The sequence below is a fragment of the Antechinus flavipes genome, chromosome 2 (genome assembly GCF_016432865.1).
Source record: "Antechinus flavipes isolate AdamAnt ecotype Samford, QLD, Australia chromosome 2, AdamAnt_v2, whole genome shotgun sequence".
NCBI classification, from domain to species: domain Eukaryota; kingdom Metazoa; phylum Chordata; class Mammalia; order Dasyuromorphia; family Dasyuridae; genus Antechinus; species Antechinus flavipes.
In genome coordinates this window covers 373,794,142-374,082,499 of record NC_067399.1, presented here as the reverse complement: position 1 = coordinate 374,082,499, position 288,358 = coordinate 373,794,142, and the positions used below count along the sequence as shown (strand labels likewise).

Genomic DNA, 288,358 nt, shown 5'->3' with positions numbered 1-288,358 from the left:
GAAAAATAAATAAATAAAAATAGAAATTAAAAAAATAAAGGAACTGGCATTATTTATTTAGCCTGGGGGGAAAAAGAGATTTGGAGAGGAGAAAAGGAGATATAATCTTGCTTCCAAATATGTGGAGGGTGTCACATAAAGGAAGTATTAAATTTGCTTTGCTTAGATCCCAGGCCATGTCAGAAGTTGGTTAAAAGTATCAGAGAAGCAAATTTTGGCTCAGTATAAAGAAAAACTTCCTAGTAATCAGAGCTGTGCACAAAGGAAATGAACTGCTATAGTAAGTAGCAAGATCCACCTCAAGGGAGTTGATCAGGCTGAAAATCACTTGTAGGAATGTTTTTGCACCAAGTAGCCCTTTGCTCATGGGCCAACAACAGTCATAGAAAGGAAATATCCCTCCTCCCTCCAATGTCCATTCTCCTGGCCAAAGCTTTTAGTTACTCCACCCTACAGCTCTGAGTAATTATGATTGAGAGCCACCACACAGAGAGTAAAAATGAATCTAGACAAATTTAGAGAAAGCAGTATGGTGAAACAAAGAGCAAACTATATTTGAAGTCAAAAAATCCTATTTTCAATTATTGACACAGAAAATTATTGTGTTTCTCTGGGCAACATACGTAACCTCTCTTTGGCCTATTTTCTTCTCTATAAAAGGAAGACCAAAGCATTTCACTACTTATTTCTCCGTGTGTGTGTTTGTGTGTGTGTGTGTGTGTGTGTGTGTGTGTGTGTGTGTGTAGTTGTTGTGTTTGCCCTTTGTTTTCTAAGAGAATCAATGACATCATAGGGTAATGTCTTATTCCATGCAGGAATTGGGTTTAAGTGAAGCAGAGTTGCACAAAGTTGTCAGACTCTCTCTCTTTCTGGGACATTGCAGTCCAGTATCAAGACAAAAATCAAGATAACTAGTAATGGCCCAGGATACAATAGTTAACCTTGGAGTCTTCAATGTATGACCAAACTCTAACTCCAAAGCCCCTGGTACAGCCTTCATGACCATGCAAACAAATTGTTCTCATCTACCTGTTCTCCTGGGGAAGTCTTTACATACTTGGTGTGGGCATTCCCCGAATATGGACAGGTCTGAGGCCCTCATCTGGGTTTAGCTGTCTAGCAAGATAGTTTCACCAGGATGTGAAGACTAGGCATGCCATAGCTTCTTGGAGCCATGAGTGAGAATAGGTGCACAGCAAAGGTAGAAAGGAGTCCTGGAAAGGACTCAACAGTCCTTACATCAGAGGTATTAGTCCTATCTAAACACCCCCAGAAGATAGATAAATAGATTGATAGATGTGTGTTAAAAGAAGACCATGGATGTTAGCTATTATTTTAGTGGATTATAAAAGAGTAAAGGCAAAAAGAGAGAGAGAGAGAGAGAGAGAGAGAGAGAGAGAGAGAGGAAAAAAAAATCTGGAGATGATGAAAAAGAGCAGATGAAGGTGTGAGGACAGATATTGGGGAAATATCCTTGTCCTGTCAGGAGAAGAACTTAATATTTGTTGTCAGAAAAAAATTATGAAATAATAGTTTTATTTCATACTTAAAAATGAAAAATTTATGAAATAATAAATATAGAGACAAATATTGTATTATCCTATTTATATTTATTATATATTTATATATTCTTTATTATAAATGTTTACTATTTATATATTGTAAATATATATTTAATTTATAATTATATTTATATACAAATATAAATATAAATAATATATATTTATGTTACATATTTAATAATATATATTTAATTTATAATTATATTTATACCTTAATATTATGGTAAATATACCATTTATCCATGCCTATTCATATAATGCAAATTTAGTCTATAAGTTTGCCATGGCAGATGGTGTCTGGGACAATATATGTATATATATTTTTTTTTTCCTGAGGCAATTGGCATTAAGTGACTTGCCCAGGGTCACACAAACAGGAAGTGTTAAGTGGCTGAGTCCACATTTGAACTCAGGTCTTCCTGACTTTAGAGCTAGTGTTCTATCCACTATACCAACTAGCTGCCCCTGGAACAATATTCTAGGACATTTTCCCCCTACCTTTGATATTGAACATAAAAGAATATGCATGTAGACTATTCAATAGTTCAAAATAGTTTTTCTCTTGCTATATTATCAATAGTGCTTATCCAGAGAACTAAGAAATAGAGAGAACTAGAGAAAGATGTCAATGTGTGTCTCTTCCAGTCCTGAGGAAAAAAAAAAAAAAAAGAGGGGAGACACTGGAATCCAGTTACATTCAGTTCTGTCTTCTGGAAATTACTTGGGACAGAGATCAAAGCCAGTAAAATGTAAATTTACCAGAGTGGGAAGAGGCTAAAACAACTTTGTGATCTAGTCCCCAAGGAAAACCCCTTCAAAAGGGAAGAAGTTAGAAAATGAGCAATAAGGAAGAAAGACTGAAACTAACCAAAGATCTCAGAAAGAAGAAAGTCATTTAAAGACGTTGAGCAGAACAGTTAAACCAACAATAAACATAACTAATATGTCCAAAAATCCATGATTAAGTATTGAAAGACAAAGAAAAATGAACCTGATAAAACAGAGTATTCTGGATTCCCAAGGAAAAAATGGAACTACAGCAGGATATCCTCAAATGATTTAAAAAAGAAATAAGAATTATAAAAGAGAAATTATAGCCTTCATAGAAGACATAATTGACAGAATAGAAAAGCATGACTACACTATTGCAAATTCATCAAAGAGAGAGAGAGAGAGAGAGAGAGAGAGAGAGAGAGAGAGAGAGAGAGAGAGAGAGAGAGAGAGAGAGAGAGAAAACACTTATTGAAATACCACCAAAAGTAAAGGAGTATTTAGAAATAAAGCACTATCTGGGAGAGGAAAAATGAAAGAAAAAAAGATGTGTTCTCCATATAAGCAAAAAAAAAATTTTATCTTGAAGACAGAATGCATAAAGACAATTATAGGAGAATAAAGCCTCCTGGAAGAATACAAATCAAAAAACCCAAATGCCATCATTCAAGAAATAATACAAGAAAACCAGCCCAGAACTTCGGAATACAGGAAACAAAATACCTATTGAAAGAATCCATAGATCACTTCCAGGAAAAAACAAATGAATAAAACAAAAGAAAACACATGCTGTTAGAATGGATTAAATACTGCTGCCTAAACATAGCTAGATCCCTCCCGTCCCGCTGCTCTGCTTATTCATACCCAGATGAAAGGAGCTGAGTGTAATAAACTGAAGCTGAGATTAATGAAAGAAAAGTAAAAGTTTAATATCTTTTATGCCTTATGCCTACAGATGATAGAGATCTAACCCTAAATTTCTCCACTTCTCTAAATTCCTCCTAATTCCTGATTTTTTAATGTAAAACTATAAGTAGTAATCATTGCTATGTAATTTTTGTCTGTTATTAATTTACAAATAGCAAAGCTGCCACAGAATGAGCTAGTAAATGTCTGGTATTTGGTAAAGAAAGGAAAACAGAGATCCAGGGCCTTTATTTTAAATAGCTACAGTGGTATGCATGTTATTTGAGACAAGCAAAAATTTTGATATGGTTTTATTTTGCATAGTAATGTTATGTATACATATAACTTCTACTGACACTAGGCTGATTCAGAACATTGGCTTTTATCAAATGAAAATAGACTGAGTTAACCACCTTTAGATGTTTTCTATCAGGTCACTACTTAGCACAGAGTAAGGCATAGAATAGACACAATATTGAGTGAGTGAGTAATTTTATAGGCATACATAAAGTATTTCCTTGCTCTCCTATTTTTAATCTATGATTTTTAAGAATGGTATTAGTCCAGGAAAAAGGCAAATGGTATAGTTCTTAGCTTTTGGTTTAGGAAAAAGTCAAACATTTCAGAAATTATTTAAGTCCTCAATGAAACAGAATTAATCATATTGAAACACAAAGAAAAGTTCAGTTGGAAAGAAACAAAAACAATTCCAAAAATTGACAAACTATTGTTGGAAAGCCTTAATCCTCAAAAGACAAGAAAAGATTTTCAGAGGAACTTGGCAGCTAAAGGCATTATTATTTTCTATGGTGTAGTATAGGCTTCATGAAGTTAAAAGACCTGCAAAACAAAATAAAAACAAAAAGTACTTTTCTCCTGGCAAGATAATACAAAGATTTACTGGAGATTTAAGGAGAATAACAAATTTTTACTAATGAAACATCTTTTTTCATTCAAAGCTATATCAAAATCATTATGGAAGAAGTTCAAATGAACCAATAAGGTTTGGATGTCTTCCTAATATTGTAATAAGGTTACCAAATAGTAGTTTGGAATTTTTTTAAATTTCTAAATGGGCACAAAAATATTGACCCACTGAAGCAAAGACCTCAGATAAATATTTTTATTTACTGAGAAGCAAAATTATCATAGTAACCATCCCCTACCCTTTTCCTGGAGCAAGTTAAAGGATAAGTTGTTGTTGTTTTTTTAAATAGAATTACATAAATTCCAAAGTGTTAAGTACAGAGTCTTCACAAGGCCTGAGTACTCCTTTCTTTATTGTATCTTTCCAGCTTATTAACACATATAACAATGTAAAAATAGTTATATTAACAATTAAACTATACTTTAAAAATAAAAGACAAAATATCCAAAAAAAAAATCTGTGTGGCATTATGGAGTACCTGGGCATATCTAGAACATACTCTATCTACACTTAATCCACTGTGTTTGATGGTAAATATATATATACATATAAGTTGACTTATTTATAGAAATTCATTTTATTTGTAAAAGTTATTATTTCTTATAGATATTTTATAAGATTGCTTTACCTTGTTGGGTCTCTTGTCAAACTTATTTTAAACTGGTTTTTCTCCTCCATTGCTTCTTTTCTTATGAAACAATATCACTAATAACTTTCCACCATCCATCTTTACATTTCACAAATGAGTTTATATTCTATACTATTGTTACCTTCAGCTGTCATATCTTTCTGTTAGGAAAGCAAATAAAGTTTTTGTTAGTTTAAGTATTTTTAGACTATGAAGAAAACTGATTGATATAGCTAAAGTTGTGTGAAATTACTCTAATTTATGCTAAAAAAATGTTCTTTACATATTTCCCACTTTTCATCAATAACTTATGTAAAGAGATAGTGTTAGTTGCTTTAGTTATTTAACACATCTTTTTCTGATTTTTCTTTTTCTAGTTTTGTATTAATTTTGATTTTTGTTTTAACAAGTTAGGGATCTGACAATATATCAACAGCTGATTCAGCAATGACTCCCACATTAAAAATGAGTCATTACTTGTCTGCTTAAAATATAATCAAGTTCATTTTGAGGATATTATGCAGCACTCTCCTTTGCTGAATGACTTCAGAACTCTCTTTTTTTAACTTAGATTTTATTTTATATTTTAAAATATTTTGATGGTTTTTGCTTTCATCTTACCTATATTTCCTATTACATCCTGTCCCACTAAGAGCCATTTATTACAAGAAAAGTTTTTAAAGGAGGAAAAAAAAATTCAAGAAAGCTAACATATCAAAAAATCCTGATGTTATACATAGTTTTACACTCATGATTCTCACCTTTGCAATGAAGGTAGGAGTGGGGAAGAGATTCACATGTTTCTTCTTTGGGTCAACTTTGGTCATTATAATTTCACAAAACTCAGTTTTGATTGTTTTCTTGTTCTTTCTATTTACATTTCTATAGTCATAATCTATGTTGTTTTCTTAATTCTGCTTTCTTCACTTTGGAGCAGTTAATGTCTTTTCTTGTTTTTCATATCCATCATATAATTTCTTATAATATTTTGGATCAGTTCATATAAGTCTTCCTAGGTTTTTCTGAAACCTACTCTTTCATTATTTCTTTTTTTTGTAAAAAGTATTTCTTTTTTTCCCAATTACATGTAAAGATAGTTTTCAACATTCATTTTTAAACAATTTTGAATCCCAAATTTTTCTCCCTCCCTCACTATACTCCCCTCCCCAAGCCAACAATCTGATATCAATTATACATATGCAACTATGTTAAATATATTTCTATATTAATTATGTTGTTAAAGAAGAAACAGAACAAAAGGAAAAACAAAACAAAATATATCATTGTTGACTATCTTACTATTACTGTGTACCATGTTTTCTTGGTTCTATTCACTTCACTCAGCATCAGTTTGTGTAAGTCTTTCTAGGGTTTTCCCTTTTATTCTTTCATACAGCATAACAACATTCCATCACACTCATATAATATATAACTCCTTCAGTCATTCCCCTATTGATGGGCATACTTTCAATTTCCTAGTCTTTGCTACCACAAAAAAAGAGCTGCTAAAATATCTCTATGAATCCTTTTACTCTTTGATCTTTTTGAAGTAAAGACAAGTAAAGATCTAGGGGTAATATTGCTGAGTCAAAGAATACATATAGCTTAATAGTTTGGGGGACATAATTCTAAATTGCTTTTCAGAATGGTTGAACTAGTTCTCTAACAAGAATAGATTAAATACCTGTTTTCCCACAGCTTCTTCAGCATTTGTCATTTACTTTTTTTTTTTATCAGTTTAGCCAATATGATAAATGTAAGGTGATACTTCAGAGTTCTTTAAATCTGCATTTCTCTAATGATTAGTGATTAGACTTAAAGTGATTTTCATTTGGCTATTGATACCTTCATTTTCTTCCTTTGAAGACTGTCTATTCATGGCCTTTAATTTATCATGAATTGCTTCTTTTTGAGGGAACCATAGAAGGCATCATGAAGAATCTTGCAACAAAATTAATCCTTGAAGGAAGAGAAGATTTTATTGAGTAGATTCCAGGTAATGACTAAATGCAAGATAGAAAAGGGATGGGTGAGATCCAAGAATAATAAATAGTTCAATTTTATTGGACTATTTATATAGTACAAGAAGTAAGGCTGGAAAGGTATGTAAGAGACATTGTAAAGAGTCTTGAATGCCAAGTTAAATGAGCTTGCATTTGATTTTATAGACAATGTTATGATTAGATGTTGGAATCTTTATAAACTGTTAAGTCATTAGAGTTGATAGAGACAATAATTATCTAATTTAGCATGATTCAGTATCACTGATCTGATCTTACAAGGAGATGTTTTGGGCCAGAATCTGAAACAAGGTACTAAGTAGAACTAATTGATACAATGCTTGTGTTCACACCAGTACTCATTGGAGTTCACAAGTATGGGAGATTCATTAAGTTAACTTTGTAACTTTGTGAATTCACACCTCCTTAGGTGTGCCTCCAGAAGGAGTCATCAATCTTTGGGAGATGATATATAAGAAGCAGACTCAGTCGAGAGTTCAGCTGAATTAGATTGGGCAAGAGCACGATGGGACAGACACAGAGCACTCTGGGAGATTGAGAACCAGAAGCCCTCTCAGAGGCAAGAGAGATTCATTCCATTTTCCACTTAGCTGTCTGGAGGCAGAGGCAGAAGCAAAGGACAAATCTGCAAGAGCGCTTAGAACCAAGGAGAGAGAGGGGCCTCTAAGAAAAACTAACGGGGCTATATTGAAGGACACAATAAAAGATTTGAACTTTCAGAACCTGGCTGCATTTGGGTGATTATTACTTTCAACTGAAACTAAGGCTGCCTCCAGAAAACCTCCCTGAGAAACCTGCTTTCTCCCAGAGAGAACCATTATTATATTAAAGAAGAAAAACACCACAATTAGAGATATGTATTAGGTAGATTATTTGGAAGCACAGGAAGAATTACAGCAGGGAAAAACTAAAGGCAGGTGAATAGTAAGGGAAGTGATTACAATAGGCTAGGTCATTTAGTGGGGGTAGAAAATAGGACTGAGAATTTAGATGACAGGGAGATGGGAAATATTGGACTAGATCTTGAAGGCTTTTTTTAAACTCTAAAATTGATTCTCTGCACATTCTAAAAAAATGTTCAAGTTTAGGAAAGCAAGAAAACACCAATAACAATAAAGAACAGCCCTAAAGCAAGCAGGTCACTTTTCATTGTTTTATTATTAAAACACAGTACCTCAGGTTTATTCTTTAACCAATATGATAGAGTAGTCATAAGGGAGGTTACCCATTAGTTTAATTTGAGAAGTACTAAAAAGAAATTACTGTTCTAACTAACTAACACTAACATTAAAGTCACAAAACCTAGGAGTCTTAGAGCTGGAAGGGACTCACAGATCATTTAGTCTAATTCTCTCTTTGAAAAAAAAAATTTATCACAAACTTAACAAAAATTTAAAGATTAACTATATAAAGAATAGAAAAGCAAAATGTATATGAACTGTGAGCTCCTCCACCTAGTTACTCAAGATCTCATCTCATATATAGTTTTTTCATTTAATTTTCCAAAGTTGTCAAGCTTTTTTTTTCTCATTTTTTCTCCTTCCAAAGAAAAGCAAAATATATTAGTCAAGTAAACTATATTGTCCATATCCAAAAATGTGTCTTATTTTTCATAATTAGTTTACTATCTTTCATCAGGAGGTGGGTAGCATTCTTCATCAGTGCTGGAACTATGGCTGATCATTGCATTGAGATCTAATTTTTTTTTAAATAACTTTTTATTGACAGAACCCATGCCAGGGTAACTTTTTACAGAATTATCCCTTGGACTCTCTTCTGTTCCGATTCCCCCCCCTCCCTCTACCCCCTCCCTCAGATGACAAGCAGTCCTTTACATATTAAATAGGTTACAGTATATCCTAGATACAATATATGTGTGCAGAACCGAACAGTTTTCTTGTTGCAGAGGGAGAATTGGATTCAGAAGGCATAAATAACCCAGAAAGAAAAACAAAAATGCAAGCAGTTTATATTCATTTCCCAGCGTTCTTTCTTTGGGTGTAGCTGCTTCTGTCCATCCTTGATCAAGCTCTCTTTATCGAAGAGATCCACTTCCATCAGAATACATCCTCAAACAGTATCGTTGTTGAGGTATATAATGATCTTAAGATCGAATTCTTAAGTCTTTCAAAATTATTCATTTTTACAATGTTATTTATAGTATAAATTATCCTTCTGTATCTTCTCACTTTACTCTGTCATTTCATGCAATTCTTCCCAGGTTTCTCTAACATTGTCTCTTTCATCATTTGTTATTGCACAACAGTAATCTATTACATTCCTATATCATAATTTTTTCAGTCATTCTCTAATGCTAGGTATCCATTTCCCAGTTCTTCAATACAACAAAAAGTACAACTGCAAATTTTTTGTGCATATGAATCCTTTCCTTGGATATCTTCAGGTGATATGCCTAGTATTTATATTACTAAGTCAAAAAGTAAATGCAGTTTAGTGACTTTCTGGAAATAGTTTCAAAATGCTTTTGAGAACAGCCCATCTAACATTTACCCTTGTCCTCTTTTGTTAAGTTTGCTGATTTAATTAATTTGAGGTAGAACCTCAGAATTGTTTTTTGTTGTGTACTTAGTTAATTTTTATTGACTTGGAGCATTTTCCATGTTTTTGATAGATTGCATTTCTTCAACAACTATTTGTTCTGAGAATAATCTGGATTTATTCCTAAAGAGTTACAAAACTATAAATACTCTTTGACCCAGCAATAACACTATTAAGTCAATTGAGGAATGGCTAAACAAGTTGTAATGGAATACTACTATACTGTAAGAAAAGATGAATTGTTTGATTTTAGAAAACATGGAAAGACTTGCATGAAGTAATTAACAGTGAAACCAAGAACCAAGAGAATGCTGTATACAGTAATAGCAATAAAGTATTGTTTGAAGAACTGTGAACTACTAAGTTACTCAAAGTTGATATTCAAATCAACTATAAGGAAGATGCTAGCCACCTCCAGGAGAAGAACTATAAATAGAAGTATGCAAGGTGTGGTTTTATAGATGATAGATAGCTATAGATAGGTCTATGTTAAGTGATGTCTTTCTTTAGTGTGTATGAGGAAGAAAGAAAGGAAATAGTTTAAAATTTTAAATGTAACAAAAATAAATTAAATCAATTTTTAAAATTTGTTTAATTTTTTTAATTTAAAAGAATTTTTTCAAATAAAGAAACTTTGATGCAGTTATCAACCATAATTCTGGAAAACTCATGATGAAACATACTAACCTAGCTTGTGACAGAGAAGTAATGGACTCAAGTTCCTGGCTGAGACACAGTTATATGGTCAATGTGGGAACGTGCATGTTTGACCCTGTATTTGTTACAAATCTGCTTTTTTTTCCCCTTTTTCAATCAGGTGAGCAAGGAAGGTGAATAGGAGAAAAGGTGCATTTTTAATCAATTTTTTGGCCATTAAAAAAGAAAATTAAGTTTAAAAAAGAAAAAGAAAACTGTTCTACCTAATTTGTTTGTTTTCTCTGCAAAGAAAATGTTACATTGGAAATAACAGAACAAAAATGTCTAGCAGGGAATTGGTATCCAAAATATTTAAGATTTGCCCTTGATGAATGGCAGATGGCTCACATGAAATAAAATTTACTTGAATTGTTTCCCAGGAAATTATAATGGTGACAATTGGAACAGCTCTTTTTGTCAAACGAGGTACAATCATAAGATGATAGATTTAGAGCTAAACAGGACTGAAATCACTTGAGACAAGTATGAACAGGATAGGTGAAAGAATTAGGGATTTAGAATAAAGGGATTTAGATACTTAGATGTTGAAAAGTGTCCTCATAATTGAAATGTCAGGGAAGGTGGGCAATGTATATAGCACTGGAGAAGGGCAAGTGCCATTCTATCATAAAATGGAAGAAACCAGAGTCCATAAATTTTAGGACTCATAAACTTTAGTTAATTTGACTTCAATTATTGGGGAAATTCCAGAACAAGATCATTAAAATGATTATTATTGAACACTTAGGGAAGGAAGCAAAGAACTATCAAACTATTAAAATTTATTTTTCTGAAAAATTTATCTAATTATTAGATCAGGAGAATATTGTACTTTAAGTTTACTTAGATCTTAGCAAAATATTAGCTAATGTATCTTAAATGGAAAGGTGTGGACTTAACAGTAATGTCATTAGATGAATTTGAAGAATGGCATAATGTTTAAAGATTTCACCTAATTTTAGGGCATTCCTCAATAGTAAAAAAAAAAAAAAAAAAAAAAAAAAAAAAAAAAGCCCTCCAATTAGCAGTTTCTGTGTTCTAGAAATCATCTAAAGATTGTAACAAAAAACAGAAAAAATAGTCATTAATGGCTCAATGTCGATTTAGCTGGAGGTCTCCAGTGGAGTAGCCTAGAAATTCATGTTGGGTTCTGTATCATTGAACAGTCTTGTCAATGATTTAGAAAGAAGACATAATTGTGGCACGCCTATAAGATTTGCAGATTACATGAAGTTGGAAGAGAGCATCAACATTATTAGATAACAGACTCAACAGCCAAAAGGATTGACAGTTTGACACACTGGGATGAATCCAGTAGAATGAGCTTCAATAGGGATAAATGTAGTATTTATGGAATTCAGATAATAAACTTCATAAATACACAATAAGGGAAGTCTGGTTATGCAGATGTTTGGCTGAAATAAAATTGAGTTTTTAATGAATTGAAAACTCAAATATGAGTCAGTCTTGTGAGGTAGTTCTTTAAAAAACTAATGTGAGAAAGAAAGGAAGGCATTGAACACATATTATTGCCAGACACTATGCTAAGACTTTACAAATGTTACCTCATGTAATCCTCCAAAACCTTAGGAGGCAGTTATGAAAGTGGGTGGGCTGAAATCAAGGAATTTGCTGAGACACACAACTAGAAAAAAAATCTGAGGCTTCATTTAAACTCGTCTTCCTGACTCCAGACTCAGTTTTCTATCCATTAAGTCACCTAGTTAATAGTCCTGTATTCTCATCTGCTTATATCAAATTTGGAGAACTGTGTTCAATTGTGAGTGTCACAATAAAAGGATATTGGTAAGCTGGAGTGTGGCCAAGGAAAGGCAACCAGGATCTCAATGTGATATAAGTGAAGAAATTAGGGACATTTTTCCTGAGAAAGAGAAGTCTTAAGTGGGACATATGTCTAAGATGTGTCTAAGTATTCGAAGGACTATTGTGGGAAAATCATCTACAATTAGATTTACTCCGTTAAATCTCAGAAGAAAGAACCAGGAGAAACAGATCAAAGTTATGAAGAGCCAAATTAAGTTTGATGTCAAAAAACCTTCCTAACAATTACAGTTATCCCTTCCACAGTCAGGGTTTAAGAGTGGGGCACCCCCAAATATGGAAGATCTCTGTAAAAAAAATTTTACCCTCACCTTGTACCAGAGAAACTGAATCATTATATTAGAAGATAAAATATATTAATATTATATAATACTTTACATATATTTATGCATTTCAGAGCTTCTGAACTTTTTCTGTCATCTGCTAGCTTTTGCCTGTTGTCTGTGGTTTCCAAAAACTCCCTCAAAATTCCCATTTAATTGCATAGATCTTACTGACCCATGATATATCAAAACCACAAAGGGGAAAGTCACACTGTGAAAGAGATAACTATGGAGTTTCCCCAAAGTGTAATGGGCTACTTTGAGAAGTAATGGGTTCCCCTTCTTAGAGGTCTTCAAGTTTAGACTAGACAGCTTGTTGAATATGTTGTAGTGCGGATTTCTCTGGTTATAAGTTGAACTGAGTTGCCATGTTAGTTCATGTAACCTAAAAAAAAAAGCAAAAAAAAATTATTAATTTGTGTTACCTAGAAAAGCACCTATATAGGTTTGAGAGCTATAGATATCAAACACTTGCCCATATAATCTCTCTCTCTTTCTCTTTCTCTCTCTCTCTCTCTCTCTCTTCTCTCTCTCTCTCTCTCGTTCTTTCTTTCCTTCTCTCCCTCTCCCTCCTCTCTTTCTTTCTCTCTCTCTCTCTCTCTTTCTCTCTCTCTCTCTCTCTGTCTCTGTCTCTCTGTCTCTGTCTCTCTGTCCCTCTTTGTCTCTGTCTGTCTGTCTCTCTTACTCTCACTCTCTCCCTCCCTCCATTCACACACATATACATGATATACATATATATGTACATATTCACACACGTATACATGTATTCATGTCCCAGGGATTCAAACAAAAAAAAAAATATTCTTCCTATCCAACTATGTAATTCACTCCTTGAATTAAACAAACATTTATTAAACATGCAAAGATCCTCTGAAGAATAAACATCCAGGGCAAACTAGGCTCAGGCCCTACCTAACATAATCTGTAATTTGTAAAATGGGCAGGAGAATGAACATGAGGCATAACTGCAAAACTGCCCCTTACCCTACTCAAAACAGTCTGGAAGACCCATAGGCTATGTGACCAAGGTCCTACATTCCTACACATTGCCAGGCAATAACACTCTTTAAAGACTGAGTATTATTATTCATCTGCCACCCACTACAAGTTCTATGACTAATGAACTCCCATCATCTATTTCTTTCCCTATCTCTGTATTACTCACTTACTGGTCACTTAGAAACAAATCATCCCTAAACCCCACCTTACATTCTTTCATGCCCATCTTCTTCAACCCTTGTTCTACTCAATTTCTGTTCACTCCTTACACTGTGCTCTTTGGAATTCCTGTTCTATAGTGAACAAATTTCCCTTTCCAGACCTCTTTCTCTCACAATTCTTCCACCTATTTGCCCCCATTGAGATCTAGACTCCTTCAAATGGCTCTGCATCCCTGCCATCTGAGCTGAATCTTCCCTCACATCCCAGATACACTGGTCCTATAGTAAAATTGCATTACATCTTGCTTCTTGAAATTGATACTTTAGTTCTTAACCTCCCCTCTTTTGAAGTTCATATTATCAAAATTTTCCACTCCATTCAAATTATGGTAGCTTTTATCTATGTTCTTACCCCCATTGAGTTTGAGAGTCACAATAGCCCATGATCTTTCATGTTACCATGTTTCACGTTACATAACTCTTGATTATGTGATGTGACTCAGGCCTTACCACAATCTATAGCTATGGTTGAACACCAGGAAAGAGACTGATTGACCAAGAGAGTTTTGACCTCAGGACAATGTGTACAATGTATGTGAGAGATGTGGGTTTGGATGGACATTAGACATGGGAATGATTAGAGAGATGAAATAATCTTTTTTTTCCTGGTAGTGGTGTATTTTTTATTAAAGCTTTTAATTTTCAAAACATATGCATGGATAATTTTTCAATGTTTACCCTTGTAAATGTTCCAAATTTCCCCCCTTCCCTCAACTCCATCCTCTAGATGGCAAGTAATCCAATATATGTTAAACATGTTAAATACATACATGTGTTAAATACAATATTTAATAATTATCTTGCTGCACAAGAAAAATCAGATCAAAAAGGGAAAAAAATGAGAAAAAAACAAAATGCAAGCTAACAACAACAAAAAGAGTGAAAATACTATGTTGTGATCCACACTTAGTTCCCACTTTCCTCTTTCTGGGTGTAGATGGCTTTTTTCATCACAAGATCATTGGTACTGGCCTCAATCAAGAGATTAAATAAATCTAAGAAAAAGAAGGTATATGCTTTTATAATATGAATCGCTACAACTTAGTTCATATGGAGGAAGCCCCCTCACCCCATATGTCCCTTGTTTCTCAGTATCTGAACACCCATGAATTGCTAAGAACAAATTTCTTTGGTGAAGTCATTCTCTTCTTGGTTGAGCTGAGATTTTATCTCCCTTCCTAAGTGAAGAACCTTTTTTTTTTTTTGCATTTTATTGCCAAATTTCCTAGTTTCTGTTCAATACATATGTTTGTCTTTTTGACTTTGTCTTTATGACTGGTAAAAAACTTTAGTGGAAGCAGTAAGCTAGAAGAGACTAAGTTAACTTCTGTTTTCCCCTTTAGAGTAACCAGGTTAGAGTATTCTAACCCCCACCAAAAAAGAATCATACCGCATGTTTGAAATATATTTAATAGACAGATGTCTAATCTGATATTGGCATTTCTAAAGAAAACTATGATTAAAAACATCTTTAGATAGAGCAGGAGAAGAACCATATAAAGTTATTCATTTCTTCACTCATATCTCCAAGGAAGATACTGAGCTAGAATTATATGGATCATATCATATTTTGCCAGAAAAACACCTCATAATCCCATCTGAGGAACATAAGTATTTTCTTTAAATAAAGTCTTTCTGATCTTTATTACAAGGTCTCTTAGATAATATCTAAAATACAGAAACTATTCATTAGATTGTATTTTATTGCCATCCAAAGGATTTTTCCCTAGTACTTTTTTTTACTACTGAGCAATACCCTAAAATTAGGTGAAATCTTTAAACATCATGTCATACTTCTGTTTGAAAACCTTAGTGAAGGAAGGAGGAAGGAAGTAGTATTTATTTGGCCTTTTAGAGAGGCCATTGATCTAATTAATTGGTTACTGCTAACCTAAAAAATTGATCATGCTAAGATCTTTACTCAGTTTGCCTTAATTTTCAAACATAATAATTGGGGTCCCATGAAGAGATAGGGAAGAGACAATGATCCCTTAAAAAGTAGCCCAGGGAAATATATTTTTTAAATTCCCCTGGGGCAGCTAGGTGTCGCAGTGGATAGGGCACCAGCCCTGAAGTCAGGAGGACCTGAGTTCAAATCTGACCTCAGACACTTATCACTTCCTAGCTGTGTGACCCTGGGCAAGTCATTTAACTCCAATTGCCTCAGGAAAAAAAAAAATCCAATTTTCCCACCTTGACCCTGCTCATCACCTCCATACCTCAAGCTCTCTCATTACCATCTACATCCAAACCACAGGTGCATCTGCTGTGTCTGTTATGCCATGGCTTTCAATGGCCTCAGTAATCCATCTACATCCTCACTCAATGATTGCTTCCATGCCTGCCATCATGCATGCTCTTTGAATCACTGTGATGCCTATGGCACCCTCTGTTATACCTATTATGGCACTGCATCCATGTCTCATGATTGTGCCAACAGCATTTATACCAGTCCACCCCTATGCCTCCAATTCCAATACTAACCCTAATGCCTCTTATCCAGCTTCCACCACCCATGGAAGATGAGCCTGATTCTAAGAAACTAAAGACAGAAAATAGCTTTATGCCAAATTTCTCAGGAAGAACAAGGCTTGAGTCACCAATGAAGAAATAAAATGAAGGCCAATGACAAAATGAAGTTGATTTGGTATCAGAATTGAGAAAACCAACTGGATTATATTTCAAGAACACTGACTCCATCTTGTGTTGCCACATGTAGTATCCTTTATCTTACTTTTTTCTGCAAATTATTAAAAGAAAAATAGATGGTATACGTTATTTATTATTTCATAAAACTCAATTACTTCTCCCAATTCTTGGAAGGGAAAGCCTTTGAAACCCACTTGATCCTCTTGACTTAAACAAAATCACTCTTCCCCCCTCTCAACTTGAAAAATCCATGGTTATTTCTCCAATTAAAAGTCGGGTTACATAATCTTGTATCCTTGTTTATATCCTGTTTTCTTTTAATGCATTAAAAAAAAGTCTCTCTCTGTATTAAAGATTCAGTGCCAAGCTGAGATGGCCTGGTCCCAATTTGTCATGCAATTGGCATGTATTGCTCAATAAATCCATATGCTGGGGGAAGGTGGGGAAGATATTTTGATAAGGTGGTAGGATAACAATCACCTTTGCTCTCTTCAAAAAATGTGAATAATTCTCAGCTAACTGGATTAAGCTACAGATAATGGGAATAGTCCAAACAGCAACTTTGGTTGAATCAGAATTTGGGTTCAGTAAGTTACAAAGATGGACAAAACCATTGTGGACAAACAAATTGCACTAATAGAACTGAGTATCTAAGGAGGAAGGTAATTACAAATTGGACCACTAGGTCTGATGAATTCATATATGGACTTCAGACATTTACTAGCTACTACATGGGCCCTTGTTGACCTCACAGTTACTACTCTAATAAGGCTACCAAATTATGTTAATCCCTTCCCCCCAGGTTATTTTTTTCTCCTATAAAAGAACCTGTTGATTCTATACCTATCTCTGAGCAGAGACCATTTTTATTCTTCCTTCTATAAGAGGATCACTGATATCACTCTTGACTTGTACCTGAGTTGTATTTGAGGCAGAACTGAGCAGTCATCAGGCTTCATCTTGCCTCCAGAGTCATCAGATAAAAAGCTTTAAATGTCAGAGGAATTTGTATTTTTTCTTAGAAGGGTTATGAAGACACTGAGTTTCCTTGAACAAGGGAGTAAAATTGTTATATTTGTGCTTCAGGAATATCATTTTGGCAGTTCAATGTAAAATGCATTGGAAAGAGAGATTTAACCCATTAAGAATCTATTAGAGTAGTACAGGTGAGAGGTGATAAAGGCTAATGGAAGGAAGAGGATAGAATTTGGCAACCAATTGGATACATGGAATGAGGAAAAGTGAAGAATCAAGGATTACTCCAAGGTCACAAATCTGGATAATTGCAATTATGCTATTTTGACCATAATAAAGATATTCAAACAGAAATGAGTTTGGGGAAAATACCAAATTATACTTTGGACATGTTGATTTTTGAGGTGCCTCTGAATATCCAGTTCAAAATGTCTAATAGGCAATTAGCCTTGTATGATTAGAACTCTATTAATAGAGGAAGAGGAGAAGTAGTAGTAATAGATCTTGCCCAGAAAGAAAAGTACAAATTTTGTGACTGACAGAAAATTAATATAACTGCTAATATAAGGATAATTTTAATAGCTTTTTATTTTTCAAAATATATGCAAAAATAGTTTTCAAATTCACCCTTGCAAAATCTTGTATTCCATATTTTTCCCTCCCTCCCCCTTTTCCTCCCTAGACAGCAAGTAATCAGATATAAATGTGTGATTTTTCTAAACATATTTCCATATTTTTCATGCTGTGCAAGAAAAACAACAAAAGGAGGGAAAATGAGAAAGAAAAAAAAGCAAACCAACAACAACAAAGGTGAAAATTACGTCTATTGGATTGCCTTGAATCACCTTATTGGAAAAGAATGTGCACTGCTACTCTCTTAAGTAATTCTTGTAATATCAGAATTTTCGTAATGTCCTTAGATTCCTACACTTAACTATTACTCTTAAATTGAGCTGAATCACACTCTAGGTGCCCCTTATGGGATTTGCCACTAAATGATGGGGAGAGGGATGGGGAAAGGGATTATTACCCCAAAAATATATTGTCTCAGGCTAGTGTCATGGATTGTCTCAAAAGAATTTGTAGATTGTGATAGACTTGGCTCTTTTCAACAATGTAATGATTCAAGGCAATTCTAATAGATTTGTAATAGAAAGTGTCATCTGTATCCAGAGAGACTGAATGTGGATTGAAACACAGTATTTTCACTTTTTTTATTGTTTGATTTTCTTTCTCTTGTTTTTTCTCCCCTTTTTTTCCCTTTCCAAACATGGAAATTTGTTTAGAAGAATTGTGTGTATTTAACCTAAAGAAAAAGACTTTGTAGGCTTAGACCTTTTCCAAATCCAGAGACAAAAAAGTCTTTGCACGCTAACAGGGGGCTAAACCATATAGGAGGTTTTAGCAATTAACAAGGGGCTGAAGACACCATTAAGGAAAAAAATTCCTTTATGTGGCAAGTTCCTAAGAATTCCATAAGGCTGCTAAATCCCTAAAAGAGGAATTTAGGAGGATATTACATTACTGGGGAATAACCCTAAAAAGTATTTAGCACCCAAAAAAGAATTAGCCATTGTGAAGTTTAGCAAGCAGATTAACCTTAAAAAGGAATTAGCAAATCATTAAGGTACAGATTCTTTTATAGGAGAAATATAACCTCAGGAGTTGACATCATAACTTGGCTTTCTGATTGGATCCAGTAACTATGGAATGATGATGGTTTTGTTAATATAATGAATTCAATTAAGAATTAAACCAGGGGTGGGACTATAATAAAAATCTACCTAAAGATAACAAAAGGCCTAAGCAAAATCAAAAAGTCCTGTCTTTATCAAAGCCCATCTGGCTATCAAGGACCAATGACCTCATCACTCCCACCAAAGGGTTTTACCTTTTGGGGGAGCCCCGCTCTAACTAGAACTCAGCTCTAGTATTCTTGTCCCTTCCCTTTGGGATACATGACATGGAAGACAAAACAGTGAGAATGAAGTAGTTTTCCTTGCCTAAGTTGCCAAGGGTCACTGGGGTCTCATGATCAGCTTTTACTGTCTTCTCCCCCCTCCTTCTAAAGAGTATAAGAAGCTTTTGCATGGGTCTTGGAAAATCCACTGAACATTCCCTGGAGCTGCAGGTTTGCTACCCTGTTATCTCAAATATGTTTTACTCCTCGATTCATGATTTTGATTTTTTTCATGACTTAATATTATGGAGGCTTATTCTCATTCTCGTTTTGAACTGGTAAAATAATGATAATGATAATAACAATAATAGTTAGCTTTTATAGTGCTGTGAAATCTTCCTTGATTTCAACCCTGAAATCTTTTGAACATTTGTCCTTGATTTTTCCTTGCCACCATCATAATGACCTTGACTTATACCGTGTTTCCCCAATAATAAGACACTGTCTTATTAATTTTTTTTTTGGACAGAAAAACCCCAGAGGGCTTATTTTCAGGGGAGGGCTTATTTTAATGAACATTGACAGCAATTTTTAATAAACAGGTAAATGTGAACAAAAAAAAGTACCTTTATTCAATAATGATCACATCATCTTCTTCAACAACATCGTCATAAGTGTCCATACCCTGAATTTCGTCCTGGATGTCTTGCACCTCTATTTCCTTCAGAAGAAGTAGACCCAATCTGTCATGTCCAGCAATATAGCTCTCTGTAAATGAACGTCTTGTCCAGGTAACCTGCTCGTAGTGCCTTGGCGATACAGCTGTCAGTATCCCATGACTTCTTCACCCAAGTCACGACTTCTTGCAGACAGGGCTTCACAAAGTTTCCACACTGATTTCTTTCCATTCTGTTTTCAATGTAGTCATTGACTTCCATGCGCAAATGGTCCTTGAATGGCTTGTTTATTGCAATATCAAGGGTCTGGAGATAGGCAGTCATTCCTGCAGGAATCATTACTTGATCTATTCTTCTCTCTGCAAGGAAGTTCTTCATTTCTTTAGCCCGATGAGTGCTGGCTGAATCCCAGATTATCAGACCTCTTTGGTTACCTTGCATAACAAGTTGCAGCATTAAATCAACCCACTTTCTTATAACGGCTTGTGTACACCAGGCTTTTTCGGTTTCAAGAACGTAAATGCCTGATACACGTTCAATATTATCTGTCTTGCCCTTACTGATGATTAGAGATGTGGCTTTCTTTCCATCCAAACGAATTGCCAAAACACAAGTGACCCATGCAGACAGAATAATAAAATTATGACCATCAGTCCTTCTTTTCACTCCATCATGCCCTTCAATAATGTTTTAACCCCATCATGCTCCCTGAGTGCTGCTTCTATCCTCCATCATGCCCCCTGAGTTCTTCTTTTATCCTCCATCATGCTCCTTTTATCCTCCATCATGCCCCCTCACTCCTGCTTACATACCGGGTTTTTATGTTGTCCTGCCTCAGCTCTCCTCCGCAGACTGCTCGCAATGGCGCCAGCAAGCAAATCACTGGGGAACAGGATGACGCGCTCACTGCTGCAGCTCTGATTGGATGCAGGTCGGAGCACGGTGTGCGTTTCATGGCGTGGGGAGGGAGGGACGGTGCATACAGAGGGTACCGTAATGTAGCGTGTAGTGCAGGGGATCACCTTCACTACAGTAGCAATCTCAATAGGGCTTATTTTCGGGGGAGGACTTCTTTTAGAGAATCTTACACAAGTAAGGAAAGGGCTTATTTTGGGATAGGTCTTATTATCGGGGAAACACGGTACTTACCTGTGTGCATATAATTTGCTCTTTAGCAGAAGGCAAACTTCTTTGGGGCAAGTATTGTGTAATTTTAAATATTTGTCTTTCCATTACCTATCTCAGAGTTTTGCCCATAGTAGAAGTTTAATAATGTTTGTTGAATTCCTACATCTGTACCACAATTTGGTGTTTTATACCTTTTTGTTTACCATCTGCATGGTATGAGAGGCAACAAGGTAATATGTTAGAGGTTGCTAAACATGGAATAAAGACCTGAGTTTTAATTTTTGTCTCACTTAAGAATTATATCACCAGAACAATTATTTAACATCTGTCACCCTCAATTACTTACCTGAAAAATGAGGATGATCAGAATTCTTGTGAAGCTCAACTGAAATATTTATAAAGCAGTTTATGAACCTTAAAGAGTTACAGAATTGCTAGTTATTGTTATTATTGCTTTTTCTATCCCTTCAAATAAACCTCCATAATCTTTGTACCTTCTTTTCTGGGTAAGATGTTACTAAATTTACTGAGTAGACTAAGCAAAGCTTCTCTGCAGAAGGCTGAGCTGTGTGGGTGGTAGGATTGCTATCCAAACATAGATGTCAACTCTTCCCTGCTCTCTCATTCCAGCCAATGCTCCTTTTTGGAAGCCTGGGTAACCCAGAGATGCCTTTTCACCACTCAATACCTATGTGTGTGGAGGAGAACAATTCTTTTCCTAATATATCACCCCAGCCTTGCATTTTGCAAGGAGAGTTAAGGTGCATGAGAGTGTTTGCCTAAATGAATTTATATAAATAAACAGTGCTGAAAATTTGGGTTCTGTTTTTTTTTTAATCTGAGTCCTTAGATACTAGTTTTTCCAACCAGTTCCAAGAATTGTAGAGTGTGGTAGAAAGAACCAGGAGCAGTCAAGAGTCCTGAGTGCTTGATTCTTGATTCTTTCATTTAAGGAACATAAAATTCTGAAGAGAGTGAAATTTTCCCATTTTTATAACAAGGCAGCTGAACATTAAGCTCTAACTTTTTAATATTCTTGGAGTCTAAACATCCATTTCTGAAATAAAATTAGATGTTTTATGATTCATCATAAATCATAAATCATAAATAAATAAAAAATAAAAAGAGTCACTTTCAAATCAATGTTTTATAAATCTATAATTCAAAGGCCCTCTTCTTCTCTGAAATCCTAAAACCTTCTATGGTTTCCAAGATCCCATCCAGTATTGACATTCTATAGTTGTCATAAGATTGCTTTGGTCAATCAAACAAACAAACATTTATTAAGTACCTATTAAGTGCCAAGTCCTGTGCTAAGTGCTGGTGCCTAGTACTTCTTCAATTCCTTTTTTCTGACTCCCTCATAAAACCAAAACTTTACTCTCAGATGTTTTTCATACTTACAGATGCCAATGACTATTTAAAATCTGTTAAAATAATTTGGCTCAAAATCTTAAGGCTGGTGGATGAAGCTTAGTAAGAGTTTTATCTTTTCGCTGATATACGAGATGATGAAGAATGCAGTTTATTGCAGAGAATGTTAGAGCTGGATGTGAAATTCTAGAAAAATGGATTTTCCAAGGTCTTTGAACTAATTAGTGGTTTTCTGGCTCCTAACTCTTTACCTTAGGTCTTATGCTTTTCCAATACATTAGAATAATGTCAATATGACATAGTAGAGAGAAAATTATAGTCAGACTCAGTAGGCTTAGGTGTGAATGCCGTTTTTAACACTTATAGTCATGTGATTATGGACAATACTTCATAATCTGAGTTTCCTCATCTCTAAAATGGGGATAGTAATACTTGTACTGTCTATATGTCTACTTTGTAAACTTTAAACTACAGAGATCCTATTTATCTGTGTGTCATTCATAGAATCAACAACTTAATAAAGGAAGCACCAAAAATGAGGAAAAAATATACTGAAGTAAATGACTCCTTAAAAAATAAAATGTCCTAATGAAATAAGTTTCGAAAAAGTTAGCTGAAGAAAGTAACTCCTTAAAATTGGAATTGGACAAGTAGAAGCTAATGACTACACAAGACATCAAGAATCAATCAAACAAAATTAAAGGAATGAAAAACAATGAATTGGAAAAAAAAAAAAAGATTGAAAAGACATAATTTTAAGAATTGCTGAACTTCCTGAGAAAACCACTAATTAGTTCAAAGACCTTGGAAAATCCATTTTTCTAGAATTTCACATCCAGCTCTAACATTCTCTGCAATAATTTCAGGAAGATCAAAAAAAGGATCTGGACATCCAATTTCAAGACGTAATCAAAGAAAACTGCCCTGACCTCTAAGAACCAGGGATAAAAAATAAACATTGAAAGATCATCTCCTGAAAGGATCCCAAAATGAAAATTTCCAGAAACATTACAGCCAAATTTCAGAATTCCCAAATTGAGGAGAAAATATTGCAGGCAGCTAGAAAAAAATTCAAATATCATGGAAACACAGTAAGGATTATACAGGAGTTAGCAGCTTCTACACTGAAACATCAGATCACATGCAATATGATATGTTGGAAAGGAGTTAGGATTATATCCAAGAATCCTTCAAGGGTGGAGAGAAGGTGGGGAATGGTCATTCAATTAAATAAAGGAGTTTCCATTTGACAAAATACAATACCCATTCCTAATTTAAAAAAAAAAAAAAAAAACCTAGAGAGTATAGAAATAAATGGAGTGTTCCTTACAATAAAAAGGAGCATCTACCTAAAATCATTAGCAAGCATTATATGTAATGGAGATAAATTAGAAGAATTCCCAATAAGATCAGTAGTGAAATAGGAAAGAAATCAGGAGTGCCCATTATAACCACTATTATTCAATATTGTACTGGAAATGTTAGCTTTAGCAATAAAAGAAGAAAAAAATATTTGAAGGAATTAGAATAAGTAATGAAGAAACAAAACAATTACTCTTTGAAGATGCTATGATGGTATACTTAGAGAATCCTATAAAACCAACTAAAAAACTACTAGAAACAATTAACAACTTCAGCAAAGTATTAGGATATAAAATAAACCTACATAAATCATGGGCATTTCTATGTTAGCAACCAAATCTAACAGCAAGAAATAGAAAGAGAAATCACATTTTTTTTAAAAATTTTATTTTATTAATAGGTTTTTATTTACAAAACATATGCATGGGTAATTTTATAACATTGACACTTGCAAAACCTTCTGTTTTAACTTTTCCCCTTTCCCCCCACCCCCCATCTAGATGGCACATAGTCCAATACATGTTAAATATGTTAAAATATATATTAAATCCAATATATGTATACATATTTATACAATTATCTTGCTGCACAAGAAAAATCAAATCAAGAAAGAAGGGAAAAAATGAGAAAATAAAAACAAAATGCAAGCAAACAATAGCAGAGTGAAAATGCTATGTTGTAAATCACTCTCAGCTCCCACAGTCCTTTCTCTGGGTATGGATGGCTTTCTTCATTGCTGAACAATTGGAACTGATTTAAATCATCTCATTGTTGAAGAGAGACATGTCCATCAGAACTGATAATCGTAGAGTCTTGTTGCTATGTATAATGATCTCATGCTTCAGCTCATTTCACTTAGCAAAAGTTCATTTAAGTTTCTCCAAGCTCTGAAATCATCCTGCTGGTCGTTTCTTACAGAACAATAATATTCCATAACATTCATATACCATAACTCATTCAACCATTCTCCAACTGATGGGCATCCATTCAGTTTCCAGTTTCTTGCCACTACAAAAAGGGCTGCCACAAACATTTTTGCATGTATGGGTCCCTTTCCCTCCTTTAGGATCTCTTTGGGCTATAAGCCCAGTAGTAACACTGATGGGTCAAAGATTGTGCACAGTTTGATAACTTTTTGAGCATAGTTCCAAACCTCGCCAGAATAGTTGGATTCATTCACAGTTCCACCAACAATGTATCAGTGTCCCAGTTTTCCCACATCCTCTCCAACATCTATCCTTGTCTTTTCCTGTCATCTTAACCAATTTGACAGGTGTGTAATGGTATCTCAGAGTTGTCTTAATTTGCATTTCTCTGATCAATAGTGATTTGGAGCATCTTTTCACATGACTAGAAATAGTTTCAATTTTTTTCATCTGAAAATTGTTCATCTCCTTTGACCATTTATCAATTGGAGAATGATTTCTTATAAATATTATATAAATTTATAAATTTAAGTTAATTTTCTATATAGTTTAGAAATTAGTCCTTTATCAGAACCTTTGAATATAAAATTGTTTCCCCAGTTTATTCCTTCCCTTCAAATCTTGTCTGCATTAGTTTTGTTTCTACAAAAACAGCTTAATATAATCAAATCAGATAATCAGTATATAGGATAATCAAAACTATCTATTTTGTGATCAATAATGATCTCTAGCTCTTTTTTGGTCACAAACTCCTTCCTTCTGCCCAGGTCTGAGGGAACTATCCTATGTTATTCTAATTTATATCATTCTTTATGTCTAAATCATGAACCCATTATGACTTTATTTTGGTATACAGTATTAGGTGTGGTCAATGCCTAGTTTCTGCAATACTAGTTTCCAATTTTCCCAGCAATTTTTGTCAAATAGTGAATTCTTATCCCAAAAGCTGGGGTCTTTGGGTTTGTCAAACACTAGATTGCTATAGTTATTGACAATTTTGTCCTGTGAACCTAACTTATTCCACTGATCAACTACTCTTTTTCTTAGCCAGTACCAAATGGTTTTGGTGACTGCTACTTTATAATATGGTTTTAGATCTGATACAGCTAGGCCACCTTCATTTGATTTTTTTTTTCATTAATTCCCTTGAAATTTTTGACCTTTTGTTCTTCCAGATGAATTTTATTATTTTTTCTTGGTCAATAAAATAGTTTCTTGGGAGTTTGATTAGTATAGCACTAAAAAGATAAGTTTAGGTAGTATTGTCATCTTTATTATATTCACTCAACTTATCCAAGAGCACTTGATATTTTTCCAATTGTTTAAATCTGACTTTGTGTTTTGTAGTTATGCTCATACAGTTCCTAACTTTCCCTTGATAGATAGATTCCCAAATATTTTATACTACTGAGTTATTTTAAATGGAATTTCTCTTTGTATCTCTTGCTGTTGGATTTTGTTAGTGACATATAGAATGATTTATGTGGATTTATTTTGTCCTGCAACTTTGCTAAAGTTGTGTATTATTTCTAATAGCTTTTTAGTTGATTCTCTGGAGTTCTCTAACTATAATCTGCAGAGGGGGATAATTTGGTTTCCTTATTACCCACTCTAATGCCTTTAAACTCTTTTTCTTTAGCATTTCTAATACAATACTGAATAGTAATGGTGATAGTGGGCAATCTTGTTTCACCCCTGATCTTATTGGGAATGGTTCCAGTTTATCCCCATTACATATGCTGCTTGCTGATGGTTTTAAATAGATGTTACTATTTTATTCCTGTACCCTCTAGTGTTTTAAATAGGAATGGGTGTTGGATTTTATCTAATGCTTTTTCTGCATCTATTGAGATAATCATATGGTTTTTGTTATTTTGGTTATTGACATAGTCAATTATGCTAATAATTTTCCTAATACTGAAGCAGCCCTGCATTCTTGGTATAAATTCTACTTGGTTGTGAAGTATTATCCAGGGGATGATTTTTTGTAATCTCTTTGCTAATATTTTATTTAAGATTTTTGCATCAATATTCATTCGGGAGATCGATCTATAATTTTCTTTGTTTTTCTCCTACCTAGTATAGGTATCAGTACCATGTTTGTGTCATAATAGGAATTTGGTAGGAGTCCTTCATTCCGTATTTTTTCAAATAATTTGAATAATATTGGAGTTAACTGTTCTTTAAATGTTTACTAGAATTCACATGTAAATCCATCTGGTCCTGGGGATTTTTCTTAGGGAGTTGATTAATAACTTGCTCTATTTTTTTATGGGATTATTTAAGTAATTTATTTCCTCCTCTGTTAATCTAGGCAATCTGTATTTCTGTAGGCATTCCTCCATTTCATTTAGGTTATCAAATTTATTGGCATAAAGTTGGGCAAAGTAACTCCTAATTATTGCTCTAACTTCTTCTTCATTGATGAAAAGTTCTCCCTTTTCATTTTTAAGACTAAAAATTTGATTTTCCTCTTTCTTTTTTCTAATCAAATTTGCTAAAGGTTTATCTATTTTGTTAGTTTTTTCATAAAACCAATTTTTAGTTTTATTTATGAATTCAATAGTTTTTTTTTTTTTTTACTTCCAATTTTAATCTCTTCTTTTATTTTTAGAATTTCCAGTTTGGTATTTGATTGGGGGCTTTTAATTTGCTTTTGCTAGCTTTTATAGATGCAAGCCCAATTCATTGATCTTCTCTTTCTCTATTTTATTCAAATAAGCATCTAGAGATATAAAATTCCCCCTTATTATGCTTTGGCAACATCCCACAAATTTTGGTATGTTGTCTCATTGTCATTCTTTTACATGAAATTATTGTGTCTGTGATTTGCTGTTTCACCCATTTGTTCTTTATGATAAGATTATTTAGTTTCCAATTACTTTTTGGTCTATTTTCCCCTGGCTTTTAATTGAATGTACAATGCAATAAAAATTGTGATCTGAAAAAATGCCTTTTTTCTGCCTTTCTGTATGATTTTGAGGTCTTTACGTTCTAATGTATGGTGAATTTTTGTATAGGTTCCATGAACTGCTGAGAAGAAAGTGTACTCCTTTCTGTCTCCCATTCACTTTTCTCCAAGGATTTATCATACTTAACATTTCTAGTATTCTATTTACTTCTTTTACTTCTTTCTTATTTTGTGGTTTAATCTAGTTCTGAGAGCAAGGTTGAGATCTCCCATTATTTCAGTTTTGCTAAATATTTCTTCTTGAAACTCTCAACTTCTCTTTTAGGAATTTAGATGCTATAACACTTGGTGCATATATGTTTAATATTGATATTGCTTCATTGTCTATGCTACCCTTTAGCAAGATATAGTTTCCTTCCTTATCTCTTTTAATTAGATCAGTTTTTGCTTTTGCTTGATCTGAGCTCAGGATGGCTACTCCTGCTTTTTTTACTTCACCTGAAGCATAATAGATTCTGCTCCAGCCTTTTACCTTAACACTGTATGTATCACTCTGCTTTAAATGTGTTTCTTGTACACAACATGTTGTAGGATCCTGGCTTTTAATCCAGTCTGCTATTTCCTTCCACTTAATGGGAGAATTCACCCTATTCACATTTACAGTTTAAACTACTAATTCTGGAACTGTCATCTTATTATCACCAGATTGTACTTTTCTCTTTCCTTTTCCCATTTCCCTCCTCCCCAGTATTTTACTTATGAGCATTACATGCTTCAAGCAGTCTTCCCCCTTTAGAGACCTTCCCCCTTATACCTTGCTCCTACTATTTGTTTTCCCTTCTATTTAGCCTACACCTTCCTTTTTCTGCCTTTCCCCTCCCACTTTACAATAAGGTGAGAGAAGTTTCTCTGTAAACCAAATATGTCTAATACTTTCTCTTTAAGCCAAATCTGATGAAAGTAAGATCCACACAATGTTTATCCCACTTCCTTCTTTCTCTCAAATATAATAGGTTTCCTTTGCCTCTTTGTAAGATGCAATTTCCCTCAATTTACCTCCATTTTTTCCTTTTTCAGGTACAATCCCTTTCTATCTCTAGTTTCTTTTTTATATTATAACAGTAAAATCAAACTGTACATGCACTCTCTATGTATATCCATAACAGAAATACAGTTCTCAAGAGTTCTTTACCTTTTTATGCTTCTCTTGAGTTCTATATTTGGAGGTCAAACTTTTTGTTTAGCTCTGATCTTTTCATCAGAAATAAATGGAATTCATTGTAGAGAGTGGAACTCTGAAAAGGTATACTTGAATCAAGGTCAGCAAGGTACTTATAGTTAAGCATATACTTACTACTTAGTATGGTGATGTAATGGTTGTGCATGCTCAAGTGTGCTGTAGTGATGTAATTGTACTGAGGTATTTAAGGGAGTGCTCTGTCAATCACAGATACAGAGAAAACTTCAGACTACAGACTTCAGATGTCAGGGGATAGAGCCAAGATGGTGGAGCAGGCACACACAACTCTCTAAACTCCTCTCATTACTTTCATAACCAAGTATTTAATCCAGCCTCAAAAATAGCTCTTCACTGCTTAAATTCATGAAGATTAGAAGCACTACAACTTACCAGCCAAAGTCAGTCCGGAAGATTGCCAGGAAAGGTTTGTCCTGAGGGGCCAGGAACAGACTAGCACAGGCAGCGAGAGGCTAGCATCCTGAGCAGGCCAGGGGTGGGGGTGATCTCTGTGGCTAGAGAAGTTATAAGGACCACTCTGCTATAGGCTAACTGCTCTGCCTCGATTACAAAGCAGTAAACTGGCAGAGAAATTAAAGTCTAAAACAGAGGGTACTCTAAAAAACGCCAGAACCTAAAGAGATCTGGCTGTAATCCCTCAAACCCGGAAGTGACTCAGGCAGACTTTACCGCAGCCCTGTGGCCACATCCTGCAGTTCGGGGCTTTTGCGGGGGCAGTTACTAATCTGCACGGCAGGGGGGCACAGCCTGGGCAGCCTCTAATTGGCAGAGTGGGGGCTCAGCCTGGGGCAATAGAACCTCTGCAGCTGACTGTGCTTCCCTGGCAGACACTTCTGGTCCCTGCAAATCCATTCACTGCTCAGCTGCTAACACCTACAGCCCCAGGGCAGGCTTTGGCTTGGGAAGTGAAACTCTCACTGCTCAGCATCTAGCCCCAGGGCAGTCGTTATCTCTCACAGTGGGGGTTCTTTGAAGGGCACTTTCCCAGCTCAGCCCTGCAGGCCTAAGTTACTTTCAAGTGGGGAATTCTTTCCCAGAGCACTCCAGTACCTCACTGTTTTTGTAGCCCACTGGCAGGACGCTACCCATCCATATACCTTTCACTGCTCTGCAGAGGAAGCTGGTAACCTCTTGGCTCTGAAGGCAGACCTTACAGGGTTTAACAAAATGAGTAAAAAAATCAAAAGAACAATTGATAGTTTCTATACAGAAAGAGAACAGCTTTTCAACCCTGAAGAGACTAATAGCAGACAGTCTCCAAATAATTGTTAGTCTCGAATACAAAAGGCTCTCCTAGAAGAGACTATTAAAAACCTTAAAAAGAGAGCTAGAAGAGAAATGGAAAAAGGAAAGAGAAGCTATGCAAGAGAGTACAGAAAAGGCACATAACTCACTCAAAGAAAAATTTGATAAAGTGGAAAAAGAAAACAACTTCCTGAAATGTGAATTGGAAAAGGTAAAAAACTCACAAAAAATGCAGGGAAACAGAATTTGCGAATTGGAAAAAGAAAATAATTCACTAAAAAAAAAAAAAATAGTTAAATGGAAAAAAAATTCCACAGAGCAAAACAACTCAATTGGACATATACAAAAAAGAAGTAAAAAAAGCTAATGAAGAAAATAACTCACTAAAAATCAGAACTGAACAAATAGAAATGACTGATTCATTGAGACATCAAGAATCAGTCAAGCAAAACCAAAAAAATGAAAGATTGGAAAAAAATGTCAAATATTTACTTGGAAAAACAACAGACCTGGAAAACAGATCTGGGAGAGATAACCTGAGGATCATCGACTACCAGAAAATTATGATGAAAAAAAGAACCTAGATACTATTTTACAGGAAATCATCAAAGAGAACTGCCCAGAAGTAATAGAACCAGAAGGGAAAATAGGCATCGAAAGAATTCATCGAACACTTTCTGAAAAAGACCCTAAAATAAAGACTCCGAGAAATATTGTGGCCAAACTTCAGAATTTTCAGACTAAAGAAAAAATTTTACAAGCAGCCCGGAAAAAACAGTTCAAATACTGAGATGCCACAATAAGGGTCACACAAGGTCTGGCTGCCTCAACATTAAAGGAGCAAAGGGCTTGGAATCCGATATTACGAAAGGCAAAAGAACTTGGAATGCAGCCAAGAATAAACTACCCAGCTAAGCTGAGTATTTTTTTCCATAGAAGAAGATGGACATTTAATGAAATAGAGGAATTCCATCTGTTTCTAAGGAAAAAAAAAGATTTAAACAAAAAATTTGATCTCCAACAACAGGAATCAAGAGAAGTAGAAAAAGGTAAAAGGAACTCTTGAGAACTGTATTTCTGTTGTAGATATAAATAAAAACCATATGTATAATTTAATTTTACTGATATAACATAAAAAAGGGAAGTAGAAATGGAAAGGAGATAGTGTCAGAAAAAGGGAAGAGGGGAGATAAAAAGAGGGAAACTACATGCGACAATGAGGCAAAGGAAACCTATCATATATGAGGGAACTTAGAGAGGGGGAGGAACATTGTGTGAATCCTATTCTCATCAGAGTTGGCTCAAAGAGGAAACAATTGACATATTTGTTTTACAGAGATTCTTCTCTCACTTCATTAAAAAGTGGGAGAGGAAAAGGGAAAAGGAAAAAGAGTAATAAGGGAAGGGTACAAGAAAGGGGAAAGGATTCAAAGGGAGCAGGGAGGGATACTAAAGAGGGAGAGCTGCATGACATTAGGGGGACCAATAAGTTTAATACTAGGGAAGAAGGGAAGGAGGGCAAGAAAAAGAAAAGTATAATCTGGGGGTATTAGGATGGCAGGAAATACAGAATTGGTTATTATAACCATAAATGTGAATGGGATGAACTCTCCCATTAAGATGAGGCAGATAGCAGACTGGATCAAAAGTCAGAACCCTACAATCTGTTGTTTACAGGAAACACATTTAAAACAGAGAGATACATACAGAGTAAAGGTTTAAAAGGCTGGAGCAGAATCTATTATGCTTCAGGTGAAGTCAAAAAAGCAGGGGTAGCCATTCTTATCTCAGATCAAACAAAAGCAAAGACTGATCTAATTAAAAAAGATAAGGAAATAAACTATATCTTGCTTAAGGGTACTATAGACAATGAAGCAATATTAGTATTAACCCCATATATGCACCAAGTGGTATAGCATCTAACTTCCTTAAAGAGAAGTTAAGAGAGTTGAGAGAAGAAATAGACAGCAAAACTATAATAGTGGGAGATCTCAACCTTGCACTCTCAGATTTACATAAATCAAATCACAAAACAAATAAGAAAGAAATTAAAGAGGTAAATAGAATATTAGAAAAATGATAGATCTCTGGAGAAAACTGAATGGTGACAGAAAGGAGTATACTTTCTTCTCAGCAGTTCATGGAACCTAGACAAAAATTGACCATATATTAGGACATAAAGACCTCAAAATTAAATGCAGGAAGGCAGAAATAGTAAATGCTTTCTTTTCAGATCACAATGCAATAAAAACTACATTCAACAAAAAGTTAGGTGTAAATAGACCAAAAAGTAATTGGAAACTAAATAATCTCATCTTAAAGAATGATTGGGTGAAACAGCAAATTATAGACACAATTAATAATTTCACTCAAGATAATGACAACAATGAGACATCATATCAAAATTTATGGGATGCAGCCAAAGCAGCAATAAGGGGAAATTTTATATCCTTAGAGGCTTACTTGAATAAAATAGAAAAAGAGAAGATCAATGAATTGGGCCTGCAACTTAAAAAATTAGAAAAAGACCAAATTAAAAACCCCCAATCAATTACTAAAGTTGAAATTCTAAAATTAAAAGGAGAAATTAATAATACAGAAAGTAAAAAAAAAACTATTGAACTAATAAATAAAACTAAGAGTTGGTTTTATGAAAAAACCAATAAAATTGATAAACCTTTGGTAAATATGATTAGAAAAAGGAGAGAGGGAAATCAAATTAGCAGTCTTAAAAATGAAAAAGGAGAACTTTCCACTGATGAAGAGGAAATTAAAGAAATAATAAGGGGTTACTTTGCCCAACTTTATGCCAATAAATTTGATAACCTAAGAGAAATGGATGACTATCTCCAAAAATATAGGCTTCCCAGATTATCAGAGGAGGAAGTAAATTGCTTAAATAGTCCCATTTCAGAAAAAGAAATAGAACAAGCTATTAATCAGCTTCCTAAAAAAAAATCCCCAGGACCAGATGGATTTACATGTGAATTCTACCAAACATTCAAAGAACAATTAGCCCCAATGCTTTATAAACTATTTTAAAAAATAGGAAATGAAGGAGTCCTACCAAATTCCTTTTATGACACAGACATGGTACTGATACCCAAACCAGGTAGGTTGAAAACAGAGAAAGAAAATTATAGACCAATCTCCCTAATGAATATTGATGCTAAAATCTTAAATAAGATATTAGCCAAAAGACTACAGAAAATCATCCCCAGGATAATACACCACGATCAAGTAGGATTTATGCCAGGAATGCAGGGCTGGTTCCATATTAGGAAAACTATCAGTATAAGTAGCCATATTAATAATCAAATTAACAAAAACCATATGATCATCTCAATAGATGCAGAAAAAGCATTTGATAAAATCCAACACCCATTCCTATTAAAAACTCTTGAGAGTATAGGAATAAATGGACTTTTCCTTAAAATAATCAGGAGCATCTATTTAAAACCAGCAGTAAGCATCATATGTAACGGGGACAAACAGCAACCATTCCCAATAAGATTAGGAGTGAAACAAGGCTGCCCACTATCACCATTACTATTTAATATTGTATTAGAAATGCTAGCTTTGGCAATAAGAGTTGAGAAAGAGATTAAAGGAATAAGAATAGGAAATGAAGAAACCAAATTATCATTCTTTGCTGATGATATGATGGTATACTTAGAGAACCCCAAAGACTCTACTAAAAAGTTATTAGAAACACTCCACACCTTCAGCAAAATTGCAGGATACAAAATAAACCTATATAAGTCATCAGCTTTCTTATATATCACTAACAAAACCCAACAGTTAGAGTTACAAAAAGAAATTCCATTTAAAGTAACTACTGATTGTATAAAATATTTAGGAATCTATCTGCCAAGAGAAAATCAGAAACTTTATGAGCAAAACTACAAAACACTTTCCACACAAATCAAGTCTGATCTAACCAACTGGAAAAATATTAAATGCTCTTGGATTGGGCGAGCAAATATAATAAAGATGACAATACTACCTAAATTAATCTATTTATTTAGCGCTATACCAATCAGACTCCCAAAAAACTACTTTGATGAACTAGAAAAAACAACAACAAAGTTCATATGGAAAAACAAAAGGTCAAGAATTTCAAGGGAATTAATGAAAAAAAATCAAATGAAGGTGGCCTGGCTGTACCAGATCTAAAATTATATTATAAAGCAGCAGTTACTAAAACCATCTGGTATTGGCTAAGAAATGGACTACTTGATCAATGGAATAGGTTAGGTTCAAAGGACAAAACAGCCAATAACTTTAATAATATAGTGTTTGACAAACCCAAAGACCCCAGTTTCTGGGATAAGAATGCATTATTTGACAAAAATTGCTGGGAAAATTGGAAATTAGTATGGCAGAAACTAGGCATTGACCCACACTTAACACCGTACACCAAGATAAGGTCAAAATGCGTTCATGACCTAGGCATAAAGAATGAGATTATAAATAGATTGGAAGAGCATAGGATAGTTTACCTCTCAGACCTGTGGAAGAGGGAGGAATTTATGACCAAAGAAGAACTAGAGATCACTATTGACCACAAAATAGAAGATTTTGATTATATCAAATTGAAAAGTTTTTGTACAAACAAAACAAATGCAGACAAGTTTAGAAGGGAAACAATAAACTGGGAAAACATTTTTACAAACAAAGGTTCTGATAAAGGCCTCATTTCCAAAATATAGAGAATTGACTCTAATTTATAAGAAATCAAACCATTCTCCAATTGATAAATGGTCAAAGGATATGAACAGACAATTCTCAGAGGAAGAAATTGAAACTATTTATAGACATATGAAAATATGCTCCAAATCATTATTAATCAAAGAAATGCAAATTAAGACAACGCTGAGATACCACTACACACCTGTCAGATTGGCTAGAGTGACAGGGAAAGATAATGTGGAATGTTGGAGGGGATGTGGGAAAACAGGGACACTGATACATTGTTGGTGGAATTGTGAACACATCCAGCCATTCTGGAGAGCAATTTGGAACTATGCTCAAAAAGTTATCAAACTGTGTATACCCTTTGATCCAGCAGTATTTCTACTGGGCTTATACCCCAAAGAGATACTAAAGAAGGGAAAGGCACCTGTATGTGCCAAAATGTTTGTGGCAGCCCTGTTTGTAGTGACTAGAAGCTGAAAAATGAATGGATGCCCATCAATTGGAGAATGGTTGAGTAAATTGTGATATATGAATGTTATGGAATATTATTGTTCTGTAAGGAATGACCAGAAGGATGAATACAGAGAGGACTGGCGAGACTTACGTGAACTGATGCTAAATGAAATGAGCAGAACCAGGAGATCATTATATACCTCAACAACGATACTGTTTGAGGATGTATTCTGATGGAAGTGGATCTCTTCGATAAAGAGAGCTAATTCAGTTTCAATTGATCAAAGATGGACAGAAGCAGCTACACCCAAAGAAAGAACACTGGAAAATGAATATAAACTGCTTGCATTTTTGTTTTTCTTCCCGGGTTATTTATATCTTCTGAATTCAATTATCCCTGTGCAACAAGAAAACTGTTCCATTCTGCACACATATATTGTATCTAGGATATACTGTAACCTATTCAACATGTAAAGGACTGTTTGCCATCTGGGGGAGGGGGTGGATGGAGGGAGGGGAAAAATCAGAACAGAAGTGAATGCAAGGGATAATGCTGTAAAAAATTACCCTGGCATGGGTTCTATCAATAAAAAGTTATTTAAATAAATCAATAAATCAATAAATGAATAAACAGATTTCAGATGCCAGACTCCATCTTTGACCAGCGTAGCAGTGGTTGTCCTGCTTCCTTCACCCCTCCACTAAGGCCAAGGATTTGGGCTGATCCCGAGGTCCTCCAGAGAGCTAGTCCAGAATTTACATTTTGGCGGCCAAACGTGGGGCCCTAGAAATGCAGGACCTTGCAAAGCAGGGCACAAAGCTGCTCCACTGACATAGACCGAGATAGGTCTATCTCAGCAGATGGACCGAATTCAGTGGAGAAGTCCCTGAGACCCAGAAATAGGGTGAGTATAAAAATAGATAAGCAGTAAACTTTGGTAAAGGCTAAACTAGTCACTTTCATTTTTTAGCTGAAATGGGGCAAATACTAAGAACAGAGCATCCTCCACCCCAAGGGAAGTATGTAGAATGCATAGTTAGGTTAATAAAGATGTAAGGTTTGTTGATAACTTGGAAGCAGATCACTGGACTCTTAAATATATTAGAGTGCATGTCTCCTTGGCTATCTAAGGAAGAAAAATTAGAGCCAGATATATGGGAACTAGTGAGAGAGCAACTAATTGAAGATTATGAGGCTATGGGTCCTGATTCAGTTTCTGAAGAAACATTCCTTATGTACAATATAACACAATTTGCTTTAAAGAATCCCACAAGTTCTTTAAAAAAAAAAAAAAAAAAAGGAAAAGTTCTAAGGAGAACAGCCAGACAAGGAAGTGTGAGAAGAAAAAGGAGGAGGAGGAGGATGGTACTGACAAAAGCAGCTGAAAGACATGGAGAATTGGACAAGAACAGACTGATGAACTTAAGGAGTATGGTGCTTCTCACTTTCACAGTTCATTTACACCTGAGCAGCACCCATAGGGCATTCCCCATCTCTTGACCATCTTTCCTCAATTTCACCTTTGAGGGAAAAGGAGGAGTGGGAGGGGCAGTGATACCATCAGCACCACCCATGCAGCAGCTTTATCCACCCCCATGACACAATTTAAAAGGGCACTAATTAACCAAAGAGGAAGGGCAGGATACATCTGATTTGAGAATAGAAACATACCCTGTGATTGAAGAGTTTGACTCTTCAGGTCAAGAAAAAAGAAAATACACTCCCTTTAATCTGGAAGTTATCAGAGATCTGAAAAAGGCTTATACTCTTTATGGGTTTACTTCATCTTATGTTAAGATGTTATTAGAGAAATTGGCTTTTCAAGTTTTAAATTCTAATGATTGGAAATATATATCAAGGATATGTTTAGAACCTGGACAAAACTTACTGTGGCTTTCTGAGTATAGTGAACTTTGTAGAATACAAGCCCAATGAAATAGGCAACCTGGAGTTTAATATACCAGTCACCTCTGACCAACTAACAGGTGTAGGTCCTTATAAAGACAGTTTAGCACAGATTACTCTTTGACAGCACCTGAGCAAATTGCTTCTGCTGCTATCAAAGTAGGGACACCCTCCCAGGAAGACAAGATAGAGGGGAAGCCTTCATTAAACTAGCACAAGGTCCAAATGAACTCTTTGTTGATTTTGTGGGACATCTGCAGAGAGCTGTCATACGAACTATTGGTGAAAATATAGCAACAGAAATTATGATAAGATAACTTGCTAAAGAAAATGCTAATGAGATTTATAGAGAAATTATACTAGGACTATACAAGGATGCTCCTTTAGATGAGATCATAAGATGCTGTGCTACAGTGGGTACAAATAGCTTTTATACCCAGGCTATGATGCAGACTTCCCAAGATCCGAACATGGGAAGACAGGATCCTTTTTGGCAATGGACTTTCAGAGAAACTCGTCAATGCTTTCAATGTGGGAAAATAGGGTATTTGAAAGCTCAATAATTGGCTTAAACATATATTGAAAAAATAAGGTGGGAGAACAAGTCCCAAAACCCTGTGTCCAAAATGCAACAGAGGATTCCACTGGGCATCAGAATGTACACTGGCTCAGGGAAACAGGAAGCAGGGCTCAACTCCAGGACCCCAGGCAAAAAAATACTTGGGGCATGATTGCAGATGATGTTACACCCTGAGAGTCTCTAGAACAGGGGTCCTCAAACTATGGCCTGCGGGCCAGATGCAGCAGCTGAGAACAATTATCCCCCTCACCCAGGCCTATGAAGTTTCTTTATTTAAAGGCCTACAAAACAAAGTTTTTGTTTTTACTATAGTCCAGCCCTCCAATAGTCTGAGGGACAGTAAACTGGCCCCCTATTTTAAAAAGTTTGAGGACTCCTGCTCTAGAAGTTCAGTACTCCAACATGATCAATCAATTATATGATCAATCAGCCAAGAAGCAATCTGATGGGAGAAACAGATTACAATTGGAGAGAATAGAGTTGTATGCATGTGGGACTACTGAGATATCCCCTGGAGAGGTGAAATCTGTCCCTGTCCAGCCTATGGATCCTTTGCCTCCAGGCACAGTCAGCTTGACCATTTCACCTCCTGAGAGTGCTTAAAAAACAGTGTCCATCCATATACTGATTTGGGAAACTGGGTAATGTGTAACTAATATCCCAGTCACTAATACAGGTAGACAATGTATGACTTATCAACCAGCAGAAGTGGTAGCATCAGGTTTAGTGATACAGACTCCTAATAGGCAATTTGATGATATTTACCCAGATTTTGACTCCCAGCAACAGAATCCAGGAATATTCTAAACTGCAGCCATTACAGCTGACCATCCTATGCTCACTATCTATGTAAATGGCATACCATTAGAAGGGTTGGTAGCACAGATGCAGATCATAATCGTCATTAGAGGTGGCAGTTGGTCCAGTCATTGGCCAAAGATTATGGCAGACACCTATATATCTGGCATAGGAGGATCAATAGTATCTGAAGTTAGTGCTAACCCCTTTGAGGTGGATATTTGAAAATGAAACAGGAGTTTTTACTCATTTTGTAGTTGAAAAAATCCTCATCAGTCTATGGGGAAGAGGCATCTTACAACAGTTAGGATTATAATTAAGTACTGGGCTTTTTAGGCAGGGCTGCTGTTGAAGGCCTGTCTGCACTCTCACCTCTTCCCATTCAATGGAAAACTGATACACCAGTGTGGATAGAACAGTGGCCCTTAACTAAGTGATAAAATTCAAGCCTTATTAGATATAGTACAGGAGCAACTTGACCAAGGACACTTACTATCTTCTCTAAATCCTTGGAATTCCTCTGTATTTGTTGTAAGAAAGAAATCTGGAAAATGGAGGATGTTGACTGATTTAAGAAAGGTAAATGAACAGATGGAAACTATGGGGACTCTTCAGCCTGGACTTCCATCTCCTACTCAATTGCCTAGAGAAAGGCCTCTGTGGATTACAGACATTAAGAATTGTTTCTATTCTATCCCTTTGGATAAGGAGGATATGAAAAGATTTGCCTTTTCAGTGCCCAGTGTTAATTTAGCTGAACCTTATAAAAGACATGAATGGACAGTTTTGCCACAGGAAATGAAAAATAGCCCTACTACATGCCAAATGTATGTTGCTGCTACTCTTACTCCAGTAAGAAAAGCATTTCCAAAAGTTTTGTTGTTACATTATATGGATGATATCTTGGGGTGTGCACCTGAAGAGCAAATGTTAGAAAAGCATGTCTACAAAAGACCATAGAAACACTAAGGAACTACAAATTGCATATGGCTACAGAAAAAATTCAAAGACATGCTCCTTTTCAATATTTAAGATATGAAGTATATCCTAAGGTGCTTACAGTACAAAAACTTTCCTTAAGAACAGAGAAGCTAAAAATCTTAAATGATTTTCAGAAATTGATAGGAGATATCCAACGGATTTGTCCAGTGTTGGGCTTGACTACCAATCAATTGTAATCATTATATGACATTTTAAGGGGAGACAGTGCTATAAACTCACCATGCCAGCTTACAAAAGAAGTGCAAGAGGTTTTGAGAGAGGTTGAACTGGTTTTATCCAATGTAGTTTAGCTACTCAAAAACCTTTGGAAATATCAGTTTTTACTACAAAAGAGGCACCCACAGAAGTCCTTCATCAAGGACACAGTGTGATAGAGTGGGTGTACCCCCCAGCACAACCAGAACAAAGACTTACTCCTTACCCAGTGCCTGTGGCTAGAATTTTATTAAAGGCCATTAAGAAAGTAGTACAATTATCTGGGATAAGACCTGACAAGATATATACCTTTTATACCAATGCACAAATTAATGTATAGTGTGAAAACCATCCAAGAGTGGCAAATTTTTTTGGCCACAGCTCCAAATTTTACACATTGATCTCCATTAAAGATAAGTTGGCTATTACATAATTGGCAATGGATTTTTGAAGAAAAAATTTCTAAGGTTCCTCTTAAAGGACCAACTGTCTTTACAGATGCATTCTAACATTTGTGCTGTATACTCTCATGATTTAATTATAAAGAGAGCAGTCAGAACTCCTTTTCAGTCCACTGCAGAATGAATTGTATGCCATCATGCTAGCTCCTACTTATTATCCAGAAGATATAAATATAATATCTTATTTGGCCTATTCAGTAGGTGTGGTACAAAGAATTGCCACAGCCCAAATAAACTGTGTAGCTTCTAATATATATCAGCTCTTTAAGGAACTTCAAGAGCAAGTAAGAAAGCATCCAGGTAAGATTTATATCTTACATGTCCACTCTCATAGTGGACTTCTAGGTCCTATTTTTATGGAAATTCAAAGGCAGATAGCCTTCTAACCATTAACCAATACTCCTTTATTTCTGGCAGCCCAAGAATCTCATTCTAAATATCATCAGGCTGCTTGAGCTTTATGTTTGCAATTTGGGATAACAAAAGAGGAAGCTAGGAGCATAGCAAAAAGCCTATCTGCATAGGCTTCCTTTCCACACTCCTATACTCCCTCCAGGGAACCGTGTGGTTTGAGATCCAATGAAATCTGGCAAATGGATGTGACCTAATATAAATCTTTTGGTCGTCTGCCTTTTATCTATGTTGTAGTAGACACCTTTTCAGGATTTACTTTGGCAATACCAGCAGCAAAGGAGATAGCCTGAGTAGTCACTGAATTCCTTATACAAGCTTTTGCAATTATTGGTGTGCCATCAGCAATAAAAACAGATAATGGACCTGCATATAGTTCTAAACATTTTGAATTTTTTTTGCACAGTATCAGATTTTACACACCAGTGGCATACCTTATAATCCCAAGGACAGACAATAATAGAGAGGAGAAACAGAGACATCAAGACACTCCTCCAAAAACAGAAAAAAGGGGGAGCCACAGGTAACCCTAAAGAACTTTTAAATTTAGACCTTTATACTATTATTTTTTTTATTTTTGATATAGATGCACTGGCTCTGGCAGACAGGTTTTATAACCCACAAGAAGGGCAGTGTCCAGTGCGAGCAGCTCCACTATCTTTAGATAATCACCAGGTAATGTGGAGATATCCAGAAAGTAGTAAATGGAAGGAACCAGATGGGGTCTTTTGGGAAAGGGTTGGCTTATATCTTTACAGATGAAGAAGGAATCAGATGGGTGCCAATGAACTGTATTCACCTTATTCATCAGAGAGAAAAGAAGACCCAAGAAATATCAAATGGTTCCATCTCTGACTACATGTACCACTGAAAAGTCATGATAGTGAACATCAAAAACTGTTGATGAGACTACTGCAGGACTTCAAAATCTGCAGGAATCATTAGATTACCTGACACATGAAGTAATGGACAATAGATTGATTTTGGACTATCTCTTGCCTTTTGAAAGTGTATTGTGATTGTTATTTATATACCTTCCTTCTAGGACTTATGGACAAGTACTATTCCTCATATTGATTCATGTAGTTTGTTTATCAGAACCTTTGACTGTAAAAATGTTTTCCCAATTTATTACTTTCCTTCTAGTCTTGTCTGCATTAAGTTTTGTTTGTACAAAAACTTTTCAATTTGATATAATCAAAATTTTCTATTTTGTGATCAGTAATGATCTCTAGTTCTTCTTTGGTCATAAATTCCTTCCTCTTTCACAGATCTGAGAGGTAAATTATCCTGTGTTCCTCCAATTTATTTATAATCTCATTCTTTATGCCTAGGTCATGAACCCATTTTGACCTTATCTTGGTGTACGGTGTTAAGTGTGGGTTGATGCCTACTTTCTGTCATACTATTTTCCAATTTTCCCAGCAATTTTTGTCAAACAGTGAGTTCTTATTCCAAAATCTGGGGCCTTTGGGTTTGTCAAACACTAGAGTATTAAAATTATTGACTGTTTTGTCCTTTGAACCTAATCTATTCCACTGATAAACTAATCTATTTCTTAGCCAAAACAAATGGTTTTGGTAACTGCTGCTTTATAATATAATTTTAGATCTGGTACAGCTAGGCCATCTTCATTTGAGTTTTTTTTTTTTTTCATTAATTCTCTTGAAATTCTTGAACTTTGTTATTTTTTCTATTAGATCCAATATTTTCTACTTATATTATAGAAGAGGATGTTGAAGCACATTAAAAGGAAGTGACTTACCCAACCCAAATTTTCACAGATAATAACAGAGCTAGAATTTGAATCCAATTCTTCTAACTCTTTTCAGTTTTCTTTACACAACATCGAGTGATAGAGAAATCAGTGCCAGTAATGGTAATAAGGGAACTTTTTTGTTGTTAATTTTTAAAATTAAAAAATTAATAGCTTTTTATTTTCCAAAATACATGCAGAGATAATTTTCAACATTCACCCTTGCAAAACCTTGTGTTCCAAATTTTCCTTCCCCTCCACCCCCCTTCCTCCTCCCCTAGAGAGCAAGTAATACAATACAGGTTAACTGTATTGCAATTTTTCTGAACATATTTCCACATATATGATGCTGTACAAGAAAAATCAGATCAAAAGGGAAAAAATGAGAAAGAAAAAAAAAAACAGCAGCAACAAAAAGCGAAAATGCTATGTTGTCATCCACATTCAGTGCCCATAGTCCTCTTTCTGGATGTGGATGATTCTTTCTACCATCACAAATCTATTGGAATTGCTTTGAATCACCTTATTGTTGAGCTAAGCCCATTACAGTTGATCATCACACATCACATAATCTTTTGCTGTGTATAATGTTTTCTTGGTTCTACTTACTTCACTTAGCATCAGTTCATGTAAATCTTTCAGGCCTTTCTGAAGTCAGCCTGCTCATCATTTTTTATAGAACAATAGTATAGAACAATAATATTCCATTACATTCATATGCCATAACTTGTTCAGCTGTTCCCTAACTGATGGGGTATCCACTCAGTTTCCAGGGGAACTTTCTCAGTGTGGAATGGAAGGTAATTAACATTTTACAAAATAGGTCCTCTGTGAGAAACAGTTAAAGAATTATTTAGTTTGGAAAAATGAAAGCTAAGAAATGACTTCATATCATTAAGTATCTGAAGATGTTGTGAGAATTTAGTTATAACTTTGGGTCATCTGAGAACCAAGCTAAGTGAGAAGACCTGAACTGATATTTTAGCTGAGTTATTTAGAATGTTTGTAATTTTGGGTACATTACATAACCACTTTAGAACTTGGTTTCTACATTTTTAAGAGTAAGAGGCTGGATTAGATCAAGATTTCTTTAAACTTTCCTACTCATGACCCTTTTTTGAGTGAGAAATTTTTACATGACCCCGGGCATATAGATATATAAAATAAGTATACAAATCAAACATTTACTGATAATAAATCATAATTTCATGATCCCTACATTGTCATGTGACCCTACTTAGGATTGTGACTCAAATGACTCCAAAGAACATTTGGATTACATGATCTCTAATGTCCCCTAAATTCTTTAATTTAGGGACCTTTCATTCTAGGGTATCTTGTTGTAAGACTTAGTAACTTTATGAAACCAACATCAATATTTTTTTCCCTTTAGGAGATATAAAGCTGAGGTTAGGCTTTTTTAGACACCACAATTTTCTTTTGTTTTTTCTGCGTATATCTTTTTTTTTTAATTTGTTATTATTTTTTTGCTGAGGCAATTGGGGTTAAATTACTTGCCCAAGATCACAAAGCTAGAAAATATTAAGCGTCTGAGGTCAGATTTGAACTCAGATACTTCTGACTTCAGGGATAGTGCTCTATCCACTGCACCACCTCTCTGCTTATTTCTTACCTGGCCTTAATCACTGATTGGGCACTGCCTCAATCAAACTGAGACCCGTTAAAGACTTATCTTGAAAAGACCAAGGGGAGCAGTGGGGGGGAAAAAAAAAAGGTCTCCCGTGGGATCTAGAGTCATCTCCAGTAATCCTGATCTGTATCTTGCCACTGGACCCAGATGTCCAGAGAAGAAACTGAGGTTAGTGACTTTGCCCAATCCTTTCTCACTTTAAATCACTTGTATATCATGGCATCACTTCCCTATTATTATGTTCCTCTTCAAGAATGAAGGTCAAAAAACAGCTTATTTGGTGAATAGACTCATAAGGGAAGGAGACAAGAACTCTTATCTTAATTGGTAGCTTAGATAGTTCATACCCAGCACCAGATTTACAGAAAATCTGAATATTAAGGGAAACACTTTTTTTGTTCAGTGAAATGCTGTTCTTAGCTCTATGGAACAGCAAAAATCCTTTGGGGGAATATAGAAAAAATGACACTAGTTTGGGATAATTGTTGAGAAGGCTAAGATATTGCAATATAATGAAGAATTGATGGATTGGTCCTGGCACTTCCTATTCAACTACATGTGACCTTAACTATTCCAAGTCTCTTGATTTATAAAATTCAGTAACAAACATGTGAGGAGACAGAGCCAAGATAGCAGATTAGGGGAAGCTACCCAGCTGAACTTTCCCAACATTCACTTCCAAAGCATTTAAAAATAACTTATCAAGTCAAATTTTGGAGTGGCAAAACCAACAAATCTAGGGATAAGATATTTTTCCACACTAAGAAAACTTAAGAAATCAGCAAGAGGAATTTGTGACACTAGGGTGGAGGCCTATCCAGAGCCCAACACACATGGTACCAACAATTGCTACAGCAGCAACTTCAGAAGCTCTTAGCCCAGAGATTAAGTAAGGGGGTCAGGCATCTGTCAGAAAAGAGATTACATAGGATTGGCATTGGATACAACTCTACTGCCCATATTCACTTGTGACTTGCAGTATCAGTGCAGAGAGGAGTACTGGTGATCCAATCCATTAACAAGGCAGCAGGAGCCATGGTCACAATTTCAAAGAAAAGAGAATTCTAGTACAGCTATAGGGAAACAGAGCCCTTCCTGAGTAAAGACCACAGTGCAGAGGAGGAAAGCAGTAACCATACTTCTCCAAAGATCACACCAATTTGGCACCAAAAACTGGCAGACCAAAACTTTACCTCTAAAAATAGCATGAAAAAGTCAAGGCATTGCCTCTCTATTCTAAGATGAGCAAAGGCAAACTTTAACAAAATTGAAAATCAAGAAATAGGCTGAAAAAATGAACAAAAGAATTTGACCATAAAAAGCTGCTACAATGTCAAGGAAGACTAAAATACATAACAGTGTAAAAAAGTCTCAAAAGAAAAATTCTAATTGAATCCAAACCCAATAAAAATTCCTAGAAGTTACAGAAAGATGAGTGGTAGAGGGAAAACTAGGGGGAAAAAATGAGTGATTCAAAAAATTATGAAAAAATTTTAATAAAAGGAACAAAAATGTTGAAATTAAAACCTTAAAAAACAGAATTGGTTAAATAGAAAAGGAGACACAAAACTTCACTGAAGAAAACAATTCCTTCAAAAGCAGAATTGGCCAAATGGAAAAAGAGGTATAAAAAATCTCACTGAAAAAAATTCCTTTAAAATGAGAATTGGGCAAGTGGAAGCTAATGACTCCATGAGATACCAAGAAACAAAGTCAAAATAGGAAAAAATAGAAAAGATGAAATACCCCATTGGAAAACTGACCTAGAAAATGGATCAAAAAAGAAAGAGCTTAGACATCATCTTTCAAGAAATTATCAAGGAGAACTGCCCTGGTATCTTACATATAGAGGATAAAATAGAAATTGAAAGAATCTACTGATCATCTCCTGAAAGATCCCAAAATGAAAACTCTCAGGAATATTATAGTCAAATTCCACAAATTCCAGATAAAAAAGAAAATATTAAAAGCAGCCAGAAACAATTCAAATGTTACTGAGCTAGGATCATACAAGATTGAGCAGCCTTTAGGTCAAAGAGTAGAAGGCTTAGCATCTATTATTTCAGAATGCAAAGGAGCCAGGTTCCAACTAAGAATCACATCCCAGAAAAAATAGAATCCTTCAGGAATAAAAAATGGATATTTAGTCAAATAGAGGAGTTTCAAGCATAACCAGTGAATGTGTTGACCACGTGTTTAAAATCAGCCGGAGTCAGGAATTCAGGTTAAGGGAAAAATCTTCAGTCTTTATTCTCAGTAGAGGTGAAGAAGGATTGCGACAGCAATATGGGCAAAAAGGAAGCCAGTAGCAGAGGGGGATTGGAGGTGAAGAGCGGTTACGACAGTAATGTGAGCAGCTGTGTCAAGACACCAGCCATCAGTCTCTCTTTCTGCTTCCTTTTCCACTCCCCTGCCTCCACCCACCAAAAACGTTATTTCCTATACACCACATCAGGACTTGCACAAAGAGAGGGCGGGGGCCATTCTTTCTCCAAGCATATATATTAATAGAGTATAGTCCAATTACTATTTAGCCTCACATGCTTGGGACCTCAGTGCATCAACTCAAGCCTCCACCCATTACATCTCCTGCTTTCTTTTGTTTTAGAACACAGGTGGTTGGTCATGCCATTCCTGACTTCTCAGGAAAGGAGGTGAAAGCACCAAAAAGGAGATGATCATGACCCCCCTGACTTCTCAGGAAGGGAGGTGAAAACACTAAAAAGGAGATAATCACGCCCTCCCTGACATCTCAGGAAGAGAGATGAAAAGCACCAAAGGAAGTGGGGATTGCTAGCGGGTCTCTGGGCTAAAGGGTCTTGTTAGAAATAGGTATGCACAAACCCATCAGCATGGGAGGTATTATATAAGCACATAAGCAATAACACAGAGGCTATTAGTGATGACTCTCCCCACAGTTAGTGCAGGCTTGATGTGGTGTAACAAACATGAATTATACACACAAGTAGTAGTATAACAAACAATATAAATCAACATGGCATGTTATAAAAAATAGTCAGAAGTCCTAGAAGGAGAGTATGTAAACAGCAGTCACACATATGCCTTCTTCAGCAGCCAAGAGATAGTCCAAAACCAATCTATTGTCCATTACTTCACATATCAGGGAATCCAGTGATCCCCCCAAGTTTTTGAAGTTCTGCAAGTCTTTTTCTGTGTTAGGGAATCCAATGATTCTAGCAGATTTTGAAGTCCTATAACAGTCTTATCATTTCTCAGAAAATCCAATGATTCCTGAGGGCTTTCAAGCCTTATGTCTCAAAGAATCCAATGATTCCTGAGGGTTTTGAAGTCTTATGTCTCAAAGAATCCAGGATTCCTGAGGGTTTTCAAATCCTATAACAATCTTTTGTCTCAGAGAATCCAATGATTCCTGAAGGTTTTCAAGTCCTACAATAATCTTATGTCTCAGAGAAGCCAATGATTCCTGAGGGTTTTGAAGTCCAACAATTTTCTATGTCCATGAGTCAAATGCCATAACTGCCACCCTCTTTCAATGGTGGGCACAATCAGCAACAGAACCACCCAATATTTCTTGGGTCTTCTCCCTTGTTTCAAGGGTCTACTCTGTCTCTCTGTGATGGACAAGGCAAATATGGCTTGTTGGCACCCATCTGATTCCTTTTCCTCCTGAAAAAATACAAGCAAGCCCTCTTACCCAAGTAGTTAACCTATCTAATTCCCTTCTATTTACCACTTTCTGGATCTCTCCATATCACCTGGCGATTATCTAAAGATAGTGGAGCTGTTTGCACTGGACACTGTCCTGTTGTATTAAAAAGCCTGTAACCTCCCCAACTGTAATCCTGATTGCTTTTCTGTTGGTTGATGACATTAGAGTCCTGAATTTCTAAAGACTCTCTGAGTATAATCTTAGTTGCTATCATGCTCCACCTATCTTTTGATTGATACCTTGGAGCTGGGCCCTGCCTCTCATTTCTCCGGGTCAATCTACATTCAGAGGCCCAGTGAAAGCCTCAGTTACATTTTGGACATGGGGTTTGGGGTTTTATTCTCTCACCCTGTCTTCTCATTCTATCTCCATCTCTATAATGAGCTCTCAAATGTCCAACTTTTCCACACTTAAAGCATCAACGAGTCTCTCTGGAAGTCCCTTGCCAAAAAGGACCCTGTCTCCCCATGTTTGGATTTTGGGAAGTCTGCATCACAGCCTGGCTAATAAAAGGCATTTGTGCCCACTACGGCACAGCGTCTTATGAGCTCCTCTAAAGGAGCATCCTTGTGCAGCCCTAGTATAATTCTTCTGCAAACCTCATTAGCATTTTCCTTAGCAAGTTGCCTTATCAAAATGTCTGTTACTGCATTTTCCCCATTTGTTCTTGTGATAGCTGTCTGCAAACATCCCACAAAATCAGCAAAGGGTTCATGTGGCCCTTGTGTTATTTTTGTGAAGGCCCCACCCTTGTCATCTTCATTGTGGAGAGAAGCCCACGCTTTGATAGCATTAGCAGCAATTTGCTCATATGCTGCTATAGAATAATTAATCTGTACTGCAACGTCTGCATAGGAACCTACACCTGTTAGTAGGTCACAGGTGATTGCAACATGAACTCCACTTTGATTATTTTGTTGTTAATTCTTCTTGACCTGAAGAATTAAACTGTTGAATTACAGGAAAAATGTTGTGTTGAAATTCCTACAGAGCTCATTATATTCAGAAAGCCACAAGTAGTTTTGTCCAGATTCTAGGCATATCCTTGCTATAGATTTCCAGTCATTAGAGGTCAAGATTTCAAAAGCCAAATTCTGTAATACATCTTAACATAAGCTGATGTAGCCCCATAAAGAGTGCAAGCATTTTTCAGGTCTTTCTGAGAATTTCTATATCAAAAGGAGCATATTTTCTACTTTCTTGACCTGAAGAATTAAACTGTTGAATTACAGGAAAAATGTTGTGTTGAAATTCCGATACATTTCTCCCTTCGGCTTTGGCCTTAATTAGTCCCTTTTGCAATTTAGTCATAGGAGAGGCTGGATGCTGCGGGGGAGGTGTTGGTGCTGTCACTGCCCTCTCCACTACCTCTCCTCCCTCCATCCCGGAGGATGGAATTGATGGAGGGGAGTCAATTACCTGCTCCTTAGGTGGGGCTGAAGCTGCCTCAGATTCACCCTGCCCTTGAGCTTCACTTAAGTCTCCATGCCCTGTGGGGATATGGTCATTAATCTGTTCTTTGTCTTCCTCCTTTATTTAAGGCTTCCCCATTTGGCTATTCCTAGAGTTTTTTCCTAAGGCCAACTGTATTATATTGTATAAATAGAATGCCTGGATGGAAATTGAATGAGGACTGTTTTCATTGTAATATAGGGAGAGCTGTTGCTCAATTAACGTTCAATTATCTGAAGAGATTTGCTCTTCCTCTAAGAACCAAGGGGAGATGCGTTTTAATGTACCAAAAAGTCTAACTGTCCCCAAGTTATAAGTAGTCCTTGATCTTCTATCAGCTTAAGCAGGCTTTCTATAGCGCCACTCCTGGGTGGGGGTGGGGGTGGGGGAGTTGGGGTGAGGGATGGAGAATCTTTAGCTAGGATCTGTCCCATTTCAGCCAAAAAAGGTTGCTAGTTTAGTCTATTATACTCAGCTAAGTTCCTGGTCACTGGAGACTTCTTCAGTGAAAGTAGGGTCCTTGGTTCCCATGCTTGGGCGCCAAATGTGATGACCGCGTATTTAAAATCAGCCGGAGTCAGGAATTCAGGTTAAGGGAAAAATCTTCAATCTTTATTGAAGTGAAGAAGTGAAGAAGGATTGCGATAGCAATATGGGCAGACAGGAAGCCAGCTAGCAGAAGGGGATTGGAGGTGAAGGGCGATCAAGATAGCAATGCAAGCAGCTGTGTCAAGCCGCCAGCCAGCAGTCTCTCTTTCTGCTTCCTTTTCCACTCCCCTGCCTCCACCCACCAAAAACGTCATTTCTTATACAACACATCAGGACTTGCACAAAGGGTGGGTGGGGGCCATTCTTTCTCCAAGCATATATATTAATAGAGTATGGTCCAATTACTATTTAGCCTCACATGCTTGGGACTTCAGTGCATCAACTCGAGCCTCAGCCCATTACAAGTGAAGAAGACTGGAGCTGAATAGGAAATCTATCATTCAAATTCAAGACTTGAGGGAAGCATAAAATAAACATCAAAGAATAAGGGGATCAATAAGGTTGAATTTCTGCATTCCTTTGTAGGAGAATGATACATGTAATTCCTAAGAAATTATTGGGGCAGTTTAAAGGATTTTACATAAAGGATTATGAGTAGATTGTTAGAATAATCTCCAAAAAAAAAAGGAGTGGAAAAGAGGAGTGCACTGGGAAAAAGAAATGGAGAGATAGGATGGAGAAAGTTTTCTTCCATGATCTTATTGGGAAGGCATCTAGCTTATTCCTACTACAAGTATGTGAATGCTCACAATGGCATTCACTACTCTTGTGAATACCCTTGTTCCACTCTGTATTCACTATTTCCAATCTCTCCTAATTTCCAGGCCCTCAGAGAAATCTCCAGTCACTGTCTTCTGCAATGCTTATGCCAATTTTACCAAACTTAACTCTGAGGTCTTCAGAGATCTCTGGCAATCATTTTTTGTTGTTGTTGTTAATAACTTTATTGATAGAACCCATGCCAAGGTAATTTTTTTTTTACAGCATTATCCCTTGCATTCACTTCTGTTCCGATTTTTCCCCTCCCTCCCTCCACCCCCTCCCCTAGATGACAAGCAGTCCTTTACATGTTGAATAGGTTACAGTATATCCTAGATACAATATATGTGTGCAGAATGGAACAGTTCTCTTGTTGCACAGGGAGAATTGAATTCAGAAGGTATAAATAACCTGGGAAGAAAAACAAAAATGCAAGCAGTTTATATTCATTTCCCAGTGTTCTTTCTTTGGGTGTAGCTGCTTCTGTCCAACTTTGATCTGAATTGACTCTCTTTATCGAAGAGATCCACTTCCATCAGAATATATCCTCAAACAGTATTGCTGTTGAGGTATATAATGATCTCCTGGTTCTGCTCGTTTCACTTAGCATCAGTTCATGTAAGTCTCGCCAGTCCTCTCTGTATTCATTCTGCTGGTCATTCTTTACAGAACAATAATATTCCATAACATTCATATACCACAATTTACTCAATCATTCTCCAATTGATGGGCATCCTTTCATTTTCCAGCTTCTAGCCACTACAGACAGGGCTGTCTGGCCATTATTTCATAGAACGATGGTACAGTAGAGTGCTTGAGAATAGCCATGTGCAAACTCAAGATCTTTTATTCACATGTTCACATCCTGCCCCTAACTGACCTCCTGCTCACTCCTAGTGAACTCCCAATGAATTCCCAGTCAAAGAGAGCTACTTCCTCATTCCCCACAACTTAAAATAGGGTCTATGAGATCATACACACAGCCAATCAGAGGAGATGCCTCCCATTAATGATGTGGATCTCAATGCCACCAGAATTCCCACCCATGAGGTGGTCCCTGTTTATTCAGAGAACCCACTTCTGTGGATCTCAGACTTCAAAGCCTCTTTTACTTCCTGATTGTGCAATGCCTGATTCTTCCTCCACCCTTACATAAGTGTTTGCTGATATTTTTAGATAACGTGTCATTTTAAGGAAAGCTGCCCTTATTTTTATGCTTTCTAGTATTTAATAAGAATAGATGCTTTTTCTGCATCTATTGATATATAATTTCTAGTTTTGTTATTATGGTCAATCATTATACTGCTAGTTTTCCCAATATTGAACTAGTCTGACATAATTCCATAAAATGACATAAATCACAGTCATATGATCATACAATTATATTTATATCTGAAAGCTTCCTGTTTATGTTCTTTAATCATTTATCAGTTGGGAAATGACTTGTATTCATTTAAATTTCATTCAGTTCTCTTATGTATTTGAGAAATGAGGCTTTTAAAAGAACACTGATGTAAACTGTTTTCCAGAGTTCTCTGGATTCCCTTCTAATCCTGATTGCATTAATGTAATCAAAATCATCCTTATATTTCATAATGTTCTCTAACTCCTATTTTTTCATAAATTCTTCCCTTCCCCAAAGATCCAACAAACTGTTCCTTGCTTTCCCAATTTGCATATGATATCACCCTTTATATCTAAATCATGTACCCATTTTGAACTTTATCATGGTATATGATGTGAAATATTTGTCTATAATCTCGTTCTTTATGCCTAGGTCATAGACCCATTTTGATCTTATCTTGGTATATGGTGTTAAGTGTGGGTCCATGCCTAATTTCTGCCATACTAATTTCCAATTATCCCAGCAGTTTTTATCAAATAATGAATTCTTTTCCCAGAAGTTAGGGGCTTTGGGTTTGTCAAACACTAGATTGCTATAATTGACTATTCTGTCTTGTGAACCTAGCCTTTTCCACTGATCCACTAATCTATTTCTTAGCCAATACCAAATGTTTTTGGTGACTGCTGCTTTATAATATAATTTTAGATCAGGTACAGCTAGGCCACCTTCATTTGATTTTTTTTTCATTAATTCCCTTGAGATTCTCGACTTTTTATTGTTCCATATGAATTTTGTTGTTATTTTTTCTAGATCAATAAAATATTTTCTTGGAAGTCTGATTGGTATAGCACTAAATAAATAGATTAGTTTAGGGAGTATTGTCATCTTTATTATGTTCGCTCGGCCTATCCAAGAGCACTTAATGTTTTTCCAATTATTTAAGTCTGACTTTATTTGTGTGGAGACTTTTTTATAATTTTGCTCATATAATTCCTGACTTTCCTTTGGTAGATAGATTCCCAAATATTTTATGGTATCAACAGTTATTCTGAATGGAATTTCTCTTTGTATCTCTTGCTGTTGGGTTTTGTTGGTGATGTATAAAAATGCTGAGGATTTATGGGGATTTATTTTGTAGCCAGCTACTTTGCTAAAATTATGAATTATTTCCAATAGCTTTTTAGTAGAATCTCTGGTGTTCTCTAGGTATACCATCATATCATCTGCAAAGAGTGATAGTTTGGTTTCCTCATTGCCTACTCTAATTCCTTTAATTTCTTTCTCGACTCTTATTGCCGAGGCTAGTGTTTCTAATACGATATTAAATAATAATGGTGATAGTGGGCAACCTTGCTTCACTCCAGATCTTACTGGGAAAGGTTCCAGTTTTTCCCCATTGCATATGATGCTTACTGATGGTTTTAAATATATGCTCCTGACTATTTTAAGGAAAAGTCCATTTATTCCTATGCTCTCAAGTGTTTTTATTAGGAATGGATGTTGGATTTTATCAAATGCTTTTTCTGCATCTATTGAGATGATCATATGGTTTTTGTTTGGTTATTGATATAGTCAATTATGCTAATAGTTTTCCTAATATTGAACCAGCCCTGCTTTCCTGGTATAAATCCTACTTGGTCATAGTGTATTATCCTGGTGATGATTTTCTGTAATCTTTTTGCTAATATTTTATTTAAGATTTTAGCATCAATATTCATTAGGGAGATTGGTCTATAATTTTCTTTCTCTGTTTTCAGCCTACCTGGTTTAGGTATCAGTACCATGTCTGTGTCATAAAAGGAGTTTGGTAGGACTCCTTCAATCCCTATTTTTTCAAATAGTTTATATAACATTGGAGTTAATTGTTCTTTAAATGTTTGGTAGAATTCACATGTAAATCCATCTGGTCCTGGGGATTTTTTCTTAGGGTTATTGATCAGAGAAATGCAAATTAAGACAACTCTGAGATACCACTACACACCTGTCAGATTGGCTAAGATGACAGGAAAAAATGATGAATGTTGGAGGGGATGCGGGAAAACTGGGACACTATTGCATTGTTGGTGGAGTTGTGAACGAATCCAACCATTCTGGAGAGCAATCTGGAATTATGCCCAAAAAATTATCAAATTGTGCATACCCTTTGATCCAGCAGTGTTTCTATTGGGCTTATATCCCAAAGAAATACTAAAGAAGGGAAAGGGACCTGTATGTGCCAAAATGTTTGTAGCAGCCCTGTTTGTAGTGGCTAGAAACTGGAAAATGAATGGATGCCCATCAATTGGAGAATGGCTGGGTAAATTATGGTATATGAATGTTATGGAATATTATTGTTCTGTAAGAAATGACCAGCAGGATGAATACAGAGAGGACTGGTGAGACTTACATGAACTGATGCTAAGTGAAATGAGCAGAACCAGGAGATCATTATACACTTCGACAACGATATTGTATGAGGACATATTTTGATGGAAGGGGATTTCTTTGACAAAGAGATCTGAGTTTCAATTGATAAATGACGGACAAAAGCAGCTACACCCAAAGAAAGAACACTGGGAAACGAATGTGAACTATCTGCATTTTTGTTTTTCTTCCCGGGTTATTTATACCTTCTGAATCCAATTCTCCCTATGCAACAAGAGAACTGTTCGGTTCTGCAAACATATATTGTATCTAGGATATACTGCAACATATCCAACATATAAAGGACTGCTTGCCATCTAGGGGAGGGGGTGGAGGGAGGGAGGGAAAAAAAAATTGGAACAGAAACGAGTGTCAATATAAAGTAATTATTAAATAAAAATTAAAAAAAAAAAGAAATATTTGTCTATACTTTGCTTGTGCCCTATTATTTTCCAGTTTTCTCAGTTTTTATCAAAGCCTGGAGTATTTAGGTTTGTCAAACATTACATTACTATGCTCATTTACTATTTGTATTTTGTATACTTTATCTGTTAATTTATAATTCTACCAAAATTAACAATCATTCTGAAAAGCAATTTGACACTATGTAAAGAAAGAACACATTATTCATATTCTTTGACCCAGAAATTTCACTACCATGCAAAGAGGTTATTGAGATAAAGTTTATTTACCAAATATTTTTATTGAAGTAACTTTTATGGTAACAAAGAACTGGAAACAAAAATAGATGTACATGGATTTGGTTAGTATTAAAGTTGTGGTATGTGGATATTATGCAATATCACTAGGATGTAAGAAATAGCGAATATTGAGAATACTGAACAACACAGAAAGATACAAATTGCTGCAGGAAAAAATTATACATGTCTACTAAAGCATAAATGGAAAGACCAACATCAAAATAAGAGAAATTGAATGTTACACAATAATCATGAAGTTTACTCCAAATAAAAGCTGGAAGGCTATAACTTTGAAATGCCCCATATAATGTCAGACTTTTGGAATATCTTGCTTAGTTGTGCTAAATTATTTTTCCCTCTTTTTATTTTTTGTCATGAGAGACAACTTTCTGGGAGGTAGAAAGGAAAAGGGATATATTATGAAATGTAGATGATGAAATATCAGAAATTTATTTTTAAAAATAAAATATAGAATGGTCATTCCTGGGAGCAGGAGAGCCATATTTTCTTAAGTTTTTTCCTCAATGGAACTTTTCTCTTTGTTGTAACACATCACTTAGGCCCTATCAAATAGCTTTGACTATGGAGTGGGAACCAGGAAATTTCTCTACGGATGGGTTTCTCAGCTAGTTTTCCCTAATTTACTTAAACTTGATCCAAGAGAGACCAGCAAGGGACCAAGTAACTTCTATTTGTCTCAAAGCAACATCAGATTAGATTAGAACAAATGGCACAAAAGTACACTTCATTCTTTATTTTATGATGAAACTGAGCATTTTCCTCAATTGTTTAAGTAGTATTCTGAGAAAGGGTCTAAGGGTTTCTTCATGTGACTACCATTATTTCATACAGAAAAGATTTGTTCTAATCTATTCCAGTGTCAGAAGAGTCATAACATTTATTTGATTATCTGTTCAGAGACCAATAAAACTAAGTACTGGACTTGATCAAGCTTCTGGTATCCACAGTAAAGTATCTGCTTTCATCATCATCAATATTTTTCATGAAGTTGTTCAAGAGTGAAGGCACACAAATTAAAATTTACCTCATACTCTTAGATACAACTAAGGCAAAAGAGAGTTTGTGTTATTTATATTTGGTTTTTATAATAAAAGAGAAACAAAACTGAGGCAAACAGATTAAGTGACATGTCCAGAATCACATAGCTAGAAAGTGACTGAGGCCAGACTTGAACTCAGGAAGATGAGCTTTTCTGACTCCATACCAGGCACTCTATCCATTGTGCCACCTTCTCTGCCCCTAATTCAATTTAACACTATGTAATTATAAAGATCAAAATTGGCCCTGGAGAAGAGTTGAGAAATATATTTCCTTTTTTGCAGACATGTGGGACTATGAGAATATTAAGTTACATATATTGTCCTGCTTGGTAGTTAGTTTTTCTGAACTTCTTTCCTTCCCCTCTTTTTATTGTTTCAAGTGATAGCTCAATGGGTTAAGGAAATAGGGAGAGGTATATTTGAAAATCAAGGTCATGTAAAAGTAAAATAAAAATTTTAATAACAAAAAAGCACTTTTCTTTTCATGTACCTTAAAGTTTATAGCCTCGTAATATACAAACAATTTTTGTGTATCTATCACATGTGAAGGGTGCTGCTATTTTAAGCAAATGTTATTTTACTCCTTGGCAATACTGCTTTTTGTATAACAGCTTCAAAAGCTTGCAAGGCTTTGGGTTTACACAATTAGACTGTTATTAGAAGTAGTGAAGTTCATTGGTAAGAATTCTTTATTTTTCACATATTTCCACCAGGAAATTTAGCAAAGCCAATCATCCTAAACATGAGTTGCTATTCAGTTTTCAAGTGAAATGCCCAAGACTAGGTAGCAAGCACATATATTTTTACTCTTTACTAATTACATATAAATATATGTTGGAGGAGTCATTACAAATAGTCTAGTATTTCTCCAAAGCTTTTAATTTCCATTTTTTACAAATTTGTTACATTTAGTTTTGTTTTTTTTTGTTTTTTTTTTTTGGGGGGGGGGAGGGTTCTGTAGCAATCTTCATTGGCACCAGCATTTAGGAAAGCACTTTTTGCCAGCTAGAAAAATTCCATAGTTATATAAGTTTAATGTGTCAAAAAATCAAAACTGAACAAAGTTAAGATGTCAGACTCAGCATAGTTCAGTGTATAACTCTCATTTGGCCTAAAGTGCTACTGAAGCATTCATTCATACAACTCAGAAACTAAAGGAGGGTAGCAAACACTTAGGAAGCTGCTATTGACTTTCTCTTTAAATGCTTCTAAGGAGGCTATTATATCCTTCCTTAAAACAAACAAAAACTTGGCCTTAGCTTGACCAAGGCTCAGTTTGAATTTTAAAGGAGCTATACATTGCTCTGAAAAAAGCTGGAACTGAAAATTTCATCACTAGCTATAAGTGGTAGGTTACATAATTTAAGTAATCTGAGAGATATACTTGATTACTACTTTGAAAATTGTTTTCTTTAAGTAACTATCATAGAATTTCTATCTAGGTTACAAATAAAATATTCCATGGAGAACTCTTTTAGTAACTACCTTAGAAAATCATGATTAGCTGTGGACAAGTTATATGGATTTCTTATCAGGGCACTGGCTGATTGTCAGAGTTGGCTAAACTTTTCAAATTCTGTTCCTTCAAAAGAGCTACACCTATATGACTTTCATAAATGCTATAGTTAAAAAGATCAAGAAAGTTTCTGAAGTTCTTCATTTTCTAAAAAGAGAAGCAGAGTTTGCACGGCAGAATGTTGAGAAGCAATATAGTGAGCTCTTTTTTTATAAACTCTAACATATCTAGAAAATGCACCAGACCAAATCCTAATGGGGATATTCAAAAAAGATCACAGTGAGTCCTCTGTCCAGATCAGCTTGTCCAGAAGTCTGACAGATAAATTTTCAGACACTGGGTAGTGTACAGAGAAAAGATTAAATTCAAAAGTCAACAGCCGCATCAGTGACATATATAGTTAACTTGGACTTCCAATGTCTAAGCCAGCCTATAGAGGAATATCAGGTCAATGAGAAGTCTACAATTCTGATACTTTGAGTCAATAGATCAGGTCAGTTGGCTAATATGGGTTGAGTCCAATGTCAGTCCACATTTGCTCAGAACCAAACCAAGGTCAGGAATTTGCAGAATTCTAGACAAAGAAGGCAGAAATCAGACTCTGCTTTAGATTATACCATTTTGGGAGCACAGAAAGCCCAAAGATGCCCAATCTGTCTCTGAGAGCATGAATCAATTGATCAATCAATCAATATCCTGAGAAAGTAAGACCAGTCCTAGATCTTCCCTCCAGAATTGCCATAGAGTCCAGACCTAAGATCAGGTCTAAAATTAGGAAGTAGGTTAGAAGGATGAGCAACCCAAAAAATAACCCCACCATGATGAGCTATAATGTAAGCAGGGACACTTAAGACACAAACACAAAGATTTCAAATATTTATAAGTATTGCCTCAGAAAAATACGGCTTTGGGCACAGACTATTTTTTTTTTAAGAGAGCTAACTTTTTTTTTAATAAATGAAATGAGAATGCTTGAGGTAAAAATTGGAAAAGAATTGAGAGCCTTGGAAGAATTGTTGGAATGGGTATTAATAGGTTGGTACAAGAAGTACAAAACCTTGCCCAAGTAACAAGAAGAAACTCCCTGAATATTAGAATGAAGGAAATAGAAGCCAATCATTCCACAAGACAACAGGAAATATTAAAACAAAGTTAGAAGCCTTAAATAGAAAAAATGTAAGATATTTCACAGCAAAAACTGGAAAACAGATCAAGAAATGAGTCATCAAATTATCTGAATGACATACTTAAAAGAGAGCAGCTGGGTGGCACCAGTGGAAAGGGTACCTGGCCTGGAGTCTAGAAGACTCTTCTTCCTTGAGTTCAAATCTGGCCTCAGTTATTTCCTAAGTCTGATTTATTAGTATATCACTTAACCCCATTTGCCTTAATTTCCTCATCTGTAAAATGAGCCAGGGCTGAAAAAAATGAAAAAATAAATGACAAACCACTCTTGTATCTTTGCTAAGAAAATCCCAAAATGAGGTTATAAATAGTTGGATATGATTGAAACAACTAAACCACCACTACACCACAAGATATTGCACTTCAAGAAATCCTAAAAAGAAAACTTCCCAGATTTCTTAGGACTGGAAAGCAAACTGTAAACAGAAAGAATCCAGCAGTAATTTACTAAAAGAAACTCCAAAATGAAAACTCTCATAACTAAAATGCAGAGTTTTCTGGTTAATGAAAAAAATGAAAAAATACTGCCAGAAGCCAGGAAAAAAGCACTCAAGAGCTACAGTCAGGATTATACATTTAAATGCCAACACTATGAAGAACCAGAAAATTTGAAATATGATATTCTAAAAGGCAAAGAATATGGACTTAAAGCCAAAATAAGTTAGCCAGCAAAATTGATGGTAATACTACAGGGGAAAAGTAAACTTTTTTTTTTAAGACAACTTACACACAATCCTTATGAAAAAGTCAGAGCTACCAAGAAACTTTATAAAGAATAAAACATAGGAGTGAAGAGAAACATAAAAAGGTAAACAGGAATGAACAATGATAATAAAAAGGTAAACATCACAAGTCTATTAGAATTGGCCTGAATCACCTCACTGCTAAAAGGAGCCAGGTCCAATGTCTTGATGATCTTAAGAAAAGAATAGAAAAAGGGAAGAGGAATATATTGCAGGAATGGGAAGGAAGAGCAAAGGTTAAGAAAAATTATCTCACATAATCAGGCTGTACAAAATAGACATCTTATTTGTATAAATGAGGGGGGACAGCTGAACTTGAACCTCACTCTCATCTAAACTAATCAAAAGAAAGAAGACTATTTACTACAGAGTTAGGTACAGTTTTTTTTTTTTTTTTTTGATTCTTCATTTAACAATGAAATAGGAAGAAAGGGGTCAGGACTGAATTAGAAGATAAGTTAAAGTATGAGTCTGAAGCAAAACAAATTCTTAAGACATACAAAATTATAACTTTTGAGTTGAGAATCTGAGGTAACGTCCATAAATTGGGGGAATATATGCACAAATTGTAGTATGTAAATGAATTGTTATTGTTTAATCAATTAGTCATGTATGACTTTTCATGATTTCATTTAGTATTTTCTTGGTGAAAAAAATACTGAAGAGATTTGTCATTTTCTTCTCTTATTTTATAGAAGAAATTGAGGCAAACAGATATGAATTAAATCATTCTAAATTCCAGAGAGAGGACTAAGTCTGTTGTGCCACCTAATGTACTGATCTCTTTTTAGAATCATAAATGACCAATCAGAATTCCAAAGAACTAATGATAAAACATTTCCCCATAGAAATGTAGTTAAGAAAGATGAAGAACTTAGAATGCAGAATCAAACAAATATATTTATATCAGAGGTTTGGGGCTTTTTGGCTTTCTAAATTGGAGGGGCGAGAGAATGAGAAAGGGGAGTAAGAGAAAGAAAGTGGAAGGGAAAAATAAAGGAAGGTGAAAATAAAATTCAACCTTAAAAAATGGCAGTGTGGGACAGCAAGCAATAGCAGTAGATAAAGTACTGGCCCTGGAGTAAGGCAAACCAGAATACAAATCTGACCTCAGATACTTGACACAATGTGTGACCCTGGGCATGTCACTTCACCCCAATTGCCTCACAAGAAAAAAAATAACAACCTAAAACTTGCTATTATAACACTTTTGAGGGCCAGTTTCTACCATGTTTGGAAAGAATTTCTGCATTTCTTACATGTTTCTTCAATTTTTTTGCAGTTCTACCAACGGCTTTTTCCACTCATTAGCACTTAAATTTTACCAAATTGCTAAGCAATTTGTCAATATGAATATATCAAGAGATACAGCAAGCAGTTTTAGTCCTGCCAAAATCTAACTATTATATAGCCTTTCTCTAGGTTGCTCTCTTCATAATAAAAAGATCTTTATGACCTGGCCTGACCTTCTCCTTGTAAAACTCTTTTTATGTGACCAAATTTTCCTTTCAACTCTGCAACTAGATCTCTCAACTTCAGTAAGAATGGTTGAAATAATCTTAATTATATAAATTATCCCAATTTAATCTCCCCATTCCAGTGTATATACTCTTCACATCACCATGCAAGTAGCAATATGTCAAACAGCAATCTATTTAGTTTAAAATTTTGAGGTAATTCATAAAGGAAGAAATAGGCAACAGAATCCTTCCCAGTTTCTGCTACTTTCCTACCAAAAAGAATACAACCTCCTCAAAGTAACTAATTACAAAGAAAATTGGTAACTTCACTCAGTAGAGAAACAAGTTTCAGTGCCAGCATGAAAATCTACAATAGCCTCTAATATGCAAGATTTTGCCTTGTGTCCAACATTATCTTGGCATCCATCTCTTTCCACAAGGAGTGATGTCTTGCCTTTTCCTCTGGAGTCTATTGAGTCTGCTTTTAAGAGCCGCTTTGGATAGCAACTTATTATCTGGCATCACATAGTACCAGCTTGCTTCAGCTTTCCCCTCTCTTCAGCAGGACCAGGAAAAAAAAAGCTGTTTTGCCAACATCATGCCTGCTTCCAATGTCTGTTTGCTTTCCTAACCAAATCTATGCTTCCTGATACATTCCTTGCACTTAAGAAGTCTTATGGTATTCTGATGTCCTTGCAGCTTCTCCCATAAGTGGTAAGCTCTTTTGTCTCATCAACTGTCTCAGGTCAATGAGATCAGATAGGAGTCAGTCATTGTTAGCATTGACAAACATACCATTATTTTGTCTTCTCTTTGGTAAAAATGTAGAATCACTGCAAATCACAGCAGATGTATAGTTATATTTTTAGGCATACATCATAAAACATCCACTAATTTGCACAGTTTATTTTCAGACAATTCTCCTAGAAACAGACTATATACATAAGCATGTAATGAGGCATTTAGGTTGCTCAGGGCATAGACTGCTGGACTTGAAGTTAAGGAAGAGCAAAGTGCAAATCATGCCTCTAATACTTAATAGATGTCTTAACAGCTGCCCATTGTACCTACCTCATACAGTCTAAGGCTCAAATAAAGCTCTGTATGTAAAATACTTTGCAAATCCTAAAGTGCTATACAAATGCTATTGTTACATGCAAATAATATACAGTACATAAAATATCCAAGTTAGAATACGTCATAGGACAAACATATAGATTATATGAAGCAGCAAACCCATTATGTGATACAGCCCAAACAAATAACCTCAAAGATACCGGACCTTATGAAATGATGTAGTTAAGAATGATGTATTTCTTCCTTTAGGCTATCTTGCCTTAGTTTACCTTATATGGCCAGGATGCTGAGCCCAAAAGATTGCTGGCTGTCAGATATCAGTCTGTTGGTCAGTGATAATGGTGTTTGTAAGACTAAGGAACAATAATAAAAAGGGTACTAAAAGTTAACAAGAAGCAAAACAAAACTGGATGCCTGCCATTTGACCTACTGACATTTCAGACCTAAAAACACACTCTGTAAGGTTCCCCAAACACACATACACACCAGTTCTGACTAGGAAACTTTGGATACTGTATTTATGCACAAAGTAAGATTATTCCTCAACTACATATCTCTAAGTCATAAAATTAGCATGTCATAATGAAGCACCTGGTTTCTTTTTTCCTTATAAATTCTTGCTCCTGGCTCTTTGTTAACTTCTCTTGGAATTTAGCCTGCATTAATTAGCATTACAATTATAAAAAACTCTGTCCTTTGATTTGGAGATGGGTCTGAGCCTGTAAATTCTTTTGATATACCTCAGAAAAAAAGGGCTGGAACCTCAGCATTGTTGGGGATCCCCCTTGAATCCCAACAATAGCATCACATATCATGGCTGAATACTGGAAACCACACCTCCATCAAATGAATGATTATCAATATATACAAAGTACATTTTCAATATATTTCACTAGTGGTCACTACATGTGGTCAATCACATGTAATTTGTTACACCTACATTTCAAATTTCAATCTGGTTACTAGCTAGAAATCCCTTCTACAATGACCCATAGTCAGTTCTATATTCTTAGTGGGCCAGAAGTCCAAACTATGCTAATACATTCAACCCATGAATCAGTCTTGATAAGTAACCTCAGTTCCCTTGGGGTCCGTAAAGTTATAACAGTTGTCTACAAAGATAAAACTGTAACCTCTGGCTTTAGCCCTCTCCCAGGGCCCTGTCTGAGCGAGAACAGGCTCTCCAGGAGCCAGAACAAGTCTAAACAAACTTCACTGACCCCAAAGAGAATACCAACAGACCACATTTGTCATTTGGATCATAATTTGGATGCTCTAGATGTAGACATATCTAACACCAACCATATCAGGAACAGGGAGGGCCCGGCTTGAAGCCTGCTTCACCATTTCTTCATTGCTTCTATCCCCTTGTTAAGGAGTCCAATCAACTCTCATCTAAGCTTCAAATTATTGTGATATATCATGTTTTCAGGGTCTCAGTCAGTCTCTGGGGCTACTTTATAGATTCCTTGGTCTTTCAACAACTTCATAATGTATATTTCTCCGTCGGTAAACTTTTGTCTGTTTCATTAAACACCAAGATTTTAGAGCAAAATGTCATTTCTTGGCTAGAAGTTCTGACTGCATACTTAGGTGCCATATTATTGTATGCCTTTTCCAATCCTTTTGGACTTAGGTCATTGCTGGGTGGTAGACCTCCTTCAACTGAACCTTCAGCTAAGATATACTGGTGTGTTACACATATACAGGAATCATCTTGCATCACAAGAGCTAATTGTGAAATTTTAGTTGCAAACATTTATTATCTTAGAAATTGAGGGTTTATTTTTCTAGACTTAAGAAAATAGAGAAAATATTTATTAATGCAGATTAAAAGTGTGTCATGTACACTTTTTTTTGAGAGCTGTTAAATATTTATCAGCACACCATTGAGTGTGAGCCTTCACATCTCCTTCATTTCCCTAAATTCAAAAGCATAGATCAACAGTGAAATATGGCTTTTACCCAAACACCAACAAGTACAGTGTAATCTTGTGACCTTATTCCAGGGGGTACAGAAAAGATTACATGCTAATTCCACTTAATTTTCTTCTCAGCCCTAAGGATACCCTACATGTTGAGTAGAATGCAATTAAGATGCTCTAACTTCAGATTTTATTGTAGTAAATATATATATATATATATATATATATATATATATATACATTTTTAAATCAGTAAATTATAAGTTATACATTTCTTCATTCTTCCCAATGCTAACATTTCCTGAAGCAATTGCTCTCAAAATCTCAACCTTATATATAGGCATCCTAGTAGGGATACACAAAAAATGTTTCTTTCATGATAGCTACCATAGAAACCTGTTGTTTCCTGATTAAGCAGTCTTGTACAAGTCTTGTGTGAAATGAACTATAACTATATGGATTAGATCCTTTCTATTTCCTCCGAGAGATAAAAAGTAGTTAAGTTAGTCAAACAAAAATATTTACATCAAACATGTACTATATGCTAGGCACCATATTAAGTGCTAGAGATACAAAAAGAATTACAAAAGACAAGTTTCTCCTCACAGGGTATTTAGTCTAATAAGGGAGACAACATACAAACAACTATGCACAAACCAAATATATACAGAATATATTGGAAAAATAACAGAGAAGATACTACTATTAGAATCAAGACAGGCTTTTTGTAAATGGTGGGATGTTAGCTGGAACTTGAAGCCAAAAGACAGAGATGAGAAACAAGAGAATTCTATGCAAGAGGGATGGCCAGTGAAAATGCCTGAAATCAGGATTTGTAGTGTTTTGTTGAAAGAATGACTGGGCGGTTGCTAGATAGCAGAATATATGGTAGGAGAAAGGGTGAAGTGTAAGAAGACTGAAAAGTTGGGGTGGGAGGCTAGAAGGTTATTAAGGGCTTTAAAGGGGGGGGGAAACATTTTTTTTAACCCTGGGGGTGATAGAAAGCCACTGAAGTTTATTGAATAGGAGTGGGATGATATGGTTATATCTGCACATTAGGACAATTACTTGACAGCTGAATTGAGGACTGACTAGAAAAGCTTGAAGCAGATCAACCAATAGGCTATTGCAATAGTACAGGTATGAGGTAATAAAGGTATGTATCAGATAGTAAGAATGTCAGAAGATAGAAGGGGCATATGCAAGAGATGTTACAAAAGTAAAATGACAGACCTTGGCAACAGATTGGATAGGAGAGGAAGGCAGGATAAAAGAGTGAAAAGTCAAAATACATACTTGTTTTATAAGCCAGGGCACTTGGTAGGGTAGATACTAGAGTGGTATCTAGAAAACTTGAAGAGATGAGAGATTCAAGGAGAAGAGGGTGATTGCTAGTGTCAAAAGCTACAGAAAGGTCAAGAAAGATTAAGATGGATAAAAGACCATTAGACTGGGCAAGTAAGAAACCAAAACTAACTTTGAAGAACAATTATAGTTGAATGATGGCAGAAGCCAGATTGTAGAGAGTTAAGAAGCTGCTATGATGAGATAGTTATTTTTCTAGTAGAATCCAATTCTCCATAGCTCCTTTTTTTTTGGGGGGGGAGGTGTTTTCTTGGCAAAGATACTGGGTTTCCTTCTCCAGCTCCTTTTACACATTAGGAAACTGAGGCAAACAAGGTGAAGTGGCTTGTAGAGGGTCACAGAGCTGGAAATATATTGTCAGATTTGAAGTCGGGAAGATGAATCTTCCTGACTCCAGGACAGCCACTATCCACTTGGACACCTAGCTATTTAGTTGTAAAAGGACTGTCTTGCTGTAGTGAGAAATTATTCTCCTAGTTGAAATTATGTTAACATAAATTTGTCAGCAGTCAGCAGAATTTAGTAATTTTTCTCTAGCTTTGTTTAGTAGCATGTAAGCAAGAATGGTGGGAGTAATTCAGTGCTGAGGCTTGGTAAGGCAAGACTGGTAATACAATAAAGGGGCAAGGGATTCCAGAGAAGATAACTGTGTAGAGTTTAATCAAGGGATCAAGACTGGGAGCTGATGACTTGGTAAAGAACTAAGGAATCAAAGGAGAGACTACAAAGAGGATAAAGGTCAGAGTTGAAAGCTATAGAGGCAGAATGTTAACATATTGTGATAAGGGAATTTCAGTTCATAAACATGAAAGTAGATATGGGTGATGGCAAGAATTCTATTATCTTAAGAGTCCTAAAGGTTTATTGATGTTTATGCTCTTTGGAGAAATGGTATGAGTCATTTAACACTTTGTTTCAAACTTACTAAGTATAATTCTCACACTTATGTTTCTATGGACATCTGAAGTGAGCAGAAACTATTCTAAACAAGTTTCAGAGTTCTCCCTATCCCCATCTTCCAAAGTAATCATGTAACATCAATGAAACATCATCTTTCTATTGGATCAGTTATTGTCTCATACAACAGTTCATTGCATAGCTCTAACTCTGGATGCTCTTCAGGGAGCTTAAGCTTGAGTGCTTAAAAATCATTTTCTTAACCAAATGACTTCTCAAAAGCCTTCATTTTGAAACAGCACTTGCCATCAGTCATCTAAACATAATGAGTATCAGGAAGATGATCCAGTGGTAGTTACACTTCCACCAATGGCACATTCTGGTGGCAGTCCCAGACTCTCATTTGTGCTTTGTTGTGCAAGCCAAAAAGTTTACAGTATTTTTATAGCCTGCCCTCCTATCATCTAGGTTTCTAATGCACAGGCCTATAGAATAAGGTATATATACTATATTCATCTTCCCTAATAATGCATAATGAACTTATAATTGTCCATTGCTGTTATCTATGTTTGGTTGCCAGGCTAGCAATATCCAACTTAGCATTTGTCAGACTATAAATAGTTGGTGATGGTTCATCCATTCTTGGAATTCAACTCCATGCACATTAGTCTTGAAGCTTATCAGTCACAACCCATTTAGAAGCCAAGAATTCCAGTTTGTAAATAGGATAATGTTACACTGTCAGTGAATACTCTATGAGATAATGTAATAGAGCTTCTAATCGTTATTGCTCCACTGGTTTAAAATGGCTTCCATGATCTATATCCAGGCATCAAACTATAGGTGCAATAGTGTAGGAATCTGCATTTCTCTAAAATACCTTAAAGTTTATGAAGAATTTAATAAATTATTTCATTTGATCTGTATCAATAACCCTGTAAGTTAGGTACTATTAAAAACTAAGGATTAAAGAATTTTTAAATAGTAGGGAAGAATAACTATTTTGGTTGCTGTTGAAAAATAGGTCAAACATCACTAGCCCTTTTAGGCTCTACCAAATTTAGCCATTGGAATTTTACTGAATATGAGGAGCATTGGGGAGGAAGGCAAAGGAAAATTTGAGAAGACTCATTCTCATAGTTCCTTAGCAGTTTTGCTGAATGGTACCCACAGAAAATTACTTGTCGGCAGCAAGTATATGATTGGAATTAAAAGGAATTTTATGACCACATCTCAAGATTAGAATTAAATTGAGAAAATTAAAGAGAAGCAATAAAGTCAGTCAGTTCAAAAGCAGTCTTAAACTATCTAAGCACTTTCTCCAGGTATTACTCAACAAACATTTATTAAAAGTCTACTATTTGGGGGGACGGAGCCAAGATGTCGAGAAAGCACACACGACTCTCTAAGCTCTTCTCATTACTCTCATAACCAACTATTTAATCTAGCCTCAAAAATAGCTCTTCACTGCTTAAATTCATGAAGATTAGAAGCACTACAACTTACCAGCCTAAATCAATTTGGAAGATTGCTAGGAAAGGTTTGTCCTGAGGGGCCAGGAACAGACTAGCACAGGCAGTGAGAGACTAGCATCCTGAGCAGACCAGGGGTGGGGGTGATCTCTGTGGCTAGAGAAGTTATAGGGACCACTCTGCTACAGGCTAACTGCTTTGCCTTGACCACAAAGCAGTAAACTGGCAGAGAGATTAAAGTCTGAAACAGCGGGTCCCCTAAAAAACGCCAGAACCTAACGAGATCTGGCTGTAACTCCTCAAACCCGGAAGTGACTCAGGCAGACTTTACCGCAGCCCTGTGGCCACATCCTGCAGTTCGGGGTTTTTGCTGGAGCAATTACAAATCTGCACAGCAGGGGGGTACAGCCTGGGCAGCCTCTAATTGGCAGAGTGGGGGGCTCGGCCTGGGGCAATAGAACTTCTCCAGCAGACTGTGCTTCCTGGGGCAGAGATGATTCCGGTCCCTGCAAATCCATTCACTGCTCAGGGGCTAAAACCCACAGCCCCAGGGCGGGATTTGGCTTGGGAAGTGAAACTCTCACTGCTCAGCATCTAGCCCCAGGGCAGTCGTTATCTCACACAGCGGGGGTTCTTTGCAGGGCACTTTCCCAGCTCGGCCCTGAAGGCCTGAGTTACTCCTGGGTGGGGAACTCTTTCCCAGAGCACTCCAGTACCTCGCTGCTTTTTGTAGCTGGCTGGCAGGACAGCTACCCGTCCATATACCTTTCACTGCTCTGCAGAGGAAGCTGGTAACCTCCTGGCTCTGAAGGCAGACCTTACAAGCTTTAACAAAATGAGTAAAAAAATCAAAAGAACAATTGATAGTTTCTATATAGAAAGAGAACAGCTTTTCAACCCTGAAGAGACTAATAGCAGACAGTTTCTAGACAATTGTTGGTCTCCAATACAAAAGGCTCTCCCTAGAAGAGACTATTAAAAACCTTAAAAGAGAACTAGAAGAAAAATGGGGAAAGAAAAGAGAAGCTATGCAAGAGAGCAACAACTTCCTAAAATGTGAATTGGAAAAGATAAAAAACTCCCAAGAAGTGCAGGGAAACAGAATTTGCGAATTGGAAAAAGAAAATAACTCACTAAAAAAAAAAAAAAAATTAGTGAAATGGAAAAAAAAATTCCATAGAGTAAAACAACTCAATTGGACATATACAAAAAAAAAGTAAAAAGAGCTAATGAAGATAACTCACTAAAAATCAGAACTGAACAAATAGAAATGACTGATTCATTGAGACATCAAGAATCAGTCAAGCAAAACCAAAAAAATGAAAGATTGGGGAAAAAATGTCAAATATTTACTTGGAAAAACAACAGATCTGGAAAATAGATCTAGGAGAGATAACCTGAGGATCATTGGACTACCCGAAAATTATGATGAAAAAAAGAGCCTAGATACTATTTTACAGGAAATCATCAAAGAGAACTGCCCAGAAGTAATAAAACCGGAAGGGAAAATAGGTGTTGAAAGAATTCATCGAACACCTTCTGAAAAAGACCCTAAAAATTCCGAGGAATATTGTGGCCAAACTTCAGACTTTTCAGACTAAAGAAAAAATTTTACAAGCAGCCAGGGAAAAACAGTTCAAATACTGAGATGCCACAATAAGGGTCACACAAGATCTGGCTGCCTCAACATTAAAGGAGCAAAGGGCTTGGAATCCAATATTCCGAAAGGCAAAAGAACTTGGAATGCAACCAAGAATAAACTACCCAGCTAAGCTGAGTATTTTTTTTCCACAGAAGAAGATGGGCATTTAATGAAATAGAGGAATTCCATCTGTTTCTAAGGAAAAAACCAGAAATTTGATCTCCAACAACAGGAATCAAGAGAAGTAGAAAAAAGGTAAAAGGAACTCTTGAGAACTGTATTTCTGTTGTGGATATACATAAAACCATATGTATAATTTAATTTTACCGATATAACATAAAAAAGGGAAGTAGAAATGGAAAGGGGATAGTGTCAGAAAAAGGGAAGAGGGGAGATAAAAAGAGGGAAACTACATGCGACAATGAGGCAAAGGAAACCTATCATATCTGAGGGAACTTAGAGAGGGGGAGGAACATTGTGTGAATCCTATTCTCATCAGAGTTGGCTTAAAGAGGAAACAATTGACATATTTGTTTTACAGAGATTCTTCTCTCACACTTCATTAAAAACTGGGAGAGGAAAAGGGAAAAGGAAAAAGAGTAATAAGGGAAGGGTACAAGAAAGGGGAAGGGATTCAAAGGGAGCAGGGAGGGATACTAAAGAGGGAGAGTTATATGACGTTAGTGGGACCAATAAGTTTAATACTAGGGAAGAAAGGAAGGAGGGCAAGAAAAAGAAAAGTATAATCTGGGGATATTAGGATGGCAGGAAATACAGAATTGGTTATTTTAACCGTAAATGTGAATGGGATGAACTCTCCCATAAAGAGGATGCAGATAGCAGACTGGATCAAAAGTCAGAACCCTACAATCTGTTGTTTACAGGAAACACATTTAGAACAGGGAGATACATACAGAGTAAAGGTTTAAAAGGCTGGAGCAGAATCTATTATGCTTCAGGTGAAGTCAAAAAAGCAGGGATAGCCTTCCTTATCTCAGATCAAGCAAAAGCAAAGATTGATCTAATTAAAAGAGATAAGGAAGGAAATTATATCTTGCTAAAGGATACTATAGAGAATGAAGCAATATCAGTATTAAACATATATGCACCAAGTGTATAGCATCTAACTTCCTTAAAGAGAAGTTGAGAGTTGAGAGAAGAAATAGACAGCAAAATTATAATAGTGGGAGATCTCAATCTTGCACTTTCAGATTTACATAAATCAAATCACAAAACAAATAAGAAGGAAATTAAAGAGGTAAATAGAATATTAGAAAAATTAGGTATGATAGATCTCTGGAGAAAACTGAATGGTGACAGAAAGGAGTATACTTTCTTCTCAGCAGTTCATGGAACCTACACAAAAATTGACCATATATTAGGACATAAAGACCTCAAAATTAAATGCAGGAAGGCAGAAATAGTAAATGCTTTCTTTTCAGATCACAATGCAATAAAAACTACATTCAACAAAAAGTTAGGTGTAAATAGACCAAAAAGTAATTGGAAACTAAATAATCTTATCTTAAAGAATGATTGGGTGAAACAGCAAATTAGCCACAATTAATAATTTCACTCAAGATAATGACAATGGTGAGACATCAAAATTTATGGGATGCAGCCAAAGCAGTAATAAGGGAAAATTTTATATCCTTAGAGGCTTACTTGAATAAAATAGAAAAAAAGATCAATGAATTGGGCCTGCAACTTAAAAAGCTAGAAAAAGACCAAATTAAAAACCCACAATCAATTACTAAACTTGAAATTCTAGAAATTAATAACATAGAAAGTAAAAAAAAACTATTGAACTAATAAATAAAACTAAGAGTTGGATTTATGAAAAAACCAATAAAATTGATAAACCTTTGGTAAATCTGATTGGAAAAAGGAGAGAGGGAAATCAAATTAGTAGTCTTAAAAATGAAAAGGGAGAACACTTTCCACTGATGAAGAGGAAATTAAAGAAATAATAAGGGGTTACTTTGCCCAACTTTATGCCAATAAATTTGATAACCTAAGCGAAATGGATGACCTACCTCCAAAAATATAGGCTTCCCAGATTATCAGAGGAGGAAGTAAATTGCTTAAATAGTCCCATTTCAGAAAAAGAAATAGAACAAGCTATTAATCAACTCGCTGGAAAAAAAAATCCCCGGGACCAAATGGATTCACATGTGAATTCTACCAAACATTCAAAGAACAATTAGCCCCAATGCTTTATAAACTATTTGAAAAAATAGGGAATGAAGGAGTCCTATCAAACTCCTTTTATGACACAGACATGGTACTGATACCTAAACCAGGTAGGTTGAAAACAGAGAAAGAAAATTATAGACCAATCTCCCTAATGAATATTGATGCTAAAATCTTAAATAAGATATTAGCCAAAAGACTACAGAAAATCATCCCCAGGATAATACACCATGATCAAGTAGGATTTATACCAGGAACGCAGGGCTGGTTCAATATTAGGAAAACTATCAGTATAATTGGCCATATTAATAATCAAATTAGCAAAAACCATATGATCATCTCAATAGATGCAGAAAAAGCATTTGATAAAATCCAACATCCATTCCTATTTTAAAAACTCTTGAGAATATAGGAATAAATGGACTTTTCCTTAAAATAATCAGGAGCATCTATTTAAAACCAGCAGTAAGCATCATATGTAACGGGGACAAACTGCAACCATCCCCAATAAGATCAGAAGTGAAACAAAGTTGCCCACTATCACCATTACTATTTAATATTGTATTAGAAATGTTAGCTTTGGCAATAAGAGTTGAGAAAGAGATTAAAGGAATAAGAATAGGCAATGAGGAAACCAAATTATCACTCTTTGCTGATGATATGATGGTATACTTAAAGAACCCCAAAGACTCTACTAAAAAGTTATTAGAAATAATCCACACCTTCAGCAAAGTTGCAGGATACAAAATAAACCCACATAAGTCATCAGCATTCTTATATATCACTAACAAAACACACGGTTAGAGTTACAAAAAGAAATTCCATTTAAAGTAACTACTGATTGTATAAAATATTTAGGAATCTATCTGTCAAGAGAAAATCAGAAACTTTATGAGCAAAACTACAAAACACTTTCCACACAAATCAAGTCTGATCTAACCAACCAGAAAAATATTAAATGCTCTTGGATTGGGTGAGCAAATATAATAAAGACGACAATACTACCTAAATTAATCTATTTATTTAGCGCTATACCAATCAGACTCCCAAAAAACTACTTTGATGAACTAGAAAAAACAACAACAAAGTTCATATGGAAAAACAAAAGGTCAAGAATTTCAAGGGAATTAATGAAAAAAAAATCAAATGAAGGTGGCCTGGCTGTGCCAGATCTAAAATTATATTATAAAGCAGCAGTTACTAAAACCATCTGGTATTGGCTAAGAAATGGACTACTTGATCAATGGAATAGGTTAGGTTTAAAGGACAAAACAGCCAATAACTTTAATAATATAATGTTTGACAAACCCAAAGACCCCAGTTTCTGGGATAAGAATGCATTATTTGACAAAAATTGCTGGGAAAATTGGAAATTAGTATGGCAGAAACTAGGCATTGACCCACACTTAACACCGTACACCAAGATAAGGTCAAAATGCGTTCATGACCTAGGCATAAAGAATGAGATTATAAATAGATTGGAAGAACATAGGATAGTTTACCTCTCAGACCTGTGGAAGAGGGAGGAATTTATGACCAAAGAAGAACTAGAGATCACTATTGACCACAAAATAGAAAATTTTGATTATATCAAATTGAAAAGTTTTTGTACAAACAAAACAAATGCAGACAAGATTAGAAGGGAAACAATAAACTGGGAAAACATTTTTACAAACAAAGGTTCTGATAAAGGCCTCATTTCCAAAATATAGAGAATTGACTCTAATTTATAAGAAATCAAACCATTCTCCAATTGATAAATGGTCAAAGGATATGAACAGACAATTCTCAGAGGAAGAAATTGAAACTATTTATAGACATATGAAAATATGCTCCAAATCATTATTAATCAGAGAAATGCAAATTAAGACAACGCTGAGATATCACTACACACCTGTCAGATTGGCTAGAGTGACAGGGAAAGATAATGTGGAATGTTGGAGGGGATGTGGGAAAACAGGGACATTGATACATTATTGGTGGAATTGTGAACACATCCAACCATTCTGGAGAGCAATTTGGAACTGATCTCAAAAAGTTATCAAACTGTACATACCCTTTGATCCAGCAGTGTTTCTACTGGGCTTTTACCCCAAAGAGATACTAAAGAAGGGAAAGGGACCTGTATATGCCAAAATGTTTGAGGCAGCCCTGTTTGTAGTGGTTAGAAGCTGGAAAATGAATGGATGCCCATCAATTGGAATTCTCCAATTGTTGAGTAAATTGTGATATATGAACGTTATGAAATATTATTGTTCTGTAAGGAATGACCAGCAGAATGAAAACAGAGAGGACTGGCAAGACTTACATGAACTGTGATTTAAAAAAAGGAAAGAGGAAAATCAAATTGTTAGTCTTAAAAATGAAAAGGGAGAACTCACCACTAACGAAGAGGAAATTAGAGCAATAATTAGGAGTTACTTTGCCCAACTTTATGCCAATAAATTCGACAACTTAAATGAAATAGAAAAATACCTCCAAAAATACAGCTTGCCCAAACTAACTAGAGGAAGAAGTAAATATCCTAAACAGTCCCATCTCAGAAGAAGAAATAGAACAAACTATCAATCAACTCCCTAAGAAAAAATCCCCAGGACCAGATGGATTTACATGTGAATTCTACCAAACATTTAAAGAACAATTAACTCCAATGTTATATAAACTATTTGAAAAAATAGGGATTGAAGGAGTCCTACCAAACTCCTTTTATGACACAGACATGGTACTGATACCTAAACCAGGTAGGCTGAAAACAGAGAAAGAAAATTATAGACCAATCTCCCTAATGAATATTGATGCTAAAATCTTAAATAAAATATTAGCAAAAAGATTACAGAAAATCGTCACCAGGATAATACACTATGACCAAGTAGGATTTATACCAGGAATGCAGGGCTGGTTCAATATTAGGAAAACTATTAGCATAATTGACTATATCAATAACCAAACAAACAAAAACCACATGATCATCTCAATAGATGCAGAAAAAGCATTTGATAAAATCCAACATCCATTCCTAATAAAAACACTTGAGAGCATAGGAATAAATGGACTTTTCCTTAAAATAGTCAGGAGCATATATTTAAAACCATCAGTAAGCATCATATGCAATGGGGAAAAACTGGAACCTTTCCCAGTAAGATCTGGAGTGAAGCAAGGTTGCCCACTATCACCATTATTATTTAATATCGTATTAGAAACACTAGCCTCGGCAATAAGAGTCGAGAAAGATATTAAAGGAATTAGAGTAGGCAATGAGGAAACCAAACTATCACTCTTTGCAGATGATATGATGGTATACCTAGAGAACCCCAGAGATTCTACCAAAAAGCTATTGGAAATAATTCATAATTTTAGCAAAGTAGCTGGCTACAAAATAAATCCCCATAAATCCTCAGCATTTTTATACATCACCAACAAAACCCAACAGCAAGAGATACAAAGAGAAATTCCATTCAGAATAACTGTTGATACCATAAAATATTTGGGAATCTATCTACCAAAGGAAAGTCAGGAATTATATGAGCAAAATTATAAAAAAGTCTCCACACAAATAAAGTCAGACTTAAATAATTGGAAAAATATTAAGTGCTCTTGGATCGGCCGAGCGAACATAATAAAGATGACAATACTCCCTAAACTAATCTATTTATTTAGTGCTATACCAATCAGACTTCCAAGAAAATATTTTATTGATCTAGAAAAAATAACAACAAAATTCATATGGAACAATAAAAAGTCGAGAATCTCAAGGGAATTAATGAAAAAAAAATCAAATGAAGGTGGCCTAGCTGTACCTGATCTAAAATTATATTATAAAGCAGCAGTCACCAAAACCATTTGGTATTGGCTAAGAAATAGATTAGTGGATCAGTGGAAAAGGCTAGGCTCACAAGACAGAATAGTCAATTATAGCAATCTAGTGTTTGACAAACCCAAAGCCCCTAACTTCTGGGAAAAGAATTCATTATTTGATAAAAACTGCTGGGATAATTGGAAATTAGTATGGCAGAAATTAGGCATGGACCCACACTTAACACCATATACCAAGATAAGATCAAAATGGGTCTATGACCTAGGCATAAAGAACGAGATTATAAATAAATTAGAGGAACATAGAATAGCTTATCTCTCAGACTTGTGGAGGAGAAAGAAATTTGTGACCAAAGATGAACTAGAGACCATTACTGATCACAAAATAGAAAATTTTGATTACATCAAATTAAAAAGCCTTTGTACAAATAAAACTAATGCAAACAAGATTAGAAGGGAAGCAACAAACTGGGAAAACATTTTCACAGTTAAAGGTTCTGATAAAGGCCTCATTTCCAAAATATATAGAGAACTGACTCAAATTTATAAGAAATCAAGCCATTCTCCAATTGATAAATGGTCAAAGGATATGAACAGACAATTTTCAGAGGATGAAATTGAAACTATTACCACTCATATGAAAGAGTGTTCCAAATCATTATTGATCAGAGAAATGCAAATTAAGACAACTCTGAGATACCACTACACACCTGTCAGATTGGCTAAGATGACAGGAAAAAATAATGATGAATGTTGGAGGGGATGCGGGAAAACTGGAACACTAATGCATTGCTGGTGGAGTTGTGAACGAATCCAACCACTCTGGAGAGCAATCTGGAATTATGCCCAAAAAATTATCAAATTGTGCATACCCTTTGATCCAGCAGTGTTTCTATTGGGCTTATATCCCAAAGAAATACTAAAGAAGGGAAAGGGACCTGTATGTGCCAAAATGTTTGTAGCAGCCCTGTTTGTAGTGGCCAGAAACTGGAAAATGAATGGATGCCCATCAATTGGAGAATGGCTGGGTAAATTGTGGTATATGAATGTTATGGAATATTATTGTTCTGTAAGAAATGACCAGCAGGATGAATACAGAGAGGACTGGCGAGACTTACATGAACTGATGCTAAGTGAAATGAGCAGAACCAGGAGATCATTATACACTTCGACAACGATATTGTATGAGGACATATTTTGACGGAAGTGGATTTCTTTGACAAAGAGACCTGAGTTTCAATTGATAAATGACGGACAAAAGCAGCTACACCCAAAGAAAGAACACTGGGAAACGAATGTGAACTATCTGCATTTTTGTTTTTCTTCCCAGGTTATTTATACCTTCTGAATCCAATTCTCCCTATGCAACAAGAGAACTGTTCGGTTCTGCAAACATATATTGGATCTAGGATATACTGCAACATATCCAACATATAAAGGACTGCTTGCCATCTAGGGGAGGGGGCGGAGGGAGGGAGGGGAAAAAAAAAATCGGAACAGAAACGAGTGTCAATATAAAGTAATTATTAAATAAAAAATTAAAAAAAAAAAAAGACTTACATGAACTGATGCTAAGTGAAATGAACAGAACCAGGAGATCATCATATACCTCTACAACGATACTGTTTGAGGATGTATTCTGATGGAAGTGGATCTCTTCGATAAAGAGAGCTAATTCAGTTTCAATTGATCAAGGATGGACAGAAGCAGCTACACCCAAAGAAAGAACACTAGGAAATGAATATAAACTGCTTGCATTTTTGTTTTTCTTCTCGGGTTATTTATACCTTCTGAATCCAATTCTCCCTGTGCAACAAGAAAACTGTTCCGTTCTGCACACATATATTGTATCTAGGATATACTGTAACCTATTCAACTTGTAAAGGACTGTTTGCCATCTGGGGGAGGGGGTAGAGGGAAGGAGGGAAAAAATCGGAACAGAAGTGAGTACAAGGGATAATGCTGTAAAAAATTACCCTGGCTTGGGTTCTATCAATAAAAAGTTATTAAAAAAAAAAAAAGTCTACTATTTGCCAGATATATTCTTGCTTAATGGAGTCTAAATCCGAAAGGAATAATTTAGAGATTCTAGATTTAGAGCTTGAAGAGAATTTAGAAGTCATTGAATCCAACACTCTCTCATTTTTTAAATAAGTAAAATAACTATTCCAGCTATAGACCTTTCAGAAATGAGATCCTGGAAGTTAAAATCTAGTCAAGACATCTATCTCAGCATCAATTCACAGATGCTAGTAGGGAGTAGACAAGCTGTCCCTGGATCATCTCATGCACTACATTTTGAAGACCTCTCTCTTTTAAGACTTACCACAATTGGTATATGAATGTTATGGAATATTATTATTTTGTAAGAAATGACCAGCAGGATGAATAGAAAGGCTTGGAGAGACTTACATTAACTGATGCTAAGTGAAAAGAGAAAAATCAGGAGATTATACACTTCAACAACAATACCACATTGATGATCAATTCTGATGGACCTGGCTCTCTTCAACAATGAGAGGATCTTAATCATTCCCAATTGATCTGTAATGAACAGAATCAGCTACACCCAGAGAAAGAACACTGGGAAATGAGTATGGACCACAACATAACATTTCCACTCTTTCTGTTATTGTTTGCTTACATTTTTGTTTTCTTCTTTTCAGGTTACTTATCTTCTTTCAAGATCTGATCTTTCTTGTGCAACAAGTTAACTGTATAAATATGTGTGTGTGTGTGTGTGTGTATATATATATATATACATATATATATATATATATATAGTATTTAACATATACTTTTTACATATCTAACATGTATGGGACTACCTGCCATCTAGGGGAGAGAGTGGAGGGAAGGAGGGGAAAAGTTGAAACAGAAGTTTTTGCAAGGATCAATGTTGAAAAATTACCCATGCATTTGTTTTGTATATAAAAAACTGTAATAAAAAAAACTTACCACAATTCAGTGATAGTCAATCATCATTCAGTTTATAGCACAAGAAGTTTAAAAACCATATAAATTTTGATTTTTAATCTAGAAACTATAAACAGAGAAACATGAAATTTTCTCAAAAATAGATTTTTGGATCATAGATGATATGTGTCTACATGGATTATCTAAAATATATATACAGTTTACAGATCACATGAATAGATAAGATTTCAGGTCTTCAACAGGTCTCAGTTTGACTCTTAAGGTCAAACCCATTCAGTGATTAAGGCCAAGTCACAACTGAGGCAAAGAATCTCCTCTTTCACCTAGTCTAAAAAAATAGCTTAAAAAGGCCAAGGTCTCCCATTTCATCCAGGGCCACCTCCAGTCATCTTGATTTATATCTTGCCACTGGAACCAGATGGTTCTGGAGAAAAAAATGAGGCAGATGACCTTGCACAACCCTCCCTCGTTTAAATCCAATTCACTTGCATCAAGGCATCACCTCCCTGTTGTCATGGCTTTCTTTGAGAATGAAGGACAAACAACTATATCTGTAGCTGTAGGTGTGAAATTGGTCAGTTGAAAGACCCATTCTTTTATTCTCTCCTTCTATCCAGATAGGATATCATACCCTTACCTACAGATACTCTTAAAAGCATTTTTCTTTTTTGCATCTCTGAACTCTCCCAATATGTTTTGGGGTTTACTAGCTAGATTTCTTAAGGATCAGGCCTTAAACCAAAAGCAATCTGATTCTAATTGCCATCAATAGGTCTTAGACCCAGCCCTATCTGGTCATTGTTTGGGTCCTGATTGACTCATATGGAATGTAAATAGCAATCATTTCTGCTTTGGCCAGAAACCTGAGTGTCTTCCCCATTCAGATTCATTCATTCATTTATTTAAATGACCAGTCAGCATAAGATAAGCTCTAAGAATAAATAAGGAGAGTTAGATCACATCAAGGGAAATCCTCCCTGTATAACTGCTAGCAGGCTGATAATAATACCTATTTGGTAGTTAAAATTTGGGGTATTTGTCTAGCTTTTTAAAGATTTCCTGTGAATTTCTGGGTGTTTTAATGTTATCTAACTTTGGGGTGGAAATACACATAGTTCTCTTCTCCCATTTTTTAGAGCATTTTGATAACATTTGCAAGACACCTAATATATTCTTATGAATTTTTGTTAGACATACTCCATATACTCCACTAACAGGAATAAGTTAATTCTATATTGTAAACCTGTAAACCTTGATTCAGAAATCCAAATCTTATTGCTAGACATCACTTTCCAATATAGCTTTGCACTTCCTAAATTAATTTTTCTCTTTATCAAATGACTTTAATGTACAACAATAAAATGCAATCTGTCCCCTTCTGATCTTAGTTTCTTCCCCAAGGTTATAAACATTGTCAATACTTTTTAGGTTCCTGCTGGAAATTTCATTTGTCCAGGTGGTAATGATCAGAAGTGGGTAGTTGTCATTTTGATAAGTCTTGGGAGGTTCTGTTAGTTTGGATATATACCCCCCAGGAAGACAACACACTACTGTTACCATCAGGTTGACAAATAACTTTCAGGAGCCTTGAAAAGGAAATACCTTTTTTCTTCTGCCCCTAATTGAATGCAAATTTTATAATTTTGGGGGGAAAGCAATTAGGGTTAAAAGTGATTTGCCCAAGGTCATACAGCTAGTGTCTATGAGGCCAGATTTAAGCTCAAGGCTAGCCAATTTTTAATTTCTGTGGGACATAGTAGTCAATGAGGAAATGAGGCTTTATGTATAGACAACTTTTCCGAGTCTGGCAGGGAAGGAAAAGATGGAGTGGGTAACTACCACAAATAGTTCAAAGGAGAATATTTCATCTATTGTGCTCTTCTTGGGAAGAAAAGCAATTTCTCCTCAGCAGATTCAGCTTCCTCTTCAAGAGCAGCCTCAAACCAATTTTGAAGTTGTAATTTTGCAGTGATTTTTCTTCTTTAACACTTTTCCTTTTCCTATCATCCTGATAAAGGCCAAATCCACCTCAGATTCCCTTTTTCATAAAGTTACTTTTGTTTCAGAGATGTTGAGTCCTTTCAACTTCTAACATCAATAAGTCATTCAGCTGTGCTGAAATACAAATATTGTACACTTAAAACAATCATTTCCCCCATTCTCCATAACGGCTGAGGTATTCCTTCTTCCTTCTCTGAACTTATGTCCCATCTGTCTTCTCCTTCCCTGCCTAACTTCTTGAAAAAGTTGTCTATTTATGAAGCATCATATCCTCATAGCCTTTAAATGTCCAATCATGTATAATTTTGTGACCCTATTTTGGGGAAATTTTCTTATAAAGCTATTTATTAGGGTGATTTGCCATTTTCTTCTTCAATTCATCTTACAGATGAGGAATTGGGGCAAACAAGATTAAGTGACTTGTAGGATCACATACCCAGTAGGCTTTTGAGGCCATATTTGAATTCATGGAGTTGCTTCTTCATGACTCCAGTCCTAGAGCACTATCCACTGAATCACTTAGCTGCCTTGTCTCATTGCCTAACCTCTTTATAGGAACAAACCTAGATTCTGTTACCACTATTTTGCAGAAATAACTTTCTCAAAACTCACCAATTACCTATTTGCCAAATCCAATTTCCTTTTCAGTCTTTATTCTTTATGATCATTTTATAAAGTACTGACCAACCTCTCCTAGATATTTCCTGCTCCCTTATTTTCTGAGACAAGTCCCACAGTTTTTCTCTTACCTTTCTTCCCTGTCTCCCCTTTTTCTCAAACTCTAAAGGTACATGTTTCTCAGGATTCCATTGTTCTCTGTTCTTTTCTTTAGTAATTACATTCATTCCACATAGATGATTCCCAAATCCGTATGTAGCAACACTTTGTTCTTCCCCCACAACTAAAGGTTTTGCAGAGGTGGGGAAAAATAAAGTATGCAGCAAAAGGTGATGAGACTCAACAGCATGGAAAGGTACCAAAAATCAAGGTCAGAAAGAGAGTAGAATGTTAACAAGTTGCTCCACTCATCCTGAAGAATAAGCTAAATACAACAAGCAGTCATTAATCAATGTTAATTGACAAGCATTTACTAAGTACCAATTATGGGGCAGACATTATACTAGTTGCTACAGAAACAAAAAACCAAAAGTGAGGCAGTGCCTGTTCTGGAGACTTAATGGTTTAAAATATAATCACAGTAAGTGCAAGATTATATATACCAAAACAACCCCCCCCCCCAAAAAAAATACTGGGAGTGAATGGGGTAAGATGATAACTGGTGGAATCAAGAAATGTCTATATGATGTGAGCTGAGTCTTAAAAGGAGCTAGGGGTTCCAAGAAGTTGTAGTGAGGAGGAAGAGAATTCCAGGAATAGGAGGAAATTTCTGAAAGTGAAGGAAAGATGGGACTTGTCTGAAAAGAATGATATGGATGCAGGGGAACTCACCAACTAAATAGGGTTTTTTGGTTGGGGTTTTGTTTTTTTTTTTTGGGGGGTAATAAAACTGTACAGGAGTTGGAAAATCAGGTAACAGAAAGTTAATATAAGTATAGAGTGATTCTATAAAAATAGATTCCAGAGAACCAAAGATGAGGTACTGATGGACTCCTGATTCAAAGTCAGACATATGCTTTGGATAGTAACTATGCAAATATTACTTTTTTCTCCCTATTTGCTATCATACTAACATTAAATACTCCATTAAAAACTGACATAATCACTCTGGTTTCAAGTCAGTGGACTAAATTTTCCAATAATCATGAATTGCCTCTAAGTTCCATTCTACTATCTAATATATAATAACTATTAATGCTTTCTTGATTTTTAAAAAAATGTTCATAATTAGTGCTGGGATTTAATTTATCCGTAAGATTATTTTGTTTGGCCAATTTTTATTTCATTATACTAAATGATGAAAACATTTTTAAATTTAGAGCCAAACACAGTTTAAATGTACCTCACAGATCACCTAAATCCAACTTTTCCTTTTTCAGTTGAGGAAACTAACCCCAGCATTTGGCAAATCCAATGAAAAAGTAGTAAAGTCAAGATTCAAACCCAAACCCAGGTTCTGATTCCAAATTCTTTGATATTTTCATTATTTCATGTTGCCTTTCATTAACAATCTGTAGAACCCATAGCACAACCCATAACTAACTTCAACTAGTTGAAGGGATGGAGGTGAAAACATGTGGAGAAGAAACACTTCCCCATCACTTTCATCAGCTCCCCAAGAGGAACACAGACCCTGGCAATATACTGTTGACAATCCTTTTCTCCTGAATTTTTGTTGACACCATCTCCTGGTTTGTCTTCAATTATTCCTTCTTAATCATCCAATTCACATGCTCTAACTATAGGTATGCAAGAGTTTGTTCAAGGGTCTCATCTCAGCAACTACATCAGCTCACTGGTTTAACTATCATCACTATACAGATGGCTCATATATATCAGGAACCAATCTCTCAAACTTCAGTCTCCTACCTGGATCAACATGTCTGAATCTGAATTCATTCCCTCTTCCCAAATTTTCCTATTTCTTTTGAAGGTATCACCATTCTTCCAGTTTCATAATTTTTAGACATAGCTCAGACACTATTCTTTATGAAGCCTTTAGGCTAAGTGCTAATTCCTCTCCTCTCAAACTACCTTTAATAATTGTATATATTTGTGATGTAAATTTTTTATATGCACTATTCCCCTCTCTCCATAAAAAGGTAAGTTCCTCAAAAGCAGTTTCATTTTTCATACTTTTATTCCCAGGGCCTAGCATAATGTCTAGCACGTGTAAGTTGCTTAATAATTCACTACTAGGTTTTTTATAACAAGAGTACTTTTTCTTTTGTTTTCAAAGCATCAGGTCTTATCCAAATTATATTACTAAGCATCCTATTTATCTTCAATCCAGGTGTTCATCTAAATGTATGTCTGATCCCTGTAGGTAAGAAATTTACTTTTAAAATGAACATTTCCTTTAAATTTCGAGTTTTCTGGCTTTTAAGTTTCCCATAACTGAGCAGCACATGCTATTTTGCAACGCTCACTGGAAATGTGGGATGACAACTCAAGACATCTAAGCACTGCCTAATATTGGGCTGCTGGCTTCTGAATCGCCACATATTTAGTGAGATGCCTCGTTTTCACACAAATTCTATCAAAGGATGATTATGTAACACGCGTTTTTGACTTCTAAACATTTAGATGACCCGTAGTTTTGAGTAGTCAACTATTTCTAGATAGTGGCCAAATTGATTATGTACCCTCAACTTTCCGTCTTCTTAAATTTTTTTAATGCTCCAATGTTTTCCTTGGGAAACTCACGCCTTCTCATATATGTAAGAAAAAATAAGATGACTCCAGGTCATAGTGCAGGAGTTTCTCCTCACACGGCGAATTAGCCACGGGGGAAAAAACCCCAACATTCTTTTAAGGACAGTTGCTGCATCTAGCAAACCCGCTGTCTGATCCATTTCGTTTCCCCGCCCCCACTCCCCGCCCATCCGGACAAAAACAGGGGCAGACCCCCTCCCTGAAATGCATGTCATCACCTCTGCAGGCGCTGTGGACTCTAACCCAAGGGCTTCCAACTTGGCAAGAAGAGGCTAGAGATACAAAGCCTCAAGAGCATCAACTCCACCTAACGAAGATAACCCAGGCGGAGGCCTCCATCAGGAAGCATATTTTGGCGGGGGGTGGGGGAGTGTTTGAGGGGGAGTAGGAAAGGGAATCGGCTAAGGTGAAACCAAAACCTGGGGCTCTTTAGCCCCGAAAGAGGGCCAGGAAGGAGGGGGGAAGGCGTAGCAGATAACATCTGACACTTCTCCCCCACACATACCCCCTAGGCTAATTTTTTACTCCCCAAATCAGCTTAGACCGAGAGGGAGCCAGCGACTAGAAAATACTCCGTTTTGGGGGAGGGGGAGGGGGAGGGCGGGATGGGGACAAGGGTGTTCCCGCTTATCCCCCGCTGGCTTCCGTTTTGGACCGCCTGCGTTTTCACACATTGCTTTCAGCTTCTCCCTTTCCCTTGCCTGGGCTCCGCTACCACCCCCAATAGCAGCTAACGTTCCCGGGCACCACAGACTCCTCTCTCTCCGCACACCCCGTTCGGGTCAACCGCAGCCGGCAGCCGGCTCGGGCCACCTGGCGTCAGCGGCCCGGCTTCGCGTCTTTCTCGCCCCGGCCCGTCACGCCTTGTTCCTCCTTCCTCGCACTGCCCAAAGGAGCAAAGCCCAGGCAGTCGCCTATCAACGTCCTCGGACTGAAGGCGAAAGAGCAAACTCGAGACCCAAGCCCGCGACCGACCCCCCAAAAGCGCGAGAGTGAGGGAAAGCCAAGCTCCGGAGGACCGGAGGAGGGACAAACGTTAGAGGGCACGTGACCGGAGGAGGAGACGAAAGCTCAGCCAATGGCAAAGCGTCGTACCCGACAGTGGGACGGCGCTGAGGCCTGAGTGGGGCGGGGTCCGGAACCCGGGCAAAGCGGAACGGGGCGGAGAAGGGGGCGGGGAATGGGGGTGGGGTTACGAAAGGGGAGGGGAAGGGGGAGGGGGGCGGTCAGGGCTGGGGGGGAGGGGCGAAGAGACGCCGCCGCCGCCGCCGCGGCTGCTGCAGCCTCTGGGAGCCTGGAAAAGGGGAAGCGAGGGCGAGGGAGGGACTCAGTCCCTGGCAAGGCGGCGGCGGGGGTGGCGGCTGAGAAGGCGGCAGGAGGGCAGAGGGAGGCAGCGTCAGGGGCGCTGCTGCTGCTGCTGCGCTTGCTGGTGCTGCTGCTGGAGGCGGCGGTGGCGGAGGAGGAGGAGGAGGAGGAAGAGGCGGCGGCGGCGGCGCAGGAGGAGGCGGCAGGGGCGGGCGGCCCGCACCAGCCATGCCGAATAAAAACAAGAAGGAGAAAGTGAGTCTGGGGCCCCAGCGGGCCCACCGAGTCAGCTGAGGGGACGGGGATTGGGGGCCGGGCCTGGAGGCGGGAGGGGAGAAGACGAAACTGCCCCTATAGGGACGGGGCCTAGTGTGGGGGCTCGGGCGCCGCCCCCCTGAGTCGAGAACTCGCCGACAACTTCTGCTCCTGACTGGGGACCCCGTCTGCGCTTCCCCAGCTTGCCGGGACCCTAGTTCTGGGCAATGACAACTGATGCTCCCGAGTTAGTCACCTGGAAGCGGGGCCGGTGCGAAAGCACCCAGGGTGCCCAGGCCGCGGACAGGACAGTGGGTGCCCTACCTCCCGGCGGCCTAACCCTAGGTCCACTCTCCGCTTCCCCTCTCCCTAGGAGTTTGGTAAATCTCAAGCAAGTGGGGGACATCATTCCCCATCCTCCCAAGACCTGGGGGCTGGTGGCGCCTACATCTCGCCCACTCTGCCCCTCTCCAGGCCCTTGGAGATCAGTGACAGCAGCCCGAGATTGTCCTGGAAGGAGCGGGAGTGGGGGGGGGGGTGGGGGGGAAGAAGGCGGGAGGAGTGAGGCTGCCCCGGGAAACGGCATCTGGCGTCCACAGTCGGTGCCTCCCCCGCCCCAGAACCTCTCCGGAGCAGCAGCAACAGCGGGAGTGGGGGTGGAGGGATGATACCGGGTGCAGAGATGCTTTGGAACATGCCTCCTAACCCAGGAGGAGAGGGTGAAGCAACAGCTGCAGCCGTCAGGGGTTAGAGGGAGGGAGGGTCTTGCGAACTCTAGCTGGAGAGAGGGTTTAGGAAATTAACCCTGGACACCAAACTTCCTTTGCTCACCGTAATTGTCTAGAGGATTCCTCGTGATCGGGAGGAATTTTGTGTCGTTTCAGAGAGAGACTGACTTTCTAGTGCTGTAAAATAGTATTATTATCCTGCATTGTGATGATGTGTATTGTGTGATGATATGTTTTTCTGCTACGTTAGCTTTTTTTGTTTTGGTTTCAGGTGGCGCTGTATAGCATTTTAGTATCACCTTAGAAACCACCATCATAGGAGTTTAGGGAAAGGAAAAAGGAAGGGTCCTTTAAAAAAAAAAAAAAAAAAAAAAAAAAAAACTCATACTACACCATAAATAATTGCATGTAACTTACGTTCCTTTTTTTTTGGTAGTCTTGGTAACAAAAACTTTAAGAGTAAATAAATGTCTTGTAGACTATTACATCTTCTAAAACAGTATATGTTAGAACTTTTTGATAATATTAAAATGAAATAATTGCATAGTTAAGAGTTTCAAAACTTTTAAGGATTTTACAAACTTAGAAATATAAAACTTGATCCGCTTGATGTTTTCTCAGGAACCAGCAAAATCGGGGAAAAGTGGAAAAAGTACAAAAGAAGGACAAGATGCTGTAGAACAGGAGGTAATTGTTTTTTGTGTTTTTGGCTTTAGTCAAACAATTTTGGTTCTAGCAGTTAGCAAAACTAAGAAGGGCAGAACCCAAAATACTTAGCACTTTTTCCTGCATGGGATTTTTGACTTCTGCCATCCTTTCTTTGTATTTATTTAGGAGATATTTGGAAAAATGGAAATTTCATGATTCAGATTTGGAAAACTGAGGTATCTGGATGTTTAAATGAAAAGTTGAACAATGTAATTGGTAGTTCATAGACACCTTATGAAGTCTTCCAACAAATCTGAGATTGTTTCTGTCAGTCAGACATGCTTCTCTGACATATGTTCTACTTATCCCTTTTAGCTGTTGGTTCTTCTTCTTTTCAGCTGCTGGACCAGTTTCTTTTTAATCTGCCAGTAGCCTATATCAGCTGTTATTTCTTTGCACTCTGTCCTCCCACCACTCACCCCTCAATCTCTAGACTCTCTTTTGTTGCTTACTCAAATCCCCCTCCCTTCTTGAGCTCCTCCAGAGTGTACCTATGCTAGGTAGGCCCTTCTTTCCTTCCATATTAATTGATCTCTTATTCTTTTTTATCTCTCAGCCTACCTATTTCCTTTAAAAATTTGTTGCTGTTTTTTCAAAATCATTTAGCCTTTTGTTATGTTCTATCAGTATTCTATTTTAGTGTTCACACTTTTTTGTCTTATTGTTCATATTACTTTGCTGATTCGTGACAGTAAATTCTAAATTGTACTGGATTTGACAACAGCCTATTTTTTAAGTGTTGTTCCTTATTTACTGATGATGTCATTGACCTACTGTCAGGACAGTTGCTTTGAGTCATTTTAGCTTATGGATTTCCACAATCATCATTTTGTTTTGCTCATTGGGTCTCTGGACTGAATGAAGATGACCAAGTGGCTGAACTCAGAAATCTAAATCATACTATTTAAGAGAGCAGCTAACAAGCACATTGAATATTAGGCTCCTTACATAAAAAAAGTCTGATGGTTCTAATATACCTTGTCTAATCATTTTGACATTTTCATTTAAATTAAACTGAATTTATAAAATTTTGTTTAGAAATTATACTTGGGTTTTTTGAAAGCCATGTAATTTTTCATATATAAAACATTTTCTTTATCACATATATATGTATATATTATATGTTATAAATATTATTTATATGTATTGGTACTTTTTAAAATTTCCATTTTCTTTTCCTTATTACTCACATGTTTTAGATCTTTCTTCTCTTGCATTTAGGAAGTTTGATGATTTTAATGTTAAACTTTTCAGGAAGGTAAATCTCCTGATCCCCAAAATCATAAAAACATATTGAAATTTTTTTAAAAACATACTTTTGAATTATTTATATCAATATTTTACCCTACCCTTTCATTATTGTACTTAATCAAGAGTTGACTATAAACATTGTAAATGCTTGTTTTAATAATAGTATATTCTATAAATCAGTTGATTTAAATTGGCACAGTAGATAGAGGGTGATCTTGAAATCAAGAAGACCTGGGGTCATTTCCTGCTTTCTGATATATGTTAACAGCTGATCCAAATGACTTCACTTCTCTGTGCTCCAAGCCAATTTTTTAAAATAAATTTTTATTGTTATATTTTGTTTATATAACACCTATATTTTTCAAAGTAGTCCTCCCTTCACTCTTCCCATATAGTAGTCCTTTGTAATAAAGAGTAAGATAGAGAAATAAAAATCAGTTTTTCAAACTTGCCTACATGTTGGACAAAGCCTGATATTAAACGAAGAGTCCCATAAACCTCTCCCTGTTCTCCAAGGAAATGTGGGGCACATAGTTCTTTAACATTTTAGGTGACCAATAAACTTCTGACCTGCCTCAGAGGAGGGGGTCTCCACACCAGGAGTAGGAATTCCTACACTGAAAGTTTCCCAGGATGTAAATGTTCCTTTTACAAGCTCTGACCTATCCAATAACTGCCAGAGTTTCCTAGTTAGTCTTCGAACTGTCCTTGATATCCAGTGTATGCTGGCAAAGAGGGATGATCTTAGAACCACGTATTTGGAGTCTGAGTACTTGGATTTGAATTGCAGCTCTGCTGCTAACTAGCTGTATGATCTTGGATAAGTCATTAAAACTCCATGGGCCTCTCAGTATCTTGCTCTGTAAAATGAGGGAGGTGTAGTAGACTAGATTATTTCTGAGGTTCTTTCTTGCTGTAAATCCTGCAACAGTCCCTCTTACTAATAAGATATATTAAGGATTTCAGTGTTTGTTTCATTTACCTAGATTGCATTGCAGGGAAAAATCAGAGTTGGAGACTGCTAAATTCAAATTTGGAATTGAACCTGAAAAGCTATTAGTAGATCAATAGGAGGTAGGCTCTGAAAAACACTAAATATATCAGTTTTATATAAATATAAATATTATGGAAATTCTGTTAGGTGGTTTGCTTTTAGCTTTGGGGTTTTTTTAGCTCCTGAGAGATAAAACTCATTTTTCAGTTTCTCTTTGTTATTTATATCACCAATATTGCTTTGAAAGTCACAACTAAAGAACTAAGTTACTTAGGATATTTCTTTGAAAGGATAAAGGATAGAATATTTTTAGTAACTTGAAGTAATATAAACTGAGCAACTTTTATTTCTGCCTGAACCCATATAGCTTTAATTCTTGCTACTTTACTTTCAGTTCTACCTACTTATTATTATAAAAAATGAATGAAAAAGCATTTATTAACCACTTACTATGAGTGAAGCACTGTGCTAAGCATTATTAAATGATTGACTTATTGTGTGGTCAGCTGAGCCATTATTGCATATTTTAAAAATTTCTTTTCTTTCCTGTTATTAACAGTTATGTTTGAATATTTCAGATGAAAATCTTAAATAAGTTAAAACTTCTCTGTCTCATTTTATTTATTTATTTTTATTTTTTATTATAGCTTTTTATTTATAAGATATATATGCATGGGTAATTTTTCAGCATTGACAGTTGCAAAATCTTTTGTTCCAACTTTTCCCCTCCTTTCCCCTACCCCTTCCCCCAGATGGCAGGTTGACCAATATATATTAAATATATTAAAGTATAAGTTAAATACAATATATGTATACATGTCCAAACAGTTATTTTGCTATACAAAAAGAATCGAACTTTGAAATATTGTACAATTAGCCTGTGAAGGAAATCAAAAATTTCCCTGCCTCATTTTAAAGCCTTCTTTATTTAATATCCACCTTTATAATTATTGTTTTTTTTTAATTGCACTGTCCTGCATGCAGTAATAGGCCTTTAATGATAAAATGTTTGTTAAAATGAATTAAATATCCCAGGAGCTTGCCCTACATTAGGACAGTGTATCCCTGTTGGAGATCCATGTGAAAAGAAATCATTCTAACCCAAAAGTCAAATAGCCAATTGCATTGAAAAAAAGCACCAGCAAGAAAACTGTTCAAGAATTTGATTTTGTATACTGATGGTTCATTTTGTTTCAGGTGTCTGACTGATTCTTATAATAACTGTTCCCTATCTCACTGAAGAGAATTCAAGAGGGAAATTGGCTTATAATGCAAGAAGACTTTAAATTGAATATAATAAAGTTTGCTTAATGGATACTGGATAAGGGAAAATCTTCTGAATTAATTGGTACTAAGAAAAACAGATTTATATAGTGGAAGGAACCTTGGAGTGATAATCAGACGACCCAACTTCTCATTCCTTAGTTGCCACCAACTTGCTCTTAGACTTTGAACAAGTCACTTGGGGTCATAGGTTTCTTCTAAAATAATGATTTCTAAAATTCTTTTCACTTTAAAATCCTCTTTGCTCATAAGTGACATCCATTTACTCTTGGATGGTTTAAGTGGAATACCACCTAAAAGAACTTAGATAACCTATGGAAGTTCTCTACAATAAGGGCTTTTAACTTTCCTTGGACTCTTTTTTGCAATCTAGTAAAACCTATGACCCCTTCTTAGAATAATGTTTCTAATGTATAAAATAGAATATATAGAATTACAAAGGAAACCGATGATGTTACAATATAATTATCAACATTTTTTTTTAAAAAACCAAGCTTATAGATCCAGTGTTAAGAATCTGTTCTATAGTTTAGATGGTTTCACTTTTGAATGTAGCATATAATTGTAATTACTTTAGTTACTTTTATTGAATCTTAAAGCTTTATGTGTATCTCCTTTTCCCTTTCTCTTCCCCACAATATCCCTATAGTTTGTTTGTAGCTATTAATAAGAAGCTATCATGTACAAATTCCCAAATCAATTCATGTTGGAATGTGGCTTGAAAATCGGCAAAGGAAAACAGTTCTTAGAAAATTGTTTACATGTTTATAGTATGTTATATTTAAATCTTTGCAAGCACAAGTAAAAGAAATTTTTTGCCAATTTGTAATCTTTGTAAATTGATTTGTTTCTCTAAATTTAGTTGTGTTGAATTAAACTCTATATCATAATATTCTTTTAGTGCCACTTACAAATTGGTTGTTGCTTTAAAAATAAATTTAGTGCATTTGCAAAGTATCTACTTTTAAACACATTAAAGTAGTTTCATTTTTTCCTTTATGATTATATTAGGTATATTTGCAGCTTTAGTTATGTTTAGAAAGTCTCTGTAGGAACTTCACAATATCTCTTGCTGAAGAGAAGACCTATAATGGTTTCTAAGTCTCGTCCTATTATCCTGTATTATCAGGTATTGTCACCTTGTACTTTTTAAACAGCTCTCTTTGGTTCCTCGTGTCCAGTCAGCCTTCAAATTCTGTCCATTCTTTCTTTTTAAGATTCTCTCCATTGTGTCATCTTTTTTTTTTTTTTTTGGTGACATCAACCCTGTCACTTCATGCCTGAATTTTTGAAATTGTCTGTCCCTATTTTAGCCCTTTTTTCTTCTAACTAGCCTGCAAAGTTATTTTCATCATGCTAATTCCCTGCTCAAAAATCTTCAATGACTTCATTACTTCTTGGGTGTCAAACTCCTTATCCCTACAGGTCATATTTTGACGTATTTTAAAATGTAATGTTGCCTATATTTTATTGTTTTTTGTTATTTTGTTAACTATTTCCTGGTTACATTTTAATCTGGTTTTAGCAGCAACTTGCTTTGTAGGCTGATTCCTCTGACCAACAAGGTAAACTTCAAATTCCTTAGCTTTACATTCAGGACTCATAGCTTATCCCCTATTTATTTTTATTTAGCTACTACTCTTCTATATCAATAGCTCCTAACCTATTCTGGCTTTAAACTTATGCAATTGGCAAATAAAATGGTTCTCACAGTTAAAAAGTTTTCACAGTTTTAGGCTTCAAATTTGTTCTTTCCCAAGTTTTGCCATCTTTACTCCTAGGATAGGAAGCAAAGGCAACTGTTTTGCTGGGGAGAGGGAGTTATTAGTTTTTTCTTTTTGAATCTGGTGACCAACTCTTGAAATGATAATTTTATTACATTTTGGTAGAGTATCAGGACTGTGTAATTTTGTAAAGAAACAGCCTCTTCAGTACCTTTCTCTCTGTTCTTTGGCAGCATCCCACTACTCCTTTCAGGTCTGGCATAAATTCTTGACCTAGATTCTAGTCCCATGTCTTCCTGCTCTGAAACCTATATCATTTACTGTCCATATCACTTATTTGGCAATTTAAAATATTATGTAGGTTTCTTATGTTCATATGACTTGTCTCTATAAGTTCTCAGAAGTTGGACAATACAAAATTAAAATTTCCCTGAGGATAGTAACTAAGTGCTCACTTTCTTTTCCTTTGGGTGCCTTGTAGGTAGACTGTGTTTTTAATTTATTTTTAATTACTTGGTAGATTTTTGAAACATTAAATCAGTTTAACTTGGATTAAAAATAAGAAGAAATAATAAGTCAGGAATCAAATAGAGTTGAAATCATGGTGATTAAGCTGAAGAGAGATGTACAAATATAGGTATATGAACAAGAGGATAAGAACATTTTTAAAAGTGTTTAGGCTGAAACAACCCCCCCAAACTCCTGAAGATTGTAAGTGATTGTTCCTTTATTACAACTTTCATTATTTATTGATTATGACACATACCACAAAAGATGAGTGCATTATTAACTTAAACATATTAATACTATCTAACCTGGTATTGAATGGTACTGGGAGAAATCACATTTTGTTAATTGTGTTCTCTTCAGATTTGTTATCTAATCTCAACTGGGCCCTCATTGCTGCAAGGCAGTCCTTTTCCTTAATTTATTTTCTATCACACTTTCCAAATCTGCTGTTCTAAACTTTATCTTCTCAAGCTTCCTATTCTATTGTTATCTGTCAAGGGCTCCCTAATCTTTCATATGCTACATCTGAAGCCCTCTTAACATTAGTACTCATTTTTTCTTCCTTTAGTAAGGACTTCAGTGAAAGAGATAGTCCTTCTCCTTGCCAAGGCCAGCTCTCCTCTGCTTATATCCTTGATCTCCCTTCCTTGCCATCTTCAATAGATTTCTCCAATAGTCATTTTTCTATTAGATATTTTGAACTGATTATTTATCTTAAATTTAAAATGTCTGAAATGGAGTTCATTGTATTTCTCCCCTTCCCTCTAAAACATCCATTCTTTTTCTGTCTTCTATATTTCTGTCACTATTCTCCTTCATTCTGTATAACCAATTATCAAATTCACGCTCCTTTCTGTGACTTCTCATATTAGTTGCCTTTTTCTCTACCAGTGCAACTATCAGCCTAATTCAGGTCATTATTCCTCCCCCCCCCCAAAAAAAAAATCCAAATTATTATTATAATCATCTAGTCCCTTTCTCGGGAGTTCCCAAATGTTCCAATCTACTTTTACATGGCTACCAAAGTAATTTTAAAGCACTTTTTTGAGGGAGAAGCCAAAGTCAATCACTTTAAGGAGACACAACTTATTTCTGAGCAAAAAATACAGGGAAAAAAGTTCTTTTACATGTATCATTTTGGGAGCCATAAGCCTCCTTTGAATTGTCAGGCCTGTTCTTTTATACTTTTGGGTGGCCAAATGAGGGTGCATACACAAAGATATTTATGTAGACTTGACTTAAAGAATGTAGACTTAAAGAAGTCTTTGAGGAGATGGATCCCTATCAAATATATACTCCCTTAACATTTAAAGCCTTCTACAACCTGATTCCAATATGTCTTAATCTTTACAGTCTGACAAATTTGCTTTCTTACTGTTAAACTGAATATAGCATTCCATTTCCTATCTCTGTGTATTTGGATAGACCTTCGCCTAAGCTGCAATGCACTTCCTTCTCATTTCTGCCTCTTAGAATCCCATTTCCTTCAAAGCTCAGCTAAGTGCCACCTCCTAAGTGAGTTCTTTCCTGATCTTCTTCTCTAACTACTAGTGCCTTCTTCTGACTTCCCTCCTTCCCCCATTCTAGTTACCTTGTCTTTGTCTGGTATGTGTATACATGTTGTTTTCCATCATAGAATGTAAACTGCTTAAATATGGGAATTTTCATTCTTGTCTTTTTATCTCCAGACCTAACACCCTGCCAAAACACATATGATAAATGGTAATTAATTCTCAACTGGGAGCAGCCATCTTCTCCCCAACATCCCATACATTTTGTTGTCTATAAAATGTAAATTTCTCACATGATTGAATATATAAATTCTTTGGTTTTGCTTTTGTTACTAATTTTTTTCCTATGACTGAATTTGATATAGTTGATTAGAAAAGTTATATGTAATATTGAGTTTCCAAAGTAGATTTTTTAAAGGAAAATTTTCACATAAATGGAAGAGAAAGGCAATGTAGTGAACATATTTTGACACAACTGTAGATCCAACCAGATAGAAACTGCATGTGCTTATGCATTTATTTCTAAAATAAAAACATTTCCAAACTCATTTTGCCACCAGAGGGCATAAGAGAACAGGTCTGACAACAATTCAGTGTGCATGTCTTGTGATATTGATGAGGTGTGTAGCTGGGCTGAGAGGAATGACCCTCATCAATATGGCTATAGAATCAGAGGAACCAAGCAGCTAAGATTTAAATACTGGGAAATCCCTTATAGATCCTCACTGACTTGCAATGGACATCCATTGCTGTGCTTTCCAGTCACACAAAGATAGTTCAAAGAGCTAAAAGAGATCAAAACTTTTTCCCCCCATCCAGTAGAGATACTACCAAATTTGACCTAGGAAACCTTTTTTTCTTAAAAAAAATTTTTTTTTAATTCTGCACTTAAACATCAAAAGAAAAATACTGTTTTCATATCTACAGAACAGAAAAATGCTAATTATATATAAATTTGTGACTTTTGTATACAAATTGCTTTTTTAAAGTTATGTAATTAAATTCCCCATATTATTTTCCAAGTTACCCTGCTTATCAGTATTTCCTTTTGAACTTCTGTTCTCTGCTACATTTCTTTTTAATGCTTCCAATGACCTTTTCTTCCCTTTTTTGGAGTGGGAGGTGTGGGGTGAGGGAGGGAACAGGGAAGCAAACAATATCACTAGCTCTGCTTCTCTTCCCCAAATTCTCCTTCTCACTGAATTAAAAAAAAACAAAAAACAAAAATCAATCCATACATTGGCTATATCCTAAATTTATTTAAATTATCTCTCTGTCAAGAGGTAGATAATATTCTTCATTCTTGGTCTTCTGGAAACATGGTTGATAATTGATTGCATTGATCACAAGTCTTAAGTCTTCCAAATTGTTTTTCTTTGCTGTATCATCATATAATTGTTCTGTTTTAGTCACTGCATTTATATATGTTTTCCCAGGTTTTTCTTAAGTTATCCCTTTTATCATTTCTTTCATTATTTTTATGTATTTTGATTTGTTCATTCATAATCCCAACTTATGGGTGTCTGCTTTGTAACTTTGCTACAACAAAAAGAGTTTCTATCATTATTTTTACATAGATTCCCTTTCCCCTTTGATTTTTTTGGGGTTAATAGTGTTATTACAGGGTTGAAGGATATATGCACAATTAAAGTTTGCTATTGCTTTCCAGAATGACTGAACCAGTTCATTTCTCTACCCAAATGTTTTGGGTATGTTAGTTTTGGAGGATAAGAACAGGAAGTTCTGGAAGAAATGTTGAATGACTCTTCTCATATATTTGAATCAGTTTCTTTACTTTAGATATCTTTTATTAGAGAAACTTGGCACACATATTTTCCCCCTCAGGAATTATTTCTCTTTGATGTTGTTAAGACAAAATGTTTTCAATTTTATGTAATCTAAAGTTTTTGAAATTATCCTTTGGGATCCTCTCTGTCCTTTGATCATGAACTCTTCCCCCATCTATGTCTATAATATGCTGTGACTTTTTAATCTAAGCCATATATCCATTTGGAATTTATTTTGCTATTGGGTATTATATATTATGCTTTGTTGGTCTAAACTGATTTTTTTGGCCAGATTAATTTCATACCTGTCTCTATCTCTCTTAATGGTTGAATCCATCCTTACTAGCCTTTGTCCCTTATCTCTTTTCTCTTTTGTAGTTAAATTCTTTGAGGAAATCATTTACAATAGATGCCTCTTTTTGTTTCCTTCCCAGTGTCTGAAGTCTTTGCAAGCCAGGCTTCTGAATTCATCATCCAATAAACATTACTCTCTTCAAAGTCACTAATGATTGCTTAATTACTGAATCTGATGTTACCTTTTCTCAGTCCTTGTCCTTGACCACCCTCCCTGTTGCAAGTTTGACCTATATTGGATTGCTTGATGTTTGAGGGAGGGAGAGAAGTTTGGAATGCAAAGTTTTGCAGGGGTATATGTTGAAAACTATCTTTTCATGTATTTTGAAAAATAAAAAGCGATTAGAGTAGGAATCACGAGTAATACAAACTCATAAGTTTGAATCAAGAAGCTGTAAAGAAGAGTTTAAAAGGAAGGAAAGAAAAGATAATTAGCTGATTGGGGGTCTGGGTGAGAGAAAGAAAAGAAAGCAGAAAAATAGAAGCTAAATGTGTCAAAAAACAAAGCAATCTGTACTCTTCTTAGAATTTTGTTAGAGTAATAATGGAGGAAATTGGATTGTCCTCCTTTCTTCCTAATGTACAATTTTTACTGGGCCCTTCATACCGCGTTTTTATGAATGAATGGTTTATGACCCGTGTTACTTAATTATGTAAACGTTATGTTCCAATTTTTGTATTTATCTTCCTTGAAAAGTCTACAGTGATTCTAATTATTACTTTTAAAATTTACCTGGTAAGAGTTTGATTCATTTCTGGCCTTACAGCACTTTTTCTTTATGTTTTCCTATTGGAATTTAATGAGGATGTATCCAGGCATGTTTAATATTTGGTTTGTGTGGAGTTGGGTATAGGACATGTGGTGGTGGCTAGAGGGTAAATGTATGGAGTGTAGTGAGTCTGAAATCAAGAAAACCTAAGTTATAAATATAGCCTCAAACACATACTAGCTGGTGACCCTATTTGCTTCAGTTTCCTTATTTGTAAAATGAGCTGGAGAAGGAAATGCAAAAAAAAAAAATTCCATTATCCTTAATCAAAAAAAGCCTTCCTAATGGGTGACACTCAGACACAATTGAAAACGGCTAAATAACAAGGCAGAGGATAACTATTTTTGTTGATTTAGGAAAATTTTAACAATTTCATGAAGTATATTACTTAGATCTTTTTTTCTTAGTTTTCTAGGATGTCAGTAATTCGGTCATCTGAAATAGCTATTTTAGGATGTCTATCTATTGGGTTTGCATGTTTTGCAATAGTATAGTTAATTCAATTACATGTTTAAGATCATATTTCTAGTTGTTTTGTTTTGGGTTCAATTAATTGGTATTCTGTTAGTTTATTTATTTAGTTCATTAGTTTAGATTTGTTTTGGGTCTTTTTTACAATTTTTTTCTTCCCACCCTAAAAACTTGTTCGTGTTTGTGTTTTGTTTTTACTTTTATTAATTTAATCCTACAATTTTTCAGGACTTTGCCAGTTCCTTAATTGATTTCTTGTGATGTCATTTATCCATTTGAGGATGTCAGTCAAGATTATTTTATATGCTTTCTCTCTCTGTTGCTTCTACTTATTTGAGTTCATTTAGTTGTTCGAGGATTTTTAAAACTATAATGGCACTCTGATTTGATCTTTTTGTGTGTGTGTTCAATATTTCGAGTTTTTTGGTGGTTCTCTTTTTGTCATGTGGATGGGGACTCAGTGAAGAAAAAGCAAAAAACCTGGCTTCCTTCAATGTTTTCTGTCCACCATCTTCAGTCTCCCATCATTATCCGCTGGGCAAACATAAAAGGTATTCTTCCTCATTCTGTACAAACTGTCCTGTTTTTCCCCTTCCTCAAAGAATCAGGTTAAAATCCCACCTCAAACATGAGCTGGGTGGCCCTGGGAAAATCACTTAACCTTTCTCTAGCTTCAATTTCCTCATTTATAAAATGAGGATAATAGTGGTAGCTACCTCCAGAGTGATTTATGTAGAAAGAGTACTTTGCCAACCAGAAAATGCTATATAAATGTTAACTATCATTATCATTATTTTTTATTCCTATACTACAGGGAACTAGAAATGGGAAGTAATTTAATAAATATTTATTAAGCACTTAGTGTATATAGAGGCTCACTATTATTATAGGGATTAGTAGGTTATGAATTCTTTGACCATGACAATCCATAATATAAAATGACCCTCAGTCATCTGAGGCTCCTTGTTCTTCTACATAATACTGTTAGAATGATTGAAGGCAGAAAATACTAAGAATCATGACTTTTCGACAGTATGTAAATATAACTATTATTTTTAAGGTACAATCCTTTTTCATCAGTCATCATGTAGATATGTTACTTGGAGAAGGAATGAGATCATATCTTGACATTTTTGCTATAAATGCAACAAAGGTGTTGAAGTTTTTGATAAAATATAAGGAAGTATAGTTAAATAAAACTATAGCTCATAGTTTCTTCTTTTGAGAAGCAAAGAAAGAATTTGACCAAGTTGGTTTTGTTGGTATCGAGAGCAAGGGGAACATCATTTGATGGAACTTTTGGTCATCTTACTTTAGAGTAGACATGATCATAAACAAGATGATCAGCTTGTTCTTAAATTACAACTAGTTCTCAAATTAATACAAATAATCTTATGACGTTGTCACATATATTTAAATTCATTTTATTCAAAAGTATGATTATGTAAACTTATGGTGATTGGTTCCAGCCCAATAGAAATATGCAATGCAAATTTGAATGAGAGAAATTCATAGGGTACATTATTCATGCTAATTGAGACCTGACTATAATTATAGCTTGTTTTCCAATATCTCTTCCAGAAGATGAAGAGGTAAAAGAAATTCTTTACAATCCTATAAATTGAATTGAGACATTATATTATTAAAATATTTTAGATAAATTTGTTGCTATACTTTGTGTTTATGTAACATACGTTTACCTAGTTCATAGTTTCTCCTTTCAGAGAAGCATCCCTTATAACAGAAAATTTTTTAAAAATTCAACAAACTGACATATATCAAAGGAGGTCTGATATTATCAACATATAAGTTAATATTTGGTAAATTCAATGTGAGGCTGGACAGTGAAGTAGAAAATCCAGAAAAAAAAATTTAAACATATGGCCCACAATACAGATACAAAAGAAACTAAAGGCTTATATTACACAGAAGACTTATGTCTATATATCTATTTTATGTTAGTATTTTTCTAGATAAGTATCAGGAGAACACTGGACATGGCACAAAAATTGGCTGTCTTAAAAGATAGGAAGCTCTTGTAGGTATGAGAGTTATACTGGAATTAGTTAACTATATGGTAAGATGATTTACTTGTGAGCACAAAGATGAAAATCATCACTAAATAAAAACTTATACAATTAAAACTTATACAATGTCAAATCTGATCTACTTAAACTATTGATACAAAAAAGGAAAATGGATAAAAACAGATGTTGACACAGTAATCATTTCCTACTGAAGTTTACGGTGCCTGGCATTTAATTAGGTATTTTTATATGCTTGTTCCCTTATTCTTTTTCTCTCTTCTTTTCCTTCATCTTCCTGCATTCTTCCATCCCTTCCCCCCAAAACACTTCACCCCTGGAAAATCATAGTCACTTTGAAAAGGCAAAAAAAAAAAAAAAAAAAGAAAAGGGAAACAGTGAGAAAAAATATACTTCATACTGTGTTCTAAAAGTATCAGCTCTCTATGTAAAGATGAATAATTCAGTCAACAAACACTTGATTTTCTTGATAAAGAGAAAGATATGACAGTTCAGGTAATGATGGCTTAGAAATTAAATTCATTTGCAAATCCTTACAGTAAGCAAAGTGGAAAATTATGAGTACCATCTAGTAGAATCCTGAGAAGCCTTGAACTAGGGAATATGATTTTATGAAAAAATACTTATTTAAACCAAGTCACCCAGGAACATTTAAAAATGAAAAATTGAGAATAATACAAACAAAAATTGATAATTCTTGGTCAGTTTTATAACAAGCTATTTTCTTTATCAGTTATAGTGTAATCATTACATTTTAGATTTAGAAATATCAGGGACTATAATATTAAAAACAAATTAAGAGGAGAAAAAGCAGTGAATTAGATCAAACATTCGCAATAGAGATCCATACAGTTTTGAAGGCACTGAGAAATAGATTCTAAAGATACTGAATCACTGGGGAGGAAATAACAAGCATCATTACTACTATAAAAATCAACAGAGGCAGCTAGGTGCTGAGTGGATAGCGTACTAGCCCTGAAGTCAGGAGGACCTGAGTTCAAATGTGATCTCAGACACTTAACACTTCCTAGCTGTGTGAACCCTGGGCAAGTCACTTAACCTCAATTGCCTCAGCCAAAAAAAAAAAAAAAAATCAACAATTGAGAAGGTTTTTAACTGGTCAAGCCTTTCTTTTTTTTTTTTTTTTTTTTTTTTGGTGAGGCAGTTGAGTTTTATGCCTCAGGGTCATATAGCTAGTAAGTGTTAAACTTTTCAGGCTGGAATTGAACTTGGGTCCTTCCGACTCCACGTTCCACTATAGCATTTAGCTGTCCCCAGTCCAGCCTTTCTTGAAAGATTTGGAACTACAATTAAAAAGCAACTAAGCTGTATATGTCCATTGACCCAAAGATACTATTATTAGAATTCTACCCAGAGATCAAGGAAAGAAGGACCCATGTGTCCAAAAATATTTCTAGCTGCTCTTTTTGTTATGGCAAAGAATTGGAAACTGAGGAGTTGCCTATCAGTTGGGGAATGGCTGAACAGGTTATGGTATATGAATAGGATAGGATGCTATTGTGCTATAAGAAATTATTAAAAGGATAGTTTGAAAAAAAATTTGGAAAGACTTCCATAAACTAATGCAAAGCAAAGTGAACAGAACTAGGAAAACAGTTTATGCAATGACAACAATATTGTTAAGATAAACAACTTTGGAACAACTTTAGAAATTTTATCAATACAATTAACCACATTTCCAAAAGATCATGATGAAACAATATAGAAAGCTGATGGATTTAGAATGCAGATTGAAGGATCTTCAAGAGATGGCTAATATGGGCTTTTTTTTTTTTTTTTTTTTTTTTTTTTTTTTTTTGCTTGACTATACATATTTATAATGGGTGGGGGAGATGGAGAAGGAAATTTGGAACTGAAAATAAAAATTGCATTTTTTTTTTGATTCAAAGAAGGTCAATAACTACTTACATGGGGAACTGAATGTGATTCACAACATAGCATTTTCATTCATTTTGTTGTTGTTTGCTTACATTTTATTTTCTTTCTCCTTTTTTTCCCTTTTTGATATGATTTTTCTTGTGCAGCAAAATTATTGTATAAATTTTTATACATATATTGGATTTAACATTTTAACATATATTGGATTACTTGCCATCTAGGGGAGGAGATAGGGAGCAGGAGGGAAAAATTTGGAACACAAGGTTTTGTAAATTTTTCTATGCATATATTTTGAAAATAAAAAGCTTTAAAAAATACATGCACTTTTTCAACTCTATAAAATCTGTGGAACAGTGATCCATTTAACATATATTTCAAGGCTATCCTTAATGAAAACTTGAGAAGGGAAAAGGCAGCATTTTATAAATACTCTTCTGCAACATACCGCATCATTTAGTTACACAGTTAACAAAAAGATGCAAAGAACACAAGATCCCATGGGTTTTGTTTTTAAAGAAGTATTTGAGTAGAGCAGATTGTTGCCTTAAAGGATATTCTTTAGCAAAGTACATATGTTGGAATCATATAAGATTTTTTTGATAGTTGCTACAGTAGAAAGAAATTTGATTATATAATTATTCATATTAAACAAGGTATAAAACAGAGAAACATGTCCGCTAAAAAGTATTTGCATGTCCAGCACAGTATCCAACTAAAAGAGGAATTCTTAATAGATGGTAAGATTCTTTAATTGCCCCAATTTGCAGACATCATTGTGTTGTTTATACGAAACCCCTTGGACATTAGAGAAAGGAAAGAGTTAAGCATCCATCGCATGTCACTTCTAGCACCTACGGACCTAAGGATACAGACAGCAAGGACAGTTCTGGCCAGGTATCCACGATGATAGTGATTAAGCTCTTGGAGCTGAAGCTGAAATTATATACTGTGCAAGACCCCAATTCCTCAACAAAAACAACCTCTTTCCAAAGTAGAAGCAATGAAACACATCCAAAAGGTACTCCACTTGTAGAGTAATAGTTCACTCCTCATCTCTGACTCCTCCACTAATACATGCCTTCTCTTATCTTTGGAGCCCTGAGGTTAGGAACTCTGATTCTAATCTGAGGATTAGGAACACTTAGCAGATGGTAGTTCTGGTATAAGGTGGTAGAGCATGAATTTACACTCATTCCATTATTTCATCCCAAAATGTTGAGGGGATAAAGTACATACAGATGATGTTCCTCTTTGGTACAAGTACTCCACTCTTCACCTTTAATCTAATCCTAATTTTTCTCATTTTATAAATAAATGGAGGTCTTACCAGGGAAAATATAGGGTGGAGAATACTAGAATGATCAAGGAGTGTGTTTTTTATTTTGTTTACACAGAACTTAATAAGTGGCAGGCAGGTCACATGTGTTTGTTGCTGAATATGTATCATTAGCTTGTACTAGCTTCTGTGGGCTCATTGTTTCAGAAATTCCCTGGAGCCAGAGTTAAGCTCAGTTAATTTTGTTAGGATTAATATTGTGTGTTTTCAGGGTCTGAAACATAGTATATCTCAACAGCCCAGACAGAAAGCAGGAAAAGGCAAAATATGCTATTTCACTTGTGCCCCTTACCCCTTGTGGGAAAGTTGAAGTCTTTCTGTGTTGGCCTATCCTGTTCCTAGGGTCACAGAACGACTGTTTGCTCTGGCTCATATAGCTTCTTGAATTCCAAAGCACTTTCCCATCCTCAATTGTCTCTACACCTTCTTCCTAGGGCTTAAAAGGACTTCAGAGATTATAGCTTTTTTTTTTTTTTTTTAACTTTTCAGGGACTTCTAGGTCTAATCATATATACCTATCTGTGAACATGTATATTTAGAAATATCATGTGGATACGTGTGGTAGCAATCCCTTGACCATATATACTAGGCTCAGCATTAGAAATAAGCTGAGTCCAAAAGTTAAAATAGGAGATTTTAGAGCTGGAAGAGTATTTAAGAGATCAACTGATACACCTTGCACATTTCACAGATGCAGAGATTGAACCAGAGAGAAGTGACTTGACTTCTAGCATCCTCCTTATTTGAAATTATTGTGCATTTTATTTCCTTTTGTATATGGCAGAGGAGATTGTGTTTGACCCTGAGCTGGAGTCAGGAAGACCCAATTTCAAATTTTGCTTCAAAGACAGAGATATGTGACCCTGGGAAAGTCTGTTTCCTCATTTGTTAAAAATAAATACAAATAACATTAATTCACAAGATTGTTGTGAGGATCTGAAGAAATAATGTGTAAAGCACATTGCACACCTTAAAGTGCTATAAGTGCTACCTGTTATTAATTATAATACTATATTTACTCTATACTAAGTGATAAGCTTGAGAGAATTTTGTTTGTTTTTATATTAATCTTGTTTAGCACTTTACCTTGCACATATAGTAGGAGATTAATATATATTTACCTTGAGTTAAAGTTGTTTTAGCATCTAGAAATATATGTGTTAAAAAAATAGTTTGTTACTAATTCAAGGCTGCATATAAGTGCTGCATGAGGAACATAGATCACGAATGTGGGAGGAATCCAAAGTAGCAGCTACTACCTGTTTGCTTAGCAAAGTGGAATGTAAACTTCAAATTGACCTTTTCTCTATAGGTGAGGGGTACACAGGCTCTAAGTAACACTGATACAATTTCTCTTTTCTATGGTTTTGAATGTTCATTCCAATAACAAAGTTTCTGCTGACATTAGCCCCACTATCACACAACTTTCTTATTAAAAGATTGTGTTGGTCACTGTTGCCCTGACTGTCTGTGTTTTCCTCCATCCCCTTAGTGAGCTTGGTATCTTCAGCACCATACCTTCATTGTTTTCTTGTTCAGTAATTATGGCAGAGCTCCTTGGAACATTTTAGATATTTCTTTATAAAAGAATTGGTAAATAGTCAAAGGATATGAACAGACAATTTTCAGATAAAGAAATTGAAACCATTTCTAGTCATATGACAGGATGCTCTAAATCGTTATCACTCAGAAATGCAAATTAAGACAATTCTGAGATACCACTACACTCCTCTCAGATTAGCTAAGATGACAGAAAAAGATGATGAATTTTGGAAGGGTTGTGGGAAAACTGGGACATTTGATAATCCCATTGTTGGTGGAATTGTGAACGAATCTAACCATTCTGGAGAGCAATTTGGAACTATGCTCAAAAAGTTATCAAACTGTACATACCCTTTGATCCAGCAGTGTTACTACTGGGCTTATATCCCAAAGAGATCTTAAAGAAGGGAAAGGGACCCACATGTGCAAAAATGTTTATGGCAGCCCTTTTTATAGTGGCAAGAAACTGGAAACTGAGTAGATGCCCATCAGTTGGAGAATGGCTGAATAAATTGTGGTATATAAATGTTATGGAATATTATTGTTCTAGAAGAAATGATAAGCAGGATGATTTCAGAAAAACCTGGAGAGACTTACATGAACTAATGCTAAGTGAAATGAGCAGAACCAGGAGATCATTGTACATGGCAACATTAATATTATAAGATGAACAAATCTGATGTACATGGCTCTCTTCAACAGTGAGATGATTCAGGCCAGTTCCAATGATCTTGTGATGAAGAGAGCCATCTACATCCAGAAAGAGGACTGTGGGAACTGAATGTGGTTCACAACATAGCATCTTCACTCTTTCTGTTATTGGAACACAAGGTTTTGAATTATCTAGGTTGCAGAATTATCTATGCATATGTTTTGAAAAACAAAAAGCTTTAATAAAAAACAAAACAAAACAAAATTTCTGAGGTAAACTCAGAAATTAGTTTCTAGTTATGCCTTTAACTATTGGTAACCACAGGATAAACAGAACAGTAAAGAGATATAATTATGTCAAATTGTAAAGTTTTTCCAGCATATCTTATAAAATTTGATGTAATTAGGTTTCCTTTAATTTTATGACACTAATAGCCCTTTAGTTTAAAAAAAAAAAAAAAGCTCAGAGCTTATTAGGTGACACCAAACTATTGCTTAAGAGATATCAATGAGCTAAGAATGATTTTTACAATTTTAAATATAAGGAAATTTGATGGATGAGATTTGGCTTTTACCATAGTTTGGTAACTCCTGCTTTAAAAAACAATAATCTTTTTTTTCAAATGTTGTATAAGAATATTCATTTGAGCATACGTTTGGTATTTCCTCTATTTGGCTCTGCCTAATCATTTTTGTAAATTTTTGTAAATTTATCTCAACAAAGTAGAGGTTGGTAGATGTGCCAAAGCTCACTCTGTTTCTGTTGGTAAGTGGGGGCTTGGATAAGTAGAAAGGAGGAGAAAGATGTTGAGGGGAATATTAATTGTATTGTGAATGTGACAGTTGTAGCACTACCTGTGGCAGCAGTCAACTCACATGCTGAAGAAGATCATTCCATATCCTGTCTTTGGCTATTTAATTTTTGTAGTTCACAACTGTCATCTTGTTTAAAAACTGTCAGTACCTCATCATTACCCCAAATACTATCTAAATTTTATTTGCATGGCATTTTAGCTCCTTTATGATGGGGCCTCCAACCCTCCTTTACAATTTTATCTTCTCCAACTCATCTTTACAAATTGAATTGAAGAACTTGTTCTATCTATATCCTTTTGGACTTAAGGATAAAGGAGATAGCTTGTGCTCACCTGATAATTTATTGAAGATAAACAACAAATACAGTTATTATAAGATACTGGAGCTGGAAGGAACCTTAGAGGTAATCGAGATAAAGAAACTGAGGCTAACAAGATTAAATTACTTTCCCAGAGTCACTTTAAAATATTATTCCAATGATTGCAGGCTTTCTTGGAGAAAGTGAGGAGGGAAGGGAAGGAGAGAGAAAAATTTGGAATTCAAAATTTTACAAAAGTCAATGTTGAAAAATAAAACAGATTTGAAGGGGAAAAAAGACAGTATTGTTCCATTCTTATGATTTGAACAGGGCTTGAACTCATGACCTTAGCATTATTAGCATCATATTCTAACTGACTGAGTTAGCTTGCCATACAGTGAACCTCTGAGTTGGTCTGTGTATGTTAATTAATTCCATTGTTAGTGATGCAAAACCTATGTTCCCTTCTTAGAATAATATACTTGGTTTTTTTAAATGCATAAGTGAAGGGAATGTTACTGGATTTAGTTAGATCTTTGTAATGGGCTGAGGCTTGAGTTGATGCACTGAGGTCCCAAGCCACATGAGGCTAAATAGTAGTTGGACTATACTCTATTAATATATAAGCTTGGAGAAAGAATGGCCAGGGGAGGACATGGCTCAGTGGATAGAGCACCAGCCTTGAAGTCAAGAGGACCTGAGTTCAAATCCAGCCTCAGATACTTAACAATTCCTGGTGTTGTGACCATGGGCAAGTCACTTAACCCCAACTGCCTCAGCAAAAAGCAGTGGGTAGAGCAAAAAGCAAAAAAAAAAGAAGAGGAGAAACAAAACAGCTAGCAGAGCAAGTGGGCCTGAGCTCTCCTCCCCTTCCTTTTTCACTCCCCTGCCTCCACCCACCAGAATCGTCATTTCCTATACAACACATCAGGACTTGCACAAAGAGTAGGCGGGGGCCATTCTTTCTCCAAGCTTATATATTAATAGAGTATAGTCCAATTACTATTTAGCCTCATGTGCTTGGGACCTCAGTGCATCAACTCAAGCCTTTCAGCCCATTACAGATCTTAATACAAATAAAGATATAAATCTTCAATTAAGACAATTTCTAGTGAAATGGAAAGGTGTTCTAAATCACTATTGATCGGAGAAATGCAAATTAAGACAGCACTGAGGTACCACTCACTATACACCTCTCAGATTGGCTAAGATGATAGGAAAAGGTAATGAATGTTGCAGGGGATGTGGGAAAACTGGGACACCAACACATTGTTGGTGGAGTTATGAAGTGATTCAACCATTTTGGAGAGCAATTTGGAACTATTCCCAAAAGGTTATCAAACTGTACATACCCTTTGATCCAGCAGTATTTCTAATAGGTCTGTATCCCAAAGAAATCATAAAGGAGGAAGAGTGACCCACATGTGCAAAAATGTTTGAAGTGTAGCACTTTTTGTAGTGGCAAGAAACTAGAAACTGAATGGATGCCCATCAGTTGGAGAATGGCTGAATGATTTATGGTATATGGATGCTGTGGAGTATTATTGTTCTATAAGAAATGATCAGCAGGATGATTTCAGAGAGGCCTGGAGAGACTTACATGAACTGATGCTAAGTGAAATGAGCAAAACCAGGAGATCACGTACACAGCACCATCAATATTATACAATGATCAGTTCAAATGGATGTGGCTCTTTTCAATAATGAGGTGATTTAGGCCAGTTCCAATGATCTTGTGATGAAAAGAGCCATCTACACCAGAAGAGTATGGGAACTGAGTATGGATCACAGGATAGTATTTTTACTGTTTTTGTTGTTGTTTGCTTGCATTTTGTTTTTTTTTTCTTATTTTTTCTTTTTTGATCTGATTTTCCTTGTATAGTATGATAATTGTGGAAATATGGATAGAAGGATTACACATTTAACATATTTGATTACTTGCCATCTAGGGGAGAAGATGAGGGAAAAGAAGGAAAAAAATTTGGAATATAAGGTTTTGCAAGGATTAATGCTAAAAATTATCCAAAAATTAAAAATTATTTTAAAATAAAAAACTTTAAGAAAAAAATCTTCTTTCCATCCAAGTTTATGAATCTCCTGAAGTCTATCTGCAAACCCCAAGTTAAGATTTTCCCGATCAGACATGTGAATTGTCATATCACACATGATGTGACATTTCTTGGGACTGAGCTGAGTTTTCCTCCTTTAGATATACACTTGGTATAGGGGATATGATATTTGGAATCAAGAAGACTTGGGTTGTCACTTTAACTCTCTAAGTGTTAGATTTTTCATCTGAAAAATAGTGGTAATAATGCTTTTGGTGCTTACCCTATGGGGTTGTTATGTGACTCAGGCTATTATGTGTAAAATATTGTACAAACTTTAAAAGTATTTTATCAATATTAGTTTTCATTAATCCAAGGGAACAAAAGGAATTAGAACCTTTTACAGATGGTGCCTAAGATAAGCAATAATCTCAAAAATGACAGAATGAAATCTGTTTAAATCCAAAACAAACCATTCAGCATCTTAGTAATTCAGTCTGTTTCAAACATTGATTACTCTTTGATGAAATCGTTGCTGATTTGTTCATTCTGCACTACAAGCCAGGAGTAACATCTGTCCTATTAACCTTCATGGCATTTTGTACCTGTCTTATGACACTTGTTCAGCCCTGTGTATCTGTCTTATTTCGTTAGTTAAAATCTTATTTGGATAAAGACTATACTTCTTTCTTCTTTGTATCACAATTCTGTTTTGCATGTGGCAGGTACTTGATAATGAATAAATGCAATGGAAGGGATTAATAACCCTTGTTCTATAAGTAACATAGAATTATAGAAAGTTGAAAAGGATTCCAATGTTCATATGATCAGATTGCCCATTCCATGTTGGAATTCTCTTAACAATATCCCAAGTGTTCAATCTTCCTCTGCTTAGGTACTTAAGGACAGGGGATACTCACTATTTGAACATGTTAGTTCATTCCACTCTTGGACATTTCTATTTATTTGTAAGCTGTTTTCATAATGAGCTGATATACCTTCCTGACTTTGTGCCAGGCTTTATGTTAAGCACTATACTATTATTATTTCATTTGATTCTCATAATAATTCTAGGAGTTAAAGGCTATTATTATTCCCATTTTGCAGATGAAGAGACTGAGGCTGACTGGTTAAATTACTTATCCAAGGTTACACAGCTAGTAAGTGTTGAAATGTCAGGTCTCTCTGACTCCATATTTGGTCTTTTATCTACTGCATCATCAGCTAAACATGTGAAAACAAGATTAATTATTTAAATGAAATAGTTTTTAGAGGTATTAAGAGAATAAATTGGGATTTTTTTCCTCCCACTTAGTTTTGTTTAGTAAGGGGATATTTTACTAGAAGGAAAAAAACCACCTAGATCACAATTTACAAGTAGGGTGTGTGTGTGTGTGTGTGTGTGTGTCTATGTCTGTGTCTGTGTCTGTGTCTGTGTGTCTGTGTCTTTGTGTCTGTGTGTGTTTTTTTATCTGGGGGTATATGTGTGTGTGTGTGTGTGTGTGTGTGTGTGTGTCTGTGTCTGTGTGTCTGTGTTTTCTTATCTGATAATCTCCAACTTAGGTTTTATTATCACTATTCTTTAAATAAGGAAACTGGCTCAAAATGTTATGATTTGCCCAAGATCCCACAGCTGTCATTTGCTGACGTATCCTTAACTATCAAAGAAAATAATTAAGCAGTGTTTTTTGTTTTCTTTTTCATTTTTTTCCTTTTTGATCTGACTTTTCTTGTGCAGTATGATAATTGTGGAAATATGTATAGAAGAATTGCATATGTTTTGCCATCTAAGGGAGGGAGTAGAAGAAAGGGAGAAAAAATTTGGAAAATTAGATTTTACAAGGGTGAATGTTGAAAATTTTGCATATACTTTGAAAATAAAAAGCTTTTAAAAATTAAGTAAAATCACTGTTTACCCTCACAATTCTCTACAAGAGGAGGGAGGAAGTGTTTTCCTCCTCATCTGTTTACTGAGAACAAGATAAAGTCTTTATAGTCTGAAGATGGATATCTTTACTGATAGATTTTGTTAACATTATTGTAGTCGTTTTCCTGACTTCACCGTGCATCAGTTCATGTAAATTTTATATGTGAATTCATTCTTTTTATTTATTGTTTCTTACAATGGTAGACCAATAAAACTTAACCACCCACCCATCTTCCAACCACTATTAGTTGACATTTTTGGATCAGTTAGCAAGTGTAGAGAAAAAAAAATTCAAAGAATTGGATAGTGTGGAGTGTTTTATTTTTTCAAACATTTAGCAAAGGCAACCAAAATAGCAACTGCTTCTGACAAGTGTGTGCTGTATAGTACATCCATAATCCCTCCCCTCTTCTGAGAAAAGGAAAGTTTGTTTCATCAGTTTTGCATCCATAATCCCTCCCCTCTTCTGAGAAAAGGAAAGTTCGTTTCATCAGTTTTCCAGTAGTGAAAATAATAATTACGATTAATCAAGGTTAAGTTGTTTTTAATATTGTCTGTTACATAATAGTCACACCATTGTGTATATTCTCTTGGTTCTACTTTACTATTACACCATGGAATTCTTCCAATGTTTCTCTGAATTATTTCACATAAATAACTTCTTATGGCAACTAAAATCCCATTTTGTACAGGAAGCCATTCCCAATCCCTTTTAATTCTAGTGCCTTTCCTCTGCTGATTATCTCTAATTTGTCCTGCATATAATTTATTTGTCCATAATTCTTGTTGTCTCTTCTATTATACAGTGAACCTCTTTAGAACAAAGATTATCTGACTGCTTTGTGTTCCTAGTGCTTTGTTTGGCATTTAGTAGTCACTTAATAAAAGTAAATATTGATTGATTGATTGGCAATAATTTATTATATTTACATACCACATTTTATTCAATTATTCCTCAGTGGGTATTGATTTTGCTTCTTTTTTTTTTTTTTTCAACTAAAAAGAATGCTGCTTTAAATTAGTTTGTTGATACACAGGATCTTTTTTGTTTTAATCATGCATCTCTTTGGGGCATATAACCTAGTAGTAAGTTACATAATTTTAGGTTATCAACAAGTTTGGTGGCTTGTCTTGCATGAAACTTCAGGCTTTTTCAGAATGATTATATCATTTCACAGTATTATTAATAGAATATTAATGTATGTATCAATTCACAGTATTAACTGAATATTAATGTACCCCTCTTGTTTCTTTTTAAAATCCCTTCTTTTGATGGGCAAGAGGAGAAACCATGGAGTTATTTAAATTACATTTTTTCTTATTTTTTTTCACATTCTTGTCATATTCAATATGTTTCCAATATTTGTTGATTTTACTTTGACATCTCTTACAATTCCTTTCTCTCTTTCTGATACTGACATTGCCATCATTTTAGTGTAGGTCCTCAATGTTTCTCTCTTTTCTATACCATTCTCCATTTAGCTGTCAAAGTGATCTTCCTAAAATAAAGATCTAACATATTATACACACCCCTGCCCACCCTGTCCAGTAGCTATCTCCTCCAGAGTCAGATTTTAAATTGTCTGTTTGACATTCAGTGCTCTTCATAACCTGCCCTGCCCTTTCCACTTCTCCAATTATCATCTGCCTTATACCATACCCATTACCCTCCAGGTACTCAAATACAATTCACTGACCCTGGCCTCTTTGGTATTCTTCAGACAAGGTATTCCATCTTCTCAAATCCTAACATTTTCTATGGCTGTCTTCCATGTTTAGTATTCTCCTCATTTTTACCATCTGGCTTTCCTGTCTTCCTCCAAGTCTCAGCAAAAATCCAATCCCCATAATGCTAATGCCTTCCCTCTGTTGATTATTTCAAATTTATCTTGTATATACCTTGACTATATGTACTTGTTTACATATTTTCTTCCCCATTAGACTGTGAGCTCCTTGATAATACACTGTCTTTTGCCTTTCTTTCTATGTGTAGTAAGCATTTAATAAGCTATACTCCAAATATTGCTAGTGTTAGGGGCATGATTGGCTTATAACAAAAAGCTGCTTTCCTGACCATCCTCTCTTCAGGTGGAATTTTTTATAGAGATTTGGATTGGACACAGAGATATGGAAGTCAGCTGAGATCATTGAAAAAGAATGTATGGAAAAGGAAAAAAGGGCCCAGAGAAAAATGGCACCACTGAAGGTGGTACTTGGATTATTGCCCCTTAATTTTTGTTTTCTTACTGATTAGTTTGTATTTATTTATCTCTTTTTATTTTTTCCCATACCCCTCATAATGTAAGAACCTTGAGGGTGTGGGAATTGTTCGATTTTGTATTTGTATCATTAGAACCTTACATAGTAACCTACACAGCATGTAATTTAGAAATGTTTATTGAATGAATAATTATAAAATACTACTACTATATTTATCATATTCTGAAGCTTATCTAACCTGTTCCTCTGGTCTACTTTTTAAATAGTATCAAGTACTTTTGAGTACTGCTGCTTTTATTATACAGTTTTAGATTTGTTAGTGCTATGCTCTCTTTATGCCTACATTTTTCATTATTTCCATTTGAGATTCTGAACCTTTTATTGCCACGAATGAATTTTATTTTGTCTAATTCTATAAAGTTTAAATCCTTTACATTGTTGGTGGAATTGTGAATACATCCAGCCATTCTGGAGAGCAATTTGAAACTATGCTCAAAAAGTGATCAAACTGCATACCCTTTGATCTAGCATTCTACTACTGGGCTTATATCCCAAAGAGATTTTAAAGAAGGGAAAGAGACCTATATGTGCAAGAATGTTTGTGGCAGCCCTCTCTGTAGTGGCCAGAAACTGGAAACTGAGTGGATGGATGCCCATCAATTGGAGAATGGCTGAATAAATTGTGGTATATGAATATTATGGAATATTATTGTTCTGTAAGCAATGACCAACAGGATGATTTCAGAAAGGCCTGGAGAGACTTACATGAACTGATGCTGAGTGAAATGAGCAGGACCAGGAGATCATTATATACTTCAACAATAATACTATATGATGATCAATTCTGATGGACATGGCCCTCTTCAACAATGAGATGAACCAAATCAGTTCCAGTAGAACAGTAATGAATTGAACCAGCTACACCCAGCGAAAGAACTCTGGGAGATGACTATGAACCACTACATAGAATTCCCAGTCCCTCTATTTTTGTCTGCCTGCATTTTTTATTTCCTTCACAGGCTAATTGTACACTATTTCAGAGTCCGATTCTTTTTGTACAGCAAAATAACTGTTTGAACATGTATACTAATACTGTATTTAATTTATACTTTAACATATTTAACATATGTATTGGTCAATCTGCCATCTGGGGAGGGGATGGGGGGAAGAAGGAGAAAAATTGGAAAAAACGGCTTGGCAATTGTCAATGCTGTAAAATTACCCATGCATATTACTTGTAAATAAAAAGTTATTTTTAAAAATGTCAATGACATTGAAAAAAAAAGTTTAAATCTTAATTTAACTTAATAACTAAATCTGTAAATTAATTTAAATAAATTAAATAAGTTTTTCTTTTATTGATGTATAAACTAACCATGAACAATAAATTTCTGCCTTTGTTTTTGTTATGATTATTTTGTAGCAGTGTTTATAGGAGTTCTAAATGTGTCTTGAAAGGAAACTCCCAGGTATTTTATATATTCTGTTAATATTTTGTTTAGAATTTCTGTAACTTCTGTTTTTTGTTTGTTTGGTTTTTTTTGGTTTTTTGGGGGGAAGAGGTTTGGTCCAAGATTTTATTGTCAAAGGAAATTCTCATCTCTATGCCTATTGTACTGACTGTCCCCTATAATTGGAAAGCACTTTATCTTCACATCATAGAATCTCTCTTCCCCTTCAAAGTGATGCTCAAGTGCCACCTTCCTCATGAATCTTTGATTCCTATCCCCTCCTCAACTTGTAGGGTTCTCCTTCCTTCTCTGCCTTATATTTATTTTGTGTTCTGTAATTTTTCTGCAAACATGAGCATACATATATACGTTGGCTACCCTGATAGAATATAAGCTTCTCAAATTTGAACTGTTTTTTTTTTTTTATCTTTGCCTTCCAGTGCTGCCTTATTTGTTGTTGTTCAAATATTCATAATGTCCAATCCTTTATGTCCCTGTGGACCACAGCATACCATTTCTATCCAGGGGGTTTTCTTGGCAAAGACAGTGGAGTGATTTCCTTCTCCATTGGATTAAAACGAACAGAGAAAAAGTGACTTGGTCAGGGTCACACAGTGAGTATCTAAGGCTGGATTTGAACTCATTTCTTCCTGACTCCAGGCCCAGCATTCTATCCACTGTGCCACTTTACTGCCTTGTTTTGTTTTGTTTTTTACTTTAAAAGGCCTGGCACAGACTCGGGTATTATTGACTATCCCCCTGCTACTTTTATCCTTGGAGGGTTTGTCTGAGGCACTGGCTAAATATAATCAATATATAATCAATTTTTATCAGAGAAAGGGCTTAAACTCAAGTCTTGACTCTAAGGCCAGCTTGCTAGTCTGTTATTTCAAAGTAATATACTAATTGCATTTGCAGATTTACTTTGATATTTTATTTATTTATTTGATATTTATTTTATGTCCTACTAATTTATTCAAGAAATTCAGCAAGGTAAGCACACTGGCTTGACATCATGATGGCTAAGCTTCATAGTTCAAATCCAGTTTCAGACTCTTACTAGCTGTGGGATGCTGGGCATGTCACTTAACCCTGTTTGACTCAGTTTCCTCATATGTAAAATGCATTGGAGAAGAAAATGGCAAACCACTCCAATATCTTTGCCAAGAAACCCCCACCAATAACTAGATTTTGGTTTTAGATGTTTACTTTTGATCATATTAAAATTAGGATCTTTCCATGTCTTTGTTTTTTAGGGTTTTAAACATAAATCAGTGCATTATTTTATCAGACATTTCTGTGCCTATGTAAACCTTTGCTGTTTGTTGTTTTCATAATTGTTTTCCTAATATTGATGTATTATTGTCTTTCTAATATCAATCCAAGTTGGTCATGAAATAATTTTTTGGATACATCACTATTCTTATTACTAAGATTTTCTTTAAATCTTTTGCATCAATTTCAAAATCAGTATTCATTGAGAATGGTTTATTCTCTACTTTATTTCTCTCTGGTTTGAATATCAGAAACTATATCTGATAAAAAGGAATGTATGAGGGGGCTTAATACAAAAAGATTTTGTAAAATAAGTACAAATTTTTTTTTTTGAAAATCATGATGGTTGATGGTGCAGACAGTAGTCATTAGAAGAGAATGTTTAACTTGGAATATAGTGAAATAATTAATGAAGGAATAAGACAGACTAAGTCAAAAATTGTTTTCTGAATCTTTATGCTACAAATTGCAAGAACAGCTTTTAAATATACAATTTTGTTTTGTTTTTATCTTAAAAACAGATTTCCATCAAGAAAAACAGCATTATTCCTTCCCAAACTACATTGTCTAAAATGAAACTACCTACTCCACAACCTATAGTGAAAAAAGAAAAACGCCTAAGTACTTCAAGGTTTAATGTTAGCAATAACAGGGAACTACAAAAACTACCAGCTTTAAAAGGTACTTTTCAATATTTTTACCTTGTCAATGTTTATCTTCTAGGGGAAGGAAAAAAGAATATTAATGATCTTTTGTCATCATTTGTGATTCTTTTCTTTTTGTATTTTATAAAATTTCCCTCTCAGTATCTATTTTAGAGTGAATGTATCTCTCTTATGTACATAATAATTTAAATTATTTTGACAAAAAATGTTGCAGAAATAGGTAATAGCTGCTAAAAGCTTAATAGCTACTAAAGATGGAAATATGATCACAAGTGAATGTAGGTCTTTCTATTACAAATAGTACTAAGGAGAAAGGTAAGGTTTTTTAGTGCTTCTGTTGTGTTTTCCCTCTCCCCCCATGAACAAGAGTGAATTATTAAGGAAAGTATAAGATTATTCATTGGAAGGGCAGCTAGGTGGCACAGTGGCCACCAGCCCTGAAGTCAGGAGGATCCGAGTTCAAACATGGCCTCAGATTTACTTAGTACTTCCTAGCTCTGTGACGTTGGGCAAGTCACTTTTTACCCCAATTGTCTTAGCAAAAAAAAAAAATAAATAAAAACCAAACAAACAAAAAAAACAAAGATTATTCTTTGGTCATTTGTAAGAACAGTGGAAATTCATAAATTTGTTTTCTCAAATTAAAATTTTCTTGCCTATGCATCATTAATTTTTTTAAAAATCTGGGCTAAGTACTTGTAGCTCATAATTTGTTAACAACCTTTTAATCTTCTCACATTTGCAAATAGTTCTGCCCAATTGTTTTAAGATTCCATAAGGATTATAGAAAAGTTTCTCGGCTGATGCTAACAGACTAGTTATTTATTAATGGTTTCAAAGTTAAGTAGAATTTCATTTTTATATAGATTGATGCAATTATGTTATTATGCAAGAGAACATGCATAATGCCTGCTTTCTTGATGAAAATGTATTATGTATAAAGAAGAAAATTCTTTCAAAATTCCTTTCCATCATCATGCCTGTCTCTCACTAGCTTGATTAAATAAGTACCTCAAAATAAAGATAATCTTTTTTGAAATCCCTTAATATAGTACTTATACACATTCTACCCAAACCTCATTGAGGTGGTTTTGCATGGTAATGGGCTAAAAAGTTTTTGAACTTAATTTTCACTCGCTTCCTAAAACATTATTTTTGGAATATTGCTAGGATTAGTGAGGTTAGGGTTTTTTTTTTAACCTTTTCAACTAGACACTCTCTACCACATTTGTTGTTGGGAATAAAGTGCTTGGTGAACTTTACATCATTGCAAAATTGTAAACTGGAGTGATAACAATGATAATTCATACTTAAAACTTAAAAAGTGTTTTCCTCACAATTCTTCAAAGGTATTTATACAAATATTTTGATGTTCACTTTACAGATCATAAGATCATATATTTAGAACTGGAAGGAACTTCAAAAATCACCTAATCTTCATTTTACATATGAAGCTCATAAAGATGTGACCTTGTTCAAAGTCCCAGCAGTTAAGTCTGCTTAAGGAGGGAGAGTGTGCAGGAAACCTGTATAGGAGGCTGTTATAATAATATAATTGAGAAATGAAGGGAACCTAAACTTAAAATGAAGTCGATTGTCTCTGGCAATAGAAGAGATCAGATTTGAAAAGAGGTAGAGACAGTAAGATTTGACAAACTGATCCAGAGACGTGGAGGGAAAGAGAAGAAGGAGTTGATAAAAATCAAGATTATCCTGGGAGCTACCTTGGGATACTAGAAATCTGGTGGTGCTTTCAGTAGAAATTAAAAAAAAAAGTGAAAAAGCAGTAGATTTGGGGACAAAGATAATGAATTCAATTTTGGACATGTTTGAATTTGAGATGTGTTTTGGAGCACCCTGTCTGAAATGTCCATCAGGCAATTAATGATAGAGGACTAAAGCTCAGGGAAGAAATGGTTGCTAGAGATGTTGATTTGGAAGTCATCTGCATAGTTCATTAAACCCATAGGAGCTGATAAGATTGCAGAGAGAAAGTGTGTAAAGAGAAGAGGACCCCAAGAAAGTCTTTAGGTCTTTAGGAAAGTTGCCTCCACAGTTTGAAGATGATGTGGTGATGAACCACCAACGGGACACAGAGGAGGAATGATTAAATAGATAGAAAGCTAATCTGGAGAAAGCAGTGTTACAAAAACTCAAAGAGTGTGGAAGAGAGTATGACCCACAATGTCAATGAATCAAACAGCTGAGAGAAGGATTAGGAATGAGAAAAGATCAAATTTGACAGTTAAGAGATTGTTGGTCATTTTGGAGGACCATTTGTCTTGTGGAAGCGAGGTTACAAAGGAATCAATTTGAGAAAATGTGAAAACAAGTCTAGACAATTTTTTTCCCTTTGGAGTTTGATTTAGAAAAGAATGAGAGATGGTTTGAGGGCAGAGTGAAGTCTAGTAAATATTTTTAAGGATGAGGGGAGAGTTGATAATGTTTGAAATAGAGTCATAAGAGACAAGATCCAAGAGAAGGAGGGATGATTGAGAGAGCAATCTGCTAGAGAAGGTGGGAGAGGATGGGATCAAGTGCAGATAAGGAACTTTCCTTGTCAAGTAAAAGAGCCAAAAAGAGACTGGGGAATTATTATGAGACACTGGGGAAGTAAGGAGGAAAAAGTAGGGGATGCTTTCAAGAGTTTTGATGTGAAGAGAAAAGGAAAAGAGCAAATGACCTTGACTTTTTTTTCAGTAAAGTAAAAGGCAAGATTCTCAGCTTAGTGAATAGAGAAAAAGGGATAGTTGTTAGAAAGCTTGAGAAAAGAAAAAATGAGATAGAGAATAAGGAAATAAGCAAATTGAATTTGGATAACATGAATAAGTATGTCTATAAGATTAAGTCAGATAGAGAAATTTCAGCAGTCTTAAGGAAATAGAATATTTAAGATAAAGGTTAGATTCTGGATGTTACCATACTTGTGAAAAGAACACCAAAAAAATCATGTTTTCTTTTGTTTTGATTTTTTTTGTTTTTAGCTCAAAATAATTGTTGATAATAGGATAAGGATAAAGTTTAAAAAGACTAATTTATATTTGTAAATTATCATTCTTAATGTCTTTTTTTCAGTATGGTATTATTAAATGTCTTAAGTCGGGCAAGTTGCATTTGTAAAAAGCACTTATGAAAATTTTACAATTACCAGTTTTACTGTATACTTGTGGAAAATTATAATATTCTGATGATCATTAAGGAGGTGATTATACCGATGTGAAATTATCTCACTTGAGTGATAAAAAATTTTATCTTATTGATTTGGTATTTTAGAATACGCATAGGCACATTATAAAATAAGAGTTTTACATATTTATTTATTCATTTCTCTTCCCACTTGTTTACCATTTAAAAAGTTATTCTGGTATTGTGATCTTATATTGAGAGCTTAGGTGTGGACATCAGAATGCCAGGAAATCTATTTTTAGTCATACAACTGAATTGCTTTGAGTAAAGCATACATATATTGCTTGTTGGACTTAAGTTTAACCTTAAAAGACTTTTTTCTTTATGAATCAATACAAGTTATAGTTATCCTCTGACAGATGATCCCATAATCTAAATGATATTTATTTTTCATGCTATTTACTTTAATACCATAAAGTTTCTTGATTTTATCTTTATGAGTAAGCATCTTTCTCTGCTTCGCTCTCCAAACAAATGCACATGTTGCAGCCACTCTAGCATTTAATAGACTTGCAGTTGGAGAAAAATTTATCCTTTCTGCCAGCCTGATGAGTAATCTCTTCAGATTTAGCTAGGTTGGTTCTCCAGTGACATACGTATAGTTTATGATGTGTACTAAGGATGTTTGTGATATATTAATCTAGAAGGAAATGCATATTATAATCAGAGGAGCCCATAAATAACACACTGTATTAATGTACAGAAAAGAAAAGGCTTTATTAAATCTTAAAGTTTTTTTTCTCTTGATACTTTCTTTGAAATCAGCTACTGACTTGCATTTTTTCCATAAATAATAGAGTTTTTTGCATCTCTGTCTACTTTTTAGTCTAAATGTTGTGTAAATTATGACTTTAATTTAAAAAATACCTCATACTTACAAAAACATACTTAGAAAATCATTGTTAAAGCCAGAAAAGGGAAACCTATAGAGATAGCTAGTGCGGTCTCTTCATTTCACAGGAAATTGAGATTCATGGGTTGCATGTCCAGGAAGGCTCTGCCACCATGCCTAGCTTTTCTTTCTTTCTCTTACAAATTTTAAAAACAGTCACTTACTACAGTTTCTCCCAATTTTTTCTCATTGATGAAGATCAGCTTTTCCTTCTAAAAGAATAAAATTACTATTAAGGTTAATTAAGAAATTATAAATTGCTATGCTACAGACAGAAAGCTCTAGTCTTCATCCTATATGAGGCTTCCATGCTAGGTTTCTGTTTCCTAAACATTTCATTTATTTCATTCTTTTTTAAGAAGTTGATAGTATATGTCTATAACATTATTATTTCTATTTCTTTTTCTATTGATCTTCATTCGTATGCTTTCTATTATGTTTCTTCTGACTACAGTTCCTGAATTTCTTACATGCATATATATCTACTTAATATTTAAGACTACTTTCCAACCACCTTTTATCCAATCACGGATCTCTCATTCTACTAAGTCTGCTGGCTTCTCTCTTAGATTTTGCCACCTTTGGATTTTGGGATGTGACCTGCTATTCTTAAATATGTTGTAAAAAGTGCTAGATTTAGGTGTAGAGAACCTGGATTCAAATCTTGGCTCTGCCACTTTCTAACTTGTGACTTGTCTAAGTCATTTAGTTTCTCATCTATAAAATGCTGGGATCAGATTAATCGCTAACAGATCCTCAAAAGATATGGTCTCATATTTTGGTGTATCTATCTTGACAGATATATCTAAATTTTCTCATTCTTCCTTCATTTTCAGTTTTAAACTCTTTTCATGAGATTCACAAGACTTCAGGCAAATACAATTTTTCAGTTTTTTTTTTAAGTGTTGATGCCTTGCCATTGTCATTTCTTTATTTTTTTTCAAGTAACCAAAATCCATTGAGAAGATAGGAGAAGAATCCCTCTTACATCTGCTCCCCTCAGTTGAAAAAGAAAGAAAAAAAAAGTGCTTTGTAATAAATCTGTGCAGTCAAGCAGAATGATATTACACATTGGATATACCCCCAAAAAGTCTCAATCTTCACTCTGGATCCATTACTTGTTAGGAGGTGGTAGGTTGCTACATTAATCAAAGTTCTTATATCTTTCAAAACCATTTTTTAACAATACTATTTGTTGTTATATAAAAACATTCCTTCTTAATGGTTTTTCTTAGATACATTCTATCCCTGATCAGGAGTCGGCATTTCTTATATTTTAAACAAAAGGTCAAGAAATACATATCTTTTTAACCTGCTTAAATCACCTTGTAAATCTGCTTTTCTCAGCCGAAGCACTTGGCAGCAATTGCCCTCAAAGATACACATTTTAGCACAATGATTTTTAGATGCTTTCTAGTCTTTTGTGCCTATGTAAACCAATAGAAGTTAGTTATCCAGTTTGATAAGCCTTGGGAGTTACTCAGTCACATCCTATATTCATATTCCCAGAAGATTAGTAGATCCCTCCGTTGTTAATAAGTCAACACAAAACTCTCAAATTTCCTTTCTGGAGTTACCAACCACTATGACTTGTTTTTCTTGTTTCCTCTTACCTTTCCTTGATGATTTTTCATTGATCATAGAATTATTACTTTAGATCTGGAAAGAACCTGAAAAGTTTCACCTAGCCTAACTCCTCCTTCATTTTATATATGAGAAAACTTAAGTCCTGGAAAAGCTAAATGATTGTCCATGGTCACACATGCAGCTCCCATCAAAGCGAGAATTTGAAATCGGGTTTTTTGATACAATGGTTATAGAGCACTGGGCTTGACATAAGAAAGACAGCTTCATGAGTTCAAATCTAGCCTTAAACATTTACTGGCTGTGTGACCCTGTTTGCCTTAGTTTCCTCATCTCTATAAAATGAGTTTGACTCAACAAGAGCAGAGGTAGAGCAGGAGTGGAAAATGGTTGCCCATTATCACCACTAATGTTCAATGTTATATTAGAAATATTAGTTTTAGCAATAAGAAAAGAAAAAGAATTTGAAGGAATTAGAGTAGGTAACAAGGAAACAAAATTATCACTCTTTGCAGATGATGAGATGGTATACTTGTAGAATCTCAGAGAATCAATTTAAAAACTACTAGAAACAATAACTTTAGCAAAGTTGCAGGATATAAAATAAACCTACATAAATCATCAACATTTCTATATGTTATCAACAAAGTCCAGCAACAAGACATAGAAAGAGAAATCCCATTTGAAATAATTATAGATAATATTAAATATTTTGGAGTTTTACCTGTCAAGACAAAGTCAGAAACTATTGGGACAAAATTACACAACACTTTTCACACAAATAAAGTTAGATCTAAACATTTGGAAGTACTCATCGGTAGGCCAAACTAACAAAATAAAAATGACAATTCTACCTAAATTCTACCTAAAATCTACTTATTCAGTGCCAATACTAATCAAACTGCTAAGAAATTACTTTATAGAGCTAAAAATAAAAAATAAATAAATGACAAATTTTATCTGAAAGAACCTTTTGTTCAAGAAATTCAAGGGAATTTAGTGAAAAGAAATGCAAAGGAAGGTGATCTGGCTCTACCAGACTTAAACCTATATTATAAAGAAGTAGTCATTAAAAACCATTTGGTATTAGATCAGTAGAATTGTTTAGGTTCACAAGATACAATAGCCAATGACTACCGTAATCTTGTGTTTGATAAACCCAAAGACTCCAGTTTCTGGGATAAGAACTCACTATTTGGCAAAAATTGCTGGGAAAACTGGAAAATAGTATGGCAGAAACTAGGCATTGATCAACATCTTAATACCCTATTACCAGGATAAGGTCAAAATGGATTCATGATTTAAATTGACATCAAGGGGAATACTATAAGCAGATTAGAAAAGCAAAGGATAGCCTTCCTCTCAGATCCGTGGAGAAGAGAGGAATTTATGGCCAAAGAATAACTAGAGAACGTAATGAAATACAAAATGGGTAATTTTGATTAATTAAATTAAAAAGGTTTTGTACAAACAACACCAATGCAGCCAAGATTGAAAGGAAGCAAAAAGCTAGGGAAATTTTTTTATATCCAGTGTTTCTGATAAAGGCCTTATTTCTAAAATTACATAGAGATAATTGATTCAAATCTATAAGAATGTAAGCCATTTCCCAAGTGAAAAATGATCAAAGGATATGAAAATTTGTCAAAGGAAGAAATTTAAGCTGTTTCTACTCATATGAAAAAATGCTCTAACCCACTATTGATTAGAGAAATGCAAATTACAACAACTCTGAGGTACTAATTCACACCTCTCAGATTGGCTAAAATGACAGGAAAGCAATGATAAATGTTGGAGGGGATGGGGAAACTGGGACACTAATCACTGTTGGTAGAGTTGTAACTGATTCAACCATTCTGGAGAGCAATTTGAAACAATGCCCAAACAATGCCCAAAGGGCAATCAAACTGTACATATTCTTTGATCCAGCAGTGTCTCTATTGAACCTGTATTCCAAAGAGATCTCAAAGGAGGGAAAGGGACCCACATGTTCAAAAATGTTTGTAATAGCCTTTTTTGTAGTCGCAAGAAACTGGAAACTGAAAATATGCCATTGAGGAATGGCTGAATAAATTATGGTATATGAATGTTAATGGAATATTATTCTATAAGAAATGATCAGCAAGATGATTTCAGAGAGGCCTGGAGAGAGTTACATGAACTGATGCTAAATGAAGTGAATAGAACCAAGAAAACATTGTAAGGGCATCTAGGTGATGCAGTGGATAAGAGCACCAGTCCTGAAGTCAGGAGGACCTGAGTTTAAATGTTGTCTCAGACACTTAACACTTCCTAGCTGTGTGACTCTGGGCAAGTCACTTAACCCCAATTGCCTCAGCAAAAGAGAGAACATTGTACATAACAACAAGAAGATTATATGATGATCAATTCTGATGGATGTGGCTCTTTTCAACAATGAGATGATTCAAGGCAATTCCAATAGACTTGTGATGGAAAGAGCCACCTACATCCAGAAGAAAAACTATGGAGACTGAATGTGTATCAAAGCATAGTATTTTCACCTTTTGTTCTTATTGTTGTTTGTTTGCTTGTTTTTTTTTTCTTTCTTGTGCTTTTTTCCACTTTTGATCTGATTTTTCTCATGCAGCATGAAAAATATGGAAATATGTTTAAAAGAATTGCATCTGTTTGATCTATATTGGATTATTTGCTGTCAAGGGGAAGAGGGGGAGAGAGGGAGAAAAATTTGGAGCACAAGTTTTTGCAAAGGTGAATGTTAAAAACTATCTTTGCTTCTGTTTGAAAAAATAAAAATTAAAAACGAGTTGAAGAAAGAAATGGCAAACTACTCCATATCTTTGCCAAGAAAATCCCAAATGGGATCATGAAAAGTGAGATATGACTAAAATAACTGAACAGTAGCAACAAAAATTTAGAGGAGAAAAATAATGTTTTTCAGTTTGGACATCTTGAATTTTTTGATAGCTATGGAATCTTATCTAGAGCTGTTCTTAAACAGGTATTTTGTTAAGTGGTAGGAAAAAACTATGTAGCATTTTTTAAGTTGAGGGATTTGGGGAGAATTTTACATCTTTTATCTCATTTTAGTCTAAATATATCCTTGTGAGGCTGGTTAAATGTTTACAGTATGCTGTGTATTGTGATAAATACTGAAGGTACAAAGAAAGGCAAAAATTAGTCCCTGTTCTCAGGAAGCATACATTTTATTTCTATTTTTAATAGTATTTTATTTTTCCAAATACATTCAGAGATAATTTTCAACATTCATCTTTGCAAAACTTTCGGTTCCAAATTTTTCTCTCTCCCACACTCCTCCCCATGATAGCAAACAATCCATCATAGGTTAAATTTGTGCAATTCTTCTAAACATATTTTCCTATTTATCATGCTGCACAAGAAAAATCTGGAAAGAGGAAAAAACAAAAGAAAAAAATCAAGCAAATAAAGTGAAAATATTATGTTGTGATTCACACTTAGTCCCTATGGTTATCTCTCTGGAATGCAGATGGCTCTTTCCATCCCAGGTCTATTGAAATTGGCCTGAATCACCTTATTGTTGAAAAGAGTCATGAAGGAACATACATTTTAGTCAAAATACCATGGTTATGATTATCCTCATTTTACAGAAGAAGAAAAAGAAGCAAGGAAAGGACAATTAATCATCAAGCCTTTATTATCTACTATGTGCCAAACACTGTGCTTGGCATTGGATGCACAACTACAAAAATGAAGCAATCCCTGCTCTGAAGGAGCTTGCAGTAGGGGCAGACAAGATGTACATAAAGTATGTATGCAAATAAATGTAAGATTGTTTAGGGTAGAGAGTTGGAGAATTTGAAAAGACTTCATGTAGAAGAAAATAGTGCTTAAGCTGAGATTTGGAAGAAGTAAGGGATTGTGTGGCTTAAGAGATGAGGTAGAAGGTATTCTAGGCATAGAGACAGCCAGTGCAAAAGTAGAGACAAGATATGGAGCACCATGTTTTAAGGGACAATAAGACCACCAGCTAGGCTAAACCAGAAAAATCATAGGAAATAGATAAAACATAATGAGTCTGGAAAAGTAAGTTGAGATCAAGTTATTAATGGCATTAAAAGTCAGGCAGAGGAATTTAGATTTTATCTAAGAGACAGTGTGGAACCACTGTGTTTGAGTCAGACTTGAACTTTAAGGAGAATCACTGTGTGGGAAAGATGTGTTAAAATAGGAAAAGACATAGGACCAGGAAAATAGAAGCCTTAATAGTAGTTCAGATGAGAGATGATGAGAGTCTGAACCAATAGAGTGGTCATATGATTGCCAAGAAAGAAATAGATATGAAAGATGTTAGGGAGATGGAAAAGGGAAATTTTGGCAACTGATTGGATATATGGAGTGAGGGGAGAATTAAGTGTTTAGGGCAATGCTAAGATTGTAAACTTGATAGAGTGGAAGAAATGTATTTTTTGGGGGGATAGGTTTTATTTTGAACATATTGAGTTTAGATATTTTGGGGATATATATTTTAAAATACCCAGTAGTAGTTCAGTCTCAGGAAAGAGAAGCATAGATAGGTGATGGATGGATGGATGGGGAGCGACAAAGAGAGAGGGAGAGGGAGGAAGGAAGAAAAAAAATGAGTTACAAATCATTTATATGAGTACTAATGAGGTCATAAAGACAGAATGTGTACATAGAGAAAAAGACTCCAAAGAGAGCCCTTAGGAATACATCCTTAGTTATAGGGTGTGGCATAGCTAAAGAACCAGCAAAAGAGACTGAGAGTGAGTGACCTGGCAAGTGGGAAGAGAAGTTGGAGAAAGCAATGTCAAGAAATCCCAGCAAAGACAGTACCCAAGAGAAGAGGATGCTCCACAGTATCATTCTGCCGAGAAGTTAAGAAAGACAAAGATTTGAGAGAAAACTTATCAGAACTAGCAATTAAATTAGAGTGGGGGCTGGAAGTGATGTAATAAGCAATGTAAAAAATATATATATATACATATATATATATATGTTATATATATACACACACACATACGTATATGTGTGTATATATATATATATACATATATATACACACAAACACACGTGTATATCATTTTATTTTAAATTATTGGTTACTTGAAGAGAACAGTCTCGATTAACAATGATTGCAAAGTATTAAAGGAAAACAAGAGACAACAAATTTAAATAACTTTTTCTAGGAGTTTGTAGGAGAAAGCGAGAAAGGAATGATAGCTTGAGGGGAGATAGTAGGGTCTAGTAAAGATTTTTTAAGACTTGTTTGTAGGCATCTAGGAAAGAACCAGTAGATAAGAGAGATTGAAGATGGAAACAGGGTTAGAATGAAATGAGAAGAGATAGAATCAAGGGCAGTTGTATGGACCTTTTAAGAAAGGTTACCTGATTTATCAGAGACTGGAATAAAGGAAGAGTTGGAGAGATGAAGTGAGATCAAGAAGTTTGTAGATGAAGCGAAGGAAAGAGTACTTATGTACTCCAATTCATGTATTCCAATTTTTGCCTTTTTCCTAAGAACTCTTAAACATGGTTTTAAAGCATCCATAGTTAGTCCCTTCCATCTTTTCTTATAGTATAATGTTAATCTATTACATTTACATGACATCTGTTCAACCATTTTGTATCTTTTTAAAACAGCTAGATGGCATAGTATTGGACTTAAAAGAATCAGGAAGACAAATTCAAAACTGGCCTCAAAAACTCGCTAATTGCTTGACTTTGGACAATCTCTATTGCCTCAGTTTTACCTGTCTGTAAAATGGGGATAATATTATCTACCTCCTTGGCTTTTTGAGAGTATCAGATAAGTTAATACATGTAAAATGCTTTGCACACCTTAATTTGATATCTAATAAATATCTAAATGCTATTTATCCTCATCATCACCCTGTTCCTCATCATTATTTAGGCCTAAATAATTGGGTTAAAGAGTATGCCAAATTTCAAATTGCTTTAAATTGTTGAAACAGTTCACAATATAATCAAAAGTTTATTAATTGGGTGTTTTTCTCACAGCCCCTCTTAACATTTGTCATTTTTCTTTTATGGCAACTTTGCCAATCTAATGTGAAGTAGAACCTCAGAATTATTTTTAATTTTCATTTATCTAATTATATTATATTTCCTATAAATATTTGTGTGATATTTAAATGTTTATTATACAATATATAATTTTATATGAACAGAAATATTATAGTTAAGATTATATTTTAATAGATTTTAGTACTTTATGGTACTAAGAATGTACTTAGTAGTAAGTACTTAGAATGCATATGGAATATCTTAGAATGGGAGAAACTTGTTAGATTTTTTTTCTCAGTTAACTCTTTCCATTCTAATTTAGGTGCATTGGTTTTGTTTGTGTAAAATTTTTATAGTTTTATATAATCTAAATTATCCCCAAAACTTGTGATCTGTTTCCCTATTCATAAATCTGAATTTTTTTCTTGCTGCTGTGTGTCACTTTATGATGTTGCTCTATGTGCTTTATGATGTGATTTATATTTAAAGTCACAAATACATTTGGAGCTATCTTACGTGAAGTGTGATCTAAATCAGGGATACTTAACTTCTTTCCGCACTCCCATTACCCACATACACACACCCTCACTCCTGACAGCCATGGACCACTTTGGCAGTCTGGTGGAACCTTTGTTACCTCTTCTCACAGTATTTTTAAATACGTAGGATTGCATATGAAATAAATGATATTGAAATAGTTATCCAAAAATAGATTTTTAAAGAAAAGTTTAAAAACCAGAGGTTAAGAGCTTGTCTAAAGAGCTCATTGAGAGTCTAAAATTAATTTGTGCCTGACTACTTACCAGTTTTCCCAATGTTTTTGTCATATAATGAGCTGGGGTCTTTGGATTTATTAAATAATAGGCACTAGGTTCATTTGCTACTATATACTGTATATCTCATCTGTTCCATTCTCTTTTTCTTAACTCTCCACCCTTTCTTTTTTAACCAGCATTAAGGAATTAGATGATTACTACTTTGTAGTAATATATAGTCTGAGAACTGGTACTTTAAAATACCCTTTCTTCCTAACTTTTTTTTCATAATTTTCCTTGAGATTCTTGACCTTTTGTTCCTCTAGGTCATGGGTGCCTAACATGAAGTCCATTAACTTTAATATTTTGATACTAGTATTTCAGTATAACTGATTTCCTTTATAATCCTCAATGTTTTATTTTTTGCTTTCAAAATCATTCTGAGAAGAGAGCTGTAGATTTCACCAAATTACGAAAAGGGTCCGTGATACACAAATTGTAAAGAGCCCTGATCCAAATTAATTTCATTATTTTTTTCTACTTCCATTAAGTAATCCTTTGATATATGGTTGGTATGGCCCTGAATAAATATACCAATTTGTTAATATTGCAATTTTTTATTATATTGGCTTGGCTTTTATATTAGCACTAAATATTCCTCCAGTTACAGGTTTGTCTTTTATTTTTGTAAAGAGTGTTCTGTCTTTGTATTCATGAAATTCTTGTAGTATAAGAACTATATAAATACAGTGTAGCTATGTGTTAGTATAGATATACTTTGGTAGGTAGACTCCTAAGTATTTTATACAATTCTGTGGGGGAGGAGGGTTTTCCGTATAAATCTACTTTCTATTCATGCTGGCTTTTGTGGGTAATATTCGGAAACAGTGATGATGATTTATAGATTTATCTTACCTCTTTTTACTTTGAAGTTATTTTTTCACTTAATTTTTTAGTTGACTTCTTAAAGTTCTCTTATTTAGAGATGGTTTATTTAACTATCATTCAGTTCTTCCAAGGAGGTATGCTCTAAGGAGAAGTGTATTTAATGTGCACTGGTTTGTGAATTAGAATTGTGACCAGAATATCTGCTCCTCTATGATGCTAAGCTCTCGTGTACTGCTTGATACACACCTGTATACAGCTAATGCCAAATGCAATGCAACAGTGCTGCCCCTGAGGGCCAGCAAAGGGACCCCTGTAATCTCCTTCTGACTAGTTGGCTAATCTCTTTACTGTCTGTGAGCTAAGAGGTTCATCTTGGTTTTTTGGATTTTGGTTTTGTTTTGTTTTGTTTTGTTTTGTGAGTTCTGCCATTCTAGAATTTATTTTGAGGTATTATTTAAAGGGTTTGGAGGAAAATTCAGGTGAGTTCTTGCCTTTTTTCTACCATCTTGAATCCAAGCTGGTTTTTTTGTTTTTTGTTTTATACAGCTTTCTAGTCTTTGTACAATTGGATTGGTTTTTCTTGTTTGTTTTTAATTTTCCATCTCCTTTGATTTTCAGAATTCCTACTTTGGAGCTTAATTGCCTCAGATTATATTATAAAGCAATAATCATCAAAACTGTTTGATATGAGTTAAAAACAGAAAAATAGATTAATAGAACAGATTAAGTATTCTTCCAGTGCCAAGATGGTGGAATGAGGAATGAGGAAGAAACTCTTTGAAGTCCTTCCAAATTCCCCTCCAAACAACTAGAAAACCACCTCAGAATTGGTCTAGGAGCAAGGAAGTGACTTACCAGCCCTACAGGAAAAGTCTGTCTCACTGGGGTAGGAGAGGAACAAGATCCAAGAGCAGCTGCAGCAGCCAGTATTACATCATGGGGCCAATTGTAGGACTCTGAGCCTGAGGCAGTCCAGAGCAAGGTCTCACCTCTTGCACTAGTAGATTCTTAGGCAGGTGAGCAGCCCATGTAGCACATCACCCATTCCAGCATAAGCCACATTGCTCACCAAGAGTGAAGCCCCACCTCTGGAGTGCAGGCTAGCAGTTAAACTGTACCAATAGAAGGCCAAGAGGGGGGGCTCCATTCCCCCAGTACAAGCCAGAAAGGAAACCTTCAGAAAAAGTAAATAGGTAAGCCCTGAAGTTCAGTAAAAGTCAGCAGTAAAACCCAAGAGCTCCAACACAAAAAGCTTGGGACAATGGAAGACTAGATCCTGACTCTGACATAAAAACACCAAATCACCAAAACATGGGGGGGGAAAGAACTTGACTATAGAAAGTTGCTAAGGAAATAGGGAGGATGAAGGCATAAGCTTTAAAAGAGGATAATAGTGTCAAAATGTGAAGCCTCAAAGAAAAATATAATTTGACCTCACTCCCAAAAAGAATTCGTGGAAGAGGTTTAAAAGGATTTAAAAATGCAAATTAGAGAAGAAAATTTGAAGAAATGAGAGTAATGCAAGAGAATCATGAAAAAAGAATTAATAGCATGGGAAAAGATATACAAAGATTTACCAAGGAAAATAAGTCCCTAAAAAATAGAATTGGCCAAATGGAAATGGAAGTATAAAAGCTCATTGAAGATAATAACATCTTAAAAATAGAATTGAACAAATGAAAATTAATGAATGTATGAGACATCAAGAATACAAAAAAAATCCAAAAAGTAAAAATCAAAATAGAAGAAAAATATGAAATTTTCATTAGAAAAACTGACCTACAAAATAGATCCAGGAGAGATAATTTAAGAATTATTGAACCATCTGAAAGCCATGATTCTCCTGAAAGAGATCCCAAAATGAAAACTTCCAGGAATATCGTAGCCAAATTCTGGAAAATATCACAAACAGCCAAAACCAAACAAACAAGAATAATTCAAATATCATGATGATACAGTCAGGATTATACAGAATTTAGTAGCTTCCATATTAAAAAGCCAGAGGGCGTGGAATATAATATATTGAAAGATAAAGGAGTTAAGATTACAACTAAGAATCACCTACCCAGAAAAATTAAATATAATCTTTCAGGGAAAAAATATTTAATGAAGTAAGAGGAATTTCAAACATTTCTTATCAAAAGACCAGAGCTGAATAAAAAAATTTGACCTCCAAATAGAATACTCAAGTGAAACATAAAAAGGTAAACAAGAAAGAGAAAATATAAATTCAAAAAGGTTAAATTATTTGTATTTCTATATGTCAAGATAATATTTGTAAGTCTTAACAACTTGATTACTATAGAAACAATTAGTATATGTAGATAGAAGGTGCATATATAAAGTCTATGGGATGATACCCATAGTATCAAAAAACCAAAAAAGGGGAGGGGGGGAGAGGGGAGAAAAAATCATCCCAGAAGGAGGGGGGGAAGTTGAATGGGAATAAATTATCTTATATAAAAGAGGCATGAAAAAGTTTCTCGAGGGAAAGATGAGGGAACAGGTTGGATAAAACTTAAACCTTACTCTCATCCAAATTGGCTCAAAGAAGGAAAAATATATCCTCACTTGGAGATAGGAATATATTTTACCCTATAAGGAAGTAAAAAGGGACAAAGATAATAGAAGGGGAATTGACAAAAGGAAAGGTATACTGAGAAAGGTGGTGATCAGAAGTAAAACATTTGTTACGAGGGAAGGGGGCAGAGTAAGAGAGAGATGGAATAAAAAAGCAAAAGATAGCATGCAAGGAAATAATTATAACTATAAATGTAAATAGGATGAACTTACCCATAATATGGGAAAAGATAGCAAAATGGGTTAAAAGCAAGATTCCTACAATATGTTGTTTACAAGAAACACATGAAATAGAGGGATTACACACAATATAAGAGACTGGAATAGAATTTATTATGCTTCAGCTAAAGCAAAGAAAGCCAAGGGTAGCAGTCATGATCTCAGACAAAGCAAAAGCAAAACTAGATCTTCTCCAAAAAAAAAAAAAAAAAAAGATTAAAGTAGGAAACTATATTTTGTTGAAAAGTACTAGAGACAGTAAAGTCTTATCAATACTAAACATCTATGCACCGAATAGTACAGCAAGTAATTTTTGAAGGAGAAGTTGAATGTGTTACAAAAGTAAATAGATAATAAAACTGTACTTACTACTGAGGGTTCCTCACCTTTCCCTTTCTCTTCTTAGAACTAGCTAAATCTAACCAAAAAATGTTTAATTAATTAAGGAGGTGAATAAAATTCTGGAAAAGTTAGATGTGATGGCTCTCTGGAGAAAATTGAATAGAAAGAAAAAGGAATATACCTTTTTTTCTTAGCAGTGCTTGGCACAAAAATTGATCATTTATGAGAATTAAAAATCCCACAACCAAATGCAGAAAAGCAGAAATAGTAAATGCATCCTTTTCAGATTACATGTAGTGCAATAAAAATTACTTTGATAATATAAGAATAGGTTAAAATTTAAATGGAAATTAAATCTTCTAATCCTAAAAAACAAGCAAGTTAAAAAAAAACATATAAACAATCAGTAATGTCATTAATGAAAATGACAGCAATGAGATAACATACTAAAATTTATGGAATGAAACCAAAGCAATACTTAGGAGAAAACTTATATCTTTATAATCTTATACCAGTTTTTAAAAAATAAAAAATAAAAAGCAGATCAATGAATTGGGCATGCAGCTAAAAAATTAGAAAAAGAACAAATTAAAAATCTCCAATTAAACCAAATTGGAAATCCTGAAAATCAAAGTAGAGAAGAATAAAAGTGAAAGTAAACTAGAAACTGGATTTATGGGGGAAGAGAGGAAACAATAAAGTAAATAAACTATTTGTTAATTTGAAAAAGAAATATTAGTCATCAATGAATTCCCTAAGAAATAATCCCCAGGACCAGATGGATTCACAAACAAATTCTATGAATGTTCTTTAAAAAGTTATATAGTTTTCTATATAAACTACTTGGAAAAATAGGTGAAGAATCCTAGCAAATTCCTTTGATGATTCAAAAATTGGATGCTGACACCCAAACCAGAAAGAGCCAAAACAAAGAAAATTCTAGACCAATTTCCCTAATGAATATTGATGCAAAAAACTTAAAATATTAGCAAACAGATTACAGCAATTTATCACCAGCATAATACGCTATGACTAGGTAGTATTTATACCAGAAATGCTGGGATTGTTCAGTATTAGGAAAACTCTCAACAAAAACTGACCACAGCAATAACAAAACAAACAGAAATCATGCAATAAGCTCAATAGATACAGGAAAAAATCTTTACAAAATATAGCACCCATCACTCCTAGAGAGCATTTGAATTAATGGAGCTTGCCTTAAAATGGTAGAGTAATATTTATCTAAAATTATCAGCAAGCATTATCAGGATGGCTATTATCACATATATTAATATTAAGTAGAATTGTTAGCTGTAGCAATAAGAAAAGAAAAGAAAAGGCATTAGAAATGTTAGCTGTAGCAATAAGAAAAGAAAAAGAAATGAAATGCATTAGAATAAGCAATGAGGAAAGAAAACTTATCAATCCTTGCAGATGATATGATGCCATACTTGGAAAATCCTGAAGAATGGACTTAAAAGCTACTTGAAATAATTAACAACTTTAGCAAAGTTGCAGGATACAAAATAAACTCACATAAATTATCAATTTATTTCTATATATAATCAATAAAGTCCAACAGCAAGAGATAAATTCCATTTGAAATAACTGGAATCTGAAATAACTCCCAAGTACTTTGAGAGTCTACCTCCCAAAGCAAATTTAGGAACTATGTGAGTACAGTTACAAATACTTTGTACACAAATAAAGTCAGATCTAAAGAATTGGGAAAATATAAATTGCTCATGGGTTGTCTGAAAACCAGTATGATAAAATTGAAATTATACCTAAGTGAATCTATTTATTCAATGCCAAATCAATCAAATCAAAAAATTATTTTATAGAGCTATGATAAAATTCTTAGAAGAACAAAACGTGAAGCATATCAAGGGAGTCAATGGGAAAGGAGGTGGTCTAATCACACAAGACCTCAAACTGTATTACAAAAACAATCTGGCTGCTAAGAAATTGAGTGGTGAATTGAGTGCAATAAACTAGGTACAAATTACATTTTAGTAAATAATTTTTTAAAAGTCCAAGTTTTTGGAATAAAAATCATTATTTGACAAAAATTAGATGTAGACCAACTTCTTACACTGTATATACCAAGATAAAGTCAAAATGGGGAAATGGTTTACACTTAAAGGCTAATACCATAAGTTTAAAAGAACATGAAATAGGTTGTCAGATTTATGAATAAGGGAAGTGTTTAGGACCAAAGGAGAGGTATAGAGAGCATAACAAAATATAAAATAATTTTGATTATATTAAAGTGATAAGCTTTTTTTTTTTTTTTGCACAAACAAGCAATGTAACCAAAATTATAAAGAGAGACACAAAACTGGAGGGGGGGGGGAATTTGCAATAGGTATTTCTCATAAAAGCCTCATTTCTCAAACATATAGAGTACTAAGTCAAATTTATAAGAATACAAGCCATTTTGCTATTGATAAATGGTTGAAGGATATGAATAGGCAGTTTTCAAAGAAATCAGAGTTATCTATAGTTATATGAAAAAGTGCTCCAAATCACTATTGATCAGAGAAGTGCCCATTTAAAACAACCCTGAGATTGTGACTAACATGACCAAAAAAAAAGAAAATGTTGGGTAGGGATGTTTTGGAAGAGATATGGGGAAACTGAGCCACTAATGCACTATTGGTGGAGTTGTGAACTAATTTATCCATTCTGGAGAGTAATTTGTATCTGTGCCTCAAAGACTTAAAAAAAAAATGTGTATACCCTTTGATACAGGTCTATACAGGTCTGTATCCCAAAGACATCCAAAAAAAAAAAAAGGGGAGGGGGAGGGAAAGGATCTATTCAGGTCTATATCCCAAAAATATCCAAAAAAAAAAAAATGGGAAAAGGACTTATTTGTACAAAAATGTTTATAGCAGCTCTTTTTGTGGTGGCTAAGAATTGGAAATCAAAAGAATATATATCTATTAAGAAATGGCTAATGTGATTGTATGTATTGTATGTGATTGTAATGGAATATTATTGAGCTGTTAAGAAATGACAAGCAGAATGATTTCAGAAAAACCTGGACTGACATACATGAACTGGTGATACATAATGAAGTGAACGGTACCAGGATTACAATATATGCAATAACAATATTGTTCAATTATGTACTATTAATGACTTAGCTTTACAGTGATCCAATACAATCTCAAAAAACTAATGAGGAAGCATACTCTCTATCTCAGGAGAAAGATTTATATAAACTGATGCATAGTAAAGTACACAGAACCAAGAGAATATTTACACAGTAATAGAAATATTGTATAATTGGTCAACTGCACAATTTAGGTATTCTCAGCAATATAATGATCAAAGACAATTCCAAAGAACGAATGCTAAAGCATACTGACTCTAGTGAAAGAACTGATATTGATTGAATATAGTATGAAGCATGCTATTTTTCACTTTATTTTTTTTCCCTTTTACCCGTCGTCTTGTACAAATTGACTAATATGGAAATGTCTCACATAATTGCACAATGTGTACTATATCTACTGTATCTACCATTGGGAAGAGGTATGGAACTCAAAAATTTAAATGGAATTTTTTTTTTTAATTAAAGCTTTTTTATTTTCAAAATATATACATGGATAATTTTAACATTCACCCTTACAGAACCTTGTAATTTTTCCCCTCCCTTCCTATTACCCCCTCCCCTAGATGGCAAAAATAAAAATATTTTTAAATTTTTTCTAAAGAATAGATTAAATAAAGAAGAATCAGAAACTACCTATCTTAATTTCTCTAACAGGTTTGAAAACTTTTTTTTGCAGGGGGCGGGGGGGGAGAGGTGGGGGAAATTCTGGGCAAACTGGACATCAGTTTGGCAGAAAGTAAGTTTAGATTCTTTTGGCCCTCTAGTAAAATCTAGAGATTTCTGAAAACATTGTTTTTAAATGTGCATAATAAAATACACAGTATTATTTAGAGGAAATCAATTATATTAAAATAGCTATCAAAATACTTTTTAAAAAATAAGTACAAATCCCAGATTAAGAAATCCTAGTTTAGATTAGGATATCATACCATAAAGCACAGTATGTTCAAAATAGATATATACCCTTTAATTTCAAGCCACTTATTAAAAGAAATTAGAAGAAAATGTGATTGAGTACATTTTTTAAACAAAAGTCCTGGAAAATTTCTTAACCAAATAAAGGATAGATTGATCACAAAAGATAAAATATATCATTTTTTACAGGATGATTTGCAAGGAAGTTGAAACACTTAAATGAGAAATGAGCTAGGATTTTAAAAGCTGATAATTGTTGGGAAAATATTTTCATCAAATATTTCAATTCTGTTATTCAAACATATAGGAAATCAGCACAGATAAAACTAAAACTGGTCCCTAGCATATAAGTGGTCAAGGAATAGGAATAGTTCACAAAAGAATTATCAGATCACTGAGAGAAATACACATCAAAACAAATTTGATGTTTTTCTTCATGCCCAGCAAATTGACAATGATGACCAGAGATAGGCAGAGTTGATGTTGGAAGAGTTGTGAAATGACAGACATAATTTTGGTGGCGCTATGAACTGTTCTTAGAACTTTGTAAAGCAATTTGGAATTATGCTTTTTAAAAAGTAAACAAAATTGTCTATCCTTTTTGACCTAGGGATTCTATTGTTAGGATTAAATATTAAGGCCAAAAGTTTCTATTCCATAGAAACTAAAATATTCATAGCAGTTTCAAGAAAGACTTGACTGTATATAGATGCCCAAAATATGGGGAATAACTAAACAATCTATGTTACATGAATGTATTGTAATATTGCTGTAACTAATTGCTGTAATGTAAGAAATCATAAGTATGCTATTTGGGAAGATATAAGAATGAATGGATGCAAAGAAAATAGAACCAGAAAAATAATATATCTAACAACAAGAAAATTAAACAAAAAAAGCAAATTTGAAGACTGCATAATTGTAATGATCAAGCTTTGACTGAGAGAAGAGAGGAATAAGTTTTACCTTCTCCATTTCTTTTCCTACAGAAGTAAAAAACAAGAAGGTTAGAATACTACGTATAATATTGAAGTTGGTTAGTGTATGGTTGTTAATTAGTTTTGCTAAATTGCTTTCCCCACCCCCCTTTTTTTATCATATAGAAGGCTCTCTTGACGGGGGAATATAGAAGGATATGTTCAGAATTAAAGATGATAAGAAAATAAAAGCTATCAATTATTTCTTTAAGTAAATGGATAACAGCAAAATTGAGTAAAATAGACTAAAATATAATTTGTATAAAATAGTGTGAATAATCTGCCTATTCTACTTTTCAGTGATGGCTGAAACTCAAGAGATTTAAGTTATCAAAAATAAAGTTTTTCGTCTTTGTTGTTTGTCTTTGGCAATTTTTTAAATAGCTTTTTATTTTTCCAAAGACATGCAAAGATAGTTTTCAACATTCATCTTTGTACAACCTGGTGTTCCAGTTTTTTTTCCTTCCCTCCTCACCTCCCCCCTCCCCTGGATAGCAAACAATCCAATATAGGTTAAACATGTGCAATTCTTCTAAACATATTTCCATATTTGTCATGCTGCACAAGAAAACTTAGATCAAAAAGGGAAAAAAAAAACACAAGAAAAAAACAGGTAGCAAACAGACAACAAAAGTGAAAACACTATCCTTTGATCCACATTCAGTCTCCATAGTTCTCTGGATGCAGATGTTATTTTCTATGGCAAGTGAATTGGAATTGCCTTGAATCACCTCATTGTTGAAAAGAGATCTTTGGCAACTTTTAAAAAAGCAAGGATTTCTCTTAATCATCTTTTATGTTCTTCCTGGGCCTGGATGTTATGTTTATATATAACAGTAGCTTTAATGTATGATTATTGATTATATGGAAAAAATACTAATTGGTTCTAAATTTTTGAAGTTGGATCTTTAACAAAAACATAATTATCATGATCCTGTCTTTCAAAAAAATGTTTTATTGATTCTCTTTCCTTTTTTAAAAATTAATATCACTTCCCATTCAGCCTCTAATGCTCAAACAGAATCCATTTGTTGATCATGATTGAAAATGTGTACTTCTAACCTCCTGTCTGATGAGAAGCAAAAGATTTGCTTCATTATCAGTCTTTTCAAGCCATTTCATATTGACTTTAAAGAATCAGTAACATGTTAGTGTTCCTCAGTTGTTACATGGCATATTTTGCTCAGTCCAAGTAAAGATCTCTAAAATGATTTCAGACCTAAGATACAGGTCTCATCTACAAAAAATGAGGGGTAGAACAATTTCAATCCAAAATTCTCTAACTTTTTATGTATGTTGAGGTCATCTTAGTTTCTCAAAGTTCTGCCAGCAGACATTGCTAGATCATATCAAGTATTATCAGGCACTATGCTAGGTGCTGAGATACAAAACCAAATATTTTTACTACTTGTCCCTAACTCACTGATCAAGATAAGACAATTGGAATACTCCTTGCTCCCAATTGCTACTTCCAGACTCTCCTTCTACCATCACTTAATTATCTCTTCTCTTTTCAGAGAAGAGATGTTCTCTAAACCTATCACCCAGTAGTAATTTTTCTAGCTGCTGTTTGCATCCTGTAGAGCATTCCATTCTTTATTCACTGAGTATAGTGCCTGACTTAGTCTTTCCTCCTAGCTGCTGTCCTTCTCAAATACACTAACTTCATGATAACTCAGCCACATGCAAAGATAGTTATACTCATGATCTTGCCAACACTCAAAAATACACCACAAATTTTGAAACTCCTTTTTATGAATATAAACTGTTGCTGTTCCACCTCTATTTTGCAACATCAGATTCTGTTTTTCATTCACAACATGGCCTTTAATCCTTCCATCTCTTAATTCTTTCCCATGCTGTCAGCCCCTGCACTAAATAGACTTTCTTCCCCTCCCTTTCTTGATACCTTAGTGAGGCAGTTCAATTCTGTAATGCCTGTTTCAAGTTTCTTTTATTATATCATCTTTATAGTATCACCAGCTATGTTCTATCAAGCCTTACTTTTGGATCACTTCCAGCATCCATCATTTTCACTGCTTCATATGTGCTGCTGAATGAAGTTGGAGAAAGTCACAAACCACACTCCTTAAGTGCACATTAGATTTATGTCACACAACTTCAACTGGGCTTAGTTCCTTGCCTAGGCAATCATTCTCTTTACAATTCTCTAATTAAATCATTAATTGATTTACTTGTACTAGAATCTTTTACTTGTACTATATCAGAGGAGAAAATAGGGGCATATTTTTGTGGTTGTTTATTTCAGTTGTAGTTGACTCTATTTTTGGATAAAGATCTTATTTTCTTATTCTAGCTCATTTTGCAGACAACAAACAGGTTTAAATGACTTGCCCAGAGCCACACAAGAGAATAAGTGTCTGGGCCAGATTTGAATTTAGGAATATGTGGTCTTGACTCCAAGCCTAGTGCTCTATCACTACATCCCTTCACTGCCCTTGGTAGGGGGCGGGGGACGGTCAATATTAGTATATTACAAAGGTAAAGCTGGCAGGACTTGGCAACATATTGAATATGATATAAAGGGAATAATAGTGTGAGAGTATATTTAACATTTCTGCTCTTTTGCATTTCTCTATGAGGTTTTTTATGCCTCATGGAAAATTTTTGTAAAAGTGACAGTCATAGAATGTGTATTTCTTTCTATTCCCATTTATTAATCACCGGAGAATTATAATAGCTAAACTTTTCTCAAATTCTATTCAAGTCTCTATTTTTACTTATTTTTTTTTTATTTAATTGGTCCTGGTCAGGGACTGTACAGCCCTATTATAGTATTGCTATCAATTTCTTCCTGTGATTTTATTTTTTCCTTTAACTACATAGTTATGGAATTTAGTGCATATGTGTTAAATATTTTTATTTAATTGTCCATGGAGCTTTTAAGTATAATGTAGTTTTTCATTTTTTCTTTTAACAAAGTCTGACATCAAATCTGCTCCTGTTTTTTTGAGTTCATCTAAAGCATAACATTTCTCTTCGAGTACTCCATATTTACTTTTTATGAATCTTTGTTTTACGCTTATTGCTTATAAACTATATATTAGAAAGAACTAGAGAGGGAAAGCTGATGCATTGTGAAATTTATAGTTTATATTTCTTATGCAAAATGGTTGCTTTGAAGTGAACTATAAAAGATAGTGGATTTCGGTTTCTCACCCAGTTTTAGGATATTATAGTCCCATAAAGCCTACCACATGTTTTCAGGTGGTAGACACTCAATATGTACTTGCACACAAATGGGGAAATTATCAAGCTATCTAAATAATATACATCTATGTTGTTTCTCCCTGAAACCTCCTCCTACTTGCTGACATTTCTGTGGTTCAGCCATTGCTGGAATCTCTTTTTCCAGCGCTAACTGACTTTCATTTCTCTATTCTTTAAAATGTAATTGCCAAGTCCTATGAGTTATGTCTTGACTGTAAATATTTCTTAAGTCTTCTATTCTATTCCTGTTAAAGACCTCTCTTTTCTTTAAAATAAAAGGTTTGGACTAGGTGATATCTAAAGTCCCTTCCATCTCCCAACAGCCTTTTTGTTTTTTTCTTGATGACATTTTATTTTTCCCAATATATATAGAGTTTTCAACATTCATTTTTCTAAGATTTTGTGTTCCAAATTTTTTCTCCTTTGTTCTCTCCTTTCTCAAGACAGGAAGAAATTTGAAACAGGTTAAACTTGTACAATCCTTCTAAACATATTTACATATTTGTCATATTGTTCAAGAAAAAGCAGATCAAAAAGGAAAAACCATGAGGAAGAAAATGCAAACAATAAAAAAGCAACAAGACAATGCTTCAATCCACATTCAGACTCCATAATTCTTTCTCTGTATGTGGATGGCATTTTCCATCCCAAATCTATTGGAATTGTCTTGGATCACTAAATTGTTGAAAAGAGGTATGTCTGTCATAGTTGATCATCATACAATGTTAGCTATTAATATGTACAATGCTCACTTCACTTAGCATCAGTTCCTGTTATCTGAAATCAGTCTGCTCATCATATAGAACAATAATATTCTATTACATTCATATACCATAACTTATTCAGCCATTCCCCAATTGTTGGATATGCACTCAATTTTCACTTAATTGCTACTACAAAGAGAACTGTTACATTTTTGCATGTTTGAGTCCATTTCCCTCCTTTATTGGGAATACATAACCAGGATAATTTGGGATACAGACCCAGTTCAACCATAGTCTTCATAATTCTACACAAACCCAGTTCAGCCACAGCCTTCATAAGTCTACTTTTCCAAGTTGTTTCACCCTTTGCATTTGTGTGTTTTTATAACATTGATCTCTTAAAAACTAAAATTGTTTCAGGTACTTGGGGATTATCTCTGCAGGAAACACCATGATTTCATATAAAGATTACTTTGTTGTTGTCGTTTTTTGTTGAAGCAATTGGGGTTAAGTGATTTGTCCAGGGTCACATAGCCAGGAAGTGTTAAGCGTCTAAGAAAAGATTTGAACTCAGGTCCTTCTGACTACAGGGCTGCTGCTCTATCCACTGCGCCACCTAGCTGCCCCATATAAAGTACTTTGAATTTGGAGTCAGGATCTAGGCTTGAATTGTAATTCTTCAACTTTCAGGTGGTGTGACATTAAGCAAATTTCATAATCTTTCTGGGCTTCATTTTCCTGATTTTTAAGAAGAGGAAGGCTAACCAAGATAATTTCCATGATCTATCTTCAAGATTAAAATTCTAGGATGTAATTAGTTGGAAAGACTGATACTGAGTAAAATGAGCAGAACTAAGAGAATATTGTATATGTAACAGTAACATTGTATGATAATATTGATCTAAGACACTGCCATAACACTTGTGATAGAAAATGTCATCCATATCCAGAGAAAGAATTTTGGAGTCTGAATCCGGAGAGAAACATTATATTTTCACTTTTTGAAAAAATATTTTTTTCTTTTTCTTGGTTTTTCCCCTTTTGTTTTGATTCTTTTCATAACATGACTAATATGAAAAAAGTTTAAGATGTATAGCCTATATTGGATTGGTTGCTGCCTTCGGGAAAACGAAGGGGGAAAAGCGAGGGAGAAAAATTTGGAACTTAAAATCTTAACAAAAATTAATGTTGAAACTTTTTATTTGTAATTGGAAAAAATAAAAATACTATTAAGTGCAAAAATATTTTAATTAGTGTAAAAAAAGATTTGGAGATGAAATACGTGAGAAATTTTGAGGCAGGAAAAATAAAAGTCTCTTAGCTGAGTGAGGGAAAAAGTAAGAAAAACCATAAGGGAAGATATGGCACTTTTCTTAGAATATGAAAGAAAAGAATTTCAGATACGGATTAGAGGGCTGGGACATTCTAGACATGAGGAATGATAAGAAAAAAAATACACATAGCAAATGAGATTTAAGAATGAAGATCAGATCTTTAGTCTCAGAGAGATTGCCAAATAGCATCTTTCATTAATAACATGATGGCTTTATTAATAAAATGATTAAATTACCCCAAAACAAAAAAGAATCAAGATTGTTAAGAGTGGAGCCAAGAGAGCAAAGGCAAGGACTCACCTGAGCTCTCCCAAATTTCCCTCTGTTAAAATGATGTCTCAAAAAAAATTCTGGAGCAGCAGAACCAGTAATAGGACAGGAAGAAACAATTTTTCATCCCAAGACAACTTAAAAGGTTGGCAAGAAAGTTCTTTCTCACTGGGGTGAGAGAGGAGTGCATTCAGCTCAGACCACACCCTGGTTTCAGACCAAAGCAGCAGGCTTTGGGAGTTACTCATTGTCATTCTGGAGCTCTAAGCCTATAGACAGTAAGGGGGTCAAGATAACTGATCAGAGATTACAGGGAAACCTTTGCTAGCACTGAGAAAGAAACTTTCATTGCCCTTACATGGTTTTGAATCCTAGTTCCTATGTACGAAGGAGCACTAGCAGAAGCAGAGGTGAAAAAGAGTGCTTCTGATTATTCACAGACCCGAGCACAGGATAAAAGAACAATGATCACACCTCTTATTAGATCAAACCACTTGAAAGAACTGACACTGACCACTGAACTCTGAAAACAACAGCACAGAAAATCTAAATTTCGAGACAATGCTCCCTCCACCCTGGGAGCAGAGTCTATATATGATGTCAAATTAAAAGTCAAGAAAGAGATTGGTAAAATGAGCATACAACAAGAACCTGCCTATAGAAAATTTATATAATAAAAGGGAAGATCAAAACACATACTTGAAAGATTGATGATAATCTCAAGACTGCTACATGAAAAGACTCAAAGAAAAATGTGAATTGGTCTCAGCCCCTCTTCCTCCTCCCAAAAAAGGACTCAAAAAATCAAAGAAGAAAGCTAGAGGAAAAATTGGAAAAAGAAAGTACCATGTAATAAAAAAGTCAACTGTGCACACACACACATTCATACACACACACACGAAAATAACACAAAAACAGAGTAAGCCGAATGGTCAAAGAAACACAATCCATTAAAGAGAACTCCTTTAAAAGCAGAATTGACTAAATGGAAAGGGAGGTACAAAAATTCCCTGAAGAAAACAATTCCGTAATAATAGAATTACCAAATGGAAAAGGAAATACAAAAACTCAACTGAAGAAAGTGATTCCTTAAAAATTAGAACTGGGCATCGGAAACAAAATGAAAAGAATGAGAAATAGAAGACAATGTGAAGTATCTTGTTGAACTGACCTGGAAAGTAGATTGAGGAGAGATAATTAAAGAATTAGTGGATTCCCTGAAAGTCATCACAAAAAAAAAAAAAAATTATTCTCTTAAGAAATTATCAAGGAAAGCTGCCCAATATCTTAGATCTAGAAAATAAAATAAAAATCAAAAGAATTTACTGATCACCTTCTGAAAGAGATTCTGAAATGAAAATTCCCAGGAATATTATAGCCAAATTCTAAATCTCCCAGGTCAAGGAGAAAATATTAAAAGCAGCCAGAAAGAAATAACTCATATAATATGGATTTATAGTCAGGATGACTATATTTCCTGATGAAAAGACTAGAGCTAAATAGAAAAATTGACTTTCAAATACAAGACTTAAAAAAAAAAAAAAAACGTAAAAAGGTAAACAAGAGAAATTATAAGAGATTCCATATGGAAAGTGATACTTGTAACTCTTAAGAAATTTCTCATTATTAGAGCAATTAGAAGGAATATATAAACACATGACACAGGTTTCAGTAAACTGTGATGGGATTAAGAGGTGAGAAAGATACCAGGAAAGGAAAGGTAGAATAGGGTAAATTATCTCTCATAAAAGAAGTACAAAAGAGGCAGCTAGGTGGCACAGTGGAGAGAGCATCAACCCTGAAGTCAAGAGGACCTGATCTCAGCCACTTAACACTTCCTAGGTGTGTGTCCCTGGGCAAATCACTTAACCCCAATTGCCTCAGCAAAAAAAAAAAAAAAAAAAAAAAGATATACAGTAAAAGTAAGATGCTAGAGCAGAATCTATCATGATAAAAAACAAAAAACTGGGATGATGACAATCACGGTTTAGATAAAAGCAAAAGCAAGAATAGAACTAATTCAAAGAGATAAGTAAGGAAACTGTATTTTACTAAAACATTTCATAGACAATGAGACAATATCAATATTAAAAATGTATGTACCAAATGATATTAGCATCTGAGTCCTTAAATGAAAGGTTAAATGAGTTACAGAAGAAAATAGTCAATAGAACTAAATAAATCTAACCAAAAGATGAATAAGAAAAAATTAAGGAGATAAGTAGAATTATATGTTAGATATGTTAGACCTAGAGAAAATTAAATGAGAATGTTACCTTTTTCTCAGTAGCACATAATACAACAATTGACTAATAATTAGGGCATAAAACCCACAAAGCCAAATACAGAAAAGCAGAAATATTAAATGCATCCTTTTCAGATCATAATGCAATAAAAATTACATTTTCAATAATAAGTGATAGAAACATAGATTGGAAACTAAATAATCTAATTCTAAAGAATGAGTAAGTCAAAGAACAAATCAGAGAAACAGGAATTTTATTAAAGAGAATGACATAACAAACATACCAACATAACCAAAATTTATGCAACGTAGCTAAAACAGTAATTAGGGGAAATTTTTGTTTCCTTTCCATTTTTTTAAAACTTTCCACCCAATTACATGTAAAACAATTTTTACCATTCATTTTTAAACAATCCCTTCCCCCTTATTAAAAGGCATGTTGTGAAAGAAATCACAGACAAAAAGAAGAAAAAGTATGCTTTGATTTCCATTCAGACTCCATCAGTTCTTTCTTTTGAGATAGCATTTTTCATAAGTCTTTCATAATTGTCTGGTATTATTGTATTGCTGAGATAACTAAGCCATTCATAGCTGGTCATCATACAATACATACAATACTGCTGTTACTGCATGCAGTGTTCTGGTTCTGCTCATTTCACTTTACATCAATTCATATTAGTCTTTCCTGAGTGTTCTGAGAGCATCCTTACCATAGAGCAAAATAGGTATAGCAAAATAATATTCCATAACAAACATAAACAGTAACTTATTCAGCCATTCCAGTTAAGAGAAATTTTATCTCTCTTTAAAGACTTAGATCAACAGAATAGAAAAAAAGCAGGTCACAGATTTATGATTAGGCATATAACTAAAAAGTCCTATAAAGAAAAAAAAAACTTCAAGTCCCTAATTAAACATTAAATTGGAAATCCTGAGAATCAAAGGAGAGATTAATAAAATTGAAAATAAAAAACCCTTGAATTCATAAAACTAAGAGCTGCTTTCATGAAGAAAAAACAATAAAATCAATAAACTACTGGTTAATTTAACTTAAAAAAAGAACAAATTATCAAAAATGAAAAGGGTGAATGGACCACCAATGAATAAAAAATTAAAGTACTTATTTTGCCCAGTGGGGAAAAAAATAGTATTTTGACAGTAAAACACTGACCATGTAAGTGAAGTGGATGAATATTTTCGTAAAAATGTAAATTGCTCTTACTAATAGAAAGGGGAAATAGAATGCTTAATTAACCCTATCTTAGAAAATGAAATTTAACTATGATCAACCTAAGAAAAATTCCCTAGAATTAGATGAATTCATAAGTGAATTCTACTAAACATTTTAAGAACAATTCATTCTATATAAACTACTTGGTGAAATAATCAAAGAAGTCTTCTAAATTCTTTTCATGATACATATGTTGCTGATGCCTAAAACAGGAAGAATAAAAACAGAGAATAGATCAATTACCATATTGTATATTGATATGAAAAATTTTGATAAAATACTAACCAAGGAGATTATAGCAATATGATCAAATGGGATTTATACAAGAATTGCAGAACTAGTTCAACATTTGGAAAACTATCAGCATAGTCAACCATATCAATAATAAAACCAACAGAAAGAATATGATTATCAATAGATGCAGAAAACTTTTGATAAAATTAAACACTCATTCCTATGGAAAACACCAGAGAGTAAAATAATAAATGGAGCTTTCCTTAAAATGTTTGTTGGTGGATTGTTCTTCATTGTTCTTGAAGAGAATACCAAATTGACTTACTATGTTAAGGTCAAAGTACAGCTGACTGATCTGACCAATATGAACTCAGAAGACTGCTGTAAGTCAGGCATAAACAGTCCATATGAACTTTTAGAGTGGAGATGTCTGTAAGTTTGTGCATCTCACATTTCTTTTGAGCTTCTGCAATTCTGCTTTGGGTACAGCGCCTTCTTTGATGTGGCCACATCAAGCTGGGTGATCCTATGCCAATGTCAATCATGTCTCTCAATTGATTCCAAAATTCTTCAGGTGGACCTTGAGAGTATCCTTATATCACTTCTTCTGATTTCCAAGTAAGTACTTGCCTTGTGTGAGAATTCTTTATAAAATAATCTTTTAGGCAAATGTACTTTGGGCATTCAAATGATGTGGCTAGCTGATCAGAGATGTGCTCTCTGTGATAAAGTTTGAATGCTTAGCAGCTTGAAAAAGGACCTTGGTGTTCAGCATCTTATCTTACCAGATGATCTTCAAAATCTCCCAAAGACAATTCAGAAGGAAGCAATTAGTTTTTGGCATGGTGCTGGTATACTGTGCAGGTTCCACAGGCATACCTTGATCAAGTAAGCATAATGGCTCTGTAGACCTTCAGTTTTGATCTGCCCCACACTTTCCTTTGGAACCTTCCAATCACTGACCTAGCTCTGGTGATATATGTTTCAACCTCATCATCAATATAGACATCCCTGGAAAGTATTTACAGCCAAAATAACTGAACTTTATCACAGTATTAAGATTTTCTCAATTTGCTGTTAACTCTGAGTTCTAGGAAGAGATGGTATGATACTGGCTGGTGGAGAACTTCAGTTTTCTTTAATTGTTAGCCAACATTTTTCACTAGCAGCAGAGAATCAATACATATTTTGTTGCATCTCAGCCTCAAAGACTACTACATTTGTTGAATGTGCAGTCATCTATAAACAAAAGTCAAATATCAGCTCTTCCTCCACTTTAGTCTTGGCTTACAGGCTTTTTAGATTAAATAATTTTATTCTCAGTGAGGTATGACTGACCTTGATATTGTTTTGTCCTCATTGAAGGCATCTGACAGCATTGCAGAAAACATGATGCTAAAAAGCATGAGAGCAAGCACATAGCCCTGCCTCACTTCATTGGAGTTTGGGAAAGAGTGAAAGAAAGCATCATCCATTATCCAGAACTCAGACAAGCATGCCATCATAAAACTGATATGCAATGCAGAAAATTTTCAATAGCCAGCCACATTTTGCCATAATTTTTCACAAATCTTCATGAGTAACAGGGTCAAAGGCCTTTATTAGATCTACTGATATGTACACTCTTCTGTTTTGATCTGGCATTTCTCTTGGAGTTAAGCAGCAAACACTGTATTGACCATTCCTTGGCTTTCTCTGAAGCCACACTGGCTCTCAAGTAAATGACAATCTTTAATATTGAAAATCAGATTATTAAGGAGGACTCTGACAAAAATCTTGCCAGTGAATTTCATAGAACAACCTATTTCCTTTACCTTTATAGAGATGACAGTGGAGGCATCCTTGAACTGCTAGGTAGGTACTAAGCTCTTTTTCTAATTCAGAAAATTTCAATTTATCATTTTCCTTTTATGAGCACTGGATCCCCTACCTTATAAATGCATGCTGGAATTGAATCAGAACATGTGTTTTGCCATACAAGAGGAACATAATGATATTCAAAACCTCTCCTTCAATTGGTTAGACACTGAATAGGTTGAAACATACATCACCAGAGCTAGTTCAAGCTAGTTCAGTGTTTGGAAGGTTCCAAAGGAAAGTATGGGACAGATCAAAACTGAAAGTCTACAGAGCCATTGTGCTGACTTGATCACGGTATACCTGTGGAACCTGCACAATATACCAGCACCAACTTGAGATGTATACTCAGTGGCTTCAGCGTAGACTGATGATGATCTGTTAAGAATTCTATGGAGCAAGTATGAGAATACTTGTTCATCCCATCTCTCTCCAAGATCATATCTTTATCACTAGTCAATATGGCTCTATCAGCAGTAAGTAGTTGAGATGCACCATATGTCTTTGGCTCATAAATAACCTTTAGGGCATCACAAAAGCACTTTGGATTGTTACTATCAGTATAAAACTGAATTTAATCTTCTTACTGAGCCAAGAATCCTATATCTCTCTTAAGTTTTACTTGAACTTTACTTTTGATGAAATTAAATGCTGCCTTCTTAGAAATGGATAAACTATCCTGTTTATAAATCCTATAGAGTAGAGGTCTTGTTTTTCATTTAGCAGCTTCTGAATTTCCCTATTCTTTTTTGTTAAAACAGTCTTGTGTTCTGGCCCACACGAATATATGCAGTGATGCTATACACCAAGTCTCTCAAAGTTGTCCATTCTTTCATTGTTTCATTGATCGCCAAAAAACCTGAAAAAACTTCCATGAATTGAAAGTGAAGTGAGAAAAAAAACCAAGAGGACATTGTACATAGTGACAGCAATATTAGTATGATACTCAATTATGGTTGACTTATCCTCAGCATTTCGATGACCAATTCCAAAGAACTTATGAAAAATGCTATTCACCTCTAGAGAAAGAACCAATAAGATATTTATTTTTGTGGATCTTTTTTTCATAACATTAATATGGACATATGTTTTGCACGATTGACTTATATCAAACTGCTTGCCTTTTAAATAAAGGAGCAGAGAAGAGAAGGATGGAAAGAATTTGGAAATTAAAATTTTAAATAGCAAATGTTAATTGCTTTTAAATGTAATTGGAAAAATATTTAAGTTTAAGAAATGTAACAACAATAAAGAATGAAGGTCAGTCTAGTTTGGAACGTAAAGTAAGTATTAAAAATAGAAGAATTTGGAACCATACCGTAGAATGCCTTGAATTCTAGAACATGAGCTTTTTGCTTTCTTTGGTAGCCATGAGGAACTCTTTTTAAAAAATCATAAATTGTCTTAGGGCTGACTATTGCTTTCTCTAAATGCTCATTTTTTAATTTTATTTTTTCATCCATGTCCAAAAATATCTGCTGCTTCATGAATCTTTGGTTTATTACCTCTTTTTTTGTTAGTTTAATTTACTTTATTCCAATCTTAAGAAATAAAACTAGCATTTCCATAACATAGTAGAATAGGGAGAAAAAAGATTTTTGTACATGAAGCAAGTCTATTATATACAACTTAATATTTCTTTTAAATTTATAATAAAGTTATCATGTAACTTTTAAAAATCTTTTTTCTTCGTCCCCCAACCTAGAAATGGCTACCATTAGACATTTTATGTGTATGTGTGTACATATATATATAATTTATGTGTATGTATACATGAACATAGGTGTGTATTTAAAGCCACTCTTTATATATTTCTATTAGATCCTTTTCAGAATGCAGATAAAGTCTTCTTCATATGTCTTTTGTAGTTTATTTGGGTGTTTATAATATAGTCAAAATGATTTAGTCACTCAAAGTTGTTTTTAAAACAACATTGTTATTATGTACAACATTCTTTTGGTTCTGTTCATTTCACTTTTCATTATTTCATGAAAGTCTATCCATGTTTTTCTTAGATTGTCAAGCTTTTTTTTAAATAATAGCTTTTCATTTTCAAAATTAATGACAAAAATAGTTTTTTCAACATTTTACCTTTGCAAAACCTTGTGTTCCAAATTTTTTCCCCTTTCCCCTCATTGGTCATTAATTCAGTTCATTTTAATTTTTAGGGATTCTGATACTTGAATGAGGCTTATCACTTCCTGTTCTTCCAAAACTTTTATTTCATATTTTGTTCCATACTTCATGTTTTACAGGTATTAATGTAGTCTTTATGGACAATCTTTTTTTTTTTTTCTTTGAATTTCTATGACAGTTGTTAGGTATTTACTTTTTCTTATGTTGGATTCTTGTTATTATCTGGATTGCCAACTAACTATATCTCTAACTTCTCATTGGACATCTTAAACTGAATGGACATAGACATCTTATTTTCAATAGTCAGCCTCAAATTAATCTCATTATCTTTCCCTCTAACCCTTTCATAACCTTCCTTTATTGTTGAGGACATACCACCATCCTTCCAGTATTCCAGATTCCAAATGTAGGATCTTGTCACCTCATTCCTGGATTATATCCTCTTGAAAGTGATCATTTTAAATATCAGGTTTAATCGTGTCACCCCCTTATGACATGTCGCTTTCAGGATCAAATGTAAAATCCTCTATTTAGCAGTTATCACCTTTCATAACTTGGCCCCCTTCTACCTTTCTTTTTTGGGGGTAGTTGTTTGCTTGTTTTCTCCCCCATTATTAGGCTGTGATTTTCTTGAATAGGGACTGCACTGTCTTTTTGTCTTTATAGCTTCAGCACTTACTGGCACATGGTAATCACTTAATAAATTTTTTTTCACTGACTGATTCATACTTAACAACACAATAAAAATTATGATAAAAGGCCTTAAAAAAAAAAGAATTCAAATTTAAATGGAAGCTAAATAATTTAATCCTAAGAAATTGATAGCTATGACCTAACTATACTGAAGACCATAATACCAATGAGACAATAATTTTTGAGATGTAATCAAAGTATTCCACAGGCTCAACTCAGTAGGCCCTTAATTTGTTTGTTGACTGATTGATCCTATCAGTTCTTTGGTCCTCCCATATTGTGTCAGTTATTCATACTTGTTATTTTTAAGTACAAAATAGTATTGCATTACATTTCTATATATCATTATGGTTTTTATTAAATTTTTGTTATTCTGAACTTGATAAGTGCCAGTGAACAAGAATGTTATCAAAGAACAAAGAAAAATTGCATGAAACCATAAAACATTATATACAGTATTTTAAAATATAAATAGAATAAATTCATCATATATATTTCAAAAACTGACTTATTTGTCTGTTTCCCTTTGAATTTCCTTCTTTCCTCCCCCCCCCCTTTTTTTTTAATGGGGGAAAAGGGAACAAGCTTTTGTAAACTGCCTAACTTATATCTGGCACTATACTAAATCATTTTAAAAATAGTATCTTATTTGATTCTTACAACAATCCTAAAAGGTAGATGCTATTATTATGCTCATTTTGTAATTGGGTAAACTGAAGCATAGAGCGGAAGTGACTTGTTGAAGGTCACACAGGTAGTAAATGTCTTGAGGCCATTTTTAAAGTCTAGCTCTTTCTGACTCCAGGACTTCAACTGTCCATTGAGCCTTAAATCTGTCATTGATATTTCCAGTCCCTCAGTCTCTTTCCTTCTTGTCATTCCCAAGTCGAGGGGTAATTTCTAGTTCTTTGCTATATATGACAGAAAAAGTTGTTATAAATTGTTTTCTTGATTCTGATTATTTTATTCAGTATTATATTACATAAGTCTTAAATTTTTTCTTTGAATTCTTCACTTTTAAAGTTTTTTTAAATCAATTTTTATTTGTATATCATATATTTCCCAATGTAGGTCATTTCTTCCATTCACCTAAAGAGCCATCCCTCACCAAAAAAAATAGAAAAGAGGAAAAAATAGCTCAGCAAAACTAACCAACACACTAACAAAGTCTGACATTGTCTTTAGTTCTCCATTTCTTCAAAAAAAATTTTAAAATTCTTCTACCATATTTTCTGTTTAGAGTCAAACCTTATCATTATAATTTCATAGTGTTCGGTCTCAGTGTTGTAGTAATTGAATGTAATTGTTTTTCTTACTTCACTTTAAATCAGTTGATGTAACTCTTCCCATGCTTCTCAGTATTCAGAATATTCATTGTTAGCATAAAAATATCCTGTTACATTTATGTGCCATATTTTTGACTTGTTTCCATAATTGATTGGCAACTGATTAGTGTCCAGTTCTTTACTACTACAAAAAGTGTTGCCAGAAATATTTTTTCCATATATATAGGTCTCTTTATCATTGAACTTTCTTAAGAATATATGTCTAAGCAATGGAATCTCTGACTCAAAAGGGAATGAACATTTTAGTCTTTTTTTTTTATTGAATGCCAAATAGCTTTCCAGAATGGTTTGACCAATTTACAATTCCATGAACTCTTCATTAACTGTGCCTTTCTTGGGGCAGTTAGATGTGCAGTGGATAGAGAGAGCATCAACCCTGAAGTCAGGAGGACCTGAGTTCAAATCTAGCCTCAGACACTTAACACTTCCCAACTCTGTGAATCTGGGCAAGTCACTTAACCCCAATTGTCTCTTGACCCCCCCCCCCCAAAAAAAAGTGCCTTTCTTTTTGTAGCACTTCCAACATTTTCTTTTCCCATTTTTTTGTCATTTTTGCCAATTTACCAAACATGAGATAGAATTTTGCAGTTTTTAGAACATTGAGATATTATTCTTAATAGTTTATAATCTTTTTTAGAACTCTTTATCCCTAGCTTATGACCATGTAACTTTTGGAAATAGCTCCTGGTCTTTTATATATGCATTGATTCTCTGTGTAACTTGGATGTCAGATCTTTGTTTGATATAAAAATTATATTTTTGACTTGATAGCTTCTCATCTAAATTTCATTGTTTTTTGTCATACAAAAGCACATTTTCTGTAATTTAAATGGTTCAAACTATATAAATATATATGCGTATGTTGTATTTAACATATACTTTAACATATTTAACATGTATGGGAAAACCTACCATCTGGGGGAGGGGGTAGAGGAAAGGAGGGGAGAAGTTGGAGCAGAGGTTTTTGTAGGGGTCAGTGTTGAAGGATTACGCATGCATATGTTTTGTCGATTAAAAACCTATAATTTTTTAAAAATTAAATGGTCTGTTTTAAGTTTTCTAATCACCGCAATTTTAGGTTTGGTTAAGAATTCTTGCCTGAGCATTGTCTACATGATCTCATTCTCTTAAATTTTTTTTTTTAATGATGTGACTTTTATGTTTAGGCCATATGTCCATTTTGAGCTTATTTTCAAATGTGATGTTAGAATGCAAATCCCTTAAGAGTAGAGACTGTTTTATTTTGGTTTTTATATTTCCAATGCCAAACAAACATCTGTTGTGGTTCAGTCATTTTCAATTTGTCTTGACTCTTCATGAACCCTCCTTTGGTGTTTTCTTGACAAAGATATTGGAATGATTAGCTATCTTCTTTTCCAGCTCATTTTACAAATAAGGAAACTGAGACAGATAGGATTAAGTGACTTACTTGGGGTCACATAGCTAACAAGTGTAAGACCAGATTTGAACTCAGGAAGTTGTCTAACTCCAGATCTGGCACTCTATTCACTGTGCCACCTCACTGCTCCTACCAGGCACACATAAGAAGAGGTACCTAATAAATGCTGATTGGTTGAATTTATGAGATCAAACTAATTTTTTTGATAAACTGGTTTTCTTATTTTGCCAGAAATTCTTAACAAAAAAGAGAGTCTCCAGTAATTTTTTTTCTTGGGAGTTCTTCCCAGTACTTACTGATTCTGGACTTTTTTTCTGTTATTTCTCTTCTTCTTCTTCATGGTTTTTTTTTTTTTTTTTTTACTTTATTCATAATTTATTTTTAAGCTAGAACCAAATGACTTTGATAAGTGCTGCTTTTAGAATATAGATTGAGATTCCTTATTTCCCTTGAGTCTTGAAACTTTTTATATTATGTCTAGTTCTTTAATGTATCCCTCAATTTGTTTGTCATAGCACTAAATCTGAAAATTTAATAGTGTCATATATGTTCACATAGGTTCATTCCCAGATATTTTATAAATTGTGTTATTTTTTCTTCCCAATTTTATTTGTTAGCCTATACTTAAAATTTTATTTAAGTACCTTAGTATGTTCCAGATCAAAATCATTCATGGTTATCCTTGTTTTATATCATACTTCCATGTTTATAATCATGCTCTCTTTATTGATTCTGTAGAGTGTTTTTTTTAGTATATCACAATATAATCTGCAAATATAGATAATTTTTAGATCTTTACAGATGTTACTCTTCTGATTTTGTTCTTATTTCTATAACTAGTATTTTTATAATGTTGTCAAATAACATGGAAAGAAAGTGAGCACATATCCATACTTTATCTATATCGGGAAACCTGCTAGTATTTTTGCTATTTCATTGTTTATTTCAGAACATTGCTAGTTCATATTTTTAAATGTATGCTTTCCAGTCATATTAAATATCTCTTCCCAACTTTTTTTGACACTTTTTTATTTTTAATTTATGAAATAAAACAAGCATTTTCATAACATAATAAGACTAAAAAATATAAAACTGTAAATCTGCTGGTACAACTTGCTTTTCCTTTCAAATATACAACAAAATTATATAATTTTTGCTTTTTTTTCCCCCTGTACCTCCTAGAGATGATTACCATTAAACACAAATGGTTTCTTTCATATCAGTTTAACAGATAAAGGTCTCATATCTAAATTATATGAAAAACTTTGTCAAATCTTTAAAAAATCATTCCCAATTGATAAATGATCAAAGGGTATGAACAGGCAGTTTTCCAATGAAGAAATAAAAATAATTTGTAGTCACATAAAAAAAATACTCTAATTCATTATTGATTAGAGAAATACAAAATAAAACAGCTTTGAGATATTATTTTACACCTACCAAATTGGCTAAAATGATAAAAGGGGGAAAGTGAAAAATGTTGGAGAGGATTGATTATTTGTGGAATTGTGGAATAACTACGGTGGAAAGCAAAAGAGGAATTATGCCCCAAAAATTCTTTTTGAAGAATGGTTAAACAATATATGTATATGAAAATGATAGAATACAGTTGTGCTGTAAGAAATACTGAAACAGTTTCATAGAAACATGAAAAACTGGTATGAAGTAAGAACCAGCAGAATTATAAAACAATAAAAATGTAAAAATCAAACAACTTACAAAGACTGATGACTTTTGATCAATGCAGTTATCTATTGGATTTGCAAAGTATCATTGATGAAGCATAGTTGCTATTACCTACTGACAGAAGTGATTCTATGCAGAATGTTTTATAATATATACATATATGTATAAAAGATAATATAAATATAATATAAATAATATGCTTACTATTTATATTACATATTATAAACAATATAAATAATAATACAGAACAATATAATATAACTGTATTTGTATATATTTGCACAAATATTAAATTTTTTTTTTCTGATTACCTTGTACATTAAAATTTAAAGAATCAGGAGGAAAAAAAAAAGAAAAAGTGAACATAGCATGTATTGATTTACATTCAGTCTCCATAGTTCTCTCCCTGTATGCAAATGGCATTTTCTGTCCAAAATTTATTAAGATTGCCTTGGATCACTGAACCTCTGAGAAGAACCAAGTCTCGTAGTTGATCATAGCTCAATCTTGCTGTTACTGTGTACAATGTATCCTGGTTCTGTTAGTTTCTTCCAGCGTCAGTTTGTATAAATCTTTCCAGACCTTTCTAAAATCAATTTGTTCATCATTTTTTATAGAACAATAGTAGTCCATTACTTTCATATACCATAATTTATTCAGCATTCCCCAATTAATGGGCATTTACTCATTTTCCAATTCTTTGCCACCACAAAAAGAATGACTACAAGCATTTTTGCATTTGTGTGTCCTTTTCCCTCCTTTATGGTTCCCTTGAGAAACAGACCTAGTAGAAACACTACTGAACTAATGTTCTCTAGTTCTTCTTTGGTCATAAATTTCTCCTTTCTCCAAAGATCTGTAAACTATTCCTTGTTCTTCTAATTTGTTTATGATATCCTCGATTATGCCCATATCATGTACCTATTTTGACCTCCTTTTGGCTATGGAGTGTGAGATGTAGATCTATGCTGAGTTTCTAACATATTATTTTCCAGTTTTCCCAGCAATTTTTGTGAAATTGTGAGTTCTTATCTCAAAAACTGGAGTTTTGGGGATTATCAAACATTAGATTATACTATAGTCATTGATTATCATGTATATGTGTCATGTGTATCTTCCACTGATCACTCTATTTCTTAGCCAATACCATAATGGTTTTGATGAGTGCTGCTTATCCTCCCTTTTTTTTTTTTTTTTTTTTTGTCCCACTAATTTCCTTGCTATTTTTTACCTTTTCTTCTTCCAGATGAATTTTATTATTTTTTCTAGTTCTATAAAATAATTTTTTGGCAGTTGGTCTACTTAAACAAGTAGACCAATTTAAATAGAATTGTAATTTTTTTTTATTATATTAGCTTGGCTTGCCCATCAGTAATTGATATTTCCCAGTTGTTTATATCGGAACTTAACTTTTTTATAAAGAAATAATACTTTAGACCTCTTAGGAGGAGTACATTCTAAAATCCTTAACTACATCTCATGTTTATTTCTATAGGATTTGTAAATTTAAAGAGATATATTTTTTTTTAATTTTCCAAAAAGTAAGTTAAAAAGACATCTAAATATTTTTTTCAAATAATGACATGTTTAGTCAGTATAAGAGAACAGAGATAGTATTGCATAGTGAAAAGAGAGAACTTATATATTAATCATTGACACCTTGGCCATTGCAATTTCATATCAGGTTTTAAAAAATAAGAAGAATGGGAGGATTAATCTGTCAATTCTCAGAAAAATATTTTAATGCCAATATTTCTCACTGGTATGACTTGTTTTGTGTTCTGATTTCCCTAATTTAAAATATTTTGTTAAATTATGCAAAAGGAAAATTGTTTGGGAGTGAACATTTTTCACGTTTGTCCAAATTGTATTCTTTTGACTTTTCTATCATTTTTTACCTACATTTGATGCATTTTACATTGTGGGTTAAAATCACAATTTTTGATAGGATAGTATTTTCAGCCTTGATATAACTTTATCTTTTTCTATAGTTTTTATTATTCATATCATAAATTTTGACTTTTTCCCACTGGGAATAGACAACTAAATGTTATTTTAATGCATGTTAACATTTTCAAACAGTAGATCATTTCAACTTTAGCCAAAATAATTTAAAAAAATAAATGACTCTTTTTTGACATTTTAAATTAAAAAAAAAAGAATTAATTTTATACTGTGGCAAGATATTAAATTTTTTTACATTTACAAATTCTAATAATTAAACAATATAGTAAATCTCTAAATAAAATCCTAAAATTTAAACTGTTTGCATTTTAAAGAAAATTCTATATACTTTAACAAATAATGTATTTGCTATATTTCTTTTAGAATTTGTCCATATGTTTGTCATCTTTTTATAGCTGTCAATGTTATTTTGCTTTGTATAGATTTTTCCAAATTTTCTTACTCTTTTTATGTCATTTATCCTGCTTCTTCCCAATCATCAGATATTTAACATATAGGTGTTTTACTATCAGAATACACAATTATGAATATTTTATACGAATGTTTTTTTCTTTTTAAATAATCTTTTGGTTGTATTTCTCTCAATAGAATAATTGGATCAGTTTTAATTATTAGTTTAACAAAATACCTCACAACTGATTCTAGTAAATAGTCGAAGGAACCTCTTAATTTTATATTTAACTTTAATAGCTCTCTTAGAAAATTAGTAGTTTTAGCTTGGTTTGCCTGCTGTTTTGCAGAAGAGGGAGGTAAAGGGAGAAAAAAAAAATTGGAACTCAAAACCTTACAAAAGTAAATGTTGAAAACCATCTTTATTTGTAATTGGAAAATAATATACCATTAGAAAACTAGTGGTTTAAAGAAAATTAGCTTGTTACCACCTGGTGGTGGTGAAGAGTGGACAAGTGCCCAAATTTATAAGCTGGTATTTCATATATTTTTAATGGCAATTTAAGTCTAGACTACATAAATATTAAGTGTATTGTTCATCCGAGATTTACTAGAAATAAATTGTGGGCCAAGTACTTGCCAATAAAATAATTTAGGAACAATAAATATTAAAAATATAAAGTTTTCAAGTAATTTTCTCAGCCTACTTCCTTCTGATCACCAGTTGTTTATATTGTAGAGCTATAATAACTAATCATTTATTCAGTCACTAAAATGACTTTTAAATAACACAATCATTGTTTAAAAGTTTCCGACTTATTGCAGGAAGTCAAAATATGTGCAAGTTTCTAAAACACACTGGCAAACAGAAAGCTTTTTCCATTTGCAATTTTTAGTGTCATTTTAAGTTGCTGCTTTTAGCCAATCAGATTTCTCAGTGCCTGCTGACATCACTAACTAGCCAGTTCCCTCCAGCTGCAGAGAGCTTCAGTTTGTCTCTTTTTTTTTTTTTAAACTAAAATGGAGGCTGGTTTCTTGCCTTAAGGAGTACATTGCCTTTCCTGCTGAAGCCTAGATGTTGACATGTAATAAAGCTAGCAGCAGGATGGTGGTGGATGCAGCTAATTCCAATGGGCCTTTCCAGCCCGTTGCCCTTTTACATATTAGAGGTAAGTTATTGTGTGTATATTTTAGTGAATTGTAACCTTCTGTGGTCAGTTAATAAATGGCTATTGTGCTTCAGATAAGAAAAGCAGGAAGTCCTTTGTGCCGGAATCCATTTAATTTCGCTTCAGATTTAGCCATATAAAATCGAGTGTGCAATGTTAGTTTGATTTTTTAAGTCCTACTTACAGATTTTAAGAATTCAGAGAGACATTGCATGCATAGTTAAAAGCTGGTTTTACTGCTCTCTGCTGTCTCTCCCCATCCCCCTTCAAGGCTGTGCTGATGTCAAAGGATGTGAAGTCACCAGCTCAGTGAGGTGGGGGGCAGGGCAAAGCTAAGTTATCAGTAAGCAGAGTTTAACAAGTAACATTTATGTTATTTGATACTATAAAGGTTTCTTCAGGCACATCAGTCCACAGGATTAAATATGGTTTGTAACTGAAAAATAGCTAGCATTTATTTTCAAATAACTTAATTCACAAAGGGTTCGTCCGGGTCTTCCAGCACCTTCTCCTTCCTCGATCAAATCTCTAAAGATATATCTATGTATGCTTTAAAATGTTGAAATGATATTGTTTCTAAAATATTTGTTAATATTTTTGTCATTTAAAAGCATCATAACTCCTTTAGTGTGTGAAGAGAAAATAATGTATTACAACCTGCAAATCTTAAATTATGATTAGTCTTTAAATTTTGAAGCAGCAACAAGTTTTTAGGGTCCTTTAGAAAACTGCATTAGTTCACGCACCCCCTTTTGTGGTTTACTGATTTTATGTTCGCTACCTTCAAAAAACAGAAATTTAAAAAGGAATATTAGGCATACCAGAATATAAACCCTTCAGAATAGTTCATATAGATGAGTTGGTTGGGTTTTTTGTTTGGTTGTTTTAGGTTTTTTTTTTTTTTTTTAACATTTTAAAGCTTTTCCAAATGTATATTTTAATGTTTTTTTATTTGTTGAGGATGAATGATAGACACTAGACTTTGTAAAAATTATTTTTGAAATTCATGGCGTCCTATATAGGCCAGTCATGTCCTATATTAATAGAAAAGCTGTACTCTTTAGACTAAATCTTCTTTAAGGACCTGTGCTGAGATAGGGTGGGGGAAAGATTTCTAGGTGACTAATAGCCTGTATGACTAAAATGCCGGACAAGATTTTTCAGATTCTAGGGTGTATCCAAAGAAGAATAAAACCATATGAATACAGTATCTCTCGATTCAAAATGGGTGGTGTGAATTTAAAATGACCAGATTATTAAAAAATCATGATTTTTTTTTTTTTTTTACTGGTGCCCAAAGGGAAAACCTTAACAAAATCTGTAGGCATTTTAGATGGTCTGGTAGGATGAAAAAGAGTAAATGTGATGTTTTTAGGATTTGTCAGTCCCTAGATAATTACTGAATCACTTGGTGTGTGTGTATGTGTGTGTGTGCGTGTGTGTGACACACATAGTATGATTGCATTGTACTTATCAAATACATATTTTATTGCTTTTATAATGTAAATCATAATTTTTTGCTTATGGTTTTATTAAGTTTTATTAAAAACTGCTATGTTCTGAAAAATATTTGAAAGATGAAATAGATGTTAGTGATAGTTAATTTTATTTAACAGATTAATATTTAGGACCTGAAAGAAGACTTCCCCCATTTTTTTAGAAATTAGAAAGGAAGATTAACTCAGTAAAAGCAGTCAGAAAGGGTAACACTTTAAAAAGTCCAGCTCTGAATTTATTTTAAACTATGGAATAATTCTTCATCTCAGAAAAATAAGGAAAGAGCTGCTCTTGGAAAGTATTTTTAGTAAGTTCTTGGTCTATGATTAAATTCTTGTATATAAAAATGAAAACTCTACTTGGACATGGGACCACACCTTAAAATAGAAAATTAGTTCATTGACAGTTTTTGTGAAGTGTTTTATATTAAGATTTTTGACAGCCCCTTCCTTCTGAATACATATCTTTTCTTACCTAACTCGCCTGTTCTTTTAACATCTATAACATCAACACCCATTTATCTCCTACCCCATGAGTAAATCTTAAGGTTTGTCAAAGGACTTGTTCACTTTTTTCCTTCCATTCTGATGATCTCATCAGCTCCCATGGATTAAATTATCTCCATCAAATTATCTCCCAAAGCTATAAATGTACTTCTAATCCCTCTCCCAGGTCCAACCCCCCTAAGACCAACTACCTACTGGACATCTCTTCCTGGATAGTCTTTCAGTATGTCTACAGTAGAATTGAAGAATTGATCATCTTTTCCTTTGAACTTACCCCTCCTCTAAACTTCCCTAACATGATTAAGAGTACTCTCATCCTTAAAGTCACATAGTTTAGTAACCTTATAGCCATCCTCAACTCTTCCCTCTTCGTGACTTCCATATCCAGTTATTTACTAGATCCTCCTGATGTAGCCTCTACAACAGCTTTCATGTATTTGCACTTCTAGTTCAAATCTTTATTTTTCTTTGACTATTGTAATGGTTTCCTAATTAATATCTCTACTTCCAATCTACCCTGGCCACAACTGCTGAAATCATCTTTTTATATAAGAATGCTTTACTGTGTCATTCCCCTGCTTAGAATCTTTGAGATTCTGGTTTTTAAGGTCCGACACAATAAGGCTATGATTTACCTTTCTGGATTTCCTTTCATACTCTGCATTCCAGTAAAACTAGACAAATAGCTGTTCTTTAAACTCATCCTTCCATCTTCCACCTTGATGCATTTGTACAAGATATATATACTCTCTCCCACCAGGAGCTTAGTCCTTCATTTGTTTACCTCAGTATCTTTTTATTCTTTTAGTCTTGGTTTGGTTGCTGTCTTTACAATGATGCTTCCCTGTTGGTGTTCTTTCTTCAAATTTGAATTTACAATGCCTGGCACATAATAAATAATAAAATATTGATCGATTATCTGTACATGTTATGTTCCTCCCCTCCTCCTCACTTCTACAATAAAATTAGTCGTCTTGGGGACAAGGTCTATTTTCTGTATGCCTAGCATCTTGTAGTTTAATGTTGAATTTAGTTGAATTGATTTAGAGCAGATCTAAATTCTCATAATTCCATTCTAACATTGATCCAGATTTCATGATAGATGATGGATATCATTTTCTGGGATGATAATTGATTTTAGATACCTATATGTCATGATGAATGAATTAATGAAAGGGCATTTATTATGTACAATGCACTGTGCCAAGCTCCAGGATACAAATAGGAAAAGCTAGGCAGCCTCTGCTTTCAAGGAGCAGTTTCATTGGAGAAGGTAACACATAAAAGTTTAGCTGCAGGCAGATGGAAAAGCTTGAAAGTTCTTAAAAGTCCAGAGGTACGGCAACAGAACACCCAGAGGACCTTAATTTACTTAATAGTTTGGGAGTGCTGTGGAGCCATAGACATGTCATCAGACAAATGGGGGTTGTTGAATTCCATTTCATTCAAACTCTCTTGGGTAGTTAAATAACACAGGCAAGGTTATAGGGTATGCCTAAAGGATAGTTGGCGTAATTAAAAAAAAAAAAAAAGTTGAATAAATATAGCTTAATTAGAAGGGCATTTTTTTGGAGTTTTACAGTCAGGTAGCTAACTTATTTTAAGCTCCCATTTCATCAAAACTCCAAAGTAAGGGAAATAAAACATCTAATCTTTTGAGGCTTCATAGTCCATGTGAGAACCAGAAGCCTATGATTTATGCCATTGTTGAAAGAGGAAGAGTAGACTATTTGGCATTTATATATCCTTTTAAGATTTGTAGCAACCCTGAGAGGTTCCTTTAGGGCCAATAACATAAGTTGACATATTCCTTGCTTCCCCTCAGCTACTTTAAGACCGTTCCTCTTTGACTGTCATTTCCACCTTCTCTTCAAAATTTACTATATCCAATCTAAATTTTTTTTTTTGCTTTTATCTTTGGACCACTAGGTCACTCTCCTTTCTTTCTATTAAGTTCAATACCTACTTCAGTTTTCTCCATACCATTCCTTTTCCTCTTTGAACATCCTAGCTTCACAATTCCTCAGTCTCTTCAATTCCTCCTTTCTACTTCAGTCTCACATAGATTGATTATATCTTACACCTGACCATCCACACTCCAGCTCAGGTGAATTTGTTCCAGCTGCTAATAACCTAGTTGGAACTTTGCCTTGAGCATTAGTGCTTTGAAAAATTTTGAGTAGTTTACTAAGTCCATAGTACAGTACCGTATAGTATAAATGGGAAAGTAGTACTGTTAACCATAGAAAGTTTTAAATCATTGTAAAGGTGAGAAAAGAGGGTACTACTATAAACATATACCATTTACTCTTGTATATTCAGCCCCTCTTAAAAAACATTTGAGTGTTTTTCCCTTTTTCTCTGCCCCAAGATCTAGTTTTATATTGAATATTCCTCTTTGTTTTAAAACCTGATAGAGAAGCAAATATTAGCCAGATCAGAAAGAATTTAATGTGAGAAGTGGGAGATAGAAAGAAAGTGAGAAATCCTCCTTTCTCAGTTTTTGAGAAAGGAGTTGATTCTTCTTTCTCAGTTTTTGTTTTTCATCTTTCTAAACCAGGTTACTTTTTTATAAACCAGAAATGGTAGTAGGTTCTTTCCTCTGGGTGATGAATATTTACCTTTTTAATCAGTTATTGATTATCATTTAAAATGTTCTAATTTAAGAAATAGAACAATTTTAAAATAATTTTTTTGTTATTGTGAATCTTACTATCTACTGTGAAGCAGCTGGTGGCAGAGTAGACAAATTTAGGATTGTTCATTAGCCTTTCTTTTTAATCAGTTTTTTAAAGAAAAAAACTAAAAACTTGAAACTCTAAGGAAAAATAGTTGTCCAGATACTACAGTGGTTAAATTTTGAATGCTTTTTTTTCTTGAGAGCTAAGAGGGAAAAGAGAAAGGAGAACAATGTCCTCTATTTTTCCCTCTAAACCAGAATGTCACTGAAAGATCCAGTCACCAAAATGTAAATCTAATTTTATGCTATTCTCTGTATCAATTCAACAAAGGATATGCCTTCTCTCAACCATACATTTTTTTAATAATTGTACTTTTTTCAATGGTGAAATGAAAGCTGAATTCTAGTGATTCAATATATATAACATTTTTCTTTTGTTAATATTTTTGTGATACCTAAGAGTAACTCAAATGAAAATTAAATGGTTCATTAGGAATTCATACTTTTTTGTGTGAATACAATCCTTTTGGTCTTATATTCAGAAGAATTAGTTCTTTTGGAGCATGAATTCTTAACCCTTTTGTATCATAGATATCTGTGGCAGTCTAAAGTCTATAGAATTCTTAGTATGTTGCTTACATTCATAATTAAAGGAAATGCTAAATTTCTATTAGCAGTCAGTAAAAATAAAGATGAGATTTTTTTTCCTCATTCAAGTTCACAAACTCCTTAAAATATGTCCATGGATATAAAATATGTCCATGGAAAATATGAAAGCAAAATAAATTCTTCTCAAAATTTTTTCAATGTAATGTGGTAGAAATAGCACTGGATTTGTGAAAAGGGAATGAAAGTTTAGCTCTGCTACTCATTAGCTATATGTGATCATGACCAAATAACTTAATGTGTCTGTAAGATGGGGAGAAAAGAGGGAGAGAGGGAAAGAGATGTGTGTGTGTGTTTTGTTTTTGTTTTTAAGGAAAGAGCTGTGTAAATCTTATAGTGATGTAACTGTGAATTTTTCTTTGAAGTAACCTTAGCAGTAGGTCATATAGTCCAAACTTGCCACTTGGTCAGGCATAAATGGTGGTACATAATAGGATCTGGACTTCAACCCCAGTTCTCTGACACTAGATTCAGTCTCCATGCGGAAGAAAGGAAAAAAAAAAAAGAGTATGATAAAAATAGTTTAGTTCTGTTATCCTGGGAGAGGAAGAGATGCCAAAGGGCAATGCATCAGACAGCACAGCAGGGTATTTTAAACTTGGCACTTTAAGGAATTCCCAAACAACATGTTTGTGATTGTTATTTAACATCATAACTTGCAAGCCTCAAAAAAGAGAGGAATAAATAGTTGCTAAATCACACATTTTGTATGTTTTTCAACATTTAACTTTTTTTATGAAGCACAGCACATTAGAATATATGTTATATATAATTCAGTATTCATATTTAAAGCATAAGTTATAAGTTGATTTTAGGTAATATATCTACCTATGAATAAGTATATAAACATAATATATACATATAGTATGTACTAGGCATATTTGGTGAAGAGGGGATATAGAACTTTATAGATAAAATTGTTACCCTTTTAGCATTTTTTGGTAAGTATTTGGTACCTGATCATACAAGCAGGTATTGTTGAATTTATCATATCTTTGTCATAACTTGGTGAAAAAGTGCTGTGTTAAGATACAATTTTCCAGCTTTCTATACTTCCTGTGGAAAGTCAGGTTAAAATGTGGCTACAAAAAAGATTTGGGGAGCTTCAAAAATATTTCAAGAATTGTCACTGCTAAGAGACAGAGACAAAGAACTGCAGAGAAAAACCATCCTTGGAAAGACATTTGTTAAAGTTTAGTGGAAAAGTTCTGGATATGAAATCCAGGACTCAAGAACATGGGTTCAAATTCTGACTGCTGCTAACCTCCTATGTTATTAGAAAAGTCATATAACCTCTCTGGACACATTTCCTCATCTCATAAGTTCTTAATGTGGAATCCATGAACTTGGATGAAGAAAAAATATCTATTTTCACTACCCTATAGCTGAAATTTAGCATTTCCTTCAATAATTTAAAACACAATTCTGTGAAGGATCCATGGGCTTCCCCAGAGTGAGTCTATAACTCACAAAAAGTGAAGTACCCCTAGAATAGGTGAACTTTCATTTTTTTTCCAGTTCTAAATCTGTGATCTTATGAGTATTTGTGAATCAACATTTTTTTCTAGGACAGGCAGAAAAACACATGAAGAGAGAGGAACTTCATAGGATTTTAAATTTAGACCAAGGAGGCCCTTAAAGGTCATTGAGTCCAAGAAACTGAAATTCAGAGAGGTTGTGATTTGTATCTTTATTTTATCGAGAAAAGACACACAAACAAAAACTTTTTTTTTTTTGGGGGGGGGAGAGGAAGGGGTGTGGTGTCTCAGTAAAAGTGTAAATAGGTCCTGAAACTAAAAAATTTAGAAACTGCTTTTTTAGGACAAGACAATTTTCCCCTTCTTTTGGTAATTTTTCTTGATAAGTAGTCATAGCAGTGTTCAAGATACACTTTAAAATGACTCCCAGGTTACTTTCTCAATTTATATGCTTTCACTTATTGTACTCCAGTTAAGAATGGTTTGGATTTTTTCTTCAAATGTATTTATTACATTGACTTAAGCATTTGAAAGCTTATCTCTCATTGTTTTGTCTATTTGCATAGCTCCTTGAACTTTTTGTAGCTTATCCCTACTGACTTAATATTTAATAATGTGAGAGAGTTTAAGTGTCATTTGCGACCCTGAAAATGCTACTATATATACTCCTAAATTATTCATGAAATTCTTGTGAGAAACTCTGCACTAATATTTGGGGGAATTTACTATTTGTAATGTCTTTAGTTTGTAGAATACTTGTTTGTCCCTACTCTTATTTATTTTTCCAACTCTATCCAGTTCTAGCTATACTTATTCCCTTGGTGACACTATATTTTTCTAATATTTAATTCCTAGTGAGGTCTTCATTTGCATATATAGAATAATAGTAGCTGACATTTATGTAATGCTCTATGGTTTGCAAAACTATATATTTATTATTTATGATCATGTCTTTAGAATCAAAGAATTGTTCATAGAAATAGAAAAAAGGTTTGTTCATGGAAGATTTTGTCTGTGATTAAACTTAAAATAATTTTAGACATCACATTCCTACAGTTATTTTTAAATGCATTTTAACTGATTTTCATTGGTTTTAAATTATTTAAGTGCCACAGGTCAAATCCTATTAATTTCTTTTCATGAAGAATTTTGTGGTTTTAAATACTGTTTGAATTAAATGGAGTACCATCTGAGACTTAGAAATATTTTAAAGGATCTTTCGTCATTCTTAATCTCTGTCATGATGAGATCCTAGAAAGAAAAAGCAGTCCATGAGTGAAGGAGTATAAAACAGATGATGTGTTGGAAGGAAAGTCTTAACTAAGAAATGCATATTGGGGAGTTGTATGGTAGCTGAGGGAGAAACAGGTTGGAAGCTGTATTATATTTAGTGACTTTGAATAATATCTCAATAATAAATATATGAGATATTGATTACCAACCTAAAGAGTTTAAACACCATAAACTAAGGAGCATTGAAATGTTTTTAAGCAGGGATGACCTGTTCCAAACTGCTTTAGGAAAGTTAGTCCTCTATGAGTTGATGCTAGGTGAAATGTACTTTTACAAAATAACAGCAATATTGTAAGATGATCAACTGCGAATGACTTAGCTGTTCTCAGCAATACAGTGATACAAGACAATTCTGAAAGGCTAATGGAAAATGTTATCCTTAATCCAGAAAAAGAAATGATGGTATTTGAATATAGATTGAAGCATACTCTAAAATTTTTTAGTTTTTAGTTTTGGGTTGGGGTTTGGAAGTACGGTTGGGTGAAGGGAATCTATATTTATTTTCCCAACATTTCTTTTATGGAAATGTTTTATGTGACTACACATATATAACCTATATCAAATCACTTGCTTTCTTATTTGGGGGATGGGGAAAGGAGGGAGAAAGTATGGATTATTAACACAAGCGTTAATTGTTTAAAATTACTAAATTTGTTTAGTAAAAATTGTTTAAAATACTAAATTTAATATATAGATAAATAGATGTCGGGGGGGGGGGGCAAAAAGAAAGAAGATTAGCCCAGTTGCTATATATAAAATATATTGGAGATGGAGAAAAAAAAAAAAGATAGCAAGACCAGTAAGAACTATTGCACTAGTGGAAGTGAAAGGTCACAAAAACCTAGTAGTTGAGGGGAGGAGACAGATGGGGAAGAAAAGAGATGGATGTATTCAGTTTACTTAAACAAATGTATAAGTACTTATTTCATTCCAGAACCAATAGTAAAGTCCTACTCTGATTTTTTTCATTATGTTGTTGATAGGGTATGATCCTCTCAAGGTCTAGAAGGCTTTAACCAAGCTGGAAAGGCTAAGAAACAAAGACTGTTCTTTTTCATCCAAGCATTAGCCTAGCTAAATTCCTAAGGGTCTCATTCCAAGGAGTTTGGATAGCAGATAATTAAATTTTTGGTGACAGCAAATTATACCTACCTCCATTCTACTAAAGTTGGGGGGATGGAGAGAGGCATTATAATCTATATTTGTTGAGAAGGTAATTGTTCCTATAAAAACATGGAAAACAAAAATTTTAATAACCTTGAGAACTCTTAGGTAATGTAATATAACAATATCCATGCCAGTTATAGAGAATTAAAGTTATTTATGTGTTTAGGGAGAAGGCCAGTAACTATATTTCCTTAGGGTTTTGTTTATATAACCTTTTAGCTTGTGACTTGGTGCCGTTGAGATAAACCAAAATCACTTGGAAACTATAATCTGGTTAAAGCTTATTGTTGGCCTTTCATTTTCATGTACTCCCCCCTCTCCACCTCCAACATAGCTGTCCTTTAAATTTTCACTTTAAAGTCATGCACTCTTTAAAATACAATATTTGTAAACTTTACATTCAAGTCACTTAAAAGTAATTGTGTTCCTTATCTCCAACAATCTCAAGCTCGAGTAGCAATTCTAGAAATAATATTGTTCAGTTGTTTAGATATGTCTAATTCTCCGTGAGTTTCTTGGCAAAGATTTGGATTGATTTGCCATTTCTTTCTCCAGCTCATTTTATAGACGAGGAGCTGAAGCTAACAGGATTAAATGACTTGTTAAGGTCCCATAAGTAGTTAAGTGTATGAAGCTAGGTTTTAATCAAATCCTCTTGACTCCAGGGCTGGTACTCTATCTACTGCTCCACCTAGCTGCCCAATTCTAGAAACTACAAAACTGAATTTATAATGTCTTTGTGCCGCCATAATATTGTCTCAGAACTGATATTATAGTAATAAGTAGTAAGTTGCCCTAAGACTAGTTTCAGGCCTTAATGTTATGATTAAATTTTAACACACCTTTAAAAAATTGATAGCCAGTTAGGATAGGAAATAGTTAAAGGGAATGACAGTTTGAAAATTAGCCCTGAGTTTGACAGTGAGTATAGTTCAATGTGAACCCTGAGCAACATACTTAATTTCCCTGGGTCTCAGTTTCCTCATCTGTAATATGAAAGGATTAGATTCTATCTCTAAGGACCATTCCAGCTCTAAATCTATAATCCTATAACTATAAAATCAAAAGGAAAAAAAATCTGTTAAGTCTTTGCCATGTTTTTGTTCATAAGTTCTAGAGCTGAAAGGAATCTCAGAGAACATTTAGTGCAAAAGTTTTTAACTTTTTTCATGTCTTAGACCACTTTGGCAGTCTGGTGAAGCCTATGGATTATTTCTTAAAATGTTATATTTTCTACATTAATAATTGAAGGAAATGCTAAATTTCCATTAGAGGTTAGTGCAAAATAAGGATGTAATTTTTTTCCCCATTCAAATTCCCAGACCCTCTGAAATTCATCCATGGACTCTAGGTTTAAAAAAAAAAAAAAAAAAAAAAAAAAAAAACCAACTTGGGCCAATCCCTCATTTAACTAGTAAAGAAACTGAGACCCAGAAGGTAAAACATATAGTAGGGATCAGAGAAGAAATTTGAACCCAGGTTCTCTGATTCCAGAGCCAATGAATGTCCTTTCTGCTATTCCACTATTATATACCATCTTCATTTGGATATAAAGATATTTTAATTTTTAAAAAATCCAAATTTGTCACTATCTTTTCCTGCATTTCTCAATGCATCTTTTTCCTCTCACTCCTAGAGAAGCATATCTTGTAATGAAGAATAGAAAGGAAGGAAAAGCTAAACAGAGTGACACATGTCTGTAATCCCTGCTATCAAGGAGAGTGAATCTAGAAGATCTCTTGAGCTCAAGAATTCTGACCTGCAATAGGCTAGATAGATCAGGTGTCCACACTAAGTTCAGCATTAATGTAATAAGCCTCAGGAGGGAGGAAAAGGGCAGGTTACTGGATAACTAAGTGAAGGCACAGTAGCCCAGGGTGGAAACAAATCAGGTCAGATTTCCTGTGTCAATCAGAGTAGCATTGGGCCCATGAGTTGCCTTGCCATTTTCAGCTTACTTGAGATAGGGACAACCCAGTCTGGAAAGAAAGGGGAAAGGAAAAGAAAGGAAGAGAGAGAAAGGAAGCATGGCAGTTAAGTCTGAGAACTATATTTATTGTCCCATACCTGTGTCTCCCTATCTCTTCCCCCCAAAAAAAAATAAATACAGAAAATGCCTTCTCATATCTCTTCTTTGTGGCCTAGCTTGGTTAGTCAACATAATTTACTTTTGATTGTTGTTTTTGTTCTTCTTTATATTTACATTGGTATCATCATTGTGTATATTGTTTTCTTGGTTCTGCTTGCTTCAGTTTATATGTCTTTCCACGCTTTTCTGTATTCTTTGCATCTGTTACAATCTGTTACAATCCGATAATATTCCATTGCATTCACATACCACTACATGCTTAGTCATGCTCCTGTCAATGAACATCTACTTTCCAGTTCTGTGCTGCTATATATACTTTAGGGTAGATAGGGCCTTTCTTTTTGTCATTGACCTTGAAGGAAACTTTTCTTTAACAACATACTTGATTAAATTATCAATTTTCAGTGAATTGCTAGGAAGACATTGGAACTTCCAGAGCACAAAAACTTTCACAGAAGTCATAGCAGCCCTGCAAGAATCTGTAGAAGTAAAAACCCTGTAATGCTAACATGCAGTGCTCATTTCATTTTACTTTGTGTTTTAGATAGGAACACTATAAGCGTAGAATTGAAGTAAATAGTTGTATAGTGTTTTTAAAGGGAAAATGATTAATAAAGAAAGCTGATGATGATGATAATATGTATCCCTGAGCATCTTTGAAAAAGTACCCTTACTGACTTGAAAAGATCCTTCTTAGATTTCCATCTCAGATGAAAATTAAATTGATGATCTTTTAGGATTTAGACTTAATATATCATCAGCACTTCCACAATACCTAGCACATAATAGATATCTAATAAATATTTACTTAATTAAATCTGTGGTGGGTCTCAGTATAGATTGCCACCCTTAGAACAGTATTTGAGGATTGCTAAAGACCAAGAAAATTCTCTTTACAGACAACTGATAAGTCTTCTATATTTAGGTTGTTTCTTGATGAAGAGACATATACAACCAATTGTTTTGCTTTGTTTGAATTCTGCCATATCTCACCTTCTGCCTAAAGTTATCTTAAACCATACTACGTATCATCTAAGAAGGACTTTAATAGATGCTTATTTCTCCTCTTATTTTTACATGAAAACATAAGAGAAAATGTAATATCTTTTTTTTTTTTAATTTTATTTTATTTAATAATAACTTCGCATTGACAGAATCCATGCCAGGATAATTTCTACACGACATTATCCCTTGCAATCACTTATGTTTCGTTTTTTCCCCTCCCTCCCTCCTCCCCCCCCCCCCAGGATGGCAAGCAGTCCTATATATGCTAAACATGTTGCAGTATATCCTAGATACAATACATATTTGCAGAACCGAACAGTTCTCTTGTTGCACAGGGAGAATTGGATTCAGAAGGTAAAAATAACTCGGGAAGAAAATCAAAAATGCAAATAGTTCACATTCATTTCCCAGTATTCCTTCTTTGGGTGTAGCTGTTTCTGCCCATCATTTCTCCAATGAAACTCAATTAAGTCTCTTTGTCAGAGAAATCCACTTCCATCAGAATACATCCTCATACAATATCGTTGTCAAAGTGTATAATGATCTCCTGGTTCTGCTCATCTCACTTAGCATCAGTCCATGTAGGTCTCTCCAAGCCTCTCTGTATTTATCCTGCTGGTCATTCCTTACAGAGCAATAATATTCCATAACATTCATATACCACAATTTACCCAGCCATTCTCCAATTGATGGGCATCCATTCATTTTCCAGTTTCTAGCCACTACAAACAGGGCTGCTACAAACATTTTGGCACATACAGGTCCCCTTCCCTTTTTTAGTATCTCTTTGGGGTATAAGCCCAATAGAAACACTGCTGGATCAAAGGGTATGCACAGTTTGATAACTTTTTGGGCATAATTCCAGATCGCTCTCCAGAATGGCTGGATTCGTTCACAACTCCACCAACAATGCATCAGTGTCCCCGTTTTCCCGCATCCCCTCCAACATTCATCATTATTTTTTCCTGTCATCTTAGCCAATCTGACAGGTGTGTAATGATATCTCAGAGTTGTCTTAATTTGCATTTCTCTGATCAATAGTGATTTGGAACACTTTCATGTGAGTGGTAATAGTTTCAATTTCTTCATCTGAAAATTGTCTGTTCATATCCTTCGACCATTTATCAATTGGGAAAATGTAATATCTAATGTAAATATAATATGTTTTACTTCTGTTTAGAAAATTAGATATCTAAGTTTAGAATGACGGTAGGGACACATGGCTAAGCAACAATTAACATATAGTGTACTGCAAACTCAGTGTGAGTTAACAGTTGATATAGTAGCCAAATCCATATCCCACTCTTACTTTTTGAAATTCTTATTCCAATTGAATGGATGCCCATCAATTGGAGAATGGCTCAGTAAATTGTGGTATATGAATGTTATGGAATATTATTGTTCTGTAAGAAATGACCAGCAGGATGAATACAGAAAGGCCTGGAGAGACTTACATGAACTGATGCTAAGAGAAATGAGCATTATATACTTAAACAATAATACTATATGAGAATCAGCTCTGATGGGCGTGGCCCTCTTCAACAGTGAGAGGATCTAAATCAGTTCCAGTTGATCAGTAATGAATAGAAGCAGCTACATCCAGCAAAAGAAACTGGAAAATGAATGTGGACCACAACATAGCATTTACACTCTTTCTGTTGTTTGTTTGCATTTTTGTTTTTCTTCCCAAGTTATTTTTACCTTCTTTCTAAATCTGATTTTTCTTGTGCAACAAAATAACTGTATAAATATTTATACATATATTGTATTTAACACATACTTTAACATATTTAACATGTATGGGACTATCTGCCATCTAAGGGAGAGGAAAAGTTGGAACAGAAGTTTTTGCAAGGGTCAATGTTGAAAAATTACCCATGTATATGTTTTGTCAATAAAAAGCTATAATAATTAAAAAAAAAAAAGAAAGAAATTCTTATTCCAGAATGAATAGTAATTAGTAAGCATTTATTTCTAAAAATTTATTTTACAAGCATTTATGGTCTATTGGACCCACTTTGACCCTCTTATAACAACAATAAAAAAATTCTTTATTATAAATATGAATAGTCCAGAATAGCAAATCCCCACATTGCACATGCCCAAAAATGTTTTTCTCCACATTTTAACACCTTTCATGCAGAAAATAAGTGTCACATTTATCTTCAGTTTTCAAAGTTCAAAGCATTTATTATGTTCTGTCCTCTATAAAGCATTGTGCTAAGCACTAGGATTCAGAAGAGCACCAAAACTACTGTCATTAAGAAGCTCACCAGATACACATAGAAGGTAATCTATGGAAGAGAGGGCACTAGCAGCCTCCTGCAGTAGGTAATATGTAGCTGAGTCTGACTTTAGGGATGGAGATGAGGGAGGTAAGCACTCCAGGAGTGTTGAGTTTGAGTTAGTGTGACTACATCATAGAGTGCATAGAAGAGAAAAAAGTGTAAAAAAAAACAAACAAACAAACCTAAAAAAGATAGAAAAGAATCAGATTATAAAGAGTTTTCTGTGCCAAAGAGTAGACTTTATATTATTTATATTTTTATTATTCTGAATATAATAGAGTGCCATTAAAGTTTATTTTGGGAGTGAAAGGAGGTAAACATAGTTGGGTCTATGCTTTAGAAAAATCATCTTAGCAGGTAGATGGAGGATGAATAGGAGTAATTGGAATAAGAAAAGATAATAAGACAGAGAGGCTGGTTAGAAGCTCAGTTAAGAGGAGATAAGGTAGGGTCTGAATTAGTATGAGGCTATATGAAAAAAGAGAAAAGGAGAGATGTTGTGATAGTAGATATAATTAGATTGGGATATACAAAGTGTGTGATGGGGAGGAGTCAAGGGTGATACTAAGATTGTGAATATCAGTGATTGAAGGGATAGTGATGCCTTCCACACTGATAGGAAAGGATTTGAGAGAAAAGATGTTGTGCTTGGATATTTTGTTTTTGAGATACCTTAGAATATGTAGAGGTATGTAAAGATCTAGAAATTATGTAGAGATAATTGAATGCATAGAAACTTAGATGATCAAGTGAAAGATAAAAGGGTTGAAGACAGAATTTAGGGGGCCTTCCATGTTTAATGAATATGAATCATGTTGAAAAATCAACTAAGGAAATTGAAGAGGTCCTCGAGATAGGTGGAGAACAAGGAGAGGACAGCATCATGAAAATCTAGGAAAAAGAAAGCATAGAAGAGGAGAAAATGATCAGTGTCGAAGCTGCAGAGAGTCAAGAAAGATGAGGAATGAGAAAAGACTATTAGGTTTCAAAATTGGTCATTGGTAATAATAGCAAATATTTTTAAATCTTATTTTTCTAATTAACAGAAATCTATTTTCTTTCCTTCCCACATATCCCCCCAGTTGACCAAAAAAAAAAAAAAAAAAAATCCAAACCCTGTAATAATTATGCATAGCCAAGCAAAACAAGTTTCTGCATTATGTATAACCAAAAATTATGTCTCATTATGAGTCTGCATCTATCACCTCTCTCTCCTAGGAGATGGATAGGATGTTTTATCTTGGTCCTCTGGAATCCCAATTGGTCATAGTTTGTAAGTCTTTCAGAATTGTTTATGTTTACAATATTGTTATTGTATTAAAGGTTCTTCTTTTTCTACTCAATTCACTTGGCATCAGTTCATAAAGTTTTCCCAGGTTTCTCTGACATATTTCCTTTCACAATTTTTTAAATAACAATTATAATCACACCGCCATAATTTGTTGAGCCATTCTCTAGTTGATTGATATCTCCTCAGTTTCCAGTTCTTTTCCACACACACACACACACACACACACACACACACACACACACACACACAAATAGCTAAATATAGAAATATGTTTTGCATGACTTCATATATGTGTGATTAAGATCATACTACTTGCTTTCTCATTGGGGGAGGGGCTTAAGGGAGAAAGATTTTAAATTTAAATTTTTTAAAAAATGAATGCTAAAGATAAAATTTCAGGTAAAGAATAGCTAACATTTAAATAATAGCTTAAAGTTGGCAAAAATAATTTTCTCGTTTATGCCTAACAAAAGCTTTATAATTTAAGTGCCATTATTTTCCCCATTTTACAGATGAAGAAACTAAAGCTGGAAGAAATATTCAGTGACTTTCCCAGGGTCAGATAACCAAATTAAAAGGCATTTTATTAAGCCTGCTTATGTTTTAGTCACTGTGCTACGCTTCTTTGTGGTGTCCAAGGTAGGATTGGAACTTAGGTCTTCTGAATCCAGTATTCTTTTGTTAATTGTCCTCATTCTGTATTTCTTCCTCTCATATTCATTTTATCTATTTGCTCTCACTAAGTAAGACCTGACTTCCCCTCAGATGGTTTACTATTGCTTTTAGAGAACTCTGTTTTAGAGAGCTCTGTTAAGCTCTGAACACCCTTTCCATGTGCCCTCAACCTGTCTTTACAGTCTCATAGTACATTATTCCCTCTCCCACACTTAAGATCTAACCAAACTGGCTTCCTCTTTATACCTTGACATAGCTAGCACTTCTGCATGTGTTAGCTCTAACTGTCCTCCATGATCCCTTAGTTCTATTTATTTTATTTTGTATCAAGTTCATACAAGTCTTCCCATGTTTCTCTCAATTCTTTATATATATTTTTTTGTTTTCCTTATAGTAATCAAAATAGATAACATTTATGTAATGCCTATTATGTGCCAGGCACTATGCTAAGCACTTTATAATTATTATCGCATTTCATCCTTACAACAATCTTGGGAGGTAGATGCCATTATTATCCTCATTTTATAGATGAGGAAACAAAGGCAGACAGGGGTTTAATCAGCTTGCTTGGAGTCATGTAGGTAGTAAGGCCAGTCGGAGGCCAAATTTGAACTCAGGTCTTCAGACTCCAGATCTAGTGTTGGGGGGATGGTGGGTGGAATGTTTTCTTTACTGCCCATCTTACACTTTATGATTCAACTAAACTGCCCTTTTCTTTTTTTCTTGATGTGGCATTTCATGTTCCTCCTTCAATTTGCATTGGCTGGTCCTCATAGCTGAAATGCTTTCTCTTTTTATCTCCACCTCATAAAATCCCATTTTCCTTCAAGATGTAATCTTAATACATGAAAATGTTCATCTCCCCAACTTGTTCCCTAATTGTTATTTATATTTAAATACTGTTTATATTTATTCTCCTTATGTTGTACATACTTATATATCTGTCTCCTGTTAGAAAATATTCTCTTTGAGAATAGAGACTGTGCATAGAACAGTGTTTAATACATGCTTATTGATTAACTAGGTTCTTAAACTTTGTTAAGGAAGATACATAAAGAAATTAAAAGAGTTTTGTCCATATCCAAATAGTTGCCAAGTCCACCATAATATCTCTTGCATATCTATCCCTTTTTCTCTACTTAGAAAGCCCTAATCTTCCCTTACCTAGATTATTGAAATAGTTCCCAGTTGGACTCCATATTGAATTCTTTCTAATCTTTACTCTTATAGCTGCAGAAGTTCCTGGAACCTATTGCCTGCTACTAGTATAAAATATAAATGCTATCTATAACTTGTCATTTAAAACTCTTCACCATAAGAACTCATTATTCTCCCTTCTTTTCATTCCGGTTTGCTTGCTGTTTCTCAACTTGACATTGCTTTTCTTGTCTTTTTGCAAAAGGTCTTGCATGCCTGAAATGTACTCCTTCTTCACATTTGCCTCTGAATTTTGAGCTTCCTTTAAAGCTCATGTAAGGCACCCTCTCCTTTGGGAATCCTTTTCAGGTCTTCCAGTTTTTAGTGTGAAAAATACATGTAGAATTATATTGTATTTACTTATATGTGTGAAGGTCACATTCCTTCCCCTTCCCAACCCCACTGATTTTAATTTTGTCTTTGTATCTATAGCACTTAGCAGTACTTCATAAAATATTTGACACTTGTTAATTTTTTTTTTAATCTGAATAGTCCTATCATACTTTGACCTACTCAGACTATATTTGAACCAGCTAAAAGAATTCTTTCACTGCTTAGATATTTCTAGAGCACATTGTTTGGTTCTCTCTTTTGCTATCCCATCTACTCTCCCTATCTTGTATTATGCTTTAACGCCGCATTTGTTATCTTAAAGATAATAGATTCTTAATTTTTTAATTGAATTGGTATAAAAATAACACAGCACTTGGCATATAGTAGGTGCTTAATTAATGCTTATTGACTTGTGATGGTATATTTTGGAACAGATTTTGACAAGCTCTATTGTGATAAAGGAGAAACACTGTTCTCAACTTTTGTTGGTTTTTCTATTAAGAATTCACCTTCCTTTTATTAATTATTGTAGGCACTGTTCAACTTGTTTACTTCTGCTTATTCTGTTTTGTGTCAGTTCATACAAGATTTTCATGTTTCTTTGAACTCCTTAATTTTTCTTTCTTAAAATTAATATACCATATTTTTGTTTTCTTTTATCTTCTGCCATCCACAATCACTGGTCTATCACAGAGGACTGCTATGCATATTTTGACAAACAATATATCTTTATTTCTGACTTCACTTTCTTTGAGAGTATATATGCAATAGGAAGAACACACACACACACACACACACACACACACACTATACAGACTATATGAGTATAGTCTGGAGAGAGAAAAAGCTATATATGTGGTACATATGTATATATAGACAATTTACATTTATAATTCCAAATTGAAATCCTAGACAGTTCTGTTTTATAGCTCCACTAACAGTGTGTATATGTACATTTGTATGTATGTTATTTATATATACATTTTGAATGTGACTTTTATTGGTGATTTTTAATGCAAGAGAAACCTTTCTATTAAGAGAGCCAGCCTCTGTCAATAAGACCTAGACTTTGATCTATCCATACTAGCTGAGTGTTCCTAAACAAGTCACTGAACTTCTTTCTCCCCAGACAACTTTGTAAAACTCCAAATGAAAGAACAGGTACTATCTGCATTTGGTAAAGGGCATTTCCTCATGAAAAGTGTGATACGCCCATTTAAATCAAGGAACCAGTACAGAAAAAAAATTTTTTTGATTTAAATATTTTTCTCCTATCTACTATTTTCCATCTGATTATGATTTTATCTTATACATGCAAAACTTTTTATTTTATATAGTCAAAATTGTTTGTTTTGTCTTGTATAATAAAAGCAGATGCTATTATTTGGCTAAGAATTTGTACCGATTTGTAACCAATTGTGCAAAGTACCTTATTTATCCCCATGCTAGTAGTTTAGAAAATTTAAAAATCATTACCCATGTAAACATTTATGCCAATTGGGATTGCTATCCAACTCTGGCAGAATTTTTGGATCAAATGGAATTAAAATGTTAGCCCTCACTGTTTTTCTAGTGTTGTTTTTTATAAGTTAACTGATATATGCCAAGCTTGTCTAATCCATTCCTTCATCAAAAATATATAATTGTTTTGGGATGTTTGAATTTTAAAAAGTGGAATAATGGGAATATCAGATAATAAAACTCTACTACACTACCCTGTTTTTTTCAAATAGCATTATTTGTTCAAATTTGAGAAAAATTAAACATAGTTTCATAGGGACTTTTTGTTTTTGTGAAGCAAGTCAGATTTGTTTTAAGCATTTGGCTATACTCATGAGTAATGTAATGTATGTATAGCTTAGCAGAAGCCCTAATGAATGTGGGTAAAATGTTATTGTTTGTTATTAGCACCCATGGAACTTTTTAATCTTCAAAGCATTTGACAAACGTTAATTAATCTTCTTCACCTTTGAGTAGTGGTAAAGAGGTATTATTATCCTCATTTTTACAGTTGAGGAAACCAGGGCAAAGAGGTATTCTGACTTGCCTCAGGCCCAGAAGGTGTAGGTGACAGAGACAGGATGAGAATTTAGTTTTCTGACTCACAGGTTTGTGTTCAGACCTTGAACTGTGTAGCAGAGGCTCCTGTTGCAGGTTTTTTAATCAAGCAAATAGATCTCCAGAATGCCTTCTGCGGGGAGCTTTTTTGGGGTTTTTTAGTAGACTGTGCACCTAATACTGATTTAAGTGATCTTAATGGTATCATCTAGAAAAACAAAAGATGCAGATCCTGGGTCGTGAAGGTAAGGTCAGGACTTCAATTTTTGTGTTTATAGATTAAAGTCAATTTGGATTGTCTAGCACAATTATAGAGTACATTTGCCCATAAACAAACTGAAAAGTAATAGAAAAAATTAAACTGAAAGGAAAAAATGATTATTAAAATTTCTATTTCACTTGAATGAATACTAAGAGAGGTTTGTTTATTGTTTCATTTTAAGTACTCATAGTTTGAATACTTCTTAAATGTGTTAAATGTAAAGACTCCTTCTGTTGATGTAAAGTCAAATCTTTAAAATATATCCTTTCACCTGATTGTAGTATATTATATTTTTCTATCTTTGTCCTGAAAACCGACATGAGTAAAGATATTAGAAACAGCAATTGGTTTGTTTAAAAGTAAAGGTACTTTAATATAATGAAACTTACGAAATAGTACAAGTTCTTACAACTCATTCTTTGAACTATTCTGTTATATTAATAGCTGAGTTGTAAGTCAGTTTCATCTGAATTTGCAAAATAATTTCTTGAGGGTTTTTGGGGGTATAGGGAGAAGATAAGATCTAAGTTTTCTTTTGCAACATGACTTTTATGGAAGTGTTTTGCATAATTTAGGTAATAGGGAGGAAGGGAGAAAATCTGGAACTTTAAAAAACAAATGTAAAAGGAAAATTAAGATATTAAAACATAAATTTTCAAAATAAAGTTATCATAAACAAAAACTTTACCTGTTCACTCTAGTCTAATTGCAATAATCTTTAGCTTTTCTATGCTGCAGAATTCTACTTTATTCCTTATTCTATTCTATTCTGTTTATATAATATTTATGATATGCTATATATTATATATATTTATAATAGAATGTATTCTATTATCTATTTCTATTATCTTATTCCTTATATAATCATTTTAATATGCCAGGAACATATCTTGTCTAAGTCTGTCCTTATCTCGACCTGTTGAAAAATTATCACCTATCCTTCAAACTCCCAAAGTACTACTCTGTCCATTATCTTAGCCAAAAGTAACTTCCCTTTTTCAAACTTCCCTGAACTGTGAGAGGTAAAGACTCAAAATTTGGCACATTCTTCGTTGCCTTTTACTTATTTTCATCTGTATCTTGTTTTCCCTTTTAGATTGTAAGTCATTTGAGTACAAGAACCCTTTGTTTTATTTTTCCATCCCCCCACATTTATCTCCCACGTTGCTTTATCTGGAATAGGCACAGTAATCACAACATTTCTGGTAATAATTCTAAAGACTTACACTGTTTCTCAGTCTGTATTTATTCTTTTTCAATTCTCTAACTAAAGTAGACACCATTTAGAATTTACCAGGTAGTGAAAGAGCACACTTATCACTTTTTGATCCCCTATTTCTGACAAGAAACAGAATCAAAAAAGTTAATAGGCAAAATAGAAGGATATGTCAATTCACATGCTTCTTATGTTATGATTTATGTCTTGTAGGCCCATTTAGAGCATGGAGATCAGAATTTCATCTCCATTTGGGAAATAAATTTATTTCACCATTCTATACTACCCAGTATTTCTGTAAAAGCCTCCCATCTTGCAAAATGCATAGCATTGGTCCTAAGAAGAAGCAGGAAAAAGAGTATGTCTTATGCAACTAATTACACTTTTGTTTAAATAGAATTTCATGTGGTAAAGTATGTTCGCATTTGTTCTCATTTAATCCTCACAATAATAATAAACCCCACTTAAAATGAAGCAGAGCCTGAGAAAGGGTTAAGTGATTTGCCTGAAGTCATCTAGTCATTGGGAGTCAAAATTCTAAGCCAGGTTTCTTATCTCTTAAGATACTTGTTCTTTGTGTTAAACAATTATGCCTTTTTGTTGAAAATACATATTCTTCTGAGCTTTTGCTAAAAAGACTACTTCCCCAGTGGTAGAATAACTACTAAGAAAAAATTCAGTCAGATCAAATGATAGTTTTATATGCATAATAACTCTAGTAACATTTTTTAAAAAACTTTTCCCCCCACAAATTTGATTGTGTTCACCAGTGATATGGCTGGCATATGATTTTGTTTTTCCTATTTCTTATATGTAGTTATGAATGTTGTTCTTAATGTTTTTTGTGTCTAGAATTTATAATTCATAGAATCTTCTAAGTATAAGCACCCTCAGTATATTTGTTAGCAGAGATAGTTTTCTAATCTTAATAATAAAAATAAATAATAAAAAGCCTATTGACTCCTGAAATTGGAGTGGCTTATAAAACAATATTTTTGATTAAATTCCCAAGCCTTTTTCAGCTCTAAATATTGAATTTTGAAATTGAATACAAGGAAAAATAAGATCTCTACACTATACTTCTTAGATACTTGCTGTTATCTCATAGATAAGTAAAACAGTATACAAGTAGCCCTTTTCCATCCTCTTCATCAAAAAATATTCCCTAGACTATCTCTGGTACCCAGTTGAATTTGTAAAGGGATACAATGTCCTTCCTCTTATCCATACTTTTTCTTTTGTTTTGTTTCTTTTCCCTGTTGGTTCTTACTATCATGCCTTGTAATAGAGCTGAACCCCAAATGAAAGCTGAAGAATATTTGAAAATTAACAAAAATTTTATATTTCAGTTGTTGTAAAAATGGATTATCTAGTTATGTTAATAGGTGTGGTGCTATATGATTTCTAAAATATCTTAATATCCATGTAGAAATCTAATTTGATTACTTGTATCTAGACATAAACCTGTAAATTGTTAGCATTATAAAGGGCCAGCTCCTTTCTTCACTTACAGATGAGAAACTAAGGCCATAGATTCTTGAAACCTTTAAACTCCTGCTTAGTACATGAGTCTATTTTATGTTTAAAAAAATGCTTTTGCTAGGATGATGTCAGTGAAGAAAATGGCTTTTTTACAACTTTCTAAGGCAGTCAATTGCATTTCTTGAATTACTCTATTAGGAATTATATTCCTGAGCTGAAATCTCCTTCTTTTGTAAATTCTACTCTTTGGCTTTTCTTGGTACTAAAATTAATTTCAGATATTTTTGTTTAATATTATATAATCCCTGTGCTATATTTGCCTATCTTCTCAAGCTGAATTGACATTTCTTTGTTAGTAGAATTTCTGGTTTTATTAACTTTGATATATGCTAAAAAAATTTTAAAAATTAAAAAAAAAAAAACACAGTGACCCTTACACCGCAAATCCCAACTTCTGTTAGTTCTCAGCCGCAAAGCCATATAGAATCCCTAGAAATTTATATAATGCATAAAATAATTTAAGAGAAATTTCTAATATAGAGTTGATTGTATGCTTAATATTTTAATTAATCATATTGGGTTTATTGTAAATAGCCATGTTCCATGAAATGGGAACACTAAAGTTTTACAGATATTATTAATGTAATTTGATAACTTTTTAAGTATAAATAACCATCCTTAAGATAACACTATATAACTTTTAAAAAAAAAATCTCATTCCCCCTCATTCTCAACTTCTCTGTATAAATATATCTTATCTGAAAATCTTGAAATATCTTGTCTGAATACATTCTACATATTTCTGTCAAATCCAAGTTATATAAAACTTGACCATAAGCTACATATACTGTTTTATTTTTCAATATATAATTTTAAATATATTTGGTCTAATGCAGCATGTGTGTATTTTATTTTATTTTTTATGAAAGCTTTTTATTTATAAAACATATGCATGGGTAATTTTTCAACATTGACCCTTGAAAAAATTTTCTGTTCCAAATTTTTCCTTCCTCCCCACTCCCTTCTCTAGATGGAAGATAGTCCAATACACATTAAATATGTTAAAAATATATGTTAAATCCAATATATGCATACATATTTAGTTGTCTTGCTGCACAAGAAAAATTGGATCTAGAAAGAAAAAAAAACCTGAGAAGGAAACAAAATGCAAGCAAACATCAATAGAAAGCGTGAAAATGTGGTCCGCACTCAGTTCCCACAGGGCTCTCTCTGGGAGTAGATGGCTTTCTTCATCACTGAACAATTGGAACTGATTTGAATTATCTCATTGTTGTAGAGAGCCAAGTCCCTCAATACTGATCATTGTATAGTCTTATTGCCATGTGTAATGTTCTTCTGGTTCTGCTCATTTCACTTAGCATCAGTTCATGTAAGTCTGTCCAGACCTTTCTGAAATCATCCTGCTGATCATTTCTTACAGAACAATAATATTCCATACCATTCCTATACCATCATTTATTCAGCCATTTTCCAATTGATAGACATCCATTGTTTCCAGTTTCTGGCCACTACAAAGAGGGATGTCACAAACATTTTTGCACATATGGGTCCCGTTCATGTGTGTATTTTATGTGGGTCACAATAACCCTATTTGGACAGAAAGATTGGTATTCATTACCTGTTTCTTTATTTCTGAATTTTGAACGTTCCACAGAAATGCATCCTTTATTGTGCCAAGGCAATGAGTTCTCCATGAGTCACATATTGTTAAAATCTGAATGACTTAGTACAGATCATTTGAAAAAAAAAAAATTACTACCATAATCCAAGAGCAAGGTGATACAGGACTGCAACAGAGAACTGTATCAGAGGAGAAAATGGGGTTTATGTGAGAGTGTGAAGGTCTTGTCAATAGAGTAGTAGCCTGGTTGTTGGTCGCTTCTACAATGCAAGATTAACATTTGGAGAAATTAAAATGGGAGTATAATGGAAATATCTAGGATTTGGAGTCAGAATACCTGTTTGGATTTTACTAGCTGAATAACTTCCAGGGTTCAGTTTCTTGATCCATCAAATGAAAGGATTAGATTTGATAAGTAGGGACCGCTAACCCTTCCAGTTCTGTATTCTTCTTCAAGGTGACACAGAGCTGGCAGTGGTCTTTAGTCTCCTAGGCAAGTCTTCTTTCCATTCTCTACAGATTGATATAGAGCACCTTGAGCCCTTGATGTTTATCAGGTTAAATATTTGAAAATTTTTTTGAGTGGAGAATATTTCTTCCGTGTTTTTCAACATTAGACTTTGTATCACAATGTGTCATGATGAAGTATATATAGATTCTGCTGAGTACTTTTCCCATGACAGTCAGCAGGGAGCTTTATATTGATTTTCCTTTGGCCCCCCACCTAGGACACCAGAATGCATTTGGAGGCTTAGCTTCCCTTTTGCTGCTTAGAACACATATAGCTAATCTTAAAAGCAGGTGGGAACATCCTGCTAGAAGAGCCTACAATTCTAGCTGAACACACTGATGGCCTCTTCCTGGCCTATCATGTTAAGAAAAAAGCACTGTGAAAGAAGTATGTGTCTACTTCATCTGTCTCTTAGCTTATTTCCCCCATATTTTAGCATCATATATTTCATTGTATATTTATTGTAAATGATAACTTTCAGTAGTAAAAATAATAAAGTAATTGAGAGATAGCATGTGTAGTGAAAAGCATTTTAATTATTACTCAGAAACTTAAGTAGTTTTGTGATCCTAGGCAAGTGAATAAATTTCCCTGAAACTTTTTCTTTATTATTCATCAATGAGACTAATATTTATGCTACCCACCTCAATTTAATAAATCTTAAAACACTATACAAATGTGAATTGTAACCTAATAAATTTTCTTTTGTCATCTCATAATAAATAATCTGCCAGAGAAACTAAAATTGTGTACTTTTCTAATTAGCATTAATGAAGCCTTGTAATTATAGAAAATGTAAGCTAAAGCTATGACCTGCTTTTTTTTTTAAAGCATATGGCATTGTTCGTTCCTTTTTGAGGCTTTGTTCAGCTAAAGTGCTATTCCTTCATCAGAAAAATTGTATTTATTGTAACTAGTTGGCATATTGCTACCCTTGCCCCAAAATATTAAACTGGGTAGCAGTGGCTGCTACCTTCAATAGAGGTAAAACTGAAATGAAAGCTAGAAGCTTAGTTGATTTCCAATCTCAAATCAAGTTGTCAGTTCACTTATCTAAACTTGTTGCTTCTAATATATTTGTTTTCTACTGGCATGGTGTAGCAGATGATGTGGGGGAGCAATTTTCTTGAAGATGTTGTATAGTAGTACATTAATTACCCCCTTTCCATCATTCCACAAAATGCCCCACATCTGAGGAATAGTTCTGTGTGGGAGTCTTTATCACATTATTATTAGCTTGTTTATTTTTTCCCTCTAGTATTGTTTTCTAGTATGTTTTTTTCCCCTAGTTTAGATTACATATATTCTTATAGAGCAAAGACAGTCCTTTAGTTATGGTGATCAATATTTTTCTAACCAAAAACCAGGACATGTGGTCTGACAGAATACTTCTGCAAAAAAAATCTTAATTGAGATCAACATAGATCTTATTCATAAGATAATGACAGTCATAAATTGAAGGTTTTAGATTTTGTTCTATCCCAGAATTTTTCCATCTTAAAGCTAAATTTAAATGCTACCTCCTCCATAAAGCTCTCCATGATTCCTGTAGCTAGAAGAAATAACTTTAAAGTGCTATGTAAATGTGAGTTGTTATCTGTGATTATTATCTCTGTTGTTGAGTTGTGGGTATTTGCTTTTGCTTCATTCTTGCTTCACTCCCATTATATTCCCAGTTAAACCAGAAGCTTGGACAGAAATTGCCTCTAATTTATTTTACTTTGTTGTCTACTAGCTACCCACAGCTTTTTGCCCTCCTGCAATAAAATGGTCAAGAACTACTGTAGTTGAGAAAGTAATTTCAACGTACCTGACATTAAGTTGAAGAGTAATGTGTACAAAGAAAAAGAATTTTGACTGAATAACTGTTATGGGCCAGAACTCTGAACTTGAAACAAAGGATTCTTAATAAGATACTAAGTCAGTGGAATTGAAAGAGACAATAGTTATCTAATTTAGCAGGGTTCAATATGATTGATTTAATCCTACAAGGAGAGATTATGGGCCAGAACTTGAAATAAGGTATTAAGTGGAATTAAGAAGACTGGTTAAATCTAGGTTATCCCTGATTTAATCCTACAATAAATAATGGTTTCCTAGTGATGTAATGATTTGTGTATACTCAGTGTGGGGCATATAAGCAAGAAGCTTTCAGGGCCAGGAAGACAAGCTCACTAGAAGCTCTCAGAGTCTCAGCCACTATTCAGTTGAGGAGATTGAGAAGGCAGGCAGGAGCTCAAGCTCTCAGAACCAAGGCCAGACTGAAAGGCTCTCCAGAAAGCTGCCCCGCCCAAGAAAGGAGATAAAAGGATGTGGATTATAAGAAAGTTAACTGAGCCACAGGAAAGGAGACAAGACTTGTAAAGAGACGATGAAGGATTTGGACTTTAATTTCTGGGTGCACTTGTGGTGACTACTGAATTGAAATGAACGCTGCTTCCAGAGACCCCAAGAAAACCCCAACAAGAGAATGTTACATTTTAGAGAGATTATTACAAATAACAACAATAATTAAATAATGCTTTATGATGAAAAGCACTCTACAAATAATATCTCATTTTATCTTTACAACAATGCTGGTACAATTATTATCCTTATTTTACAGATGGGAACACTAAGACAAACAAGTAACTCCCATAGTATCACACAGCTAGTCTCTTTGGCAAAATTTGAACTTAGAGCTAACTGACTCTTAATGCTGCATCCCCTTGCTCTTAGTGATTACCTCAAAGTCATTGTTTGCAACTACTACCTTCTTTCATCAACTTCTTGACAGCCCACCTAACCTCATTATGGTTATATCCAGGTCTTTAGACCAGGTCCCAATGGGAAGTACCAGAAAAATATCCACTGATCCTTATAATCTGCCCCACCACTAATGGCCCTTGAACATTGCCATGAAGTCTCACAAAATCCTAAGGCCCACTGGATCTTTCCATCAACCTTATAGCTACTCCCCCCTAAATATGTCATTTCCCACAATTGAAATGTAAGCTTCTTATAACAAAAAAGCCTGTTTTGCTTTTCTTTTCATATCTTACATTTAGAACTTCATCTCACCATTAAATAAGTACTTTTCCATTCCATGTTCCTACTGTGTGCAAGGTGCCAGGTCTGACAGTGGTTAGATAAAGATGAAATAAGAGATCATGGAGACAGGAAAAGGAGATAATAGTGAGGACAAAATACAAATATTAAAAGCCATATTAAATCATTAGCTCTTTAAAGTGGCCAAATGATTTAGAGTAATAAAACTGAATGAAAGTGCATGGTTAATTCATGATAGTTATGGAAGTTGGCCACATGAGACTTTGACATCAACTTCTTTTAGATAAGGTGGGCACAAGAATTTTTATGACCTTAAACCATTTTAAAAATACATACTTAAGAGGAGACCTGACTATTAAGATCATATATTTGATTGGCAGGTTATCTGAATTTATTAAGACCCCAAACATTGCCCTCAGATAAAAGTAAAACATTGTAGATTTGAACAGCTTGAAATCTTATTTTGGAATTCTACTAATTTCAGGTTTTTTAAAATTGCAGGGAAGGTGATCTCATAGGCATTTAGTCCAATCCTTTTATTTCACTGATGGAAAAAACAGAGATAAACAGACTTGCCTTAATTCACACAGAGTTCACGCAGAAGCAGAACATTTTCTAAATTTCCAAAATTCGGCACACTTCCTACTATAGTATACTACCTCTGCTGTGTGGGAAGAGCTGGTGGTGGTACTATTATAACATTTATCCTCACACTTTGGATAAATGAGAGACTAGTTTATTAGGAATTTTTTATGAGTACAATGGAATTTTTAATGTTCTATTGAAATTTGAACTTAATTGATTTTAAGAAGTGATGGGAACTATCTAGAGGTGTTTTAAAAAAAAGTCTTGTGTACATTTCAGCATACTAAGGAAGGGTGGAGTCAGCTATAATTATCATTTGGCCTTTCTGTTACTAGTAGATTCTTGAGCAAGAAATATATCTTATTTCATTGAATGGAAACTTTTTTTTTTCCTTAAAAACTTGATTATGTCAAGATATGTGATTTTATTGATGTAGGAAAACTCTGATAAACCCCATTATCAGTGCAGCTCAGCAACTTTTTTACAATTTGTATATAGTCTTAGAGTTGAAGTTAAGCAATTTGCCTAGGGTCATACAGCATGTATGTGTCACAGGTATAAATTAAACTCAGGATTTTCTGATTCAAAAGCTAGCACTCTATCCACTATGCAGTTGCCTTTCATGTGGATATGAAGACCAGATATCATAGGCAAGGACCTCAGGCATAAAGTAGTTATATAATTTGTCCAAGATCACAGTGTGATAGGGTTTACATAGAAACTAGTGTAGTGTTCTTTTCACTTGAATTCCTTCATTGAAAAATTTGTGTGCCATAATAGAAGACTTTGTAAAAGCAAAAAACTAGCCTGTACTTGCAGTTCTCTTATCTTTGTCAGAGCCTCCTGTTGTACTCCACTCCACCCCACCCCACCCCACCCCTAGCAGGTTCAGCCAACTCTAATGAGTGAAAGATGAGTGTGAATGAAGTAAAGAATTGGACTTTAAAGCAAAGAAAGAAAAAACCCTACAAAATAAAAAAGGATTTGCTGATTTTCCCTACCCACTTTGCAGAAGAGATAGGAAATATGTGTCCTTTCTATTTTTATCACGCTTAACTTTCACTTCCTATGTCAGTAGACTAAAGAGTGATACAGAAATAAAAACTAAAAAAGATCATCCCAAATGTTTAAAGGTGGCGCTCAGAAAGAAAATGAATTTGCTACCAAGTTAACACATTTCTCTGAACTTTGTTCTATGTTATGATTAGGAGAAGATCTTTTTCTTTAGAAGAGACCTAACTTGATAGGTGTGTATAACTATGGTGAAAAAAAAAATTACGGTTTTGTAGAGTGTTAAAAAGACTGGGAATCAAGAGTACCCAGATTTTAAAAGTAGCTTTGCCACTTAACTGTCCATATAACAACTGATCACTTTCAGCTTTTTTTAGCTTTAGTTTCTTCATCTCTATAATTAGTGAGTTGGACTAAATGATCCAAGAAAACTTTTAGTTCTAAATTTTATGAACAAAAATACCAAATTGAAAAAAGCAGTGTCAATTTCATTTTTGAGCAGTATATTTTGCTATAAACAACATTTGCTGGAAATTATTCTTAGGTTATTAGATTTGTAATAAATGAAGTTTTTTCCCCCAGAGTAGTCCTAAGAACCACTCTTAAAAGTATTAAACTATTTTGCATTTAAAATGTGAGTGTTGAGACTTGTGACCTTTTTTTGAAATGTTTTACTTATTTGCTTCATCTTAGACAATTATATATAATCGTTAGACACAATGTATATAGTCTAAAAAGGCACAGAACTTGGGTGAAAAAAAATTAGCACTCTGAAAAACAGACTCACAAACATGTTTTGTGGTTAAGAACTAAAGTGGTAAAAAAAATTCATCAATAGCAAAGAATAGAGTCCGTAGTCCCTAATGGCATCTTTTTCTCTGGTTTGGCTGGTCAAATGGTCTCAGACTCAAATGGATATGGTTCCCTGGGGGGGGGGGGGGGGGGGGGGGGGGGGGGTACATATTGACTTAGAAAACTCTATGTTAACTTTATGTGTTATATTATGTTTTTATTTTCCTCAACATTTCTTTGTTACATTTTAAGCATTGTTTAATACTTCTGCCTTAGACCATAATATTTCATAAATTTGCCTCTAGCTTTCCAGTTTCTAGTAAAGATCAATACAGTATTGTTATGAAAAGGCAGTTCTGAAAGGAAGAACTACATGCTGTCAACATTCATATAAACAAAATGCAAATTAAAACAGCACTAAGGTTCTACCTTACACTTAATCAGATTGGCACAAATTTGCCTGAAAACAGGCACATCAGTGTTGATAGTGGTGTGAATTGACCCACCTATTCCAGAAAATAATTTGGAATTCTGCCTGAAGAATCATTTAACTATGCATGCCTTTTGATACAGTGAGACTATTACTACTAGATCAATAGCTCCAAAGAGATATTTTTTAAATATGAAAAAGACCTATTTATCCAAGAATATTTATTGCAGCTCTTCTTTTTTTTTTCTCTCTTTTTTTTAAATTTTTATTTAATAATTACTTTATATTGACAGAATCCATGCCAGGGTAATTTTTTTTACAACATTATCCCTTGCACTCATTTCTGTTCCGATTTTTCCCCTCCCTCCCTCCACCCCCTCCCCTAGATGGCAAGCAGTCCTATGCAGCTCTTCTTGTAGCAAAGAACTGAAAGTAAAGGGATTTGCCCATTAGTTGGGAAATGGCTGAATAAATAATATTCCGTGTAATGAACTATTATTGTGTCACAAAAAATGAGGGGGGAAAAGTGAATTCAAGAGTTGTATAACTAGGAGAACAGTTTAAACGGCAAGATTGTAAAGAAAAACAACTTTGAAAGACTGATCAATGGCAGTGACCAACCACAACTCCAGAGATGTTATCACTAGCTTAACACAATATTAGTGTATTCATCAGAGAGAGTAAAAAATCTTTATGATACTAGGGGAAAGGAATCTTTGAGTCTTGGGTGGGTGATATTTAGGAAAAATTGATATACATTAGAAAACCTACAACACAATAGTCAAGAACAATTTAGCACAGGTATTTGTTTTGAAACCATACTATTTTGCATTTTATAGCTATTTGGTTTTAATCTTATTTACCCACTAGATGTTTTCATGAAAACACAACTTTTCTTAATCCTTTGTTTCTTTAATCTAATACAGTTCTACATATAATTGCTCCTTAAAGTATTTGTTAACTTCACTAAGTGTTAAGGCATATCATTTATAAATATTATGTTGATTTTTATAAATGCACAAGTATATGTTTAAATGAACAAACGATAAGATCGAATTGTTCCCCAGAGATGATCAGTATTAGTTTAAATCACCCTTAAGATACAGTGTAATACAATACAACACATATTTATTGAGCTCCTACTATGAGCCAGGCACTGTGCTAAATAAGAAAAATAAAGTCCTGCCCTCAAGGAGCTTACTTTCAGACAAGACTACACATCAGACTGGAGACCAAAAGTTACCTAACCTAAGGATGTGGTGTTAGTAGACTACACACGAAGCCAGTTGTCTAGCCTTTCTGAGCACTGTTTACAGGAAGGCATTAGAAGGAATTTGTTGTTGTTTTATCCTTCAGTCAGAAAAGCAGAAACAAATGATGAATAAGTACCAAAGCTAAAACAATCTCCTGTGATGATGGTGATGAGCACTTGGTAATGAGTTTATAGTATGGGAAGAAATAGTAGAACCTAAACAAAGTGACTGCATCTCTGGCACCCTTGTGAATGTTGTAATAAGAAAGCCCTAAGAAATCTGATTTCTAATGATGTAAATTATATATGCATGTGTGTAATATTAATGTCTTTTTTGTCCCTCATGCCACCTAGGACTGAGTTTCTACTTAGGTGCTTCTTCATATCATGGAAGTTAAAATATATATCAAAGTTGAAAAAAACTTGTATGTTTTGAAAATAAAAAGCTTTAATTTAAAAAAAAGGAGAGAGAGGGGAAAAAAAAACTTTAAGTATGAGTCCATCAGAAGACTGAGGCTCCTTTCTCAGGTCGACCTAAGTAAATATAGACAAGCATATTATCTTGAGACTGACTTGTGGGGTTGAAGTTTTCAACTATAGCAACTCTCAAAGATTATTTATTTTAGCATAGAGAAGTTGAAATCTATTAGTGGAGGTAGGGACTCACACTAGCAAAATCCTGAATTATTTATTAAAATATAGAGTCAGAATGCTAGAATATAAAGGTTTTTGTTCATATTAACTGATCAAATATTTTAAGCATATATATACATACACACAGAGACTTTTTTTTAACAAAGCACTTAACTCAAATTTACATAAAATTGGTCTTGGAAAAACATATCAATAATAAAAGAAATTTAGATCTATAATTTATATTGGATACTTTGTTCATGGATAATTATGCTATCTGCCCCAAATAGATTTAAAAAAAAAAAAAAACACTTTATCAGCTTATCTGCTTAGGAAAGACAGTATGTCAAAGTGAAAAGATGGTTGGATATGGTTAAATGGATAGAGCCCCAGCCCAGAAGTCAGGAGGATCTGAGTTCAAATCCAGTCTCAAATCCACTTAACACTCACTAGCTGTGTGACCATGGACAAGTAACTTAACCTCAATTGCCCCCTCAAAAAAAAAAAAAAAATTGATGGATTTGAAGTGAGAAGATGCAGGTTCAAATCCCACTTATATCACTATTTAACCTTAGGCAAGTTTCTAGACCTCAGACATAAAATTAGGGGGTTGAGCTCAATGACCCCTATGGTTCCTTTCAATTCCAAATTTATGATCCAACCTTCAACTAAATTGCTTTCCATTTATAAACTTAACCATAAGGCTTATTAATATATAAGCTTGGTTATCTGAAAAGTGAAAAAAATTTTTAGAGAAGATTATAGTAATTAGGCTTGATGTTTATTTAAAAAACTTTTTTGTTATTTTATATGTATAAGATACCTTTCTTGTGAAAAACTGATAAATTACTTCATTTGTATATAACTAAATAACCTACATAAGGAATTTGGGTTAAATCTACAGAAAATGAAAACTTAGAGCATTAATATGCCAAAGATATGTGGTACATCCTATACTCACATTGGCTCATTGTGATGTAAAGTGACTACATCTCGGCAGGTCCTGCTAAACCAGAAGGGCTTCAAGTATAGATGCAAAAAGTCATTGTCTGAAGAATCAGCCTCACTAATTTGGAGGCCAACAGCATTCAGAAAATGGGACCACCAGCAATCAGTCCTTTTCTGCTACAACCTATGTTACTTTGGACAAATAACTCTACTTTTCTGGGCTTCACTTTTTCATCTGTAATTAAATGGTTCAGCCAGATAGGCGCTGAGATCCTATCCAGTTCTAAGTTCATGATCACATCAGATCTATTTAGATACTCCATCCCACCATACTCCTGCCATGACAAACCCTGGTGAGATCAAAGAATAATTTATGAAGACCTAGAGACTCTTATCAATGTGCCAAAAGAGGACAGGCTTATAATTCTGTATGGCTTTAATGCTTGAGTAGGCTTAGACTACCAGATGTGGTAAGTTCTTGGGAGGAATGAGCTGGAAACAGCAATAGCAATTACTCCTAAAGATTTTATGCATATGACCACACCTCATCATCAGTATAGTCTTCCATTTATTACCCTCACAGCAAATGTTGGCATTTAATAAATAATGTCATTGTAAGAAGAGACAGGATGTGATAAAGGCAATGTCTGATACAGAGTGCTGGACTTATTCTCTCCAAGCTAAATATTCACATGCAACAAAGGTTTCAGCTACAAGGCAAAATGACCAACAGAAGACTTAATGTCAATGGATTATGGCACTTTCAGAGCAGAAAACAGTTTGTTGTTAATTTGGATGGAAAGCTGAATCAACACTGGCAACAGTGGAACAGAAGAGGATTGGGCAACTTTCAGCGATTTAGTGAACAGCATTGCATTTACTCATCTGGGTCAGAACATTCACAAACGTTGAGATTGGTTTTAAGAAAATGATAGGAAAATATAGGAGCTGCTAAATGATAAATGAGAATCCCATAGTGTTTATTAGCAGGATAGTTCATCCATCTCTAAGGCGGCAGCATTTAATTCACCATCAAAAATAAAGTACAAGAAAAGCTTAGAGAGATGCATAAGAAGATGCTCAGTAAGAAGGCAGATTGAATTCCATTTTATGCTGATATTAGTCAGCTGATATGATGCCCTGAAGGCTATTTATGGGTCAAAGACATATATTGCATCTCAACTCCTCAACTGATTAGTTACATTGATTAGTAATAAAGACATGGTCCTAGAGAAATGGCCTGAACACTTCCATAGTTTTTTGAACAGACTGTCATCAATCAGTGCTGAAACCATTGTCTGTTTACCTCAAGTTGAAGTCCATTTCCAACTGAAGAAGTTTTGAAAACTAATGTACTTGTGTGGCAAAATACCTGGTTCTGATTCTATTTCAGCATGCATTTACAAGGCAGGCAGTCCACTGCTCACAAAAAAAGCTGACAAATTTTCTGGGTTATATGGCAAGAAGAGAACTTCCTTCAAGCAGTTCAAAGATTGTTCATCTCTATAAAGATAATGGAAATAGATTGTCCTATGACATGGGGGAATGGAGGCAATGTCTTTTAATCATTATTGGCAAGATTCTTGCCTGAGTCTGAGGAATGGCCAATATGGTGTTTGCTGCTTGATGAGTCTGGGAGAAATGTCAGGAGCAACACAAAGGTCTCTATACAATATTCAGTGATCTGATCAAGTCTTTTGATACTGTCGGTCACAAGGTCTTATAGAAAATTATGTCAAAATTTGGAGAAGCCTGTCAGTTGTATATCAGTTTCATGATAACATGTTTGTCTGGGGTTTGGATAATTTCTCAGTCACTATACTGTTTTCTATACTTGTTTTCATGCTTTTTAGTGCCATGTTTTTTTAGCCATGTTGTCAAATGTTTTCAGTGGGATGAACTTGGCATAATAGGTTCAGCTGTTGCACTGATGATAAATTCTTCAACTTAAAAAGGCTGCAAGCCAAGTCTAAAGTGGAGGAAGAGTGGGTATGTGACTTTCTGTTCACAGATAACTGGTCAGTCATTGTAGCCCTCGAGGCTGAGAATACAACAAAGTATGAGAGTATCCTAACAACAACAACAACAAGAAAAAAAAAAAAAGTTCTCTATCAGCCAGCACCATGTATCATCGATTCATGAAACTATCAGTTACAGAAAATGGAGAAATTTTGAATGCTGTGGATGCTGTTCACTTACCTTGGCAGTATATATTTGCCAGGAATGTCCACATACATGATTAGGTTGTTATCTTTATGTAGTGCTTTACAAATATCTCATTTGATCGTTGTAACAATCATGCACAGTAGTAGATGATGTTACCATTTTACAATTGAGAAAATTGAGTCACACAGATTACAGTTGAGAAAACTGAATCACGCAGCCCAAGGTCATAAAGGCTGGATTTGAAGTCGTCTTCCTGATTCCAAGCTCAGTAGTTTATCTATTGTACCATCTTACTTCCAGAGAAAGAGAAAAAATGGAACAGGGACCAAATGGTTGGATAGTAAAGTAGACCATTTAGCCTGAAGTAGGCTAGCCACTAAGTGAGTAGACAGAAATGGACAATATTAGAGATATGAAGACAAAATTGATAAGATGTGGCATTTTTTTAGATTTTGGGAATGGGTTACAGATCAAAGGATATTGAAAGAGGTTGTTAACTTGTGTACTGAAAAATTGGAGAAGTGCATATAGGGGTAATAGAGGAATTCTGTTTTGGACATGCTATCATTTAAATGTCTATGAGACATCCAAATAAAGATTCTAGCAAGTAGTTGATAATTTCATAGTAGAACTTGGGAGAGAGAGATGAAAAGTAGATATTTAGATTTGGAGATCATTTAGACTGAGATAATTGCTGATGATGTTATCAAGAGAGAGCCAAGGACAGAGAACCTTGGGGATTCCCCTGTTTAGGAAGCAGGATCTGGATAATAGTCTAGTTAAGGAGACCAAGAAGGACCTTAAAGATAAGAAGACAGCCAAGAAAAAGCTCAAGTCTAAGAGAATATTTATGCAGGAAAGCTCAGCAGTGTCACAAGCTATAGAGCAGGCAGCAGAAATGAGTTCGAAGGAATAATAAGAAATCATTGCTTTTCCAGTCATCAATCATCACTCCTATACTAGTCCCAAATCCTCAATCCTATCATTATAATCAGTTCATCTTCACCTTGTCTTCTTACCTTACTGCATTTCAATTTTGAATTCCTCCTCTTAAACGCTTAGTGCTACTCTTACTCTGCAGCTGTGACTGTGTCTTTGCTACTTCATACTCTTTTTTTTTTTACCCTTCTTTTCTATTGGCCTTTTACAGCATTCTCCACAGATTCTGTGTTGGAATCTTGACAAACTGCTAACTCATTAGAGTTGATAGATTGTTGATCTGATCTTACAAGAAGATGTTTTGGGCCAGAACCTGAAACAAGGTACTAAGTAGAACTGCCACGGGTAACCCTAGAGAACTTCTAAATTTAGAGTGATCTTCTTTTAAAGTAAGTATATTCTACATATTTTAAAAGAAGAAGATCACCACACATACACACACACACATATGTATGTATGTGTGGTGATCTTCTTTTAATTCTGCCCAAACCTTTTTCCTCTAGTCATAGAAGCCTTTTAGCAGAGAACATCATTTTGCATCTCACTAAACCATTTTGTGATTCACAGCATTTTAACACCATCCTCTCTTCCTGTCTCCATTTTTGAGGATTTCCCTCTTCTTTCACGGCTTAGAATGAGAACTATACTACATGAAGCTTTTCCTCATCCCTACTCTCTTAAACTTGCCTCCAAATTATTGTCTCTTTTATTTGTCCCACTGTCTCTGTCTTTCTGTGTCTCTCTGTCTCTGTCTTCCTTTGATACATTGTAAGCTCCTCAAAAAACTTTTGCTGTTGTATCCCCAGCCAAGTACCTGACAATATAATATATGCTTAATAAATGCTTTTTATAGTGACTGATTGATCAGAAAGATATGAAGGAAGTTGGACCTTGTTAGCATAGCTTTGGGGATACCAGGATCATCTCTGTGCCATAGATAAATCTCAGAGTAGGTCTTGGGCAAAGAGCCAACTTTATAATTTGACATCATCATAATAACAATGAAAACTAGCACTTGTATAGCATTTTAATGTTTACAAAGTGCTTTACAAATAAAATCATTCTTAAAATAAACCTATAAGACAGTGTTATTCCATCTTTACATATAAGGAAAATAGGCAAGTAAGTTATGTGTGATGTTCCTAGAGTCATATAGCCGTTAGGTCTTAAGACTGGCTTAGAATTCAAGTGTTCATGGCTGCAGGTTCTGTGCTCTATCCTTGCACATGTAGCTATCTCTGACTTTCACATGACCTTGTTAGATTGGTAGGAGTTTTTATTTGTTTTTGCCAGACTTATGAATTCATTGGTATAGGGAGCTCCTAATAACAACTTTTGTTTACCAGTTCAAATTGATTTTTGCTTTGCAACTTAGTCTTAGAAAATTGCCTGAGAAATTGAGAAAGCCAAGTAATTGATCAGCTAACCAATATATGGCACAGGCTGATCTTAAACCCAGTCTTCCTGACACCATGGTTCATTTTCTATCCACTAAACTAGTTCCTTTTAGGTAGGTAGTACAAATTGTGCTACCCCAGTTTATAAATGAGAAAATAGGCTCACATAAATTAAATGATTAACCCGTAGCCATACCACTTAGTCAAGTATAGTGCTGAGGTCTTCTCCATGACAAGTGCTTTTTCCACTATGATGTATTCTTTTTAAGTATATAAATAATAATTAAATTGTTTTTATATTATGATTTGCAAAGGATTTTCTTCACAACAACCCTATTAGGTAGGTAATGCAACTATTGGCCCATCACAGTAGAAGAAACAGAAGTTAGATAATTGAACTACAGGTATATAACTAACCATTAACTGTTAGAGCCGATACTCTTAACTCAGGCCAAGACACAGAAAGCTTTTTGACTTAGAGCACAATATCCACTGAGCTTTGATGCTTAGATGGATTTGAATTTGTGATTGTTGGTACATTATATTATTTTATGCATAGGCTTTATTGAGACAAGTAAATGAATAGCTACTTTTATTAAATTTGATAGCAGTCTAATTCTGCAAATATTGATTTCTTTGCCAGTTAAAAAAACCAGCATATCCCTAGACCTTAGAATTACAGCTGTGTGACCAAGTCATTTAATCTCTTATTTATTTGCCTCCAATCTCTCAATATAAAATGGTGGTAATAAAAATACCTATGTCATATGATTTTTGTAAAGATCAGATGAGATAATATTTGTAAAGCACCTGTTACAGTAGCTGTATATATTATTTTTTCCCCTCCCATCTCATTTCTGTATTGTAACTTAAATGTATTTTAAAAACTCATGCTTGGAATCACAAAATGTTAGTTTTATTAGGCCAGAGAATATAGTTATGATATGATACTTCACATTTACATAGTAGTTCACAGCTTGTGAAGGACTCTTTACATTGGTACCATTTTGCAGATTAAGAGCCTGACACCCAGAGAAGATAAGTGACTTATCACAATACCTATCTAAGTACTCAGATTCTGAAGCCAGTGTTCTTTCTGCCACACCACCCTGCCTATGTTGGTACATAGAGAAGTTACTTTCTAGAGGTCATCTAGTCCAAGCCCCTCATTTTTTAAATGAAGAGAAGTCAAATGAATTAACTGTATCACATAACTTTGTTGAGTTAGTGAGAGTCAGGGCTAGAACCCAGTGGGGTCTTTTGATTCCCAAGTCTCTTTTTTCACTGTCTCTAGTGATAATTTGATTAACAATAATTTTGAATGGACAAATAAATGGTCAGGTCAACTGCGAAATACTTGAGAGAAATATGTACTTATATTTTTAAACATGTTTCAACAGAAATTAATAACTAAATTATCTTCTGTAAATCTGAGTTAACCTGGAAGTATTAGTAACTACTATCATGTGTGTTATCTAATATATATAACTACTATAATATGATAATTATATCTACTATAACTCTGATATTTTCCTGTTATTTTCAAGATTATATTGATTAATATCATACATGTGCAGTGACTTAATGTATATGTATTTATATACTTTGTAGTTTATTGGTAACCCTAAGATTTAGTTTTAGTAGGATAATTGACAACTTTTTTTTCTGAACATTTTTGGGGATTAGGGATATCATAGCTCTAAATATAAAAAATAAAAACAAGGAATTGAGACTAGTATATTCTGGGTAACTTCAGATTTAATTTATTTCTAGCATGGCTTTAATTTTCTCTTTTGTCAAAGTCATTGTTTTTCATGAGCAACAGCTATTTTGAACCACTTTCTAGGGTTAAAGAAAATATTGTCAATGACAACAGTGATGATCTACAAGTGAGTGTCTTGTTTATTTGATACTTTCCTATTGTTCTTAAGACTGTTGATTAATCTGTTCTGGAACAAAGAGATCCTTTCCAGCTCTAAGTCTGATTCTATGATCTCAACAGTCTGCTTAATTTTAAATAAGCTAGTCTTACAGTGGGAGTAAATGGGGAAAAATGCCTACTAAATATATATTTTTAATACTATTTCAGTTACCAAGTAGTAATTAATTGCATGGTTTGAGTCATCATCTCTAATGTAGTAGTTTATTACTTATGAGTCAAGCAGCTGGGAATGTCAAATATTAGACTAGATTGCAACCAACAGTATCAAGTTCTTGGTTTAGTTATTGGTCTTTTTATTTGGTACACATACTTGTATAATCAGTAGTATGAAACTACATATGAGTAAAGTTCTGATATAGAGTAGTATAATATAAGAAATAAAAGTTAATGCTCACTAATGGAGGCAGAAATATTTGTAAACTGCTTCATTTTGTCACTTTTTTTCTGTTTTATTTCTTGGATGTTTGATTATAAAACGAGAAGAAAAATGTTACACATAATAAATGGAATATAGAAACTAGGCCCTAAAAATATTAATATGGGTTATAATGGTTAAGTAAAATCATGTTTATACAGAATCCTTGAAAACTGAATCCTTCGTAAGAATCAAGTTTTCCAGAACTGGGGCTTTAAACTTTGAAACTTTTTTTTTTTTTTAGTTTAACCTTTTGGGACAAAAATCTTTCTGAAAAACACACTTCTTTGCCTCCTTAAGTAATGCAAACATTGTGTAATGATCAACTTTGATAGACTTAGCTCTTCTCAACAATATAAATGATCTAAAACAGTTCCAAAAGTCTCATGATGAAAAATGCTATCCACATTCTGAGAAAGAACTGTGGAAATGTGCAAATTGAAGCATACTATCTTCACTTTTTTTCCTTTCTCATGGTTTTTCCCTTTTGTTCTGAATAACACCATGATTTCTTTCATAACATGACTTATGTGGAAATACGTTTAATGTCATTGTACATGTGTAATCTATATTAGTTTGCTTGACATTGTGGGAGAGAAGAAGAAAAAAGTAGAAATCAAAATCTTATAAAAATGTTGAAAACAAAAAAAAGTTTTAAAATTCCTGTTTTAAGAGATATATAAAAATGGGATGTTATGCAAACATTTGAATTTCTTTTTGGTGACTCAGGTTCATTCATGAATACTATGGTACTATATAGTATAGGAATTCAAAAAAGATTGTGTTTCTAACAGGATCAGCAGTGAAGGTGTTAAAAGATATCACCTTGAGTGGCTTTGAATTATATATAGGATTTGGAAATGAAGAAAAACCAATGAAAGAGCATTTCACATAGTTAGGTGGGAGTAGCAGAAAATGATGTGAGCAAAATTAGGGAAGTAGGAACATATAAGATGTGTTACAAAAATGAGAACTTTTAATTTACCAGTTGGGATGGAGAATTTGCAAGGAGTTGAAAAGGGATAAAGATAGAAATCTAAATTGGTGCCAGTTTGGGAAGAGAAGGTATCTTCAAATTCTAGGCCAAGGAATTTCAGCATTGTCCTATAGGTTATGGATAGTACTTTTGAAAGTTCTGAGTAAGCAATCATTTATTTCTTTTTCTTAGTTGAGGTATTTTGTTTTTCAATATAACAATCACAACTACCACCACCACCACCACTATCCCCCCAACTGTAATTCCCATTATTAAAAGTTAGGAAAACCACCTAAATGCCTCTTCTCCTGTGAATCCTCTCCTAATGTCTCCTCTTTCAATTTTCTTTTAAGTTAAATCTTAATTTTCATCCATTTTTGTTCAGTAATTAAATGTAAACATCTTTCATCCTCCTAATGTCAATATAAATTATAAATTCCTTAAGAATGAGAACCATGTTTTAATGAATCCTTATACTAGATATTAAAAGGGATTCAGTCTTGAATTATATGTTCAAAAAAAATGTTCAACCAAATTTCAACCCCCTTTCCCTAAATGATTTTGCACTGGAAAAACTGTGACTTTAATATAAGGTATTGTTGTTTACTCTAGCCCATCCTCAATACAAGTCACAGAATTAAAGTCATTGAGTTGCTATGGTTTAAAAAAAAAAAAAAATTGTTATCTGGTAGCCAGATTTTTATTGATGAGCCTTTCCAAATATAGCCAGGCCATTCCTTCCTTAGATGATGAGTCCATTAATAGTCTCAAGACTTGAGAGCTCAGATACCCTTGTGTTATGATGAAGCATTAAAAGAGCTATTAGTACTTAAAAATAGCTAACAAGCTCTGTAGCAGATTTGCAAAATGCTTTGCATGTATTAACACTTTTGACAAATTAACTATTTACTAATTTGGTCTGGAACTTTTCAGAAATTTGGTTTCTGTTCTGTAGCCCCTATCTAATTATGTTTATTTTAGCTTTCTCCTTGAAGGTCAAGACTAATTGGAATTAAAGAGTTATAGTCTTTATTTTAATGATCTCAGCTACCTCTAAACATTAGACCGATCCCTTTTTTATTCTTTTGCTTCAAATTTAATTTCTAAGATTTTTCCTTTACATCTTTTATTAGTTGGACCCATTTTGCAGCTGATTACTCTCTTTTATTTATCTTTAATTACATTCCTTTCTTTCACCTTTTGCTTAGTGATCTTGAGCCTAGTTACTTAATACTGTTGGAGTTTTTTGAGTGACTTGTCCATCTCCTTTTAAACTCTAAATTTGTCTAAAATTTCAATACAAAGTCTGTACATTTTACCTTTTTCATTGCCATCTAGATCATTCAGTCCAATTATCAGAATTTTGTTTTTTAGAGATTACTCTCTATTGAGTTAGTATTCCTCTTGTGAGGAATAAATGCTAGATCTCCTTTCCCAAATTAACTAATCAGAGACATCTTCAGGTACAAAGGGAAAGCATTTATTTAGTCCCTGCAGGGAGAGGCCCAAGCACATTGGGGAGCCATCCTAGCTCCCCCCCCCCCATGTCAGGATTTAAATAGCAAAAGACCCAAGCCTTTTCATTGGATAGACTAAAAGGAAGTAACCATCCTTGACCAATGGTCACCAATGTTGTCTGCTTCCTGTGGGTCACTTCCTATCACTTCCAGTCACTGACATAGGATCTGACTTTTTAAGAGATCTCTAGGCCCAGAGATCATGTGACTTCTGCAACTTGATGTCCAAATCTCCGCATGGTCCCATTTACCTTTGTTTTTAGTCATAAGATTATGTCTGTCTTTCTATCATTTCTACAAACTTTGTAAATTAGGACTTTCCTAAATTATGTCAGTATTTCTCCAACTATGCCAACATTTTCTCCCTTGTATTTTATAAATTCTAAGATAACATTGACGCTTTGTTTCAAGGATTCATTTGTTCTGTGAATTGAAGTGAAAAAAAATGGATGTATAGCTATAGGAAACCTGGTTTCAAATCTTGTTTTCACTTTTAATAACTTTGTCTTTAGGCAAGTCATATCTCTTAGCAACATCATTTTCTCTATCTGTTAAGTGAAAATGTCTATTGTAAGGTTGTCATGACATTCAGTGTCTTTCCAACTTTCTCTGAATTCTTTATATTCTTCATTTCTTGTGGCATATTAACATTTCATTACTTTTGACCAGATTTATTCACATAATATTTGTAACTTTGTAAATTATAAAGTACTTTGTAAATATCAACTATAAAAATGTTTTGTTAATTGTAAAGTACCATTTAAATATGTGTACTTTTAAAAATCATTGTTGCTGTTATTAACCAATCATTTCTTCTTAATGGTCAAAATTAAATCCAAAGTCTTTAACTCAAGTCTGTACAGTAAGGAGATTTGCTGAAGACACTAGGACTTTTTAGCACAGATAGAAGACTTAGGAGAAATACGATTACATTCTTCACTTATTTGAGATTGGTTATCATATTAAAGAGACATTAAATTTAATCTCCTTGACTGCAGAAGGAATGACTAGGACAACTAATGGAGTAGAAGTTATAGAAAAGCTGATTTCATCTCAATGTATATAAAACTTTCCAATAATTAAAACTATCCAGAAACGTAGTAGACTGCCTCAAGAAGAAATGAATTTTCTGCTTCAGTAAATCTTTAAAGAGGGATGGATCACACCATATGTTGAAAATGTTATATATAGGAAGGGATTCATGCTTCATGGACAGGTTAGAGGAAATAACCTTTTTGTTTTCTTCCAGGTCTTGTGATTCTAGGAAATTGAGTTATCTATTCAAGGGAAAGCAAATCATCCATTTGGTTGGGACATGAAATATAGTTAAGGAGTGTATTGTGAAAAGTCTGAGAAGAGAGGATGGAAGCAGACTTAATATTAGACAAAGGACTTACGAAGGCTGCCAAGAGTTAGAGGTTTTTAAGCAGTAATGTGTAATACTAGCATACTTATTCTAATTACTGCAGAACATATATTCCCCCATGCATCTATATAATCCATTACACAATTTAATTCTTGAATACATATATATATACATACATACATACATACATACATACATACATACATATTATCCTGTCTTCCCTAAATAAATCCCAAGTGGCTTGATAGAAAGTTCCATGCTTATATATTTTGTTATCTCCCAAAGCACTTACATCATAAACAATCAGTATTTAACAGGGTTTTTTATATTTGTATCATAATGGTAGTTCAAGCAGCAATGAAATAGAATGAAACTAAGAGTTTCTATAATGAGACAAGGCAGTGGTAGTACAATGAAAAATCACGTTTATTTCTAAATGTACTTTTTCTATTTTCAACAGTTATTGACTCAAAAATAGATGCATCATGGTAAGAAAAGCATTGAGATGCCCCAATTTAAGAGCATTAACAAATCTGAGCACATCTAAAGGATAGTCAATCAAGGTAAAGACCAGGTCATAAGATCAGAATCTGATGAAATAAGCTGAGGAATAGCTGAGCTTTTGTTTGTTTGTTTTGTTTAGCTATATTGGACAAAAGAGGAAAATCAAAGAAAGGATTGGACCACTGCCCTGGAGATATGAAGTAAATGGTACTTACAGACTGAGAGGAGCACCAGCTGTTCTCTGCCAAAGAAAAGAGTTTCTAGATTGAAAAAGATAGAACAAATATGGCTAATAGGGAGTAGTTGCCCAGGATAAGAAGATAATGAAAGAGCATCCTTAGTGCTTTTGAGCCCAAGTTACCCAAATTAGACAAAGTATGTAATGAAAGAATTAGCAGGTATGATTACTAACCCACTGTCAAGGATTTTTAGGAAATGGTGAACTGAAAAAATGCCACAATAAAGGTACATGTCCCAATTTACAAAATAAAGAAAAGAATGAAATCTACAGTTGTAGGCTAAAAGTACTTAACTTTTTTTGTATCACAGACCCCTTTGGCAGTCTGATGAAGTTTAAAAACTAGATGGAATTAAAGGAAATCAATTATTAAAATGAGTCCAGGAACCCCAGGTTAAGAACATTTGCTCTAATCCAATCAGCTTTTAAAAAAATAATAATAATTCTTTTGCTTTCACACCTATTATTTCTGTATGTACCTTCATTCCTTTCCACTTACTAAATTTACTTCAGCTTGTCACAAAGTTTTGCCTTATAAGTTGTTTTTTTTTAAAGTTCAACAAAACCAACATGTGGCCTTGTCTAATTGCACATGTTGCCCATGATTAGCAAGTAGTATTATTCAGCTGCAGCTCCATTCTATATAGTGCTTTAAAGTTTGGAACAAGCCTTACACATGCTTATTTGATCCTCACAACAGTTCTGCGTAATAAATACTATTGTAACATTCACTTACACACATGGGACAACTGAAGGTTAGTGAGATTTGACTTGCCCAGTGTCACAAAGGAGTAAGTATCTGAAATGGGATTTGAACTTATATTTTCCATGCTCTTAAATCCCATGTGCCTTTTATTGTATCATGCTACTACTCTAGAAAGATAGGATTTCTCATCACCAAAAGTTTAAAAAAAAAAATCACTCAATTAATGGGTAAATATGGTGTGATGAATTAGAGTGCTGGACCTTGAATCAAGTAGACTTAAGTTCAAATCCCATCCCAAGCCTTTATTACCTATGTTATTCTGGGCAAATCACTTAACACCTGTGTGCCTCCGTTTCCTTATCTTTAAGTGGGGATAATAGTAGCAACTATCTCATAGGGTTATTAGAAGGATCAGATAGGGATAATAATTGTAATGTGCTTTGTGAACTTTAAAGTTCTATGTAAAACTAATTATTAAAGTGCCCATTGCTAATTTCCTAGCTGCTAAAGATACAGTGAATGAAACCAGTCTTACTTGTAAGAAATTTATATTCTAATGGAAAAGACAAGTACATAAACGTGTATATATATATATATATATATGTGTGTGTGTGTGTGTGTATATATGTGTGTGTATACACACACACACACAAATATGTATTTATAGAATAATATGGGACAATGGTCAGGGAGGAGTGCATTGAGACAGGCGAAATAGTGTAATAGCATAGAGATAGAATTTCATTTCTGTGTAAAGGATAAGAGATGACTGGATTGTGTAATTGCATAGTGTAAGAGGAGAAGGGGAAGGTTGTGTTCTATGAGGCTGGAAAGGCAGATCTGAGGCAGGTCTGGGTCAGTTCGTGAAAGGTTTTGAAATCTAAATAGAGAAGTTTACATTTTATTGTAAAGATGATAGGGAATTACTAGAGTTGATTGATTAGAGTCATCCTATAAATGATATATTTAAGAAACATCACTTCGTCAGTGGTATGTAGAATGGGTTGAAGAAATAAGAGGCTTGAGCCATGCTCAGTCTGAATTGAATTGAATTGAAATAATACAGGTAAGAAATGATGAGTGGCAGCTGTTTGAATAAACATTTTGGATGCAAGAACAGCAAGATTTTGACTATTGGCTGTATAGAGTAAGGGAAAAGGAGAAATTGAGGATAATGAACCTTGGAGACTCAAAGGATAGTAGTGCCTATAGAGGAAGGCTACATGACCACTTGTCAGATATGGGCAAGATGAGATGGATTTGAGTTTCCTTCTAGATCTGAGATTAAGTAATTTGATCATGGATTGAAGTAAAACTGGAAAAGTTAGATAATGGGTTAAAAGCAGGTAATGGGAGATCCTTGAATGCCAGAATAAGCAGTTCCAATTTTATCCTGAAGGTAGTTTGATATAGAGTCCTGGATTAAGAATCAGAGTAGACATAAATTTAGTTCCTGGTTCTATTCACTATTATAACTTTATTCACTTCTCTCTCTGGGCCTCAGTTTCCATATCTATAAAATGAGAGGTTTAGACTAAGTGAGGTATCTTCCCACTCTAAATTCTGTGATCTCTGTGGCAGCATTAATTATAAATCTACCAGTGAAGATTTTAGAAGCCATTTCTGATGTCTTTTCCTTTGCACTTTGCTCTCTCCTATGTCTGGAATGCACTCTCACACCTCTTACAATCTTTTCTTTCCTTTGAGACTACGCTAGAGCTCCAGCTTACATAGAGAGACTCTCTTGATTGCTACCTACCCAGTTTAGTGCCTGCCTGCCTCCCCCAAAAACCAAAACTGCCTTGTATTTATCTTGTATATATTCCTTTTGTGCAAATCAGCTTTGACTGAGAGAATTTCCTCAATGACAATGAACTAATTGGTCTGGTCCAGGGTATACCTGAGTGTAATTGTCTTCCCCAATAGGATGTTAGCTCCATTAGGACAGAGTGTATAATTTGTTTATCTTTTTACCCTCTCAGTGCCTAGCATAGAACTTGGCACAAGTTCTGTTTGCTTAAAGACACATCAAATGATTCCAAATGCAGATGTGCAATCTTTCTACAACTTCCCGAGAATCTATGGAGCACTCAGAGATGAATGATTTTCTCCCAAATCACACAACCAGAATGTGTCAGAGGCAAGACTAGAATCCAGGTCATCCCTACTATGTAGGGCCATTTTTCTCTTCATTGCTTCACACTGACCATCTTCATGTGACAGGCCATGCGAGTGTCTTCTACTCTAAATCTCAGGCTAAGATGTGTTATTCTTTTTCTCCCCCCAAGTTATCAAGTATTGAAGATACTTATCTCTGTTCATTTGTGATTTAAATAACCAGTAATGTGCAGAATGTAGAGGCATTGAACTAAATGTATAATGAAAGGGAAACCACATGAAGAGAATATATCTATTCTTCAAGGAAAATTGAACAGCCACATGCTCTGTCATGATGGCTTTTATTTACTCTGTTACTGGATGGTAACTAAGCCAGATAGAACCAGTGTACATTTTGGATATCTTCATATTAATGCCACCCACTCTCATTTTTTAACTCATCTCAAATGACTCTCCTCTTCTCTCTAGTTCTCGACTCCCATATGTTATAATTGAGGTGGTTTTTAGAATGGACTATTACAATCTGATTTTTTCTTCTTTTCTGCCTTTCAGATGTACCTCCTGCTGATCAAGAGAAGCTTTTTATCCAGAAGTTGCGTCAATGTTGTGTCCTCTTTGATTTTGTTTCTGATCCACTAAGTGATCTAAAGTGGAAGGAAGTAAAACGAGCTGCTTTAAGTGAAATGGTAGAATATATCACACACAATCGAAATGTGATCACAGAGCCCATTTACCCCGAAGTAGTACATATGGTAAGTTATTCCATTTTTAATTATGGTTTCTCTTACTTTAGTTAGGCAATAGATTCAGATATTTCAGGGTGGGATAAGACAACATATAGACTTCTTTTGCCATAATCTGTCTTTTCTGTTTACACTTGGAAGGATGTAGACATTTGTCATAGTTGTATGCAGTATGTTATATATCTTGATTTTGTGTAATGTATTACTATTTATTGTATATCTTAATCACCATGCTCAGGGCATGGACGTTAATCCCAGCTTCCTCCCCTGAGTAGAGCAACCACCATGGATCAAAGTAAATGTGTGTTTATGTTGTTATTTCAGTCTCCTTATTTGGGTTTCTATATCAGGTCTATACCTTTCTGACTACTTGCTTTCACCATAGCTCTCTTCTCTTATAATTGTGTTGTCCAAACTTTAATGTATATAGCTATATTCATAAAACTAAAAATTGGTAATTTCTCATAACTATTTTTTATAATGTTCTCTGGGAGCAGGTTTCTTGGGGGGCTTCTGGGAGCAGCCTTCATTTCAGTTCAATGTAATCACAAGTGCAGCCAGGTATTAAAAGTCCAAATCCTTTATTGTCTCTTTCCAAGTCTTGTCTCCTTTCCTGCAGCCCAGTTAGCTTTGTGGAGGCCTATCTCTCTCTTTGGTTCTGAGAGGTCTGCCTTCTCTGGCTTATGAATCTCCTCAACTGAATCCTAGCTGAGGCTCAGAGTTTCTAGTGGGCTTGTGTCTGGCCCTGAGAGTTTCTTGCTTATATGTTCTACACTAAGTATACATCAATCATTATATCACTAGGAAACCATTATTTATTGTAGGATTAAATCAATCCTAAACTAGATTTAACCACTGTCTCCTCAATTCCACTTACTTAGCACCTTGTAAGAATTCTAACAGTTTTTATCTTCTACAATTGGCATTTTCCTTATTGATAATAAGAATAGTTATTACAGGGCCCTTATCAATGTGAATACTATATTCATTAGTGAAAATTGCAAGTCTTTTGTATCTTCTCTTCTGATGCAATTCTTGTCCATTTTCTCCCACAAATCCTTCATAAGGTATCTATATCCAACATTCTAGAGATCTTCATCTAGCCTTATAACTCTTAATATGCATCTTTCAGGTTGTATCTCTTTTGTCCTTCTTTCTCAACACCTGACTATTCTTCCTCTTTCCCAGCCATATATTCTTGAATCATTTCTTTTTGCCATCTTTTGTATATGTGATTTTTGATAATGTTACAGCCAGTTTACATCTGTCTTGTGTTTTCACCATAGGTGTTCTGCAAATTTTATTCTTCAGAAATAATAGTGATCAATGATTGACAGCCATATTAACCCCCCCCAACAGAAAGTTGGGGTTTTGTGTCAGAAGTCATCTAGGATAAACCCAACATACCATGTAGCTCATTTTCTCTTCTCAGTAGATACTTTAGTCAATTCCCTAGACTGCATTTGTTTTTATGTTGTTTACTTTCTGTATTAGAAGGCCTCTTTTTAGAATAGCTGTGGATCTCATGAAAAGGGAATGCACAAATTTTTATAGTTTTCTATAACAGAACTATATATCTTCACACAACTGACTGAAAGTTTTAGAAAATAACATAATTTTACTATAACATATAGAAAGTCAAACAAAACAAATTCCAGATAGACCATTTCCAGAAACATATGTCTCATTTTGCACCTTGAGTCCATCATATATGTCCTCTAGAATCATAATTAGTCATTGCATTAACCACAGTTATCTTAAGTCTTTTAAAAGTTGTTTCCTTTAAGTATTTTAAAACTAATCTTTATTATTATTGTTATTAGCATTTTAGTTATTAACATTAGTCTTTACAATAATGTTATTATTTTATAAATCAAAAATCTTAGATGCCTTCCTTTTTTCCTCATCCTTTATGGCCTGGCATTTACAGGTTTCCACAGCCTGGCTTCTGTGTCCCATTCCAAACTTACTTTGTATGACTCCCCTTCATATTCTCTGTGTTCCAGCCAAATTAAAAGTTGCCCCCTGAACTCAACATTAGTCATCCATATCTGTGCCTTCTTATATAGACTGTCTCCTACGCCGTTGGCACTCCTTTCCCATTATTCTTATCTTCCTTCTGTATTCTTCTGAGGTATCATTTCCTTTTTTTTCCCAGTTGTTACTCTTTTTTTTTTTTCCTTCTTCAAAATACCTGTAATTTATCTGTAATTATAAGGCAACTAGCTGACATAGCAGATGCAGTACTGGGACTTGAAATTTGAACTTGGTTTGAAGCTGTCTAAGACCTTTACTTATCTGTGTGACTTTGAGTAAATCATTTCATCTCAAATCCTTAGTTTCCTCATCTGTAAAATAGAGATAATAATAGCATCTACTTCACAGGGCTATTATAAGTATCAAATGGGGTAACATATATAAAGCTCTTTGCAAACCTTATGGTAAAATATAAATGTTAGCTATTATCATTGTTGTTATGAGGTTAAATGCAGGTTCCTCAAAAAGCAGAAACTATTTCATTTTTGTCTTCATGGCTCCAAGATACAGTGGTATCTTATAATACTGTATATTTTGTAAATGTTCACTGAATTAGATTTAAGCCCAGGAATACAATAGGGCTTTATTAGTAATTTTGCTTATATTTATATAGTGCTTTATGATTCACAGAACACTTTTCCAACAATAGCCTTATAAATAGTGAAAAAATCATTACTCCCATTCTACAGTTGAGAAACATCATGCTTAGAAAGGTGGTAACTTGCTTGCAGTCATGAGCTAATGAGGAAACGGATCTGAAAGCCCAAGCTGAGCCCCTACCTGATTATATAGTTTCATAGCTTTAAAATATATTTATCTTCAACCAGAGTATCTCCTTTTGTTAAATAAGGGAGGTGGAAAAGAGGTTGAATTTGTTGATCTCTTAAGTTTGTTTTAGCCTTAATATTCTTAACTGGAATCCAGCACTGCCACTCTCAGAGGGTGGGGGGGAGGGGAGAGAAAGGAGGGGATGATACTTAAATGTTTGTTCTTTAAATAGATATATTGTCCATGAAAATATTTAAATCTTTTCAGAGGCCTTAGTTATTTTGATATTTGTTTTCCTATATTAGCTACAGTTGTCTATTAAGCTTTAGAATAAGAAAATCCTGGGGTATTCATATGATTGACAAATATTACTATTCAATATATTTCTAATGTCCATTTCCAAATCTTTACTATTCATTTGATTATTCTTAGTAAATACTAATAACAAAAAGTATGTATTGCATTTCAAAATCAATTTTACTCTGAAATCAAAACTTTGTTTAAAGAAGTTTCTTTCCTCATCTCTTTTATATTTTATAATCAGGGCTGTCTCAGATATTAAATGGGCCCCCAGTTACTGTTCGCTTACTCTCTGCCATTGTTTAGCAACCATTATAACTAAAGACCAAGTTGACAACTTCCCTCAAACATTGGAAATCAAATACTGGGATCATATGATTATAGAGCCAGAGGGCCCTTCAGAGATCATGTAGTTTAGGCTTTTTATTTTTCAAATAAAAAAACTGAAGCTTAAACCTGGAAACCCAGACACTTCTGACTCCAACTTCAGTGCTCTTTTCACTGCCTCATAGGAACAAAATAACACAAGAACTGATTAACTCATTTGAAAAATTTGGTTTGACAATTTCTAGTCAAATGCAAATTAAGACAACTCTGAGGTACCACTACAACCTCTCAAATTTACTAAGAAGACAGGAAAAGATAATGACGATTGTTAGAGGGGATGTGGGAAAATTGGGACACTAATGCAATATTGGAGTTATGAACTGATCCAACCATTCTGGAGACTAATATGGAACTATGTCCAAAGGGCTATCAAACTATGCATATCCTTTGATCTGACAGTGTTTTTACTGGGTCTGTATCCCAAAGAAATCATAAAGGAGGGAAAGGGACCCACATGTGCAAAAAAATGTTTTTAGCAGCCCTTTTTGTAGTGGCAAGAAAGTGGAAATTGAGTGGATGCCCATCAGTTGGAGAATGGCTGAATAAGTTATGGTATATAAAAGTTATGGAATATTATTGTTCTATAAGAAACAGATTTCAGAGAGGTGTGGAGAGACTTACATGAACTAATGCCAAATGAAATGATCAGAACCAGGAGATCATTGTACATGGCAACAACAATATTATATGATGATTTGATTTTAATAAATGTGACTTTTTTTGTGGTTTGCTTGCACTTTATTTTGCTTCTCATTTGTTTTCCTTTTTTATTTGGTTTTTCTTGTGAAGCAAGATAATTGTATAGATATATATGTATATATTGGATTTAACATATATTTTTACCATGTTTAACAACATATTAGATTACTTGCCATCTAGGGGTGGAGATGGGGGGAAGAGAAGAAAAATTAGAACACAAGATTTTGCAAGGGTTAATGTTGGAAAATTATCCATGCATATGTTTTGAAAATAAAAGGTTTTAAAAAAAGAAAAAGAAAGAAAAGTTTGGTTTGAATTAGTAAAGAAATTAGTAAAAATTATTCATTATAGGGCAGCTAGATGGTGCAGTAGATAGAGTACCAGCCTTGAAGTCAAGAGGACCTGGGTTCAAATCTGGTCTCAGACATTTGACCCTTCCTAGCTTTGTGATCCTGGGCAAATCACTCAACCCCAATTGCCTCAGCAAAAAAAATATATATATATATATATATTCATTATAATTTTTTTAATATTTAAACTTTGAGAGCAACTTCAGACTAATACACTATTGACTATTAATCACTTTAGCAGATAATCTTTTAGTAGATCAGTTGTATTTGGCAATGTAATGTTCTCTGTTTCAGTTTTCTTGAGCAGCCTTTGTTTCAGTTCTGTAATTACCACACAAGTAGCGAGGGGTTAAAGTCCAAATCCTTTACTGTTTCCTTCAAAGTCTTGTCTCCTTTCCTGGGGCCTGATTACCTTTTTTAGAGGCCTCTCTCTCTCCTTGGTTCTCAGAGCTTGAACTCCTGCCACCAGTCCTTTGTCCTCTGCCAGCTTCTTGACTTCCTCTTGAATGTGTCTTGGTTTCTGTTGGGGAGGCAGGAGGACTGCCACTGTGGTCTCTGTCATTCAGTTCTGATTCTGGCTGAGTTTGTCTGAGCTTATATGTTCTCTTATCATAGGTGTGAATCTTGTGGAGCTATATTAAGTACTAAGTACATGTACTGAACTAGAGAACTTTTAAGCACCATGCTAAACAACCATTGTCTTTATCAATTCCCCTGGGTTAGTACCTTGTAAGAATCCTTATTTCAGAGTTCTGGCCCATAGTATGGCAGTGTCTTTTTTTTTTTTTTTCATAAAAATATGAAAAAAAACCTCTAATTTGCCCAGAATAACCATTATCCCTAAAGGGAGCCAAGACACAACTTAGGCTTTGCTTTGGCCGAATTGTCCTAAATCTTGAATTGCTGAACAAGATGTTTTCTTTTTTTATTTCATAGTCCCAAACCCTATTTTGTTGAGTTTTTATTAAAATTCCTGTTTGAGATCCATCTCTAAGACTTCATTTTCATTTCTGTCCTGACTCTGATGTACATGGAACATGGACAGGGGTGGAGGGGTAGGAGGGGAGGAAAGGGAGAGAGAGAATAGAATGAGACCTATCTCTGGCATAGATAGGGGTGTGAATGAGTATATATATGAACACACACGTACATACACACACACCCATGAGAATGCAGGAAAGGGACAGTACCAATATGAGCAACAATTCTTAAGAGTTACCACTTAAGATGAAACTTAGTATCTAGGGCATTCTTGTAGTAGGAGACAATTTGTTTGTACTGGATGTGTTTACGTAGCTTAATGAGTGTCTAGTTAATTCTTGTGAGGAGGTAAAGACTAGATCTATGATTTAATTAATATATGGGGAATTCCCAGGTAAGGAATCTTATCTACTGATACAGGGCACTTCTCTAAACTGTATAGTCTTAGAGAGTTCCCTCAAGCATTAAGAGGTAAGGCTTTTCCTAAAGTGCAGATTTTTCCTTATTTTGTTTTTCTTTCTATTACCACCAGAATAAAATATAAAATCCTCTATTTAGCTTTTTTTTTTAATACCCTTCATAACTTTTCCTTTTTCTAACTTACAGTCTTCTCATACTTCATACACTTGATGTACTCTGTGATCAACACCACTGGCCTTCTTGGTGTTCCTTGCCCATAACACTCCATCTCTACACTTTGAGCATTTTCACAGGCTGTCCCTCATATCTTGAATGTTCTTTCTGGTTTCCATCTGTTGACTTCCCTGACCTCCTGTCTCAGCTTCAATCCTTCCTTCTGCCAGGGACTTTTCTCTGGCCCTCTCAATATTAATACCTCTTTTCTGAGATTATATCCAATTCACTCTTTGTTGTGTACATAGTTGTTTTCAAATTCTTTGCCACATTAGAATATGGGTTCCTTAAGGGCAGAAACTGTTTTTGCCTTTCTTCATATCCCCAGAGATTAACACATTGTAAGAGCTTACTAGATGGGATTTTTGTTGTTGTTGTTGTTGTTTTTTGATGAGAATTAAACCAAGCTCTTCCTGGACTTCTTTGGAAGTGAGATTAGTTATATATTAGAATATATATATATTAGAGAGATACATAGATATACATATATGTATGTATAAATATAAACATGTAGTTTTTTGGTCTTAGGTTCTTGATGTGTGGTAGTCCACAGTTATAACTTTTTAAAATCTTCGAAGTCCATACTTGTAAGAGTACTTGGAACTTTAATTAACAAAAATTGTACTGAGTGCACTGCCTTTCCACATAGCAAAAGAATCATAGAATTTTAAAAGTAGATGGGATGATAAGAAACACTGGCCAAGTTTATCTTTAAACTGGTTCTATAGTCCAAGGAATTTCCATGAAGAGAAAAGTACACACACAAAGTACTTTGATTCACTGGTCATGGTGTATAATGTATTATCAGTGCAGAGAACCATGTAAAATGAGTTTGAAGTAGATTCAATGAATGAAGAGTTGGCTAATTTATGATCTAGAATTGGTCATTGGAATACATTTGGTAATGTATAAACACAGTCAATGGATGATCATTTTATCAGCAGAGATGATATAAAATAGTCTAAATCTTTTAACCTTTTGCTTGTTTTTATTCTATTTTTGTACCAAAACCCATGTGAGGGTATAAATTAAAAATGTAAAAATAAGAAAGCAAAAGTATTTATAATTAAAGCCATTGTAACAAAAAAACATCATTGAAACTTATTAATTTATTTAAATTTAAAGCCCTCAGGATTCCCATTTAAAAAAAAAAAAAAGTATAACTTTAGTGTCTAGCTGCACCTCTGATAGCAAGGAATTCCTATTATGGAGAATATCATCAAAAAAAAGTTTAATAAATCTCTTTTCCATATCCAGGTGATATTTGTGAGAAAAATATTAGTTAGAACACTTTATTGGCTCTATTAGCTGCTATGATGTGCCATTTTCCTAGTGTGGGAAAATATTCTGGTACCTGAAAAGCTAGCTTCTTTGTGATTTAGAATCAGCGCACTGGGCTAAGTACTGGAAATATAAAGAAAGTTCAGCCTCCAGCACTGAAGTCATCCTCATCTAAATGTCCAAGCAACTCATAAAATTAAACCAACATACATAACACTGTGAACTTAATAATAAAAAAAAAAAAGTAGGATTGTAATGTATATTTAATAGCCCTCCTTTTTGCTAGGTTCAGAGATTTTCTTTTTACTTCAGAGATATTGAGTCAACTTTGTTTACTCATTTAAGCTAACTACATCCTTAAAAAAAAAAAAAAAAAAAAGACATCCTGGTAGAGTTCATTATGAGAATGTATTAATGAGGGCTTCAGTAATCTACATCTACAGAAAAGTAGATGACTTTTTTCTAAACCTTTCCTGCTGAAACCTGATTTTTAGTTCTTCTTAAATATGAAATAATGGCAACTTGTGTAATTCTCTGAATGAATCCTTCTCACATCTCTGATACTTTAAGGAGAGAGGACAATAAAGAGAAAAGGAACAGAAGATAGGGTTGGAGCTTGTTCCCTTTCAAAAATGAAAAAGTGGAATTTTCCTTTGTGAATAAATTCCATCATAAAATGAGGCCATCTCCATGTTTTGATCTATATCTTGCCATTGGACCCAGATGGCTCCAGAAGAAAAGAGTGAGGCTGGTTATTTTGCATAGCTCTGTCTCACATAAATCCAATTCACTTGCAAGTCACGACATCACCTCCCTGATATCATGGTTCTCTTCAAGAACAGAGGTCAGACAACATCCATCCTAAAAGAAGTGAGGGGCGTTCCTGTCTCATTGCCTTATTTATTCAGATTAGTGTTTTATCATCTAAATAATTTCTGGAAAAGAATGTGTTAAACCCATCCAAATGAACCCTGGGCATCAAAATGACCGTTATGTTTACCAAATGTATATAATATTCTCTTCTAAGTTCTAAGTCAGCTTCACTCGAAATGCTTTCCAAGCTTGGAAAATTGCCAGTGATGTTTACTTTTAGTTGCCATGCCATAGTTAGAAAGGCAGAGCATATTCTTCAATATTTCATATATAATGACGTTATCTGAAGTATTCAAAGCCCTGTAGATTCCTTAATTATAATGTTTTTCCATTGAAATAAGGAATAATTCATTTTATTCTCCTTCAGCAGATCAAAGAAGATAAGTGGGAAAACTGAACTCAGGGAAATTGTGCCTTACCTAAGTTAACCTCTATATGGGAAGGGGAAAAAAAGATGTTGGGTTATCTTTTGTTTCATCTCTGAACTGTGAGTGTAAATTTCAATCGCCTTAATATAGCTAAAAATATACAGAACCCAAAATTAGGAGACCTGAATTCTCTTCCTGCCATTTAATGGCTACATGATTTTGGACAAAGTTACTTTTCTGAACTTCTATTTTCTCATCTGTAAGCAGAGGTGATATTTTAAGGCACAATTTATATTAACCCTTACAGTGTTATTAGGAAAGTGGTGTAAGCCTTAACACACTTGGAGAAATGTTAGTTGCTATAATGATTCATATTTCAATAGTTATCCAGACCTTTTCATGATAGGAGAGTGTTTAGGTATCATCTAACCTAATTCTTTTATTTTACAGATAAGAAAATTAAAGTTCACAGAGAAAAAGGAATTTGCCTAAAATCACATAGTAAATGTCAGAGTCAGTATTCAGATTCATTCCAAATTCATTGTCTTTTTTTTGTGTCCATATTTCATTCTGTTGAATTTAAATAAATTGACATGTTTTGTTTATTATGGAAACTTTTATTTCTCTCAAATGCTGGTAACTAAGTGAAATAAGAATGCAGTTTGCCAAAATTTCCTTAGTTCTCAACTTCTTAAATTTCATCCTTAAACTTCTGTGGCTATTAACATTCTTACACGCTAACATTCTTCTTTAACAGCTCCTCTTAGAGTACTCACTTTCTTGGCTTTGATGATAATACTTTCTTCTGGTATTTCTCCATATCTGACCATTCTTATTTTCGAATCCTTTGCTAGTTCAGAACTCTATCAAGATTCAGTGCTAAACCATCTCCTTTTTAGTCTCTGTTACAGTGAAATCAATTCCTCTGGATCTTAATTCTTTCTTAGTGATATAAACTTCTAAATTTATAAATTCAGCCCTAATCTCTCCTAAAATCTGGTTTCTCATTTACAAAATGTTTCATAGGCATCTCAAACTCAAAACATTTAAAAAAGGATTGTATCCCAGGAACCCAGAAGACATGTGTCCTTGACTTTTCTCCCTCACCCCATGTTAAGTGAGTCTTGTTCATTCTAGCTTATTCTCTCAATCAAAACCATCTCTTCATTCACTTAGGTGGTCATCATTCCACTACAGATTTTCATCACTTCTTACCTAGACTACTCTTAATAGCATCCTAATCAAACTATTTCTAGTTTTTCACTTTTCTAATACATCTCTTTCACAGTTACATATGTTTCTAAATTACAGGTCTAACCATGCCATTGCCCTAATCTTCCCCATCACCTCAAAAGTAAATACTAACTCCTCAATGTGATAATGAATGCCCTCTGCAATAAAATTCTTCTGTCATTCTCCTTTGAACACTCTCCCTTCTAACCAAACCTGGCTGTTAACTATTAATAGCTGTTAATATTAATTAGCATTAGTAGTCATCAAATTCATTGTTTCATTAGCCTTCTCCATGTATTATTTACACACACTATCCCCCATTTCTAGAATACATTCCTTCCTCCTCCTTTACATGAGTGTGCTCCATGGTAAAGTCTGATCCAAACCTCAGTTGTTGAATCTCTTCCTACTCATATGATTATCTTTGAGAATACTTTTCCCTTTTGGAATACTCCTCCCTTTCTTTTCCTAATTTCCTAATTCATACTGTTCTTTCTATCCTTTTAACTTGTAACAAAGCATTGTCTTGGTTATTAATTTTTGAAATTTTTAATAATAGCTTTTAATCTTCAAAAAAGATGCAAAGATAGTTTTCAACATTTACCCTTGCAAAACTTTATCCCAGGTTTTTCTCCCTCCCTTCCACCTCCCCTCTCCCCTAGGCAACAAGAAATCCAATATATGTTAAGTATGTGCAATTGTTCTATACATATTTCCACATTTATCATGCTGCACAAGAAAAATCAGATCAAAAAGGAAAAAAAATTAGAAAAAAGGGGAAAAAAGAAAGCAAACAACAACAAAAAGGTGAAAATACTATATTATGGTCCACATTCAGTCTCCACAGTCTTCTTTCTGGATGCAGATGGTTCTCTCTATTATTACAAGTCCATTGGAATTGGCCTGAATCACCTTATTGTTGAAAAGAACCACATCCATTAGAGTTGATAATCACACAATTTTATTGCTGTGTACAATGTTCACTTGGTTCTAACTCACTTCATTTAATATCAGTATATGTAAGTCTCTCCAGGCCTTTCTGAAATCATCCTGCTGATTGTTTCTTACAGAACAATAATATCCCATAACATTCATCTATCATAACTTATTCAGCCATTCTTCAACTGATGGGCATCCACTCAGTTTCCAGTTTCTTGACACTACAAAAAGGGTTGTTACAAACATTTTTGCCCATGTGGGTCACTAAAATTGAAATGATATAGAAAACTAATTTTTTATAGTGCTTTAAGATTAGCAAAACACTTTGCATGTTACATTAGCCCATTTCATCCTAACAACTTCTGTGAAATAGATGGGTTTTATACCCATTTTACACATAATGAAACTGAGACTCTGAAGAGTTAAATAACTTGTTCACACAACTAGTGTGAACATACTACTATGTAGTAGTAGCTCACTACATGAAGGGAGATCAGCTCCTTCATTTTACCTGATCTCAGTTTCTTCATTTATAAAAGAAAAGGACCTGGATTAGATGGGCTCTTAAAATCTTAAAATGTACACATTATTGTCTATCCCATAAGATATGTAAGTATCTTGTTCTGTTTTCTATATTTTTGTTGTACGTGTCTAATCCTCCCTACTTCAGTTCCATGAGGCAAATTGTATTAGTCATCATTGTTTATCCCTTAGCCCTTGCATAGTCTTACACTACTAGGTTCTTAATAAGAGTTTGTATGAAAGTGAAAGTGATATTGACCATGACATAGCAACCAGAATATAGGCATTTTCCATTTGACTACAGGTTTTATTACTAACTTTTGACAGTAATCCAGAAAAATTATTTAACCTGTTTCCCTAATTATGAAACTCATACTGCCATATAATTTCACATGAGTATAAGCTTAACACAAGTACTGATTATTTACTTAAGCAGTGTAGTATAGCAGAATAATTGTATAAGAACTAGGATTTTAGTCATGTAAACTTTTTAAATAATAATAAAATAATATTATTTCTATGTTATTAAATACTGGTCTACAGGTTTTTTTCTCATTTATTCTTAAGATTAAACTTGACTAACCATAGTAAAGGGTATGGAAAAAATTTATTTATTGGCCCATTCCTTGAGAGATTTCCACATTTAAAATTCCCAGGATAATTGTTATTTGTGTCACTTAAGTATTAATATTGGATCCTTTCCATTATCTATTTTTATTTTTTGATATTTGCAGTGGAAAGTATTACTTGAAAAGAGTAGGGAGAGTTTTGAAGTGTGAGGATTGAAGAAAGAGATATTTTGTTTCAAAGTAAGATAAGAAATTAAGGTCATGGCAATAATTTTTGAGTCATTATGAATTATTTAAATTTATAATGTAATCAGCTCTTACTCTCTTTTCTCTTTAGTTAGGGTTCAGTCACATTCACTAGGTAGTACTATATTAATGTTGAACTCTGTAAAAACAAGAGAACTTCAATTTCTATACTCTGTTTTTTTTCATTGTCATTATCTATAAACTATTTTCCAGATATTAGTTTTAACTACTACTCTGCTGAGGTTTGCTATGTTTGAAAGAATGTATGGTTAAAAATAATGCCACTCCTAGGGATCAGTAGGTAAGAGTTCAAAATATAGTGGCTCTGAATTAAAAAACCAAGGACAAGTTATTCAACCTTTTCATTTCAGTTTTCTTATCTGACATGAGGAGGTGAGATATAGATGGCCTCTAAAGATAGCCTTCCAGATCTAGATTAATCCTGTTAAATCATATTTCAACATTCATTAAGGCCCTACTACTAAGTGTGCTACACACTAAGAATTCAAAAATAAAAACACTCCTTTCTTCAAAAGCCTACATTCTCTTGAGGGAGAGTGTAATATACAACTAAAAATACAGTACCAAGAAAATTGACAATGATAGAGCCAGTGAATGAGCAATTAGGGAACATTTCCCAAAGATGGAATGAGCTAAGTTTTAAAGGAAGACAAGGAGCAGTGGAAATACACAAAGGCAGAAGATGGAGTGTCAGATTTGGGGAACAACTAATAGCCCCATTTGGCTGTAGATTTGATAACTGTTTAGATATTGTAAGAGGAAGAAGAAATTTCAAAGTCTTGGGATTGTTTGTTAGACCTCTACTTTCTAGGATCCTTTAAAAATGTAGGGCCACATTGATATGGATATTCCTGAGAGGAAGAGAGGAGAAAAAGGCTTCAAACCGTGATTATTGATTTCAGTTCAGTAATAAAAACAATAATGATGATAATAATAACTAGCATTTATGTAGAATAAGTTTACAAATACTTCAGATATCTCATTTTATCATCATAGATGCTATTATTTTCATTTTCTAAACAAGGAAGTTGAAGCAGACTGGTTATATGACTTGCCCAGAGTCCCATAGCTAGTATATAGAAATTTAGGGTTAGGGTTAAAATTCAGGTTTTCCTGATTCGAGACCTTGGGATCTAACCACTACATCACCTATCTGCCTATAGCTACAAAGAGAAGAGGAGGAGGAAAAGCACCAAATTCGGAATCAGATCTTTAATATTAAAGTCCTAGTGCTGAGGCTCTGATTAGTCTTCAACTTATTGATTTCAGGAATTGGTGTCTAGGGTCCTGGTCTAATAGTGCCAGGCCTTGGTCTGAGATTCTAGCAACTTCCTTGCCTTTGAGGAAGCCACAGTTTATCTTATTGGAGATAAAAGATATTGGGCTTAAATTATCTCACTTTATAATCTGCTTTGTGTTTGTTGGATTGTGTTGACATATGAAAGAAGCAGTTTTATATATAATTACATTCCTTCATTCTACAAACATGAATTTGGAGCCTAGAAAGCAGACTATTTTTTCATATAATTTTTTAAAATTTAGTAATTTTTGCTGAAGCATTTGGGGTTAAGTAACTTGCCCAGGGTCACACAACTAGGACCTATTAAGTGTCTGAGACCAAATTTGAACTCAGGTCTTCCTGACTTCAGGGCTGGTGCTCTGTCTACCAAACTGCCTAGCTGATCTGGGCAGACTATTTGGGGAGAGGGAAGGGAATTACTATAATACGTACCTGTTGAATAGAAAGAGTCTGGTACCTTTCTAAGCAAAATTTACAGATATGATAAAATTTCCTAACCCTTTCTCATTTTCTTTCTTTTGCTTTACCTCCCTTTCTTCTTCCTTTCCCCTCCTCTCTCTCCCCTCCCCACCCCCCCACCCCCAGAAAAAAAAAAGGTTTTATAACAGAGATCTAATTAGTTTATAATAAGAAAGGATATTTGATAACTATAAATGCTAAGATTAGAAGGAAAAAACCCTAAGGAGCTTACATTCTAATAGAGTAGACCAGTAGTATCAAACTCATAAAGAAACGGGGCCACATATTTACTTTTAAAAAGCCACAAATATTAACTACATTGTATTGTTTTTTTGTTTTTTTAAATAAACATTTCCCAATTACCTTTTCATCTGGTTCAGGCTGCCTTCGGGAGTTTTGTTGGCTGAGCAGGTGGCTGAGTTAATGGAGTGGACTACACATACCTAAGTAGGTACTTACAAGATACAAACTAGATGGAAGGTAACCCTAGAGGGAAGGAACTAGAACTAATCAGGCTGGAAAAGGAGTCTTGCCAAAGGTGGTGCTTGCCATGAGTCTCAAATGAAGCCAGAGATTTTAAGAGTCAGAAAAAAGTGAAAAAAAGCATTGTAGGCACAAGAGGCAACCAGTGACCAAAAGGAAGTATAGATAACATCTTAGATGAGAAGCATTAGGAAGGCTAACATAGCTGGACCTTAATGTAAATGAGTAATGTATTTTTTTAAAAAAGTGGAAAATAGGAAGGGGCCAGGTTGTGAAAACCTTTAAATGCCACATGGAAGAATTTAAAAATTATGAGGGAGGCTTTGAGACTTTGCTGATTAGGAGAAGACAACACATAGGCTTCAGGAAAAGCACTCTGGCAATTTATATGGAGTCAGGGAAAATCTGAGGCAGATTAGAAGGCAATTAACAATACTATAGGCTAGAATTACATAGGCTAAATTAGGGTATGGGTGTATTAGTGAGGAGAGAGACCTGGAAGAGAAGGGGATGTTTGAGTATGTATAATGAGTGAGTGAGAGCAAGGAATGATAAAGGATATTATTGAGGGTGTAAACCAAAATGACTGGGAAAGTGATGGTGCTGCCAAAGAAAAAAGAGAAAAATAACAAAGAGAGGTGGGTTTGGGCAAAAAGATAGTGAATTCTTTTTGGACTACAAAGTTTGAGGTGCCTACAAAGTATGCTGTTTGAAATATTCAATAGGCAATTGATGATGTGGGACTGGTGCTCAAGAGGAAAACTAAAGCTGGATATGTAGACCTGGGGATCATTTGCATAGAAATTAGAATATAGAAACAAAAGAGAAAAGGACCTAAGTAGTATAGGACTTAGAGGAAGAGTTAGATTGAGTGTGACATGGATGAAAATCCAGCACAAGAGACTGAAGGAACAGCAAGATTTGATAAGGGGGAGCCAGAAGGAAAAGGAATGTGAATTTTAAAAAGGAAAAAAAGAAAGAAAAGAAATGAGAGGAGAGAATATTTCAAATGAAAAAATGACCAGCATGTTATGTAGAATTAGATTGGGCAAATGAGAAATCATAACTTTGATGAAAGCATTCCATAGTTCCAGTTAATAAAACTGAAGTATTCTACAACTTTAGTTCTTTTGGCACCAAATGACTAGCAGAAAAGTACATGATTTTGCGAAGGCTTTACCTATAGAGTCAATAGAAGCAGAATATGGAACTCAGTTAACTGTTCAGTATAAAATTTTAAAAGACTAACAATTTAGTCATTTGAAATGGGAAGATTTCTTAGGTTATGTATTATTTGTATTTTAATTTTTGGATATTTAATTTAGAAACTTGAAATTGGTTCCTGGAAACTTTTAACAGAAAATATTCTTGAGCAGCAGAGTTGAACAAGGAAGTCAGAAGTGGACATTTTGCATAGTGTCTTGACACATAATAGGCACTTAATAAGTGTTTATTGATTGATTAAGGGAGAAGGATTTGACGTATATCGAATGTTCAGACAGCATGAAATCAAAACCAGCAAACAAGATAGGAAAGAGAAGTTTGTGTGAGTAAATCTAATAAATCTAGGAGTGAAGCAGAACCCTAGATTTCTGGATTTTCAGACAGGCACATTTTCTGAGAAAAAGTGCCCTGGACTTGGGATTCAATATTGGCTCTATTACCTAATAACTATAACACCTTGGATACATCATTCAATTTTACCTGTAAAATATGAATGTTAATATTTGTACTACTTAACTTAAAGAATAGTTGAGAAAATCAAATGAGGTGATGTAAAGAAAATGTTTTGTAAATTCCAAAGCATACAGAAAAGTGAGCTCAACGTACAGTAGTCAAAAAGAGAGTAGTGTCATTAAAAACCTAGAAAGAAGAGAGCATCAGAAAAAAGAAGTCAAAGGCTGCAGAAAGAGTAAGAATTGAAAAAAGATCCTTAGATTTGGCAATTAAGAGCTCAATAGTAACCATTTCAGTTAATTGTTTGAAAGCAAAATGAAGAGCGAAAAAAAGTGAGAAGAAAGAAGAGAGGCACCCAATGTAGACAGACTTCCCTTAATGTTTAATCACAAAAGAAAGAAGAAGAAATAAGTGACAATAGGTAGTGGGAATAGGTGGATCAAGGGAGAGTTTATTGAGGATAGGGTTACCTGGATGCGTTTATGGGTAGTACAGAAGCAACCAGTAGGCCAGTGAATGATTGAAAATTAGTATGGAGGATAAGAGGGGACAGAAAATGAGATAAAGTTAAATCACTTGTACATACACTGTCTTTGGCAAGGAAAAAGTCCATCTTTTAATGGGATACAGAAGTGAAGGAAATAATGGTGGGAAGCATCTGAATAATGTGGAATAGGAAGAAAAGGGAAAAGAGAGAGCTTTCAGCAAATGAATGGTATCAGTTTTTTCTTTGAATTGAGGCTAGGCTGAAGAGGAGCCATGGGAGGTTGGAGGAAGAATGAAGAAGTATGGGGAAAGGCGCTATGGTGAGTGTCATAGTGAATTTATAGGAGGTATAAAAGAATTACCTTGCTACAGTGAGGACCCATTTGAAAGTAAAAATTGGTAGTGAATCAATTCAGCATGGTTTGGTGTTTTTTTTCCAGTACGTGAATGAAAGGACTCTAGAAGCTATTTACTACTGTAGTTCCTCATTTTATAGTTGAAATAAATTTATTACATATATATTAAATACAAACATCAAACAAAGCATTCTGCTAAGATCAGAGGTAAAATATCAATCCCACTTCCATACAACAGCTAACAAAACTAGATTCCTATTTTTTTTTAAGTCAGTCCAATTATGTTTCCACAATAATTCATTTTCCCCCTTATATTTGTAGTGCTTTCCAAGCAGTACTATTTCTTCTGTTTTCTTCTGTTCCATTTCTTCTTTATATTGTTTCATTTTTTTATCCTATTCTCCCTCCCACCATCACTATCACTATCATCACCTCTTCCCATGAGAGGGGTAGTAGAGTGTAGAAGATGGGAAGAGACCTTTAGTCTTTCCTTTCTTCCTAGTTCCAGGATTCATCTTTTTCTTTCACCTCTTATGTAGAAAATATAGGGTCACTGAAAGCATTGAAAATTTTCTCAAATGCATTCCAACCTGTTCTTCTTATTTCCAGCTTCAGCTCACAATCTCTATATAGATTGGTTTGTCTAATTGGACAAATTTCATAGATTGCTGAGTAGATGTCTTTTGCATCCATTTTTATTTTTTCTTTATGAATGATTAGATAAACTGTTTTCATGACTGTAAATTTCTCTGAGAAGACTTTGTAGTGTTCCAGAGCTCAATGTAGTTAATGTGATGTCACCTACAAATAGTTTTTAGAGAACTTCAAAATTCTTTGATTTCAATTAAGTGCCATTTAGGAAGGGTTTGAGGGGAGGAAAAGAGAGATATTTGTAAGGTGAGTTATATTAAAAAAAAATTTTTTTTAAATGAAAGGCATCATTAAAAATAATCACTACCACCCCCAAAAGAATGATTAAATGTGAAACCCAGAAAAGTTGTGACTTGTCATATGGCTATATAGGTTATATGGAATCTTGAACTGAATCCTCAGATCTTCCAGTTGTTACTATAGAATTACTACCAGGCTTCTCCCTTTTGTGACACAAGCCTTATTGCTTTAATCCAAATGACTCTTTAAAAAAATAGCAGTTATAAAAAAATTTCTTTACTTTTCTTTCCTAATCAGATGCTGAGAGTAAATTGTATGTTATTTTTAGAAATTGAAAATATTTGATGTCATAGTATGTAATTATCAGTAAATAAATTTATATTTGTACTGCAGACTTTATGTTAATCTCTTTCAACAAGATTGTTATCCCCAGAAGTTTTTCATGTAAGAAATATTGTCAGAAATCAAAATTGAAGGATTATTTGAGGTTTTATAGTATTTGCTACTGACTCTTCAGAGACGATTATTAGCCTTTTGTATAGTACTCATCCTTTTTCACTAATGAGCACTAGATGCTCATGTAAATAAATGCAAATATTTTTAGTGGATTCTCTTTTTCCTTTCATTTTTTACACTATCATTTTCATGTCTTTAACACGTTTTTGTAAAATTGTCTATTTTTTTTTAATAATCAAGTATATGAGTTCTTACTATATTATGAGAATTCCACTCAGCGCTCTGGAAAATATGAAAATGCCTGCCTTTTAGGAAATTATAATTTAGTTTAAAAAGATAATGCAGGTGATAAATGTGGAAATATGTATAGAAGAATTGCACATGTTTAACATATATTGGATTAATTGCTGTCTAAGAGAAAAGGGTGGGGGAAAGAAGGAAGAAAAATTTGGAACATAAGGTTTTGCAAGGGTGAATGTTGAAAACTATTTTTGCATGTATTTTGAAAATAAAAAGCTATCATTTAAATCTTAAAAAAAGATAATGTGGTTAAAATGTGATATAATGGAAAGGGATGGAAGGGCAAATAGCTAATATGTTAGATGACAGATCAAGATTCAGAAACACCTTAAATTATAATTGTGTACTGAAAACAACAAAATGAAATTTAGTGGAAACCAATATGCTTCATTCGTTTTCAAAAATCATATTGTACAAATATGGGTGAACTTACATGAAAAAGACAGTATTCTTGACCACAAGCTAAAAATGAGCTAACAATTTGTTGTTGTTAAAATGGCAAATGCAGCTTTAATCTGAATTGATAGAGATCTAATGTCTAGGTCCAATATACTCTGCTATGATTAGACTACATTATAACCCTTTCAGTACTTGCAGACTATTAATATCTAAGTCATCTCTAGGTTAAGTATATGCTGTTTCCTTAATCCCTCATTATATTATATGATTTCCAGATTTTTCATCATCCTCACTGTTTTAATTATGATATAAATAAGGGTTAATAAACACATTTTGTATTGCTTAGAAACTATAGGAAAGCAGGTTTCTTTTCAGGAGAACTTTTAACTATTAGAGCTGACTGACAGTGGAATAGGCTGTCTTGTAAGAATGAGCTTCCTATTTATTCAATTCAATAAGCCTTTATTAAATGCCTCCTGTGTACCAAGTACTAAGCCAAGTGCCAGGAAGACAAAGGCAGAAACAATCAAGGAGCTTACTATTGGGGAAAATTACATGTAAACAGATCAATATTATATTCATTTTGATGGTTTGGGATAAGGGAATCAGAAAAGGCCTTTTGAAGTTGTTGGCAGTCTTTAAAGGGACCCAGTGATTCCCAGTTTAAGAGATGAAAAGATTCTGGGTATGAGAGATGATTTCTGCACAAAGATACAAGTAGAAGATGAGTTGCTGTAACCAGGTCTTACTAAGGAACTTAGTTTGGTTAAAATGAAGGATATTCAAGAAAGATTAATGTCAAATCTGTCTGGAAAAATAAATTGGCACCAGATTGTGACTATTGGTAGAAATGTTCAATCTGAATTTGAATGAAACTATTAAGGATTTTGTAGGAATTATTCCTGGCTTGAAAGAAACTTAGCTGGATGGCTTGTAAGACCCTTATAATTCTAAGAATAAACATTGTGTGTCCTGGACTTAGTGGAGTACAGATTTACTGAAGGGTATGTTGAGGAGAAATAAGTTTGAGTTAATGAAATTGAACCACATTCTGAAACTCTGTAAAAGCCAAATGAGAGTTTAAGCTTCATTCCATAGATAGTAGGGGGACTGTCATAGGTTATGGTACTTAATCTCACACACAAATCCCGCTTCCGGGCTTTAATGTGTCTTTAAGATAGTCTTGGGTTTTTGAAGGTGTGAAGAGAACAGAGTACAAGTGTTCAGAGGTCCTACAAGACTGGAAGGAAAGACTTTTATTATGGACCCATTGATAGGTTTGTCATCCAGAGAATTAGCCTAAGTCTGGAGAAGCTAGCTATGAAAAGGTTAAAAATTCATGAAGCCCTTCTCCTGAGGTAGAGAGGGGCTGTCACCTGCATTGTTAAGAAGGAATCCTTAGATCTTTAGAAATACTTAAAAGTCATATTGTGCCAACTGCTGAAGTACATACAGAGCTCAATAAGATCCTCTGGGGGAAGGGAGGAAGAAGGATTCACTTCTTGTGTAACCCACATTCTCTTGATCTTAAATACATTTATCCATCCTTTCTCTTTGCATTACAATGAATGAGACTTATAACACTTTGATATAATCAATAACTATACCAATGAAAATCAAATCTCTAGAAGTAGCAAAATATATCACTTAGTATTAAAAAACAAACAGAAAAATAACTTATCTATCTTTTCACCTTTTTCTTTCCAACCTTCTTTATAATCATGCTTGATTAAAATTCTTTTCCTTTTATTTCCTTGATGCTTAAATCAACAAAAAGTTGTAGGTTTGATGTTGGGGTTTTTTATCCTGTTGTCTGATAACTTTTAAGGTAAATATTTTTGTCTATGAGGGAATACATTTGAAGTTAGGAGAAAGAAAAAAAAGTTAATTCATTATTATTGTATTTTTCCATAGTAACTGAAATTTTGTACTTATTATTTTCATAATAGTACTTTTATAGTGTTATTTTTAATTTACCCTTATTAGTTTTGTACTTTTTGTGTGTTCTCTTGGAGTTAGCATAATTAAATTCCTTTTTGACTGATCCACATTTCAGTTTTGTATAAAAGAGTAGTAGTGGTTTTTTGAACTTTAAAAAAGGGTCACTTTATTCATTTTATAGCATTAAATTCCCTATCAATATTTTTATTTTATTTTATGAGCTAATATTTTTCATATTGAATGTATGAGCCATCAAACTACAGTTATCCTAAAGAATGCTATACAGAACTTTAATCTTTAACACATTTTTTTTTTAAGGTGAAAATTAAGGGAGCTTTAGGAAAGAATAGAGGGAAGAATATAAGAAGGAAAAAATACTGGTAAATAAAATCTGAAAGATAGAAACAGGGAATATTCTCAGGAAAATAGCAACCCATCCAGGTTCCTAGAAAGTGACTTCACTAAGATTGTATAAAGGACTTTATGCTAAATATAGTTAAAAACAAGCTGTATTGGTTTCTTTTCTGGAAATATTGCTTCTGAATCTGTAGGAGTAGAGAAGAAAGTCAGGTGAATAAAAATCCTTTTTTTCTTGAAGTGCACAATATGAGATTCATGTTCATGTTACCAAAGATTTTTTACTTCAGCAAACATTAAGTGCCTACTTTGTGCAAGCATTTAAAATTATTTCATGCTAATAATGAAAAAAAATTGTGAATTTTAGTTTGCAGTTAATATGTTTCGAACATTACCACCATCATCCAATCCTACGGGAGCAGAATTTGATCCAGAGGAAGATGAACCAACACTAGAAGCAGCCTGGCCTCATTTACAGGTATTTAACTACAGGATTTCACCTTGTGGATCAGGGAAAAGAAAAGGTTGGTTGTTAGACATAGTCTGTGAGATTTTAAAAAAGCAAAAGGTTTCCCTTCTCTGTCCGCTGCTTTAGGAGCCAGCATGGATTCTTTAAGAACACTAAATAATGGTGTGCTAGAGGCAGCTCATACAAGTTCATGAGAGCTAGTTGTTAATTTTCAATGTGGTTGTTTACAACTTAGAAAATACCAAATATTACAAATTGAAGTTTAGTTATTGTTTCATCAATTTGTCTAGACTTAAGAAAGTGATGGGGGAAATGTTAATAATGTAGATTGGATTTACTTTTATGTCATACATGCCTTTTTTTGGAGAGCTGATTGCTAAATATTTGCCAACAAACCACTGATACTAAGTGAGTAGGAGTCAAAGATATTCATTAAAGCAAAAATGGGGAAACAGAGGACACCAGCTAGAATAGCTTGAGAGAATTGAGACTAACCTTAGAAAGGAAAAGGACAGGTTTAAGAAACAAGCCAGAAAGTAACGTGATAAAATAGTTCAAAGTTGTTTCTTACATCAAAATGTTAGATTTTTTTATTTCCTTTGTAAAACATGACATAAGTATAAAAATACTATATTGACAGACTGTATGCTATGAAGTAAGATTCTAGTTCTTTTCCAGTTAGATATTAGGTCCATATAGAAAATATGCCAAGCTTAAGTTTGACAGGTCAAGCTGATTATAAAACTCAGAATTTGTGCTTGGCTGTGTGCCTGCTCATTGCAACACTTTCAAGAACCAGGATACTTGCCATACACTAGGAGACTGAACATGACATTATTTGTTGACAGTCTTGGGTCCCTACTGTTAATATTGAGCAGCAAAATTTAAATATTAGTAAAATATTTATCTTATCACCGTAAGATTGGTTACTAGGTGGTGAATCTTTTTGACCATAACAACTCATAAGGATCAAAGAACTTTGTAAATATTGAGGGGATTTAACATGAAAAGTGTTATTCCATGGGAAAAAATTTTCCTCTAAGAAAGAACATGTCCAATATGCATACTGTCTGAAATTCTGTTTGCTCTAGCAATTATGTTATATATTAAAACATGTAATTAGCATTTGCTTTCTAGAAAACTTAGTTTTTTGTTTCAGGTGAACATTTTTGATTGTTGCTATCTAAAAGTTAAAAGTTCATTAAAAATGTAGTGAAAAAAAATTAAAATGTACAGTATTTTTTATTGCTATTCTTTCTCTCAAACTAATGCTACTGTTTGCATTTTTCCCTAGCTTGTTTATGAATTTTTCTTAAGATTTTTAGAATCTCCAGATTTCCAACCTAATATAGCAAAGAAATATATTGATCAGAAGTTTGTATTGCAGGTGAGAATTTTACATTAAAATTTTAAACCTACTCATTTACATTGAAGATTTTTTCAGTAAGTGTCCCTTTTCCTTCTTTCAGCTTTTAGAGCTCTTTGACAGTGAAGATCCTCGGGAAAGAGATTTTCTTAAAACTACTCTTCACAGAATCTATGGAAAATTCTTAGGCTTAAGAGCTTACATCAGGAAGCAGATTAATAATATATTTTATAGGTAAGTTAGATCTTGCATTCTATTAGCTTTTTTATGTGATATGTATTTGTTGTGACATTTAATACTCCCTCATTGTTTTATGTGTCTGATTAATAACCCCAATTAACAAACATTATATTGCTGTCCCTGTGCTTCCTCTCATACTCTTTTTTTCTGGCTTGTAGATAACCCTAGGTAACCTCTCAAGTGGGAATATAAGCTATGGCAGCTGGACACTAACTATATATCAGTGGAACTAACTTTTCAGAGTCTCATCACCATATTTTTGGTTGCAGGATGATGAGTTCCTTAGCCACGTTAATCTTCAAAGACAAAGTTGAAGGAGGGTATTGAGGGTTGGTATTAGGAATACCCCCATACCTCAATGGATATATACCCCAATACCTCCATAAAATTATAGATCCTTAAAGCATAGTAAATACCATTATCAGTTCTCTCTTTTTATAACATTTAAAAGAAAAATAACTTTGGACTCCCTTCACACTCAGAAAAAAAAAAAGCTTAAGTTTTTATTCTGATATTTACATAATAATATATAGTCACTTTGATAAAGTATTGTGTTTTTTTTTTTTCAAATGACAAAAAATTAACAATTTGAGTCTGAAGTATTACTGCTTTGGAAATTCCATTTACCAACACATACTATACCTCCTTTGTACCATCTTCTCCTGTGTGAATCTTATCATTTCAAAGGATAAATGGTTTTTCAGAATATCTGGAGAGCTTATTTTACTTCAGGTTCTATATAAATCAATAGTGTGATATAGTAGTAAAAAAGGCAATGCAATGTTGGATTGCATCTTAAAAGACATGATTTCCAGAAATAAGGGATCAGAAGTCCATCTGCATTCTGTTTTGGTCAAACCATATCAGGTTCTAAGTTTTGCATTCCTTGGTTGATAAACTAGAAAATTTCCAGAGAAGAGGACTAAGGATGGGGAAAGACCTTGAGTTCATATCATGTAAGGATCTATTGAAGGGACATGAAAGTTGTCTTCAAATATTTGAAAAGCTGTTTTTGAACCCAGAAGGCAGAGCTAAGAGCATAAAATGGATGTTTCAGAGAATGAGATATACAGTTAACCAATGAGGTGATTCAGGCCAATTCCAATAGACTTGTGATGAAGAGAGCCATCTGCATCCAGAAAGAGAACTATGGGAACTGAGTGTGAATCACAACATAGCATTTTCATCATTTTTGTTGTTTGCTTGTTTTTCTTTCTCCTTTTTTTTCCCCTTTTTGATCTGATCTTTCTTGTGCAGCATGATAAATGTGGAAATTGCACGTAGAAAAAAGAAGAATACAGTTGGCTGCTTTCAGAAGTAGTGAGTTCTTCATTACAAAACTTCAGGCAGAGGCTAAGTGACCTCTTGTCCTGGATGTTTTAAAGGGCATTCCTTTTTTGGACTAATGGGACTAGTTGACTTCTGAGATTCTTTCCAATTCTACAATGTAGTCATTCCATGAAATATCTTTGAATTATTCTTCATAATGCCTACGTGTAATGTAGGCCTTTGGATGTTTTCATTTTATATGCACTAATGATGATTATTTTTCTATTATTTTATATTCATGGCACAGCTAAAGCTAGGATCCCACAATAAGATTCTTAAGTCAATTCACCAAGTAATATTACATTACTATGTGTATAAAAATACATTACTTGTATTTCCCAGAGCAAACTGATCCTCAATCCAGGTTCTGCTGCTCAGTACTTGTAAATTTGGGCAAATCTCATTTCCAAAATATATAGAGAATTGACTCTAATTTATAAGAAATCAAGCCATTCTCCAATTGATAAATGGTCAAAGGATATGAACAGACAATTCTCAAAGAAATTAAAACTATTTATAGCTATATGAAAATATGCTCCAAATCATTATTAATCAGAGAAATGCAAATTAAGACAACTCTGAGATACCACTACACACCTATCAGATTGGCTAGAATGACAGGGAAAGATAATGCGAATGTGGGAGGGGATGTGGGAAAACAGGGACACTGATACATTGTTGGTGGAATTGTGAACACATCCAAAATGGTTGTGGCAGCCCTGTTTGTAGTGGCTAGAAACTGGAAAATGAATGGATGCCCATCAATTGGAGAATGGTTGAGTAAATTGTGGTATATGAATGTTATGGAATATTATTGTTCTGTAAGAAATGACCAGCAGGATGAATACAGAGAGACTTGGCGAGACTTACATGAACTGATGCTAAGTGAAATGAGCAGAACCAAGAGATCATTATATACCTCAACAACAATACTGTATGAGGATATGTTCTGATGGAAGTGAATTTCTTCGACAAAGAGATCTAACTCAGTTTCAATTGATCAAAGATGGACAGAAGCAGCTACACCCAAAGAAAGGACACTGGGAAATGAATATAAACTGCTTGCATTTTTGTTTTTCTTACCGGGTTATTTATACCTTCTGAATCCATTTCTCCCTGTGCAACAAGAGAAATATATGTTCAGTTCTGCACATATATATTGTATCTAGGATATACTGTAATCTATTTAATATGTATAGGACTGCTTGCCATCTGGGGGAGGGAAGGGAAAAATCGAACAGAAGAGAGTGCAAGGGATAATGTTGTAAAAAATTACCCTGGCATGGGTTCTGTCAATAAAAAGTTATTTTAAAAAAAAAAAAAAAAGTTTGGGCAAATCACTTAACCAATGTAGACTTCAGTTTCCTCATTATAAAATTGAGAGATCTGCAACGGATGACTTCTGAGGTCACTTCTAACTAAATCTTTGATCTTTGAATTAAGTCTCAACTAATTAGTTCATATTAAATCTGTGTTGTTAAGAACTAATTTTTATCTTTGTAACTATAGATCACAAATTTGGAGCATTTATAGATTTTTGGGTTTTGTGTATTCATAAGATTTCTATTTTCTCATACATTTTTTATTCTTTTGATAAAGTGCATGTCCTTCAGCTGTTTCTCCATTTGAAATTGAGAGTAAGGTTTAATTTAGGGATTGATTTATATACATATTTCCAGTAGAATAAAGAGAAAATTGGGTGTTTCACTTGCAAACATAATGTAAAAGTTGATGTTTAAACAAGACTAGGGATTCTTAAATTCCAGAGAAGAATGGTAAAAGCTCAGCACAATTCAGTGTTTGTATTGAGGAGGGATGGAGTTTAGTTCATACCTTGTTAGCTATTTCATACAGACAAGCTGATATACAGATCATGCCATGAATCTCAAGTGTTTTACTACAGGATTGCAGATTGAAATCTGGGAGGGACTTCATATCTAATTATATTAACTTAGTTCAGTAAATATGCTTGCTATATATCAAACAATATGTTGGGCTCTTGTGAGAGAGTATAAAAATAAGCATGATTCAGTCCTTTCCCTCAGTAAATTTACAATCTGATACAAATTTAAATTCAATTCAGTAAATATTTTCAACTAAGTGGAGAGAAAGGGTGTCAAAGAGGAAGGACAAAGTGGCACCTCAGCTAGTCCATAAAAGAAAAGAATGATTTCAACAGGAAGCAGTGCTGAGGGAATGTGTTTTTGATATGGGATAACAGCAATCTGCTTGGGATATAGGAGGTGAAAGAGAGGACAAGATAAAGCTGAAAAATGGCAAAATAAGACAAAAAATACAAATATTACAAGCTAATATATGATAGGTGACAGAGGTACTACTGTTAATAAGAACTGATATTCACATAGCTTTTCAAGACCCGCAAAGCATTGTACATATATTATTTGATCCAAATTTCAAAACAACCCAAGCTTCATTTTATAAATGAAAATAAACAGGCACATACAGTTTTAAGAGACTTTGTCTATGATCCCACAACTGTCAAAAGTTAGAATTTAAACCCAGATTTCTTTTAGCTCCAAGTATCTTGCTTTTCTTAACCTCCCACATTGCCTCTGCATCCCCAAAAAAATCTCTGGCAGTATAGCAGCAAAAGAAACTACTACCGCTGAGGTGATCAAGAAAGATTTCATGAAAGAGGGACAGTTGGACCTGGGCCTTGAAGGATATATAAAATTTCAAAAGATGTATATTTGAGGTGAAAGACAGTAGAAATTAAAGATTTGCACAAAAAAGGTATATAATATAAAGTTAAAGCTGCAAAGGGCATAATCAATTATATGGAAGTATTTTATATAAAACAGACATGGATATTTAAGTGGACTCTTTGTACAATATGAATCACCATTGTGGAAGAGAAGTCAAAAAAGTTAGTGAAATCTTGAATTTCGTTCATAGAAATTAGCATGGTGAGGGGTGGGACTTTATCATGGTGAGACTACAACTTGGAGTATTGTGTCTGTCCTGAGAACCAAATCTTAGAAACTTTTTTTTTGGGGGGGGGGGGGTGAGGGGGGGAAGGGTGGAGATTGGTCCAGAAGGTGATCAGGATGGTGAAAGGGACTTGATTCTTTTAAACCCTGTTTCCATTTGAAAGAACCTGGAGATCGTTATACATAGTATGGTAGCTTAGATTTGGAATTTAAAAGTCTGAGTTTGAACAGTGGCTATATTATTTATTATTTCTGCAACTTTTGGCAAATCATTTGACCTCTCAGGGCCTTGGTTTTCTTTTCTATAAAATACAGAGATCAGACTTAATCTCTAAGATCCCATCTATTTCAACATTTTTAAGAATGTAGTTTCATTGTTAATATGGGGACATTTGAACCTATGAACCCAAGAGAGTTAGGAATAACAATATCCCTCCCCCTGAAACCACCAGATCTGCCTTCTCAACCGTCATTTTTAAAAAATTGTTTTTTCCCCAAATACATGTAAAGACAGTTTTTATATTTGTGTTTTAAAATACTAAGTTCCAAATTTTCTCCCTCTCCCCTCATTGAGAAGGTAAATAATTTGATATAGGTTATACATGCCTCATAGCCATCATTGAGGAGAGAAATCATGGTAAAAAAGGGGCTTCCTTTTTCATTACTATCAGCAGCGATTTCTGATCAATTTCTGCCAATAAGTAGATAAACCCCAGAGCTCTGGGAGAGATAGTGCCCTCCAGACTACTGATCCAGACTACTACTTTCAGCCCATACCTTAACAGCTATCCTGTGGGGATATAGAGCCAGCCATCTCCAGGATAGGCATGTCAACCTGGATGAAGTGTCAGAGCTCTCTGAGGGAAAGACAGGAAACATTGTGTCCAGGTAGAGAGCCCAGGACCTTCAACTTGAGAGCCTTTGGGTTTCTAGCCAATCCCCATTCAATCATCATCCCAGGAAGCAAGATGCAACCTGACAGCTGCTCCTGTAGGTGCTACTGAACCTTAGCTACCAAAAACCTAGAGAAAAAAGTTCCTGCTTCCAAAATCCTCAATACTATCAAATGATTCAACATCAAAAACTGATATATTATCCATAGAAATGGCATTTTAAAAGTGGCTTTAGCTCTTTTTGTGGTAACAAAAAATTGGAAAAGGAGTGGATGCCCATCATTTGGGGAATGGCTAAACAAGTTGTGGTATCTGAAGATAATGGAATATTATTATTCTATAAAAATAATGAATAAGCTGATTTTAGAAAGTCCTGGAAAGATGCAGAGTAAAATAAGCAGAACTAGAAATATACTGTACACAGTAACAGCAAGAATGTGCAATAATCCACTATAAAAGACTTGGTTCTTCTCAGTGGTTCAGTGATCCAAAGCAATCCCAATAGACTGAGAGAAAATACCATCTGCGTGCAGAAAAAGATCTATAGAGACTGAATGTAAAGTAACACATGCTGTATTCACTTCTTTTTTTGTTACTCTCTCCCATGGTTTTTTCCTCTGATTTTTCTCTCCCAACATGATTCATGTATTAAAAATAAATAATTTTTTAAAAAGAAAAAGTGGCCTTTACTTCTGCTTTGCTACTTTTCCATCTGATTTGCAGCTGAAACCTTCATTAGAATATGAGCTCTTATTATCATATTAGAAATGAGACTGCATTTTTCCTCCTTATTTCTGTTCTCAGAGTTTAGCACAGTGCTTTGTACAGATTAAATAATTAATAAATACTTTAATTTGTTCATTTATTCAGCCTCATTCATTCAAATGGTAGGATCAGAAGCAATGGAGAGAAAAAAAATTAAGTGATCCTTTCCCCTAGTTTGACTAAAAAGGAGATGAGTTATGTACTTGAAGAGATTACAGAATCAAGTTGAAAGTGTTTAAGATTGGGAGAAACCTGCACATATTTGAAGATGCCAGATTAGTGCATAAAGTTAGCTCAGAGAAAAGGGAGAACAGAATTTCTCTGATTTTTGTGGCAAAAGATAACATAATGGAGGGATTTTTAAGAGACTTCATAATGGAAACTCTTAAAGTCCTGCTCCAGTGGTACATCATGGTGTAGAGGCTCATAGCATAACAAGTTCTACCCAGCTGGAATGATTTTGAATATGGATCTGGTAATCAGAATCTCTGCTGTCTAAAGGTTTGCTAGCTAAATTTTGAATGCGTCTGTGGAAGGAATGCCTACACAGAAGAATCACAGATTCTTCAAGTATTCATAATAGAACTGCTTTAAAATTAGATGCATTTGTAAGATCAGTTTTTTTAAAAGAAAGAAATTTTTTCTGAAATATAATCATACAAACCCAGTATCTTTATTTTTGCAAATGGCTCTCTTTTTTTTTTTAATAATTATAACTTTTTTTTTACAACATTATTCCTTGTACTCACTTCTGTTCCGACTTTTCCCTTCCCTTCCTCCACCCCCTCCCCCAGATGGCAAGCAATCCTATACATGTTAAATATGTCACAGTATATCCTAGATACAAAAATGTGTGCAGAACTGAACAAGTTCTCTTGTTGCACAGGAAGAATTGGATTCAGAAGGTTGTTTACCTGGGAAGACAAACAAAAATGCAAACAGTTTACACTCATTTCCCAGTGTTCCTTCTCTGGGTGTAGCTGATTCTATCCATCATTGATCAATTGGAACTGAATTAGATCTTCTCTTTGTTGAAGATAACCATTTCTCTAGAGAGCTGAAACTATTGGGTTGATGCACTGAGGTCGGAACTGCTAAGCACTTGAAGCTAACTACTGATTGGACAATACTCTATGGGCATATGCTTGGAAAACGGTCTTTTCCACTATCTGTACTGGCTCAATGATTGGTGTATAGAGAATTGTAGGAGGGACTAGGGGGTGGAGTAAGACAAGTGAGGGTAACACTCTTTGGCGGTAGATGAGGGAGAAGGTGGTTGCGGAGATTCAATCGCTTCTATCCTGTTCGATCCTGTGTCTAAAACCAAGAATAAAGATTAAGGACTTTTGCTTATCCTGACTCCAGCTGATTCTGGGGTGTCCTGGCTGCTAGCCCTGTCATTATACATTTCCATCAGAATACATCCTTATATAGTATTGTTGAAGTGTATAATGATCTCCTGGTTCTGCTCCAAATGTCTCTTTAAAGAAAAATTTCTGAATCTCCAAGCTATAAGTATAAGAACTAAGAATTGTTTTGGACAGAGTCTCCGACTTTAACACATGTAGGTATGGCCACATATAAGCTTTAAATTTATCCTATTTTTCAAAGACCTTTAATAGTTTTATGTACTTTTTTCCCCTTTTTTTTTGGAGGGAGGGGGAATTCTGATAAAAATCATCTTTATGGAATTCTACTGTACATTCTTTGTGTTGCTATTTAAACTCAAATTTCCTTTCTTATCTTTTTTTAATATAAACTTCTTTACTATATGCAAATAACACTGCAAATACTTGAAATTGTCTCCGGATTAAATAATGAATTTAAATCCCTCTTTCATATTTTTTAGTAAATAACATGTGTATATGTTTTCCAGACTTTTATTCTGAGCTATAAAACTAAGTTTGAAAATTAACTTTTAAAAAAAACAAACACAACATAGTTGCTTTGGTTGAGTTTAAGGATTACTTGGTAAGAAGATAAAAATTGTGAACTCAATTTCATAATGTTCTTGAATGTATGATGAATGAATGTATGTACTTTCCACAGATCTTCTTCCTCTCTCAGTCTCTTCCCTTCCCCTTCTCCATCTAAACTACATTGAAAACTTACATGTTTTCTATATTTATGTTATTGAGATGATAATATGAGATGAGAAGATATTCAAACAAAGTGAATTTGAATTTGCTTTTGTTTTTAAGCAACTTGCAAGCTTGCAAAGAAATATATTAATAGGTAAAATCACATCAGGAGAATAATTTAGATATAATCATTACATGATTCCTCTTTTTTCTTTATTTTATTTTTAAAAAGAGTAAGAAAAAAAGAACAACAGAAAAGGAATACAAAACAAAATAAAGCAAAACAAAAGAGAACATTGTCATGTGCCTAGCAGAACATCAAGGAGGATTCAAAATATATAGCAACAAATTAACCAGATCAAGAAAGTATATATTTTAGTAGAATTTATATTCATGAATGTCATTTTTTCTTCCTTTTAAATTGTTCTTTGGTTCTCTGCTGTGCACCTTATTTATTTTATTCTTTCTCCCCCTTTATCCTTCCACCCACCCATCAGCAAACTGCAATTAAATATAAAAACATATTTATCATATATACATATTTGTACATACATACATGCACGCACACACACACACACACACGCGCGCGCGCGCGCGCGCGTTTTCATATCCCTGCTGATTCTTTAGTTAAATTCTGCTCCCTAATTTGCCTTGCTTATTACTTAACCACCCACAAATCCCTTCTTTATCTTCTTCCTTCAACCTTTGCTTCCCCATCCACCCATCCCTCCCCACTTATTTCTTTTGGATTTTGGAGGGTGCTATATCCTTCATGGCATATATGTAATGTTGTCTATTAAACACTATGAATAGATTTTCAGAACTATGAGCCCTTCTCTAAATGCTTCTGTATCTATTCTTTTGCATTTCATTTGTATAACATGATTACCATTTTTACTTTAACTCTGCTACTAATCTTCCTTTTGAGCTACCTTATTCTTGATCTGAATCTTAAACATACAATGTACATTTCCCTTATTAAAAAAAACCATAACCAGTTTATCCATGTTTACACAGTTTGTTCATGTTGAGTTCCTTAAAATTGCCCTTTGGTATTGGCTCTTCTATGTTAAATTTCCTGCTGAGTTCGACTTTGGTTCATTGAAAATCCTGAAAATCTGCAAGTATGATTGAATGTCCATTTTTCCTCAATCAGAATTACAAATAATTTTGCTGGACATGATGTTTTTGGCCACAGGTCTAGTTCTTTTGCTTGTCTATAGATATGATTCCAGGACCTGCAGCCTTTTATTGTAACTGCTGATGAGTTTTGTACAATTCTTACAGCTCCAGGATATTTGAATTGTTTTTTTCTTATTTCTTGAAAAATTTTCTCTTTGGATCTAGAGGGTTTCAAAATTTCCTGTGTGTTTTCCATAAAAGATCTCTTTGAAGTGGTGATTGGTGGATTTTTTTCTATTTCTACTTTGCTCTAATGTTCTATCATATTCTAGGACAAGGTTTCCCAGAGGTGTTTGCACTTTTGACAGGCTAATCTCCAGTCCAGGGTCTTTCTTCAGATCTTGTCAGGTTGAATCAGCAGGACCCCTGTTCTGTTCCAAGTATTCTTGATTTTACCCACTCTTATGTTTGCCCTGAGGTACAGATTTGTTCAGTTCTCAGGGAGAAACCTGGAGAGCTTTCAAGTTGCCAACCTACTGCACCATCTTCCCAGAATCCTCTGTCATATAACTTCTCTTTTAAGAAATCAATTTTTCACATAATGGACAGAGCACCAACCTTGTAGTCTTAGAGGACCTGAGTTCAAATATGGCCTCAAATACTTAACATTTATTAGCTGTGTGATTGGGCAAGTTACTTAACCTCTGTTGCTGTGCTCAAAGGACTATAAAAACAGTGCATATCCTCTAATCCAGCAGTCTCACTACTGCTGCTTATCCCAGAGAGAGAATATAAAAACGGGAAAAGGATCCATATATGTAAAAATGTTTGTAGCAGTTCTTTTTGTAGGGGCAAGGAATAGCAAGGATCTGGAAATTGAGTGGATGGCCATCAATTGGGCAGTGGCTGAATAAGTTATGTTATATGAATTAATGGAATATTATTGTTCATTAAGAAATGATGAGTAGACTGATTTCACAAAAGCCCAGAAAGATCTACATGAACTAATGCTGAGTGAAGTGAGCAGAACCAGAACATTGTACACAGGAACAGCAAAATTATATGATGATGAATTGTGATGGATTTGGCTCTTCAAAGCAATGTGGTGATTCAAGACAGTTTCAGTAGACTTGGGATGTAAAATGACAATCACATCCAGAGAGAGTACTATGGAGACTGAATGTGGGTGAAAGAATAGTATTTTTACCTTTTTGTTTGTTTTGTTTCTCATTTTTTTCTTTTGGTCTGATTTTTCTTTCACAGTATGACAAATATGGAAATATGTTTAAAAGGACAGCACATATTATTAATCTAGATCAGATTGCTTTCTGTCTTAGGGAAGGGGAAGGTGAGAGAGAGAGAGGGAGAAAAATTTGGAAACTATATGTATTTAGAAAAATAAAGTACTATTGAGAGAATAAAATAAAAACTTCAGTTGCCAAAAAAAATCACTATTTTATGTTAAAAGATTGAATTTCATACAAACACAATGTTTGCAATTTTGAAAACTATTTTGGTGGGAGAGAGGAGGGAAGTAAGAAGGGAGGGAAAGGGAGAGAGAGGAAGAAAGAGGTGGGGTAGAGAGGGAAAGAAAGAGGGAGAAGGAAGGAAGCACATGAGCAAGTGAGAAATAAAGAAAATCATTTTACCTTAATGTAAAAGGTTAGGAAGCAGCTAAATATAGCAACTGGATTGCCTGGCAACATCTTTTGAGCTCTGTGAATGACAGAATAGAAGCTAAGAGGAAACTAAAATGTTTGAAATGTAGGTGGCTTTCTACATTCTCCCAGTCACCTAGACTCAGCTCTTCATAAATTTCAAAGGCAGCAAGGTATAATAGATAGGATACTATAAACAGTCCCATCTCAGAAAAAGAAATAGAACAAGCTATTAACCAACTCCCTAAGAAAAATTCCCCAGGACCGGATGGATTTACATGTGAATTATACCAAACATTTAAAGAACAATTAACTCCAATGCTAAATAAACTATTTGAAAAAATAGGGATTGAAGGAGTCCTACGAAACTCCTTTTATAACACAGACATGGTACTGATACCTAAACCAGGTAGGTTGAAAACAGAGAAAGAAAATTATAGACCAATCTCCTAATGAATATTGATGCTAAAATCTTAAATAAAATATTAGCAAAAAGATTACAGAAAATCATCCCCAGAATAATACACTATGACCAAGTAGGATTTATACCAGGAATGCAGGGCTAGTTCAATATTAGGAAAACTATTATCATAATCTACTATATCAATAACCAACCAAACAAAAACCATATGATCATCTCAATAGATGCAGAAAAAGCATTTGATAAAATTCCAACATCCATTCCTAATAAAAACACTTGAGAGCATAAGAATAAATGGACTTTTCCTTAAATAGTCAGGAGCATATATTTAAAACTGTCAGTAAGCTCATATGCAATGGGGAAAAACTGGAACCTTTCCCAGTAAGATCTGGAGTGAAGCAAGGTTGCCCACTATCACCATTATTTTTCAATATTGTATTAGAAACACTAGCCTCTGCAATAAGAGTCGAGAAAGAAATTAAAGGAATTAGAGTAGGCAATGAGGAAACCAAACTATCACACTTTGCAGATGATATGAGGGTATACCTAGAGAACCCCAGAGATTCTACTAAAAAGCTATTAGAAATAATTCATAACTTTAGCAAAGTAGCAGGATACAAAATAAATCCCCATAAATCCTCAGCATTTTTATACATCACCAACAAAATCCAACAGCAAGAGATATAAAGAGAAATTCCATTCAAAATAACTGTTGACAGCATAAAATATTTGGGACTCTACCAAAGTTAAAATTTTAGTTATATGAACAAAATTACAAAAAACTTATCACACAAATAGTCAGACTTAAATAATTGGAAAAATATTAAGTGCTCTTGGATAGGCCAAGTGAATATAATAAAGATGATAGTACTCTCTAAACTAATCTATTTATTTAGTGCTATACCAATCAGACTTCCAAGAAAATATTTTAATGATCTAGAAAAAATAACAACAAAATTCATATGGAACAATAAAAAGTCGAGAATCTCAAGGGAATTAATGAAAAAAAAAAATCAAATGAAGGTGGCCTAGCTGTACCTGATCTAAAATTATATTATAAAGCAGCAGTCACCAAAACCATTTGGTATTAGCTAAGAAATAGATTAGTTGATCAGTGGAATGGGTTAGGTTCACAAGACAGAATAGTCAATTATAGCAATCTAGTGTTTGACAAACCCAAAGATCCTAACTTTTGGGATAAGAATTCGTTATTTGATAAAAACTGCTGGGATAACTGGAAATTAGTATGGCAGAAATTAGGCATGGACCCACACTTAACACCTTATATCAAGATAAAATCAAAATGGGTCCATGATCTAGGCATAAAGAATGAGATTATAAATAAATTAGAGGAACATAGGATAGTTTTATCTCTCAGACTTGTGGAGGAGAAAGAAATTTGTGACCAAAGATGAACTAGAGACCATCACTGATCACAAAATAGAAAATTTTGATTACATCAAATTAAAAAGCCTTTGTACAAACAAAACTAATGCAAACAAGATTAGAAGGGAAGCAACAAACTGGATAAACACTTTCACAGTTAAAGGTTCTGATAAAGGCCTCTTTCCAAAATATATAGAAAATTGACTCTAATTTATAAAAAAAAAAAGCCCTTCTCCAATTGATAAATGGTCAAAGGATATGAACAGACAATTTTCAGATCATGAAATTGGAACTATTACCACTCATATGAAAGAGTGTTCCAAATCACTGTTGATCAGAGAAATGCAAATTAAGACAACTCTGAGATACCACTACACACCTGTCAGATTGGCTAAGATGACAGGAAAAAATAATGATGAATGTTGGAGGGGATGCGGGAAAACTGGGACACTGATGCATTGTTGATGGAGTTGTGAACGAATCCAACCATTCTGGAGAGCAATCTGGAATTATGCCCAAAAAGTTATCAAACTGTGCATACCCTTTGATACAGTAATGTTACTTCTGGGCTTATATCTCAAAGAAATACTAAAGAAGGGAAAGGGACCTGTATGTGCCAAAATGTTTGTGGCAGCCCTGTTTGTAGTCGCTAGAAACTGGAAATTGAATGGATGCCCATCAATTGGAGAATGGCTGGGTAAATTGTGGTATATGAATGTTATGGAATATTATTGTTCTGTAAGAAATGACCAGCAGGATGAATACAGAGAGGCTTGGAGAGACTTACATGAACTGATACTAAGTGAAATGAGCAGAACCAGGAGATCATTATATACTTCAACAACAATACTGTATGAGGATGTATTCTGATGGAAGTGGATTTCTGTGACAAAGAGACCTAACTCAGTTTCAATTGATAAATGATGGACAGAAACAGCTACACCCAAAGAAAGAACACTGGGAAATTAATGTAAACTATTTGCATTTTTGTTTTTCTTCCCGGGTTATTTTTACCTTCTGAATCCAATTCTCCCTGTGCAACAAGAGAACTGTTCGGTTCTGTAAACATATATTGTATCTAGGATATACTGCGGCATATTTAACATATGTAGGAGTGCTTGCCATCTAGGGGAGGGGATGGAGGGAGAGAGGGGAAAAATTGGAACAGAAGTGAGTGCAAGGGATAATGTTGTAAAAAAAATTACCCTGGCATGGGTTCTGTCAATAAAACGTTATTATAAAATAAAAAATAAATAAAATAAAAAAATAGATAGGTTACTAGACATGGAATCAAGAGACCTGTTTCTAAACCTGCCTTAGACATGTATGATAATGGGCAAGTGTCCTTAACTCTGAGAAAATTCGTATACTGATCTGTAAATGAGAATAATCCCAATCACACAGTGTTCTTTTGACAGAAGCATTTACGCAAGCCTGGGATCACTATATACGTCAGTTATTATCATTATTTCCTCTTGATTTGTCCCCAGCATTATATCAGTCTTCAAATTTTCCTCATTCTCTCTTCTCAATTTATTTCAGATCCTTTCTTTCCATTGACATTGCCATGATCCATCCTTATTCCTTCACTGTTTGTAGAGACAGTGGCAGTAAACTCCTAACTAATGTCTTTACTTTCTTTCCTCCGATATTTGTGCCAGATTAAATCTTTCTACAATACTTCTGGAATAGTCACTTCCCTGTTCAACCTTTCATTCATTCTCTAGTGCCCACTAGGAAAAAATCCAAACTCCTTACCTGTGAATTAAGGCCCCAAAGGTACTGGTCCCTACTTGTCTCTACCAGTTTGCTCACACTTTTGATTTAAACTGATCATTCACTGCTCTGCAAATATATCTTACATTCCTGCCTCTGAAAATTTTTGCTCCTGTTTTCTTTGCCTAGAGTCTGCTTGCTCTTTCACTTTCTTTCCCATCTCTAATCTTTGATCTATCAAAACCTGTCTCAAATGCCAACTCTTCTTAGAATCTTCCCAGTCTTGCCATATGTGAAGTTATTTCTCCTCTTCTCATCAGCCAGTGAGGTTGACTCAAATTCCTAAACTTCATTAAAAAAAAAAAAAAAGTAGGCATTGATTATAAGGAATAAGCATAACTTGTTCAAGAGAGGTCCATACTTGAATAATTTTGCTTCCTCTTCAGTCATTCTCATAAAATCTAAGCCTCTTAAAAGACATTTTGCCTAGCACAGTGATTGGCATATAGCAAGCATTTTAGCATTAGCTCATTGACAGAGTTACTGATCCAATAGATCAGGGGAAAATTGTAAACAGAATATACCTAAATTTAGTTTAATTTTTTTAGGCTATAATAAACTCCTGGAGAGAGTTAGGCTGCTAATAATGTACAAAGGCAAATTCAAAACTATCTGAATTGCCAGAATAGAAGAGAAATATTTTGTAATTCCATGTCATCCCTAGAGGCGATCTCCAGTAGAGTGCTTTCATGATCCTTGCTTGATCTTGTGCTGTTTGTTTTTTTTTAATATATTTATCATTTACTTGGATAAAGGTACACCCAAGTGGCATGTTTATTAAATTTTCAGACAATATCAAGCAGAGAGTCTTGGTAACCAACAGTTGTGTCGTATGTATGTATGTATGTATTTATGATGACACTAAACCAAAAAGATCTTGAGAAATTAGCATTGACCTAAATGTAATAAGATGAAATTCATTGGGAATAATTATGAAGTTTATCCTTGGGTTTTTTTTTTTAATGATCAGCTTCATATATGGAAAGACAATTAGGCAGTTGTTTGAAAAGATTTAGGAATTTTAGTAGCCTCCAAGCTTGGTAGCATTCAGCATTAGAGAGAACTTGGGATTCTTAGTGTGATCCTTAGGTCAGGTATGATAGCTTTCTTCAAACATTTGAAAAACTGTCCTGTGAAAAAATAATTAGACCACTTCTAGTAGGACCCAAAAGGAGGAACCCAGGAGCAGAGTCCAATTTAATCTTGAAGTAACCAAAATTTCCTAACTATTAGAATAATTGGAGAACCAGTGGATTTCCTCTCAGTGGAGGTTTGCAAGCAAAAACTAGTTATCCTCTTGTCTGGTATGTCAAAATGGGGGATTCCTTTTTGGATGTGGTTTAGAGTAGATGGTCACTTCTGAATCTTAAAATTATGCAATAGTACTTTGTATTTCTTTTGTTCCTTTATCACATTCTACTTTATATTTGCCTACTTTTTCTAAATATAAACCACAGTTAGGGTTCATTGAAGGCTTAGGATTATCTTATTAATTTTTGTGACATCTTCTTACCCGTTAAAAGCCTAATGCATCAGACTTAGTATTCTGCCATTCACTTGAAGCAGTTTGTTTTTGTTGATTGCATGTACTGTCCTTCCACTGTATTTTAAACTCCTAAAAGGCAAGGACCTTGTGTTAAGCTTCTTTGCATTTCTCATAGTATCTTGACCTACATAAGCACTATTTGTGTAGTATTTGTGCAGTTGAATGAATAATCAAGAATTATCATAAAATATTCAGTTATTTACTTAAATACTAAAATGAAAACTCATCTATATGAACATATTAACTAGCATTTGCTTTGAAAATGTAGAAAATATTTTTATTGAAGTTTGCTAAGTGACTTTTTCTTTTTTTTTTTTTAATAGCTTTTTATTTACAAGTTATATGCATGGGTAATTTTACAGCATTGACAATTGGCCAAACCTTTTGTTCCAGTTTTTCCTCTCCTTCCCCCCACCCCCTCTCCTAGATGGCAGGATGACCAATACATGCTAAATATATTAAAGTATAAATTAAATACAAAATAAGTATACGTGACCAAACTGTTATTTTGCTGTACAAAAAGAATCGGACTCTGAAGTAGTGTACAGTTAGCCTGTGAAGGAAATAAAAAATTCAGGCAGGCAAAAATATAGGGATTGGGAATTCAATGTAATGGTTCTTAGTCATCTCCCAGAGTTCTTTCGCTGGGTGTAGCTGGTTCAGTTCATTACTGTTCCATTGGAACTGATTTAGTTCATCTCATTGCTGAAGAGGGCCAGGTCAATCAGAATTGATCATCATAGAGTATTGTTGTTGAAATATATAATGATCTCCTGGTCCTACTCATTTCACTCAGCATCAGTTCATGTAAGTCTCACCAAGCCTTTCTGAAATCTTCCTGTTGGTCATTTCTTACCAAACAATAATATTCCATAACATTCATATATCACAATTTATTCAACCATTCTCCAATTGATGGCTATCTACTCAGTTTCCAGTTTCTGGCCACTACAAAGAGGGCTGCCTAAGTGACTTTTTCTTTAAACTAATACTTGTTAGAATGTTACATGTTTGAGTCAAGGAGAAATGCAATTAGAAATTTAATAGAACAAAGTTTTGTCATTGATGATGAAATATCAGATCTCAACACAACAGAGTATACAAGTCCTCAGTGAGTCCTTAGTTCCACTCTACTTTTCTGACCTTATTTCCCATTACTCCCCTATACAGAACCTCAATTCTAGCTAGAGTAGTAATGGTTCATCATTCCCTAGATTGGGGAGGAGAGGAGAACCTTTTTTCTGCTAAGATTTATTTAGATATTTGTAACATCATTTGTGGGCCGTACAAAATCCCAACCACTGGAAGGTTGTTGGTACGTACCTTTCAAGCTATCATCACCTGCAGTTGATTATGCAAATGATTTCATGGGCTTTATAAATTCCCCACTTCTGCCTGAGATAAACCAGGTTCATTCCTAAAGCATTTTCTTTGACATTATCAGTCATAAGAATATCCTTTTCTTGCCTTAATGGATATCTAAATCCTGCCAGTATAATATCTTAGGCCAACCCACCATATATAGTGCATATATATATATATGCATATATAGCACATCGTGGAAGGGATAATAGTATTATAAAATGAAAACTCATCTATGTGGACATATTTCCTAGCATTTGCTTTGAAAATAAACTAAATTGAAATGTAAAAAAAAATTTTTAATTACCTAACTCTAAAAATTTGTACTCTAAACTTTCTTACTTGAGAGTACTAAAAATACACATTTTTTGGATACATTAATCCAATTCAAAAAGCATCATTGGGTGCACAGAAATGTTCCTATTTCCAAAACTAAGAGTCAGTGTAGAAGAGTTTTATCATTTGTTCAAATAGAAGACCAATGTACTTTGAGAAAATAATATCATCATAGTTAGTGTGTCTTCATAATGATTACTACCATCAAAATCAGCCATAGTGTTTATTCGTTTTTCTTAAACAAATATCAGGTCGTTTTTTTGGCATTAAAGATTGCTTCATTCACTTTGAAAAATGTTTTTCTCTTTGGGCTTTTGTTACTATATATTTCACATGTTTAATTGTAATTGTTTAAATATGTTTCATCCACTCCCCCCAGGTTTATTTATGAAACAGAGCATCACAATGGCATAGCAGAATTACTGGAAATATTGGGAAGGTAAGTTATTACTGGTAACTGCATAAGAGATTTCTGTTTTTTGTGTTCTCTAAACCATTTTTTTTGGATAACTCAATAGGGCCCTCACAGTCATTCAGGCCAATCCTTTACCATAATTATTCAAAATTCATCTAGAAGAATAATATACAGAATTTTATTTACTATGAAAGGCTAAATTTATTCTTTTCATATATCAAGATAGTATCTCAATTTGGAAACTGTGGAGGTAGAATACTAAATATATTTCTAGAGTCAACTGATGTGATGTTTTTCCTGAAGTGATTTCTTCCTCCTTTTTTTATTACCCCGCCACACCTCATTTTTGTTATAAGAGAAGGTTCTCTGGATAAAAGAGAAGAGGGCCTTAAGGATCTGTTCAGAAAGGAAAGTGGCATAATAATGGGTTTTTTTCTGTATGCATCCCTTTGTTGTGTTTCAGTATAGTCATCTTGGAAACCCAATGTTAAACCTCAGCTATAATAATTTAAAAAACAACTAAACATAAATATTCAAAAAATTTTATTAACCATTTTATTAAACTGTCATTTAGGTAGGATATTAGATGTAAATATTAATACTCCCATTTTCCTTTGATTTCATAAGTTACATGAACTACATAAATGTATTGAATGCACATTATAACATTGTGAATGTTCATTATCTCTGTTAATGAAAATCTCCCCTATTTAGAGAAATCAGGAAAAAATATTCTTGATATTTTTTTATGTGGGTTTTCGGTTTTGTTTATTAAAGCAGAGGAAGAAACATCATACTATAGTGACTAGAGAACTGTCCTTAGATTAAAGAAAAACTGGGTTCAAATTTTGCTTCTCTTCCTTACTGGCTGCCTGGGCAAATCATTTATTCTCTGGAGAATTTGCTTAGAATTAATACCCAGGAGAATGTAAGTTTCTTGAGAATAGGAATTGTTTCATTCTTTGTATCCCTAATGCCCTGCACTTAATTGGTATTTAAGAAGTAGTGCTGATTGAATCAAATCCTGACTCCATCATTTGCTGTTATTTAACTTTTCTGTGCCTCAGTTTTCTTATCTGTACAAGAGAAATACTGTTTTTCCTATTCACTTCATAAAACTACTATGAAGAGAACATTTTTGTAAACCATGAAGCACCACAAAATATGAGTTCTTATTATCACTATCACTATTTTTTAACTCAGAACTGCCAATTCACAGTCTGGGGCCTTCAAAAGTCTTAAGTAATAAAAATTTAATTAGGAAATATTTAAATAAAAATCACCACAATAAATATCATGTGAATTTGTTCTTTTCTAAGTTACTATGCAGTTGTAAGGATCTTTTTCTTTTTCAGTTTGACACCATTGATCTATACCATTTTTAATATGCCAAATCAGCAAGTTCTCATAGTTTCCCCTTCTGACTAGTAAAGATGGCCAAGTGGAACAATGGAAAAAGCATTGGATGTGGAATCAAAAAGACCTGCCTGAGTTCAAATCCTGCTTCAGATACTCCACTAGCTATACAAGCCACCTTCCTCAGAATTCATTTACTCTCTTCTGTAAAAATAGATAATGATAGTAGCACCTATTTGACAGGATTTTGGGGAGATTCACATCAAAAGATATATGTAAGGCACTCCTCAAACTTGAAATCATTATATAAGTATTGAGTTATTGATAGGATGTTTGGATTTTCGAACAATAGATTGCAGAGAAAAAACAATTTAGGTTCTTTTAGAATAAATGAGTCTTAATATTTTATCAATAAAATTTATATATGCTTATTTAATTATATAAATATAATATATAAAATCAAATAAGTCAATTGTAAATGTTTGTTATTTGACACGCAAACTTCAAACATCTAGTTTGCTAAATGGAACAAGAAGGATCATCCTATAAGATGATAGAGGCCTTCATGTCTTCCTTCTATTGGATTTACATTTTAAGTTCTTGTAATGCTGGAATAATGAGCCCAAATATGTTAAAGAAAACAGTTTGAAAGCCTAAAGTTTGACAGATCACTGATAAAAATGCAGAATTTCTTTCCCCAATTAAAGAGATATATAATTGAATAGATCAAGGTATTGCAGGCTTCCATGGAACAGTTGAAAATCCTTTTGTAAACAATATATCAAATCTTGTACTGTAACATAACAAGTTGATTGTTTTTCCCCTTAGAAGGACAATCTACTTGAGCTTATTTTTTTTTATTTTGAAGCTGTCTAGTAGTAATTTCTTCAAAACTATCAAGGTTCTAATGCCTGCACTTCTAAAAAGATTTTTTTAACATTAAAATTTCCTGTGTTTTTCCCTTTTGAAAGAAGCCTGACTTACCTTCAGGATTTCCATGTGAAAGTAGAATTGGAGGGGCAGCTAGGTGGTTCAGTAGATAGAGCACCAGCTCTGAAGTCAGGAAGACAGAGTTCAAATTTAGCCTCAGACATTTAATATTTACTAGCTGTGTGACCCTGGGCAAGTCACTCAATCTCAATTGCCTCAGAAAAAAAAAAAAAAAAGTTCTGGAAAAAAATGACAAAATTGCAGATCTTAAATTTGTGAATATATTAAAATTTTAAACCAAATCTTTTTTTTTTCCAGCATAATAAATGGATTTGCCTTACCATTAAAAGAAGAGCACAAGATTTTCTTATTGAAGGTGTTATTACCTTTGCACAAAGTGAAATCACTGAGTGTCTACCATCCTCAGGTACAATGGAGTCATTAGCTACTTTATGTGGATGAGTCCAGTTGTTAACAAGTATGTTTCATTAACACAATATGCTACACTCAAGACCTTGCATCTTTTAAAGGAAATATTACTTTATTGAATTAAATTTGATGATTTACATTAACACAGGTGTTGCCTCTTAAATAGTTATTTAAAGGATTAGTAATACAATTATTTTCCTTTATATTTGAAGGGCCAGAAATGGAAGCACTAAAATTAGAAATATGGAATTGAAATATAGTTATATTTAATAGTTTTAAGGAATGCAACTCACAAATTCTGAAGAATCAAAGTTGGAAGGAATCTAAAAGGTCATACTATTGAGAGGGAATATTTGCTGCAACATCCCAGCCACCGATAACCAACTTCTGTTTGAATATTTCTAGGCATGTCAACACATTCCATAGAACCAAGTTCTACTTCTGTGAAACTTATATTCAACTTACAGTTATTTGTCATTCTTTTCTCTGAAGCTAAAGAAAGTAAATTTAAATCCTTTTCAACATGATTTTCCTTCAGATATTTTAAGACAAATTTCATCACACACACCTAAAAATCTTCAAGTCCTTTAACTGTAACTTCATGAAATATTTTTTCTTCACCATTCTGATGCCTTCCCTATTCATTAGTTTCTCAATGCTTTCTTATTAAAGTATGATAAAAATTGAATACCATGTTCTCAATGCTATTTGAGCATCCTGTCTCTTGTAGAACTTTAGCTATCCCTCACAGATTTGTTGTTAGTCACGGTTTTGGTCAGCATGTATGCCAATCACGTGTTTATCAGAGTCACTGATAAAAAATGTTGAAACACAACTATGCCTTTTTTATCTTTGTATTTTCCCTAACACATGTCACAGACCCTTATATACATATTTTTGGCTTGAATCCAATCCGAGGATAAAATCCACCAACTTGTCCCTGAAGACTTCTAGTTCTGCATGTTAATACTGATCCATCAATCAACTTGAAGAATTTATATAAAAACTTATTTCTTACCAAACACTTTTGTGTATGGACAACAAATGTCCACACCTAAAAACAGTTTTAAATTTTGATTCTTTTAAACTTTTTTAATAAATGCATGGAATCCTAGCATGTCTGAATTCCACTAAGCATTTTGTGGTTATTGTTCATTTATAATTGGTTTATTAGTAATAGGAAAGATTGGGAAATGGAAGAGTTTGGGTGGGGGGGAGCTAATTTGCTTTGTTTTTAGAATGCAGCATTTAAGATACCTCCTGGAGCTCAGCAGAGAGATTCAGGCTGCACATACCCTTCCTGGGTCATCCGCATTCGTAGGAGCTGATGGGATCACCAGGGGAGATAGTATAGAGGGAGACAAGACAAGGACCCAAGACAGAGCTTCAAAGGGAAAATGTAAAACATTAAAAACATTGGTTTTTTATGTGGATCCAGGCACTTCTCTGAATCATGCTATATGTTAGATCAGCAGGTAGAAAACAGAATTTGAAAAGATTTGAAGCACCTACTTGTTAACAGCTGTCACATTGCTTCCTGATATTTTTCAGAAGTTAGCATCTGTTTTTCCTTATCCAAATTAGGAACATATTAGCTTCATGTAACTTATTGTAGGAAGTTAATTCAAATATAATTTACTTTGGCTTCTTGGGAGATGATATTTATTAGGAATATTATAGAAAAGTACTTCAATCTCCATAAAACCCCATTTCAGTGCCTCAGTGTAGAACAAAGGTGAGCTTGAGTTCCTGGAGCCTTTTGCAGCAGAATGAAAACTTGGACAGGCCCTAACAAGTTAGAAAAGCTATGAGTATGGGCTCAGTGATATCTGTTGCCTGAGAAACAGTATAATTAAACTCAGGCACATTTCCAGGTTGTGTACTTAAGTGGTAAATTTTTTTCACTACAACTACTCACGGACACTATTGAAATATAGAAGGCTTTCAGTCTGCATGAAGTCCTTTCAGTTTGCAGGACCCACACTGATGAAACACTGGACTGTTGATCATTGAAGTATTATAGATAAATCTAACCAGAGAGATACCAGATAGGTGACTTTGGTGTAGTAGGTGTTAATATTCATCAGAGGACTCAGTTAAGTATTTTCAAACAATTAGATTTTGGCATTTTATCAGCCACTTAAATAGTCACTAGTTTTGGCAGACATTTAATTCAAAAACTATTAAGTATCTACTCTTTAGTAAGAGTCATGTGATAAAATAATACAAATTCCTATCCTCAAAGAGCTTCCATATTAATGAAAGGATAAGACAAACATAACTCTCTTACAAGTTAGGAAATAATTGAATTCATAGGAAAGGTCAAACAGGAATTCAATGAGAAAGGGAATCGCATCTGAGAATTGGGATTCTCTCCCCTTTGGCTATGTGGCAGAGCCCATCAACCTCTTTCAGAATCATGTAAAATTATAAAAGAAGCCAGTTATATTGAAATATAATTTATTAAATTTTAAAAATATAAATCCATGGATCCTAGTTTTAAGAACCCCTACTGTAGTCCAGTCCTTTCATTTTATACAAAAGGAAACCCTTTGGTGAGCTGACTTTCTAAAGGTCACAAGGCTAGTACCTAGTAAGGGCAGGATTCAAACTCAGGCCTTCTAAGACTCTTTTATTGTTCTTTTACAATACTCTTGATTAGTGGTCTTAGTAGTGGTTGGTGAGAGAAGAAAGAATCAAAACTTTTTGAACCTGGGTTATGAAAGTATAATGATACTAGTAACAGAAAAAAACTTTGTTGGGCCAGGAGACCCAGAGGTCAGGGGATGGAGGAAGAGGAGAAAAATATGGGTTTTAGAGAATAATAGGTTCAGTTTTTGATACACTAAGTTTGAGATAACAATAGAAATATTTAACAGACTGATGGAAATATGAAACTGGAATTCAGATGAAGATTTGTCTTTTTTTGGTTGAGAGAATCAAGAATCTTTAAGCCTGGTTTTTGTTGCTATCTGGCTGTTGACAAGGAGAAAAACAGTATTCCTCACTTTGCCTTATAAATATATATATTGTGTGAATGTGTATACAAGATTTATTTCAGGTTTTCTCAACATCAGCAAATATATATGTAACATGTAATTGTAATATATTTAAAAGCATCAGCATTATATTTTTCCCTTAGAAAAAGAGAAAACTGAATCAAGAGGCTACATTGCTGGCCTAAGTTTTCAACCATGAGTTAGTGAAAAACCTAGGACTAGAGCCCAGAGACTCCTTTGTCTAATACTTATCCCTTGGCCATGTTATAGGATAGCCTCTATCTACTATTTGTTGTTTTGTTTTTTAACATTTCAAGGATCTTTCTAAAGAATCAGGTGAAATGTGTGCTAAAGTTTTTCATATATGAACTCTTAATTGTCTTTATTCCAGAATGCTAATATTGGCTCTTTTCATGTTTTACAGTGACTTTTTTTTTCCTGTAAAAGAAGGGGAGGAGAAAGAGGGAGGGAAATATTTACTGGGTTTTTTGTTTGTTTTTTTTTTTTAAATCAGCATTCCACAATTTCTCCTTGCCCTTTTCCCAGTTTCTAGTATGATACTACACCTTCAGCTGTTCTGTTGACATTCATATTTGATCAGTCTAGCTTCAATTTTAGTTTGGTTTAATTTTTTTTAATGCCACTTAATCTGGAGAACCATTGGCTCTTTTCCCCTGACAATTTTGGTCACTTTATACTGACAACAGTTTGAATTTAATCTTTATGTTGTTAATAAATTCATTTTTTTGCTAATGCTTTGAAATGACTGCACAATTCAAGATTATCAGGGTAATAAGGTTTCAGGAAATACAACTCTAATCTTCTCTCTATCCAAAAAAGTTATATAATCTAGAGGAATGGAACACTGCAAAATTATTTGTGCTTATCTCCATTCCTAGATTGTAAGCTCCTTAAGGAGAAGGATAACATCTTCATTTCTCTTTGTATTTTCCCCTCAGGGACATGTACATAATAGGCCCTCAATAAATAATTGTGGAATTGAAAAAGGACCCCGAAACTCTGAAAATCCTTGGAGAAAATCTCCTTCAACTCTGCCTCAATAAGGGACCCTGCCCTAAGTCCTTTTTCCCTTAATTGAATTTAAGTTTTGACTGCTTGAGGGGGGAATGAAGAGGGGACCCCAAAACTCTGAAGATCCTTAAAGGAGAAAATCTCCTTCAACTCTGCCTCAGTGACGGACCCCTCCCCGAGGGACAGTTTCATCCTTGTTATCTGGGTGTGGGTTGGTTGGCTCAGCCCTGAAACTCATTGAATTCAGCAAATTCCAGCTCAAGCTGAAACCCAACTAAGAGCCAACTTGGGACTCCACTCACGAGCCCCCTTCAGCTTGTAATCAAAGCCCCTTATTATAAAAGAGCCAAACTAAAATCCTCTCTTTGCAGACGTTGCAAACATGCCAGCCCTATGCTTGGCATGCTAAAGGCCTCTGTCCACTGGAACATTCTTTTCCAGTGTCAACCTCTCTTTTACCTTCACCTATTTCCCTAATCAGACTTTATGCCTCTCTATCAGGATTTCTAACCTACTTCCAATGGCCATGATAATAAACCCTTTTATTTATAAGACATTTTATTTATAAGAAAATATTAGGAATAGCTGCTTTGAAATATATGTTTACAATTTGGGTGGGCTTCTGGTAGGTTTCTCATTTATTAACTACTTTCTAAATAATAGAAGTTAGGAAAATAGTATAGGTGATTATCAAATAGTGAAATATTAATATATCTTTTCTCTCTTAACCTATTTAGCTGGCATACTGTGTAGTTCAATTTTTAGAAAAGGACAGCACACTTACTGAACCAGTAAGTATATATTTTTTTATTTTGGTCAAATTCACAATTATATTGTGAAAATGTATATGTATTTGCTAAGTGTAAATATAATACAGTGTGGTTTTGTTAACAAATTGTAGAATTATATTCATTAAAGATAAATAAGCTTTTTACGTTCATTTGCTTCTATTTAAGCTATAAAATTAATCCAGTTATAGATCCAACTGAAAGATAGTTCACTAACTATAATAATTAGTTCTGTAGCAATAAGCACTTGTTATAATAAAAACTATTTTCTCTCGTCTTAAATTTTACTTAGTCCTTTTTTTTCTTTTGCACTCAAAGTATTTTAATAAGTACCTTGATTAAAGCACATATATTTTAATCCCACTGTTAAGCATTTTTATGATTTTTTTAAAATTACTCTACATATCCATCAGGCCAGAATAAATATGGTATAAAAATTAAGTATCCTTTATCTATTATAACTAAAAGGGCTTTTAGTCCAGGAGTCACTTAAGTTTTTGGTGTGTCCTGGACTCCTTGGAATTTGCAATTTGGTGAAATCTGCATGCTTAAAAATAATATACAATTTTTTAAATTAATAAGTAAAGGTAATGTTTTCCCCTTCCAAGTTAACAAGCAATCTTCTACTCTCCCATCTCAAAATCTGTCTATAGACCTGGGGAGTAGAGGAAGTAAGAATCTTCTTCAGTTTGTTTTATGATGACTATTTCACAATTAGAACTTTTAGCAGTTGTTAGTTGGATTGCCTGCTTTTGTCTACTTTGTCATTTTAATTTCAGGATATAGTTTTAAATTTGAATTGTATATTTAGATACCAGTGGAAAAGTATGATTTTTTTAAAGTAGTTAGCAAAATAAAATGCATAGAAGTGAAACTTTCTTAATGACTATACTGTTTCACTACTGTAGTATCAATTTTAACATAGAAAACAAAAATGTTAAAAATCTGTAAGAATGAGTTAATTGTCAGGTCAATTCAGGGGAGTTCAAACACAAGTTGACAACACTGATTTCCCCTCAGGTAACTTTGTTTAAAACCTATGCCACACATCAGACTTCTAATTTCCATGCTTAGATGTATCCCCTTAAATTTCTCACAGTACAAGAGAAAGCTCTTGGTCATCATCCATCAGGCACCAAAAAATGCTACAGAGGTGATGCGCTCATAAACCAGGTGAAGGAGAGCACTGTCTGACTTAATCCCTGCCTCCAGCCATCTTAAGGAGTGACATTTACTCTGCATTCTCCACAAAGGATTCCCAGGAACTATCTGCCATATTTGTGTCTGAGACTTTGGAAGGAATTGTACCAAATCATATCAGACTTCAATATCAAGCACAGTTGAGGTACTGAATGCCATGCAGAGGATACATCATTTTTATCCTCCTTAACCAAACTAAAGACATGTTTTGATGGTGGAAATGCAGCTGCATAATTGATATGGAATCACTTTTTTAAAAAAAACATGTGGCATAACCTATTTCTTATATTTGCAAGATATTCTATTCTTCAGATCAAAGACTCAGAAAGAGATTTCATTATTATATTCTTTTTCTGTCCCAGGAATTAAATGAAAACTATGAACATTGAAGATATTCTATTAGTTGTCAAGGTTATAGTACTGGTTGTCACCTTAAAGGACAATGGAAGGTCCTAAAATTAAATGGGACCCAAAGCTTTGTGATACATTCAAACTATAAAGTCACAGAGGAAAAATATTTAATTCTACCTCAAGGTCTTTTTTTGAAGCTCTATTAGACTTGTAGCCATTTAGGAAAAGTACTGTAAATTATAATATTCTGTTCTTACTAATATATCTAGGAAAACTTTAGTACATTATATACATTCTGTACTTTAAGGTATTTAAAATTAGCAAAAGGATCTTGTGCTTTTCAAATTACTTGTTTTAGTGATGATGATATTGAAACACAGGTTATGTTATTTAGGCATTCTGTTAAATAAAAATTGACAAAAATATAATATTTATACTTAGTGGTTATTCTTAAATAAATGTTTTAATATATTTGATATCTCATATTTTGATTTTTGCATTTTAATAAATATATGTAAAGTATATGTTATATTAAGATATTCTCCAAAGTGAGATGTTTATCACTACTACTGGTGCTTCTTTTTTTTATAGTTCTGTTTAAAAATTTAAGGGATTTTAAAACATCTAGTATTACATTATCATTCAATTCTTTTATAAAATGTTTATCAAGCTTTAAAAGATTTCTGAGCTTACACACAAATTTTTCTTTAAGGAGAAAAAAAAAAGTCAACACTTCTAAGTATTTAACCTCCTTAAAATACATCCTACAAAAGTGAAATATGTAGTTCTCTTCCATTTGTCTTTGAATAAACCTGGCCAACATACAAGTCTTGAATCAAATCCCAACATATAATACATTTCCTCTCCCCCACTTCCCACTATGAACCAAATCCCAACATATAATGAATTTCCTCTCCCCCACTTCCCACTATCATGCCTAGTCAAGGGGGAAATTCCAAAGCAAGAGAAACCACAAGTCTTAAAACCCCCTGACCTCAGTTCTTCGAAATTCGGGTCTTAGGACCATTAGTAATCTTGCCAAGCTTGGCTATCGGGAGGATTCATAGTAAGAGGTTATCTCCAAGGAAATTAGCTTAGAAATTTAATTCCTATAGGAAAGTTTTATTTCTTGAATTGCACTCAAAAGTAAGTAACCATTGTTGATCAGGATTAGCATTCCCAGTGCAATTCACTTTCTTTAAAAAAATAAATACTATTACATTTTGAATTCACAGAAATAGCTGAGCATTATCAAATACAGGGATCTAAATTGTCAGGTTCTGCTTCCTTCAAATCAAATTTTTCTCCCCCTGAGGCAACTGGGGCTAAGTGACTTGCCTAGGATCACACAGCTAGAAAATGTTAAGTGTCTGATATCAGATTTGAACTCAGGTCCTCCTGACTTCAGGGCTAATGCACTGGGCCACTTAGCTGCCCCCTTCAGATCAATTGTATATTAGCTCTGTAAGTTATTCTCAGAAATTTTTGAGAGTTAATATCAGAGCCAATTTCTATTTTATGCCTCACAGATTTTTTTTCTATTTCAAACAATAGGATTTCATTATACAAGTGAACAAGGAAAAATAGTAGATGTGTAAAGTGATTTTTAGGGAGACAGCATGACATGGTAGAAAGGCATCTAAACTCAGAGTCAGAAGACCTCAGTTTGGTTGCTGACTTCCAATCTTCACTAGTCATGTGTGTACCTTGTCAAAGCACTTAACTTTAAGCCTCCATTTTCTTATGTACAATAGAGATGATAATAATTATAAAACATAAGGAGCTATGGAAACTTGAGTTTTTATGTTATTATAATTGTTGTCCGAATTCCTTCAAAATTGTAAATTTTGGGTGGGAAATAGGGAGATACCTTACATTGGCTCATATGAGTACCTTTTTTGAAAAAAAAATTCTATATAAACTGCTTGCATTTTTGTTTTTCTTCCCGGGTTATTTATACCTTCTGAATCCAATTCTCCCTGTGCAACAAGAGAACTGTTCGGTTCTGCACACATATATTATATCTAGGATATACTGTAACCTATTTAACATGTAAAGGACTGCTTGCCATCTGGGGGAGGGGATGGGGGAAGGGAGGGGAAAAATCGGAACAGAAGTGAGTACAAGGGATAATGCTGTAAAAAATTATCCTGGCATGGGTTCTGTCAATAAAAAGTTTAAAAAAAAAATTCTATTGTAAAAATTTCACAACTGAATTAAGCTAGAAATGAATAGTTACTTTGTATAAGAAAAGTTCTTGAAGGTACAAAAATTTTTCAAAACTAAGTCCAGATCCTTATTGTTCTGAATAATGGAATCGAGAATTGGGAATAATATAAAGGACACAAAAGGTATGTCTTCATGTGTCACTGAAAATTCTGTACCTGGTCCAGTCTACAAATAAAATAGTGTATTACATCAGTCATATTCATCTATTTTTAGTTGCCCCAGTTCCCTTTATTCTTTATTACTCCTGACCACTTATTTTATTTCCTTTTTGAAAATTTATTCAAGAAATCAACTTTAGGACAATTTAACTAGAAAGGGTTAATTACATAAACTTAAAACCTGGATTTAGATCAAATCAGAAGTAACATTTTCCAATTTTAAGAGACTGAAACTATTACCTTTATCATCCTTCTTTCTGCAATCATACAAAAACTTTGTCTTTATTTGTGTCATTATATAATTTATTAATATCAACTATGTAGATTGAGAATTGAAGGACCTTGTGTGTACAGAATTTTAATGTGATTTTTCTTTTCTTAGGTGGTGATGGCACTTCTTAAATACTGGCCAAAGACGCATAGCCCAAAAGAAGTCATGTTCTTAAATGAATTAGAGGAAATTTTAGATGTTATTGAACCATCTGAATTTGTAAAGGTCATGGAACCTCTTTTCAGACAACTAGCCAAATGTGTTTCCAGCCCACATTTCCAGGTGTGTATTGTTTAGAAAAACATAATGAGTAATTAGCTTTGTGAATTTTTTTTAACTTTTGAAAGCTGTGCCTTTTTGAATGGAGCATCAAACTTTGCTACAGTGCCAAAGTTATTCATTGTAAAATAAAAGTTAATGAATATTTACTATTCTGACTGGTCATGCTATAAAACATATTAGCTTCTTTTGTGTTACCATTTCAGATTCATTTTCCTTCATTTTTTATTAAAGTAGACAGAATATTGCTGACTTCTAAAACCAGTGCCAGTTATCATCTTCATATAAAGCCCTGCTTCCAAAGCACATGGCATAATATTTTAAACCAAGCAGTTGCAAGACTGCAACCAAGCAGTCTCTGTATTATATTTCTTCTCTTTTCCAGTGAGACTTCTCACATTTATTATCTTCAGTCTCTTCTTTTCCACAGGCTCCTTCCCTTCCACTTTTAGACATACACAGGTCTTTCTGTCCTCTAAACAAATTTCCCATTGACCTTGCCTCCATTCCCAATTTTTCATTCCATTCCTTTCATTACCATGTTCCTATAATGTGTCATTATTTCTGTGCCTTTATGTTTGTCTTTTCCATCCCTTCTTCAACTCCTGCTTTTTGACTTTGATCCCTAATACTACACTCATAATTTTCTCAGATAAGTAATAATGAAAGAGTGAGATGCAGCAGGAAAGAAACCTAGATGTGGCTTCAGGAGACCTGTATTCAATCCCTATCTGCTGCTAAGTATCTAGGTAAATCACTAAACCTCTTTCAAAGATCAATTTCCCATTTGTAAAATGAGGGAATTCTCATAGATGATTTCTAAGACCCATTCCAAGTAGGAAAAAGCCAAGTTGTGTTAGGCTTTAAACACAAAACAAAAGACTTTATATTTGGTCCTGGAGATAATAAGTAGCTACAAGAGTTTGAGGAGAGGAAGTGACATAGAACTGAACCTGATGAGAAAGTGGTTGGTACCTGATGAGAAAGTGGATTAGAGATGTAAGGCAGGGAAATCAATTAGGACATTATTATAGTCATTTCAGAGAAAAGTGATGAGGACTTAACTGATGAGGCTTTGTGAGTGAATATATATATATATATTTGGATTGGATATATAGGGTGGAATGAGACTAAGGAGTTGAAGATGATTCAAGAAAAGGATTGCTACAGACTTAAAAATATACAAATTAACATCTATATATATTTATTACATTTTGATCCATCATTGGGGATTGGGGTGGAGGATAATAAGCTTAACACCCTTAACTTAGGGTGTATGATGGTTTGTAATATCCAAAAGATGGGGCAGCTAAGATTGAGTGGATTGAGTGCCTGAGGATCTGGATTCACTTGCTATAACTGTGTGACACTGGACAAGTCACAATACTAATTGCTTCCAGAAAAAAACAAATAAGAAATATCCAAAGAGCAGTTGATAATGTAAGAACTGGAATTTAGGAGAGAGGATAAGACAAATAGCACTTAATTCAACATACAGTTTATATTGCTAACTTCATATTTCAATTCATATTTTAAAATATTTGTTGTTTGCTTACCATGTGCAAAGTATTCTAATAAATGCTGTGTGAAATAACAATCTGATAGGAAAGATAAAACATACTTGAAAACCTAGTGTGACAGCAAGTGTCCTAAGAGGAGTACAAAGAAAAAGCTGTATAAGTTCCATGCAGGGAGAGCTCAGTTTCTGCTGGGTTTATCAAAAAAAAAAAAAAAATTACAATAGAGATGATAGCATTTTAGCTGGTCTAGGTAGGCTAGTCTTCCAACAAACAGATATAGAGAAATTGGATAGAGAGGGAAAAAATGGCAAAGGTGCATGACAGACACCAAGGCTGGAATGTTTAAGGACTAGCAAGTTGTATAGTTTGACTGGAGTCTATGATGTACATGTAATGGATAAATGAAGAAGTTTGGGCCAAATCATGGAAGGCTTTAAATACCAGGCTAAGGAAGTTGTATATTATTCAGTGAACAATGGAGTAGTATATTGAAGATTTTTAGATAGAGAAGTGAAACTATCAGAATGGTATTGTATGGTGATTAATCTAGCAGATGGATTTGGGTCATTAAGAAGGGAATTTTGAATATGGAAACCAGTTATAGTAAAAGACAATAAAGGCCTGAAATAAATTAGTCACAGGCATTTGTGCAAAGGAAAGTATGTTGTGTATTGGGTTTAAATTGCAGCTTTATTACTTTTATTACCTTTATGACTTTGGGAGAATCAACTTAACTCCTCTGAGCCTCATTTTCCAAATCTGTAAAATGAAGTAGACTAAATGACTTTTAAGGTCCTTTCCAGATTGAAATCTTTAATAATATGTAAAGTGGATTATAGATTGAGTAATCCTATGTACTACCTATTCTTGTTTATGACCTCCAAAATTCTTCCAAGAGTCTGCCCAAAATGTAGTTCTTCCTCTTGGCTTTTTAACATAGTAAATATTCTATTTGATAAAATATTTGAGCTGTCCATCTTTTGTCTTTCAATATAACCACATAACTAACCAGTTTCTTTTTCTGATCAAACATATCCTAGGAATATTCTGTCCTTTTTTTTTTTTTTTTTTTTTTTTTTTTTTTGTGCAGGTACCTTTGGTAGTATACTGCTATCTGTTTAATGGCCATGGCACTATAGTTTTTCCATTAGTCCTTGGTTCAGCCACAATTTTGATTGTTCATGGTTTTGTAGTATTCCATCATTCCTAGTCTTATAACATTACTTATAGATTGTTGTCTAAAAAGTAAGTTTTTGATTCAGGGAATAGCTTAGAATTATCCAAATGCACTATATTATTTCCCAAATTGTCCATCTGTAGTATTTAAGATGAATGTATAAATAGATGTAATGGTCTGTCCATCCACTTGCAAATCCTACTCTGGAAAATAGCTATTCCATATCCATTTGATTTTTCTTGTGTGAATTGATTGGCCAAACTTTTTAGTGATTGTGAATCTATAGAATAAGTCCCTGAATACACTCAAAATTGTGTCACCTTGAGCGTGTATTTCCTCTAATGTGTACTCAACATGGATCAGCTGTTCTTCTGTGTTATTCTTGAGTACCATTTCTACATCCTCATTTAGCACATCACGGACTAAGTAAAATCCAGATATAGTGGCTCCACTTTCAAAAATCTAGATATAGTAGCTGACAGATCAATACCTTTTTTTTTTCATTATTATTCAGCTAGTTTCATTATGAGGGCAAGAACCATTTCATTTTTATCTCTGTATTCCCCGGCGTCTAGCACAATATCTTATGCATGATACTCAGTAATAATTGATCGTTAAATTGTTTAATTTCTCTGATAAGATTTATTCTCTCTGATCTGGGAAGTTGAGAGTCACTGAACTTAATATAACCAAGTTGTCCAACAAATTAATGTTTGTTCTATACAAAGCATGAAGCATTTTGTTTCAGTGTCAATATCAGTATTTCCAAATCTATTTCTAATCCCATGTTATTTTTTCAAAGTCTGATTTAGTTGTAAAATTTTAATGAAAAATGCTTGATAAAGCTTAATAAAGAATTTGCTTATATATCAGACATTGGTAATCTGTTCTGAAATGTTAGTTCACTTATTTTAGTAATGTATATAGAATTAGTTTTCATTGGAGACCATTCCATATAGAATCATAGAATTTTAGAAGTCATTTAATCCAACTCCTTCATTAAAAATAAGAAAATTTGATCCCAGAGATGTATAATAACTTAACTAACTGAATCCTGGGTCCGTGCAACAGGGCCAGGCCCAAAGCCTAAGTTTTTTGCTTTCTTATGCAGCATTTTTTCTCCTTTGCAATTTCTATTTAATTGTCCTATTTAAGAAAAGAAAATAATTTTTAAGCCAACTAGCATGAGTCTAGATCAAGAAAGTACCATTGTCTGGAAGTTTTATGCATAAAATCTCTATTTAGATAACATAGTACATTAACGTAATATGAAATTTGAGTCATTAAAAATAATTTTCCCAGAAAGTTTGAGCTTCAACTTCAGGTACAAAATTAGCGAATATAATAACTTCAAGAACAAGCAGATTGGCACATGAATTCCACATTGTGCCTTAAGTCATTGTGTATCATCATTTTGAATAGGATATAAGCATATGACAGGAAGCAGAGGAGAAGAGAAGCCACAGAAGAGACTAAAGCAAGATTCCAGGTGCGGTATGGTTAGAGCACATACCAGAATATTTACCAAATGTATGATATGAGAACAGTTTGATATGAGACCAATATTTAAAACATATGTTTGAAAATTGAGTTTACAAGGTTTGGGTTTGGGGTTTTTTGTTTTGTTTTTGGTTACAAAAAATCCATTATTAGTTAAATTATAATGAATCTGTGGTCTTGTTTGTATAGGTATTTCTTCTATCCATACAGATTACATCCATTTATTCTTCTCCCTTATGGTTCTTGTCCATGTCTTTGTATAAGTTCTTTAATGGGTTAGGAAGTACCTTCCACTCTTGGACTAGGGAGCATCTTGATTTCTTGGCCATTTATAGTCCATACTTTGTTCTTGTTAAATGCCTAGATCATCTCCTTTTTTGGGGTCATCTCCCTAATGATATCCTTTTCAGTGCTTGGAAAATGTAAGTTCTTCAGTGATACTGCATTGCAGCCTGTTCATATTCATCATGTACCTCTCCATTGCATTTTGTGTGACCTGCAACTTTTAATTCTTTAGACACTGATATTTTTCTAGTCATAGCTATTCAGGATCACCAGACAATTAATAGTATTAAAAAGATGACTGTTTTAGGGAAATTCTTCAGGTCATTAAAAGCACTTTGCAGTTTCCCAAATAAAAACTAGGCATATTTTTTTCTTCCTTTTCAGATTTGGGTACACTTCATTTTCATGGCCTGCTCGCTTTCTCTCTCTCTCTCTCTCTCTCTCTCTCTCTCTCTCTCTCTCTCTCTCTCTCTCTCTCTTTCTCTCTTTTACACTCTAACATCAGTAATATGAGGTATCCATCCAGCTTTATACCATGGTCTAGTAGAAGCCATGGCCTTACCCCGAGGGGAATGTTATCAGCCAGTCTAAAAATGGAAAGATGAATGACATACCAGCCTCTAAAAAAACTAATCAGAGGGCATATCTCCAGCACAATCACACTTGCATTTCTCCCTTTAAAGCTCCAAATTCCTCTTTCTTTCTGCAGCTGTTAAGTTTCCAACCTTTCTTCCCCTTTTCTTAGTCAAGCATTTGTTCCTTAGTGTAGTTATAAACGCCAAATACAGCAGCAGCGCAGGTTTCACTGAAAAAGTTGCACACATACACACATACACCAACATATCAACCAGGGGAAAAAATACTTTTTATGGGACTGTGCCAGCAAAAAAAAGTATGGAGACCACTGATCTAAACAGTGGTCCTTCTTTATTCTGTTAGTTTTTCCTATATATATATAGCTAGGTCTGACATTTTTCTGTGATTATGAACCTCAGGAACCTCTGAAGTGTTCTGAGACTTGAGGCAAACACTACAAAATATCATCTGCAAACAAAACCATGTGGAGCACTTTACCAGCTATAGGTAATCACTCTTCAGTTTTGACATTGTTAGATTGCATGACAGTAGCAAATACCTTTGGAAACCTATGTTTCACTTGGAATCTTCAGAGTATGAATCGAGTGCTTTTATAGGAAAACAGAGTAAGGTCTTATACTTTTTACATCTTTTAGTCATTTGGGTTACTGTGTAGATGTGATCTGCTTTTTTGCAAAAGCTTGTCTATTCCCTTATACCTTCATCAAGGATTCTTTGAATAAGTATCAACTATTCTTATAAAAATGCTGTCGTGATGGAAAAGTAAACATTTGGATCAATTTATTGTTTTGTCATTCAGATATGTCTGACTTTTCATGATCCATTTGGCAGTTTTTTTGGCAAAAATATTGTACTGGTTTGCCATTTCCTTCTCTGGCTCATTTTACAGATAAATAATTAAGGCAAAAAGGGTTAAGTGACATGCCCAGGGTCACATACTCAATAAGTATCTGAGACCAGTGATATGAGGAGAAGAGGGAGCTCAGTGAAGGGCATCAGTAAAATATGTAGCCAGGACTCAACTGAAGACTGGGGTTGGGAGTGGGGTGGGGGAGGGGAAGAAGAGCCAAGGGAGATATAATGAGGGATGAGAAAGTTTGGAAGCAATTTCTTCCTCAAAGACTTTGTGATAATATGAGTTAAGTGTATCTTTTGCCAAGCTTTCTGTAAATTCAGTTGTTTTCCTCTGGTGCTTCATTGTTTAATCAGTACCTTTCATAAATTTTAACTATCCTGTTTCTTAAATCTTTTTATTAATATCTTTATTTTGACATGACTTTCATTGCCCAACATATCCCTTTCTTCTACAAATCCAGAGAACCATCTTTTATAAACAAAGAATAAAAATAAAGAATATATAGTCAAGATAGCAGATGCATACTTTCTTAGCCCACCTTCATCAGTTTTTAATTTGTTTTGGTGGTTTTGTTTGTTTTAAACCTAAAAATAGGGCTTTATTTTTATTGTTTTTTATTTCAGGTTCTGTCTTTCTAATCCCTTCCCCAACCCAAAGAGAAGATAAGAAAAATAAAATCTATTGCAAATCTGTATAGTCATGCAAAACAAATTTCTTTAATAGCTATGTTCCCTTCATAGGTTACAAAACAAGCTTATAATTTAAACCAGTGTTGCACCCTAGTTCTTAATATCTGTATGGCTGTATTTGCTGACTGAGTAGTTTTTGAGATTTTTTTCTTACCTTGTGATATTTACATCAATCAAACTTTGATAGAATATGATTTTACTGATCTATGTTGGTATCCGTTCTTTATCCATTTCCCAATTTTTCACATCAAGTTGGAAGTACAATTGTATATATCATGTCTTTTCCTTTTTCTTCTTGTTTGAAGTTGTTTTCTATATTACCTCTAACAACTCAGTCTTACATGTATACAAACAGCTGATCTGGAGTTATTCCCACCTAATGGCCAGGCATTTTTTTAGTCTGTTAGAATTTTGGGGAGTGATTTTTATTTAGTACTTCTCATATACATTGCCTCTCGACTCTGTTCTTTAAAATGTATTGGTGGTATGTAAGAATGAATTTTCAGGATATTCTACAAGTTATACAGCATTTTTTATCATTCTCTCCTATTTCCCATTTTCACTGAGCAATAAATATATATTGATTTAACTCAGAGAATTTTGATGGCAATGTATCTATAAAATGATGTTTCTTATTGTCCTTGGATACATTGTAAAACCATTCCTATAAGCTCTATTATTTGTCTTTCCAAGAAGACTTTGTGAGCCACTTCGTTTTTTGGTTTTAAGAGTGATATGGTTCAGTTCATCCTTACATGTTCATTCAAACCACCATCATCCTAGGGCATTTGCAGCCAAATTAATATTTATAGACAGTCAAAAGGATGATTCTTAGCACTTCTTGTTTCCTTTTCCACCAATTTGCTATTGTGATAACAAAGAGGCTTCAAATTTTCTATATATTCTACTTTTTATAGTTTGCTGTGGTCCACGAGTATAGCTAGCCCTTGGACAGCAGGCATCAATTGTTGCCAGGACTATACTCAAAGCCTCTGTAGGATGGTCTAACCTACCACAGCCTTCATGTTGTAACTGCAACTTTGAGGTTTCAAAGTCATCTCCATTCCACAAGGAGACATCATCATAGTAGATCTTTATGGGAAAGGTGTTTAAAATGCAAGAAAAATTTCAGATCTTTCCCTGCATTTCAAATCATTTAACTTTTCATTTCTTAATGCTACTGAAATCTTACTTCCAGATTTATCTTTAGTCATTTTCTTCTTAAGTGTTACAGAATTCAACTGCTCTATGTTTTTTGAAATTTCATGCTCTTTGATATGCTCCATTTGTCTATTTGGATAGTATAGTGCTTATATGCAGAAATAATAATTTTGGATTTTAAGTTCATAATTTCAAGTGATTGCTCCTTCTGAACTCCTCCTACGACTTTATATATGGCATTTTATAAGCACTTTTCTCATTCTAGCTTGTATATGTTTTGTTTTTGTCTTCCCTGTTGAACTATAAGCATATTGAAGATATATATTCATGTCTTGCTGTCCTTAGTATTCCCCACAAGTGTTCTACATAGGACTTTGCATTTACCTTTATTCATTGTGTCTTTATTGAATTTAAAAAAAAAAATATGGTTGACTAATACTACCTTAGAATTATAGGCTACTGGGATCCAGAGTCAAGTTGTATGGCTTCCATAATGCCAATCAGGTCAGATATCAGTGGATATGTCTTAAATGAATGGCTTTTAATAGATTACAGGTATATACCACTTAATTCTCCTAGACAACATAATTTCTCAATAAACTATTTAATAACAACATAATTATGCTTTAAGTGAACATATCACTCCTAAAAAATGTGTAGCTCCTCACATAAATTGACTCTACTGTCATCTCTCTATGGTACATTTCCCTACTTTTTCTCACTATATGATCTCAAATATCTCTTCCAACTCTAAATCCTATGATTCCGATTCATTTTTTTTTTTTTTCGGTGAAACCATTGTACAACATTAGGTGGCATAAGCCTGTACCTTACCCATTTTCAGGCTCTTAATTTGTTATTTACATATTTAAACCTGTTCGTTACAGAAAGAATTATGTGTCTTTATTTTTCAGGTGGCAGAGCGGGCACTGTATTACTGGAATAATGAATATATTATGAGTTTAATCAGTGACAATGCAGCAAAGATTCTGCCCATCATGTTTCCATCTTTGTACCGTAATTCAAAGACCCATTGGAATAAGTAAGAAATAAGTCACAACTTTGACCAACAATGTCTACACTTTGTCAGTTTTACTGAAACTTCTTGCCAGTTAGTGTTAAAATTTAGATTTCAAATGTCAGTGAAGAAAACTCAAAAATTGAAACTCCAAATTTATATAAACTCAAGAAATACTGTGGATTCTGTCAGTGGCCCTTTTTTCTCCTCCTTAGTCACTAAGTCAACATTATGAAGTATCAGTTGACTCACAGTTTTTATGACTTCCCCAAAGACAATATTTGATAAACCTCATAACCCAGGATCTCACTCAGAGAATCTAAAACTTCCTCTTGATCTCTTTTGTTAATGTAAAGATGGTCCTAGAAGATTTCATAGCTAATATTTTTGCCTTCTGTGTGTCTGATGGCAAATGCAGTATTCCAGATCTATGGACTGAGGAATCCTTGTAATACAAAAGTTACAGTAGCTTCCATTATACCACATAGATTCTAACTAAAAAAGAGAAGAGAATGTACTGAAATACTAATAGTTTACAAAAGAAATAAGTATACTTGATTTTGTCCTTCTATGTTTGTGTTCCTTTATTTCAAGTATTTATTCATTCATTTATGTCATTTGAGATATAAAGGACTTATTCTGGATTTTGCCATATAAAATTAAGGTTTTCTTGCTCCAAGCTTTCATCAAAAGCTACAATATCAGAGCACGAACTCTGGCAGGTACTAACACAATGAAAAGACTTAAGTACAATGGATTTGTTATAGATTATAGAAATTTTTTTTAGCCATAACAGTTCATGAACAACATATATCAAGTTCTGCCTATATAGTATCAGTGTTATATATTTTTATTTATTTATATCTGAACATATACAGGAAAGGAATTTATTTATATCTGAACATATAAAGGAACAATGATCCTTTTAGGCATCAAGATATTGATATTCTGCATTAATGGAGATAATGCCCAGATAATGCATGTAATATTCTGCATTAATGGAGATAATGCCCAGACTAATAAAATTACAACTGTTAACATCATGTCATAGAAAGTATGTTACATATGTACACATAGAGAAACACAACAACACTACATTACTGGAAGGGATTTTAGAGATCATGGAGTCCAAGTCATATCTGCACCGGAATCCCTTAATCTTCTTTATATCCCTGATAAGTGGTCATCTAGCTTGTTCTTAAACATTACCAATGATGGGAAATTTACTTGTTCTCAAGGCCCCCATTCCTTTATGCATTTCACATTGTTGTCAATTTAGAAAGGTAGGATTTGAAACACTGTTCTAGTAGTATATACTACCTCTGTGATCATAAGCAAGTCATTGCTTCACTTCTTTGAGACTTTCTCAGCTCTGTAAAAGGGTCTAATATAGTACCTATCTCACAGATTTGTTATAAGGAAAGTGTTTTTATAAACCTTAAAGAAATTGAAATGTGAGGTTGTATCGTTGCCATTCTTGAAACTGGCAGAAGAATAGTCTAAGAATCAGCCTACATGAGTTAGGAGAGTCATATCACCAAGTTAGCAATAGGATGAGGGATCTTTTGGCCATAGCAGTTCTTTGGTGGAAAGAATGCCCTCACTGATGAAATTACAGATTATTGATTCACTTTTTTTTTTACTAGTCAGCCAAAACAAAGTCACATATTGCTCATGTTCAAAAATGTGTTTCATTCTGCATATTAGCTTTTCATCACTTCAGATATGAGGAAACTTGAATGACAGAGAAGGGTGTGATTGGCCCAAGTTCACAGAACTAGAGAGTTGCAGAGTATCTTTGTGGGTATCTTTGATTTTATCACAATGCCCTTTACTGACAATCATATTTGCACGCAGTTTTTTTTGTTTTTTTTTTCACCTGTTGCTCCTGATTTACTTGAACATCTCTGTGCTTGTGGTAACAAAGTCATGGATAAGATTTTGAATTACCAATGAGCAAATAAGTAGATGGAAAAGCTGACACACTGAAGTTATAGTGCTATTCAGTATAATTTGATTACTTGGCATTATTGTTTGTTATAGTCGTAAACACACTTAAACATACTTTTCATGACTTCTATGCTGTAAACATTATCAGTAGTAATATCTAAAAATTTAAAAATAACTATTGAATGCCACTGATTAATAATGTTGAATATTCTTTCAAAGTTTGAAATCTGTCTGCAAAGGAAGTTTTTCTTAAGTATTGTATGTTATTTTATTAAGATTAAATAAAGATGTTTGGAATTTAAGAATACATTTAATCAATTTTTCTTGAGCTTTGAACATCTAAAAACTATAAATCAATTCAGTTTTTTAGGTAGGGGGTTGGACTAGGTGACCCTTAATTGTTCCTTCTTGTTTTGCAACCCTTTGGTTCCTCAATTAATAAAATTTGCAAGACTGTTAAAATTACCTAAAACACTTCAGACACTGGCTTCTTTTTAAGTGATGTTACATAAGTGTTTTTGAGAAGCTATGTTAGTCTTAAAGATTTCTATCCTAATCATATTAAAATACCTACAAATTGAGTGCTCTCCCAAAGTGATTTAATTCTCCAGTTATCTAAACAGCTGACTACTATTGACCAGTAATGGTACATTATTCAACTTAAAAGTATTAAGTTTCAACCTGAAATTTTACTTATAGAACAATACATGGCTTGATATATAATGCATTGAAACTCTTCATGGAGATGAACCAAAAACTGTTTGATGACTGCACGCAACAATTTAAAGCAGAGAAAATGAAGTAAGTTGTATTCTTGTAAATATATTATTTCTACAGTGTCTTCCTAATTATTGCTTATTAGCTTACATTGCTTGTTCTAGAAATTTCCTCTTAACTCTAGAATAAAGCTATGGCCCTTTTTCCTCAGGATAAATAGCTTCAACTTTAACCTGTAATAACTTTCATGTGAATATACTTTATGGAAGGTGTTTGTTTGAATACTGTAAGTTAGACTTTCTCTTCCTGAAACTATAAGTTAAGACTTTCTGTCCAGGAAAAATAATACCAGCAAAAATTGTAAGAGAAAAGCATAATAAATCAACTCAAGTTATTTTGATTACCCTATGTAATCAGTTCTTCTCCCCTTCTCTTTCCTTTTTCTCCACTTGTTATTTCTTTCCCCTTTATTCTCCTCTCATTTCATGACTAGGACCCATGGACCATTTGCAGAAAATTAGGCCTTATCAATTACATGGGAGAGATGACATCCTTTCTACCTAGCTTCAGACCACAAAATCAAAGGAAAATAGCTACATTCACATAGTATTTAAAGATTTATACTCCTTTAAAAATAGTATCTAATTTGATCTTCATAAGATCCTGTGAGGCATATATTGCACACAGGAATCATTTTCTATATTTAGTGACTATTTTCCCCATGATACATTTGAGAAATCAGTAAAAGAGAAGTTAAGTGACCTATCAGCCCACAGTTAACAGGGGTCAGGACTGGGGTTCCAAACAAGGTTTCTTCTGTCTCCAAGTCTGGCACTTTGCTTCCCCCACCTCTCTGCCTCCCAGAGAAACTGGCACCAGAGTCTGTGGAATGTGTAATGCCAGGGTAATAATAAGAGAAACAGGGAGAAGATAGTAGTGTGCAACAAAACTTGGATAAGGAATCAAAATGATAAGAAAAGAAAAGCAATCCATCTGCTTACATTTCAGAATTTCCTCTGAAGACATTTCAGAAAAGTACAGAATGCCCTAGTTAGCCATACTGAACAACTAACAACAATGGGTCTTAGCAGAAAACATTCTCCTTCCCCCCCCCCCCCCAGCTTCACTTAACCCTATTAAGAACCTTTTTTTCCCCATTGGCAGTTGCTCAGACCAATTTAGTACGAATGGTCTTTTTTCCCTGTGGTCCCATGTACCATATTTTATAAACTATCATAGCGATTTCATGTTATGAAATGCTTCCACCATTATCCTTCCAAACAAATCTTTTTGCATTTCCTATAATTTGTATATAAATTTTCATTCACTTCAATGTTCTATATCTTGAATCTGTGATCTTTTCAGTTCCTTCCACTGTACAGATTATAGCTTCATTATCTAGTACTTATTCCTTGTAGTATTTTTCTCTACTCCTTTGCATTAAATTCCTCACAGATCAACCCTACATCCTAACAGACTGCAGGAGGTCTATATACAAAATGAAAAAAAAAAGTTTTCATTTTACAACATTCTGAGGAATCCATCAGCCTACCACAAGGGCTCATGACAACAAAAAAGGTTCAGAACCCTTGTTCTTGGCCTTCTAACATTTCATGGATATCGATCTTTGAGTGGTACAGTAACTTCTCTAAAGATCACAGCACTACAGAACCTAAGTTGCCTGACTCACAGGATTCATACTTGTCAATAGTATTTCCTCTGGCACTTCACCTCTTTCTACCCTGTCTCCCATTTTGTCATGGACTCAGATTTTGCTTTAAGCACAAATAAATTATGTCATTCAAGTTAAGAAAGATTGTAGATTTTGTAGAGACTCTTCAAGGGTAAGATGAGAAACTATATCATGTATTAAATGAAAAATCAATGTTTTAAGATACTTATGGATAAATGTCTTCCTCTGCAGGAGTAAAGAACTTTGGAATAATACATACTATGTCAGACATGTTTGATGTGTGAGGTTGCTCTTTTATTCTTTATTATAAGAGTTAGCTTACAAGTTAGGAGAGAGAAGAAGAATGTATTCAAGAAGTGAAAGTAAAAGACAAAATAAGATAAAGATATTTGTGTATTTTTAGAAATTAACCTTTTAAAATTTCTCTTTCCTGGCATTTTAATTTGACATTTTGCTGTTTTTCAGAGAGAAACTTAAACTGAAGGAACGAGAAGAAGCATGGGTTAAAATAGAAAATCTAGCCAAATCAAATCCCCAGGTACTGAAAAAAAGAGTAACATGAAAACATTTGGGGGTTTTGTTAATATCATTATAAGATCAGGTATTTGATATCATCTTAGAGATGGGGAAAGAAACAGTTCCATTAATAATGTATATGCACTATCTGCAATAAAAAATACTTTTAAACTTTGTAAACTTCCTCTTGTGCAAGTACTTATTTTGTGTGTCCCTCACCATTACCCTGCAAAAAAAAAAAAAAAAGTAGCTCAGAATTTACAGGGTTTTTTTCTTTTTTAAATATGGAGTTGATCTTGTTGCAGCTATGAAATGTAAATTAAGTGGCTGTCCGATAGTCCAATGAAATTCTTATTGGAACTTTCGGTCTTTGAACTGCAAGTACAGCCTGTTTCTTTTCTGACAATTGTCATAGATTTTTTTTTTTTTTAAAGCCTGAAGCAGAGTTTTTTGCAAGCAAAGATATTCTCTTCTCTTTTTAAAATATACAGATTTTTTTAAAAGGAGTTAAATTTAAATTGTGTGTGTGTGTGTGTGGTTTTTTTTTTTTTTTTTTTTTTTTTTTTTTGCTGAGGCAATTGGGGTTAAGTGACTTGCCTAGGGTCACACAGCTAGGAAATGTTAAGTATCTGAGACCAGATTTGAACTCAGGTCCTCTTGACTTCAGGGCTGGTGTTCTATCCACTGCACCACCTAGCTGCCCTATTAAATTTAAATTGAAAACAAAGTGTATAATTTTTATTCTAGCACTCCTTTACTCTTTAGTAATAACTAAGTGTGCAGCACATATTACTACAATTTCACAGGAGTTAGATCTGGAAGACCACACTAGAGATCACCTAGTGGCAACCCCTTATTTTACAGGTGAGGAACCTGAGGCACAGAGGTGTTACGTGACTTGGGCAGTCACAAATCTAGTAAGTAGCAAAGCCAGGCCTTGAACCCAGGCTTTCTGATTCTGAAATCTGGGCTCCTTTCCTTTTACTCAGGCTTCTGGGGCTATGTATGTTAACTGTCAGTCTGACTTTTACCTTCATTCATCAGAGTTTACATATCAAAAAAAATTTTTTTTAATTTAAAAAAAGAAAGAAAAGAAAGCTGCTTTAAAAACTAAAGGCAAGTAAAAGATTTTATCAAATAGTTGTAATTCCCAAATTCCAGCTTTGGCTGGATAGCTCTTTGAAAATGGAGACCTTTGTTTCATATACATCTGGTATTTGTAAATTCAAAGTAATATCAGTTGTGAAATTGTATTACCTCCTGCCTTCTAATTGATATGTCACTCTGATTCTAATGATGCCATTTATTGAACATCAGTCACTGAGTCTTTTCCACACCAAGATTTTATCCAAATTCTTTCTACTCTGCGAAAAAGAAATAATTTCTTAATATAGTAAGAATCACTGGGTGAATCTCAACATTTAGAAAGATACCCAGTGGTATTTCTGCTGGGGTCTGTAGTTATTTTTGTTTTCTTATAGGAAAAAATTAAAGTTTTTTCTTTCTATATGTTTTTCTCTGAAACTAGAAAATATTTTTAAATGATCACTAAAGTCTACTTTATGACTTTTTTTATCTCTTTTTTATCATTTATTACCATTCTAGTCCAACAGGTTTTTGGCAAGCAATTTAGTTAAATCTTAAGAGTATTGAACTGTGAGGAAAGTAAAATTCTGTTTGATCTAGAATTCATGTATACAATTAAGAATGATTTGTATCATAAAATATGTATTTGATATTTAAAATTCTCAAAAATTCCTTTAAAAAGAATGGTAACAAAGAAGCTAGTTTTATTCCATATTCCAATATGTTTATGAAAATAAGCCTTTCGATTTTTATTACCTTTCTGTTAGAGCTGCAAATTAAATCTCAATCATTATACTATCTCATAAGACTAGAAAAATTAACTTTTTAAGCCATATTACATGGAATTATTTTACTACTGCTTTATGGTATATAGTAACATGATATTGTATAACTTTTTCAAAACTTTTTTTTAAATTGTATTTCTTTTTATGTATAAGTTTATGCTAAGCACTTTCTTTTTAATAGGTTCATAGTATATTATGCTTGGAATTTTTTTAAGCAAATCAATTTCAAATAATATTCTGAAGTCCTCTTACAAAGTTTCTTAATAGGTAACACCAAACTGTAAACTGATAAGAGAGTCTGAACCCTTATATGTATGTGTGTGCTTAACATTGCAAAAATATCTTGCTTGGATAAATTATTAACACTGATGCTATACTAAACAAACAGTTGAAAATTAACAAGCTGAGAATTTGTGCTCTCTGAAGTTGAAGTCACTGTCTTATAAAACAGACACATACCACATCTGTAGTAGATGGGCCCTCTAATTGTGTTTGCATAAAATATAGAAATTGAGTTAAAATGCCTTATGTCTTATCCTGGAAGAACTAGTCAAGTATGTGGGCTGAGTACATTCAGTGAATATGGGTCTACTTTTGGTACTCATTGTAGCATAAGAAATATTTTTCTTCTTTTTTCTTCCTAATTTTTGAATTTTCTAAAGTTTGATTGCTATCCTCTTGTCATTCTTTTGCAATATTCTTGTAACTTTACCAATCATGTAAAAATAATAGTTTTAACCCAGTTAAGTCTTCAAATAAACCATTTTGTAATAGCAGTTACAAACTTTTATAATACTGCACTGTGAATTTAACGTTGTTCTGACTTTTCATCTCTGTACCATTTGTGACTAAATCATAGTAACATCTGTCAAGCACCTTTACTGTTTGTTACGTGACAGTATTTGAAAATGGAAAATACTTCATGGATTAAAATTTCAGAGTATGAAATTAGAGGGCTTAGCATATGTTCTTTAAATTATTGAGAGAAAACACTAGTCTTATAAGCATTTTAGTATATTGCTTGTTCTCCTGTGTCTGAAGTTTTATAGGTTCTATTAATTGTTTGTTATATAACCAACTAATACTAAAGAGTTTCTATAAATAATACTTTGAGGTGATTGAAGCCAGTTTTCAGCCCCAAATCTGACTTTTGGTAGAATGTGTCATGATTGTTTTATTTTTATACTAGAATTGCTAATGGCTTACCATATGTTCATTGTTATATATTTAGAAAACTTGTATTTTACTTAGTCAGCGCTCATACTTTTTCCCCAGTTTAAAAAAAAAAAAGTTTCTGTTTGCATTTTTTTCTTAGATACAGAAAGCAACTATATATAGAGGCTTGCAAGGTTTGGGGTACTTTAAGAAGTATTCAGTTCTCATCAGATACATTAAAATTAAGCTTTTTAATTACCTAAAACAAATTACTCCTTGAATTAAATACTACTTCACCGGCAATAAAATGCTTTGAAGTGTGTAGTGATTCCTTCTAACTGAGAGTGACAATTTTAACAATTTGCATTTTAGTACACAGTGTATAGTGAAGCCAGTTCCCTGAATCTTCCAGTTGCAATGGAAACAGATGGGCCTTTATATGAAGATTTACAGATGCTGAGAAAGACAGTCAATGAAGAGTCACGTCAGGTAAAATTATATGGAGATAAGTTGAGCTGCTCTTAATAAATACTTAAAATTTAGTTGATGGTACTATATGTACCAGTATTTTTGTTTTAAATTAACATGATAATTTAATTAATTACATAGCAGACTTCACCCATGGTTCTTATACAATGGGGTCTCTAGTATTATTAAGAGATAGGTCTTTTTTTTTTTTTTTCCAGTTAAATACCCTGACATCTACATTTTCCTTAATCAGATTTTTAATGGCAATAATTTGAAAACTAACCATATTAGTTTTAACTTCTGTACAACTCTTATTCTTAAAAACAAAAGCAACCTCCCACCTCCCTACCATGTTCTTTTGCTTTCCTGCTATTTCAGTTTAATCCCGAAGCAGTCTCTTCTCTCTTTGTCCAAATGACTAATTCTGCCCCTGACTTCAAGTTACTGGAAACTTCAAGTTACAATAATTCTTTTTTTTTTTTCCTCCACTCAAGCAGGAACACAGGAACTAGCAGGTAGGGAAGAATAGGGCTGCAGAAGTTAGGGTCACACTAGTCCAGAATCTCAACTGGGCTTGTGATAGAGACTAATGAAGGGAATATTGAAGAAATATTAACTATGTATAACCAAACATTGTACTAAATTCTAAAGAACATAATGCAAGAAGAAAAGACAATTCTATCCTCTCTCAATTTCATTTTTATAGGGAATTTCTCATGAGCTTACCTCCCTCTAGTAGGGAACCCCAGCTTCTTTGCAATGAGTAGTCCTAGAAAATAGGCCTGAGGCATTAAAGAGTTAAGTCTATGCCCAGCTAACTAATAATAAGTCAAGAAATAGACTTGAACACCAGGTTTCAGGGTGGCTTTTTATCCATTACCACCCTGTTCTAACTCTGTATTCAGTATTACTTGATGTAAGATCAGTTTTATTTTTGTATAATTTCAGCCTAATTATTCCCTCTACCAATCAAATCACAGATCTAATTTAAGTTTGTCATAGTTAATCAACTAAGGCAGCATGGTATAGTGAGAGAATAATAAACCTTTATGTAGCACCTGCCTTTCTAGCCGCCTCCTCCTCTTCCCCTCCTCTCCCCCCCCCAATTCATTGTTTACTCAAGCCTTCTATTGATTACTTAATTGTTCTGTGCAATCTTAACCTTTCTTCACCACTCACATTCTGAAAACCTCTTGGTCAGTGGTACCTGCTATCCCACACTACGTTGAAGCTTGCAACACTGCTAGCTTCTCATGTGCTAAAGTATTTTACAAATATATATCTCTGATCTTCACAATAACCCTGTGAGGTAGATACTTGTTCCCATTTTACAGTTGAGAAAACTAAATCAAACAGATATGTAAATGACTGAGACTGGACTTTTATTTGAGTCTTCCTGACTCTAGGCCCAATTTTCTTTCTACTGCACCATCTAACTGCCTGCCTTTCCAAGGTACTTAATAGTCCTTTGACCAGTCACAAAGTCACAAAGAAAAGTCACAAAATTAATAATCAGACATTAAGAGAAATGTAAACAAATACCTAATAGTAATATGCAAAATGCCATAAAAGATGCAGTAGCATTTTAGGATGGGAAAGGACCCTCATGTTCTAAATTCCTTTCAAGTATGGGGAGAGGGTTTTCTTGTATAGGAGAGGATCCTAGACTTCCATTTTAGATGAGCCCTCATATTTTTAAATTCCTTTGGAGTAGGAACTGAATCACCTTTTTATCTATATTTGTGTGGTATTTAATCCAATCTAAACTCTTATTTTACATATGATGTCACTGTAGCAAATGCAATTTACCTATAGTCGACACTATCTGGCAAGTTAGTGATCAAAGTGGGGACAAGAACTGAAGTTTCTTTTTTTCCCAGTTCATTTATATAGCCTTTATACCAATGAACTATAAAAAGTAAGTCAAGTTGGACAGATTGAGATAGGGTTGTTTTAAGGGTCGAATAAGGAAGGACAGGGAAGGAAGTATAGATGGAAAAGGAATTAAGTTGTGTTCCTAGACCCTAAGACTATTCTGTCTTTAAGTGTTTTTTATTTGTGCTACCTTGTTCTAAACAGTCTCACTGAGCCAAGCAAATATGCCAACAAGTTGACCTATAAATTTCTTTGAGGAAATCTGACACTTTAGTAATTTTCTTTCTACTACAATCTAATGTTGATTATTTGATTGATTCTAAGCTATTCCAAGGGGTCATGAGCTCTTAGATACCACCTGACTAAAATAACTTTGAATATCTGCACAGCACTATCTTGGGTATCTTCTTAACCATGGACAAATTGGCTATCAGAATATCAATTTAAGGCTTAGCAATTCATGAAGACCTTTTTCAGGCTTTCACATGCATCAATTGGGGATTGCCCAGTAAAGTATTAAAGTAGTAACAGATCATTAAAATCTGGGCACTTTCTTAAAACAGTTATGTGTCTGTTATAACCAGGAAGAGAACTTCAACTCTCATATAAGTATCTTTTACCACAGCACCTTCAATGTTTGGTACTGTTGCTGGCACATAGTAGGTATTTAATAATATAAATATTTCCTGATTTGGCTTGTAGTATCATCCTAGAAAAGCAGGCATTTGGAGAAGGATTTATTCCTTTATACAGCAATATTTGTTAAGTGCATGTTTTATTCAGTGTTCTATCCTAGTTGGGCACAATGAACAAAGAAAGCATACCCTGATTTCAAAGATAGTTAAGTGAATAGACTATAGAAATCATTGTAAAAGGGAGTATAAGATAAGTACAAAAACAAGGCAAAGGTTTGTTTTACTAGAGGAAACAATCATTGGGGAGATGGAGGGAATATTTATGTTAGTCTTTTTTAATGAATTATAATAATATATAATACCAGATTTTTGATGCTGTTATATAAATATATCTGTTCTTACAAAAACCATTGGTCCATAACTTCCAAAGGACCAAATTAAAAGTTTTGTCCCAAATTTCAACTATTCTAGATGATGAGATAGAGCTTCCATTTATAAAATACTGACAGGATCTGCTTTTGAACCTTTAACATTGTTTTAAAAATTGATTACTTAATACATATTCATTTTCCCAGTTAGGCTGCCCCTGATCGTTTAGCCTCTATATTTTTAGGAAAGCATAGAAAAGTAACAATTGCAGTCATTACTTATGTTAGCTTTAAGCCAAGTCCAATGTCCTTTTTTCTTTTTTTTAAGAAATGCTATAACTGAATCTTTGGCACACTAATTTTGTGCTTTCATGAATTTTTTTTCCCCATTGGGCTACTTTCTGTGGTTTTTAGTTTATTTGTTATTAAATTTATTTTTGCAGAGTGATAAATTTGAACTAGATTCTTTATCCAAAAATCGGGAATTGTCACAGGACTTGAAAATTATGTTATATTAATGTAAAAAATAAAAAGAAACATCTGGAAAAGAAACCAGTAAAGCAATTTAATAGTTAAAGGTGTTCATTTCCATTCCCCTGGAGAATTTCATTGGGATAATAGTTTTGAGGAATATGTAAAATCCAAATTTTTTATCCCAGAAACTTTATAAAATTTGTTATGAGCTTGATATAGAATCTACTAAATTAAACATGAATCGTATTTTGATTAGAGAGACTTAAAATGTTTGCAATTCTTATTTTAACAGTCGGTCGGAAGAAAAACAGTTACACCCATGCAGATAAGGAAGGTCTAAAAAGATGAAAAGTATAAAGTGAAGGTATTCATTATTAAACTTATACAGTGTATTTAAAATTTTAGCTTTGACTTTAGAAAACAACTAAAAAAGTACATAATTTTATACATGAAGTATTTTCCTTTTTTCATGTCATTCTAACTTTGTGACAATAGTCAAGAAATTGTACTTTAGAAACTTGAATCCTTACCTAGTTTATTCATTTTATCCTGAATTGAATTATGAGCTACTAATCCTTTTAGAAAGGGAGAAATGGACTATTATAATCACTTTATTCTGTTATTTTTTCTATTTATTTCAAAGTCTGGCCTTTTTAAAGGAAACTTCAATAGTTTGTCATTTCACTCTTTCCTGAAGCCTTCTTATGGATTAAAAAAAAGTGTGTGTGTGTGTGTGTGTGTAGTGCTTGTTTCAAATTTGTTACTGTGATTTTTTTTTCCAGTAAACATCCTAATACATTTGTGATTGCCATCTTCTCCAGCAAGCATTATTCATTCAGTCTGTTGACTTGCATTTCTGTCTTCACTTCTGTTTTCTCATTTTCTCCTTTGTGAATTATAAAATTGTTCTCTTTTTGAACCACTAAATTGGATTATTTAATTAACAAAAGCCTTGTATGTGTCACAGTTTTTTGCCCCACAGGAAGTTTAAATTCATCAGTTCTGAGGTTTTAATCATTATCTTTGTTGTAAAAATAGAATTATGGTTACTTATGGTTCCTGCTTCTAAAATGACTAAATATTTTAGATTTTTTTTTTTTAATAACTGCTATGACTTGTCTGGAAGATTCAAAGAGAAATCTATGAAGTACATAGGAAGACTTGTCCTCCAGGATTTATGTTTGTAGTTCTGTTAGACTCCTTTCTTAACTGGATTTCTATACATTTGCCATCATTCCTAAGGAAAAAGATTCTCAAAAGATAAACTATTTCCTTGAAAGAATTGGAATTATTTCATTAAGCTAACCTTATAGGAAGTATTCCTAAAATAACATCAAATTAGAAATCTTTTTTAGTCTTAATATTATAACCTTTTCTGTAGATTCTCAAAGGACTATTCCCTAAATAGTCACTGGAAAAAGTTGAGGGAGATTTCTTTGCAGATATAACCTTCATCTGATGAATTTCTAAAGTTTAACACATAGTTTATTTTTATTTTATAAACCTGTGCATCAGTTTGATAGCCATTTTCTCAAAAGTTAGTATAGGTGAGAGAAAGATGCCAAGAAGATAACTATTACATTACAGTGAAATCATTTCTATTGTCAGATGATATTGTTAAGGAATATTGATACAATGCTCTTGACAGTTAATTACAATATTTAAATACAATGGCTGGTTTCACACAGAGAATTTTAAGATAGTTATCTGGTTCAATCAAAGGAAAAGAAAAGATAATTGCATGTTATTTGATTTGGTTTTTAATCAACTAGCTTTTTTTAAATAGAAAACTTTCTGTGACATCTGCTTCAAAATTATGAGTTATTTGCTCATTTATTGCCTCAAAAGTATAAATTAATAGTTTTTAACAGCCTAGGCTATTATTGCTTTAAAGCATATGGTTATTACTATTTTCATTTTTGACTATTTTAAAATACCATTAATGGAAATAGATTGCTACTATTAATAATCTCCCAAAAAAATTCTTAATATTAAGTCTCCTTTCTTTAAAGACAATTTCAATTTTACATGCAAAAAGGTCTTATTTAAATCATATCTATTTACCAGAAAGAAAAAGCAGTTTCCTAAATTCCAATTGGTGGAGGTCAGGGGACACATGTATTTTTCTACATGAAAGAAATGGTTTTAAAGTGAAAGAGTTGTCAGTCCTCATCTTTACTTACCTCCAATTGAAACTATATGAAATTTCACTGCTTTAAGAACAGCATGACTAATGAAGATTGCTGCAAATTAATAGAAAAGTTTTTCTATGAAATAGCCAGAAATTGGTCTCAGAAAACTTAGAGAAATCTACAAAACAGAATAGATTAATTTATGAGCTCATTTACAAGTAATTTTTTTTAATGCCAACATTTGACACATTCTATTTCCCTTTCTCATTTCATTTGAAGAAATCCTATTGTTTAGTATTCCCAGCAATATACCAAAGCCTTCATCATGTAATTAGCCAATTTTAAATCACTTTTCTGAAATGTATTTCATTCTTCAGATAGCTTAGTTTTTAGCCAACTTCATTGCATTTTTAATTTCAGGCACAGAAAGATCAGAAAAAGGATCGTCCTCTTGTGCGACGCAAGTCAGAACTGCCTCAGGATATCTATACCATGAAAGCCTTGGAATCCCATTGCAGAGCTGATGAGATAATATCACATGATGGGCATTAGCTTATTACCATGGAATATATGGGGAGGAGGCATAATTATTTTTGACTTAATAGAAAATACATACATCTTGTGCCATACAAATCAGTTGTACTCAAAGTCAAAAGCTTTCTTCAACCCAGTTCTGTAGGCAATAATTTAATTCAGCATACAGCTCAAGATCAGTAGTTCAAACAATGGTAAATTATCGGGCTCCATTTTCAGAACCATGGGTTGATAAGTATTAAATGACCACATTATTCAGGTGGTGGTGCCGCCATAACCCCAGCATATTCTAAATTATGAGTATTTTAGTTAAACATTAGAGCCAAATAGAAAAGCACCCTGATCATAATCAACTTCATATTCCAACAGAATTTGTAAACATTAAAAATAGCTGGTACTATGATAATGTCAAATGTTTCAGAATTGAAAGTACCTTTAAAGTATTACACATTTTAAGACTTTACAACCTTGAAATTATTTCCACATTGTTCTATACCAGCAGTTTTTAAAGTACATGAAAATGATTCTTTCATATTTTAACAGAACTTACAAAAAGTTGACTTATGACAATCCTTCAGTCACTGTTGTTTTTCTATGTTATTTCTTTACTTTGGATAGAGACATGTGTATCGTGTCTTAGTAGTTTTACATATATCTAAAGCCATATCTTCGGATCTTTAATACAACACCAGTATTCCAGGAGTAAAAAGGTAGAAGAAATTTGTTTTCCTAAGAGCTTTTTCTGTCTACCTTAACTGGAATTGGATTAAATTTTTTAAAGTGTTTCATTTTCCAAATTTTACTTTGCTTTTAAATGAACATTGTTGCCCCTTATCAAGGCTCTTGAACCTTAATAAAATATTTGGGCTCTAAGAGTTCAGAATTTTGTAGAAAAGTTAGAATAAAGTCATTTTAAATTGAATCATTCTCGGCTAGCCCAATCTGCTGCCTTCCAGCAAAAATAAACATCAGTTATATAATGTGCCAGGTGTTAAAATGACATTGTTCTATGTCTTTAAATAAGCATTGGTCTCAGAGCTTATAGGAAGCAACAGTGATGATAATTTTACATAAATGTATATTTTTTTTCTGTTGAAAAGAGCACACATGTTACAAATACACCTCACAAGTAAAATGAAAATGCATCTGTTTCCATTGAACTTCAAATGCTGCTATATATTCCACAAACTTACTTGCATGTAATGTACTTTTTGTTTTAAATGGAACAGCACGAGGGAGGGGAGGGAGGGAACTCTAACTTAGTGCTTTGTCTATTTTTTATTTTCTCTCAGGGTGGCCAGTATTTTGACTTATTTATCCTGCTTGAAAGCTGTTTGAGATGTGTTCTGCTATTCTAAATGGGTGGTATTAGTTTCTTTTGTCTCTGACAGTAAGATGATATAACTTGCAATGTTAAATGTCAATGCATAAGAAGATAATGTGGCTTCTTTAAAAAAATTTTTTTGTTCAACAATAAAATGAGGTCTCCTGCATCCATAAAAGACATTGTGAAAAGCAGACATATAAATAACTTGTGCAGATGTAGTGCCTGCTATCTGTCAGTTTCATTTAAAATCCATTTCCACTGTTTTATTTCTTTTTGTTTCGGAGGAAAATCATTTGGGGGGAGGGGATTTATTGTAATGAGAGAGAACTAATTAAAAGATTACCCCTGCTTTAAAGTGGAAAAGTCCACTTTGTAAGAACAAATATTTCCTGTGAAACTTGAAATGTATCTGCTTTACCATTATGAAAATCTATAATTTAAAAAAAAGTTTAGATGCCTTCTCCTTTTGAGGGAAAAAGGGTGCTTTTTTATTGTATAAAGCAGTGTCTTATGTATTTTGATATACCATTGTTTGAACTTCCATCTTTAGCTGGTAGATTATCAATAGATTTGATTTGGGGTGTTCACTATGTTTGTGCAAAAGATTTCTGGAAAGAGGTAATCTCCTTTTTTGCTCTAGAGGAAAAAAGCATATATATCAATGTTTGGTTGATTATGTAAAAGCTCAGCTTTTAAAGAACATCTCTGTTTTATTTCTGCTCTTTATTGAAGTTAAACATTCACCAAAAAAAGACAAATCTGATGATGGTTTTTGGGAGAAACTAATTTCTGCGTAGGCAAAAGTATGACCTGATACAGTACTTTGGCCCATTCAAGTTTTCATAGTCAATACTAAAATTCACTTATGCTAACTGTTCAACTTATTGTCCAGGTATATCGTGTAATTTATACTGAGCTAATTTTAAGACTACTCCATCGTAAGCTAGAATTTTGGTGACTGTTTTTCTTCAGGAAGTTCTGTGTTTAACATCTTTATATTTTCCAGAACATACCTGTGCATCAGGAATGTCAACAATATTACAAGTGTCTTTTTAGTGTGGCTTTAGTATGGCTTCATTTTAATATTGTACATACATTGTACTTTGTTTATGATAATAAGTAATAAAAATGTAGACTTCATATTTTGTACAAAATGTCCTATGTACAGAATAAAAAACGTTCATAGAAACAGCAAACATAGGTAAGTGGCACAATTATTTTTCATTAGACAATATCTGTAACTTTATGCTTTAGTGAAATGTTAAGTTCAAGTGTACCTACATATTTTTTAACTTTTTGTATTTCAAGACTTTTTGTTCTGACATTGTTTATGAAGAGAAACTTCATACACTTGCCATTTAATATGCTCTTTTATCTAATTTTAAAATTCTAAAAATGGTGTATTATATGGTCTAAATAAAGAACATGTGAGTTTTACTTGTTCATCATGAAACTAAATATAGCTGCAGTGCTGGGTAACCTGCTTCTGGTGAATACTCAAAATAACTTTGACTTGGTTTTGGTTTTGGTTTCATCCAGAACACATAGAAAAAGCTTGCAGTTAATTAACAATTATTTTTTTTAATGCTCCATAAACTAATTTTAAAGCTTTGTTAAATAAAATTTTCATAGAATGATGTCTTTTTTAAATTGCCAATCTGACCCTTTTTCTGATTAGCTGACACAATCCAGAATCAAAGGGAGTTTTGGAACTTTCAGAAATAACATTACTTGAATTTTGTCAATTACATATAGTTTAAGGAAAGTACTAACCAAGAAAAATATAAGAGGTTTTGAAAAGATAGTAGCCATTTATAACATTGGATGCCAGATAATCTTTCTTCCAACACCTTATTAAATTGATTATGATCAATAATGCTGTTTGAGATTAATGAATGTTATTAATTGCTCTTCAAAGAAGAGAGACTGCTATCCAAAATAGACAAGAGAACAAGATTCTGCTTCCCTTTCCACAGTTACTTAACGTGCTTCAGACCAAGTGCTCCACTAGAAAGCACTTTGCAAAACTCTGTAAATAAATGTTGGATTTTTTTTTTTAATACATAAATATTACACCTTGGAGTTTTAGGATGGCTATGAGATAAATTCTCCTTAATGATAGGGTACATCATTAATGCATCCTAGAGATCAAAAGCAAGGCCAAGCTATACTATTACTTCTTCCTCCCTCAAAGTTAATATTAAATACTGTAGGAGTCTGATAAAGAAATACAGTGAAGAAAAGAGAAAAGAATACGATTCTCAAAGCATCAGCACTTAACAACAGTGTTATGCTAACACTGTTTTAAAATGAAAAATTGGTTTTTCATTGAACCAAGCCAAAAGGGATATAGGTTCACTCTCATTTTCCAGAAGAGAAAATAGGTCCATAGAGAACTGACTTAACTCAGTCCCAGAAAGTTAGCTAGCTAGCTATAATAGCAAGCTAGAACCCAGAAATTTACATTAGGCTGCTTTCCCTCACATTATTAATCCCATTAATTCAGTAACTCTTTCATCACCTGACATGCTCAAAATACTTCTAGGGATAGAAAGATTAGATCTTTCCACATTTACTCTGCAGCTTAAAGAATCACATAGCTTTCATGCTATACTTACTCCCTATGTCACCCAACCACATGGGGTCACACTAGTTTAATACTATGTGACCACCAGGGACTGAGCCACAGCAATTCATGAAGCCTAAGTACTGAGGTGTGAGGGGTTAACGGCATCAGTGGAGAAAGCCCCTGACTAATGATCACATGGATTCTTGAAGTCATTTTCTTCTAGAAGAAAAAAGGTTCTCGTGTTCCAATATTCTAAGAACACTAACATTGCTTGTATTTGTTAC

General features: G+C 34.1%; 1 protein-coding gene across 7 annotated transcripts; it reads left to right on the top strand.

Annotated features, from left to right (window-relative positions):
* Positions 1–84,711: 84,711 nt before the first annotated feature.
* Positions 84,712–286,942, top strand: PPP2R5C (protein phosphatase 2 regulatory subunit B'gamma). Of its 7 annotated transcripts, XM_051978354.1 has the most exons (17): positions 84,716–84,852; positions 86,202–86,267; positions 114,974–115,133; positions 207,347–207,546; positions 229,217–229,327; positions 230,613–230,705; positions 230,788–230,918; positions 248,930–248,989; positions 251,570–251,678; positions 256,449–256,502; positions 260,820–260,990; positions 269,687–269,814; positions 272,440–272,541; positions 274,616–274,688; positions 278,065–278,181; positions 281,805–281,876; positions 284,065–284,162. In XM_051978354.1, exons 1-16 carry the CDS (start codon positions 84,826–84,828, stop codon positions 281,850–281,852), a joined length of 1,650 nt encoding a protein of 549 aa, XP_051834314.1. In that variant the 5' UTR covers positions 84,716–84,825; the 3' UTR covers positions 281,853–281,876; positions 284,065–284,162. The 7 variants fall into 7 exon arrangements, with proteins under 7 accessions (XP_051834313.1, XP_051834314.1, XP_051834315.1 ...); XM_051978353.1 differs by lacking the exon at positions 281,805–281,876 and having other exon boundaries at positions 84,712–84,852; positions 284,065–286,942; XM_051978356.1 differs by lacking the exons at positions 84,716–84,852; positions 281,805–281,876 and adding an exon at positions 85,884–85,988 and having other exon boundaries at positions 284,065–286,942.
* The last annotated feature ends 1,416 nt before the right edge of the window (positions 286,943–288,358 follow it).

Bases quoted from the DNA above. Each gene is read 5' to 3' on its own strand.
- PPP2R5C (XM_051978353.1), top strand. From the start codon at position 84,826: ATGCCGAATAAAAACAAGAAGGAGAAA. The intron at 260,991-269,686 runs GTGTGTATTGTT...TTTATTTTTCAG, and splicing joins TTTCCAGCCCACATTTCCAG to GTGGCAGAGCGGGCACTGTA. The intron at 278,182-284,064 runs GTAAAATTATAT...TTTTAATTTCAG, and splicing joins TCAATGAAGAGTCACGTCAG to GCACAGAAAGATCAGAAAAA.